General features: G+C 35.8%; 1 protein-coding gene across 1 annotated transcript; it reads left to right on the plus strand.

The window, feature by feature from the left end:
* Window positions 1-2579: 2579 nt before the first annotated feature.
* LOC118983896 (low-density lipoprotein receptor-related protein 1B-like) lies at window positions 2580-124154 on the plus strand. Its single transcript, XM_037041582.1, has 17 exons — window positions 2580-2640; window positions 3686-3805; window positions 5331-5572; window positions 20194-20417; window positions 21554-21660; window positions 28070-28186; window positions 30480-30653; window positions 31658-31783; window positions 38283-38447; window positions 51362-51523; window positions 84120-84294; window positions 88340-88444; window positions 109953-110029; window positions 118318-118408; window positions 119357-119501; window positions 122215-122313; window positions 123668-124154. The coding sequence occupies exons 1-17, from the start codon at window positions 2580-2582 to the stop codon at window positions 123806-123808; spliced, it is 2331 nt and encodes a 776-aa protein (XP_036897477.1). The 3' UTR covers window positions 123809-124154.
* Window positions 124155-288358: the final 164204 nt, after the last annotated feature.

A 288358-nucleotide genomic window follows, 5' to 3' on the forward strand; every position in this document is an offset into this window, starting at 1 on the left:
ATATCGATTCTATTCTTCATACCTTCTACTGTGTTCTTCAGTTCAGAAATTGTATTCTTCATTTCCTTTGGCCTTTACTAATGGTTTCTATTTCCTTTTTCATGTTGGTGTAGTTTGCAGAGAGTTCACTGTAGCTCCCCTGTAGTTTCTGGTAGCTCGTTGTAAGCTCTTTGAATTTCCTGATAACCAGTGCTTTGAATTCAATATCTGATAGTTGGCTTGCCTCTATTTCATCTAACATTCTTTCTGAGACTTCCTCCTTTTCTTTCATTTGGGGATTGTTTCTTTGTCTTCCCATTGTTTGTGTTGCTCTTCTTGTTGGCTTTAGCTTCTTAAAGTGATCTGTTCTGGGTTCCTGGGTTTATGGTGTGAACTTCTGTGATAAGATGCCTGTGAGATCCAGTGGTTCAGTCTCCTGAAGGTATCTTGGTGTTCTCCACTTCCACCTACTCCTCTTGTTGGTTTCCAGCTGGTCAAACCTTTTCTTCTGGTCTCCCTAGCTGCAACAGCCTGAGGGGCTATTAGTGTGGCCTTTCTCTCCTCTCGGTGAACTTAGCTGGTCTCGCCAGTGCCCTCCCGAGATCCAAAATTGCCGCTGCTCTCCCATGCCCTTCTGAGAGCAGGTTTTTCCCCAGGCTTCCCAGCCCTGGCCTGGTGAGAGGGCACACACTCCTAGCCAGGCTTTCCTGGTCTCTCAGGCTTGGGCTTGGACCTTTCCCAGTGCTGTGGCTGCACACACTGGGCAACTCACAATTCTTCCAAGGCCTGCAGCCACAGCCTGACTCCAGGTGCTTCTCAGTCTGAGCCCAGCTGGGTAGGGATGGAGCTGGCGACTGGTGCTCCATCAAGGGTCCTGCCAGTAGCCCGCAGCTCCCCAAGGCTGTGTGAGCGCTGGCTGGAGTCCCCTGGTATCGGGAATGCGCACCTCCGGGAATGTGTGCCACCGGGAATGCATGGGACTCAGACCTCCAAGCTGGTTACCACACCGGACTCTCAGTGCTTCTCAGTCTGCACCCGGCTGGGTAGGGATGGATCTGGCGACTGGTGCTCTTTCAGGGGTCCTGTCAGTAACTCGCAGCTCCCGGAGACTGTGGGAGCGACAGCTCAGGCTACTGGGAATACCAGCCCCTCAGTTCCCCAAACCTGCAACCACAGCCTGACTCCATGGGTTATCAGAGCTCTCTGGTTTGCTTCCCAATGCCCACTCCTCTCTCTGCCACTACAGGCAAACCAATCTCTCCTGGTGTTTTCCAATCTGCACCCTGCTGGTTAGAGAGGGTTCCAGTGACTTGTTCTCTCCCAGGATTGTTGTTGCCCGCCCTCGGCTCTCAGAGATCAAGGCGGCCCTGCCAGGGCCCTTGCGCTGCCCGGCGGAGGGCCTGTAGCCTCTGCACTGTTCCCTTGTACCTTGTTGATCTGAGGTCCGTAGTCCGTCTCCTCTCCTCAACCTCTGGTCATTCAGTGTCCGCTATACTTTCTGGGGTCCTGCCGTCCCATATGCTGGGTCCCTGTTGGGTATTTGCTGTACTCCTCTGCAGAGCAGCCTGTTTTTCTCCGGCGCGTGAAGGGAAGCGAAATCCTTTGTCCTACTCCACCACCATCTTCCCCCTCTTCCAAGACTAAAATATTTCTTGTTTCCTAGAAACTATCAATTGAATAATAAAACACATATCACACACACACACATACCCACAATCTTTTTAAGATTTTAATTTCAAATGACATGAATTAGCTCATATATTTTTGAGTAGTAGTTTGTTTCCTTTATACACTTACAAATTGAAAAATCCTATCCTCAAAAATTTTTGTTAGTTATATTTCATAACAAATATAACTTGTAGATTACAATCTGATTTAAATCACTATGAATACACTGAAACTTTTGCTGTGTAAATGAATAATTTTTGAACTCCATTAACATTTGGATATTTAATACATGAAGATCGAACATAAGGAGAAGCAGTTTTGACCTGGTATGGAGGAAATAGGCATCTCCTTGATTTGTTGTCAAAATAATTTAAATTCATGTTCTTCCTTTATATAGCTCAAATAAACAACGTAAGGACTTGCTTTCGATGTCAAAGTCAAAACTATGCAGCTGAAATGTCTAGAGGAAAGAAATAACAGGAATAACTGAAGTAGAAAGGGAATAATAGTTTTGAGACATCATTCTAGATGTTGGACATGTGTGGGATTGCTCCATTCTCTGCCAGTGCTCACAGAACAAGCATTACAACAGAGATGAAAGGAAAATGATGATTCTGGCCACCGCAGGCCTATCTGAGAATACTGAGATTTTATTAAATTAAGCAGATTTTTGCTTATTTTGAGTTCCTACCAAAAGAATAGTATCAAATAACTTAAAATATTTGTTATAACATAATAAAATATTACTCATCTCTCATGAGTAAATGCTGATAACATGTATTTTACTCAATCCCTGGTGTAATCTTCACTAAAATAAATAAACACATTTTTTGCCTCTTTATCATGCATTTCACACATAGAACTGAATTGTCGAGAGTGCTTAGTTCTTGGGCACAGCATCTAACAGAAACAACAGGATCAGAAGGAGAAAGATGCCTATAAGCCTGGGCACTGCCATGTACAGGCGTCACAGGGAACGCCCTCATCTCTACTGTGAGCCTTCAGAACACTGTTGAGTGCTAAATAAAAGATAATTATTATCACTCTGTTTATCCTTAATTCAAGAGAAGGACTTATATCACAAATTTGTTACATAATTTAGGAAAATATCTGGGGTAAAAGGGGCCAAAGAATTATGTTGATTGAAAGCAAGAGGGAGAAAGTAGATAATTCATCAGAATCACCTGATTTCAAACCCGGCCCTGCTCATGCCATTAAAATTAGAGGCAGGTGTTGAACCACAAAATATTGTCTGTGACTGATTGATTACTTATAATGTATACAATTTGTTTATATAGGCATCCAGTTTTTGTTTATTTCACATTGCCCTTCTTGTTACATAGTCATTTCATATATGTGAAACCAGAAGGGGATTAGAAATATATCCATGTCTTCATTTTCTACCAAGCATTGTGTAAAATGCTTGCAATAAAAAATGAATAAATCAAAATTTATGCCCTGAAGATACTGGCAGTCAAGTAGGGAACTAGGTATATGACAATATATCTGAAATATAGTATGAACAATGCTATAAGAGAAAAACATCAGAGCAGCAGAGCATAGAGACTATGGATGGATAATTACTACTGTACATTGATGGAGACCAAGAAAGGCTTCACATCAGGTGGATCTTGAGAAATGAGTAGAAATTCTTTGCATTAAAGTGGGAAAGGACATCATAAGACCAAGGAACAGTTTATGACATGTGCGGAGGTATACAGTTGGGTAATCAGAAACAGGCTTAAAAGGAAACTTCAAGATCTGTTTGAGTAAATGCAAACACTAGGGGAGTTTGAAATGGATATTTCAATGTGTTAAGTGGATTAACAAGCAATGTACAAACAACCAATAAATTATTATAGTGAAACTATTGTGAAAAATTATCATGACCTAATAATATTAGACAAGTCACTGATAAAGTTTTGAAAAGACATAAAAACAGAAATAAGAAAACAAGAAGTTTGTCATTTTGAAGTGTAGGAGGAATAAAAGTGATAATTGGGAGTATGATGATGCTATTTTGAGCTCTTCTTTTCAGATATTAATGAATGCTTGGTCTTTGGCACATGTTCACATAAATGTATAAATATGGAAGGATCATATAAATGTGTATGTGACCAGAATTTTCAGGAAAGAAACAGCACCTGCATAGCAAAAGGTAAGACTGTCTGCCTTATTTCAAGTGCTGGTATGATTTTGCTATAAACATATTATGGAAAGGTTCATGCTGTATTTTAGAAATAGCCTCATTCCTGACAAAATTAAATAAGTCTATTTTTAATGTTTATTGATTTGGCCAATTGCTTATTATTCTTAATTTAATTTGTGATGGTTTACAGATAAGACAAATACATAGTCACTGTTAAAAATCACTTTTGTGTTTGAATCAATTTTTTTAGGGGACATAAAAGTTTAAGAGCGAATGTGATAGAATAGGAAAGTATCTCTCTTTATGGTCCACTCTCAGTGTATTGAGACATTATTACACTGTTGGGATAAGAATAACAAGTTAAAGGTTAGCAGTATAAGGAGAATAGAATTTTGAATAAGAATTTAAACGGTTTTAAAATAAAATCGTGCTTTTAAACTCAGATTGCCTCCACTTAAGAATATTACATTTTAAAAATTAAATGACAGATGGATTGGGTGCTTTATTAGATATGAATTTTAATGTTCATATTTTGTTAAATATTATTAGCTACAGGGTCTGATTGGACAATGTTAGTAAGATACGTTCATTACAAGAGTGATACAACATGATGTAGCGGATCGACGATGAGCTGTGGAGTCATATGTGCTTTGCTGACTGTGTGGCCGGTGGAAGTCCTCTAACCCTGAGCCTCAGTTCCTCATATGTGAAATGGGGTTACTAGCACCTATTTTCACGGTTGTTGTAAGCAGAGCAGAAAAATTGTGAAAGGCACACAGTGCCTGCCACAGTGTATACATTCACTAACTGAGAACTACTAAATCTATAGAGCTGAACTATGACTCATGTATAATTATTTCTGTAAATTTGCAGTAAACACTATATGTGCCATTCAATCTTTTTAATAGTGTCATTAGTATTTTAATTAATATTTTCAGGCTTTGACTGAGGCTTTTACTCATCTCAGGGTTCACATTACATTAGTGTTATATTGTAGTTGTCAAAACTTCACATTAGAGAATGTCACTTTAATGTAGCAAATACTGATAACTTTGTATAATAAACATAAAATAATATTTGACCTACATAAATATTGGAAGAAAAAGATTATCCATATCTTAATTTATTGTAAGTTAGTGATCACACAGGTGCCAAACTAAATACTTAGAAGCTTAATGAGTATACAGTATAACATCTGCATATTTAGAAAACATTAGAATATAATGTATTGTAACATACTAAAACAATTCCCTCTTCATGAAAAGAATAATTACTACAGGTACTTAACCTGTAGCCATAAGGTAAGTTTTGCCCTAGGAAAACCTACATTAAGAACTCTCAGAAATGTTTAGGTAACTGTGTATTTAATGTAAATTGTGAAGACTAAAAAACAGTGTGAATTTGGTTGACTTTTATTGAGGTATGAAAGAAACTGTTTTAAGAATAACAATTCAAGATAATTTAACAGTACAATAATTGTTTTACATTAGTTGAAATTTACTTTATTTTTGTATTTTATTATAATAATCTCCAGGCTCTGAAGATCAAGTTCTCTACATTGCTAATGACACTGATATCCTGGGTTTTATATATCCATTCAACTACAGTGGTGATCATCAACAAATTTCTCATGTTGAACATAATTCAAGGATAACAGGAATGGATGTATATTATCAAAGAAATATGATTATTTGGAGTACTCAGTTTAATCCAGGCGGGATTTTCTACAAAAGGATACATGATGGAGAAAAAAGGCAAGCAAACAGTGGCTTGATTGTAAGTAAACACATTGAATATTTCAGGGCTCATACCTTCTCATCTCCCTGTTTTATTTTAATATATCAATCAAAATATCTGACTATAAAATGTCATCAAAACATCCAATGATTCCACCCAATATTCTTCTGTATAGAAAAACAATTAACTACTTGTTTATTCTTATAGATGCCTATACATTTATTTTAATTGCATGATATGATGCTTTATTTTAATGCATTTTATTTAGTCATATAAGAATAGTAACATACCATATGATGTCAGCTTTGACAGGAACCTAAACAACAAAGCAAACAAGCAAGCAAAATATAACCAAAGACATTGAAATACAGAACAGGCAGACAGGGACCAGAGGGGAGGAAATTTCAGGGGGAAAGGGAAAGGATTCACAGGAACAAATATAAATGACACACGGACAAAAACTAACAGGGGTGGAAATGGGAGGGAGGTGGGGAGCACTAGGGAGGTGGGCTGGGATGGGAGTAAAAGACAGAAAACTGTACTCGAACAATAATTAAATTTTAAAAAAGTTTAACACACACACACACAAAGAATAGTAACATAATACCAAACATTTCTACATTTTGTATTTTTATACAAATTATTGTAAATATGAGGTCTTTCTCATCATAAAATGGAAAAAAAAAATAAAATAAAATAAAATGGGATTAGGACCATCATTTTGTTTTTGTTAGAAAATAAAGTGACAAAATATGCAGGAAAATGGTTTAATTTTTTACAATACAAGAAATATACTTGTATTCTAGGGCAAGAGATCAATTCTGTAGTATTACCACATATTCTGACTTTTGGTGACTATATTTCAGGGGACCTCCAAAACAGCAATATTGTTTGTTAGTATATGATGGACACTTTGATTATCATGGTTATTCTTTTTGAGGAAAATAAACTAGAACATTTATTTAGACTTGTGGTTATAGACCATCTTTTTTGGTTGTAGGTAATGCCAATTTATTGTATACTTTATATTTTGAAGTAACCTTGGAGAAAAATTACAGGTGAACACTTTTTTTATGGTGCCTCGTCGATTGCTATACAACCAAAAAGTAAAGTGCTATCATAGTAGAATCACAGGCACCTACCTAGAAATCCTCGCTAACTTTTACAGTGGTATCTACCATAAAAAATTCAACTACATAAATACCATTTGCTAGAACTCTGGAACATATTCTTATCAGTTGTAAATAGCAATAAACTGGTTTTAAAAGAAGCAGTAGTAGCTGTAGAACTGAGATTAACTATGGGTAAAAATCCATATACCTCAGAGTCTTCAGTTCTTCGTTCTTCAAGTGGAATGTTATATGACAGCTTTAGTTCTATAAAGAAGTCATCAGACAGAACTAAGACACCAAGTAGATCACTCTTCCCTCCATCACTCACACACAATCTACTTCTTCCTTATCAAACCAAAAGGCAGACTAAGAGTCTTGGCTAGTTTTAACTTTCTTTATTTTTATAACAGAAGTCTGTCGGGCAAAAAAACATTGTTCTGATGGTGCTCTTTCATCTGTTATTAATGAAGTAACAAAGGATATATACCCTGGAGTTACACTGCTTGGGTTCTAATTTTGTTCCTATTGCTAATTAGCCTCTTAGTTTCTCTAAATCAGGGGTATCAAACTCATTTCCATTGGAGGCCACATCAGCCTTGTGGTTGCCTTTAAAGGGCCAAAATAGTTTTAGGACTGTATAAATGTAACTACTCCTTAACTTTTAAGCATCTGAAATTACATTCCGCCCTTTTAAGGCAACTGTGAGGCTGCTGTGGCCCCCAGTGAAAATGAGTTTGACATGCTTGCACTCAACTCTCTATTTCATAAAATTTGGTTTGGAATCTTCAGTATATGTTTATTAGCATTAACAGTTCTTGGTACATGGTAAGCACTATCTAGATGCTTGCCATTAACAGGATGTTGATGAAGGTGATGATGACGATGATGACCATCATCATCATAATGATGACAATGATGTTTTGGATGACCATGATTATGAGGTGTTCTTCTCTATTGTCACACTAAAAAATATTGGCAATTTACCCTTATCTGAATTTTTAGTTGCTAAAATACATCTATAATTAATTTTAATGTAAATTTTCAGGGGAAATGATTTGATCATTAATTTGGTCTCGTGGAGCTCTCTAGGGGAACACATCAGCACGTTTCCCAACCCCTTCCCCCAGGTGTGTATGCTTTCCTTGCCTGTCTTTCTCCTAAGCTCCAAGGGCCCCGCCTCTGCTTTGTCACTTGTTGTCTGAGTCCATTTCTTCTACAGCTCACTTATTCTACCTCTACGATTTTCTACATAAATTTTCTATCATAAAAAATAAAATCAGTCCTGGCTGGTGTGAGTCAGTGGATCGAGTGCCAACTGGTGAACTAAAGGGTCATAGATTTAATTCCCAGTCCAGGGCACATGCCTGGGTTCTGGGCCAGGTCCCCAGTAGGGGGTTTGCAAGAGGCAACCACACATTGATGTTTCCCTCTCTTTCTCCCTCCACGCCCCTCTCTAAAAATAAATAAATACAATCTTTAAAAAATTATTTTAGTCTTGTGCTTAGAGATATTGATTATATAGTGTGCTCTAGTGAGCAGAGTTTATTGTAGGTCAGAGGAGAAATTTGTTTAATGTTTGGTAAATAGTATTTATTTTTACACACAACGTAAAATGTATATATTTTGTTGGTATATTATGTATTTATGTATTTACATGTATTTATTTTACACATCTGAAACTTACTTTTATTCATGTGGTATAGACTCTCATAGACAATGGCAAAGCTATTGATTAGCCTCGTTCCAGTAGGATATGAAACTTCATTTAATCTTGTAATTGTAGTGATTCTCTGTGTTATATCATCTAAACTTTCTGTTTGTTTTTTTCTCTCTCTTCTTAGACCTACACATGATCGACAGTGTTCATTAGAAATAAAAATGTATAGCAGTAGAGTAGATTTTCTATGAACCCATTATAGCAAATCACATGTCATGATTATGGGTTGGGATCTCTGAGCCATGAGTTTCAGCACCATGTTCGAAGCCATTAAGCATTCCAAAGAAGTTTTAATGTATGCATTCTTTTTAAAATACTACTTAAGCCTACACTAATTAGGGTAATTATTAAACTTTGCCTCCTATCTTTTTATAATCCTTACATCTCAATATTGCAAGCATGGAATATAGTCATACTTACCAACTTAATTTAATGAGCAATGTGCATTCTAGAGTAATTGAATGATGTACTTATGGCCATGCAGCTATAATGTGACAAAATTTAGACTCTAACTTGAGGGATTGTTACATCTTTGAGTCTCAGCTATTCATAAGTATCGGAGTAGACAATTTCTCAAGTTCCCCCCAGAAAGTATTTATATGATTTTCAAAAGATGTGGATCACAGTTTTTTTATGAAGTTATTAGCTGGACAATTTGTATTTATTTCCCTATAATTTATCTTGTATATAAATCATTGATTTTCTACCCTTATCAATTACTCTGACACATATTGTAATTACCCTTTGATGGTCACCAGCTAGTCACCCATTAGTTTAATGAATATGTGATCTATTTCATCTAAGTTTTGATGCAAACATTAAATGACACTGACCTGAGAATTCTTTACCCCTTAGCAAATAAAAATCAAGATTTCCTTCTAAGTTGAATTTGGAACATTGGTTTCTTTTTCTGAATCAATAGGTGAAAGGAAAAAAATACAGAGTGAACTATTCATGTTTTACTCATGATTGCATTATTTGTGAACCACATGAAAAGAGTTAGCCATGTGATAAGAGAATGCCTTGAAAGCACATTCACAGATGCTGAATATTTTGGAATATTTCCATCTGTGGAAAGGGTAGGAAATATTTTGTATCAGATAATCAGAGGAAGATTACTCAGACAACTAAATGTTTACTGAACTCCATTCCAGAGAAAGGTAACATTTAAGATGACATTTTTAAACTAGTGAATAAACTTCTGTAATCTCTGAAAATGATTGGAATACTAATTTAAGTTATAAATTTAAATTTAAAATACGAAGTTGTTTATTTACATATAGAAGTGCTTATGATTTTATGACCCCTGGGGCTATACAAAAGAGATGATATTTTTCTTTAAGAAAATTAAATAATTTAAAACTTAAAAGACTAACATGACTCAGTTTGTATGTAAACTATAAAGAGACATCTGAATTTGAATTTTAGTCAACAAAAGAGACTATGGTAGCATTATGCAACTATTAAACACACTTTCTAGAAATTTATCATTTATAGTATGAAGTACTGGATAGCACAACATATGATGGCAAACACTATAAAATAAGTCAATGATTGTAAAAATGGAAATGACTAAACATACAGATTAGGTTTTTGCCATTAAAGAACTACATATTCCGGAGCAAAAGCCTACCTGATTTTTGAGAAGTGAATGTGAAAATACCAAATGGTATTGAATGTCTCAATACCATTTTGAGAATGTGAGAAGTGAAAATACCAAATACTTTTGGTATTTTCTTCATTATGCAAAAAAGAATCCCCAGAATGTGCATGCTTATATTTATTTATTTATTAATAATTGTATCTTTTATTCAAAAAGTTTATTAGACCATTTTTTCTTAAAATCTTCTAACAAAATATTCAATTAAGTTATTTTTACTAGGTTTCAATTTTTAATTGGATTCCTAGCTAAAATCTCACACCCAATATATGGTCTGTGGTTGATCACCAACATACACACTTGAGTGTGTAGGTGTGCACATGTACCCATACTCAAGTATGTGTGTGTATGTGTGTGTGCCAAAATCCTCAGAGTATTGTTTTAAGATATTTAGGTACTGGTAGATAGTTTATTTTTTTATTTTTTATTACTATAAATTGATCTAACCATTAGTGTTTTAAATTGAAACTGTCTATATTTGCATAGCAAGAATACTTTGAAAATTATCTGGGTTTATTCAAACCAATCCAAAACTATAATCATTTATTACAATTACTTTAGAAGAAATCCAAAACTATGAGATTATTACATTATTGCCTTTTTACATTGTTGATTGCATAAGACAGGCATTTAACACTATATACTAAAGTTTAATTGTTCTATAACAATTGTGTCAATAACCAAAACATTACTGAACATTAATTAAATTTTATATAATTATATAGAATTACAATTTTATAATTAATAATCCTGAAGAAATTATTGATCAGACATCATAACATTTTAAGGAGAACCAATCAAATTTTATTCAGTCATACCCAAACATTTATTTAAAAATTTCTGTTTATTGGGTGTGGTGCTGGGTTCTCAGGATACAATAATGATAACATAGAGTCTTGTTCTCATAAATTTTAGATTCTGGGGAACAAAGGCAAAGTCAAGTAAACTCATAAATAAATAAAATCTTATTTTAATAAGTGTATTGAAGGAAATAAATAATGGACTAAAAAAGAAGCACTTATATGNTTTTTCTTAAAATCTTCTAACAAAATATTCAATTAAGTTATTTTTACTAGGTTTCAATTTTTAATTGGATTCCTAGCTAAAATCTCACACCCAATATATGGTCTGTGGTTGATCACCAACATACACACTTGAGTGTGTAGGTGTGCACATGTACCCATACTCAAGTACGTGTGTGTATGTGTGTGTGCCAAAATCCTCAAAGTATTGTTTTAAGATATTTAGGTACTGGTAGATAGTTTATTTTTTTATTTTTTATTACTATAAATTGATCTAACCATTAGTGTTTTAAATTGAAACTGTCTATATTTGCATAGCAAGAATACTTTGAAAACTATCTGGGTTTACTCAAACCAATCCAAAACTATAATCATTTATTACAATTACTTTAGAAGAAATCCAAAACTATGAGATTATTACATTTTTGCCTTTTTACATTGTTGATTGCATAAGACAGGCATTTAACACTATATACTAAAGTTTAATTGTTCTATAACAATTGTGTCAATAACCAAAACATTACTGAACATTAATTAAATTTTATATAATTATATAAAATTACAATTTTATAATTAATAATCCTGAAGAAATTATTGATCAGACATCATAACATTTTAAGGAGAACCAATCAAATTTTATTCAGTCATACCCAAACATTTATTTAAAAATTTCTGTTTATTGGGTGTGGTGCTGGGTTCTCAGGATACAATAATGATAACATAGAGTCTTGTTCTCATAAATTTTAGATTCTGGGGAACAAAGGCAAAGTCAAGTAAACTCATAAATAAATAAAATCTTATTTTAATAAGTGTATTGAAGGAAATAAATAATGGACTAAAAAAGAAGCACTTATATGTTGTAAACATTTTTTTTATAGGATGATCCGTATAGGCCCATTCTAAGAAAGAAGATTTGAACTAAACCTTAGAGGAAGTAATGTCATCTTATTTGTATTTAAGACAACTAATTTGCTTTTTGTGTAGAGAATGGATTTGGTGGGGGAAAGCTCAAGTACACATAGATCACTTAGAAGGGTTGTGTTCTAAGTTAGAACTAGTTATACTGTTGTAGTGTAGATGGTGGAAATTTAACTTAAAATGCTTGCAGATAGGATGAATGTGCAAAATAAAACTAGGAAGGACTCAAGGTTAATACCTAAATTTCTGAATTATACAACTTGATGGCTCATGAAAATGATAAACTTTGGGTTCAGTTTTAGTCATGTTAAGTCTGAGATTTAAATTATGACAAAGTGTAGCCACTGTATTAAGAAAAAAACAGAGAATGTGCAGTCACAGAAACTAAAAGAGACTGGCATTCAGACAGTTTTGGAGTTGAAACAAAGAAGTATTCAGTAAATTTGGTGACAGGGAGTCATGAACGTGTTGACAGTGCTTGACCAACTTCATAGAGCACTCCGTGTGCTACATCGGTAATTCTCCAGGGGGGATGGCCTCCCTCCCCAGGGGATGTTTGGTAGTGCCTGGAGATGTTTCTGATTGTCACAACTGGGTAGTGCTGCTGACATCAGTGAGTAGAGGCCAGGAAGGCTGCTTAACACCTTACAGAGCATAAGCTAGTTCCTCACAAGGAGGGTTTATCCTGACTAAATTGGCAGTAGTGTTGAGAGTGGAGGAGAGTTGAGAGCCTTTCTTTACATAACAAAAATGCCAGTCTCTCCAGTCAGGGTTTAAGTAGATCTTTTTATCTGTTTCACCATTTTATGTAACAACAACCTTGAAATACAAAATGGTACTAATATCAATCATCAATATAGTTATTCTTTTTTTTTACCCAAATAAATTTAATTCAAAAAAGATGTACAAGTTATCAGTTACAAAAACAGTCATGAGGATGTACAGTATAGCATAGGGTATGTCGTTAATAATATTTGTAATAACCATGTATGGCATCCGGGTGATCACTTCATAAGTTATATAAATGTTTAATCACTATGTTGTACACCTATAACAAATATAATTTGTATGCCAACTGTAATTGGAAAATATAATAAATACATTTAAGTTAAATAAATAATATAGTTATTCTTTTTTGATCTCTTGTTTTACTTCTCACCTTCTCAAGTCTCTTTTGCTAGATTTCTTTTTTCCTTCCCTCTTAATATTAAAATGCATGTAGGCTCAGATGTTTATCATCTTATTTTTTTTAATTTATCCTCACCTCCTTATAGAATTTATATAGCTTCAATGTTTTTATATATTCTTATCCTAACAGTTACCTAGTAAATGTTAGGTTCTGTCTAGCTACTTATATTGCTTTTCCTTTTGGATGTTTAAAAAAAATCCTCAAAGTAGCACACCTAAAAATAAACTTCATCTACAAAATCAGCTTTCCTAAGCTCATTAAATGGAAACTTCATTTTTCAAATGCTTAAAATAAAAATCTTGGAGTCATCATTGACCTCTTTCCTCTCATAATTTAAAAATCAAACACTACTATCTAATCTACCTTCCAGGTATGTGCAGGATTTGACAACTTGACTCAAATTAGTTAATTTTGAAGCATCATCAACTTTTTTCTCAATTAGTACAATAGCCTCCTAGCCAGTCATCCTGTGTTCACTTTTTACTCATAACACAGTAGCCAGAATGCTCCTTCTAAAGCATAAATGATATCACATCATGTCTTTAATCAAAAATATCCAGTGGTTCCTCACTATTTCTCATAATATTTTATAGGGTTAAAATTAATTTTCTGTTATTTTTCCAACTTCTTCAAATATTACTGTCCACCTTACTCAGTCTTTTCCAGGGAAGCATTGATATATATGAAGTTCATCACTATGTGCTAATATAAGGACTTTTCTGAAACATTCTTTTGGCATAAAATATTTTTCAATCAGATATTATACATGACCCAATTCCTGAACTCCAAGTTTTTACTCAAATATAATCTTCTGAATCTATAACTTATTGATAATTGCAATCTTTTGCCCCACTCCCTCAGTGACTTGCTCTTCTTGATAAACTGCTATGTAGTTACTTATCTATTATGTTTATGATCTATTGTCTATTTCATGTTGCTTTAAATGAATTCCCAAATGGCATCTATTTTTGCTGTTTTGGTCATCACTGTAATTTTAACATCTAGAACACTGCCTGCCATAGAGGTGGGTGGGGTGGGGGATAGTGGTGGCAGGAAAATGGAAACAACTGTACTTGAACAACAATAAAAATAAACAAAAAAATAAAGTACATATATAATTTTTAATTAGAAATAATAAATATACTCATAGTCTTTGGTATGCAGGGCACTAATAGTATATCAATCTGAAAAGTTATATTTTATGTTATTCTTCTCTTCCTCAATATTCAATTAATCATGAGTTTACATACATTTATTTTTAGCTATATCAAATTTTACTCACCTCTGTCTTACAGAAACCAAGATTAAACTTTCACATTCTTCCTTTGAAGTCCATGTAAGCCTCCTCTGATTTTTCTATATCTGTTTTTGATCCTAAGACCCAATCCATTCTCCAGACCATAGCCAAAATAATCTCAAAATTTTAACCTAATCACCATACTTCCCTTCTTGAATCCTTCTAACACATTTCCATTAAAAAATCACTGAATTGCCAGCCTCTCTATCATACCCTTCTCATATCCTCACACACCTATAACATACTTATATATACTCACCAACACATTTTTCTAGCCATAAACAAATCATATTTTATTTCCAAGAATGAAACTTCACTTCAGAATCTTCATAAATAATATCTCCTCTGGCTCTTTTAATTATTGTGATGAACTAGGGCTGAGACTGCCTTCTTTAGACATTAGAGATCTCAACCTACATAAGGGATTTGCAGGTCTTCCAAAAGGCCTAATTGAACTTACTGTTTGAAGGGACAGGATCAAAGGAAGATAAATTATTGTCTAAAGAATGCAAATTATATGTTCAAGGAGTAGCCTATGAGATGACTTCATTGCTATTCCAAGTTCTGGTAAGACTTGGAAATTATATTGGCAGTTTATCTAGAGAGAAATATGATAATACAAAGCAAATTTTAATAAAACTCGCAAGAAAATCACATGAAACTCAGCATTGTGTACATGCACATATGCACAAAGTCAATGAATTTGATATATGAGACATTGAATTATAAAACCCCAATTCACATGTTCATAAAATATACACATAAACAGGTCTGCTACACAGACTGTTCATCCACAAGATGCTTACCCAGTAATTCTGGAGACACACTATCAACATTTGCTTCTACGCATCTTCTTTTTTTAAAAAAATATATTTTATTGATTATGCCATTACAGTTGTCCTATTTTCCCCACTTTATTCTCCTCCACCCTACACACCCCTCCCCTACCATTCCCATCTTTTGTTTATGTCCATGTGTCACAAGTTCTTTAGCTTCTATATTTCCTATACTATTCTTGCCCTCTCCCTGTCTATTTTCTCCCCACCCTCTATGCTACTTATTCTCTGTACCTTCTTCCCCCTTCTCCTCTTCCCACTCCCCTTTTGCTGACTCTCCATGTGATCTCCATTTCTATGGTTCCTCTCCTGATCTAGCTGTCCTCTTAGTTTGCTTTTGTTTTAGGTGTGGTTGTTAATAACTGAGTTTGCTATCCTTTCACTGTTCCTATTTTTTATCTTCTTTTTCTTAGATAAGTCCCTTTAACATTTCATATAATAAGGGCTTGGTGATGATGAACTCCTTGAGTTTGACCTTGTCTGAAAAGTGCTTTATCTGCCCTTTCATTCTAAATGAAGGCTTGGCTGGATAGAGCAATCTTGTTTTTCTATTGTTCATTGTGTTTTAACACTCTTATAGATACATGATTTGTCCATTAAAGTCAACTTCTTTTGCCTCTTTAAGACATGGGTTTAGATCAGTTATATGGGTAAGCTAAATGTGTGAGACGGGCTGCATGTGGATTAGGCCCCCAGCTGAGGGGGGCAAACTGAGCTCATTGACTGCTGTTCGAAAGTGCTGGCTGCTTTCCATATACTGTGTTACATGCCTTTGAATGTTACAAAATAATTTATTTTTTGAAGCAATATAGCTTTAATTTTAAAGTCAGAATCTAAAGTTTTTTCAACTTGAATTTAGTCCTCAACCTTTCATTTTACAACCTCTGCTTTTAGATAACTCTGCAGTACATCTCAAGTATCATGCTTGTTTAAACTGTAAATGTCAGAAGGCAACTTGATTCCTTAATTCCAGGTCAGTGAATAGGAGGATGATATCAAAATTACCCCCTTAAATAATGACACATTTTTAACTTACTTTTACATTTTTATACTTAATGCATGACAATTCATAGTTAGCATTAGATATACCCTTAAGGCTATATAAAATGTGGACTTACATAGAAAATAATATTTTAAACTATATAACTATCTTCTATCTACAGTTTCTTTTGAAAAAGAAATTATTTCACTTGAAAATTTCAAAGCTATGTTTATCTAATATAGACCATAAATGTAAATACTGTAAAATATACCACACACATTTTATAGAGTGGCTTTACATCTTTGTTTTAATAGCATTACAGTAGGAGATAATTAACTTTAGTAAAATAAACTGAACTTTCTTTTCTCAGATTTACATAAAGATGAAAAACAAAAACAGATAAAATAGATGACCACCTCAATCTATCCTGCGTTAAGTACATTTTCTTAAGGAATATTGCTAACTATAAGAATTTTGTTAAAAAGAAGATAATATTTCCATGGATCAAATATTTCCATGGCTCAATTACTGTAATTACTACATTATTTCCATACATTTTTCTCTCCTTGATTTAAAATAAATAAGTAAATAAATGTCTCCAGTGATGTATATCTTCAGTTTACTGAGGCTGGGGTAATGACGGATGCCTTACAGTGCACAGCTGTAGAGGGTCCATTGTCTAATTTTATTATAATCCAGCCGCCAGTTTTTCTGTAAGATTTAAATATTTCATTCTTTTGACTAATATATTCTTACAAAAAGGGATGTCTCGGGCCTCAAAACTTTGGCTGTGTATTTGGAGAGCTTATTAAGAAAACAAATTATCTTTCTGAGAAAGCAGCCAAAATGTGTCTTCTACTTTGTGCGACAATGTGAGCAATGCCTTTTGTCGTTAGGGTAATCACATTCTCTGTAATCCCTTAAACATGACACGTCTTAGTCATCTAGTTCATTGGCCTATCTGTCTAATGAGCTAGATGAAGGAACCAATGAGAGTTACATTTTCTTTTTAATTATACACATTTGTTTTGTCTGTTTTCAGTCTCTTTGGAGACAAATGACTTAGTTGTCTTTTTAGCTTTCCTGTTGCTGTGTTCCCACATCAGACTCCATTCCATTCCCAGAGCCTGCTTACTTTTCCTGTGTTTTCCACTTTGTGTATTTACCTGGTTGATTTTGAACCACTTCATAAATTATCTGTTCATTTTATGAAGACCCAACAGGAATTTCTGCCTTCTACTCTCCAGTAAATATCAATATGAAAAAGTCCATTTTATAAGGCTTATGCTGTTCACAATCTAGGTCTAACTGTAAGCAATAATGAGGAACCATTTCATCCCAATGGAACTCACTATAAAGGGCAATTTGCTAAGTTAGCCATAGGTTTCCTGACAATAAGGTCATCTTGTTCCTGTCTTCTCGCTGTTCTTTCCTCTTCTATTCAGTTCTGCTCCCTATGGTGTTGAAAATCATGGAGCAATCATTATATTCTGAGTCATTGAGGATGAACACCTGGTAACATCTTCACTCTGCTGCCTTTAGTCTTTGAGAATCATCTTGTCACTGATGATTCATATCTTGAGGTTGAATTTATTAGGTGTGACCATATTCTAACTACTTTAGTTGATATTGGAATGACATTAGGAACTCCTTAATCAAGGAACACAAGAATAAATGTGTAAATTTTAATAAATCTGTAACTCATTAGCATCTCTTGTGTATAGTATTAATATGTAACATTTTTTTCTGTCTCTAAGTAGTATTCTTTACCCTAACAGCATGACTTAAATTTGATTTATTCTTCTATAGTTTATCATTAGTAGAATCTTCACCAGACTGCTTAGCTGAAAAAGACTCACTAAATCAAACTTCTAAATGCTCTATTAACATTCAAAAATTGGATTATTGATTGTCAGCAGTCCAGGTATAGCAGTATGGGATCAGAGTTTTTGAGCATGAATACAATAAAATAAAAATTCTGTACTTAAAAAAAGTGGAACTTTGTATGTTCCATTTTAGCCAGGATGCCATTACATCTGATGAAAAGAAATAGGTTTTTCTATGTTCATACTAGATAATAAATATCACATTTTTCTGCATGCTTAAAGTTTGTTCTACTGGAGTTAGAAAATGATAAATAAGCTCCAATAGTGTCTGAACAGATTATAATGGTTATTTTTCCATTGTCTCTCCTGATTATAAATATTATAAACACTGACATGCCCATGTCCTTTGTTGCTATAATTACTTTTAAGTGCCTCCAAACTGAGGTAAAAGCAGTTAATTTAATGATACTGGATCACATGATAATAATTTTGTGAATTGGCTGACAAAAATCTTTACATTGTATCCATTTATGAGTATTATGTATATGTCATTTCTAGAATATGTCTGCAGAGTATTTTTCATTTAATTTCAGTTAGCCATGGGGCATTACTGGGTAGATGGGTAATATTTCCTGTTAGAGTTCAGAAATAGGGTACAGTAATTTCATAATTTCAGTATTTAAACAAATAGATAAAAAGACTGATATTCAAGGTTGTTAGAAATTGCTGGAGTTCTGCATTTAGTTCAAGCCATATTTTTCTCCCTTGAAATCCCAGTAATTACACAGCAGATTGTGACTTGCAGTTCCTGTTTCTTGGTATCTCGGAGCTTTTGTTTGTTTGTCCTTTGAGGAGGTCTCTTTCTTCTTTAATTCAAGTCCACTTCTCAATAAAATGTGTTCACTAGAAAATTACATGAGAAACTTTCATGAGTCAAAAAACATATTTCCACTGGCTGTCAGGTCTTAATGATGTTCCTACACATTATGTATATGTCTTCACCTTCACATAATTGTTTTCATTCTTGATATAATGTCCCTGTGAATCTTTTCTCACTTTTGGTCATGCACAATAAATCGGGCCATGTAAAATTAATTACTACACTATTTCCTACTCAAAGTGGTCAAATTACTTAAAGGGCATGGACCATACATTATTTTCCTTGTTGTCCATTCCCAGTGACCTCTCGTACCTTTGTCTTACAATAATTCAGTAACAAAGTATTAAGCAGAAAATCCTAACTAGCAGGTTTACTATAAATGACAAAGATGATAACTTTCCTCAAAAGATGCTTAGATGTAGTATCTCTTCATTTGTACTAACTATTTTTCAATTTTTAAATCAAATTACATCTGATAAGGATGAAGGACAACTGGAAGTTCTTTAAATTACTGCAAAGAGTCTATATAAATATAAACTCTTCAAAAAATTCCTAACAGAATCTATTCAAGCTGAACATATGGGTATGTTAGTCTCAACAATACTGTTTCTTACTAGACACTCAATAGAAATGAGTGTCTATGACCACAAAAGGCATATACAAGAATATTATTCATGACCTTAGTTATAATGGCCTACACCTGTAAATAAGCCAAATGGACATTGTTAGTAAAATGGTAAACAAATTCTGGTATATTCATGAAAATAAATTAAAAAGTATTAATAACAGCATGCATAGTGTGAATGAAATTCACAGACATGGTGTTGAGTAAAGAATTCAAGAATACAGGAACATGATTCTAAATAAAATATATAGATTTGTTTAAGCTATTCTATGATGTTAGATATCGGAATCATTGTTATTCTCAGGAGAATACTGACTAGGAGACGCCATAGGTTAACCTTATATGATTATGTAAATATTCTATCAGAGTGGTGGATAAACAGGGTTAATTATAATGGTAAAGCTCTATTGCATTGTATACTTAAAATTTGTGAAATTGAATATCTATAAATATTAAAAATAGAAGTCAAGTGAATTCAAAATCTATGTAACAATTAACACTTGACCTTGTTAATGTGATTCCCATGTACCAATGTATAGTACATAAAACTTCATCAATTTGTTTTTTAAAATACTATGCTGTATTTTTTTTTGTAGTGTCCTGAATTTAAAAGGCCCAGGGACATTGCAGTTGATTGGGTTGCAGGAAATATTTATTGGACTGATCATTCTAGAATGCACTGGTTCAGTTACTATACCACTCACTGGACCAGTCTGAGGTACTCTATCAACGTGGGGCAGCTGAATGGCCCTAACTGCACCCGACTCTTAACAAATATAGCTGGAGAACCCTATGCTATTGCCGTAAATCCTAAGAGAGGGTAAGTTAATGAGTTGGTTATTTATATTTCTTTTTTCAACTTGTTTCTTTTTTAAAGATTTTATTTATTTATTTTTAGAGAGAAGGTAAGGGAGGGAGAAGAGGGAGTGAAATATCAATGTGTGGTTGCCTCTTGAGTGCCCCCTATTGGGGATCTGGCCTGCAACCCAGGCATGTGCCCTAACTGGGAATTGATCCAGCCATCCTTTGTTTTGCAAGCCAGCACTCAATCCACTGAGCCATACCAGTCAGGGCCAATGTTTATACCGAATTGTGGGGCAAATATTTTTTCCTGAGAGTTTGCAAAATTATACATTCAATGTGTGTGTGTTATGTGTGCATTTCAGAATGATGAAACTAATGAGATAAATATATAACCACTATGGTGAATCTCATACTGAATTTTTGTAAAATTAAACATAATGTTAAACATATTAACTAGAATATTAGTGATTTTAGCTATTTGAATTAATTAAAAATGAAGGCATATTATATATAAACAAATTTAAACAATCTAACAAAACCATTTACTTTATCTTTCTTGAACTATTTCTTTCTTTATATTTTTACTTTTTTATTTGTAAGCAGTGACCATAAGGTAAGTAGAGAAATGTTAAATAAAACGGCTGAGTGCCCATACAAGGGATCACTGGATGCTGAGTAAAAAGAAACAAATGTTATTTACTTAGTAAAACTATGCAGTGTGATGTCTTTTAAACAGAGAATTATATCTGTCTGAGAAAGTAGTTACTTTACAAAAAAAAGCATATTGATGCTTTTCATAATAATATGACTATTCTGTCACAACAAAAGTATAGTTTCAAGTGTTTGAAAGACTTTTCTTCTAAAATGTTAATGACATTTTTAATTAAAATGTTAATATAAAATTCAGCTTATATTAATAAACAGTGGCTCTCAAATTTTATTGCATAGTTAGAACTGTTTAAAATGTTGAATCCTCGCGTCCTCCATTGGAGTGTCCCATTATGTAGCTTTAGAGTCGGGTCCAGAATCTGCTTTTTCAGAGACTCTGGTGTAATTCTGGCATGCAAGACATGAAGAAACATTGTGTTTTGCAGTAGAGTCGAATTGTAGCAGCACCACCACCAGGTTGACCAACTTGACTTATCTTTACAGGATGATGTATTGGACTGTTGTTGGGGACCACTCCCATATAGAAGAAGCAGCCATGGATGGTACTTTGAGAAGGATTTTAGTACAAAAGAATTTACAGAGACCCACAGGTATGATGTGCTTCTGATATAGTTTAAAATAATAGCAGTATGCTAAGCACATTAGTGTTACAATTCTTTAGGGTTTTTCTACAATATAATAATTTTTATAAACAGATACAACTAATTTATAGTATAACATTATGAAAGTCATTAACATTTCATGTTGTGTTTTTCCAACTTGCAAGTCATGTTCTTATACTGTCAGAGATATTATGGGGATAATATTTGAAAATTGCTTAGTCTTAAGGCCGTTGGTAGAATTTCACAAACAGAAAATGTTGAGGTTTACAGGAATGCATTAGGGTATTTTTTACAGATATATGTTAATGATGTTGGGATAGATGGTGATATTACTAGAGAATGAAACACTAAATGGACAAAGAGCTGGGGAAAGATAAATAATTTTTGTAACATACAGGTTGGACCATGCCTTGTTTTTAAAAATGTTTATTTGTTTATATTATTTATGCTATTACAATTACCCCCCTTTTTTCTCCTTTTCCCATCTCCACTCAGCACCACCCTCTCCCCACCTTAAGTCAATCTCCATATCATTGTCTGCGTCCATGGGTTGTGTATAAATGTTCTTTGTAATCCTTTCACCATCTTTAATCTTATTCCCTACCCCCTTTCTGGCAACTGTAAAGTCTGCTTCATGCAACTAAGCTTCCGTTACTATAATATTGTGAATGTTTTGTTTGTTAGATTGTTGTAGTCATTAAATTCCACATATAAGTGGGATCATGTGGTATTTGTCTTTCACTGATGACACTACTCTAGTAACTCTGTCTGCTCTCAGGACTGATCAGGAGCTGAAGCTTTTTCTGGACTCCCTGCTTCTTCTCTCATTCCATTTTTCTCCCAGCCTTCCATCAAGAATGCCCTTCCAACTTTTGTATATTCAGCTGTATCTTTCCCATTTTATAATTTCTAACTTCAACATTTCTTCCTCAATAAAACATTTCTGGAGTCTCAGGGATTCTGTACCATCCACCCTGCCTACTACATTCCCATCAAAAAGATAAAATACATTACCCATAGTTCATATTATTTAACAATTATGCTCTGTAATATTTTTGTAGTTGAAAATTTATATTTTGCACTTACATTTTATTAACTTTTAACACATCTAATGCTTTTTCTCTAGACCAGATTATTTTTACTCTTTATGGGGATGATCAGTCCTCGGGGTTTAGTTCATTTATGTTAGTATGTCACCATTCAGTGATTTAACAAATACTAATTGACACCACCTGGTGCCAGAAAGTGTTCCGGATGCTGAAGAAATAAGTTCTTACTACTGTGAAAAGAGTCCAACTTCTATGCTACTTTCCTTCCTGTAGAGAAAACAATAAATATTGTGCATCATGTCAGATAGTTATAAGTACTATCTTGAAAAAAATATACTAGAGGATGAGCAGTTATGGGGGCAGCATTTTAATTATGGTTGTCAGAGAAGTCTCTAGAAAGGTAATATTTGAAAAGATAACTGAATAAACAGTGAAAACAAGTGATATGGATATGCTACTTTCCAAGCAGAGAGAGTGACAAGTTCTGAGTTAGAAATATGTCAAAATAGCAGGAATGTTAGTATGCCTAGAAGCACATGAGAATGGTAGAGATGAGGGTGGCCAGGTGTTCAGGGCAGATCACCTAGAACCCGGAATACACTTGAAAAGCCCTGTATTCTATTTTAGCTTTAAGGGGAGCTATTGGAGAGAACTGAGGAGAAGAGTGGTATAATCTGCCCAAATGTGATTTTAATTGCTTAAAGGCCTTTGTACTTCTTTCCTTAACTTTTTACTTTTCACTAATTTTAGACTTATAAAAACATTGCAAAATTACTTTAAAAATTCTCTGATGTTAATATCTTACATAATCATGCTATAAGTGACATTTTTTCATTTTAAAATGATGTGGCAGCAGTTTATAAAATGGCATGTAGGAAGGGTGCTTTGAAGGGAGCCTGAGAGAGGAATTCTTGCAAAGTTTATTTATAAAGGGAACGCAATTCAGGGGAAGCATGTGAAGGATGGAGGAAGGAAGAAAGCCCCAAAGACTGTCTCATGTAAGGTCTAGTCTCAGCTTGGTTCACAGGGAATGTGCTTTGGAGCATGAATTCCATTACAGGCAAGGGGATCATCTTTTAATATTTCCTATTTGTTGTTGGTTGGCCACTGGGCCCTAACTTCCCAAGCAATTCTGCTGCAGAGTGAGTCCTTCACTGCTGCAGCATCACTGGGAGTCGGGTACCCTGCCTAGTAAAGGAAGTTTGGGCTGAGTACCACAGCATCTCCTACAGTGGGCTAAATGAAGGTGCATGTATTAAACATCTTCCATGTGCTAATCATTCTGCTCAGCACTATGGGTAATTCAATGATGAACATGACACACTCCATTTTCTCATACAGGTTACATTATACTAACTTACAATGGGGGGTTAGTTTGCAGTATAGCATTTTAAAGTCATTACAGTAGAACTTTTGAAAAAGTAGCTCTTGAGCACATTGTGTGATGTCACTCAGCCACAGGCAAATGTTGCAGGTGTGGATGCAACCCAAACCGAGTCAATCGGGTGTAGATATACCACAGATGACTGGCCATTTTAGTTCTGGAGATCATAGCAGAAGTAGAAATGTAGTTTGGAGAATTAGCAACATATAGCTGATATTTAAAGTTATTGAAACTGTTAAGATGGACAAGGGAGGGGAAAACAAACAGGCTTCTTAGGATAGAATTTTGTGGGATGCTTACATTTAGAAGAGTAAAATTCAAAAGTGAGGTTTGCAAAGGTGTCTAAGCAATAGGTACCAAGCAATGGGAATCATTGACATAACAGCTGAAGGAGGAGTTCAAAAAGAAGGTATTCTCCTTTGAACCTTACTTAGAAGAAATATGGAGTAGAAGAAAGAGCACAGCCTTCCATTTATATGGGAGCTAAAATGAAGCAACCTGCATAAACTTTTAAGCATTAATTTTTTCATGTCTAAATCACTTTGATAATATTTACTTTACCTGTTATTAGCATGCTTAAAAATAATTATGTCTTGAATAAGCATAGAGACGAATCCCTACAATTTTTAACACTGTAACCCATGATATTGTTGTAAGGCCTCTTCTAGTAAATGACACACTTTTTAAATTATGCTCTATAGTAAAGACAAGAAGCATAAGCCATCTTTCGTCTTCATCAGCTGTGAGGTGGTTGAGTAGTATGGTCCATGAGGATAGGAAGGTGAACTGTTTCATTCTGTGCCCCATGACTGGTACTTGCCTGAGTGTGTTGCCAGGGAGGTATCTTATAAATATGAGTTTTTGAATGGTGTTAATGAATGTTGTGTACAAAGAGGACATTTTCCAGTTTTCCCTCCCATAGGAGGTGTGAAGAATTTACATAATTTTATTTAAGTGCCATATTGTTTGTTTTCTAGAAGTTTATTTAGGTTGCCTTTAGCTCCTCCCAAATTGTGGCAGCTTTTGAGAGAATAAAGAATTACACACTTGCCCTTGGACCACGCTTAAATTATCTGATTCATTCAATTTTTTTTTGTTTTTTGGCCAACAAAGGTCTCTAATTAAATAAAATGGATGAAAACTTAAGGACTATTTTGCAATTCTTTGATAGATTTATTTTACTAACATTCGTAAATAAATATGTATATGTATATGCATATAGGGACAAACATATGGAAAATAATTTTAATGTAGTTTGGAATCTAAGACTCTAAGCAACCTTTCTTAAAAATACTTTAAATTAAAAAAAAAATAAGTTTGTTAAAGTGATAAGTATCTTTAGGTTTTCAGACTTCTCTTATGATCCCTTAAATTAAGAATATGGTAATAGTGCAAAATTGCTTATTATTAGTACCTTACAAATCTTGGCTTTTCTTTAACACAAAAGAATGTGTTTTTTGTGTTTCTTTAACACAAAAACTATACAAAATTTATATTTTTCTTTAATTTTGAAAACACTAATTTTAATATATTGCTCTGTTGAACTCTTCTTTGTTAAATATTCCATTAGTACTATAGTAATTCCTTATAATATTTTCTTTTTTCCTTTTTTAAGACCTTAGTAGGAATATGGGTGCTAGGGGGAAGATAACCTTGAAAAGTTTCAGAGTTCAACTCTAGTGAAATTCAGAAATCCCTAAAATGTTATAGTAGTCATTGTATTATGGGAGATGAGATGTAAATCCCTACATGATTAGGGTCTCTAATATGCCTTCCCAAAACTTAGTGAGCCCCTGTGTCTTTATCTTCTACAAACCCTCCAAATTATTATTAAAGTTTGCTTTATTAAAATGGGCATGATATTTTATTTTAAATTTTCTGTGCTTATACTGACTTGGTTCTAAATAGCTATGATACTCAGTTTAGATAATAATGATTTTTATTGAAATTAATTTTTCCCAACTTATTATTGGCTCTTTAGACAAAAAAGGAGATGTGATATTTTAAAGACAGAAAAAGACTAGTTTTTTTTAGATAAACTTGACTTTCATCTCTATAATGAGAAAGTCAATTAGTTCCTTTATTAACTTTTGAATTTAAAAGATTATATCTTTTATTAAAGAGCTTAAGGAAAATTCAAAATCATTGACTTGTAGGATTTTCAAAATATATATCCCACCCATTTTAAAGCTTCATTATATAATTTTTATCTAGATGTAATTCCATTCAATAATATAGTATGTAACCAGAGCTGATAAAGATGGGTATGTTTTAGACAAGCCTAGGCTAATAATACAATATATGACACTTTTGAGAACCTTTTACTGTTAATGAATTTGAAAAGATGATATTGGTTGATAAGTTGGATTGCATACCATTGTTAATATTTTTTACAATTGTAAAATTTTGTATTCTTAAATATAAAGACCAATTTGTTGGACACAGACTATTTTTAACCTCCTACTTTATTTTGTTACATAGGTAGAATAAAAAGAAAAGTATTTTTATTCCTTCTTAGATGATTATTTTGAAATATAATGTTGGTGGCAGGACATTGGATCTTTTTATAGTTTGTTTCTCAGAATTATATGTGAAAGAGCAAAAATAAAACTCCCAATATGATTCCAGAGAGCAAATTAATTATCAAGCAGAAACTAGTAAAACATCGACCAGTTGTTTTAATTATGAAATTATTTCTAGAAGCTGATTGGGTATACAACATTCTTACATAGTGCTTGAAAAGCAATAATTGTATTTAGGTTGATTATATTTTGGCTAGATCTACCTACTTAAATGAAGAATTATTCCCAAATGATGTTCACCATTATTTTTTATTCATTTTGATTGTTAAATGTTGGCCCATCTGCACAAGCATGCTATTAGCACTAATTCAAAAATACTTTTCATTTAGTTCCCTTGGCATTGAGGTGTACCTCAATTAGTTACTGAATGTTCTGATTGGAAAAGCTCTTTAACATTCATATGCTAAAGGTATTTTACATGTATTGTACTGTCAAAGTGTGTACTACCTCATATCTAAAGACTATGTCACAAAAATTAAATATCTGTAGCAGCAAATATTTATTACAGAATCCATGTGTCATAGACCTTACTTTTCTATGTTGAAGGAACTTTACTTAAGATATTCTATGTTTTGATAATATTTTTGCAAAAAGATATGGTCCAGACTCTAATCACATTATAAAATAAAACCTAAAAAATTAAAGTTAAAAAAATAGGAAAAACATTTTACCACATAGTATTTTAGCCCATTGTTATTCACTAACAGATACTGATGATAAAAATGAAGACAAATCATCTGAGAGCAAAGTAATGATTAAAGAAAAAATTAGAGAGAAAAGTTTAAGTACAATTAGAACCATAATGAACTGACTATTCATTTTTCTTCACTGTAAGCATAAAACTCCCGTCTGTTTAAACTTCAGCGTGCACACAGCTGTCTCTTGTCAACACAGGCTAGCTCCAAATGGGCAAAGATATCTCACAATTAAGCCCATAAACTTTTGATATGCTCATGAAGAAATTCAAAATATAACTAATTATACTGAATTACTTTAAAGGTTGTATAAGTTATTTAAATGATGAGTCAATTGTGTGTGTGTTCCAAAGATAAAAACTAAAATATCATGGAAAACTGTTTTAGAAAATAGGCATAACTAAAGCATCAGTTAAGTGTGGAACAGAAGAATACTTAGGGTAGCTTTTCTTGTATGAACTAAGATTTTTGCTACACCTTAGTAAATAAATTCTATGTAATCCATACACCTATATTTCAGATAAGAATGATTTTATTTTATTCTAATTTATACAGTACAGTGATATAGATTATGTAATTTTTGTGATGCTTGAAGAAAAACAATCATAATTGTAGAGTAAGAAAAAAAACATCATTTTAAATAACATCAAATTTATTTTCATTTGTCTGTGGGTGTTGATTTTCCAGGCCTAGCTGTGGATCATTTCAGTGAACGGATATACTGGGCGGACCTCGAGCTCTCCCTCATTGGCAGTGTTCTATTCGATGGTTCTGATTCGGTGGTCTCTGTCAGCAGCAGACAAGGTCTGTGAAGGGTTTATATTCTTTCTTTCACTTATTATTGACAGAGTTAAATAATGGTATGTAAACATACGTATAAAAATATTATATTGTAGATTTCCTCAAATTATTTCTTCTGAGAACTTGTAGCTCTTTGTATTCATTCCTACTAGAATAATGAAGATACAGGCCAGAGAACTATTTGATTGTAAGACAAACATGGTACCTTGCTATTTGGATACAGAACATATTCATTCTGAGCAGGACACTTCAAGTAGTCAATATTAACATCTGTGAAAACTAATTCTTGTTTCAAACTGCAGTGACAACTAGCAGGAAATAAGTTACTGTACATACTAAAACATGATAGTAACAAATATTATTATTGTAGGTAATTGCTGGTTATACTTCTACACAAGGGGAAAACTGTAAAAACAACAACTCTACCATCACTGACCTCAGAATCTACTTGTACTCATAGTTTGTGGCACCTTTTCTTTTTTTTTAAATTTTAATTGTTCTGCCATTTATCCCCATCCCAGCCCACCCTCCCAGTCCTCCCCACTTCCCTCCCATTTCAACCCCCTGCCTTGTTATCTCCAACTCATACCTGCCTCCTATCATTCCCTCTCTCACTTTTTCTTGTTCCCTTTTGTGTCTCACACTTACCTTGCCTGGAAATTTCATTTTTTTCTATGAATCTGATTTCTTTTCCTTCTGATTTTCTATCCTTTCCCTACCACAACCCTTTCCTTTTTTTTCCATTTTTCAAATGTAAAAGTTTAATACAATTAAAAATTTGTATACTAAAAAAGTCAAACTTAGCAAAAAAGCTAACATTCATAAGTATATCCTGTAAGGCAAAATCACAAAACATCAGTATCACTTTACATCTGCCACTAAATCTGCATCAAAATGTCGGTTCATTGGACCACTTCTGATTTAATGTAAAATACATCAGTGAAAAGTTCTTATTTAAACTTTAAAAATATTCAGTCTGAATTTGTCATTGACTTTAAATATGTAAATTTTAAAATGGTCTGTTTTTAATGTAAAAATAATAAAGCCATCTCAACTGATGGTGAGCTTCCTTAACCACTTTCTTTTTAAGTTTACTAGATACAAATTGTGACATCTTTAACTTCAAAGCAAACTAAAAAATTTCCTTTATTTACCACAAATTGCTCAGAATATGTTATTTGAAGTTTTATATTTATATGATATATTTTAGGAACACAGTTTTGCTTTTTTTAAACAAAAGCAGAGATGTTAAAAGAAAAATAATGAAATTTAACTTTCATTGTGCCTTTGCCTAACATATGTGTTTTTTTTTGTATGGTGACCATAGTTAGAAAAAAAAATTCTCATTTCTGTAATTGATTACAAGAAAGTTATACTGTTTCACCTTAAGTGTATATGTTACTATTTCAAATAACCCTGAAGATACATATATGTTTAAAACACATTTTGTGTTCTACAACTTCTAGGTATTAGGTAAAATACAGGATGGGGTAAAAAAGTAGGTTTATAGTCATGAGTACATAAAACAGTTTATTCTTCTATTATTTATTAATTATTGTATTGTTTTCTACATGAACAACTGTAAACCTACATTTGTCACACCCTGTATAAATATTGTCATTTTACTTGCTTTATAGTATAGTATCAAAAAGTTTGATTGCTTTTTTTGCAAAATCTCTTAAAATAAGTCATTTTAATGGGAAAAATGATAGCCCCCATTATTTTTAATCAAACCAGTCAAATGTGTGATTACCATTCACAAGTTTATTTGTTTTTATCTCATTTCTAAAACAGGCAATAGTAATAACCAATATTTTTTGAATTTCAGTCTTTAAAATTAACTTAGGATTACTTGATAAATTTGTTATTCAAGTAATCTACTTTGATCGTTGATTTGATCCAGAACACAGTTTGAGAACTCTATGAAGTGCCAGTTTTTGTGCAAAAGATAGGAGTAGCCTATAGATTTTTCTTTTGACAGCAAATTGTAAAGCAGAGAAAATTACACTGCATGAAATAAGCCTCGAGTAAATGATTTGTGATGGTGAAGATGATTAAAGTGATAAGTGTTTTTTTAAGATTCTGAGCGACATTATTTAATATCTCAATTATTCCTAAGGCAGAGAAATTAATTCTAAAAACTTCATATGTAATATTAAATATATTTTAATTCTGAAAGTTTTTTTTCTAAAAGTAGTAATATAAGATTTTCTGTAGGATTTTGGATAAACTTAGTTTTTCTAAGTCTGAGTATTTACATTGCAACTTTTGTAACTCCACCTTTTACAAATTCTAGGCTTGTTACATCCACATAGGATTGATGTCTTTGAAGATTACATATATGGAGCAGGACCTAAAAATGGTGTATTTCGAGTACAAAAATTTGGTCATGGTTCAGTAGAACACCTAGCTTTAGATGTTGATAAAACAAAAGGTGTTTTAATATCTCATCGCTATAAACAACAAGACTGTAAGTATAATATTTTACATAATTGTCTACATAGGTAACTTTTCTTCCTTATGACTCTCAAAAGAAAGCATCTTTTAAACTGTCTTAACTATTACAATGCCTTAGCCCCAGTAACTTAAGTAACTTTAATTTTGATGTCACAAGACTTTAAATTACCAAAATCAAGATATAAATAATACAGGTTTCCTCTTCTGTCATAACAAACATGAAAATTTCAGAATTTAGCTGTTTTCTTAGAATTACAATTGACATTGTTATTTCTTAAAATGCATTATTCTGCTTTTCTGAAATTCTTGATAAACCCTTGTGAGTTTGTAGATAAGGAAATTATTCATCATTAGTCATTTTGACTTTTCTCACTGATAACCAAGTAGCAATTATATTATTAATATTTCATCCTTAAAAGTATCTGAGGTAGACTGTTTCAAGGGTAGTTTTTTTTTCTGATTGTTTGTGTCTTACATTGTTACTTTCCCTCCTAGAAAGGAATTGGTAAATAACTGATGTTATTCTCTTGAAAAATATATTCTAAACACAACTACCAAAAATACTGACAATCAAACTAAAATGTAGTTGAAATTCTAGTGATCTGTCTTTATGTATAACTTCATCCTTCAAGGAACTGTTTAAGATTAATTTATAATTAATCTTTATGGCAAATAAAATGAGATTTAATATATTTGGTGCAATGATCTGGAAAGGTAACAATTGCTATTATCTAAGTCAGTTTTGGAAACAAATTAAAACAAGAACTGCCCCCAAGAACTTTCTAAAATTCTATCTAAAGTTTTGCTGCTTTTGACTAGTCATCTGGCATACAGTTTCAAAGTGAGACCCCTTCTCGTATTAAAGTGAACAGCAACATTAAAACGAGGAATGACCAGCAGAAATTTGATGTGATTTTTTTTCAGGGTTGCTAATTCATTATTTCACCTTATTAAGTTTCATGTTTTTGAAACCTGTTGTGTTTATACTTGTGCATCTGTTTGTTTTCTTTTAATCAGTACCCAATCCATGCTTGAATTTAGCATGTGATTTCCTCTGTTTGCTGAGTCCTGCTGGGGGCACCTGTGTGTGCCCAGAAGGGAAATATTTGGTTAATGGCACCTGCAATGATGACAGCCTGTTAGGTAGGTAAACTTCATCATCTGCAAATAATGAATTCATCTGAAGGATAAATTTTTACAGCTATTGACACTGAACATAATTACCTAGTCATTAATCAATTCAGTTACCCTAACATCATTGCTTTTTGAAAGCCTGAATAAACTGTTCATCCAATGGTAACTTGCTATTAATTCATTCTACATTTATTCACAAGGCTGCACTGAGCACTTACTATGCATTTAAGAGTAGGTTAAAAACTTTGAAGTCACACAGAATCAGAGTATATTTTATATAGCTCTTGTGTCAGTGAAGATAATATTTCTGAGCATACCATTCTGCCATTAGTTTAAACTCAACCCCAAATCCATTTTATCAATAGGTTTATATTGAACAGTTTCTGTATGCCAATACTAATTTAGAGACAGAGGAATAATTTCAAAATTAAGTCTTAGTTTCTTCCGTGTAAAATTTGATTAGCAATAAATACTATCACTACTACTAAGAAATATTTTTAGGCCTTTATAAGCAAAGCATACATTAATTTAAAAAACAAGGATTCAGAAATAAAACCTACAAGATATCTTCACTCCTGAAGTTGATCATTTAGAAAGCACAGCTTAAAACAAACCTTAGCCCTGGCTGGTGTAGATCAGTGGATTGAGCACAGGCCTGTAAACCACATGATAGTGGTTCGATTCCCAGTCAGGGCACATGCCTTTCAAAGAATGCCTGGGTTGCAGGCCAGTTCCCAGCAGGGGACTCACGAGAGGCAACCATACATTGATACTTCCTCCTTCCCTTCCCCTCTAAAGATAAATAAATAAAATGTTAAAAAAAAGAAATAGGTAGAATTTTTAAAAACCTTAAATTAAAACATCATTTCAAATGCTGAAAAGTATTACACAAGAAAAAATAAAAACACAAATAGTGTGATTCTTTATATTTGTCTTTTATCATATCGGGGAATAAAATTACTATGAAGAAAACAAAAAAAGAAAATCAACACTAAAATTTATGTCACAGATCAAAACACATGTTCCAAAATCCCTTAACAATCAAAACAAACATTATTCCATGAGTGCAGACAGGATCTTCACACAGCAAAGTTTCTTTCCTGCTGTGTGTCCCTGTTAGAATAAATTCAAATCAACCCATGTCTTTGCCCTCAGTCAGCTTCTTCACTCCCATTTATTCCCCTTTGTTCTCTGCTGGGAGTTTACATGAAACATGAAGACTTTTGCTTTTCCAAGACATTAAATTTCTAAAACTAGAATAACAATTTTAAGATAGTTGGGTTCCTTAAGCATTAGATATGCAAAGCTGAAGAGGTTACAAAGATTAAATAATAAATGACATAAATACCAATAAATGTATATTTATATGAATGCAAGCCACAAAAGAGACAGAGTTAAAATTTTTATGATGTGTCAGATGCTAATCCAATTAGGGAGTTGATTACAATGTCCTATAGAATATGACCTTAGAACCAGGTTTGTAAAGACATACTGGATTTAGATTATGTGGGAATAAGAGACCAGGACATAGAAAGAGAAAAAAAAATAAAAGACATAATATCATGGCATGCAAATAAAATACTGAGTTATTTGTTTCAGTTGGTGTGTGGGATGTGTGAAGTGTTGTTGTAGGTAGCAAGGTTAGGGAGTTCTTCACACAGTAAAATGTAAACCATGATTGGTGTTTTGGATGGGGACTTAGGGCCAGTTATTGAAAAGTGATGCTTTTGCTGGCGCCAGGATGCACTTTCCTTCCCCCTTTAACTTCCTAACAAGAGTAGCTGTGACCTCAATTACCATGGTAGGATAAGATAATTAAAAAGACATTTCAACCATTACCAGGTACATTTCCACTTGTTCTGACATGGTCATATAGCTAAACTCTGCAGAGCCACATATTTTACTTAACTTTGCTGAAACAAATTCCTGAAAATGTCAACAATTTAAGTAGTGACCCCCCAATAATTTTAATACCCACCTAGCATTCTACACAGTTATTACAATAGTATTGAGTCTATTGCCTACCCTCATTACCATTCTGTAACTATCAATTTGTACTTCTTAACCCCTTCCTTTTTTTACCCAACCCTCCAAACCCCCTACCATCTGGCAATGTTCAGTTTGTTTTCTCTATCAATGAGCCTGGTTCTATTTTATTTTTTTTGTAACTAAAACTAACATCAAATGATAATGAATGTCAACTATAATAGAAAATCAATGGCAACACTTAACCAACATGGGGAGAGAAGAGTATACAAAATGATCCATCAGAATGTGAGAAGAAGTACTACATATAAAATGAAATACATGGCTTTTGTATTATCCTTTTAAAAAAGAAAATGCCATCAAATTCTTTCTGGCAGATGTACCACATTTTTATTAGTTCCACACACACCCACAACTAGTGTTCTTATAGGTGCCTCCTATGTACATATCTACTTATACTGTTTTTTTGGATGGGAGAGACCCGAGAAAGAGTTTATGGCTCTATTCAAAAGTACACTCCTGATGCTACCAAAGTGACTTTTACCTTGGCTCAGATGTTATGTGCTTTTTTTGTGATCAAGTTGCAGATGATTTTTGTTTTTCCTTTTTCACTAGAAATTACTGTTTCTTTGACATAACCCTCCTTGTTTCCTTTGACTATTGAAAATTATGCATTCAAAATCCCAAACTCATAAGCACAGAAAGGACTTGGCCTGGGGCATGGCTGAGGGGGAGTTTTGGATGAGGTCGAGGTCTGTTTATAACTTAAGCAACTTGTTTGACCCTCTCCTCCCTCAATCTCACTTTCTTTCATGTAAAACTGGAGTAACAATTAATACTACTACTACTGATAATAATATATATTTTGAGGACTTATGAGGAAAGCATATGGTTTTATTGTTAACCATTTTAGTAAATATAAGATGTTATATGTATTTTATTTCATATAATAATCACAAAATCCCAATGATACTATGCTGTTATTACCCCTATTTTTCCTGATAAGAACATTGAAGCATGGAAAGGCTTACTTTAACATCTAACATTACTTAACAAAGATGGCACCTGAAGGTGAGCCTAGGCATTCCACACTCTTACCCAATACTCAGTACTTACCAGCGCTTCCATATCTCCCACAGTACCCATAATCAGAGTCACTGGAAATGTGAGAAATAATATACATAAAGTGCTAGTACAATGCCTTGCAAAAAGTATACCCATGGCACTCAAAGATAAATCTATTATGAAGTAGGTAAGAAAATGAAACAAGTTGTATGGTTTTGTGTTTGAAATGAGGAAGCATGTTTGTCTAAATACAAACTATCCAACACCTAAAACTTTATTTAGAGTTTGCCATTTTACTATGGCAACACAGCTTGAAAGGCATATTACAAAAACCATTTCAAAGTTTATTTTGTATTTTAAAAGAAAATGTTTTTCACATAATTGCTGTTAAAACAAGATGAACATTGGCCTGTGCATATGTGAGCCTTAGTATTAGAGAGTTTGGACCACTTCAGTGAGGAATATAAATAGGTAGATTTCAGAGTTATTGATTGGTGTAGATAAATGCCATTTATTCTTTTCTGACATTAATATTTGACATAGCCAAGTTTTCAGCTCTTTATAATTACTTGCCTTTCTCCAGATGCCATTGTTATATGGTGAATATGCTGAATAGCTTTAATCTTCATATAAGAAATTTGAAATTCTAATGTTTCTCATGCCTAGGGAAGTATTCATCTGCTCTTTCTTATAGTTGATTATAATTACTGAAGCTTGGCTTCTGGGGCTGATTTAGCTTTTGACAAAAGCAGGGGTTTTTTGCATTATAAAATGATTACATTTAGGTTTTCAAAGAATGTAACTCCACTTACATTTCACCAGGAAGTGTTATTTTTTTTTTAAATTTCTGGCACCTAAAGAGACACATTATGGAAATGCACATGTTTTAACATGTAGAGATTTTGAATACCTATGTGGTTTACATAGAACATCTTCAGGTGAAAATAAGCCCTCCCATAATTCTAATTGTGATCAGAATAGCTTAAATATTAATCTTCTCTGTTCACATTCACAACTCAGATTAGGATAGTTCATACTGAATGAGTTAGAAATGTTTTGGTAGATTTTAAATGATGCAAGTGTATTTCTACACTAGATCCTTCTTGAGAACTTGGCCTCCATATTTGTCTTTGCTGGAGATTGCCACTTGCATTTACATAGTTGTTTCCGATTCAGTATGTCCAAGCTAAATCACCTCTTCAATTTCTATCACCCTTGTATGTAAATATAAAAAAAATCTCCTTAATTTTTTTGCCCACTTTATACAGCACAAATGTGATTTATACCTTCCAGTTACCTTTAGCACATCCACATTTATTCGGCTCACATCACTGTATGTTAGGCCACCATGTTACCTAACCTTTATAATTTAAACACAGCCCTCGTAGACTCACTGCTTTCCGTTTAACCTAAGTCAAGCACATCCTCAGACATTTTAGGATTTTCAAAGACACAACATTGCTTTTGGGGCAAAGTCCAGAATCCAAAGATCTCCAATGCCACTGACTATCTCTTCAAATGCACTATTTTCTTCCATTTCCTTCCTTCAGACTCCCAAATCCAGGTCTAGTCACAGTGACTTCCGTTCGGTACCTCCAGTGTTCATCCTTGGACACTCACAGATGTTATTCCATGTGAGCTATGTTCTTAGTGTACTTCATGCCATCAGTAGATAACACTGATACTCCAGGGGAGTTTACCAAATAAATACTTCATTTCCTGTTGAAATATAACGAAACACCTTTACATCCAGACTTCAGCTCTTCATGCTGTTCTAGATGTGGTAGACAAGGGCTCAAAGCACATTCTCTTTTGAGTGTACGTGTATATGGTATATACGTTTACATTTAATATTTTTAAAGATTTATGATTTCACTTTTTCTTTCAAAGTTGTTAATTAATATTCATAACAAATCTATGAGTTAAAAAGTGCATTTGTCAATAAGACCATATGAAATAAATGAAGCTCTGATGGGTAAACTTGAATGTCAAGTAAGTGGCAGAACTAGGGCCTAAGGCCGGGTCTCATTACACCAACTGTTATTTCCTTTACATTGTGCTCATGTGCTTCACGAGAGAGCTCTTCCTATCAAAGCACAAACTTTAGTGATGCCAACCTAAACCCACAGTGAAATATTGGAAACTTTCCCTTGCATTTAGGCAAGTCTCAGAATCTCCTAGTACTACTGACAGATAGGTTCTATTTGTGACAGTGGATACGATACTTGAATCATTGTGTCATTTGAAATCACTGAGGCTCTTTAAGATGCTCTTGTGATTATTGTAGTGATGTATTTAAGCTTCTGATATGTGTGGGCCATAGTATCTTGAACAAAGAATATAAGCTATTTTGATTTTAATTATTTCACTATAAAATAGGCATGACTTTAGTAGGAGGTGTATTCTAGAATAAAATGCCTCTTACAATAATCTCAAACATTTTTACTACATTGGATATTGTGTCTTGACCTACATAAAACAGTATTTCTAATGGAGCAAGGCACGATGATCATAGAAAACTGACCTGGGAAATTATTGCAAACCAATTTTTTTTAAATCAGATGTCATGTTTAAAAAAATAATTTTGCTATTCCAGGAAATTTTTCTATTCTCAGCCAAAGTGTATGGTATAAGCAGGTTGTGCCTAATTATTTTAGATACAGGAATTTTTCCTATGAAAATGTCTAATACTGTCCTGTCATCATCTTATACCAAATCTAAGTGACTTTTAGTTTTGGGTGTTCCTATATGGCTAATAAGTATGTACATCAAAGAGTCTATTCTGGGTTTGGGGGAGATTTTTTTGCATTAATTTTATTTTATTTTTCATTACTTTTATTGTTGACATTCCTTTGCCCACCTCCACTCAGCCCTTATTGCCCCTTCCTTCTGGCCATCATCACACTGCTGTTTGTGTAAGATTATATTTTAAATATTTCCCTTTATTATAAACTTTATGTCTATATGTATATAAACATAACATAATATACACTGTATTATGTATACAATAAAATATGTCTATACTCTCTATATAAAGATATATATGAATATAGCTTAGATATTTCAGTTTGGTTTGATATTAAACATTTCTACAAATGGGTTATAGTTGCTCATATTACTAAAAAAACACTGGTTGGAAAATATTTCACTTGTAGAAAGTTTCAGTTGGTTTTATTGTTTACCATTTTAACAACTACCATATAAGAAATAGCTAACAATGTTTTAAGCCTATAGAAAAATAAAAGGTAATTTAATATGTATTCACCATATAACTATGGTTGAAATCTATTTCTCTATTTTCAGATACTCTTATTTCTTCTTTTATATTAGGAGTGTTTATTTTGGGAATTTTATAATAAAAGTAAATCCTAGTATTTATTTTTTACTTATTTAAATTATTCTTATTCTGCAATCCACTAAATGGCATGCTAATTCATACATTTCTTTTTATAACCAGATGATTCATGCAAATTGACTTGTGAAAATGGAGGAAGATGCATTTTAAATGAGAAGGGTGATCTGAGGTGTCACTGCTGGCCCAGTTATTCGGGAGAGAGATGTGAAGTGAACCACTGCAGCAACTACTGTCAGAATGGAGGAACTTGTATACCATCAGCTCTTGGTAAATATTTCCTCTTTATTGTATATCCAGATCACTTGCATTTTCCTGTACATGAAAAATATAAAGAAAATAATATACATATAATTTCTGGTATCTTAATGAAGAATGCATTAACACTAATTACATTTAATTAATTTAACCTAATCAGTAGCATGTATTCTGAATTCAATACATCCGAGTTAACACCATCTAATCTGACAACAGTAGTGGTCATGGTCATGTGCTGAATGTCCTCCATGTGCCAGGGCTCTGTGCTTAGAGATGCCAACTCAGGCTTGGAATACTTCAGTGAAACCAATTTCATAAGCCTTATAAAAGGCTTGAAAATCTGTTGAACTTGAAAATCTGTTTTAATTTTTTATTGAACAGTTTGCCCAATGCTAAAAATCATTTGTTATTGAAAACAGGTTCATTTTAAATGTAAATATATGATATCAGTACAGGTAATAGCATTGTAGTTCCCCTCTAAAATTGTAACTACTCTGTTGGCATGTAATATACGAGGACTGTTCAGAAAGTATCCAGCCATGTAATATTGTAAAATAGAGGCATTTATTGAAGAAGATAAAAGATACAAGAAGCATTGTACATAGGACAGTGATGCCTCAGCCCCCTTCAAGGTAGGCATCCTAGGACCTCACACATTTCTCCCAATCGCCATCAGCTGTCCAGCTGTATTTTCCTAAATCTCACTGACAGTCTGAAATCTCTTCCGTTTCAAAGGTGATTTTAGTTTTGGGAAAAGCCAGAGCTGCAGAGCACCAAATCACAGCTATAAGGGGGCTGAGTGATCAGGGTAATTTGATATTTCATCAAAACACAAGTGTATTGTCATGATGAAACTGCTAATCACAAGTTGCCCATAGCTGTGGCTTTCTGAATCATCAAAATAGGTTCTGCAGAGTCATGTTAATGCAAAATTTGATGCAAAATTATTGCTCTGTTTGCTCAGTTATTTTGAATGAGACAACCATACAATATACTTGCTCACTGAAATGTGTCTACCAGCCCCATGGACTAGTAGAGTAAAGTTGTCATTGTTCACATATGCACATTTCATTTCACTCCTCCTCAACTGCCAGGTTACATCAATGTCATGCAAGTTGTTCTTCTTATGTTAACAGTGCCTGGACTTTTTAAGGACAGACCTCATATAATATGCTTTGAAAATATCAGGTTAGTTTATGTTAGGATATACTTGGGATTCTTACTAATTTACACAATAGCTATGTTTGCACAAAGTGTCTTCTCCACCATACACATGAACATTGAAACATTTTCTACTCACTTCTATTAAATTTAGAATATGTTCCCATGGGAAGAATTAACCCCAATGCATAATAAAAATATAATTTATAAGTCACAATATTCAGTGAAAAGGACATTATGCAACTATTAGAGTGCAATCTATGCACATTTAATTCTACTGCATAAATGCAAATTTATTTAGTCAAGTGGAAAATCAATCTATATGATCTTTAGATCCCCTACACAATTAATTCTATCTTAATAAGAATTTTCACTGCTTCTATTTCTTTTGTTATTCTTTGAAGTATTTTGCATAATTCTAACAGAAAGAGTCACCTTAAGAAATATTTTTAATGGAGTTCAGAGGAACCAAGCTGTTTCTGATTTACATTCTAATAGTAAAATCATTACTATTTCTTTAAGTTTGATGGTTTTATTTTTATAAATATTTTGACATTTAATTAATTGATAATTAAGCTATTCTAACTACTTAATTGAATTCTGAAAAAATATTCAATAGGTTTATTGAAATAAAAAAGCACTAAGATCCTTACTATTTTCATTCTGCCAAAGGGAAGCTAATCCATATAGTACAGTATCTTCTATTGCTGTGGAAGAAATTGTAGTGCTGGGATCTTCACTAGTTCTGCAAATAAAAATCCCATGAATGTGCTCTGAAAGGATATGACCTGTAGTTTTATTTTAGTAACATAGTTATCATTCCCTTTAAGAAAAAAAGCTTTTCTTGTGCAAAGAGTTTTTAGGGATTTTATTATTTAATTGTTAACTTAAATTTCTTATTATAGTAATAAATCATTGTATTACAACTGTTAGCAGCAAAACCACACCAAAATGTTACCACTGATTAGAGTTCAGTTCAACAACCACAGTACCCGAGTTCTGGGTGAGAAAGAATTCAAAGCCAAAACTCATATACAAATAAAAATTTACTTAGAAAGCCACAGAGGTAGAATTGAGCATTGGAAGTAGTGAGCCAGCTGAGCTGTTGGCCTCAGGAAGTAAGTTACAAAGGCAAAGGAAGGGAGTTCAGGAAAAGAAAAGCAAAAAGATCATACCTGGGGGAAAGAGAGGGTGAAAGATGAGGACATGGTCCAGAATGGGGGGGGGGGGTAGTCCTGGGTCCTCCACCGTGAAGGTTTTTATCTGCTCTCTAAACATGGGCATCTTAGAGGAGGTCCCAGGGAGGGGTCGCAATGGATTTCTAGGTGTGTCCTTTCAGGATTGTGGTCTCCACTGATTGTTACCAGTAGGGGTCATTAGTCATTCCAGCTGGTCCTGATGTCAGCCATGGCATCATCCCACTGGGCTTTGCTGCTTCTCTGGGCTTGGAGCTAGAGCACAGCTGAGGCCTAGGTATTAACTCTAGTTTGACTAAAACTCCATCTCTGTGGACAGGGGAACCAGGGCCTTGTTTCTAAAATGATTTGATATGAGTCAGAGCCTCATTGTCTTGATGGCTTAATACTTACTATAGTGTTTGTGCAAGGGTTTGTATGGGAGTCGAGTCACATGAGGCTGCTCTTCAGACCCTTTGTTCCTCTTCCCAGGGGATCTACCACATGACTAACAACCCCATGGTAAGTGAGGAAAGGTCAGGGGAGGGTCCAAACCTCCTGATCAGTGACATGATAGATCAGAGGAGGTCTGAACTATAGGACCAGTGAGATGCCAGGGGAGGAAAGGTCACCCTGGGGGTGGCATCTTATTTTTTCCAGTTTGCCCCATTCTTAGGCACATGTAGCTTTCTGCCCTGGTGACCTCCTATGTGTGACCTATTGTTCCTATGTTGTTCATACCTTTCTAACTTCCTACTGTACAATCAGATGTCTTTCTTGTACTTATTCATGGAAATATTTAAGCCAACTGAAGAGTTTATCACTCTAAGCCACAAGTGGCAAACACAAAGCCCACCAGCCAAATCCGGTCCTCCACCTTGTTATATTCAGCCTGGCACCTTGTTAACTGTTAAGGAGTAGTTGCATTTATCAATCCTAAAATTACATTCAGCCCTTTGAAGGCAACCTCAAGGCTGATAATGGCGGCTGGTGAAAATGAGTCTGACACCCCTGCCTAAACTATGGCTAACTGTTCAACCTGCAACAGATCAACAGGGACAAAGCTCCATGAAACATTAAATTTTCTGTCTTATTAATGCATTTTAATATGAGAACAACATTTCATGTTTTCAAATAATTTGTCCCAACTTTGCTGAATTCTTAAAATCTGTATCAACTTTATCTGTGCACCCAGATTATTAGATTTTGATTTACATAGAGAATATATTCAAAGTTATATTAAATTAGTAATATAAATAAGTCCTTCATATGAATTCAACATGTTATGGCCATGTGGTTGATTTTCTGATAATATATAGTAATTAATAATAATATTATATCCAATTAAGTCATTTACAAAGCATTTTACACTTTTAAAAATGTGGTTTTATAAAACATTGTCTTGTATTATAGAGTGTAAAACCTCATTATCTCCACACAAATGCTAATTTGTTAAGTAAATCCCATTGGGGAATTCATGGATTTATTCATTGTTGGTTTACTTACAGTTAAATCTTTTCTCAAATTCCTATGTGGACACTGTATAACTAGGGTTTGGGGCAGCCTTAATTAAAATTTATGTTTATGACAGTTGTGTAAGACTGTAATAACTGAAGAAAGAAATGTCATCAGTTAATTAAAAACACATATCTGTGAGGCATAATTAAAATTTAGCATGTAGAAATGAGTGTTCTTCTCATTCCTCATGGTTTTCTTTGTAATAAAAAAACTAAAAATAAAGCATGGATATAATCTGTATTCATATAGGAAATACTATGAAATTAAATAGTGTGGCGTTAATTATTTGACAAGGTCCATGTAGTTTTTTTCTATGACCTTCTTATGGAAGAATAGATTTGAAATAAAGTTTGCCTTGGGCAAAAATTGGAAATAAGAATAAAATATTGAAATATCCAATCATCTAATTACAAAAACATAAAGAATAATTTGTGATTTTTTCTTTATGGATAGCATATATGGTATTTAACTTGCTATATTTGTAATTAATCTTTAGTTGTATGGATATTTATTCTTTAAGATATGTTCATACTGTTTAGAATTATCCTTATTCTTGTAGGTCTGTTATTTAGACATTTAATATTTATTTCACAAAGAATCAGGTTTTCCACATAGTTAATTTAGAAAAATAGAAAGGAGGGTTTGTAAATTTGGCACAATATAACAAAATACTTCCACTCATAAAGTTTGGAGTTATGCACAAGAGAAAAAAAAATAATTTGGAAAGTCTGACAATATATAAAAGTAGACCTGGTTAGGTAAAGAATGGATAGTGCAATTTGTGCAGTTTTTATAGTAGGCAATATTTGTATTTAATTATTGCAATGAATGCAAGAAGAAAGGAGAAGGTCTCATTGTAGCTCTCTTGTCACCATATCTGTGGATATTCTGCGGAAGGTTTTGTTCCCATACATGCAGCAGGAAAGAAAAAAATATTCAGGAAACAAAATAAATCAATACCATCTCACTGCAGTGGGAAAGGCTCTTACAGTAATAGGTGAGTAGATGGAGAGAATTGTCCTCATTCATTCAAGATCTTTTTGTCCAGGCCACTCTATCAAATAAGATATGATATGATTACTGATATCAAATATAATTTCCCCCAAAACATATTTTAAAAGGCAAGTTAAGCTAGGAACTTTTGGCTATCCTCAAAAGGAGAAAAGGTTGTGGAGAAAAGGGAACCCTTGTGCACTGTTGGAGGGAACGCAGTTTGGTTCAGCGATGGTGGAAAACTGTATGGACATTCCTCAAAAATTCAAAGTGGAACTGACTTATAACCAAGCAATTCTACTTATGGATATATAGTGGAAGAAACTCAAAGCACTAATTTGAAAAAAGATATACCCCCAATGTTTATTGCAATGTTATTTACAATAACCAAGATATGAAAGCAAACAAAGTGCCATCGGTAGATGAGTGGATAAAAAAGCTCTGCTACACATATACAATGGAATATTGCTTAGCCATAAAAAAGGAAATCTTAGCATTTGCAACAGTATGGATGGAACTAAAGGGTATTATGCTAAATTAAATGTAAGTCAGACAGAGAAAGACATATACCGTATAATTTTATTTATATGTGAAACCTAAAGAACAAAATAAACAAATAAAAAACTGAAATAGACTCATAGATACAGAAAACAAACTGATGGTTGCCAGAGGAGAGGGTTTGGGGGGCTGGGTGAACAAAATTGAAGGGATTAAGAAATATACATTGGTAATCACAAAATAATCATGGGGATATAAAGTACAGTATTGGGAATATGCCAGGTGGGTACTTGAAATATTGAGGAGATCACTTTTATAATTGCATATATATGACTGTTTAACAACTCTAATATAAAATAATATTGAATGTCAACTGTAGTTAAAAACAAAATTAAAAATAACATTGCATATTATTTAACTATGTAACAAAGGAATATGTAGCTGTGACAAATCAAGCAGAATAAAACAGAAAGCATAGTGAGGTACTGGCAGGAGAGACTGTACCTCTAAGAGGTACACATGCACACACATGCACATGCACACATAAAAAGGAAAAGAGCACCCTGACGGGTGTGGCTCAATTGGTTGTGCATCACCTGGTTTGATTCCAGGTCAAGGCACATGGCTGGGTTATAGGTTTGGTCCCCAGATGAGGAGTATACGAGAGACAACCATCTGATGATGTTTCTCTCCCTCTCTTCCTCCCTCCCTTTCCCTCTCTTTAAAATGAATAAATATAGAAATAAATAAATAAAGAAAAGAGGGAGAAGGAATTTAGGAAGGAGGAAGGGGAGGAGGATCCTAGTCAGACATAGATAACACCAGCATTCTTAAGTCACTACCAGAAGAAATATTCAGGGTATATAAACCTTACCACAAGCAACTTTGAAATACTCAATAAGACTTTTATAAAGTTACAATGTCTTTTAACTAAATGATGTCACTTTTAGAAGCATATACCAAGGATCATATAATAATAAAAATCAAAATATTTAGATGTGAAAAGGTTCAGTATAATGTTATTTATAATAAAAATGGAGTTAAAATTGAATTCAAATAGTTAATATACAAATATAGCATATAAAAAAGCGAATGTTATAGGATAGCAAAATCATGCCCCTGAGGACATTGTTTATGAAAATATTTTCTTTCTTTGGAGGCTATGGGAAGAGTTGAACCTATTGAGAAGCCAGCTATACACAATGAGTGAAAATGATGATATGAAGTTCAGTAAAGAGAATGAGCCCAGAGTCAGAAATTGAGACAGAGGCCTTCAGATAAACAGATAATTTCTGAAGTCATGAAATTGGATAATGTCATCAGAAAAACTTTGGAAAAACACTTTTTTTGAGAGACAGAAAGACTAGACATAAAGACAAGGGTTATATACATATGGAAACCAACAATACTAGTATCTTAGAGGCCAATTTGGTACAATTTCTAAGTGTAGATAGTAAAATTATAGAAAAATATTGAGAACAATAATAATTGAGAAATATTAGTTGTTTTAGGAATTAAGAAATTAGACATAAGCTTTGTAATCAATCCTACATTAATATACAGTAAAGACAATACCACAAGTTAACTTCTTAATTTGTAAACCTTTTCTACCACCAGGGAATTAGAATTAATTTACTTATACAATATACATGTCAAAAAATCTGACCTCTCTACTGAGAAAACAAAGAGAAGTAACAAATTAAGACAAATTATTTTGTATATTAAAAAAGGTAAAACTGTAAACACAGTGAGAGATTGGAATATGACTTTATGACCAAAGTTCTTTTTTTGCCATATATTGTTAGGATTGGAAGCATTGAGTGTTGATTTTTTTTTAAATTCAAGGACGTACCAAAATTTTAAGTTACGTATGTAGATACACATGCCATGTGTTAGGTTTGCTCTCTTGTTTATGTGTGTGCTATGTGTGTTTCCTTTCTTTTGAAAGGGTAGAGTTAGCATGCTTAGAAGGTAAAGAAGAAAGAAGGACTCATCCTACAAAGTTTGAAATGTTGCAGATTGAGAGTAAAGTTAATGGAGAATTTCTGCTCTATCCTATCACTGGCATGCAAACAAATTTCAGTTTTATTTTATCTTAAAGCTGTCACTGTTCGCAGATGACATGATAGTGTACATAGAAAATTGTATAGACTCCACCAAAAAACTACTCAACCTGATAAATGAATTTGGCAGAACAATGGGATACAAAGTCAACATTCAGAAATTGAAAGCATTTTTGTACACCAACAGTGAAACATCAGAGACAGAAATTAGGGGAAGAAATCCCATTTGCTGTAGCAACAAGAAAAATAAAGTACTTAGGAATAAATTTAACCAAGGAGGTAAAAGACTTCTGCTCAGAAAACTACACAACACTGAAGAAAGAAATTAAAGAAGACACAGATAAAGGGAAGCATATACCATGTTCATGGATTAGAAGAATTGGCATCATTAAAATATCCAAAGCAATTTATGGATTCAACACAATTCCTATTAAAATACCAATGACATATTTCACAGATATTGAATAAATATTTCAAAAACTCATATGGAAGCAGAAACAACTCTAAATAGCCTCAGCAATTTTGAGAAAGAGTAACAAAGTAGGAGGGATCACAATACCTGATATCAAACTATATTACAAGGTTACAGTAATCAAAAAAGCCTGGTACTGGCATAAGGGCAGACACATAGATCAATGGAACAGAATAGAGAGCCCATAAGTAAACCCATGTCAAAACGTTCCAACATCTGAATTATAGGGGTACCAGAAGGGGAAGAGGAACAGGCAGGAGTGGGAAACTTATTTGAACAAATAATAAAGGAGAACTTCCTCAGTCTGGCAAAGGAAATAGACTTCCAGGAAATCCAGGAAGCTCAGAGAGTCCCAAAGAAGTTGGACCCAAGAAGGAACACACCAAGGCACATCATAATTGCATTAGCCAAGATGAAAATGAAGGAGAGAATCCTAGAAGCAGCAAGAGATAAGGGGACAGTCACCTACAAAGGAGTTCCCATCAGACTGTCAGCTGATTTCTCAAAAGAGACCTTATAGGCAAGAAGGAGCTGGAAAGAAGTATTCCAAGTCATGAAATCCAAAGACCTACAACCAAGATTGCTCTATCCAGCAAAGCTTTCATTTAGAATGGAAGGACAGATAAAGTGCTTCTCGGATAAGATCAAATTCAAGGAGTTCATCATCAACAAGCCCTTATTATATGAAATGTTAAAGGGATTTATCTAAGAAAAAGAAGATAAAAAATATGAACCGTGAAAGGACAACAAACTCACCTTTAAAAAAAAGCAAACTAAGAGGACAACTACATCAGAAGTGGAACCATAGAAATGAAGATCACATAGAGGGTTAGCAACAGGGGAGTGGGAGGAGGAGAAGGGGGGAGAAGGTACAGAATCTAAGTAGCATAGATGGTAGGTAGAAAATAGATAGGGGGAGGGCAAGAATAGTATGGGAAATATAGAATCCAAGGAACTTGAGACACATGGTCATAAATTAAAGGGGGGAATAGGGAGAGGGGGTGTGCAGGGTGGAGGGGAATGAAGAGGGGGATAGAACAACTGTAATGGCATAATCAATAAAATATAATTTAAAAAATAAAATAAAAATTTTAAAAAAAACCTTGACAAAGTGGGCAGGGGCAAAAAATGGAGTGAAAAATCCTCTTCAATAAATGGTATTGGGAGACCTGAACATGTACATTCCAAAAAAAGAGAAAGAAACCAGACCATCAACTTACACCATACACAAAAGTAAACTCAAGAGGGACAAAAGACTTAAATATAAGTTGTGACACACAAAAAACCTAGAGGAAAGCATGGATGAGAAAATTTTACATATCCCAGGCAGCAATATTTTGGATTATAAAGGAAAGAATAAACAGATGATACTACATCAAACTAAAAAGCTTCTGTGCAGCTAAAGAAAACCTCAACAAAATGCAAAGGTAACCATCTGTGTGGGAAAACATGTTTGCCAATGATACCTTGGGCAAGGGCTTAGTCTCCAAAATATGAAGAGCTCACATGACTCCACACCAGGAAGGCAAACAATCCAATGAAAAATGGGCAAAGGACCTGAACAGACACTTCTCCAAGAAGGACATATAGAGGGCTAATCAACACATGAAAAAATGCTCAAAACTGCTAGCCATCAGAGAGGTGTAGATTAATTTTATATTAAATGAATAATTAATATATAAAGTATAACTTAAGAACATTTCAGGGTGATTTTCCTAGACTGTTACAATGTCTGCAGGTTCAAAGTAAGCCATACCTATAAATGGTGAGTGTGACTCAGTAGAAAAAAGAATAGTCAGAACTAAAATGTAACTGCTTTCTTTATGCCTGGCACAGTTAGAAATGTTTTGCATATATTACCTCATTTATTCTATGTTATTTTACATGACGATCTATTAAATAGTAACTGTTACTATCCCCTTTTTACACAGAAGAAAGTAAGCAGATAAGTGATATTGCCCATGGCCTCACCAGTAATTGGCACCTGTCGTACATAAATCTGGACAGTCAGACAACCTACATTCTTTAGGTCTGAGCTAAGAGTGCTACAGAAACTAGACTGATTAGAGCTGACAGACTGCCCTCTCCCTCTGTCCTCAGGTCAACTGGTGCTCTTCCTGATGGTGCTGCCCTTGTTGGCTGCCAATGCTCCAGCTCCCTCCAGGCAGCAGGGCTGGACTTTGTCATTGTAACAGTGCTCTTTCCTTTCCTGGTGTCAAAATCAAATTCAGCTCCCTAAAAAATCTTTGTAAATGAATCCACTGCAACTTGTTAGGGTATACCCAGAGAGAGTTTTGAAAAAATTAGATGGAGCCCATTATAAAATCCTGTAACAGATGGTTCATTTCCCATCAGCAAACGAAAGATCTGCTGTACCATCACACAGTTTCAAGTTAGAGAGCATTCCTCTGAATGTGAAGAAATTTCTACTTGTAAAAAATAAATCTTCTCTTCAAAGAAGGAGAAATGGGAGGTTTTCAAAAAATAATTCAGCCAGAATCTCAATGATGCAAGGCATATGCCAGCTGGGGGACAACCTGGTCAGTCTGCTCTGGATTCAAAACAGCTGTAGATGAGATGAAAGCATGGTGTTACACTTTCTCTGAGTGACTGAAACAGGAAGCTTCAAGTGCCTTAGCAGAGAGCTCTGTTGGTTTCTTTGAAACTTCTATCATTTTTTTTTCACTCCTGATTTTTTAAAAAGAAGAAATAAACCTAGAAAGTAATGTAGAACAGTGTGTATTAGTTATTCCTCTCTATGGCCCTTGTTCTGATGCAATTTGATTTTTTCTGTATTTTCTGTTTCACATTTAGCTAATGTTTATTTTTGTTCCTGTTTATATATATATTTTTTATTTCTCTGTAAGCCATTCACTGGTTCTGTGATGAACAAGAATCATTCTTTGTATTCAGGGTTTTTGTTTTTCTTGGTAACTAAGTTCTAACAATTATCTATTTTCTTATCTTTTACCATCATTTATTCTATTGTTTTGTCTTAATTTTTCACCTATTTTTGTTCAAGTGAAGATATTTTCTTGGTATGTATTCCACAACTGTTTGAAAGAAAAATCTTTATCAAAATATTGTAAAGCCACTTTCTTATAATGGAAAATATGAATTTAATCATATTTTAATGCATATACAATTTACCCTTTTCTCAGCGTATTAATTGGCATTTATCTGGCCTCCAAACTAATATAATGTATGAACAAATTTTTAAAATTTTATTTATTTATCTTTAGAAGGGAAGAGAAGGAGAGAAATATCAATGTATGGTTGCTTCTGGTGCATCCCCTGCCGGGAACTGACCCCTGCCAGAATTGGCCTGCAACCCAAGCATGTGCCCTGACGGGGAATCGAACCGTGATCTTTTAGTTTGCAGGCCCGAGCTCAATGTATGAACAAATTTTAAACAGTACTATTCAACATAAAATGTATATAATTTTCTTCATTGAGAATCAATATCTTCTAGCATTTTTAAGGGTGTGACACCCTTTTGAAGTAAAATGAACAAATAAACTGTGAAACCTCAAAATATTCATTCCCTTCAAAATGTGGGTAGATTTTATTTGGAGGCGTTTTATTCACTTAAGAATGCTATTCAGCCCTAGCTGAATCCACTGGTACTCAGTGGATTGAGTACCAGCCTGGGAACCAAAGGGTCACCAGTTAGATTCCCTGTCAGGGCACATGCTTGGGTTGTAGGCCAGGTCCTCAGTAGGGGGCATGTGAGAGGCAATCACACATTGAGGTTTCTCTCCCTCTCTTTCCCCTTCCTTTTCTCTGTCTCTAAAAAATCAATAAATAATATCTTTAAATATTTTTTTAAAAAAATAGAATGCTTTTCAAAAAATGTAGAAATGTAGAATTTCCCTTCAGTGTTGAATGTAGATTCCATGCCAATAGAGAAAACATCACTTTCTCCCTTCAAGTCTTAAGCTTTACACTCGTGTTTTTCAACCATTCTAATCATGCTTCGTGACTACAAAGGTGAGAGGAGGTAGTTGAATATTCTCTGATGTTAGCAACTTGGTGTCATTTTCTGAGTTCTAGTTCATTGAATTCTATAACTAAATCTCTTTCCTCTGCTGTCTGATGTTATTTTTCACATTTGCACAATCTCTAAGTCTCATTCTTTCTGTCTTATTAATGATAGTTATAAATTTTGCTTTGTTTTATTTTTCTTCACCACTTCTACAGAGCTAGTTCAGTTCAATTTTCTGCTCAGTTCTTGACAGTCTGGGCAGTTAGAGAGACTCATCCCTGATGTAATAGTTAACTATTTTATTCAAAACACTTTAAAGGATTGTTCACCTTTCATTATGATGTTAGTTCCCACAGAGCAAATAAAGGAAATGACTAAAGATGATCCATCAAATTTGCTATTGTGTGCTGTTCACATTAGACTTTTAAATCATTTCACTAGACTACAGGTGACAGTTCTTACATGAATAAAACTCTCAAAATGAAATGAAGTAAGACTCTCATAAGTGCTTATGTAAACACAGTATTCATATTTAAATCAAATGAACTAATGTTCATAAATAATATTATAGATGACATGTCCACTTTAAATTTATTAAAATAGTCACTTATAGTAAGTCTAAGCTCTGCTGTGTGTAGATTCAGCAGTAGTTGGTACATGATTAAACACTAGGAGATATGATTTTTCTCTATTTTTGTATTCTAATGGTGGATACAATTTACATTACCACATGAATAGAACAAAAATAATCATAAAAGCAAAATGGCCAAGAAAGAGACATGCAGAAAATAGTGCAAGCAATGTAAAGCACAAAATACATCTGTGCATGTAAAATTGTGTATAAAATGAGCTATGCTAATTTTACCAGATGTGAACCTGACTTATCACCAAAGGTAGGCATCATTGGATGTTGGCAAACTGAGTCTTGAAGAGGATTACTGCCTGCAGTCACAGGTTTAAGTAAACTAGAATCCTGGCTTCTTGACTCTTATCTAGTGAGGACTCCATGAAAATGAATCATTTTAGTTCAGTAATTTCCTTTTTATTACCTTTTCCAATAGGGAGACCCACCTGCAGCTGTGCACTGGGGTTCACTGGACCAAACTGTGGTAAGACGGTCTGTGAGGATTTCTGTCAAAATGCAGGGACCTGCATTGTGACTGCCGGGAACCAGCCTTACTGCCACTGCCAGCCTGAGCACACTGGAGACAGATGTCAGGACAGTAAGTGAAAGCAGCATCCACGTCAGTACGACAGCATGCTTTCATGCGTACATCACAAAGTTTGTGTACTACCTACATCTAGATTCCCTAAACTACCGCAGTTTCAGCCACCCCCCATTTTTCAGTTTTACCCCTATGTTCTAATAAAGAATTATTAGAGTTTACCCCCAACTCTAATAATTCTTTACATCCTTTTTTATTCTTCTCTTATGTTAAAAATCACCTGTTTCTTCCTTCTCCAGCTTTGATTCCCTGGTATATCACTATAATCATTCCCTTGTATATATCCTCAACTGCCTTGCTCCCTCTTCCCTTCCATTGTTCTTTTCTAGAAAACCATACCATGTTTAAATCTAGTGTTCCATCTGTCTTGAACTGGTGCCCCTTTGCTAAATGCAAGCAAAAAACCAAAAAAACAAAAACAATTATGGAGACTGGCCTCACTTGAGTTATCACTAATTTCCAGTGGGCACTTACTATGGCTTCTACTATATTTCACTAATATATTGACTCTCCTAAATGTCTACATCATACTTCCCCTTTCTCCTCAAACCTCCAATATATGCTCCCCCACTTTATTCTCAGCTGACTAAAGCTGTCTAAAGAAAACCTCACCAGTTCTCAACACCACACCACTCAACCTGCCCTCTCCTGTACCCATACACTCTAGTTTCCTTCTCATGACTAGGAACCTGGTGCTGTGTCTAATGTTACACTAACCACTCGCACATTATTTACCTCATAGCTGCTCGTGGACACATCTCCTACAACCATCTCCTCTTTCTCTTGCTTTATTGGTATTTTCTTTTCTTCCCAGCCCTTTCTTTAGAAACCTCACCTTGTGCCCACATTCCCTCCTGGCTATAACTTTATTAAGCTACTCATTATTTAAAAAGTAGCTTTGCTCTAGAGAGGTTGTTATACTCTCCAATTCCTTTCTTTTTTTTCTTTTGACCCCACCCCTGTTGAGTTTTTATCTTCATTATTCTGCTGAGGGCTCTTTTATCAAAGTTAAGTTAATTAATTTATTTTAATGTTATTCATGTTTTTATACCCAATGTCATTTTTCAATTCCCATTTTAACTTCGCAGTCAGCAGTTAATCACTCCATTCTTAAAACACCTTCTTCACTTGTCTTTATTTTCACTAATATCTAATTTTTGTTCCAGTTTTACTGGTTGCTTCTTCTCCTTATTTTTTTGCTGATTTCTCCTTATTTTCCTGACCTTTAAATATTGGAGTGACTTGTGACTCTGTCCTCGTATCTCTCTTTTTCTTTCAAACATTCACTCCTTGAGCCTACAACTTCTGTATAACTCTGCACATTAGAAACACCTCAACAGGTTTGATAAAACAGCAGCAATCTTCAAGAAGAATTTTTAAAACATGCAATACCTGACTATTTAGTCAGGGAGGCTGGCCTCTATTCTCTTAGATTATCAAATAAAAAGAAAAAGAAAGAAAGAAAGAAATGATAACAGCCAACATAACAATTTTCTGTGTACTGCCAAATTGTAGTAATTAGTTTGTGTGTGCTATGACATTAAAAAGATTGAAAATCACTGAAATATATTTTTTCAAATATCACCTCCAAAGATTTTAATTATCTTAGTATGTATTGTGGCCTGTGTATTAATTAAAGTTTTCTAAATGCTTTACATATGTGAACAAGATTGAGATGCACTGCCTGGATAATTTCAACTAATTGAGTGAATTTTTATATTATCCAAATAGGAATAGTTCTAAATTTATATATGTGGCTAAACCTAGCTTCTGAATCACAGATTTTTGTACTTGTGTCTGCTTGAGAGCTTGACTTAGTTTTAAATTAACCTAATCTTATCACTCCAGAACTCCTCTATTGTAGTTTATCTTATGTCTTTAAAGCAAAACACTTAATTTCAGAAAACTTGGAGTCATTTTTGACCTTTTGTTTATACTCCATCATCTTCATTCTCACTTTTATCTTTAATGTACACCTGAATCTGGGCACATCCCACCAGCTCCATTCTCTCTGCCCTCATAAAAGCTGCCAGCATCTCTTATCTTGATTATTGCTGGCTGATCTCTATGCTCTTTTTCTGTACCCTCTGGTATCTATTCTCAAAAGAGAAGCCACATAAACAGTTGTGCATTTTATCCACAATTTCAAAAAAATGGTTTTTCATATCAGTCACATTTACTGAGACCTTCCTACATCCAGGAATTTTTGTAATTGCTTATTTTTGCATTAATTTAATTAATTTGTTTAATTCAACTAATGAACAAGGTATTGATTTTATTCTTTTTTATAAAAGAGGCCACTGAGAAGATATAAAGAGCCTCCTACAGATCACATTGCTAGTAATTTTGAGAGCCAAAAGATTCAAACCCAATCTCCAGGAACTGTATCCTTAAAGTTGCTTAACATTCTTGTCTCCACATTGTTTGATATCATTGAGGATCTTACTGAGAGTCACCTACGTCTGTCTCTGTCATTGTAAAAAGTATATAGAACAGCAAAGAATCAATCTAGTACACTGCCTTATTTGAGAATTAAATATTTTGCCTCTGATGTTGCAGCAGGAGACCACTTCTGTTGCAATCAAAAGTTAGCTTCAATTCCAAATTAGTATTTCCTTTTCTATGTGTACATTATCCACGCATTAAACCAGCCTCTTCTTGGCATATAGAGATGCCACTAAAAAGCCAATGCCCTTTCTCATGTTGCTTGCCCAAGTTACCTCTTAAGTGATATACATCACAGGCCATCAGAGTTTATTTGGTGAGTACAATCCAGTTACATGCATGTCATCACACACATGCATGTCGCTCAGTCCTCATGACTCCCTTGTCTCTCTCCTGTCAACCTAACATAGTATTCCAACACAACTTCCATCTACTAACTTGCAAGTTTTTTTCTTCATTTTTGCTCCATCATCCTCACAACCTTGAATGAGGTCAGTACCACCTACTATCCCACATAATACAAATGATTATTAATATGCAAACTATTTTTGCAGCCTCTTTTTTATTCTAGCAAAACCACACTGATTGTGCTTTTTTTATATGCCAACTTCCTGAGCATTGCCACTTTCTCATGCCATTCTCTTCTCTGAAATGCACTTTCTTTGGATACCTTCTCATCTTCGTCCCTCCATGCCAAATCCTATCCTGTCTCTTTCCAGCTTAAACATGTTTGCTCTTAGAAGTTGTTCATATTCACCCTTAGGTTGAATAAATCTCTTTATCTCCTGAATTTTCAAGTTACTAGTTCTTTACCTCTTTCTGCCTTTATTCACTTTAGCCTCGTATTATTGTTTTTGTGTGCATTCTTCCAGCTTGTCTTGGATGACTAACTTCTTTGACACTGCACCCAATTTGTCTTTGTCAAATAAACAAATGAAAAAATAAATAATTGTGAGCAAATAAATAAGAGCTGTTTGGAGACAAGTTAATAAAAGAACAATCAATTTAATGTACAAAAGCTATATTTAATCAGAGTACAAATGTTTGGTATTTTTGTTTGAAGGTTTTTTTCAGTTTCTAATTCTATCATCCTAGAATGTCTTTTTTCATTTTTTAATTTGTTGAAGCATCAACAGTCTTCATGTTCTTCAACAAGTTTTAAAAATAGTATGTGGCCATCATTATAGCAATTTGAATACTTAAAAAGAAGAAATTCAGCAGCTTATGGTTTAATTGGCAACTTAATGGAATCACAGTCTGAGGTAGCTTTAATGCATTATAAAAGCTTACATTATCATTTTATTATCACTATTAGCAGTCACAGCACTTCCCACCTTTTATTGCAAAGCACTTATTAAAATGAACCAATTAATCCTTATACAGAGGTTAAATAACTTGCTCAAGGTCCCAAAATAATAATATTATAGTCAGAATTGGACCCCAGGAGTTGTTGATCAAGATGTCGACAAACATCCCTGCAGTATGTTGACGCTGTTCTTTGGCAGCAAAGTAAGTCTGTGGACAGTGTCATCAAAATGATAAATCCAACAGCTGACAAAAGCATAATAAATTTAGGATCTGTTTGATGTGAGCTGGCAATGTTCAATGGACCTGGTGTTATGTCAACATTGTATCTCACATATACAAAACCTTCTCTCTATAAACGAAGGAATGGCAGAATGGTTCATTACAGCGCCTAATTAAAGGCCCATTAGTGGGAGGTAGAACATCATTTCTTAGTTGTGCTGAGTAAAAACATTTCACAACTCTAATGGCAATATAAAATCCTGAGATCTGAAATGCAAATTAATTTTAGCAGCAGCTCCCAGGAAGGAAGGACAGTGATAAATAAGGGCAAATATAAAAGTAAGTATGTTTTAAGTTGTTCAAGAGCAAATATAGTTCTATTTCATGCTATTTTGGAGAAAGCATTCTTGGTATAAATTTAAAAGCAACAAGCATGAAATTTTACATTTAAATTTGGAAGTTAACTATCAGTTCATAGTAATATCTGAGGTACTTTGTAATTAAATAGTCATGACATCAGAGCAAAAGGAAAAATGGGAACAACTCAATATTTGTCTAAGAGCTAGGCCTTCACTCAAATGGCAATCTGTTTTGTCATTGATATTTTCAAAGTCCTCTAGTGATCTGCTTGAGGAACCATTATACTTTCAATTAGAACTTAGTTTATTAGAAATGCATCTGTTTGGCTTACTCCCACTGGTTCCAATAAGTGAAGACATTAAGTAATAACTCAGGTTTATACAATTAGGGGTGCCTGACAGTAATCCAAACATATATCTGTAACTGAGTTAGAAACATAGCTTAGTGATGTGTGCACTGGCTCGCAGTGCCCACGGCGTCATGGATGAGACATGAGACAAATTCACATGGACCACCGAGTCCTGTGGAGGAAAAGGGATGGCACAGCTACTCCCTCAAGGCGGGGGAGCCTCAGAGCAGCCTGGCAACTCTCTCAAGGCGGAAGCACACTGACCCTTGCCTAGACAGGTTTTTATTTATTTATTTATTTTTATTTTTTTGTGCAGAAGTTCAGGTGAAACTTATTCATCACTGTCAGGCAGTAAACAGTAGGTAGTATACAAAGAACCATTAGGGCTTCTTCTAAGTCAGGGTCTATCAGCTAAAAGGCTACAGAACTTTGGGAAAACAAACTCATTTTCTGCCTGGGCCTTTATCATTTCACTAAAAGCGTTTTTATCAAAGCAGGCTTTACAGGATTGTTAGGAATTCTTTCTTTTGCCAGATCACCTTGGGTTCCTCTCTAGCTGGCAAGGGGCTGCACCATCTTCCCTGACACAGGTTTTCAGGCTTAAATGGATAAGAGCCAGGAAGCGCTTCTCCCAGAGGACATGCGGACTGGGCTGTGTCAGAATAGCCAGGGGGCAAGGGTCCATCATCCCCTCTTTGCTGCAGCCCCCTTGAGGGCCTCCCAAGTGATTGTGTCTGGCTTAGGTTACCCCCTTTCTGAGGGGTCCTACCTGTCATGGACTAATGACCATGCTTTGGGGGCAGAAAGAGGAAGCAGAGGCAGTGTTTGCTACCAGAGACAAACTTTGTCTCCTTGTGGCTTGCATGGGTGAGAAACCAGAGGTTTCTCACTCATCCTTAGCTATGGAAGGCAGTTACACTTCCTGAAACCAGGCAGAGCGGTTCCCAACAGCTTAGCAAGTAACTTATAAAAGTTATGAATTCTGGATGTGAACCTATCATATGTGGTGATGTGAGAGATTATTTTTACCACTGTCCTTCTGGAGCAATTTTATTCCATTAATTATCCAGTTAGTGAATATGTTTTGGTGTTTACAATAAACCCATTACTGTGTTTAGCCATGAGGAAACAGTGGTGTCAGAGACATCTCTGCCCTCAAAGAGCTTACAGTCTAATGTGTGGTTCTGAAAATAAAACAAGTTATTACGTGATAGTTTAATAACACAGAGAGGATACCAGTACCCAGGAAAGAACAGAGAATTCAGCTCATTGGAAAAATGTCTTGAGGGAGCAAAATCCAAACTGAAACCAGAATAAAGTAGAAGCTAACTGAGTGAAGAAGGGAAATAGTGAGTACAAGAGCATTTGCAAAAACTCAGAAGGGAAATCTTTTGAAATGTATTCTTTCTGTCTACATTAAATTTTCCTAGGGCAGATCTGGCAAGGGGAATAACAATGAATGAACATGTATAATGTATTGGCAACAAAGACATACTCTGTGTTATACATTATTTCATCTGATAGATGATGGTTTAACAAATGCTCACATAAGTGTATGGGGTAAGTATTATTAATCCAACTTTACAAGGGCCAAAAAACAAGACTAACCATTCTCCCTAACCTCCTAGATTAGAGAACAGAGGAGTGATAATGTGTAGCCTTGTGGGTCTAAATCCAAAAGCAGGCTTCTCTTGACACATTCTCTTATTATTTAATACCCTGCTCCACCTACTATATGTTATTAGGTTCACTAGGAGACCATTCCATGTTCAGAGGGCACAGTGGCTCAACCTGATTGTTGCAAGTTTCCACTTCACTGAAACAACCATTAATATAAATTTTAGTCTTAGCTAATTAAGCCTATGTTGTGCCCAAGCAGAAGAGAAAAAAATATTTAATAAAGAAAGGAGAATAGGATAGAATCTTTTTCATTATACTGTAGGTATAAAGGCCAATTAAAACTAAGGAAACTCCCCCCAAAAGTTTGTGACATAAAAAGTTAAATTATTGCTCAGGACGAGCTATTTCTTCTTTTTTTTAAAATTGTTTTCTATGTACAGTTGTCTCCATATTCTCCCCACCACCCCCTCCCACCCCCTATTCCCTCCTCCCACCCTTGATCCTACCCGCCCCCCCGTTGGCATTGTTCATGTGTTCTTTATACATGTTCTTTGGTGGCTCTTCCCCTATTTTCTCCCATTATCCCCTCCCACCTCCTCTCTGGTAACTATCAGTTAGTTCTTTATTTCCATGTCTCTGGTTATATTTCCCTTGCTTCTTTGTTTTGTTAATTAGGTTCCACTTATATCAATTCAAAAGAATCTATGCACCCCAATGTTCACAGAAGCACAATTTACAATAGCCAAGTGCTGGAAGCAACTTAGGTGCCCATCAGTAAATGAATGGATCAAAAAACTATGGTACATTTACACAATGGAATTCTATGCAGCAGAAAGAAAGAAGGAGCTTGTACCCTTTGCATGGATGGAACTGGAAAGCATTATGCTGAGTGAAATAAGCCAGGCGGTGAAAGACAAATACCATATGATCTCACCTATAATAAGTGATCTCACCTAATCATAAGGGCTAGCTATTTCTTAGGCTACTGATTGTCCCCCAACTCTTTTTCTTCTGGTGAGGAGGTAAACACTATCTTCATGTATGTTCTCATTATCCCTTGTCTGGATTACTACAACACAATCTCTTATGTACTCCTTTTCCAACTTAGACACTCACTTATCGTCTCCAAAATATACCCCCTTTAATTTTTCATACCTCTTTTTCTTTACACATAGAATTCTCCACGTCGACTAATTACTCTCCTTTGTCTTCTTAACTTCCTTTTGTCCTAGGACGTTGACTTTTACAATGGGTTAATATCATCATTCATGTTCTTAATACTTTACCTGGCTAGTATATGAAATAGGCCTAGTGTTCTGCATACCTCATCAATTTTGGAAATTCAGTGCTTGGATTTAGTAGATTGTGTTAAGTATAAGAATGAATGTAATCAATGTAGAAGGACACTGCTTTAAACCTGCTAGGTCCATTTTTTTTTTTCCTGTGCTATAAGATCCCACTCAAAAGGCAGTGTCAGAGTTCTGGGCCACCTTTACTTAATAGCTCATTGAGATCCACACTTCATGAATAAATTTGTGCTTGTGTTTTCAGTTTGAAAAAATATTGTAAAAATAGAATTGGGTTTGAATTAATGTGTGTGAAGAAAAATAAATTAATTCATGTGACCATAATATAGAATGGTGACATAAGAGTAAGATAAAGTAATAATTTTATTATTCTATTCTAGATTAAGAGGAAATGTTCAAAATTATAAAAATAGTGTTGAAGACAATTTGATCCAATAGCAAAAATAATATTATTAAAATAGATTTCTACTGTAAAATTATACCTTCATTTAAAGGATGGCCATGAGGTTGGCCAAGGAGTCTGTATGTTTTTATCCATACAAAAGGCACATTTTTTGCATTTTTACCAATAACTTTATTGATTTGGATATTTTGAGTATGTTGGCTATTTTCCATGTGGTATCACATTTCTCATAATCAATTAATATCTCCATTTGATCACTATTAACTTCAACTGGTCTACCCAACCATGGAGCATTGTCCAGCGAGAAATCTCAAGCATGAAAATTCACAAACCACTTTTGACATATACATTAGATACAGCACCTTTTCTATACATGCTTTTTATGTGAGTTTCGGTTGCATTTTTACCTTTCTTGAAAGAATAATGCATAATATGCCAAAATGTTGCAAATTTTCTGCCATCTTCAATATTAAAATGGCTATACAAAAATTCACTAATTTTGGTAAGTTTAAGTTTAAATACACACTGATATGACAACTGTCACACTACAATCTAACAAAATTGTTTTGAATACGGTTAAACACAAATAAGAGCTACTAGAGCCACCTTATGGAAAAAGAACAAATGAATTTTATGGCCAACCCAGCAATAATGAGGCAAAAGATTCAGGCAAAATGTGCTTACATGAAAGATAATTTTTTGAAAAGTTCAGTAAACTTTCCAAGAAGATAGTTTGTCATATGTGATTCAATATATATACACTAATTACTAAAATTAATTCAGTTAATATATATTGAATATTTATGGATGCTATTTATAATTCTAGGTATTGGGGGATACATCAATATCAAAATTTTTTGAATACATGTACCTACATAATTTTTGGTAAATAAAAAAAATGACATATCTTTTCCAATTGAAAGTCAGACAAAGCTACAACTTAGAGTTATATACTGACAAAAGGCCTGCCAAAAATTAGAAATGGACTTTATTCCATACTGTTGAGAAGTGTACCATTATTTTTTATATGATTAAGTTTCCAATTCCAATGACATGTTTATAAAGTTATCAATATGCTTACTATTATCTCTATATCATATAACATACTTGGAATTTTAGTAATTATGTTTAATAATTTAAGTATTACTGAAAAAACTAAGAATAATTTATCACTCTTTTTGGAAACACAGCAGCAACTTATTTTATTAAAGTTGTACTTGATTTTGAGACAAATTCGTTTCACAATACTCTTGAAAGAGTGCATCACCTTAAATTATCACAAGATTCAACGATTTAATCTATTTTATGCCACATTAGTACTACCAACAGGTATTTAGTCTTCTTTTTTTAACTTAAGAACAAGTGACTATGCAAAATAATATAAAAGACAATGAAAGACAGCCTTAAATGCTATTTAATTGAAGGCAAAAAATGACCTGTCATACAAGACATGGTTAATAACTGTCTAAAGAGGGATTTGTATTCAAATATACTGAACAAGCCCAGTTGGAAGCCCTTATCAAAAGCAAATAAATAAATGAAATCAAGACATTGCATGGATAGAAGTCATCTATGATTATAATTTTGCTGTGTTTGGTGTTAAGTAAATTGAATGAGTTTATAAATAATTATCTAAAAACAGAATTTGGTATTTAAAAATAATATAATACATAAAATATGTACAGACACAGACTGAGCAAAAATATCTACTGAGTCTTGCCTCAAACCCAACAAATTATTTCTACTTACCGACAAATACATCTGCCAACATCATATTTTAAAATAAATAATTTAAATGTAAATTTAAGAGTGACTTTAAAACATTATGTTGGGTGAAATAAGCCAGGCATTGAAAGATAAATACCATATGATCTCACCTTTAATAGGAAGCTAAACAACAACACAAATAAGCAAGCAAAATATAACCAAGGACACTGAAATAGAGAACAGGCAGACAGTGACCAGAGGGGAGATGGGAGGGAATTTCAGGAGAACAAGGGGAAGGATTCACAGGAACTAGTATAAAGGATACATGGACAACTAAGGGGGGTGGAAATGGGAGGAAGGTGGAGAGTACTGGGGGTGGGTGAACTGGGATGGGAGTAAAAGACAGAAAACTGTACTTAAACAACAATTAAAAAATAATAATACTTTGGATATATTTGGATAAATAAAATATATTATTTTAAAAAACACAGTTGTCTATTCAGATTTGGAATGTCAACTGGCATGTTTTGAGAAAATGCCACCAGTCAGTAATCTTTAAATTCTTTAAATGGAAGAAAATAAAATAAGGAGTTCCAACCAAGATGAAAGCTAGGTAGAGACCCTTCGCTTCCTTGCACTACCAAAAGGAGGATAACAACCAATCTAAAATCAATAAACAACCAAAAGCACCAGAAAATCTAAGTGGTTGGAACTGACAACAAAGAAATAAAAAAAAACAAACACAAGCAGAACAACCAGACAGGTAAAGCAGTGGACAGTGGGGGCTGACTCAGAAAAACTAGGCAACACAGAGGACATTTGGGGCAGGGTTGGCTGCTGAGTTCCATGCGCTACATGGGAGGGGCTGACTTAAGGAGACTCAGAGGTGGCTGTGGGCTATGATGGTTGCAGCAGTAGTAGAAGTCCCCAGTCTCACACTAGAGTCCCACTGAAAAGGGTGCTAGAGATGAGCAAGCCAGCCACACTGTTCCTTCTCTGGCCCCTCCCACACAGGCAGAGCCATGGTGCAGCAAGGAGGGTTGCCTTGCCCAGGTGAGTACCAAAGGCCCTGCCCACTTACAACCTATCAGCTGCACCAAGACAAAGAAATAGGGCCTAAATGAAAAAACAGAGTAAAGCCTGAGAAAGAGAGCTAAATGAGAAGATCACCAACCCATCTGATGGAGAATTAAAGCCCTGGTAGTAAAAATGCTCAGAGATCTCATTGAGATTGGTCAAAAAATGAAAAATAAATGAAGGATACCAAAAGTGAAACAAAGCAGAATATTCAGGGAGCCAACAGTGACAGGAAGGGAACCAGGACTCAAGGCAATGATTTGGAACAAAAGGAAAAAATAAACATCCATCAAGAACGAAATGAAGAAACAAGAATTTGCAAAAGTGAAGAAACTCTTAAAAACTTCTGGGACAACCTGAAACATTCCAATGCCCAAATTATAGGGGTGCCAGAAGGAGAAGAGGAAGACTAAGAACTTGAAAACGTATTTGCACAAATAATAAAGGAAAACTTCCCTGATCTGGTAAAGGAAATAGACTTTCAGGAAGTCCAGAAAGCCCAGAAAGTCCCAAGAAGTTGGACCCAAAGAAGTACACACCAAGGCACATCATCATTAAGTTACTCAAGATTAATATAAAGAGAGAATTCTAAAAGAAGCAAGAGGAAAGGAGAGAGTTATCTACAAACGAATTTCCATAAGACAGTCAGCTGATTTCTCAAAATAAACCTTGCAGGCAAGAAAGGTCTGGAAATAAGTATTTGAAGTCATGAAAGGCAAGGGCCTACACTCAAGATTACTCTATCCAGGAAACCTTTCATTTAGAATGGAAGGGCAGATAAAGTGCTTCCCAGATAAGCTCAAGTTAAAGGAATCCATCATCACCAAGCCATTATTGTACAAAATATTAAAGGCACTTATCTAAGAAAAAGTAGATAAAAAATATGAACAGTAAAATAACAACAAACTTAAAACTATCAACAAATGAACCTTAAAAAAAAAAACACAACAAAAGTGAAAACTAAGCAATCAACCAGAACAGGAACAAAATCAGAGAAATGGACATCGCATGGAGGGATTTCAGTGGGGAGGAGGAGGGAGGAATAGTGGGGGAAAGGTACAGGGAAGAACAGGCTTGGTTAGTAGGCATAAGGTAGACAGGGAGAGAGAAAAAATAGTATGGGAAACAGTGGAATCAAATAACTTATATTTATAACCCATACACATGAACTAAGGCGGGGGATACTGCAGGGTTGGGGAGGCAGGGTGGAGCAGGGATAGAGGGGAGGGAACTGGGAAAACTGTGATAATATAATCAATGAAAATATTTGGTTTATTTTTTTGGTTGTCTGGACTTAAGAAAGTGGTGGGAAATGTTTTTTTTTTATTTTATTTTACTTATTTATTTTTATTTAATTGTTGTTCAAGTACAATTTTCTATCTTTTACTCCCATCCCAGCCCACCCACACCCAGTGCTCCCCACCTCCATCCCATTTCCACCCCCCTTAGTTGTTGTCCACGTGTCCTTTATACTAGTTCCTGTAAGTCCTTCCCCTTGTTCTCCTGAAATTCCTTCCCCTCTCCCCTCTGGTCACTGTCTGCCTGTATTCTATTTCAGTGTCTTTGGTTATATATTGCTTGCTTGTTTGTTTTGTTGTTTAGCTTCTTGTTAAAAGTGAGATCACGTGGTATTAATCTTTCACCGTCTGGTTTATTTCACTAAGCATAATGCTTTCCAGTTTCATCCACACTGTTGCAAAGGGTAAGAGCTCCTGCTTTCTTTCTGCTGCATAGAATTCCATTGTGTAAATGTACCATAATTTTTCGATCCATTCATTTACTGATGGGCACCTAGGTTGCTTGCAGCACTTGGCTATTGTAAATTGTGCTTCTATGAACATTGGGGTGCATAGGTTCTTTGGGATTGGTTCTTAAGATATAATCCCAGCAGCAGAATTGCTGGGTCAAAAGGCAATTTTTAGTTTTTTTTAGAAAAATTTCATACTGTTTTTTATAGTGGTTGTACCAGTCTGCAATCCCGCCAACAGTGAACTAGGGTCCCCTTTTCTCCACAACCTTTCCAACACTTGTTGTTTGTTGTTTGTTTATGATGGCCATTCTGACTGGTGTAAAGTGGTATCTCATTGCTGTTTTAGTTTACGTCTCTGATAGCTAGCAATACTGAGCATCTTTTCACGTGTCTCTGGATCCTCTGTATGTCCTCCTTGGAAAAGTGTCTGTTCAAGTCCTTTGCCCACTTTTTAATTGGGTTGCTTGTCTTCTTAGAGTGGAGTTGTATAAATTCTTTGTATATTTAGGAGATTAAACCCTTGTATGAGGTATCATTGGCAAATATGTTTTCCCATACAGTTGGTTCTCTTTTTATTTTAATACTGTTTTCTTTAGCTGTGCAAAAGCTTTTTATTTTAATGAGATGCCATTTGTTTATTCTTTTCTTTATGTCCCTTGATCTAGGGGACATATCAGAAAAAATGTTGCTTCGTGAAATATCTGAGATTTTCCTGCCAATGTTCTCCTCTAGGACTTTAATGGTGCCATGGCTTATATTTAAGTCTTTTATCCATCTTGAATTTATTTTGGTGTATGTTGTAAGATGGTGCTTGAGTTTCATTTTTTTGCATGTAGCTGTCCAGTTCTCCCAACACCATTTGTTGAAGAGGCTATCTTTACTCCATTTTATGTTGCTGCCCCCTTTGTCAAATATTAATTGGTTGTAGAGAGTTGGGTTTATTTCTGGGTTTTCTATTCTGTTCCATTGGTCTGTGTGCCTGTTTTTATGCCAGTGCCAGGCTGTTTTGATTACAGTGGCCTTGTAATACAGTTTGAAATCAGGTATTCTGCTCCCTCCTACTTTGTTCTTCTTTCTCAAAATTGCAGCTGCTATTCAGGGTCATTTATGGTTCCACATACATTTTTGAAGTGTTTGTTCTATGTCTGTGAAATATGTCATTGGTATTTTAATAGGTATTGCATTGAATCTGTACATTGCTTTGGGTAGTATGGACATTTTGATGATGTTAATTCTTCCAATTCATGAACATGGTATATGTCTCCATCTGTTTCTGTCTTCCTTGATTTCTTACTTCAATATTGTGTAGTTTTCTGCATACAGGTATTTTTACCTCCTTGGTTAGGTTTATTCCTAGGTATTTTCTTTTTCTTTTTGCTATATCAAATGGGATTTTTTTCTTGTTTTCTGCTTCTGTTGTTTCATTGTTGGCATACAAAAATGCATTTGATTTCTGGATATTGACTTTGTATCCTGCTGTTTTGCCAAATTCATTTATTAGTTTGAGCAGTTTTTGGGTAGAGTCTATAAGATTTTCCATGTACACTATCATGTCATCTGCAAACAGATGTTACCCTTTTGTTTCCTCCTTTCCAATTTGGATGCCTTTTATTTTATTTTCTTGTTTGATTGCTGTGGCTAAATCTTCCAGTAATATATTGAATAGAAGTGGTGAAAGTGGACAACTTTGTCTTGTTCCTGATCTTAGTGAAAAAGCTTTTAGTTTTTGCCCATTGAGTATGATGTTGACTATAGGTCTCTCATATATGGCCTTTATTATTCTGAGGAATGCTCCCTCTGTTCTCACTTTGCTAAGTGTTTTTATCATAAGTGAGTGTTGTACCTTATCAAAAGTTTTTCTGCATCTATTGATATGGTTATGTGATTTTTGTCTTTGCTTTTGTTTATGTGATGTATTACATTTACTGATTTGGGGATATTGAACCATCCTTGTATCCCCGGAATGAATCCCACTTGGTTATGGTGTATGATCTTTTTATTGTATTATTGGATGCAGTTTGCCAATATTTCATCAAGAATTTTAGCATCTATATTCATCAGCGATATTGGCCTGAAGTTTTCTTTCATTCTTATATCCTTATCTAGTTTTGGGATTAGGATGATGCTGGGTTCATAAAAAGAGTTTCAAAGTCTTCCATCATTTTCGATTTTTTGGAATAGTCTGTGAAGAATAGGGGTTAGCTCTTCCTTAAATACTTTGTAGAATTCTCCTGTGAAACCATCTGGTCCAGGGCTTTTGTGTGTCGGGAGATTTTTGATTACTGCTTCAATTCCATCTGCTGTTATTGGTCTGTTCAGGCTTTCTGCTTCTTCTTCATTGAGTTTTGGAAGATTCTATTTTTTCTAGAAATTTGTCCATTTCACTTAAGTTTTCAAATTTCTTGGCATATAGTTTTTTGTAGTAATTTCTTATGCTCCTTTGTATTTCTGTGGTATCAGTTGTAATCTCTCCTCTTTCATTTCTGATTGTGTTTATTTGTGTCCTTTCTCTTCTTTTCTTGATGTGCCTTCTTAAAGGCTTATGTATTTTGTTTATCTTTTAAGAAAACCAGCTCTTGGATTCAATGATCCTTAGAATTGTGCTTTTAGTCTCTATGTCATTTATGTTTGCTCTGATCTTGGTTATTTCTTTCCTTCTTCCTGCTCTAGGTTGTCTTTGTTGCTGTTCCTCGAGTTTTTGCAGGCATATGGATAGGTTGTTTGTTCGAAATGTTTCTATCTTCTTTAGATAGGACTGTATTGCTATGAACTTCCCTCTCAGGACTGCCTTCACTGTGTCCCATAAGTTTTGGGTTGTTGTGAATTCATTTTCATTTGTTTCCAGAAACTTTGATTTCTTCCCTAATTTCACTCTTGACCCATTTGTTATTAAATAGCATACCGTTCAGTCTCCATGATTTTGGATGTTTTGGATTTTTTTCTTTCAGGTTGGTTTCTAATTTCAGTCCCTTGTGGTCAGAGAAAATGCTTGGTATGATTTCAATTTTCTTGAATTTGTTGAGGCTCGTTTTGTGTCCTATCATGTTGTCTATCTTTGGAAATGTTCTATGTGCATTTGAAAATAATGTGCATTTAGCTTATTTGGGATGAAGGGCTCTCTATATATCAGTCAAGTCCATTTCATCTAGGGTGTTGTTTAATGCCTCTATATCTTCGTTGATATTTTGTTTGGAAGATCTGTCCATTTTTGACAGTGGGGTGTTAAAATCCCCTACTATAATTGTGTTGCTGTCAATATGTTTCTTGAAGTCCTCTAAGACTTCCCTTGTATATTTAAGTGTTCCTNAATGCTTGGTATGATTTCAATTTTCTTGAATTTGTTGAGGCTCGTTTTGTGTCCTATCATGTTGTCTATCTTTGGAAATGTTCAATGTGCATTTGAAAAGAATGTGCATTTAGCTTATTTGGGATGAAGGGCTCTCTATATATCAGTCAAGTTCATTTCATCTAGGGTGTTGTTTAATGCCTCTATATCTTCGTTGATATTTTGTCTGGAAAATCTGTCCATTTTTGACAGTGGGGTGTTAAAATCCCCTACTATAATTGTGTTGCTGTCAATATGTTTCTTGAAGTCCTCTAAGACTTTCCTTGTATATTTAAGTGTTCCTATGTTGGGTGCATATATATTTACAATGTTAATGTCTTCTTGGTGGCTTCTTCCCTTGAGTATTATGAAGTGACCTTCTGGCTATCTCTTTATGGCCCTTTTTGGAGTCTGTTTTCTCTGATATGAGTATTGCTACCCTGGCTTTTTTTTTTTCTTGTTTGTTGGCTTGGAAAATTTGTTTTCAGCCCTTCACTGTTAGGCTTCATAGGTCTTTTGTCCTGAGGTGGGTCTCTTGTAGGTAGCATATGTGTGGGTCATGCTTTCTTATCCATTTAGCTATTCTATGTCTTTTGATTGGAGCACTTAATCCATTTATATTTAAGGTTATTATTGATAGGTACTTATTCATTCTGATTTTTGTACCTGTGTTCCTCTCTGCCTTTCTCTTTTCCTTCCTTCCCTTAAAGCAGTCCTTTTAGCATTTCTTGCAGAGCCGGTTTGGTGGCGGTGTATTCTTTTAGACTTCTTTTGTCTTGGAAGCTCTTTATTTGGCCTTCTATCTTGATTGAGAGCCTTGCTGGGTAAAGTAGCCTTGGTTGTAGGCCTCTGTTTCTCATTCCTTGAAATATTTCTTGCCAATCTCTTCTTGCTTGGAGTTTTACATTGAGAAGTCAGCAGCTAGCCATATTGGGGCTCCCTTGTATGTTACTTCCTTTTTCTCCCTCGCTGCCTTTAAGATTCTCTCTTTGTCTTGGAATTTTGCCATTTTAAGGATGATGTGTCTTGAAGTGGGCCTCTTTGGGTTCCTCTCGATTGGGACTCTCTGTGATTCCTGGATTTGTGTGACTTTTTCTGTCAACAAATTATGGAAGTTTTCCATCATTTTTTTTCAAATAGATTTTCTATCCTTTGCTCTTCTTCTTCTCCTTCTGGTATCCCTATTATTCAGATATTATTACATTTCATATTGTCTTACATTTCTCTTAATCCCTCTTTATTGTTTCTGAGCCTCTTTTCCTTTTCTTTCTCTTTCTGGGGTTTTTTTTTCTACTTTATCCTTCAACTCACTGATCTTATCTTGTGGTTCATCGATCCTGCTTTTGATTCCTTCTACTGTGTTCTTCAGTTCAATAATTGTGTTCTTCATTTCCTCTTGGCCCTTGCTGCTAGTTTCTATTTTCTTTTTCATGCTGATATAGTTTGCAGTTAGTTCATTATAGTTCCCCTCTAGTTTCTGGTAGCTCATTTTGAGCTCTTTGAACTTCTTGATAACCAGTGCTTTGAATTCAATGTCTGATAGTTGACTTTCCTTTATTTCATCTAATATTCTTTCTGAGGCTTCCTCCTTTCCTTTCCTTTGGGGATTATTTCTTTGTCTTCCCATTGTTTGTGGAACTCTTTTTGTTAGCTTCTGCTTCTTAAATTGATCTGTTCTGGCTTCTTGGACTTATGGTGTGAACTTCTGTGGTATAATACCTGTGAGACTCAGTGGTGTAGTCTCTTTGATCTCCCCAGCTCACTGGTCTTGGGCTGTTCTTTACATTGGCTCTGTGTTTGTCTTTGGGTTTTGGTTGTTTTTGGATCTTTCTATTGTGGGTCGTTCCCACCAGCTGGTTAACTGATGGTTACTCTGTCCACCACCTGTTTTAATGGTGAGTGCATGTTATGTTTAATTTGTTTTGCTGGTGAGCACAGATTGTGTTGAAGCAGGTTCTTCTATGTGTACAAGGTTTTAAAGATTCTCTTTTGCTCTTGGTCAGTTGTTTTCACTGGGTAGTTTCTTCCTGTTTAGTTGTATTTCCAGATAGGTCTTGGATTGAGGTTTGTGTGGTTTCCTTTCCCTCCTTCACCATCTTCTGTTGTTATCTGTTGGTGGTTTCTTTGTTGTTGGGTTTCCTCTTCCAGTGGGTATCCTGGTGTCCACCACTTCCACCTACTCTTTTTTGTGTGATCAGTAGTAGGGGAAGGTAAAATGGTTTATGACAGCAGGAGAGTATTCTATGACATTTACAGTAGCAGCTGGTAGAGAAGAGATAAGAGATCATTTGGCTATGTATCATGATAACCATAATCTTCAACCTAAGTAGCCACTTTTTAGAAAGGATGGAAAGAAGATAAGACTCTTGTTGGGGAGGAAAGGTTTGTGAGTTAGATCTAGAAAGCAGTGAGGTTGTGGGAGGTCAGATTCTGAGGTAAGGTGAGAATAAAGCATAGTAAATAGGTGTAGTGTATGAGAGAATAGAGTTAAGCACTACAGTACTAGAGTTCAGGAAACAATGAAGTGGGCTAAGATCTTGTGGGGGGATGTTGTGTAGTATTTACAATAGTATGTAACAGCTGTTAGTTACAATATTAGTGCAACAATCATATGACAGAATCTATGAGAGACCAAGATTAGGGAGTACTGGATCTTCATTAGTGTGCTAATGGAACAAGGGGAAGTAAGGGATAGTAAATTAGCAATATACTATGATTGAGGGTACAGGGGAAACCTGTCAAATGATACAATATATCCAGCCAAGGCAAAGAAGACTATACAGAAAGCGGAGGAGTACAAAGATACTATTAAAATAAAAGATGTAAGAATAGTGAAAAAAATGATGTGTAAAAATAATACAAATATGTAGTACCTTGTAGTTTTTCTGCTATAGCAATGTGAAATTTGTCTCTCTGTCTCTACTGTTGGGATTCCCCCTCTTTGGGTCCAGTTCTGGTCTTTTCACAGTTCCAAGTTTTTGTCTTACTTGTGGTGGGGGTGGAGAACAAAAGGCAGCAGAAGGGAGAAAAAAGCAGTAAGTTTGGAAAGAAAGGAAGAAGAAATAAAACAAGAAAGAAGGAGAGAGAGGGTAAAGGTATTGAAAGATAAAACAATAATATAGTTAAAAAATAAAAGATTATTAAAAAAAACAACTCTTGTTGGTTTCCAGCTGGCCAAACCGGTGTTTCTAGTCTCACTGGCTGCAGCAGTCTGAGGGGCGATTGGTGTAGCTTTTCTCCCTTCTTGGTGTATTCAGCCGGTCTCAGGAGCGCTAGCCCAAGATCCGGACAGGGGCCTCTCCCCAGCACCCCACTAAGAGCAGTCTTTCCCTGGGAGTCACCATCATCGTGGGCTGGGGTGCTGGTGCATGCTCCTGGCCAGGCTTCCCTGGTCCTGCAGGCTTGGGCGGGAACTTTTCCCAGTGCTAAGAGGAAGGCCAGACCTTCCACTGCCAGGCTAGGTGGGGAGCCGGCACAACAGCTGTTGTAGCAGGATCCTTTAAGCAGTTTATTTTTCAAGAAAATTTCCCCCACTCAGTCTTCCTGCACAGCTCAGCCCTGTGCTGGCCGGGGAGGGAGGGAGCTGATGACCCTGCTCTCTCCCAAAAACCCTTCTGCTGGCCCTCCGCTCCCAAAGAATCTGCAGCAAACCCGAGCCCGGCTCCAATAGAGGCTGTCTAGCTGGTCCCTTGGATCTTATTGTCCTGCAGCTGTCTCCTGACCATCTCGTCTTTCAGTGTCCGTTACAATTTCTCGTCTCCTGTTTTCTTATATGGCTATTTGCTGTGTTCCTCCATAGACAGGGCAGGTTTTTCTCCCAGGTGTGGGGGGAAGCAGAATCCTCTCTGTCCTACTCTGCTACCATCTTCCAGTCCAATAAAAATATGTAGTCCAATAAAAAATAAAATTCCTCTGTTATAGTTAATATGATTTGATTTTATGTTTCATTACTAAATATTTAATCAGTAAAAACTGGTGTTATTATTCTGTTTTAGGCACAAAAAAAATAGAACCTTTTTTATAACTTATATTTAGCCAGAAAATATTTTGTATTTATCTTGATTATTGATAAAAATGTCAAGAGAGTCATTATGTCATCATCACCTTTAGAGGTGAAAACAAATTCTTAAAATCTTAAACTCATAGCTTCTGAGACCCAAAGCAAAAGATCAAAGATAAGAGAGTGATAATTTATCTTACAGTTAAATATAAATTATATTTATAATTTACTCTATGATTATGTTACCTATTAAATAAAGAAGAGCAGATCTTTGCTTAAATCCAAAAATACATTCATAATTGTATTTGTTCAGTTTCATTCTAATTAGTGAAAATATATCAGTTTAATTCAAATAACTAAATATATTTTTAAAATCTGTATTTTCCAACAAAGAAGTTACAGTAAAAAAAAGGAGATTCTAAATAAAAAGGAGATAGCCAATAATTAGTCATAACATATATGTAATTATACAAAAATGAACTATCAGTAGAAAAACCTATTTATTGGGGGTTGCCATCAAAGAATTACATACTCCTTAAGTCACATAGGAGAAAGCTGAGAACCATATCATTTCACTCATGTGTAGGATATAAAACTGAAACTCATAGACACAAACAGCAGTATGGTGGCTACCAGAGGGAAGGGGGTTGGAGGTATTAAAGGGTAAAGAGATCCACATATACGTTGACAAAGGATTATTTGATTTTGTGTGGTGGACACACAATGCAATGTAGAGATCATGTATCATAGAAATGTATGCTTGAAACCAAACAATCTTACTAACCAATGTCACCCCGATAAGTTTAATTAAAAATAAAATAAAATAAGTTTAATTTAATAAAATGATTTAAAAAGCCATGTTTCATAATACAACTAGGCAAATAATCCAAACGTCAAATAGACAAAATTAAATTTTTAGATCTTTATCACCATGTGAAGCCCTGTGATAATAGTGTAATTTTCAATTTGATGAAATAATTTGTACTTTATTAGTTTTGAAACTGAAATGGATTATATTATACTGGTCAGGGCGCCAGCTTTCCTGGAAAATTAATTGATATAAATAATCAACATATTGGCAGAAACAAATTGTTGTGAATATGACCATATAATAAGTGGCACATTATTTCACTGACTACTCAATTATTAAGTGAAGTCAAGCATTCAGATCACTTTTTTGGTAGGATCCAGACCATAAATTATTGAAATTAAGCTAGAGTATTTCAATTCCAGATTTTAATACGCCAGCAACAGGAAGGTAAAGTAGCCTTCTGGTCTTTTTAAGAGTCTCTTATCTAAATAAAACAAATACATATAATATTCAGCATGTAATTTGCATGTAATTTGTGGGATTTCATTGAATATGCACTGTAAGCTTACTCTTCTGGAATTGGTCAAGCTGGATTCCAGATTTGAGAAAAAAATGTTGCACTTTAGAGGTGATGATGTGAAATTAAATATTCTTTCAGAATCATTTAGAATATATAAAGTAAAAATTTGTAGACTAGCAAACAGTATTATAAAATTTGCTTTCCAAATCTTTTTTACCATCACAGGGGAAACTCCACATGATTTGTAAAAGAAAATAATAATAATAATTATAACTGCATGCTTTTTAGGGTCGGGAGTTTCAAGTGAAATAATTTGTAAGAAAGGTCCTTTGTAAATTTTAAAATCAAATGCAAATATTTCTTATATTTTAATAGATACTGTGAGCCCCTATAACTTATAATATGTATTATAACATATATTTTAGGTAATGTTGACTTTGGATAACAAAAATAAGTTGATTAATGTTTATAGCATTCATGGTTATAGTTTGATATTCTTTTGAAAAATAATTTCTGAAATAGCCCATGAATTTAGAGTATAATTCTATATTGAGTCCCATAAAAGTATTTAGATCAAGACACAGAAGAAAAAAATTTTGAAAGATTTAATTCCACAAATAGGTTAGGCTATGACTACAAACTTGAACCTATCAGAAGTTTGAAAAATTTAGTTTAGGGCAACAGAATGCCCCATTTCAGGGAATTTAGCGAGTCACCTTGTATTCACATGACAGCGTGGAGTGTCTGGCAGTTGGTTCATTGATCCAGTAGCTGAGTTTCTATTTCATTCACACACCAGATGGACAAGGGCTCTCCTATTGAGACTTGATGGAGACAAGTAAGGTACCTCTAAGTATGTCAGAAATCATTACTTTGACATTTAGATTTCGAATAACTTGGAAGAAGGAAAAAACAAAGATGGAAGGGTAGAAGGGAAGGAAGAGAGAATGAGTGAATGATGTGCATAGGAACCACATGGGTTTGTCTAGGGTGGCCTCATACTCCCCCAGTTTGGTGAAGTAGGATGTTCCCTGCCCTCTAGTTAGGTAAAACATGACAGTTACTTTCTTTTTTTATTAAATACTTTTGAATTTTACTGTTGTTCAAGTACAGTTTTCTGCCTTTTTCCATCACCCCTCCTCACCCCTGCAGCCATCCCCCCTCCCCTATTTCCAACCCCCTTTGTTTTTGTCCCTGTGTCCTTTATAGTTGTTCCTAAAAACCCTTTACTCTTTTCCCTCCATTATCCTCTCCACTCTCCACTCTGGTTATTGTCAGTTTGTTCTTAATTTCTGTGTCTTTGGTTGGATTTTGCTTGCTTGTTTGTTTTGTTCGCTAGGTTCCAGTTAAAGGTGAGATCATATGGTATTTGTCTTCCACCACCTGGCTTATTTCACTTTGCATAGTGCTTTCCAGTTCCATCCATGCTTACAGAAGTCTCATCTGAGGTGATCTTTTCCATAATTATGTCCTGTCCAGTATTCTTCACCTCCCATGTCTTTACAAAACTCCAGTTTTCTAAAAGAGTTATTATTTTGTGCTCTGAATTGTTTTTAATTAGTTCCATTTATTGGTTACCAAAAATATTTTATTGATCTTGATTTTTGTTCAACCTGGTTAGTCTTGAGGGGTGTATAAAAGTACAGGCACTCTGAAGAGATGAGCAATGTTAACACAATAGTGACTAATAACATAATTGATGTTCATAAATTTTATTAGGTTGTAATTAATTGAATTTAACATTTAGTCAGTGTGTTCATAGAGAAATCAGAGCCTAAACATGATAAATGATTTGTTTATGGTCAGGGACTTTCCACCCAGAATGTGCATACTTTGTTCTTAATTCTATTTGTAACCATTGTATGCCTTTTTCTTCATTTGGTTTTCAGGTAGCCTCATCTGATAAACCATATGTAGTTGTCATCTGCAAGTCAGATTGCTTATAAATCTCAAATTACTACCACATTATAAATCATCACTTGCTAAAACATTTTATGGCCAATTGCTTTAAAAATAAAGTAGTACTCAACTCCAGACATTGTTTAAGCAGAAGTTACATAGGTTTCTATGATCTTTGAGAAAACATTGCCATGATAGTTTTATGAGGTAACCTTTGACTAAAATTATTGCTGTTATCATTTTTCAGTCTGTTTCTTATTGGTTCACTTTTTTCATTGTTTATGTTATTATAGTTATCCCAGCTTTTCCCACCTTCACCACACCCTTCCATAGTCAGTCTCCATATTGTTGTCCACGTCCTCGGGACCTTAATATATGTTCTTTGACTAGTCCATTCACCTTCTTTCAATCAGTCCCTGCCTGCTCCCTCCCCTCTTAGAGCTGTTAGTCTGTTCCATGTTTCTGTGCCTCTGGTTCTGTTTTTCTCACTAGTTTATTTCATTCATTAGATTCCACTTATACATGAGATCATATGGTATTTTGTCTTTCACTGAGTGGTTTATTTCACTTAGCATGATAGTTTCCAGTTCCATCCATACCGTCATGAAAGGTAGGAAGTCTTTTCTTTTTTCTGCTGTATAGCATTCCTTTGTGTAAATGTACCACAGTTTTTTGATTGACTCATCTACTGATGAGCACTTAGGCTTCTTCCCAACTTTGACTATTGTAAATAGTGTTGCTATACACGTAGGAGTGCATAAATTCTTTTATATTGGTGTTTTGAGATTCTCGGGGTATATTTCCAGCAGTGGAATTGCTGGGTCAAAAGGCTGTTGCATTTTTAATTTTAATACAAGAGAATTGAAATAATATCTAACATCTGAGATCACAATGGCTTGAAATTAGGAATCATTCAATATGCATTTTAAAATAGCACTGTTAAAAATTTTAATGCTGGTACTTTTTAAATCTCACTCCATATGCCGAACTCAAGCCAAATTTTTGACAACTTAGTTTTCTTAATTTTACATTTTTCTTTTACCTGGATATTCAGAGGTAGCACTCAGAATCAATTTTCTTTTCTTTAAAATTTTCTCTACTGAAATATTTGAGACATATTTTTAGTAATACATTAGAAAATGCTTATTTTTAGAGATGCTTTCTTGATGAAAATTTATCATCTCTAATCAAAGTTTTACATACATTTCTTTCTCTAGTGAATATTTAATTAGCACATGGATTAAATATTTGCCCTCTTTATTAAACTCAGATCTGAAATTGGAAGATATATTTAGGACTATGCAGTAAGTTTAATTATTAAAATACCTTAAACTGTGTAAAATATTTGAGGAATGTAAAAATAATCTAATATTTCTTAATTTTTGTTTCCTTATATAATACTTCAAGGACAATAATCATAAAATTCTAAGCAAATGTATTCAAGGAGGTGTATCTCCTTTGCCTCTTAAACCATATTAGATGAAAAATTGATGTTAGAAAAAAATGAATGGTCACTATCACTCTTGTTAACATATTTAAGAATCTTGGAAGTTTTCCAGAAAACTTTCCAATAGATCTCAGTAAATAGTAACAATTTAGGCATATTTTACCTTGTGATATCTTGCTTGTTTAACTTGGTCTTACTTGTCTACATGGGCCCAGAATGGACTCTTCCTAAAAATGAGTTGATCACATGGATGATTAGGTGGTCCTTTCAGGAAAAAGAGTCCAGTGCTGCAACCAATGGCCAGTGGCCAGAAGGCCAATGCTCATCTGTGCTTGGAACAGGAGACTGACAGTGATACACAGAATTGAGACAAGATGCGGGAGCCCAGCTTGATTGGCTGCGCTCTGGCATGGCAGGTGCTGGTGGCATCGGGTGGGCTGTCCTGGGCCTGCTGCTCCTGCTGCTGTAGGGCCCTTTGCCATTCCGACTGGTGGTAGACCCTCACATGGCTGTGTAGTTGGGGCACATTCAATTTTAGACACGCGTAAAGGAAAGAATACCAAAGATATGCAAAAGTACTCTGTAAATTTGTTTTCCTGAGCAAATGTATGCATTACCAAAAAAGAAACTAAGAGTTCATTTTCTACGGTTACGCTTGGGTTTGAGTTTCAGATCTCTCACTCATTTCTGTGTGACCTTTGGCAAGTTACTTAATGTCTCTGTGTGTCATTTTAGTCACCTATAAAATGAGGATAATGTTGCAATATGATATAATGCATGAGACTATAGCAAACACATTTGTCTGGAGTATAGACTGACAGCTAAAAACTACTGCTTATCATTGTCATAATGATCATTTCCATCATTTTACTCAAATCAGGCTTTACTTCACTATGATGATAAAGGACATTTTAGAGGATGTGTGAGTGAAGAGAAAATCATGACATATTTGTAGGCATATTTTGTTCAGATATGGCAAAAAGGTATCTTGAAGAAACAAGTCAGGTCATTCTCATGAGATTACATCATTAGCCAGTAAAAAGGGGGGCTGAATTTAACCTTGCAGCTTTTTTTCTTTTTCTTATTATGTCACCCTGATATAACTATTCATTAAAAGTTTATAAAATACTATTGTTGACTGTCCTGGAATTTCTTCTGCATTTCATATGTATATAACAGCAGCCATAAACCTCCCTGTAGGAATAACATTAGAATTCATGAAACCTATTCCTCCTGACACACAATTAAGTAACAGTGAAGCATGGAGTGTGAACTGCACTAAAACTGGAGTTCAGTTCCAGAACATCTGGAGATATACACTGTGGAATTACCTAGCATGCTTTGTGAGAGTATTCCACATTTAATATATTGTTGCTTTTGTGTGTGTAGTGCTAAATTATCAAGTGCTTATTTAAATTATTAATCTTAAAGCCAATTCACAAAACTTATTTTTTAAAGGCCAGGTCAAAATTGAGTGAGGTAAAATAATTTATATGTGTATATATATATATATATATGTATATATATATATATATATATACACACACACACACGAGAGAGAGAGTAATTTAGCCTCTCCTGTACAGCTACTCTCTATTACCAATTTAAAAAGCCTCCAGGTTCCCCACTATTCTTATTATCTTCAGCTCCTGTTTAGGTGGTATTATTTTGTTCAGTTTTCTTCTCTTGAAATAAATTTCACACTCCATTAACTATTACAATGTAAATGGCCCAGTTGCAAATATAAGTTAATAGCTAAATACTCGTAGCAATTATTTTTCAGTAGAAAGAAATATTTGTAAAAGATATTAAATGCAACTAGAGATTTCACAGACATCTGGTTCCCCATGAATGTTCACAAATCTCTATGTATATTTCATACATGCACATATGTTATGCAGTCTTTAAGATATGTGCAAAGATTACAAAAAAGTCTATGCCCTTGCATTTGTTTGCTTAGAAAAGAATGATAGAAAAAGAGGAAGTAAAAGAGACACAGTGCAATGATGATCTCACTTGGAATGTGCTCAACTTCTGTTGCAGAAAATAGTCATTGACTTATTTCTGTTACTATTACCTAATTACTACATGACTTCTCTGTAATTATATACCCATTATTGTCCTTCAGATTACAGAACTGTTCTACCATGTATGCTTTTAGTGTAATTATCATATAGAGGTTGTAACAATTTTTGTATTACAAATACAAAGTGCTATTATATAATTTAATGGTTATCTCTACTTTCTTAGCACAGATTAATTACATTGCATTATTGCTTCTTCTTGTCTAATACAGATCATCTCAACTATTATGCTATTCAGTGCAGTAAAATCCTCAAAATCTATGAGGTAAAATGTTCCATAGGAAAGAAAATTTTTTTCTTAATTCTATTTGTAGGCTCTTTTCCAGGATTGACATTATTAAGATCAATTCTAGTTTATTATTTTTTGTCTTAATCTTTAAATTGAGTCATCTACTCTCTGAAGGCTGACATCCTATGTTGCATTTCTGGGCTGCTCCCACAGCTACCAGTATAAATTAAGAACATGCATATCCCCAGGAAATAATTATGGAGCCTCCACTTCCATGTTATTCTCATGGTTAAAGTACTGGTGTTCAAAATGAGACTCAAGCATGTTGTTTCACCAGTTCCTTGCCCATACATTTAGAATGTTCCTGCTGAACGCCTACTGACCAATCTGGCTAGACTCTTCCACTCCATCTTCCACTCCTCTTTCCTATCTTTTCCCCCTATTACCACCCCTCCAACAAAAAGTCTCCTATCACCTACACTGTTTTTAGTCTACCACTTTAGTCTTATTTTCTGTCATCATTTGGTCTACTGCTTTTTTTTCTTTCAGCTCTAATAACTATTAAGTCAAATTTAACATTGTAAGGATGGATCTGTGTGTGTGTGTGTGTGTCAGTGTGTCAGGGAAGAGAAGACAATCCTTTTGCTGCAAACCCCAGTGTTAACCAACCACCAACACTGCTAACTCTATTTTCTTCAGAAGAAATTTAGTTTTTAAATAGATTAGTCTAGTGCTTCATAATCAATAACATTTCACTTAGTCAAAGCTGGAATATAGTAAAAAGCATAAAACTATAAAACTTCTGCAAAGGAAAGTTTATACAAGTAATTGATAGTCATAGTGAATAAATATATTGATTTATTTTGTCTGATATAGAAAAATTATTTTCAAAATGGTTTTAAAGCATTACTGATGCTTAAATTGGTAAATATTTTTCAGCACTCTTCAATAAAAAAATTGTTCTCCCAGTGACTGCTAAACTTGTCTATTCATTTTACTTATTTTTTTGTTTAATCTTTATTGTATTTTTTCCATTATCGTTTATTCTCTTTATACCTTCCTCGTCCTAGCAGTAACCACATTGTTGTCCACATCCATGAGTCCCTTTTCCTTTTTGCCCAGTCCTTCCACCCCATAACCACCCTGCCACTAGCTGTCATCTGCTCTCGATTCGTTTTAGAGTTTATTGGGTCAGGGCAGAATCCTTACCCTGAAGGCGAACAATTGCCTACAAAAAGAACGTTCTCATATACTATTTCTCTTCATATTTTGCTAGATTCCTGCTGAATTGACAAGTATGAATGGAAGTATTCATTATATTGGATGAATAGCTGGAGAGAAACTTAGAATTTAAATATAAGTGTGTAGGAAGTATTTAACAGATATAGAGATGTGACACCGATGAAAATATCTCATATAAAAGTTTTACATAGATGCTTGTAATTCAAAGTACATTATAGCTGAGAAGAGATTGAGAGAAAATTCAGGTTGCATCCCTTTAACTTACTATATATCGCTACCCATATTGAGACAATTACACAGAACATGGACTTTGGTTCAATCACCTAGTTTAAAAATAGCATATTGGGTGTTTCAAACTCTTTCCTGGACTTGCACATAGTATATGTTGTTATTAAACTTGAAATAATTGAAAGCACTTGAAAGAATTATTTTGCTTTTTAACTTACAAGCATCTGATGCTTATGTAGTAGTTTAATATGAGTCTAAAGTCCCCTATTAAGTAAGATCTACATTTTCCTGTCACCAGCAATCTTAGGGTTGAAATTGAATAAATAGGGAAGCCTTTCAAGAAGGAAGGAAGAAGGAAAGGAAGGAAGGAAGGAAGGAAGGAAGGAAGGAAGGAAGGAAGGAAGGAAGGAGAAGAAAGAGAAAAATAAAAAGGAGAGAAAGGAAAAAAGGAGGGAAAGAGGAAGGAGAGGAAAGAATGTAGAATATAGTACATTTGAAATGTTGGCATCTCGGATTCTATGAGTGGTGCAGAAAACAAGCTAGCCAAACTTCTGTAAACTCTACATCTCAAACCTAAGAATGAAAGATAGAAAATATTCATAGAAAGGCATTGGAAAGCAACTCTGGCAGTACTGGAGTACAGTGAGCGAGTCTCTGTCCCTAAACCCCAAATTAGCATGGAGTACTAAGCATGTAAAATGAGTAAAATGAAATGTCTTCCATTTGAATATCTGTAGACAAAAGGTTCTGAGCCTAAAATTATATTTGTCTTTTTTTAAGGGAAAAAAATTGCATAGTTTAGTGGCATGCAATTTGGAATTATTTGTTAAAATGTGCACTCTAATATCTGCTTATTTCACCATTTTATCTTAACCATTTCTTTACATTCATTGGATTCCTTTTTTATTGATTAGGCCAATTAGCTATATTGAATAATGCGCACCTGAAGTGCTATGAAAGAATATTGAAAGCATAAGAGGCTGGAGAATGTCCTTTGAAGTGTAAATAGTGAACCATGAACTTTTAAAAATTGGTGTCTGCAAAGAGAAAAACTATTTTGTCTAGTCAGAAAATTAACTAGTATTTCTAAAATATTCTAATTGCAATTTATACGCTCTTGGGTTTAAGAATTTTCTGTTGAAGCATATGCATAGAAAAGTTTATTTAGTTCTTAAAAAAAAGGAAGAAACCACCACCACCACCAAAAAAAAGAAAAGTTCAAAATCACAAGTATACAATTCAGTAATTTGTCACCAGGGTTACACCCCAATGTAATTGCTGTTCAATTCAAAACTAAACGTTGTTACCTCAGATGTTCCCTGATGTGCTTCATCCTATCCCTTTCTTCTTCCCAATTATATCTCCTTTTGACTTCTAAAACACTAGATGAGGTTTGATTCTTGAACTTTATATAAATAAAAAGGTAATACATTATTTTGTGTCCAGTTTTTTCTCAATATTATTTTTGTATGATTCATTCATTTCATTTTTCATCTATCATCTCTCTATCCATCTTTATATTCCATTGTATGTAAACCACATTTTATTCATTCTTCTTGTGATGAACATTTGGATTATTTTTAACTTCTGCTATTTCTAAAACAGTTGCTGCTCACATTATGTGCAAAATTTTGTGTACATATGTATACTTTTTTCTTGGATGTGTATTAATAGTAAAAATGCTAGGTCATAAGGTGTGGTCATGTTCAAATTTGGTAAATACTGTCAATTGTTCTCCACATTGGTTGAAACAATTTATATTCCCAGGAGTAATATGCGAGAGTTTCTGGTATTTGTGATCAATTTGGTGGGTATGGAATGGTATTTCTTTGAGGTGTTAATGTTTATTACTTTGATTACTTATGAGTTGGGTATATGCATACATCTTATTAAGCTTAGTCCAAACAAATTTAATTCATGCATCAAAATTACTTATAATTAGTAAATTGTAGGTAAGTTTCTAACTTTGCCCTTTAGTACTCTAGGTAAGTGCAAACTATTCCATGCTACAGTGTGGTATAGGGCAATTATCAGCCCTCAGAATATTAACTCCCATCTTTTTCTAGTTTCTCAGGTCTTCTCCACATTGCAATTATACAGAGACAGTGGTTCAAGATTTTAGATTTAACATTACAGTTACTTAGGGCTCACAAATTTCATCAAGAAATAATCTATTTCAGTCAGATTCACATAATTTATAAATATTAGATCATGTAGTTCCTCTGCTAATCTGTAATGTTATTTCCGGATAATCATTTCTTACACTCTCTAGTTCCCCAAATCTTGTTCCCTACTCAGCTCCATGGAAGTCACCTGGGCCCCACTTCAGATTCATGAATTTGAAGAGGTGGGTGATGGTAGGCAAAAGGGGAAGGCCCTGGAATCTGCATTTGCAAATAAGTCCCTTGCATGACTCTGATGAAATTCCACCATGTAAACTTCTGAATAAGGATATAATATGAAGATATTGGGAAGATATATCAACCAACTTCTATGTTCTATCAGAGAGCTGAACCGGGACCAAGAAATGAAATTTAAAGCAACTAGGGACAATGGTAAAATACTTTCTAAATAAGAGGTATCCATCAATTTGACTAATAAAAGTCATTCTTCAGATATTTCTACATTGAATAGGAGATAGTACTAGGTGATCATATAATTGTTGCTAATACATTCTTCATAACTAAAAAACAGAATGTGCATTTATACAAATACTAACATAGACTTTACTTTGGGATCTCCAAGTATTTCACTTTTGAATGTACTATTTTTCTTAAGTATTGCCAACCAGTATTAACAGACTTAACATGGACACTTGGCATAATGCAACAGAAAGCATGAGACTGTGCCCTGTCTGGTGTGGCTCAGTTGGTTGGAGCACTGTCTGGTAAACTGGAAGGTAGTGGGTTCGATTCCCATTGAGGGCACATACCCACATTGTGGGTTTGGGCCCGGAACAGGGTGCAACTGATAGATGTTTCTCTCTTGCATCAATATTTCTCTCCCTCTCCCTTTCCCTCCCTCATGCATGAGGTTGCATGAAATACATTTTCATAAACATGAAGCAAGTCTGTCAAATTTAATTTCTGTCTGATTTAATAAAGGTCTAAATAAATATGCAAATGTGAGAATAATAAATCATGCTTTAATTTACCTCATCCTCTATAATTGTCTTAGAGAAGGTTAAAGTTTATAAATTGTGATTTTTATCTCAGCTAATCTCATTTAACATTGCCTCACAGTTAGATAGCTAAAAGGAAATTGCTGCTTCTAAACACAAAGGTCAGGATCGATTTAATCATTTATCTTGCTTAAGATTATTTGGATTGTGAACTTTAATATTTGAATGTGATAAAGTATAGTATTTTCATAAATAAACATGAATATAGACATGTCTGCTTTTCAAAAGATTGAGGCTAATTATATGGTTAATGTGGTTATTAAATAGTCTGTTTTTATTGCTCATGTTGAAGAGGTACATGAATAAATATTTGAGGAAGTCTTGCTTTGTAGTTGGGAAAATTGTCTGTAATGCTCAGTAAGAAGCCCCTTTGAAAACAAAGGGCTCAGAGACAGGGAGGTTTCCCTCTGATTAACAAGAGATGTGAGGCTCTCACAGAGGAGAGGGGCCATAATCTAGACAGCTTACTGTATCATTACCCACCCATGATGAGTCAGTGACTTTCCCAGTCCACTTTCCCTTGGATTTGCATCAGAGGCACCAGCCTTGTCTGCTCACCTGCCCAGGTATTTGAAAATACTTAGAACTCTTCTGGCAGGTTTAGAGGGAGACTTCTTTCTATCACATCAGAGAGGTAGGAGCCCTCTTTCTCCCCATACCCCAGCCTACTCTCTGGGTGAAAAGAGGTACCGGAAGAGAGAATGATAAGTGACATCTAAAGAAATCTGAGCATTTCTGCTCATCTGTTCTGAACAGAATAATAGTATTACTGTTCACTAGAAGAAAAGCTAAGGAACCTTGTTAATTTAAACTTTAAAATTCAGAAACTAAAGAGTTTGTCAGCTAGAGTTATATCAATATAACCCATATCCTCTTAGCCAGATGAAATGACATCCAACTCAAGGGAAAGATAAACCAAATCAATAGCATGTTTTAGAAAATTCTAGTTACAAGCTGCCTTTTAAATTAATTTGCCTATTGATTGACCACCTTTAAATATTAAATAAAATGGAGACATTTATTGTGACTGAAGAAAACACCTTGTAATATAAATTTACTTTTCTGCTGTGCATCCCTTCTAGACGTGTGTCACCACTACTGTGTGAATTCCGAATCCTGTGCCCTCGGGAACGACGGGAGTGTGCACTGCGTCTGCCCAACACGCTACGAAGGACCAAAATGTGAGGTTGACAAGTGCGTCAGGTGCCACGGGGGACACTGCATTATAAATAAAAACAGTGATGACATCTCTTGCAAGTAAGCGAATACCCACCTTAATTTACAAAAGCGTTTGAACTCAAAAGGGTTTAGCAGCCCAGCAAAAAAACTATATAAACAATATTAATTATTTGTATTCCAAAATATGGCAACTGTTGCATCCTTTTATTTTATTTTTTAAGCTACAGATACAGTCCAGTTCTTTTAAATTAAATCTGAATTGATTCAACACCTATTATGTACATCTGGGGATCATGAAAATTCATTATGTAATAAAACGATCAGTTAATTCTCTATAGAATGTATCTAATAGTAAGCAAGAAATAGTTAAATTCAACATAACTTCAGAGAACTATATGTAATATTACTACTTTACAATAGCTCAAGTTTTTAGTTGTTTCATTATTATCATCAACAGTGAGCATTTGCTTTGTGTTTGCTTTTCTGTTATTATAAAATGATCTTTAGTGGGGAGAAGCAAGGACCTGTCTAATGGAAACAAACTATATATATATTTTAAATTTGACTTTGAACATTATTGCTAAAAATAAGAAAAAGGAATAATGTTTCCAGGAAACAACTAAAACAAAAATGACTAAGTTACACTTTGGTTGCATTGCCTTTTGCCCTTTGCCTTTAAGGTCAAGTGAACGGAAAACAGATCATTGCAGCTAAAGGGTAATGTCATTCAGTTTCTATCATGAATCAAGTTTATGGCTCTGAGGTTAGAGATCAATTCTTACTCCAAACTTCTTTCAACAACCTTTTAAAAGAAGGACTTATAGAGGACTGGACTCTGTCGATTGCCTTGCTTAGGAGCATAGTAAATGATAACATGCTGTAGGAAAGCATTCACACTGCAGCTTCCGCTTTGACAGCTGTGGGAGGTTCCCAGCCCTGACTGATGGTGCTCTGCCAAATAAGGCCCAACAAAATTTTACTACATACAGCATCAACATTTTTCTTTTTTATTTACAATAATTTAAAATTTTATTCTAAATAGGATTTGTGTTATCATCATGAATGACATGTACTCAAACCCCCTAATTGGGTCATTTGAAAGTACATTATTGTTCTGAGTAATGGAAAACAAAACTCATTACAAATATGTGCCATTGATAAGTACATAAAGGTATTTTCATAAATACCTTTCATAAAACTACCAAAAATGTATTTACTTATTAAGCTTGTCACTTTTTTCTGATGAAACTTAAGCACGAGAGAAATTTATTTCAGTTAGTGGGCACACATTGTCCTCCATGTCCAGTGTAACATACCAGGGAAGTGCTGTGGAATCTTTTTTTATTCACACAGGGACTCATGCATCACCACCTAAGACAGTCTGTGAGCCGCAGTTTCAGCTTGGTTTACCTTAGAAACTCTCAGGCAGAGACACATTCTGTTTCTGCTCCATGGGGAGTTCCATATGAGGAAGGGAGGGCAGGACTCTTGGGGCCATCAGTGTTGCCTGCTGCACAGAGGACATTGGCTTTGCCTACCTGAAAAGACCAGAGCCTTATAACCCCTGTAGGTTATTGAGGTTCAGTATTATTGTTCTTGAACTCTTAAAAGGTCTTTTTTTTGGGGGGGAAACAACATATATAAAAATAGATAAATAATAGTTGTTAACAATGAATAGAGAGTGAAAGTTTAAAAATTGGAGTATAATACTTGATTTACCAGATCGGCTATGAAACACACAAGCGCAACAATCCAATCAGGACTTTGAGTATTCTGAAACTCATGAAACAAGTTTCTTTTCATATCTATGATACGTCTCATCTTAGCAGTACATGAAGTTTACAGTGGTGTTAGAATTTGTTTCATAGGTAAAGAACTGGTACTAAAACAAAATCACAACTGAGTTAAAATACATATTTTAAATGGGAACATTGTAGCTGCTTTGTATACTTGTATTCCAGGTAGTCACATGGGTTTCCAGTGCAGCCTGTGAGCTGTCAAATGGAATAGATACTCTGTCCAGAATAGTGGACATAAATTTTAACATGGAATTAACTGAATATGTTTTTTTCTTCTGGAAATTTAAATAAACATTGATGAAGAAAGAAATACTTGGTCATAATTTGGAGTAGCCTAAATAATGACTTCGTAATGTTGATAATCATGGGAATTCTTTTGGTCTACTAAACAACTATTCATTAACTTTTGGAAAGTGATATATCACAAACTGTGTGTATGTGTCACATGTGTCTCTAAGAAACAAAATTGTGCTAAAATATGAAAATATGAACTATATTCTGATACATTCTAATGACTTGGATAATTTGCATTTCAAATTTGAGATACCTACAAATTTCTGTCTTGAATTTAGAATCCAAACAAAGTCTCTAGGTGAAACAGACAACATATTCTATTACTCTCAGAAGCAGAAATTTAAAAGCAATTAATAAATAGAATTTTTCTCTTTTAAAAGCAAATATTTGGTGTATATGTACATTTCTTATGGGAAATCCTTTAATGTATAATGAGCTAAATTTTCTCTCTGATGTTTAACCTTTGATAAAACAGAAAACTAACTTTCTGCTCTTTGATTTCTAAGGAGGCAAGGGGCATGGAGGGCAAGGAAAAGTCTCCTGGACCCACTTAACATATCAGACACTGATTTCACTAAATGCTTACTTGACTCACTTTGCATTTGTATTGGGATGCCTCTGTAGATTATGAAGGATGTGCTATTCTCTGTTATATCTTAGAAACTGTAAACAACAGCCTCCTCCCCGGAGTTTGGTTCCACTATTACCTATCTTCACATCTAGTGCATAGTTCGCTCGTTGTTTCTGTTCATCTCGAAAAGAAATGTGATTTTAAAATTCAGCTTCTTAAAAATATCTTTAAATTAGGCACCAGGAAAAGTTAAAAACAACTTAGTACATTTTAGCAGCCTTACCACCCACATGAAGTCAAATACATGTGCACAAATAAATGAAATGCAGGGCTGCCAACCAATTATTTCAGATATGTAACCTATCATTGGGAATTACCTTTTAATGGGTGTACTGTAATAGATATCCATCATGGAAAAAGACCAAAGTGATCAATCAATGGTATTGCAGCCTGATTTCTTTGTCAAGATTGTGTACTGATTTACTGTGATGCCATTGATTGCTTCATAGCACCTAAAACTAACATGATCTCACAATCAAATATTTACAAGCTCTGTTGTAAATCTTATTTGGTCCCAGGTTCATATGATTCTTTTACCATATTTGAATAGAAGAGGCACCTTGATAATTTAGAATGTTGGTACACTTTTCTCTATTTCTCCAACAATTTTTAATGTTCAATCTTAGATTGGACATTAGATATAACATAGCAAATGAAAATTTACGCTTTTTCTTATTATTATTATGCTTGCTTTTCTCTTGTAGCAATAGCCATAGTATTTATTCTTACTCCATGTAATATATTGTAGATTAGAATCATTTCTATAAGAATTCCATATGAAGTTATCTCATTACTTTGTTGCTATACTGCATATTGTTCCTATAGCATTACTATTTATTATTGCAATGGAATGCTTTATGTTTTTTTGTTACAATAAAAAGTTTGACATTAATTTTAATACATATTCAGAGAGAAGCAGCAGCATACATGTGACTACAGGATAATCCTACCCTTTCTTACAAAATATGAGGTCTCAAATTCATAGCAATTTTTGGACCACAGTTTTCAGGTTAGAAAGGATAGCTGAGACATTTGTTTCCAGAATATTTGATCGTGTGGTTTATAATTCACACTGATCTCATCAAATTCTCGTTCTATAAAAAGGGAATAAAATAAGTGATAAATATTAGAGTATATTTTTCACATATATCTAGCTAAATTAGTTTTTGCATTAAGCAAATAGGTTGAAAACTTGAGAATTACCAAGAGAAAAATTTTATGTCATTATTTTGTTAAAAACAATATTTGCCTTCAAAAAGTCTCTCTCTGAAAACTTACCTTCATCCAGCCACTGCATTACTCCTCTATGATGAATATTATCAACTGCAAAGAGTTTATATCAGCTTTAAGCAATAATAGTGCCAGTAACTGTGAGATATTCTTTTCTCTGTTGCTGCAGCTGTACTAATGGAAAGATTGCCTCTAGCTGTCAGTTATGTGATGGCTACTGTTACAATGGTGGCACATGCCAGCTGGACCCTGAGACAAACGTGCCTGTGTGTCTGTGAGTATTTTATATTGTTGTGTGCATTTAATAATATGACTTTGGGTGTACATGGAATCCCTGTCCATTGTTCTCCTTTCTTGCAGATAATAAATTTTAAATAAATGCTTCATAAATATATTTGATCATGTATTATCTCTCATTGGTTTGCATGCTATAAAGTCTCCTTCTTCATCAATTTGCTAGTGATTTCATAAGGAGAACTCACCTAATTCTTGGCATCATACCCATTTCAGACATTCATAGATCTTTGACCTTGAATGTGTCAGAGAAAATTGCTCTAATTTTATTGACCTTATTTAGATATGTAAAACCCAGGCATAATTATATTTATGAATATTTTAGTACTTAAGGCCATTATTTTCAAAAAATTTTGAGGTATATTTAAGTCAATAATGCTATATATAATGTTTGTATCAGGTTTAAGAGTGTTGTATTATTCAAACCCATTAAGCCTTGATCCTTGGAAATACATTAACTCAAATCTGGGTTCCTAAATGTTTGGAAAATTGTAGATTCTCTGCTTTTGGAAAATCTGGAATTTAACCTTTTCTCCTCTCAAATATCTAATTTTCAAGAATGGACAACTTAAAATAAAACTATTCAACTTATATGTTCTCTATTTTGAAATTTTTTGTCACTGCTTGACCAGGAGGATGATGCCCACAAATGATATGACCCATGTCTCCATTCTGTACCTATTGTCAGAGTAGCATGTGATGAGTGTGTATGAGAAAGAAGTGGACATACCTGAGAAAAATTTGATTCATAATATTATTGTGTATAAAATAAATTTGAAACATATCGGCAATAAAAATAAGATGCTTTATTTAGCTGTATTTTACTAAAATTCTGCAGATGCTCTGTGGGGTTTAAAAGTCAGCGCTGTGACCAGAAAGAGAACCCTTGTGATCACTACTGTCAGAATGAGGGGATTTGCACTTTAACTGCGTTTAATGAGCCGAGATGCAAGTAGGTTTAACCTTCCACTTACCGCTCCTCTTCCTGTGACATCATTTAAGGCCACAGTTCATTGGCTTAAATCATTAATATCCACATGCATTTCACAGCGTATACTTCATCTCGGGGCTCACTCTGTCATACACACTTAACCTTTGCTTCGCTCACCAACAACTGTATGCGCCATAATCAGCTAGAAAGTGTAGAAATGTAACAAAGGGAATTAAAAAGCTCATGGAAATGTTAAATAAAAATACATTAGTGAGTCAGGTGCTTTTAATTAGAGACATATAGGAACAGGTATTTTTAGACTCTATTACTATATACTACATCTGGCACAGTAGTTTTTCTTGGGTAACTGGAATTTTACTGCAAATACTGATGAAATAATATATTATTTTGTTTTCCAAAATTGTACTGCAAACAGTTCTACTTTAATCAATAAGACTCCTTTACAGAAAGAAAAAATGCACATGCTAAATTTTCCAGAAGCATTTAAGTCAGTCTTCCTCAATTCAATTTCCTGTAACAAATTCATTTCCTCTGAGATATTTCAGAGATCAACTTTTGGGAAACTATTGACATTCATTACTGTACAAGTTGTTTTTTTTTTTAACTTTTATTTGAGCTTTAGAGATAGATCAGATATGACATACTCCTTAATACCCGATATTGTAAACAGAAACCCTGCTAAGCACCTGGTAATAGTGTCTCGAAGTATTTAGTAATGATTTTAAGGCACAGTTGTATTAAAATTCAGATGTTTCATTACTGAAACTTTGCAGTTTCATTCATGATGATCTGTTGTTTTATTCAAGAAAATGTTATTGTTTAGACAGAAGCTGGAAAAATAGGGGATGTGATTAAAATAATTACATAAAGGAAATTGATACCTTTTTATGGAAGATATTTGAATATGTTAAAACAGTATTTTTCCATAAAGCACATCCATAAATACCACTTTAAATTTTATAAAATATAAAATTCTATAAAATATATGTAAACTATGTCAAAGAATTATCTTATCAGTTCAAACTCAGGTTTAGTACTTTGTGCAGCTGAAGACGTAGAAATGACCCTCCTTTACATTCACCCTGCCTCCACCCTAAAGTCCTCCAGTTTTTTTAGCAAATCCTTATAAGACCCTGAAAGTGAGCTAAATCCTAGACAAGTGAAGATGAATGAAATTAAACCCTCCACATCAAGGAACTCACCAATTAAAGAGGTTAGAAAATTTTAAGCAACTAATTAACCTCTAATAATGTAGGTGTGAACACAGGGCAAGTGATTCACTCAAAGTGGGAGAGGGAACATGTGAACAACATTACAGAAATGGGAACCTTTCATTATTCATGCAATTCATGTAGTTTGGCAAGGTTGGGAAGAACATTCTGAAAAGAAAGAAAAACATAAGCGAAAACATGAATATGATAGTTGATGGCCTCTCAGGGGGACGAGGAGTGCTTTAGTGTAGCTAGAATTAAAGGTGACTGTGGACTTGTCAGGGGAGCGGTGTGAGGAGATAAGATTAGAAAGATAGCCCTGGCTGGCCATAGCTCAGTGGATTGAGCGTGGGCCTGTGAACCACAGGATCGCGGTTCGATTCCCAGTCAGGGCACATGCCTGGGTTGCAGGCCGGTTCCTTGCAGTCTAACTACCAGCAGGGGACACACAAAAGGCAACCATACATTGATGTTTCTCTCCCTCTCTCCTTCCCCTCTGAAGATAAATAAATAAAATCTTTAAAAAATAATAAAAAAAAGATTAGAAAGATAACTTGGAATTCAATTTATGCCCAAATTCAGAGATTCCATAGGATCCTGAAAAGAATGTGTAGACAAAGGGGTGTGAGGTAGAGACTTGAGCTGAAGGAGTTTGCTTTTGAAGGTGACTGCCGTTGGTATGCAGAAAGCTCTAGAGATCAGCTGCTAGGACCACATGTTGAAGGGTTTAGCCACACTTAGGGTGAAAGGTGATGAGGGCCTGAACCTGGGCAGTGCCACTGGAGGGAAGACTATCAAGTACAATAGGTTGGTGAGTATTTTAGAGTTAGTGAATCGAGAGCAATCCTTGACCAAACATTGATGTGGGCACTTTTGTCACTTCGTTTTTAGGGTACTTGCAATGGGGCTCTGGGACCCAGTCTTCCCTTAGCATGTCTCCCAGCTGCTACTCCTTGGCAAAGCACACAGGACATTTCAGTCTCACCCTCCTCCCTTTTCCTCGCAAACAGGTCTTAGGACCGTGGCCTATCCAGAGAATTCCCAGGTCACCAAAATATATCTCTCATGGACATAGTGGCTCACAGTAATGTTGCCTCCAACTTTTTATTCTTACCAAGTATCATTAAGGGTACCTGACCATTTTAGATGATAATCAGCCTATCTGATAAACATAGCCAGTAAAATATGTTAATTGAAGGCATTTAGAGCAAACATTTCTTACTTGTGTGTATCTTTGCCTGTATCTCTTTCTGGATTTGGCTTTATAGAAATTTTGCCTGGGCCTTGGTTTTTTATGACCTAAATTTATTCTGATGTAGGAATAAAGCTTACTGAATTCCTCAAATCAACTTAAACCATCGAAGAATTACACAACAGATAATTACATTTTGTTATAATTTATTTATAAAATTCATTCACTAAATATTTATTGGTAACCTATGATGACTGGTACCCTGCACAAATATGTAAGGGGAGTTATGAACAGTTAAACTGACTTATCAAATACTTTGTGACAGCACTGTTTTAAGCACTTCAAACATTGTATGTGGAAAGTTAGAATTTTGTATTATTATCCTTATTATTATCTAATTGTTATCCCTATTTCACTGTTACTACCACTGAGGTTACATAGAGGGAAGTAGTGAGTACCTGAGATTCAATTTGCTCCTGCTTGATACTAAGTCCTCCAGTTATAGCTCTTATGCTGTAGGGCCTTCTTTGTACTGTGCTAATTCTGAAGTGGTTTTTACTCTTAAAGAACTTAATATTTGTGGGGGCAACTTTGCCCACAAGTCCCCTTGTCCACCACGGGTGAAAATGAAACTGCCAAGACATGATCTGCTTGGGGAGGAGAAGTGGTCAATCTCTCAGAGGAGAAGGACCAAGAACCTCTTCTTCAATGCTTGTATTAGGTTTGGAACACACAGGAATAAAGCTCATCAATCAATGTCAGGTGTCAAGGTTCAAACAATAGATAACATTTCAAAGAAATCTGAGGGCTTAATCTGAGTCAGTGTCTGTCAGGTAAGGGGGTTGCAAAAACTTTGGGAGACATACTCATTTCCTGCTCAGACCATACTTATCATATGAATGAAAGCACTCTTAGCAAAGCAGGCTTCACAGGACTTTAGGAACTCTTTCTTATGCCTGATCACCCAGAACCTGCTCTAGCTGGCAAAGGGCTGCACCGCCTTCCCAGTCATAGGTTTTCGGGCTTAAGTGGATTAGAGCCAGGAAGCACTTTGCCCAGATGGAAATAGGGACTCAGGCTATGTCAGAATAGCCGGGGGGCAAGGGTCCATCACTACCTCTTTGCTGCAGCCCCCCAAGTCCTTCCTTGAGGGCCTCTCAAGTGATCATGTCTGGCTTAGGTTGCCCCTCTTCTGAGGGGTCCTACCTGTCACTGACTAACCAACCAAGTGTTGGGGGCAGGGGATGAAGCAGAAGCAGTGCTGCTGACAGAGATAAGCTTTGTCTCCTTAGTGGCTCAGAGTCTAAAGGTTGCTCACTCTGCCTTAGCCATGGGGGAGGGGGGGCAGTTACAACTCCTGAAACCAGGCAGAGCGGATCCCAACAAATATTTATTTGGGTAGATAAGCAAGTTTTAAACAAATTAAAATACCATTTGGCAACTGTTATGATTGCTACGTGACCAAAGAGTTGTGGGAAAATAACTGGATAGAGATCAACTGATGATTACACTTAGGAGAGAAAGAGGCTTTATAAATGAAATGATATTTCCACAGTATTTTGAAATAAATGCTGTAGGTTTTTAAGTGGTAATTCTTTTTTTTAATTTTGTTTTTTAAGATTTTATTTATTTATTTATCTTTAGAGGGGAAGGAGAGAGGGAGAGAAACATCAATGTATGCTTGCCTTTTGTGCGTCCCCTGCTGGGAGTTGGCCTGCAGGGAACCTGCCTGCAACCCAGGCATGTGCCCTAACTGGGAATCGAACCGCGATCCTCTGGTTCACAGGCCTGTACTCAATCCACTGAGCTACACCAGCCAGAGCCTTAAGTGGTAATTCTTGAATACATTTCTTGAAAAAACACTAACAGAGTCAAAGATTAGATCTGAAAGCAGAAGGTGAAGCTTGCTGAGAATAGAATAGAGGCTAAATGGCATAGAAAATATATGAAAGAAGGAGTATATGATACAATGATGAAAAAGAGATATGTTGGGGCAATTTGTGAAATATATTTTACACCTCAACATGAGAGCGGGATTAGAGAAAAAAGTAGAGAATTAAGGTTGGAATCCTAGGAAATACCAACATCTGAGACTGTGATATGGAGAAGTCAACAAAAGTAAATGAGAAGAAATAGAATTTGGATGATACTTTTCAAAGTAAATTCCTCCAAGTCAAAGGAGTAGAGAGTGTCAAAGAATATCAACTCCAGACAGTTAAGAAGAATAACATTTATAAATGATATATTGAATTTTTCAATTAGATGGGCATTTTGAGAGATGCCTTATACGTCCTCTATGATAGAAACCAGATTGTAGTTGATTAAGAAAAAATAAGGAAATAGAGAAGAATGTAGTTTTTTTCCTGAATGTTTGTGAATTAAATGCAGAGGAAACATGGTAACTTCAATGAAAAAAGGGACCCAGGGGAAAATACTTTCACAACAAGGTAGACTTAAGTATTCAAGAGGATTGTTCTTTCACTATTTATCAAGGGCTCACTGTTAAGGGACTTTGAAGAATGGAGAGATATTGCAGATACAGATTTGATGTTTATGTTTTTAGAGTTGAAATTTCTAGAATATGTAAAATTTCCTAGCTTTTCCTAGCGTATTTACAATTCACATAGTACTAAAATGCAAATAAATAAAAACAAAATTTAATGAAGTATCTATGGTTATGCACAAGAGAATATTAAGGCACCACAATATCTTTCTCATGGTTGATTTTCCTCATAGGCATCAATTTTGTGAACATGCTTTATCCTCAGATTTCAATCAATAATGTATCTTTAATGAAAAACTAGTAGGTACTGTTTTGTCTAAAAGCCTTTTCAAGAAACAAAAAGTTTTTTAAAAGATAAGATATAGTCTTTGCTTTAGTTTTGTCATTAGTACATTATATTACTCATAGAGTAAAAAACTATTTAAATTATGTAGAACTTATACACATTTGGAAAGTATTCAGATTCATGGAGTTAACAGTTTTTTTTCGCATAGAAATTTTATTACTGTATCACTCAAATTAAGAAATAGAGTTGTTCTTTAAAAGTCTTCACTTTTGTATCTTGATAGCCATTTTTCACTTACTACTCTATGTGGAGAAAAAATAAACTTAAAAGAATCATTGAAAAAAACTAGATTTTTATTTTTTATGTTAATTTGGAGAGATTCTTGACATTTACTAAAGTAGATATTTTGAATAATGTTAAAACCAACTTTAAATATTCTGATATCTGTTATTTTGACAATATTTGTATTGTTAAATAGTTTTTGTTGTGAGGCATAGAAATTAATACTATGGAGAAATCTTGAACTCTATAGCAAGTTACCTGTGTCTGCCTACTTCTAAGATTTCTCCCTAGGGTCAGACATTCATTTATATTGGATTTGAGTTATTTTAAACTATTCACAGTATTTCACTCCCCAATAAAGAACATTTGTTTCTGCCCGTTCTCTTCTAATATTAATACCATATTTACAATTGCCACATAATCCCAGGACAATTCCCCAATTAGGTGTCTTTGCTCAAAGAGCTCAAAAATGCAAATAGCTTTTCCCCATATAACTGTTTTTATCCTATTAGTCTCAACCCAGGGACAATCTCTTTTTACCTGTGACAAGTGGCTCAGTGAATAGTAAATATCAATTGACTTGAACTTAACCAAAGTTTTTCAAAAGAAAATAATGAAATTTTATTGAGAAAATATATTTTATGATACATATTATATATATTTTGCATATTACACTAGTCAGGGTTCTCCAGAAAAGCAGAACCAAACGGGGGGAGAGAGAGAGAGACTTGAATCATACAATTATAGAAGCCAAAAAGTTTCTTAGTCTATTGTCTACAAGCTGGATACATCAGTTCAAATATAAGGTTTCCAAACTAAGGAACTGGTTATTTAAGTCTGAGTCCAATGGCCCAAAACCCAGGAGTGTTAAAGTAGGAAGGCAGGACAAGGTGAATATCTCAGCTCAAGCAGGAAGAGTCAGTAAGCCCTGCCTCTGCCTCTGTTCTGTATTCAGACCCTCAGTGGAATGTATGATGTCCACCTTCATTGGTGAGGGTGATTTTCTTTACGCAGTTCTACAGATTCACATGTTAATCTCTTCCAGAGACACTGTCACGTTCACACCCAGAATTCATGTTTTACCAGCTATCTGGGCATCCTTTAACTTAATCAAGTTCTCACATAAAATTAATTTACATACACACAATGTACTGATAAACTTGTAGGCATAAATCACTATGCTTAGGTACTCGTGACAGAATATAGTAGAGGACAATCAGGAGCTCAGGGATTCTTCCCTGTAGAATTTTTCCTTCTGTTGTCTGGTTTTTAATGCAGATTCAAATCCTGACTCAGCTCATATAGGTCTCCTGTATTGTCCATACCACAAGGATCTATTTATTGTCGGTATGATCACATCAAAGGGAGTGAGATGGATAGTTAAGGAAGTTTAGTTGATTCTACAAGATATAAGAGGGGGCCCCAAAACCCGGAATTTATTTATAAAAAATGTGTACTTATTCTTACATGTTTAAACTTCAGTCACCTTTAAAGTACTCTGCATTTAATGCAGTACACCTATAGAGACATTTTTCCAGGTTTTTGAACTCATTACTTTTTATCTGTTTTAGTACTTTTGACATTTTTTGTTTTACTTCTTCCACATCCACAAAATATTTCCCTTTGAGGACTTTTTTTTTCCTGGGGAAATAAAGCTAGTCGCTTAGGGCAAAATCAGGTGAACAGGAAGTGTGGAATTTGGGAGTCGTGCCATTTTTGTGAAAAAACTGCTGAACACTCAGAGCAATGTGGGCAGGTATGCTCATAACGCACCCATCATAAAGTGGGCCAACACACTGAAAGAGTCTTAAAAAAAATCACTGAAGCTAAATGCAGCCTCTCATAAAATGCCAGCTGGTACACTGATACAGATGAGTTCCTGGCAAGAGAAGCCTGGTACAAGGGGCCTACCTTCCAGAAGATAATTCTGGTTTTTTTTGGGGGGTGGGGGGGTCACCTCTTATATAGTAAGTGGAAACTGCATGGATTTAGGAGTCATGTTTACCTGGATTCATATATTTGCTCTTTCAATTATTTTTAGTGTGAACCGTTGGTCCTTCTAAACCTTAGATGTTTCTTCTTTCAGAAGATGATCCTAATATGTACAAATAAAAATTTTTCATAGGAAAGAAATGCTACATGAACATACCTAAGATTAGCCTGAAAACCTGTGTTTAGAGCCAATATTTCTGCTTAGTTACATTTTGCCATACCATTACTGTATCTAGACTTAAAACTGCCTTCACTTTTCAATCGTAGTGGTGTAACACTGCATACAATTTTATTTTAGGTAACTTGCTGAAATTCCCTTGGGAATCCCAAATACTAACTAGCTCCTGTCTTTGGCAAGTCACTCTTGGCTGAGATATTAGCATTGTATTTAAAGGAGGAAAGATGTTAAAACACCACATTTGTTTTTGTACATACTGCATTTGTTTAATCTGACTTCTCTTTAAACCACTTTTTTTAAATCCACTCAGTGTTCTCCATCCTCCTAAAGTCAACTAAGTCAACAATTTCTTCATTGGGACAAGCTTTGGTAGAGAATGATCTAAACCATTCCTTCTCAGACTAGAATAAAATAACTCGTCAATGCCATTATTAACTACACTTTCCTCAAGTTACTGCTTTTTATTAGACTATGGATGTTTTTTAATTAATAATTTTGATAATTTTAAATATACACATTTCCTAGTAGTAACCACTGTTATTCAGTTTTTATGCATACAATTTCTTTATGAAAATATACATTTGCAGAGTATTCTACATTACAATGAGATCATATGATAAACATTCTTTTATGTTTGTTTACTTTGCAGTACAGTAAGAACATCCTTCCATGTCAATGTATACCTCTTATTCTTAGCAGTTGTCCATCATTCCATTGTTTGTATTTTCCCTAATCAATTTAATTAAGTCTATATTATTCAATAATTAAGCATACTGCTTTTGGGAATTTTTTTGTTTTGTTAACTATTTTTTCCAAGGGTAAAAATTTATGTCTGGATATATTTTGTACTTTCCTCATTAGTTTTCCAGAATTAACACCCAGAAGTAGAAACATTGAGTCCAAAAGTATAGTCCTCATAAATCAAACTAGCTATAATTTTGAAAAAGTCACATTATCTCTTTGTGTTCCTGTTAGGCACACTGCACTCAAACCTGAGTCCCAGTTGAATTTTTGTTTAGAAACTGGTTTAAAATTGGATTAGAGTCACAACCCCAGATATACATCTGCCCTGAATCCTTCTAGAATACCTCTGAAGATCCCGAGGAGACAGATTCCCATTAACCACAAAAAAAGACTGACAAAAATCTGTTGTTAACACTATGCAGTAACTAAGGAGCTAATCATAAAATTATTGGCTTGCAATTATTTATGTTTAATTTTCTCTATGTTTTTATGATTTATTTTTCTTTTACTTCAAAATTTTATACCAGGCTATATCTAGATATGTAAGTAGCTTATTTATACCTAACTTCAAGAGATAATAAATTTTTCAACCTATTCCTTATTATAAATCATATTCTTTATTAAATTCCTTAATCCAGTATATACACATTCTATAAGAACTAGAATCCTAGGTACCTGTCCCTTGTTTTGTTACACTTTACCCCTTTAGATAATAATAATACTGCCAATATTCTGTTGTCATATTTATTCATCAAAATATTTACTGATCATCTGCTATATACCACACACCATCTTAGGCACTGAACGATATATCAATAAACAAAACAGACATAGATATTTCACTTGTGTAGTTTCAAGTTTAATGATACCTGTTATTTGGTGGTCTTTGGGTAATATTTTTTCAAAATAATCTTTTGTATGATTCATACTTTGTTTAAAATAAATGGAAGGAAAAGCAAGTTTTTAAAGTTGTATTTGAGCAGACAAGGACCTGTTCACATGGTGCCTTGGTGTATGATCCAATGGTATTAGAAGGAACAGGTTTTTATTTACAATATTGCCACCATCAGCGAGGGGAGGGGGGATGCTCAGAGAGCACTTATGCTCAGAGCCTTCCTTTTCCATGAGACCTGGCATTTCCCTTGTTACCCAAAAGGCTATCTATGAGCCAAACCCCCAAAGTTCCTCATCTCCTTATCGTAAGGCAGCTGGGCAAACAGTTTCACAGCGGCTCTCTCTTTCAGGATCTGTGGTACATTGTCATCAGCCTCCCTGTTATAGCCCAGGAAGGCATGTGCCGTGGTGCACTGCATCACAGTGAAATTTAGGAAACACATAAGTCCTGAGAATCCAGGTAAAGTCACTGCAGCAGGTCAGCATCTCACAAGGAACAGTCTTTGGGCTAAACTGCAGCAGGCATGCACCGAGCAGCAACGTGTCTCCTTCCTTACTACACCAGGCTGTATGGCCAGATCCTGACTACAAACTACATAGCTGCTTGCTTACTTCTCTCTCTGGGGCTGCTACATCATTCTTCCTTCAGGGATCTTCTACTTGTTTCCAAGCCATACAGCAAACCCACTTATGGCTGCCTGCCCTTTGTTTAAAACCTGACCACGAGCCTCCTGAATGACCTCATCTCCAACTTCTCCCACAATGGACTACATTTGCCAGTGCTCCTGTATAGTTTACAGGAGAACTGTAAACTTAATTAATTAATTAGGCTGCCATCTTCAGTCAAGGCAAAGGACTCAGTGATCCAGGGGCCACTCAGTGATTGGTGGGGCTCAGGACCAAGGTTGGAATATTGAAAATAAAGACCTAGGCATTTTGTTATTTTCCTTGGTTTTGTAATTGCCTCAATCTAATTATTTTATTAAAAGTTCAGAATTATTTTCTAAATCCTTTCAGTGAGTAATCTGTAAGAAAAGGTACAGGTACTACAGAAGCCTTTGTTGGAGCTTTCCAGAAGATAATTAATGAGCGCAGTTTCTGTCACACATTTTAGAAAGGTAGAAATTATTCTCTTATATTACCACAGCTAATTAAGACCTTGGCTTCTTGAAATATTGGCCTCCCACAAAGGAGACTGTGGTGTGTTTCTCCCTGGTCCTTCTGTCAGGCTGAGCCACACTCCTGCACACAGACCAGTGACCTTGTCACCCCATAGAAAATACTTACAAAGAGCCCAAGTTGCCCTGAATGATCACAAACAGACCACAACTTTTCAGCAGGGGTATAGAGCAATTCAACTTTAGCAGCCTGTATTGTCCACATTTCAAGGGTCAGGTTATTGCATGGTTTTTATTGGTTTTCTGCCACTTGACATATTTTTAAAGCACAAAATGTGAAATGTACATCTCTTTTGGAGCAGTAAAGGGCAAGAAAAGCTGTCACATCAATATATGTCCTGTATGATCCCAGGTAACAAGTCATAGCTTGTTCTAGTTTTTACCACACTAGTCATGCCATGGGGAAAATTGGAATACAGATATCACATTTTCATGTACAAGTCTAAGGTCTGTTTTGTGCTTTGAGAGTACAAGTGACACCACCTAACAAAGAACAGTTATTACATAGGTATAGATTGGGCAGCTATTCTTATGAAGCTCTGATATGCTCACATAATTTTCCCTTAATTTGTGGACATGTTCTTGACATTTAAGCAGTTAATCAGAATAGCTAAAGAAAAGAAACACAATACAACCACATATTACTTTCATTTGTGTAATTGTAACTTCTTTAGCAATTAAAAAATTTCTCTTCTATTAAACTTCTTTCCCATATGTCAGTGCTATAAAAACAATCATAAATTTCAGATGGTATTAACAGCAAAGGTTTATTTCTTGGTAATATTCCAAGTTAGGGACAAGTCAAGAAAATTAGATCAGTCAATTGTCTCCATGTCAAAGTACCCATTGCATAAACACCTTTAGAATTTTTGTCATGGAAAGAAAACAACCATTTCATAGTTGCCTGCAGCCTGGGATAAGATCTGAAGTCTACAAAATTAACACCATTGAAGATGTAAAGTTTGTGCATGCCCAAGTTGGTGGAATGTGCTCATCCATCTAATTTTATAAAAGGAAGAGTAAATGAATGGATGGAGGGAAGCAGGGGTAGAGGAAGTGAGGGAGCAAGGGAGGGATGAAGAGAGAGAGGGAGGAAAGGAAGAAGGAAAAAGGAAGGAAGAAAGGGAGGGAGGAAGGAAGGGCTATGACTGTGGTTCTTACATTTATAGTGTTTTCCACAGTGGACCGATATTTCATTTTCTGAGAAATGTCTGATTTATAACTAGCTGAAAGCATATTCTTAAGAATGGTGCTACATAGTCTTTATAGAATAGTGAATGACACATCTATATATTTTCATCTTTGTATATGTATTGGTATGTGTTCAACCATGCAACCCCACGTTTTCATGAATTTATTCACTCATTGTCAAAAAACAAGCATTGCTATCCCAGACATACATATTGACCATGTGTCAAACACCATTGAATAAAATGACAAAATAAAAAGACTGAATGGTAATAACTTACTGGGAAGTTGATATGATATTAATTCAAGGTCCCTTTATAAATTATAAGTGTTTGGTTCTGGAATGCTTTAGTATTACTTTTTGGTGGATATGCAGTAATCTTGTAGCTAGAAAATGACTATGATGAAATACCAGAAAGGAGATGACAATTTATATATCAGAATCATTTTTCAGTGATTTAGGCTAAAAATTAAAGTGGCTAGAATCAATATATCAGTGCATAAGCACTGCAACTGAAAGTAAATTAAATATTTTTAGAGAATTAGAATAACATATTTATAAAGACAAATTATATGCCAAAACCTTATGATAATACTCCTGCTATTCTTACCATGCCTTCCAATTTGTATATGATTGATATACCTTGAGCAATACTTAATATTGAAGTTGGATGTGCCAGGCATCCCCATCATAATCTGTTTTAGATTTCATCACCCTAAAACACAAAAGTTCTAAGAATTAGGAAGGGGTTTCACATTCTTTATTATTTACTCCAGTGTTATGCTAAATCATAAACTATTCAGGTAGCAAAGTAGGTACTTGTCTGATTGCCACTAAGCATAAAGATTTTTACAACCACCTGCTTGCAATGGTTCAGTGTGTGTTTAAGCCAATTTTGGAATTGACCATTCATCTTAGCATCATGTAGATATAGAACTTTTTACTGGAATTCAATTTTTCTTCCAACCTTTCTTCAACTATAAAATTGTAACCACTGTTTCTAGCGCAATAGCCTACTTTTATGTCTTCAGTTACATCCACCATATTACTTAATACTAATTTTATATTTCTTTTCCCTTTTATTTGATGCATGTAATGTATTCAGTTAAGTAGAAGTTGCCAATTCACTCTAAAAAACACTTATGTTTTTTTCAGATTTGCTTTCAATAAAATTTTCACTTATGTGAGAATATCTAGATGGTAAAAGCTTTCCATTACTAGAGATTTCATTTTTTTAATATTTATTCAGTCATCATTTCACACTTCAGTGGCCATTTCTGCTCAAGCAGTCTGCACAGAATTTTATGTTTAAACATTTCTAACTTAAATCATCCAATTTTAACAAACTTTATTTTATGGATAATTCCTTGGCAACCTAGATATCATCTTTTATATTTCTCCTTATTCCTTAAAATAAATTACCTAAGTAATTTATTTTATTGATTTTATTTCTTTCATGGCTACTACTTCAATTGAATTTTTTCATTGGTTTTTAATTTTTCTGAAATAATTATTGGTCAGTGCTTATTGAAGATCTCATTATTTTTTAACTTCACTACATTAACACTGCTTAGAAATCCAAAACCCTTTTCCATATTCTCTTCATATTAAAGTAAGATTATTTTGTCTTACTAATGTTATCAGTACTAGATAACAAAATGATTTAATTTAATATTTTGAAATTAGGCATGATGTTATTTTAGAGTTGAATCCAGTAGTTATGGAAACAAACACAAATTTAAGATACTACCTTAAGTTTTTTGAAGAAAACAAAATGGGGTGATACTTAGCTATTGCCATGTGAGAAGTAACAGTTAAATTTGGGTAGAGAATAGTGCTGAATAAATAAAAATTACAGTACAATATTATATATAAAAACACCAAATGAGTAAAATACAGAGCAAATTGTTATGGAAGTTTAAAATTGCATTGAGTAATCACAGATGAATTTATAAATGTTGTATCTTAAAAGATACATTAGACACATTTACAGGATTTGGGAACAACACAAGTGTAAAGTTAATACCATGAAGGATAGTAATGTTTTTAATAGCATGTTCCTCACCATCACTTCCAGTGACAGAATATTAGGCATTACTGACCACAGGTCTGAACCAGGGTAGTAATTCTTACAAATTTCCTACAAAAAATGCACTTAGTTCTTTTTGTTCAAACAATATTTTGACTTTCTTATTAAGGGCCTAGTACTCTCCTTGGCACTAGAGAGTAAGGAAAATAATTTCTTGCTACTCCTGAATTGAATTAGAAGGGTCATGGCATTGTCACAGATAACAATGATGAATAATAACCCCTATTTTATTTCTGCCACTAACTAGCTATGCTCTTTAGGGAAAATCATTTGAACACAAACTTCATTTCACATAACAAATAATTCTAACTCACGTATTTTTATAGAATTTGAATGTGTATTTTTAAAAAGATTTTATTTATTTATCTTTAGAGAGGAAGGGAAGGAGAGAAGGAGAGAAATATCAATGTATGGTTGCTTCTCATGAGTCCCCTGCTGGGAACTGGCCTGCAACCCAGGCACGTGCCCTGACTGGAAATCGAACCACGATCATGTGATTTGCAGGCTCGCACTCAATCCACTGAGCTACACCAGCCAGGGAATGGATGTGTATTTTTTATATAAAATACTTATAGGATCTACCACAAAATTCAGCACACATTAATTGAAGATTATGCAAAATTTCACATCAAATTTAGGGTAGGAAATTTTGAAGGCATGTCACAAAAAATCATGAATCATTGTATATGAAATAATAGTTATCTAAAAAAGTAGACCAATAACAGATGAAATAGTACTTTTAAGTAAAGTAAATAAACAGGTGAATAAATATCCAACTATCTGTTTCGGGTGCAATAATATATTTTTGCATTTTATGATACCACTATTTGGCAAGAAAAGGGGCCAAGAAGGGGCTTGGTACTATATCCATTGAGTGTAGAGCTTCAAAATTAGGTATTTCAGAGATACAAGATAGTGGTGGAGTAAGTGAAAGCTATGCTCACGTCATCCCAGGACCAAACTGCAATTACGACTAAATTATAGAACAATAATTCTGAGGAGCCAACTGAAGACTAGCTGAAGAGGAGTCTTATAACTAAAGATTTACAGGAGAAACTACATGGAGACTGGCAGGAAGGGCAGTGATGAGTAAAGGGCTGTCTCCATTCCAGTGTGTAGCAGCTGAAGTTCTGGAGAGAACTTCAAAGGAAGTTCTCCGAAGAAACCCAAAACCTTAATTCAAAGGAATTCATGTATATGCACCCCTATGTTTATTGCAGAGTTATTTACAATAGCCAAGATTTGGAAACAACCCCAGGGTCCATCGGTAGGTGAGTGGATAAAAATGCTGTGTTACATTTACACATGGAATACTACTAGGCTATAAAAAAGAAAAGAAAAACGAAAAAAAGAAATTTACCCTTTGCAACACCGTGGATGGACTTGGAGAATAGTATGCCAAGTGACATAAGCCAATCAGAGAACAAGAAGTACCATATGGTTTCACTTATATGTGGGATCTAATGAACAAAATAAATTAACAAACAAAGTAGAGACAGACTCATAGACTGACAGCTGTTGAGGGGTAGGGCTGGTTGTGGAGATGGAGGGATTGAGCAAAACAAGACAGAGAGAGAGAAGCATCATAGAGACCATAAAGACAGACGACAGTGTAGTGATTGCCTGAAGGAGAGAGGGTTCAGGGAGGTGGAAGAGGGCATGGGGTGATAAATGGTGATGGATGGAGACTTGGCTTGAAGTGAACACACACTACAGTGTACAGATGATGTGATGTAGAACTGTGCACCTGAAACCTGTATAATTTTGTTAACCTATGTTACCTCAGTAAATTCAATAAAAAACTTCTAAAAATTAGGCATTTCATGCAAAAATTAGCTATGACTCAATCCCCAAAGAGTAAAATTTTCCAAATTAGCCAGAAAAATTACTTTATAAGTGATGTTTATTTTTTAAATTTCCTTCCCCTAGTATATGGATATGTTATTATATAAATCTGGTGAACATAGATGTAATTATATGTCTTATTTTTTACCAAATGAGATTTTTGAAGGACCAAAATATGCATGATACTATGCACAAGTATTCTAAGGATTCTTTAACTCTTGTATGCCATTTTCCCCCTCTGTAGAAAGAAAATATGTTAAAAGAATTTTCTTTCTGAATGTTGCCATCATCATGCTTAATAAGGGCAGCCTAGCACACACATATATAGAGGAGTCATTCAATTTCAAAGTGCTTTAAGGTTCACCTTTGAAATTTACTTAGAAAAGTTTCATATATATATTTAATGAAAAGAAGGAGCAATTATTAATCTCATTATTTTATACTAAAGTCTTCCCAAAGCAGGCAACTCTAGACCACATTTCTGCAAAATAAAATTTGAATGTAGCCCAAATAAGCTGATCATCATTACAGTGAAAGACAGTACCTAATATTTTAATACACCTTCAGCGCTTATAAGGTCTGTCCAGAAAAAGTCAAGCCATTGTTAATATAACAAGAGCAGTTTGCACTAATTCAGACAATAAGGTAACCAAGAGAAATGATGTAACTAAGTGTTACATAAAAAAATAAAGCAGAAAGTAAATGCAATTATTTAAGAATATGTAGGCTCTACAGGCATGTATGTACAAGGTCCAGAAAAAGTCCAGCCATTATTAATGTAACAAGAACAGTTTGTGCAACATTGATATAACCTGGCAGCCAAGGAGAGTGAGCTGGAATTTGCGTGTGTGAACAGTGATGTCTTCACTGTACTAGTTAGTTGGAGCTAGTTATATATGCCAAACTTATTTTCATATTTAAAAATGTTTATTGTGTTTCCTAGTGGTATTTGTTACACTATTGCCTTTACACAAAGATATTTTCCTGCTCCACAGAAAGTTACAAAAAAACAGATGATACTGTAACTATATAATAATTTCACAGTTTGTGAAGGACATAATAAATGAAATAACAATGCACATTATGTAGTAACTTTCATATAAGAATTGGCTACCTAAAACAAAAACCCACTCAGATTTTTAGGCACTATTTAAAGATCTTCTACCGATGTTAATTATTTCTTTGAACAATTATGCTTGGCATGCATGTCATTTTCCCATCCTAAATATTTTTGTAAATTATTGAATAATATTTTGCATGAGAACAATGTCTATGGAAACATAATAGAAATTCATCTCAAGTATATCTTAAAGTGTGATTTGTTCATTGCTTGCCTCAGAGTCACTTTGCTAAAAATCCTATTTCTGGCCATAATGCCAACCTGCCAAGTGAAAATCTCTGGTATGTGGAATTCCAAAATTCCAATTTTAACAATTTTCCTAGTTTGTTAATTGTTAGTCTGATCCATAACAAAAAAAGAAATTTCATAAAATATAGTTAAGAACACTTTGTACATATAGCTATAATGACATTAAAGAATGCACTAAAGAAAACATTGTAGCAGTAAATAATCTTTCTTTTTGATGTTGAATGGCCTAGGGAAGAGGGAAGAAGTCAAAAAGAATCTTAAATCTATAATGCTTTACCAGGCAGCTATTGATTTTGAGAAAGCACTAGGACCTTTATCTTCATTTGGTGATATGAAGAAAAAAGGATAAAAATTGTTTAACTAAATAAGAATAAGTATCTGTTTCTGCAATTCAAGAATACTTAGTTAACACTCATGAAAGTGTTAAAAAATAATTCAGAGTGGTATAGTGATCAATGCATAAGAAAAAGCTGATTTTCATTATCCGAAGGTTTAGGGCAGTGGGAGACAACTGTAGAATAATTTTAAAAGGAATGATATACACATTTTTTATCATTGTGAGAAAAAAATGATTTCTTGGGTGGGCCATACAGGACTAACCTGAAGATAATCATCCAAAAATGAAAAGAAGGCAGCATACAGATTAAAGATGACCAGGGCATGGACCGTGGCTTTTGCTTGAGGAATAATGAAAAAGAGACAGCTGCCAGAGGATGTTACAGTCAGCATGATTATGCAAATGATTCAGTGGGGATTTGGACAGGAAATCGTGATGATCTGCACACACGCCAAAACTGAAATGCTCTGCCTTTAATGGCTTTGATCATCGTAGTCTACTCAGAGTATGAAGATTTGTGCATTTCTTTAAAAATGTTTTAAAAAATGGTTGGTTTTAAATCAACCATTGGAAGACAAACTTGTGGAGCAGCAAACTCAGTAAGTGGTAACTCTGTAGTGGCAACAAGAGTAATGACATCTGTTTGATTTAATATCTCATAAGAGTATTTTTTAAGGCTGGATCAAATGTAGAAGAATGAAAAGTATCTTATTTTATCTTTGGCTATAAAGCACCATTTAATGAGTACTGGGAACACTACAAGGTGATCCTCAGCTGATTAAGAAGCATAATTGTTAAAATTAATTATTTCCACAGCACAGTCTTTGAGAGCTATTTCAGTATGTAATAAGTATAATATTTCCTGAAGATTAAGAATTTAAACATGCCTCTATTTGAAAGAAAAGACCATTACAGTCATTAACCGGTTATTTCTGATTTACTATAGTGATTGCAAGCTATAGATAAAATAAGAAATTAACCAACACTTAACAAATAGAAACTGCCCTACTTAAATAATTCCAGAGTTTGGAATAAGAATCACACTATTCTTATTTATTTTTTCTATAAAAATCTCTCTCTGTTTTTTAAGTTCCAAAGTCATATGTTTCATAACTCCATAGAGTACATAGAATACATTATATTAATATCAGAACACAATCTGTTCAATTAGCATTGCACCCTCCCATTCCTGAGCAATTTCATATTCTGACTTCCAAGCATTTCAGTGTAATGATGAGTCACAGAAGTTTTTTTCTCTAGTAACATGAAGTTTATCTTTGGTCATTCTGCTTATCTAACATGAACTCTGACCTAAGGTATTGTCTAACCAAAAAAGGTAATGTAAAGAGCAAATTTTGATGTCTCAACAAACAATTCAATATAACATAATTGCACTGAAATAACTCTGTACTCAACAGCTACATAATAAAATAACAAAAGCAATCAGTGTTATTCTTTTCATCGGAACATGCAAAACATTCTCAGCGGTCAGTTAGGAAGACCTGACAAATCTAAAACTATACAAAAATAGAAAGAATTTTACAATGATCAGAAATTCACTCTAACAACAGTTTGCAAGGTCTTATTAAACAGCTTATTAAAAATCATCTGTGGACTGTGTCAAGATTTAGGAACTTTGAAGACCTCGAATAATTTCCCAGATCACTCATCTTACAAGCCACAACCTAGAAAGAAAAAAAAATGTTTTTTTATACTTGGTCTTAGCCAAAAAAGACTGACAGGCAATAAGAAATTATATGTTTAAATTAATATTTTACTGAATGCCTACTTTATTATAATTGTTTGAAAATATGCTAATTTCATTGCCTTACTTTAATCATATGGACAGAGTTAAAGCCTTAGCCCTATAATTTATTTATCTATTTTAATGATTTTCTTGTAGTATGGTACATAGTAAGTGCAATGTGTAGAAAATATTTATGTAAGCTTTTTAATAAAAACTGTGAACAAAAAGTTAGGATAATGTATGAGATAGCCTAATTATAGTATGTGATATTAACTTTCATTTAAATCATGCTCCATACTCATAGCTTTACAATACCATTATTAACAAAATAACCATATTTTGAATAGTATTAATATTGTTATTTATGATCAAGTCAATATAAAGTCAATATTTGTGAAACATATTTTTGTTTTCATGATTTGGGTCGGTAAGCAATCATGATTTTATGAAATTTTGCACTTGTTTTAGAGCAGCCAAGACTGTCTTTAAAAATACCCCAAATAATGCACCTGGCATCGTAGAGGCCTATCTAAATTGGCTAATACAAAATTGGAAGAAACTTTGAAATCGCAGTTATTTAGATTGGCTATCATGTACAAAACGCTGTACTTGGAAAGTTTCTGGAAGCTGTTCATTTATCATGTACAATTGATATGGTGGTTTTTGATGGTCATTTTAAATAAGAACTGAAGCCAGCTAAATGGTTGCTCTGTGAATTTTCTCTGACAAATAAATGCACAGAGGCATCTTGTGTTAGCCAATAAGCATTGTTCAAAATAACTAAAACAATTCCAGCGTTTATTTGCTGCAACCACATAATTATATAGTTGTGATTTATGTTTAAATAATGGATTTTAATCCTAGCTATCATTTTAATTCTCCGCTAGATTTCTCACCATGGTGTCAGGATGCCTATATAAGGAAGATCACTTTCCCAGTAAAAACTCAGGCACATTCTTTTGATTTCATAGTAATTGAAGTATGATTTTAAATGGAAAAGCACTCGATTTTTCTATCTGTGGTTAAGAGAGTAAACATTCTGCAGCTTCGGCTATGAGACATGACCATTTGCTGGTTGGTAGCTGGTTTCATTTGGACTCAGAACAAGAAGAAAAAAAATTGTCAATCACAGAAACTTAATAAAAGAGGATTTGCTTGACAGGCAAACTCAATTTTATAGTGATTACTTATAATTTTCAGTACTTCTCAAATTCCCAATTCTTAATTAAGATTTCTATTTTGCTATAAAATGTGGTAATTTGTACATTAACATAAAATAAAGAAAATTGACTATAGAACTAAACTTTAAAAAGTACTTAAACTAGTGAAGTCCAACTGAAGTTACCTTCAGCATAATAACAATGCACAGGAAATTAGCAGATATCTCAACCTAATATTCATTAATCTGAGATGATTGGGTACTCCATTTCATTTGGTAGAAGTTACTATGTTAGCAGACTTGTAGGTTGTTATTCACTGAGTTTTTTAAAATATTTTCAGATGCTCCACCAATTGGTCAGGCACACAGTGTGAGAGGCCAGCTCCAAAGAGCAGCAAGTCTGATCACATCAGCACAAGTAAGTCCCTCACGTTTACATCCTGGGTGTTCATATAGTATAGGAATTATTTTTATTCCCATTGTTAAGGGAGTCCAGTCTAGGAAAATGTCCTTTATGAAAGTTGGCAAGAACTTCCCTGCATTCCTGGTGCTTTTTGAATGATGAAACTCTGAACTCTCACTTGATAACAGGATCCAGCAATTACGTTCTCTTTTAGGCGGTGAAGTTTATCTCAAACCTTGGCACTTTTCTTAATGCACATCTGTAAGCCCAGCATGACATTTTTCCAGAAAATGCATTTCAGCTTAAAAGTCTACACCTATCACAATGGACACAAAATGCTCAAGGAAGAAAAATAATTTCATGTTTTAATTAAAGCAAACTGTATTTTCTTAAAATGCTTTTCAATATGTTGTAAAAATCAGATTTGATTGGTTGGTCTTAAGTATATTAACAAACCATTCTTAAAAATATTATAGCCGGTTTATTGCTTCTTTACCTTTAAAATAATTGGTTTAGACATGTATTAAAATATAGGGTAACATTTCACAACTCTTTTTTGTGTCACTCTGGTCTGAAGACTGATCTCTGATATGAAAGTCCATTTACATCACCACCGTGCATCTGTTTTCCAACAACTTTAAATGACTATAAATATTTTCAAAATAAAAGTATGAAATAAAGTTTCTCAATTCACACATATTGGCATTAATTTGACCATAAGTGGAGAACTTTTGCAAAATTTGTAATACCTATCAAGTGGGTAACTCTATTCTTGATGAGAGAAAACAATATTCCTGATTGATAAAAGTTTACTTTGGCAATTTTTCTCTAGTCCTTCACTGCTGTTGAGAAGGTACATATGAAAACAAATAAAAAACTTACTCTGGAGTTTGAGAAAAAAGCAAGACACTAGCAAAGTAAAAAATATAGGAATTTTGTTACCCTAGAGAAGGCTTCTAAGAACATTGTTCAAAGACAGCAAATAGAGATTTATTTGAGACATTAATTTATTTTTTTAAGATTTTATTTATTTATCTTTAGAGGGAAAGAGAAGGAGAGAGGGAGAGAAACCTCAATGTATGGTTGCCTTTCTGGGAACTGGCCTGCAACCCAGGCACGTGCCCTGACTGGGAATCGAACAGCGATTCTTTGGTTTGCAGGCCTGCGCTCAATCCACTGAGCTACACCAGCCAGGGCTAATTGGGACATTAATTTAGAGACAGTAAGCATGAGCATCCTTGGGGGGAAATGGTACATAAGTCTAGAATAAATAGTCTTTACAATAAAATTTGAATTTGGAGCAAGTCTGTAGCTCATCTTTGGTCATGAAGCATTTTAGGTTACCACAGAATTTGTGTGCTTTTCTTAAGAAAAGGAAAGGGGAAGACATTAAGAAAGCTACGGGCACATAATTATAGAAATAGAGCACTAGGGTTCAGAGAAATGAAATTCCTCCTCTCTCTTCCCAGGAGCCAGGGTTTATACTAACGTTACTAAAAATAATTCTGAAGGCATACTAATTGATACATGAATTTATGAGCTAGCTTTAAAACTCAATTATTATTAAGGACATTTTAAATAAAAATGATTTAAAAATACATTTGAATGCATTTTAAGTTACCAAACTGTAGTTGGATATGTAAGTTGAAGATTATGAAAGCAAGGTAATTTATCATTTTGTTCATGGTAATTTCTCAACTATATTAGATAAATGAGATATGTAGCTTTTTAGAAAGTCAAAAGCCATTTGAAATATTGATAAAATCTCAAAAGAAAGAGAGAGAGAAGAGAAGAAAAAAGAAGAAAAGAAGAATAATGTCCATTGAATTCTCATTTTTTTGTATAAGTTCCATCCAACCATCCAAATGGGAAAGTCTGGTGTTTGGAAAATGGTACGGGCAAAGGTTGTGCCAAATATTTTTAAATGGAGGGTGATGTCTTCAACTATTTATATGGGCAACAAGCTCTTATAACACTCAATTACACTCAACGATCCTAAATAGTGAATGAGAAGTTGTAACCTTTTTTCCAAAGGTTCTTATGTCCTTTCTTCCTTCACTGAAAAAAGTCATTAAATTTAATGGAAATATCAATGCACATTGAAAGGGCTATTAGCTATGTAAATGTCATATTATTCAGATTTGAGCAAAGTTGACCAAATAATGACTCTATAAGAAGATACTTATCATCAGATGTTTACACAATACATAGAAAAACTTGCCTCAATAAGCCTGAAAAGAGATTCTTAAACTGATCATCCTAAAATAGAAGGGTCATTTTTATTCTGTAGTGAAATCCAGTGATTTTGAATGGCGGTGAAAGGTTCCTTGAACTTGGGCAGGTATTATTTTCCCAGTAAGAAATGTGGATACTTTATTTAGTATGTGTTTTAAAATCTGCATTGCTGCTTACAGTGAAGCATTCCATAATCGTTGGACCTTGGAGTAACTCCGAATAAACATACTGCCTCTATGGTCCTAACCACTGTCAACTGGCACAGAGATATACCTTTCTAACTGATGCCCTGCTTTCTTAATCTTCTCCAAGTAATCACACTGATGTTTTCAGGCTTTTCCTGTTTAAAGTCTCTGAAAATCAGCCTGTAGAATTAAGCAGATCTAGTATCTGCTTAGGTTCCACTTAAAAAAGCTAGTCTAACTCTTCTGAAGTTATTTTGAAGATTTTTAAGCTAAGATTGATAAAATATTCATTATATACCCTTATTTTAATTTGACAAGTTGGGAAGGAGTAGGTATTCAATGTTTGAATTAGCTATTTGTATATGCTTCAATTAAGGAGGATAAAAATTTACTCAGCATTTGAGGGGCAGTAGAGTACAGTGTTTTACTGTAGTGACCACAGAGATATGATATCTATTAAGGTTTATGTGTGTCTCCTCTTTTCCTACTCCATCCCTATCTCTCTTATATCATCATGTTTTAAAACAGAGAAGAAATTATGTGATACCAAGGAATAATGCATTTGCAAATATATAGAGAGAACTGGAAATGCAACAAAAATTCCTTTTTCCTAATTCTTTCAAAGCAAACATTTTTCAAAGCTCCAAGTGCCCAGTACTATATCGGATACAGGAGAAAGTTCAGTGAGTAAGACACACAGCAACTCCTCTCATGCAGCTGAGGTTCTAGAGTTTAAACAGCCATAAAACTCAGAAGGAAACAAATAAGTCAACATGCACATTTATAAAACAATTTTGAGTTTTGATTAATTCTGTGAAGGAAGCAGAAAAGAGTCAAATAGAGAAAACAGCAGGAGACAACTGAGGTCGAGTCATTTATCTGAAGTGATGATGCTTAAGCTGAGGCTTAAAAATTTTAAATGAAGAGGAGAGGCTCCGGTGTTTCAAGCAAATAGATTAGTAAGTACAAAGCCCCTGCAATGACTAAGAGACATATTCAAGGGCCTGATAGACCAGGGTTCTGGCACCAAGGGGATAAGAGTAAAGATGAATATACAGGACCACGATGATATGCAGCCTCTTGGAGGTCACTGGAAGGATCACATTTACTAAGTTTGGAAGGTGAGATTTTCTTCATGAATTTTAAAAAATCTTAGTACATGTGCTGCTGAAACAAGAACTTCTTTATGCTTTTGAATGTTACAATTTATTGAAGTACCCATGGAAAAATCTAATCATAAATATACATATATGCACTCACATTTATACATATATGTAAGCACACGAGAATATATAACATGTCTAAACAGGTCAGTTGCAATGGTATAACTTATATTTATATTTTCTGCTAAAAATTCAACCAATAACCCAAAGGTTCTCTTGTTTTAAACTCTATAACTCAACTTTTCTAGTGTCCTTCTTACTTCTCTTGAAGCAACAATGTCTTCTTAGTGAGATGTTTTTTTCTCTCCTGGTTACCACTATATACACTCTTCCTTGTCAATCCGTAATTCCTTAACTCAACTCCATGTTGATTACCCTTAAATTACTATCTTAATCCTATTTTTCCCCGGAGTTTGAGTCCTGTATCCATCCCACTGCACATTGCTATCTGTATAAGTATTGATATCAACATGAATATCAGTATCTGTATTCCACAGGAATTTCAGGCTCAGCATATCCCAAAATGATCTCATCACTTTCCTCCACTCAACCAGCCAATTTCACGCACCTTGTTTTGCCTTCCTATGTATAAGGATGGCTAAAAAAATATCTTTACCTAAGCAACACTTAAGTGCTGCTCTTAGTGTTTTTTTCTCTCTCAAGTCAAGTCAAACATATAAGTAGATATCAATTCCTAAAGGTTCTTCAACTCATCTTTTTAAAAAAAATTACTGTGGTGCCCAGCTCATTGACAGGACTCACACAGCCCTTCAGAACGCTGCCTGTGCTTCCTCTGTGGCTGGCCTCTGTGGCTGGCTGCACCGTCCACCACCACTCTTTGTTCTGCACATTAGCCAGACAGTTGTTCCATGATCTTTTCTCCTCCAGGCCTTCACATTTCTCTTCCTAGATTAATCCAATATCTCCTCCTCCCTTCCGCCTGCATTCTCACTCATGAGACTAAAGAGACACATTCCACAAGTATCAGAGGCATACCAGTCCTCCTCTATCCCAGAACTGGTTGGATACCCCATTATATTCCCAGAACAATGCATAATTTTCCTAAGGGAGTGTTTATCACACCATGTTAAATAATCCCATTTCTTTGTCATCTTAAAACATACATCAAAAGTATGCATCACACATGATGTGAGAGCAGGGCCACATTATCCCCAGTGCAAAGTAGAGTACATGGTGAGTGTGTGGGACATAGCAACACTTAAAATATATTTGATAAATAAGAATCAAATGCATAGTCCCTGTAATATCCTAGGAACTGTGCTATCTGCAAAACAAAGGGAGATAAACAGTTCATGTCCTCAAATTGCAATAAACTGATTTCTATAATATATTGTGAAAACTGCAAAAACAGGAATGCACAGAGTGCTACAGATATATATGCATATATAAATATATATAGATATATGTATTTACATGGATATATACATATATATACATATACATTTACTTATTGATTTGAAAGAGATATATAAAAGATAGAGAAACATTGATTTGTTGTTCTACTTATTTATGCATTCATTGGCTGAATTTGGTATGTGTCTTCATTGGGGATCAAACCCACAAACTTGGCATATTGGGATAACACTCTAAGTAACTGGGCTATTCAGCCAGGGCTGAAATATATATTTTTAATGAATTAATAAACATTTATGTAGTACTTTTTATGTAATAGACATAATCCTACTTACATGACTATGAAGTAGATAATAACAATAACACTCACTTTATATACATTTAAACTGAAACAAAGATAAACAATTTTTCCAAGGACATATTCAAACATCGAAGGTTTGAACAGAGTTAGGCTAGCTTCAGAGTTTATTATCTCAGCTGCTGTGCTATGCTGCCTCCCTCGTGTTAGACATAACAATTTAATAATACAGTTCTCTTTCTAACAGAAAAGTACTATATAATGAGGCTTAAGAACTACCTGGCCGAGAAAGACTTGCTCTATTTTACATGAAAAGGTCCTTGAGGTATCTTCTCAACCCTTAATAAGTATAGAATGTACTTTTCAAAATCATTTTAGAAAAATCAACTAATAACATACTATTAAAATATCCTGAATTATATATTCTACTTGGAAGAATACACTTATTTTGATAAAAACCTATCTTGTGAGTCTAAAAATATTGTGTGGTTGCTAACAGTATTCATCAATATCAATTATGTTACCTTTTTATAACTTGCCAAGTTGTATTCTGCATTATTTATTGACTACATTAAGTATTATTGTAGTTACCTTGATTGACTATATAGATATATTAGAAATCTAGGCTCTTAAACAAAGCTCTATAATGTAAGAGATTGGAACTGCCATTTGTGATGGGAAAATAAAATTAAAAATTCTTTGTTTTGTAGCATGCATGATTAAGAACATTTCTACCTTAAAAGAATAAAAGACCCTACATAGGCAAATAAAATAGAATTTTCTAAATAGTACACAATTGCACTGAAGAACAAGTAAATTTTTATACCTTAACACAAATATTGGTATTTAATATATACCAATATATTACAAGTTTCAGCAGAAAAAAAGATAAGTAGTAAAATAAGGATATTTATAAAATTGTTATCAATCAGTTAAAGTCATTGTTTATGAAGAAACCAGCTGATCACTGGCATTTAAAATTTGTTAGCAAATGTTAATTATTATCCAATATGCCAGATTCTCTACATTAATTAATTACTAATACATTACACACTCATATAAAGTTCACTGTCCTGAAACCAAGTTTACTTTCCTAAAACCATATAATATCAAACTCACTAAGCTGCAGTCTTGGTAACAACATAAAGAAATATTGTGAGTTTTCATTTTATAAATTGACTAAAGAAGGCAATATATATAATTTTTGAAGATCCAAATTGAAATATTTATCTTATACATGACATTTCTTAGTAAAGATTTTTTCTGGTATTTTAGTAAGTAATCTCCATTATGTACTATGTCACACAGATGTTTTTCTGGCTATAGCTATTAAAACTCATCTGTGCTTCTATTTTAAAGACCCTAAGCAACTGTTTATTTTGCTTAGTATTACTGTTCCTTTCTTCCAGTAATATATTTACATGCACTTGTATTTGCAAAGGAAATTAAAGTATTTAAAACTTAAAGTTTTATTTCTGAACCACTCAAGATTTCATGTTGAATTTCAATTAGATTTCACATTGGTTTGTTTGATCAGGCTGGTTTGAATGAATCAAACCAATGTTTTTTTTCCAAATAAACAAAGCCTTTGTCTCATGGGCACTAGGCATTTGTCTGTCAAAACAATTAACATTAGATATCTGATAGAGATACTTAATACTCTCCTGCTATCAGCAACCCTTACCTTCTGTTCTCCCTGCATAAGTGATTTATAACCCCAACTGTATCTTCCTGTGGGATCACAGTATCATCAAGTACTGTCTCCTAAAAAAAACACAAAATGATCTCTCTTATTGCTAACCCATAAATGAAATAGAGGGCAATGAGTCTCAGTTTTGCTTCTCCCCTATGTTCAGATGCATAAAAACTAGTATTCAGTCCTGGCTGGTGTAGCTCAGTGGATTGAGCGTGGGCCTATGAACCAAACAACTGCAGTTCGATTCCCAGTCAGGGCACATGCCTAGGTTGCAGGCCAGTTCCCAGTGGGGGATGCAAGAGAGGCAACCATGCATTGATATTTCTCTCCCTCTCTCCTTCCCTTCCCCTCTAAAGATAAATTAATAAAATCTTTAAAAAAACTAATATTCAGTGTTTCTCACCACTTTTTGAAGAGCTCTTCCATAGATCTCTCATTCCATTTTGAAGATAGGTGACACAACTTAAGACCATTTGTGCAAGTACATGAAAAAGGGAAGAAACGGCCATTTGTAACATAAGCTAAATCCCCCAGATATTTTTTGCTGAAACTATTCTAGACCTGGAACTTGAGAAAGAGGATCCCTGTGGTCCCCCTATTTTGTTGAATTAAGCTAACAACCATGTGTGGTTGGAATTCTTGTCTCTGTTTTATTGGCGAAGAATATGAGCCTAATTTTATATTTTTTACTGCTTTAAAAATTTACTTATTTAGTATCATACTTAAAAGTACTTTTAGATACCATTTAATATTTCAATGGATATATAATATTCAATGGGTCAAGCCTCAAATTTTAAAATACCTATCCAAGGTCTCACTTCATGTAAGTTGTAAAACTAACCTTTAGGTCTGTGGCCATACAAACCCAACATTGATGTCCCTTTTGTTTTGCCAGGCTACCGTATAACTTGTCACGTGTACTTTTGGCCAAAGAATATTTATAGCTAGTGAAACAAAACTAAGAATGGGAATGTGACCAGCAAAATTGTGTAAACATGTGTTCAGTCATGGTTGATGTACAAGGAGTTACTGGCATTTACATACATCATTGCAAGCTGATGTGTGTGGTGTGAGTCATACTCAGACTGACAGCGAACTCAGCGTTTCTAACCTCAAGACATTTAGTTGCAATATAAAAGTAAACCATATCTAAAGAGGTATTTTCAGCAGGTCAAGTGTTCAGTAGGAGAGTGATGTTTCAATAACGTACTTCTGAACTAGAAATATAGGTATTTCGCCTAAGCTTTACTTGTATTATACCAATGGTAAAATGATTTGATGTGTTAAAGCATTTAATTATAACTATCTGTATTTTATGTCTGTGTTTCTCTATTCATTCATTTCTTTTTCAGGAAGCATTGCCATCATCGTGCCTCTTGTCCTCTTGGTGACTTTGATAACTACCTTAGTAATTGGGTTAGTGCTTTGTAAAAGAAAGAGAAGGTGAGGCACAATGTTCTAGACTAACAATTAATAAATACATGACATAAATAGTTACAGAAACAGATTTTTTGTTTAGATTTCTTAAGAATAGATTATTTTATCTGAAATTTTATTGTTTTCAAACCATTTATCCCTTTATTTCACTTTGGGTAATTGTAACTTAGACAACCCTTCCCCCATAGTATGTTGATGAAATATCTTCATACATTCTAACAAAACCAATGAAAGTAAATATTAATGAAAATTTTTGTAGATTTTACATATGTGGTAGTTTGTTTTTCGTGAAATCTCAAGATATCTAAAAAGGATCTTATTATATTACTGTATAACTCTACTAATATAAATACAATGATATTGAACATATATTATATATTATAAATCATGCATTTAAGTTAAAAATTATGCATTTGTTTATTTTATGTATCACTGGAAGTGTCACTATTTCAGTTCATATAAATATTTACCTTTAACTATCCAGAAGGAGTATGTTGTCTGTGATAACCATCCAAATCTAAGAATGTATGAATCAGTTTCTGAATTATGTAAAAGAGGTCTTTAGCCATATGATTGGGGGTTGAAGATGATCTATTTCAAAGTCTCTTTATCACTCTTTTCTAGGGATGTTTTTTATTAAAATAGGGGAAAGGTAGAAGTTAAAAAAATAATTAGTGATTATGTAGTTTCGACTAATGTGGAATTAGGTATTTAGAAGGAATACATTCCAAGGACAATTGTTCAATCTATTTAAAATAATGATAATGATATAATTAATTTAGAAAAGTAACATCACATTAAGGTATGTCCATTCCTCTGTGAGATGATTTTGAATTCATTTATTTATAAACTTACCATTAGTTACATTAAATTAAGTCAATAAATCCACAAATGATTCATACACCATGAATGTGATATTTAAATTCATCCTTAAATAATGTTCACATATTATAGGACAAAAACTATTAGAAGACAACCTATTATAAATGGAGGAATAAATGTAGAAATTGGCAATCCATCTTATAACATGTATGAAGTGGATCACGATCACAATGATGGAGGTCTCTTGGATCCTGGTTTTATGATAGACCCAACGAAGGTAAGGGACCACTGACGTGCCTGAGGGCCATCTCTGTAATATGGTTCTAAATTTCATCAGAATTTCTATTATCTTCAGTCATAATGAAGAACTTTCAAATGCATTAAATGTTATCGTCTCTTCTAAAGAAAAAAAATGAAATTATGGACTTCATTCACCTGCAGCATGAAGTTAGCACATGTTTTGGAAAATACATGTTTATTTACTTACTTAATTTACAAACATATGTAGTTTACTTAAAATAATATCTTATTCAAATATGTTGAGGTGCTAGCACATCTAAATATATAGCTTAATATAAAAATACTGTCTGAAATATTTTAATAATAAAAGAGTACAGTATTTCATTGTCAAAATGAATACTTTAGTTCTAATAGTGTTTTATGGAAGAGTTAACTAAGCTGTGTCCATGGGTTTGTTTATAATCAAATCAGTTTTGAAAATATTTTTCTGTGTATTATAATATAGTTGCTATTGCTTTAAGACATAACTTTGATACATATAGCCTAAAAAGCTACATCATTTTTTAAAGTTTCTTTTAGTTTTTATTACTGTACGCTCATATTGACAGCTTTTAAGAGAAATAAATGATAGGATATCCAGATAAACTTGCAAACATTCACTTATCTGGATATTTTTCATTGTAGAGCATTTTGCTATGACTGAATAGAATCAATCTGATATTGTGAATGTAATTTTTAACTTATTCATTCATTTACTGAGTGTTTATTTATTTCCTGATATTTTAAAGGTACTGAGTCCAAAATACATATTTATATTACGAACAATTACAGTGACCAATCTATGTCCAAATGGTTTTACACTCATAGTAACAGCTATTCTCCAAGAAGTTGAATGAGGTCCTTTGCATTTAACCTAGTTCTGAATCCATGTAATCTAACTCTTAATCTAAGCCTGAAATGGCCAAGTATTCATTTCTTTGAAAAAAATCAATCATTATTGCATAGATATGTTTTATTTCACTATCAAAGGATACTACGGTTATTTTTTATTTTTTAGAAATAATTTTATAATTAGTGTTTATTATTCATTCAGTAACCAACTATTACATTTGAAATTTTTTGTAAGATAAATTTAAACTGTTTTCTACTTGAAATTGAAAAAGTATATATACTGAACACATTGTTATTTGATAATTATCTATTAAGGAGAAAGACATCTTAAATAATAGACTACTGATATTCTTTGAATTTTTCTTAGGCATAAGAACACAGTACCTGTAAGTATAATAGGAACTGATGAGACGATATCAAAGCATACTTTTTATAAGAAGGAAACTTTACAATTTCCCCATCATTTTGTATTTCTTATGATAGAACTAAGCCATTTTTGGACACTTCAAGAGACTAGCTTTTTAGTATTCCATTTAAAAATGTCTCTGTATTTATAGAGACACCTAGCACACAAAAATAAATATTTATTTACTGATTAGCTGATTGATTGACTGAAATTATATTAAGTGTGACTAAATGTTTGGTTCTAACGGGCTCTGGATGTTTGAACTGTAAATATGATTTATCGCCCAAAAAGGAGCTGCAAAAAACGTAGGTAGAACAAATAGGCATAATCAAATTGGAAAAGCAGAGGGTCACACCAAAACAACCTTAAGGATGACATGTCTTTCACAGCATGCTCACTACGTTAGAATTCTTTGATATATTCTTGATGTGACCAAATATATTTACATTGCATTATACATAAAGATTTTTGTAGAATAATCATGTTTATTGTTTTAAAAATGGATAAAATTTCTACTTTAATGATACCTTATACTCAAAATAAATAAAATAATAATGTTAATTTTAAAGGATTCATCTATAAAGGCAATCACAGAATAATTTGAAGAGTTCAAAAAAGGGAAATTAATATTTATTGGTTTTATCTCTAAATTCAACTGAATTCTTTTTAAAATTGTTTTAAATATCTACTAAATGAGACCTTTGTGAGAGATATTAAGATACAATACTAAGATCATTTTATATTTAAAATCTTTTTCTGAGACTCTTGACCTTGTCCCAAACTTTGAGATCATTCACTATTATGAGTCAGTGGTCAATATTTTCTAAAATGTGTATATTTATTAATATTTTTATATTCTTTGAATTTTCATCTAGTTTTTTTTCTTGTGGGTCACCAGTAAACACTCAATTATGAATATGAGTGTACTCTATTGGCTAATTCTGCCTTTAAACCCCCAAAATTCTGAAGTCAATACTCTTGCATAAAGACTTAGTGAGCCAGTTTAATTACTAGTTAATCTATTTTAGACTAGAGAGTGAGATTTCCAAAAGTAAAGATGTTTGGTTTATAATATATCAAGTTTAGAATTTTTTCCCATAAAAATAGAGGGATGATGAATATTTCATTAGAAGCTGTCAGATATTTGAGTGTACATAATGGGCTACTGTCAGAAATTTTCAAATCATTGAACCTGAATTTGGGGACACTAGTGTATTTTTCACAGTGCTGTTAGCAAAGATATAGTTTTATTGTAGATAACAAAGTTAAATTAAACTGGATATAATAGAAAGTCAACCCATGAAATATTTAATATCAATAGCTCTTAAGTTATTAAAGCTACCATGAATACTAAAGAGTATATTTTATGTTATTGTTATGAATTCACATGAATTTATACCAGTAAAAAGAGTGCCATACTAGACAAGAAACTAAATTCTCTGTTTACGTGCAGGCCAGGTATATTGGGGGCATGTCCGGTGCTTTCAAGGTTCCACACACAGCGCCGCCCATCTACCTAAACTCCGATTTGAAAGGACCACTAACTGCTGGGGTGAGAGAAGAAAATTCATTATTTCATGTCCACTCCACCACAGAACCCCTCATAATCAAAGATGATTATTTGATTTAGGCAGGGACTGGCCCTTAATTGGGTTTGAAAAGAGCATTAAAATTCGGAGCTTATGTTGTGTCCTGCCTGTGCAAGATTACATAGGAGACATGCTATCATTTGAGGCAAGCCATCAAGTAGAAATATTTTCTTCCGCTGCATTTGAATATGTTATAGCACTTTAACAATAAACTTGAGTCTTTGCTGTTCTTGAAATCTCTGGCCAGAAATTTAAACTGAATAATTTAAACTTAAATTTCTTTTTATATACTTTCTATTAAGATACTTTATTTGATATATACAAGTTTGATGTCCAGTTAAGTAAAAACATACTAAAAAGGAGGCATCATATGGAGAAATTAGAATTGGTTTAATGAAAATATTCTTATAACTAGCTTCTAAATTAGTTATTTAGTTATTTAGACAGAATGATATTCTGTCTAAAGTTACATAGTTTATATCAGAAGAGAGATAGAATAAGGGTATGAAGTCTCCCATCGATGTTTTTAATTGCCATTTTTATCAGGTTGGTCTCAATTACATGGCTGAAATTATATTTTTTGTTGTAAATAAGATTTAATATTCTGCTTTTGGAAAGACAAAAAGACTAAAACATTAAGCAATGATTTATTGGATTGAGTTGCAGTTAGCAAAATAATGGACATTTGTATGTGTTTTTCAAATGAAAGAGATCATTTCTGCATGTTTCAATTCTACTTCAAAATGTTTTAAATATCTTTGCAACCCATGATGACTGGGTACTCCACAATTTCTTAGATGAATCCCAAACTATTTTCAGTGATATGTACATAGAGGTTGTTTGAAGCTAAAAATATTCCTTATTTTAAAACCCACTCCACCAATGTATTTTATTTTTATTTGTTTTCTTGCCTTTCACTTCATACTGAAAACTTATAAGCACTGAGTAATTAAATGACTTTCTGTAAACAAATCTTTCCTAATGCTGCATTAACAAAGATGGGACACATGTGGACTGTAAATAATACATTGGTTTAATGCTATATGCTTTTAAATAAAGTCTCAGTTATTATAGTTTTCATGAATATCTCCTTGGTATTTTAGGAAAAATCCTGTTAGATTTACAAGTTACCTGAAAAAAATGCAATTATAATTTTATCTAATACCATGCTAAAGTCAACTAAAACCTATAAAAAGAATTTAAATTACATTTAAATCATTACTAGTTAGTAAATTAAATGTGGTTAACATAAAAGATAAATACCCTAGAAAATAACTGATTAATATAACAAAATTGTATTTATTTTTTCTCCTTCAGCCAACAAACTACTCCAATCCAGTGTATGCAAAATTATACATGGATGGGCAAACCTGTCGAAACTCCTTGGGAAGTGTTGATGAGAGGAAAGAACTTCTTCCAAAGAAAATAGAAATCGGGATACGGGAGACAGTGGCATAATCAGTCGTACCTTTTATATACTGTAAAAAATGTGTAAAATATAAGGATTACTTTTGTATGTTCCAACAGTATTATAATTGTTTCAGCATCAGCCTTACCTCTTTCTTTATCTTTTCCCTGGTTAATTGTTTTCTGAGTCTTATTTTTTTGCTGATGACTATTGATTGACCATTTGTATGGTATTTTTATGAAAAAGAACTGCACTACAAACAATTTACAATGATGCTGCTGATATGACACCCCTTTGAATTTGTTAAAATTAAAAACAACCTAGTCCTTTGTAGTGTGTATTTGAGCAATCTATTTTATATGAACATTTTTTGGTTATACTTAATCAACAAAGGGAATCTCTGCACTTTTTCATCATATGGTCTGAAAGCTGTAATGCAATATCATTTTATTTTACGTTTAAATTGGTGGAAGAATAATTGAATGGTTGACTCTCTTCTTTGCTCCCATTAAGACTGATTCCAACTGCTGGTAGTATATATAGCCCTCACAAGTTCAGCATCTCCTGCTTTGAAGTTAGCCTTAGATTGCCAAGTGATAGATGAGAATTTTGAGGAAAATATTTTAAGATATATAAAATGAATAATTTGCATGAACACACATGACTACATTTTCCAAAATTTAGTGGACTATATCTGATATACTAAACATATGCACCCTGTGAACAATAGTTATATTTAGATGGTAGAACATAGCAAAAATATAACCAAAATGGAAAGATCACATTGCTATGGGAAAAGACCTTTTTTCCTTCATCAGTTCTGAGGTAAATAACCAGCCCAGAACACAGCAGGGCATTGGGTACTCATGTTTCAGAAATTTCTTCCCAATCATGTGCACTTTGTGGAAGATAAACCCAACCCCTTACCAAAGGAAACACTAAAGAATAATATATAAGCACACAAATTGACAATGGAATTTCAATTATGTGAATGCATTTTCTTTGCTAGAACAAAAGGAAAACAGTCATTATGGTATAGAGTAATTGGTAAATCTTTTCAACATACAATATGACAAGTTCATTCTTTTTCTGTGTGGAAAATACATTCTTAAGGCCTTCCCAAGTTATAGAACAATTACCTGCCCATAATCAAAGGTGGAGAGTATAAATGCTGACCAGTTGCTCTGGTTCTCTGGTTTCTTTTTGTTACACGGACCCCATTTACTTGTTTGTTTTCAATTTGTGATTGAAAAAAGCAACATTTTATTTAAGTTGCATAAAAAGGATGACATTTTTATAAAAATATCTTTAAAGGCACAAAAGATTTATTCATAAGGTATGGAGGGCTTTTCGTTCCTCTGACAGACATGACTGACTTTTAGCTGTCACACTGTATTAACCTAACAGATGAAATATGTTTGTGGTTGCTCTTTATCCCTTTGTACAAGCATTAAAAATACTGCTGTTTTATAAAGAGACTTTTTTGTTGTACTATGTGCATGCATACTACCTATTTCTAAACTTTGCCATATTGAGGCCTTTATAAACTATTGATTTATGTAATACTAGTGCAATTTTGCTTGAACGATGTTATGCATACCATAAACTTTTTCAGGTTCTTGTTTAAGTACACTTTTTAAATTGAACAGTATTTTTCATTTTGGTTATAATAGTCATTTTGCCTATGTTTCTATAATGAAGTGTTAAATACTTTATAAAAAATTGTTGACTGACTTATTTAAATGAAATTCTATGTATTTAAGTATTTGTGTTGGGTAGTTTTTAAAAATAAGAAAATTCCTATCTTTATGAAGTTTAATATTTCAAGACAACTATTTTAGTGAAAACATGAGGCATAATTTTTTATATCCTTAGAACATACTTTGGGGTAGAACTGACTTCACTTCATCATTTTTAAATGCACAGCAGAGAAAGCATTTTCTCTCTTCTTGAATCAGAAATATTTCACTTACTTTTTCCTTTCCTCCTGCCTTACATTGCTCATCATAGACTCCATGTTGTGATAGCAAAATAGATTGTATACAGAGTCGATGACAATTGTGTTGAAATAATCCAAAGCTCTTCATGCCCCTTTACTTTCTCGAAAAGTACTCTTTATGGAACACTCAGATTCCACTAGATGTTGTTTAGACATTTACTTGTAAGTGGAATGGTTGTTGGTATCCATACTTGGAGTATCAGATGAGAGATGCACAGGAAAGAGGGTCTGATCTACTAGTGCTATCACTGAGTTATGTTACCTGGAGGGGCTTTTTTACATCAGAGCTTAATGACTACAACTGAAATTCTTATTTGATAGAAACAGAGCCCACATATTGGAATGACCTTGATACAACTAGCATTAGTATAAGTATCTAGCAATTCCTATTTGATATATAACAAACCAACTAAGACCCAGGGCCTGGCATCAATGACCTGCATTCTCACCAGGGAACTGGTTAAAGCCACAGCCGGGAAAGCTCAGGATGTGCTTTTTAACTCCTTAGGCCCTATTTACATTTATATGGTCCTCATCTCCACATTATGCTTTCCCACCCCAGGTTGCTTCATTCAAGTCCACATCAGAGTCTATAGCCTTTCTGTTCACAATTTACTTTGCATTTAGTCTTTATAAGACAAAAGCAACTTTTCAAGTACTCAGTTTGCTTCTATTGCTCTAGTTCTATTTCAAGTTTATTTTGTAAAAACTTATATAAAAGCTAGAAATTCAGGTGCCTAATTCTTTTCCACAGTGACCATTCTTTATAAATGCCATCACCAAAATAATCAATAAAATATTCCTTCAAGCTTCAATGGACATATTTTCTAAAAATGAATGTTTCCCGGTAAACTCTCCTTCTTACACAAATGCCTTTTCAACTAAAATAGGCGGCTTTACAACATCTTAATATTTTGGACTGGGTAATTTTTGGTTCTCTTTTATAGGGTAGGATATTTAGCAGGGTCCCTTGCCTCTGTCCACGAGCTACTGCCAGCACCTCCCAGAGTTGCAAGAACCAGCTCCATCCACAGACATTGCCAAAGGTAGTTTGGAGAACAAAATTGTTTTATTAAGAACTACTGTTCTAGGGCTTTGTTCTATCTTCCACTGGTAAACAACAGTCTGCTAGAACAGCTGAGTCAGAAAAGAGGCTCCCTCATCATCAAACTCAAGGCATCCAAGTATTGATTTTAATTCTTTAATGCTGATGATGCATGTGTTACACCAAAATTCGGTAATAGCAAAGTGTTCATTTATAAAAGTTGTTACTAAGGGAAAATGTTTCTTTTAGAAACACACAGTTTTGCATAATTGGGCCATTTTTATTTATATAATTCTGTTGTATCTGTGGCCATTTCTTTTTTTCTTTCTTTTTTTCTGTTTTTTTTTTTGCAAGCTCTCCTGCTCCCTCCCTTTTCCACAGATGTTAAAACATTATATAATATTAAAAATTAGATTCAGACTTCTGGCCAAGATGGAGGTATGGGTAGATACACGTTGCCTCCTCCCACAACCAAAAGAAGAAAACCAACAAATTTAAAAACAAAAAATAGCCAGAACTGTCAGAAAATCAAACTCTATGAAAGTCAGACAACCAAGGGGTAAAAGAAGGAACATTCATTCAAACTGGTAGGAAGGGCAGAGATTGGCAGCTGGAGTGGAGAGGATGCAGGAAAAGCTGTGGCTAATGGACCAGGAGTTGCCACATTTTGTACAGTTAAACTAAGAAGAACAACTGGGGAACAAGACAGACCATGCAACCCAGTGTTCCAGTGTGGGGAAATAAAGCCTCAAAACCTCTGACTGAAAAAAAACAGTGGGGGTTGTGGTCATGAGAGAAACTCCCAGCCTCACAGGGAGAGTTCATTGGAGTGACCCAGAGGATCCAGAAGGTACACAAACCCACCCATCTGGGAATCAGCACCAGAAGGGCCTAATTTGCTTGTGGGTAGTAGGGGAACAGTGACTGAAAGCCAGAGGACAGCAGAGCTGAGCAAGAGGCATTGTTCCCTCTCATACCCCTCCCCCACATACAGTGCCATTATGCATTTGTTGCCCCACCCTGGTGAATACTTAAGGCTCTGCCCCTTACTTTGTAACAGGTGTGCTGAGACAAAAAAAATATGGCCCAAATGAAAGAGTAGGTCAAAGCTCCAAAATAGAACTAAGTGATGAAGAGATAGCAGAATTATCAGATGCAGAGTTCAAAAACACTGGTAATCAGGATGCTCGCAGAAATGGTTAAATACAGTCACAATATGGAAGAAAAAGTGAAGGCTGTGCAAAGAGAAATGAAGAGAAGTGTATAAGGAACCAACAGTGACAGGAAGGAACTGGCACTCAAATCAATGATACGGAGCAGAAGGAAGAAATAATTATTCAACCAGAATAGAATGAAGAAACAAAAATTCAGGGGGACAGTGACCAGAGGGGAGAGGGGAGGGAATTTCAGGGGAAATAGGGGAAGGATTTAGAGGAACAAATATAAAGGATACATGGACAACAACTAAGAAGGGTGGAAATGGGAGGGAGGGGGAGCACGAGGGGGTGGGATAGGATGGGAGTAATAGAAAACTGTACTTGAAAAATAATTAAATTAAAATAAATAAATAAATAAATAAATAAAAGCAAATCCATCCTTCATCCATGAAAAAAAATTTTTTAAAAAAATGAGAAAAGGCTTAGGAACTTCCAGGACAACTTTAAACATTCCAACATCCGAATCACAGGGGGTGTGGAAGGACAAGAGGAAGAGGAAGAAATTGAAAACTCATTTGAAAATATAATAAAGGAGAACTCCAATCTGACAAAGGAAATAGACTTCCAGGAAGTCTATCTGGGGCCATTTCATGGCATGATCCTATTTTTTGTTTTGTTTTGTATTTGATTATACACATGCTTGATTGGTTGGTTCTTTGGGTTGAGATTAAAGGTTTTACTATTCTTCTAGGAATGTTACTTTCCAGTTTTATAATGACTCAGGCATGAATATGTTCAACACTCAAAGTATGGTATGACAATCAAAATGAAATAGTTTAGTAAGAAAAATGCCCACAAGTTCCAAATCCCTAGCAGAGAATATTGGTACATGTGATAAAGGAAGTAGAAAAAATATGTGCTGCTATTTTCTTTACCCTCTCTCATCTTCATATCTTCATACAGATACTCTGGATGTAAAAATCTTACGTCTCTCTAAAAGTATATTATAGTGCTCTTTAAAGATTCACCTCGGTCATGTACCTTTACTTAAAAGGTTAAACTGGAGAAAACAAAGTATCCTGCAGAGTTGAAGCAAACATAGCTAACCACTTTTTGAAAGCAGTTTTCTTTACCTTATGCCCAATTTTAACTGTTGTTAGCTTATTTAAGGATACTTTTCTCAATATCAGATGACATATTTAAATTTGATTTAGATTAGAGTCATTATTTAAATAAGAAGCCTTGCCCTGGATGGGTAGCTCAGTTGATGAGAGTGTTATCCTGATATGACAAGGTTGCAAGTTCAATGTCCGGTCAGCATGCATGCAAGAAATAACAAATAAATTTATAAATAAGTGGAATAAATAAAATTAATCTCTCTCAAATATATATATATATACACACACACACACACACACAAGAAAGAGGCATTGAATTGTAACTTGTAGGAAAAAGACTCAAGCATTTCTTTATGAAAATGACAACCAGGTAATGTAGCACAAAAATTTTATTTATCCCTGTATTTTTAATAAATACTGGGAAAAGTCAACAAAAAAAAGAGCCAAAAGTGGTCCATTTTATGATTCTGCTACCAAATGAATTGCTACCTTAACATTTTCAGAACATTAACTCACTTGGAAAAAGATAAAGATAACTAAAACTACACAGAAGCAGTTTTATTTAGAAAAACATTTAGTTTTAATATCCTATACCAAAGGCCCAAGAATATGAACTTCTAATCTAAAGAGGAGAGAAAGAGAAATGAAACGCATTCTCTGGCTTAACTTTTTCTACTAGCTATTATACTTAAGTGGCTGTAACTTATTGTGAAAAATAGTTTTTAGTGAATCACATCTTTTTTTCCTATTCACAGTGATCAAAACTCAAAAGAAAAATTGATACTAAAGATGGCCCATTTGATAAAGTCTATGCTTAAATGTGTTCATTCTCTTTGATGGATCATCTGCTCTTTCAGCATGTGGTTTATAAGATATAGGTGAACTTAAACAATGCCGTATTGATACTTTAGTCATTTGTTCACTCCAAGATAATTCTTCATCTGTATTTTCTCCTGAAGTTTTAATACATGAATTATAAGCCTGCTAATGCAAGTTCATTTGTTGCTTATTTATGCTGTAGTTACTTGGAAAGCCAATAATATGTGTTCTAGACTTTCACAATATTATATCAATAATGAAAACCATACACATCTTATTCAGTTAATATAAATGTTTATAAGTGAGAGATTATTTTTCAGACACAGAATGAACTGTGAAGTGCAGCTGAGAATAAAATCTAGGAGTTTGAAATATAAGATTGTTTAGGAAGACACTTAAAGATATATATGATGGATAGAGCACAACATTCCTCAGGGAACAACAGCAAAAGTTAGGTAGGAAAGAAATAACTGGATAACGAGATTTGGAACTGGAGTAACTTCCATCCCAGCAGGGCAAAAGTGTCAATCGTATGTTTGAGGAAAACTATAAACACACAACACCACCACACATGCTCACATATTCTCACACATAGGTTTGGTGATTCACTGATTGTGAAGATGGCACTTCTCTCCTATTTTACCTGAAATGCAATCATGCTTAGCTATTCTGGATTTTACTTCAGAAATCACAACCCTTACTGAAGGGGAAATCCATTCCTGGTTTTATTTCATATATAAATACAAATCTAATCAAAGTGGCATTATAGAAAGCCAATATTTATTTTTTGTTGTAAGTTATATTCCTTAATTTTACTATAAAATATAATTTTAGAAAACCTACCATTTTATATCATTTTAATATATATTTCTTTTTTCCCTATATTCCTGAAGGATTATACAATTTTTTTATAAAAAGTCTGCATTCCCTATTTACTTTTTTCCCTACTGACAAATTGAGTCTGTATGTGTATTTGTGTGTGTACTTGTTGTGCTTGTTCATGCATATTCTCCATATTCCACAAAGATGAGTCCTTTCTTACCTAAGTCAGTTTCTTTTTTAATGTAGTTTTTTTTCTGTTTAGTGATTTTTTTCTTCAAATAGTTTTCAGCTGAGATGTCATAGGATCTCTTTTCTGTTTCCTACTCAAAGTACTAATTTTCTCTTTTTATGATTTATTTATTTATTTTTAGAGAGAGAGGGGGAAGGAAGGAGAGAGACAAACACCAATGTGTGGTTGCCTCTCGTGTACCCCCAACTGGGGACCTGGCCCACAACCCAGGCATGTGCTCTGACTGGGAATTCAACTGGTGATCTTTTGCTTCGCAGTCTGGTGCTCAATCCACTGAGCCACACCAGCCAGGGCTCAAAATACTAATTTTCAAAAGTTCTCTTTTTTGCAACAATTTTGTAAATTTAGAGAATGATTTCCTCATGTCCTTGTCCTATGACACTTTAGAAAACAAAATCTAAGTTGCTTTTTCTCATGCTTTCTTTTCCATGGATTAATGCTTACTTACAGAGAAAACCCTGTAGTTCCAGGGCTTTCCAGTAGATAAGGAATACAGTATTTATTTGTCCCCTCTTTCTATCAATTCTATGCCTCCAAATATCTTTCTTAGGCCTATAAATCCTGGTCCCTTTCTTCTTCATTTCTCCTAGTGAGTCTCTTCTAGAACACAGTATGATTTTCATTCATATATATCTTTATTTACTTTAACAATGAAATAAAGGAGTGCACAAAGCACCAGTGTCTTTCATATGTCACAGTACCGGGATTCTTCCTGTAAGCCACATCCACCTGCACCCCCGAATACCTGCTCCTCTGTTGTGCCATAATCTTCCATGAGTTTATTAGGACAGCACCAGGCTTCTTTAGTGACCCAGCACCCCTTTTCTTCTTGAAAGCTGTCCCTGAAGTCTGTTTATTTTCTGGCAGTATGAAATGTATTAACATAGACAATAGCACTTGGTTTGCAGCTATAAACTTTGGAAATGCACTGTTATCAGTCCCCATCGGAAGAAGGCTCAGAAGTTTTTCTTTCTGATGAGGGACAGCAATACCCATTCCCCGTTGGCTCCAGGACCACGTGCAGCCTCTTTCAGGAGCCTGATCATCTCACACTTTGCAGAACCATGCAGTGTCATTGGTATGATCACTCTATGCTTAGTAAGTGTAAGTGTGGCAAATACCAATTTTACAGAATAATAAATTATTTATAGTTTTACTGATGTTAAAATTATTTGCAAAACTAATGTATTATATCCAGCTATTTTGGTACTGCTGTTACATCAGGAACACTGTAAAGTTTAAAACTGAAATACCCATATTTTTTGGACTGTAAGATGCAATTCCCTCTCCCCAAATTTGGGAGGAAAATGAAGGTATGTTTTATAGTCCGAATGTAGCTTACCTGGCTAGTAAATGTAGTTTACATTCACATTGGTGAAATATTATGTTATTTATGTTATTAAATGTTTTGCCACATTTTTTACTTCAATTGTTTTTTCCTACTTTCCTTCTCTAAAACCTGGGTGTGTCTTATAGTCCTAAAAATACAGCAGTTGTTGCCTAAGTGTATTAATTTAAAATAACTTAATACAAAAGAATTAAGGGTATTTAGAATATTTCTTCCATTCTACACTCCATTTAATATCCCTATGAAGTCATCAAGTCTTGAATTATTTGCCCTTTATTTTTAATATATTTTTTAAATTTTAGTTAAGATATAATCATGGTTGACAGATTTCTCTTCTGTCTGCTTAGTGATTTTTAAATAATACTTTATTTACCTTAAAGAGTGCAAGAGAAAACAAATATGCCCTTTAGTATTTATCTTGTCTGCATTATTACTTGCAGCACGTTGCCTGCACACCCATATAAATGCATCTTTGTAGCCTATATTAAAATGTGAAATGAACTCTGATTCCCATGCTTATAAGTGATTGTATATAAATATTTGAAATTAATTTCTTCAAAGGACTTTGCAAGATAAGATCCTGACCCTTAACTTCCAATTAATTAGTACAAAGATAGAAAATTTAGACAAACATCCTACCTATTTATTTGATAGCTAATTAATTAAAATGCATACTGTGCAGAAGTCACTTGACTATCAATTACAATTAAATACGCAAGGTTATCAAAACACTGCAAACAGAAAGCTGAAAGTGATCTTCCCTATTAGAATGAACACACAAAGGATGGTTGTAGGGGGTGAGGAAAGGTTTTGTGTACCAGGCCTGGCTGTGTTATCTATTTGACTCCACCCACAGGGCAACAGCAATGATCATGTCACTGCTGACCCTAGGGACACAACAGCTAATGTAGGCTCAAGGTTAAAACCTAGTCAATTGTTAAAACTGTGAACCCTATCAAGTACCAAGCAGAACAGTCTAAAAAATGTCGTCCAGATTTGCCTGTTGATCTGATGGTGTTGGGTTAATTTTGTCATAAAATTAACGACGCACTTAAAATGAAGAGATTTATGATATTTCTGAGCATTTCTAATTGAGTTACCCAACAGAGAAGCTTAAAACTCATACAGCTCCAATAAAAAAAAGATTGAGATTCCTGAATTGTATCCCCCCTTTGTGACTGAAGCTTTTAATAGGCTATTAGCATAATTACAACAGTTTTACTTGAATTATTGTCTTTTTTACACCAAAAACCATTTATTTTCATTAAAAGACTATGGTTTGTTATGAATTCCAAGTTAGATTTTTTCCTTGCATTAATTTATGAGTAAAAGGCTGTTGAGCATTAGACAAAATCATGTGTGTATGTGTATTTCTCTTATTTATTTAGTTTCTATTCTTAAAGTGTGAGATAATTTTATGTAACTTCACTGGTTGAATTTTAAAAAAGATATTCATTCATTAAGTCATTCACTGAGGAGGTATTGATTAAAAGGCCTACACCTAAAATAATACATCCCATGCATATTTTGGTGGAATGGTTATAACAGGGATAAAGAAAAACAGGGCCGTTCTGCTCCCTTTGATGGCTCTATCTGAGACACAGATGACAGCTTGAAGATTGTAACAAGACCTGGCTAAATGTGTGTCATTTCTTCTTTACAAAAGTCACTTCCATAGACCTGGATTTATGATGTGCCAGTTTCCCGTTGCAGGCTTTTTGGCTGCAGAGAGACATGGCTTATTGATGTGTCCAGTTTGCTGCAAGGCAAGAACGAAGTGCCAAACGTGATTCCTCTCCTAGTGCAGATTCTCGCAGAGGAAGATGAAGTTTTGTATCCCTTCAAAAATATCTGACCAAAGTGTTTAGAATTTAAAGTAAATGTGCTACACACACCCACACCCAAAAGGCCAGGAGGATTTCACACTTAGGGCAGTTTAACAGAACAGAACTCGCTCACTAGGACCATAATATCTGTTGATGCACAATCCCTGTTTTCTCTGTCGCTTTGAATTACACATGTAAGTAGCTGTAATGAAGAGTGATAATTTGTGACTCACAGAACCCTTGCTTTTAGAGTGCTATCTATATGAGAGGAATCTTAAGTCCACTGTTGTATTTTTTGCATATTAATATTAATATGCAATTTTAATATTAACATTAAATGTGTTTAATATCATATTAATATTAAGATGTGTTTATGACACACATAGTGTGACTAAATTTAAAGTTGCTTTCTTCCACCTGTGTTTTGGGGTAAAAATTATAAATCTAAAATCATAGAGCATCAGCTTAATGATTCTTTGAAATCATGGTTCTGTCTCTGAAGGTAGCATCGGGCATCTCCTGGCCGAACGTGACTGCTGCTTGTCCTGGAATCAACCCCACTCCAGCAGAGATGTGCTCACAAAAGCACACACCTATACTTCTGACAGCAATGTTAGATTTTTGAGTATATTCTTAATCTATAAAAACTCCCAGAGTAACTCATTTCATGTTTTTTTTCACTCAGGAAACATATACATTAACATGTTTAAACACATGCAAACTGTGTGTTAGCCAAAAGAACTATTTTCAAGTATCCAGGGAACTATTTCAAGAATTAAATATTTTTATATGCTCAGAAATACATTAGAGGCATAATGTTCCAAATTCCAGAAGACACGTCCAACGTGCCTAATTTATCTCCTCACTGAATGAGGCCTAACCTATGACGGTTTCCAAAAGAGACACGCAGTACTTTAGCGCAGCAATATTCAGCCTTGTGCACCTTATTACACACATAGACTAATCACTAAAATTCTGTGGCACCCCCCAAAATACATCTTTTACCAGTCTTACAAAAATTGGCATAATTTTAATTCATTCACACCAGACAGCTAGCTATTGTTGTGCTGGTGGTGGTCTTTTTTGACAGTCTAAGGAAAAGAGGTCAGTGCCCCTGACTAAATAGACAAGTGTTGCATGTCTTAAAAATTCTTGTGGCACACCAGTTGAAAATTGCTTCCTTAGATTCTTATCAAGAAAGATGTATAGAACAGGACACTTTTTTCTCCTCTTTTTGAGTAACATCTGTGGAAAACTTCTATTTTTATTAATGATAATCTGAGATATTTTACAACATATTACAGCTGAAGTTTATAATATTTTCCTTGATTATACTTTTTTCAGATTTCTGTATTTTCTTAGGAGAGACCCAAGATAAAGTACAATATTGATTTGGTTTGCAAGCTTAGAAAATCCCAGAATAATTGTATGCTGATGTTAAAATCACAGATATGGCTAGTCGTTTTAGGCAAATTAAAATTTAGATGCATTACTGAAAATATCTGAAAACTTGAAGGTTACACAAAGAACACCTGGGTACATAAAACCCTAGGTGTACTGAAACTTGATAATGATTGCCAAATACATGCAAATGAAATTGGATGGATGGATGAATGGATGGATGGATGAGTGGAGGGGTGGATGGGTAAATGGATGAATAAATAGCTCTCCCAGATATACAACGTGAATGGGTAAAACCTTATTTACATGGGAATGCTGTGATGTAAGATTTCCTAGATTATTTCAAACATGTGTATTAGATCATACTACAAAAGTCAAGATCTTGTCCCTGTCCCGTGTAAGGTATGTATAGATAATTGGAGGAGGACAAGATTTTAAAAGTGTCAGTTTCTATCAAACCAAGAGGTTCCACTTACACTGACAGCATCATTACTAGTGAAAATTCACCTTTCATGGACAGCCAAAAATAGATATAATACTAATTTCTATCAACTCTTGTGAATTTCAAACCTTAATCCAGGGGTGTCCAACCCATAGCCCTCAGACTGCATGTGGCTCAGGATGGCTATGAATGCAGCCCAACACAAAATCCTAAATTTACTTAAAACATTGTGAGGGTTTTTTTTATTATTATTACATGTCACAATATGTTTAATGTGTGATCAAAGACAACTCTTCTTCTGGTGTGACCCAGAGATGCTAAAATGTTGGACACCCCTGCGGACTCGATCTGAGTATTTGCTTCCCACGTCTCAATTTTCAGCACCTCCTTCCACCTTTGTTTCCACCGCTGCGTACTACCATCGATGCTGCAATGAATCTTCACACCTGCCTGTTTATTTTCTGCGGAGATTATACCAATACTTTATAGTATTGCCTTTTTAATTATTCAGCACTCGCTCATATTATTTCTTTTTGAGTTTTCTTTTATTTTACTCTATTAGGGTAGTAATGTGCCCATAAACAGGAAAAAATAGAAAAGGGGAGAAGTTTCAATGTGTGCAAGGAAACAGTAAATCCCTCACCTCTTCACCCATTTCCCACCCTCACCCTCAAATCTGGCAATCTTCCAATAACTAATTTCTTTTCTATTGTTTTAAGAGTCCCTTTTGATCTTAACCATTGACATTTTAATTATGATGTGTCTTGATTTGAGCCTCTTTACATCTATCTTGTTTGAGATTCTGTGCTTCCTGGACTTGTACATTTACTTCCTTCACCAAATTATGGAAGTTTTCTTTCACTGTTTTTTTCAGATAGATTTCCAATTTCTTGCTCTTTCTCTTCTCCTTATAAGGTGAATGTTGGAATTCTTAAAGTTGTCCAAGAGGCTACTTATTCTATCCTCCTTTTTCAGATTCTTTTTTCTTATTATTATTTTGCATGGTTATTTTTTGCTTCTTTACATTCCAAATCATTTATTTGATTCTGGCTTCATCCACTCTACTGTTGTTTCCCTGTAAACTGTGCTTTACTTCAATTCATGTATCCTTAATTTCTGACTGGGTCTTTTGTATACTGCTGAGGTCCCCCCTAAGTTCCTTGAGCATTCTCATAAACAGTGTTTTAAAATTTACAGCTGGTAGATTGTGTAACTCTATTTCATTTAGTTTGTTTTCTGGAGTTTTTATCTGTTCTCTCATCCGGGCCATATTTCTTTGCCTCCTCATTTGGTAGCCTTCCTGTGTTTATTTCCATGTATCAGGTATAACTGCTATGACTCCATGTCTTGGTAGTGGTCTAATGTAATAGGTGTCTTGTGTGATCCAGTGACACAGCCTCCCCTATCACCCAAGCTGGGTACCAAGGTGTTCCTTTTGTGTGAACCGAGTACACCCTCCTCTTGTAGTTGAGCCTTGGTTAGCTGTTGGCAGATCAACGGGAGGTATTTACTCAAGCAAGTCAGCTGCAAGGACTGGCTATGACCACTGACCACCAACCTCTACCCTCCATGAAGGATCGGCTATGCAAGGGCATGGTGGAGGTGCTCTGATGTGGTCTGTAGTTGAACACTAGCCCTGGGGTTTCCTGGGTGGTGCAGACCAACATCAGCCCCCACCTGTGCTTTGCCTGGGGCACCCTGCCTGAGGCGTAAGGCAATATGAGATGGCTCCTACTTGTGCTGGGTTTAGAGATTCCAGGTGAAACCAAACTGTGACTCTAATCTGGCTGCCACTATGGCTCACTGAAGCCAACTGTTGCTTGTTTGCTAGGATTTAGGAGCCAAACTGGCCATTCTTATTTAAATGCCGCTTGGGTGGGCCCATAAATTGGACAGAGTAGAGTCTTTGTGGATCTCCAAGGTGAGTCATACTGTGTTAGACAGTTTTATGGAGTCTCGGATATGGCACCATCCTATTAGCTCTGTGGGGGGAGGGCTCAGCAAGGGGACAATGGCCTCTACTTGCCCCTTTGCCAGACACTTTGGTCTCTTCCTGTATCATTGGTGCCTTTCAAGTAGCCACCCCAGTGCTGGAGATCAGAGGGAGAGAGTCTGATTAGTTGAATCTATGTGTGTGTTCCCTGGAAAAAAAAAATGTTTAGGGCTCCAGCAGCCTCCTCTACTGTCTCAATCCCCTCTGGTTTTTGCAGATAGAAGTTATGGGGACTTATTTTCCTGGCTCTGGAATCCTAGGCTAGAGGCCTGGTGAGTCTAGAACTCCTCACTCCCAAGATATTCCTATCAAATTTTTATCCTTATGGGTGTGAGACCAGCCTTCTCTGAATCTATACCCCTTTCACCAGTCTGGATGGATATTGTTTCTTCAATTCTGCTTTGATTCAACTCTATTTCATAGTTGTCAGACTTTCATTCAGCTCAATTGCTGACATTTCTGAGTGATCCTTATTCTATATTTTACTTGTAATTTTGGTGTGGTTGTGCGAAAGGCAAGCCATACCTTTGTGTTGGTTCCTAATTGCTTGATTAGATAAGGTAAAGGAACCGTAGACTCATCATTAATGTTTTGTTTACTTTCTTGTAAAACATTTTTCCCCTGAAGAAGATAAAACAGTTTGCCCATTCCACCTCTCAGTAAAAATCTAAGGAGGAAACAATTCAATCAAAGTAATTCCTTCCATGCTCCTGTAACAAAAACCCTGGAGGAGATGCACCTGGAAGAGCAATCAGGACTGAGCCAGGGATACTCTGTAAAAAGCCTGAGCCCAGTAAAGGAAAGGAAATGTGGAAAGAAACCTCTATTTGGTTCAAAGTGGGTGAAAAAATAACTGAATTTTTGGACACTGCATAATAGCCCACATCCCTTGAGATGAAATTATATCTCCTGTTGTCAGTGGAGTGAGGTAGAAGCAATGGTGTACCCATTGTGAGCTCATGCCTCAGGAGGCATTGCATATTTTTGTCTATTTTCTTGACATCTCAGCTGCTTTAAGAGGACTTACTTGAACTTGATAAAAGTTGGGAGACCATATAGATTAGAGAAAAATCACTAGTTGAGGCTTCCTAGATCAGCCAGTTCCCAGACACACTGACAAGTAAAGAATATTCTTGAAGTTGGTCTTTATAAAGTTAAACCATGTGGCAGATATGGAGTAGAGTTTAGGGAATGGAGAGGGAATAAGTCATTTCAATGATCCAGCGAAGACTATTGTCATAGCAACATGTATGGTAAAGAGAACTCAAAGGACTTATGAATGGTGTAATGTAGCGTTTTGGTGACTCAAAAGTGTTTAATTCTGGTTCTGGAAATATTAGTATATCTCAGATAGAAATACAACACCAGGATGAAGAGTTGTTTGGAGATGGTTCTTAGTTTGATTTGAAATATGGTGGATTTGAAAGTCTGAAAAGAATTTCAGATAGTAGAAGAAAGAATGGTATTGAATCTTAGAAGATAAGTTGAATCTTATAAATAATGTTTCTAATGTTTATATCATTTCAAGATCATCTAAACTTAATTGAAAATTCACAAGTTGAGAAGCAGAACTTTGGGAAAGATAAAAAGAGAAAATAAATAATATATTTGTAAAATTTATTTCATAGCTATGAATTTTAATTGTCTTGCTTTGTTCTATATTTTAGAAAAACTCACAGAAGGGAAGTTGTATAGAAGAAACTATAAAAATATGACAAATTTAAATGTGAACATCTGCATACCACAGAAAATAAGTGAGAAAAATTTTTGACAAACATTTCTTTTAGTTCAGGATTTTTTATGAGGTGTTTGCAAATTATCTCTCCAATTTTAAATATAAATTATGGAATAATTAACACATACTTGTTATTTTACAGTTTGTGTCATCTTTGTAATTTAAACCTTGGAGCTTATTTTCTTTCTTATAACAGCTGATCCAATGAGGAAAATAACTACTGACGAATTCCAAATGTAAAAAGGATACTCAGTGCCTTGGATAGAGTTGGGTTGACCATAAATAGATAAAAAATGATCTATAAGTAGAATTTTTGTTGTAAAATAATTGTGGACATTATATATATTTTTCTTAAGTAGAATTTTTGTTATAAAGTAATTGTAGATATTACATATATTTATGCATCTATATGCTTTGTAAGAATCCATGCTCATATATAAAAAATAATTTAGAAAATAGTTCTGCTTCACTAAAAGAAAAATGGAATAAAAATATGAAAGAAGAAAGAATAGTTTATTTCCTGTACTTTTGAACATACTATTAAAGCCAAATGATTTGGAAGAAACAAATCATAGGATGGCATTTGCTACTCAGTCACATTAGGATACCATAGAGTAATGTGTCAAGTTGGAAAAAAAAATAATAAAATTGGTACTTAAAACCACTTGTAACCAGAATTTGATGAATATGAATGTATTCCCACTATTAAATCTTTATTTTCTTAATCAGTGACCTAGAAAACATTAAAATGATAGGTTCCAGGAAGAGTATTTTGGGGGGGGAAACTCCAAAATATCAAACTACTTTTCAGAGCTTTGACTTGGAATTTTCAGCATATCAGACATGTTTATCATGTAATTGCACTTTAAAAATAAAATATTAAAGTGTTTAAAACAAATAAAGTTTCTATTCAAACAGGATGCATTTTATTATCTGTGAGTTTGTTAAATGTGTGTAGTGTTCTTGTGGTTTTCTTGCTGGGTTTGGATATGATATATGGGTGAAACCACTCCTCAGAGTTGATTTGTTTACATAGTTATGCACTGAACAGTCACTCTGGGGTTTACTGTAGTGAAATTGAAGAAAATACTATTTATTCTATGATCTCAAGGGACTAGCTATAAAGATAATGAATAACAAAACAAACAGATAATTATTAATTGTGATAAGCACAGGAATGTACGTGGTAGAGGCAGAGAAAAGGCGAGGGTGTGTCTACATGTAGCCAGTGTGGGTTGAGAATGCCTCACAGAGTGGGCAAGAGTTAGGCTGAAACCTGGAAGATGACAAAGAGCCGCAGGGCAATCATATGAGGCCATGCAGAGTGAACAGCCTGCTCAAGAGTTATGAAGTGAGAATAAATTTAGTGAATCTGAAAACATGAAAGAAAGTCAAAATGACTGGAACTCTGAGATTTACAAAGAGGTGTAAAGTAAGTTCAGAGAGGGATCAGATCTTCTGTCTCTACTACTCAACAGTCTACCTCAGAAATCGTGGTGGCAAAAAATAATGAGCATTTATTTTTAATAGTTATTAGTTCAACTGGAGTGTTTCTGCTTTGGCTTAGTGGTGGGTGGTGATCTGCTGCTAAGTCTATCTGAAATATGTTCTTCTCGTGGCACAAGAAGGAAGCCTATTGTACAAGCACATTTTAAGACTTTGTATAATAGTGGACAAGTCAGACGGCAAGCACACAGGGGCAAGCAAAGAAGAAAAGAAACTACAGTAACAGCACCTTCAAAGATGCATTGCAAAGAGTGAGAACCATGTCTCATACACCATTGTGACATATTTATAACGTGTGCCTTATACTTAATATAAGTCAAGATACAGCCTAAGGCATTGAAAACATGTAAAAAATATATATAAATAAAAATATGTAATACCAAACAATAGAAGAACTATTTTTTGTATTTGCTTCAACAATGGGAAAACTCCTGGGGCCTTTGTAGAGTAAGGAAATGACTTATCAAGAGATTTGGACGCTCACAGTTGCCAGGTGTCAGTTATATACACAGTTATCGTCAAGCATGAGCAAAGCAGAAGTTTCAGTAGCCCCTGGAAGAACAACAGTTACTTTATGTAGGTAATATTATGTGTCAAGCTGATTAAATATGTATGGAATGCCTTTATCAGTGTCAAGCACATACTGTGAGCTACATTTAGCCTTACCCTTGTGAAAGTTGTAAATACAGAAAAACTGAGAAACCAGAGTGATTTTGAGTAGAATATAGTTTCTGACTGGGAACAATACAGCTTAGAGTTTATAAGTATCTAACTCATAACTTGCATGGCCAAGATAACTGATGGGGTTGTATTTGTAATGTAGTTTATTTGGCTTACTTCTTTATATGTAGCTTATATTCAAGCAGTTTTTCAAAGTCTAATAAAGAAACTTTTTTACACTTTACATTTCCCCATGGAGATTATTTGATATGAGCAATTAGGAAAGAGACTCAGGCTCCCATTCTAGAGGTAAGAGAAATCCTCTATGCAGTATGAGTGAAATTTATTAATACTAGAACTATGTTTAGAGCCTATACTTACCATAAACTCTGATTTTTTTAAATGTTTATGTAGACACAGATGTGGCCAAATTAATCCAACAGACCTACACACTACTCTGATGGAAAGCAAGGTATATCAGCCACACTGTGACTAAAATGTATTTTTTTAAGATTTTATTTATTTATTTTTAGAGAGAGGATAACAGAGGGGTAGAGAGAGAGATTGATGTAAAAAAGATACATCAATTGGTTGCCTCTTGCACATGCTCCAAGTGGGGACTGGGCCCACAACCCAGATATGTGACCTGAATGGGAATCGAGCCAGTGACTTTTTGCTTTGTGGGAAGAGGCTCAACTAACGGAACCACACCAGGCAGGGCATTACCCAAATGTACTTAAAAAATACAGAAAACCTGCTGAGTTTTGGCGGTGCATTAACTCTGGGTGTTTGTGAAGCTGACTACCCTTTGGGTAAAACTTTTAATGCAGGAAAGGACAGTAATCAGTAATAAAACTGTCTCAAGGAGGCATCCTTTAGGGCAGTGAGCAAGAGATGGGAATGGAGAAAATTCAGCCAGAAATCAGAAAGGCTTTCCTGGAAATTTTAACAGGGCTAGAACTGCAGAACCATGTGAATAATGAGTCATGGAGATTACAAATAATTGATGTTTTTAGACTTTTGGATGACCTGTTTTAGTATACTTTGGAATAGATGTTTTGTTTGTTCTTTTTTAATTAGTACTATAGTGGATCATGGTTTTTTATCTGACTCTTAGACCATTCATATGTTTAATTAATCCTGAGAGATCCAGTGATAACCCAGAAAGTTAAACAATAATAAATAAGCACGATTCCCCCAAGCTTTAAAGGTTGATAATTTACTGTTAGCTATCAACCCCCATAGGAACAGCTCTTAAACCCAAAGAAGTTGGCATTTCTTAATCTGTATAAACATCACTGACCTATACCTATTGCTTTATCTGGGAAAAAAAGAGCATTTGTTAAAACAACATTTTGTGTTCACAAAAGCCTATTATCAATATAAAAGTTTGTGAGAAACATTATTCTCAGAATGTTATTGAGCTATCTGCTGATAATCAGACAACCCAACACATATTCTGCATTTTATTTCTTAATGTGAATAAATAATACATTAGCTACCAAATGTTAACGAGCACTTACAAAAAATAGAATTCACAGATAAAATCTGCATTAAAAGATCATTAGCATTTGGGATTGAAAACACAAAACTATGGAAATTAGTTTCAAAAGCTTAATTTTCTCATTCCATCTTCTCAGAGTTAGATACATACCTCGAGGTATAAATGAACCCAAAGACAAATTTTAGTGGCATATGGGGTAACATATTCCTCTTTTGCATCTGTTATTAGAGAGAGGGAGTTTGAGATTTTAGCCACAGCACTAATTTAAGTCTCATGTACATTTTATGAGTTTACTCAGTGATAAAACACCAGGCTTAGATGAGTTCTATATCACATGGCATATATATATGTTAAAAACTACTATTACTTTGCTTTCAGTTCAAATCCGCCTTTAGTTTAGATGGTAAAGTATATATATATATATTTTTTAATTTTATTTCTGTCTTTGTCTCTATTTCTTTTCATTTCTCTCTCTCTCCCTCTCTGTCTCCTGTCTTGATTAATTTGCTGAAACTATTTATTAGTACAGTACAGAATTACCCATAGTCACTCACATAGTCTGTCCATCTGTGTGAAATCTGCATGATGATTCAGCTCTAGGTGACTCCAGGGCTGACAGAACTATAGTGTACTTTGAAATCTAAAGACTTGTAGCCACTGCCAGAACTGCAGGAGGTGTGTGGACTCAGAGGAAAAGCACACCACCATGCTGGAGTCCGACTTTCTCCAGGACTCCCCTACCACTTTCAGAAGAGTGTACTCTCCTTGGATACTTTCTCTTCTTGATCTCTGACACCCAGAGACTAGAAACAGGGCCAATTAAATGTTCCCAGTTGAGACAGTTTCTGGGGAACTAACCCATATGAATAGGAAATATATTTGAATTTATTCCCGGAGGTGGAGGATGCAAGGCAGTGCTGCTTGGAGTGCCAGCAGGGTCCAGGGTGTGATCCCAGCAGTGTAAGTAGATTCTGCCTATCGCTGATTTGAATGAAGTTCGAGCCTCTCAACCCCATTTGTAAACCACCTATTTATCAGACTGTGTCTTCAGTCCCACTGTTGACATGAGCACTCTATCACCCAGTCACTGTTTGCCTATTTTAACTTCACCTAACTATTATTGCTTGTATCCCAAAGACTTCATCAATGTGATGCACCAGAGATGCACTTAGTTGGTAAAAATTTAAAACTGCTCAGTGTTTATAGTGGGGGTGGGAATGTGAGTGAATGGGTAAGCATGAGGAGAAGTCTCAGTACTAACAGATCAAAGTACACACAGAACTGTCCTGCTAAGGGTGACCATGGACATGTTCATAGCCCTCTTGTGGCTGCTCATGCATTTTCTAAGTAAACTAGAAAATAGTCTTAATTTTCAGAAATGTAATAAAATCTTTAGATACATTTTAAATTTTTTCTTCAGAACACATGTGCACATATTGCCTTTGTTTAGAACAATGAAAACTGTGGTGGAGACTTTAAAAATGAGAATAAGCAATTAGAATGAAGAGGCCTTTTTTCACCCAGTATGGAGTTTTGCCTAGAGTTTCTCCCATTTTGTTTCCAAGGATTAAATACTGTTACAGCTCTCCAAAATCCTTGTGTATAAGGAGCACTTATGTTACTATATTTGTAGTTCTTTTTTGTTTTAGGTCAATGCGCTTTCATTTTTCTCAAAGAATATACGTGAGGTGTGTGTAAGTATGTTATTTGTTTGATATTTAAATGCTGGATATAGAGAACTCAAGAAATATATCTGAGACCAAATGTTAACACTTCTGAAAAACATCTGGAAACTTTTCAGTGGTCTTGAGTAGATGATCTATGTTCTAAGAGTGGAAAAGGTAAATTCTGACTTTCATATACAACCTGTCAACCTAAGTCCTTCTGAGCTGGCTTATTCTATTCTTCTGATGATGGTGGTGGAGCCCACTTGGTCAGTAACTCTCCTTTCATCCTTGTCTCCTCTATGTTCCTCTGCGATCTCTGAAAGGATACTTACACAAAAAGATGAGATGCCGCCCTGGTTGGCTGGTGTAGCTCAGTGGATTGAGCGTGGGCCTGCGAACTACATGATTGTGGTTCGATTCCCAGTCAGGGCACATGCCTGGGTTGTAGGCCAGTTCCCAGCAGGGGACATATGAGAGGCAACCATGCATTGATATTTCTCTCCTTCTCTCCTTCCCTTCCCCTCTAAAGATAAATAAATAAAAATTTAAAATTTTTTTTTAAAAAGATGAGATGCCTAGTGGTTACCCATTTACCTGAGTTATAGACAACCCCAACTGCCCCCTTGTCCTCACTCATGGTTTTTTACCAACTACAAGGGTCCTGGAAGACTTCAATAAGCTAACGTAAGTACACTCAGCACCCTAAGTGACCACTCTCTCTTCTTTCAGCAAATATTTACTGTACATATAAGTGTGTCTGCACTATTTCTGTTGCTGTGGATATAGCACCAAATAAAATTCATTTTTTTCTCTTCTATATTCTTCTGACATTCCAGTGAAGAAAAGTAGCAATAAAACCAGGATAAAAGTCAGTACACCATGTGTAAATATGATGTGGGTGTTATATTAAATTAGGTGGCCAAGAAAGGCCTCTCTGGGAAAATGACATTTGAAAAGAGATGTTCATGCAGTGAGGCTATGAGTTACGTGAACATATGTGGGGTATAGGGCATGGGTGAGAGGATGCTCCAGGGTTAGTGACAGAAAGTACAAGCACAAGGCGGAGGGGATGATTGTCTGCTTCACCAGTGCAGAAGGCCAGCAGCACTGACGGGGTGGAGTGAACGAGGGAGGGGACGTGAAAGTAGAAAGGGAGGTGGTCTGTGACCAGATCGTGCAGACCCGATAGGCAGGATGAAGGGTTTCACTGTATCTTAAGATGAACAAATAACACAGTACAAATATAAAAAATGATTTTATTATGATTATAGCATCACTGTTTTAGATATATATCCAGGGAAAATATGATTAAATATTAAAAGTATCTTCCTTACTTATAATCAGTTCTAAGTAATAATATTTTATATATAATATGTTATATATATTTCTGTGAATATATAATATAAATAACATGAATATTCCTCTTTGTAGGGTATTTTTGAATCAGAAAAAACAGCAATCTGATCAGCAGTGAATGTGAATAAATAGACACACTAAAAAATCTTTTTAGATTGAGATATTTCTTAAAGTTCCATTCAGCATTATTTTTTAATATGAAATGCGCTTGAAATGCCCTTTAGAGACTGTCTTTTTAATCCAAAGAAAAAATAAATATTTGCATTTGTATTTGTGGCGGTCATCAACCTTTAGGGAATTAAAAGCGGTTGGGGATTGAAGAGGCATTTTATGTGAAATTAAATACATTCAGCCTATTAGGTGGTAGACATTTACCTGTTCTTTTTTGAGTATGACTTTCTCCTCCACCTTAAAATAGTCTAGTATACAAACTCTATAAATAAAGGTAGATGTCTTGGTCCCACAGAAACATAAAATAAATAATGTATTGGCTCCCAAGACATAGACTGTTTTTCTCCAAGTTATATTAACCAAAAAACATCAGGCTTTGGGGTTCCTGAAAACCTGCATAAGTCATCTAAAATCAATGCTCCTGACCTTCCCTAGTCTAACACAAACTGATGTGGGACTTACAGTGCAGAGAGAAATGGCTTTACTAATTAAATGTCTCCCAGAAACGTGGCTTTCCTTGTCAGGGAGATGATACTTTACTCTGGATGGGGGAAGTGCTAAATGTCAAGATTGCATGAGGAGAAATTTCTTAAGGTTCTACCCAGCGTGTTTCCTCAGCATTACTTCTGAAGAAAGTGTTAAGTGTTCTTCCAAATGTTTTAAACTTCTGTAGTGAAGGTGTGAACACCTGCACAGCTGCCTCCTCAGTCCCTTCAAAGCCAACCCCTCTCTCCTCATTCCCTCACTCCCAAAGCAGCTCCTTAGTCAGCTGCCACTTGAAGTTTTCTTTGGGAGTCTTTTCATTTGAAACTTGCTCACGTACAGTAATGGTAATTGATACAATGTTAGATATGACTCAACTCAGTGCTACAAGAGACAGTATTTAATATAAAGAGTCAGAAAAGAGGTCAGAGTAGATGCAAACTATCAAGACAAGCAGTCAGGGACTTGTGTTGTGGTGTTCTTTAAGGCTGTATAAAAAAGGGACATCTGTTGTCTCCTGGCACTTAAAAAAATACAGAAAGGATTCTAGAGACTTTTCTAATTTGAAAACCACTCTTGGAATAGAAAGTAGAGTATCTCAAGTCAGAAAACAAAAAAAAAATGACTTAGAAGAAGACATTTAGAATATGGTTCTTTGGGGCAGGGGTTAGCCTCTTGTCTGGAAAGATGTATCAGTAGCTATATGAAGAAATTTGTGGTTAAATAAAAAAAAATTAGCAAATACCCTAAAACATGCATCTATAGTATGACCATATGTATAGAGCTTGCTAAATGTACATACAATTTTCTTGTGTTTTCTCCACAGATTCCTTAATTTATAAATTCTCTATGAAACACCTCTTTAATTAGGTAAATGCAGAATAAATAATATCTTTATACACATTGTCTTTTGGGACCTCCCAGTGTTTCAGACCGGTGTACTGGCTACTCTGGTTTGAAAATTGTTGTGTATAGAAGGGTTAGAGGTGCACACACATGCCCATCCTGTCTGCTTACCTGATCCTAGCCTGTTTTTCCCCTTAATGTGATCAACAGAGTGGTACATGTGCCGTCGAGCAGACGCATTTAAAGTGAACCCAACAGAAACAAATTTTTTTGAGCTTTGTTCAAATCAGAACTGCAATTCTCAACTGCATAAAAGTATAAAATAACATTTTAAGTTACGGCCTTCTTTTATCATTACATAGCTCAAGTGCCATTCTCAACATAAAATAAAGTTCATAATTATTTTAATTGTAATTATCAGATGCTTTATAATTATCAGTTGCTACATGAATTACAAATACAGTGATGAACAGATTAGTCACCACTAACATCCTAGTCAATAGCAGCTTTCTCATATTAAGTTTTTAAAACAAACTTCTCAAATTTGAATTTTTAGAAGGAACTTCTCAACTTTGTTCTTAAGAACTTGCTTTTCATTGATCTCTTAAAATGTTGTATAAATTATGTTATTAGAGGATAATGATAGTACAGAGAGGAGAGAGTGTTAGTAATACATTTTTGAATCAGCAAAACCTGGGTAGTTGTACTTAATGACAGGTCATGAAATGGTCTTTGTATAGAATATTTCCTTTGATTATACTGCTCTTCATCACTTTACAGAGCAGAAAAAGAAAAAAAGTCAGCCTGACATGACCTCAGGTAAATTTTAGTATTCCTTATGCAGAAACTCTGAGCTGCTCAGGAAAACAACCTTTCCAATATGCACAAACCAAATGCAGATTTCCACTGAAAAAACCATTGCAAGGTTGAATTAATATTATAGGATGTTCACAGGGATGTTTGTGGAATCCTGCCTATGCCCCAGGTGCTCTGTTAGGTAGTTGTGTCAGTTATAATATTCAGTCATCCGTTTATAAAAAGGGCACTGGGGCTTGGAGAACAGAAATCAGTGCTCCGAAGGACAAAGCTGCGATTGGAGCCCGGGCATTCTGACTCTGAAACTACATTCTGTTGCCTCCCCAAATTCTGAAAATATGATGGCAGTTTTTATTAAAACATTTTCTGTGCTGGGTGTTTATATGCTATGTACTCTTTAAAAAAAAAAAAAACAGTGTAAGTATGCATCATACTTCATTAGATTGTCTATTTCTTGAAAGAGATTTTGTCAGGCATCTGTATCTCCCATAATGTCTTGTAATGATTTTTAGTTGTTCAATGAATACCTATGAAACATAAAAAGCATGTATACATTCACTCCATGCCATCACAGAAAAAAGTGACTTTAAGCATTTGGTAGCTTAATATTTATAATTATACAATAGAGCCTTCATTCTTTTTGTCATTTGCTTCTGAATTTTATTTGAATTGTTATTATTATTACACTCTAAAGGTTTTTCATACAAACATTTTTTACTATTATTATTTTACAATCATTAACCACAGTGTCTGTTTTGTAATGTATTTAAATATATCTAGTATACTCACTAAAAGAGACAATATACTTTGCTCCAAATAAATCCAACACAAAGGATTTATAAAATCATCTCAGTTCTCTTCTAAGAATATTATTGCCAACAGACTGAAAACAATAATAGCCCTGGCTGTTGTGGCTCAGTGGATTGAGTGTTGGCCTGCAAACCAAAGGATCACCAGTTTGATTCCCAATCTAAAGCACATGCCTGGGTTGCAGGCCAGGTCCTCAGTAGGGGGCATGCAAAAGGCAAGCACACATTGATGTTTCTCTCCCACTCTTTCTCCCCCCTTCCCCTTTCTAAAAATAAATAAATAAAATCTTTGAAAACTAAAAAATGAAAACAATAATAAAGCAGAAACCTTTTAGATTTACTCACTTAATTCATTTTATTGCAATCCATGATAGTAATCAAAAACAGTGAATTAAAGGTCCTTAGACATGAGAGGAAAATACCTTTAGTGGCTATGGACAAATTATCCAAATGAGCTGTTGCTTCTCATTACATGTTGATAAGTTTGAGAACATAATGTCTTATTAGCTTTAAAAACATATTGATTACTGAAGTACTTGTCTATTCATCATTAACTTAATTATTCACATTATAAATTATGTGTGCACAGGTTCAACTTTGAAGTTGAATAAATTCTGTTTTGAATTTTTCTCATTTTATTTCTGTTCTTCATCCTCCATAAAATAATATTTTTAATATTATAATATAATATTAATTGGCATTAGAAGAGGTGCTACTCAACTAGCAGAAAGAACGAGAAGTACTTGTTGACTTGCAAACATGATTTCCAGTGCAGGTCAGAGATGTAACCTGAGACATTGAGTGAGAAACATTTCCAGCGGCATTGGGTTCAGTTCCTAAAGTGTGTAAAAAAAAAAAAAAGATTGCAGAAGGTAAAGCTGGGAAAATATTTTTTTTAAATAGTAATTTTAGAATGACAGTCTTTGTCATTATGGACCATGCTATGGCAAGGAAGAAAGATAGCAAGATGGATGTGGAGGAAAGTAATCTACATACCCCCACATTTTACTCTCAGGCATTCTTTGTCATAGTCCTAATATAATTAACAGTACTAATATTATTTCTAAGTTACTTAAGCCTTTAATAAGTTCCATGGATTGGCCGAGGGATGTACTCATAGATATTAAACATTCTCTCTATGGAGAAATCCATGCTGAGTTCTGAAAAACTGATTTAAAACTCCGTAAGCATAATCTTTCCATAAACTTAGAAAGTGCATACATGCAGCTCACTCTGTGCATTTCTTCCCTAGCACATTGGTATTTACAGCCATGGAGGAGGGCCCTGCATCCCACTGCCCGACGTGGGAGGGGTGGGTTGCTCACACTGACCTGGGAGTAGAGCTTTGGTACAAATAATGGAGTTATTCCTGTGGCTGCAGTTTGAGTTGAACTGTAATGTTAAAGGAGTGTTTATGTAGTAGACTGATATTCCTTTTGCTAATAATAAAAACGTTTCTAGTTCTCCCCAAATCTGTCACCCCCCACCAATTCTTCTGCCCCTAAACCTGGGCCTTCTTCACACTATTTTCTATTATTTTTGTTTTTTTCCCTAAAAGATAGCTTTGGGAGTTATACCAGGAGAGAAATTATAACAAAGGGGAGGTTCAAAAAGAACAAATTGAAAAGGGAATGCCATAGAAATGATCTCCTTTGGTCACTCTATAAAAGGCTGTTTCTACAAGAACAAAAGATAATAGAGAGTCCATCAAATTGGGCTACCACTGGGGTTGGGCCAGGGCGCGATGGTATAAAATGTCATGAGTGAATAAATCAATTCATAAATTATAAAAACAAGAAAATAGATGATGATGCTCATCGAGGTATCAACCAACATGAGTTGGTTACAACCACCATGAGTTGGTTGATATAAAACTTTGGAAGTTAAAATGCAATTTTCCCTAAGAAAAGACTTTTTATAATCCTTTGGAAACCTCAGGTTAGGTAGATCTCCTATCTATCTACTTGCTTCAGGCATCCTCTGAATCCCTGTTCTTTCTCTTCTCCCCAGCTAGAACAATATGCCTTGTATCCCTTCCAGCTAATGCCTTGTACCCTCCACTCGCATCCCTAAGGGTTCCTAAGTCAGAGCTGTTCCACAGGTGTGTGTCTCTCCTCTGTAGTTCCTGACTACCCATTGTTACTTATTATATTTTAGGGTTATGTGTAAGAGAGCAATGGGAGAGAAGCACAGAGTGCATCTAATTTGGATGTCAACTTGGTTTTTGCCGTGTTATTAAAATAGTATATACACTGTTAATTTTTCTCAAAGAAAGGAGACCTTTCTAGGAAAGTTGGACAGGCTGTTTAGGAAACGGGAAAGAGAAAGAGAGACGTGGCAAAAAGAAGATGCTATTTCAACAACAAGCAACTCAAAGAGTCATGGGTTTGACCCTAAGGTTGGAAGCTACACCTGAAGCAAAACTCTGAAAGGCCAGATGCTTAACTCAGCTTTTTATTTTCTTTTTCCTTAGGTTGCAGTGAAATACATATAGCATAAAATTAACCATTTTAAAGTAAACAATCCAGTATCATTTAGTACATTCACAGTGTTATGCAGCCACCATCACTATGAAAGTCCAAAACATTCTCAAAACCCAAACAGAAACCTGTACCCATTAAGCAATCTTTCTCCACCTTTTTCTCTCCCAGTTCCTGGTAACATCAATCTATATTCTGTCACTTCAGATTTATCAATTTGAAACATTTCATATAAATGGAATAATATAATATGTGATCTTCAGTGTCTGACATATTTTATTTAAGATAATGTTTTGGAGGGTCATCTATGTTATAGCAAATATTAATACTCCATTCCATTTTCCTATGCCTCCATAATATTTCATTGTATTATATATCACAATTTGAAATTTAATGTTGTTTTACTCAAGAAACACTTGGAGATATGTATTCTTTGATACACTTAATTACAAAAGTTTACTAAATCTATAGTTCCTTAAATACACACAGTTTAACAAGGTTATTAAAAAAAAGATTTTACTTATTTACTCTTAGAGAGAGGGGAAGGGAGGGAGAAAGAGAGGGACAAGGACAGCAATGTGAGAGTGATACGTCGATCGATCCATTGCCTCCCACAAGCCCCCAACCGGGGACCTGGCCCACAGACCAGGCATGTGCCCTGGCTGGGCCAGCACTCAATCCACTGAGTTACAAGTTACATTAGCCAGGGCATGGTTTCTTTTTCAATCCACATAAACATTCTCAACCACTTTATTTTCAGATAATTTTTCATGGACATACAATATTAGCTTTTGTACCATTCTGTTACATATAATACAGTTGGTCCTCCGAATCCACAGGTTCCATATCTATGAATTCAGCCAACCATCGTTCAAAAATATTCTGGGAAAAATGTATGTTGTTACTGACATGTACTATGTGATTAGAACTGTGATGGTTGTGTCTGCACTGCACATGTACAAACTTCTTGTCATTTTTCCCCTAAACAATATGGTATAACTATCCATTTAGCATTTTCATGTATTATAAGTAATCTAGAGATGGTTTAAAGGATGTGCCCTAGGCTATATGCAAATACAATTTCATTTTAATTGAGCATCCTGGACCTTCCCATGTAGATACTGAGGGATGACTGTACACAGTAACAGTTGTTTCTGCTAATTTTTACTAAGTGCTATAATCACTTAAGATTGTGTCTCAGAACTGTCTTTCATATCTAAAAGGTCCTCATTTCCTGCAGCATTCTGACTTCTGTTTGGTAATGAACAGTAGTCTGGCAGTGAGATGCCAGAAAATGAAAATGTCAGCAATAACTAAACTTTTTTTAGGGTTTATACTTTTAACCTCTTAAAAAGGTAGTTTCCCCCCTGGCCAAGTGGTTCAGTTGGTGGAGTATCTTCTCATGCACCAGAAAGTTGCAGATTCAGTCCCTGGTTGGGAGACGTAAAGATGGCAACAGATCAATTTCTCTCTCTCCTCTCTTTCAAACCTATAAACATAAACATATCCTCAAGTGAGAATTAAAAAAAAATTAGTTTCTACTTCCTCTGGTTGCTTTAAATTTACAGTCTTAGAATATGATAAGGAGAGGAATATTTATTTATTTTCTACCCTTATGGATTTGTGGTTCAATTTATGCTGAATTCACAACTTGATGTTGTAAATAAATAATTTCAGAAATTACTATTTTTTTATTTTAGTAACTTTAACATACAACTTTTCAAATTAAGATAAATGTTGCTGATTATACTTAAGGACACTCAAAAAATTCTGGAAAGTTCTTTCTTTTTAATTTTGTTAGCATTATTACAAATTATTATAAGTACTTGAAAAAGCATTGCTTTTCTTTTGATCATGCAGAAAATACTATTTTCAGAAAACAACTTGTCACATTGTTGCAGAATCAAGTTGAATTAGGGATAAATAATACTGTAGTGTAATGGAGAGAACTCAGTTGGCAGACCTGGCTTCAGGGTTCAACTCTACCCATTACTTTCACTGATTTCCCACCAGGGGGCGCCTTTCCTCCTTATTAACTGCAAGTGCATTTTATCTTTTTTTTTTAGTGCTTTATTGTTAATGTATTACAGTTGTCCCAACTATTGCCTTTTAGCTGTCCAGCCTTCCCTTCACTTTCATGGTCAGTCCCCATACTGTACTGTTTTCTATGTCCATGAGTCCTTCACATATGTTCTTTGATTAACTCCTTCACCTTCTTTCAAACAATACCTTCCACCCTCCTCCCCTCTTACAGTTTTTATTGCTTAATTCTATGATCTATTCCTTAATTCTATGCTTCTGGTTCAGTTTTGCTCATTAGTTTGCTTTGTTCATTAGATTCCTCTTATAAGTGTGATCATATAGTATTTGTCTTTCACTAGCTGGCTCACTTCATTTACCATAATAGTCTCCAGTCCCCCCCCCCACCCTCCCCCGGCTGGTGTAGCTCAGTGTATTGAGCGCAGGCCTGCAAACCACATGATCGAAGTTTGATTCCCAGTCAGGGCACATGCCTGGGTTGCAGGCCAGTTCCCAGCGGGGGACTCACGAGATGCAACCATACATTGATGTTTCTCTCCTCTCCTTCCTTTCCCCTCTGAGGATAAATAAATAAAATCTTAAAAAAATAGTCTCCAGTTCCATCCATGATATAGCAAAAGTAAGAATTCCTTCCTGTTTTCTGCTATGTAGTATTCCATTGTGTAAATTTACTGCAGTTTTTTAATCCACACATCTACTGACGGAGACTTAGGCTGTTTCCAAATATTAGCTATTGTAAATAGCACTGCTATGAACGTAGGGATATATACATTCTTTTGAATTGGTGTTTTGGTATTCTCAAGGTATAGTCCAAGCAGTTGAATCACTTGAGTCAAAAAGTAGTTCCATTTTTAATTTTTCTGAGGGAATTGCAGACTGTTTTCCACAGTGGCTGCCCCAGTCTGCATTCTCACCCACAGTGCACTAGGATTCTCATTTCTCCATAACCTCTCCAGTGCTTGTTGTTTGTTGGTTTATTAATAATAACCATTTTGGCAAGTATGAGGTGATATATCATTGTGGTTTTGATTCTCATGTCTCTGAAGACCAGTGATATTGAACAATTTTTCATATATCTAAGGGCCGTCTATATATCTTTCTTAGAGAAGTGTCTATTCAGGTACTTTTTTAACCCATTTTAATTGGATTATTAGTCTTCCCGGTGTTGAGTTGTATACGTTCTTTATGAAAAAAAAATCCTATTTACTTTAGCAACAAAAAAGTAAAGTACCTAGGAATAAATTTAACCAAGAATGTAAAAGACCTGTACTCAGAAAATATAGAACACTGAAAAAAGGAAATTAAGAAAGTCACAAATAAATGAAAGCATACATCATGTTCATGGATTGGAAGAATTAACATCATTAAAATGGTCATACTACCCAAAGCAATCTATAAATTCAATGCAATTCCCATTAAAATACCAATGGTATACTTCACAGATCTAGCACAAATATTTCAAAAAATTATATAGAACAAAAGACCCCAAATGGCCTCAGCAATTTTGAGAAAGAAGAACAAAATTGGAGAGATCACAATACCTTATATCAAACTATACCACAAGCCCACTGTACTCAGAACAGTTTGGCACTGGCATAAGAATAGACACTTAGATCAATGGAACAAAATAGAGAGCCTAGAAATAAATCCATGTCTCTAGGTCAATTCATATTTGACAGTGGGGTCATGAGCATATAATGGAGTAGAGAGCATCTTCGATAAATGGTGTTGGGAAAACTGAACTGGTATGTGAAGAAAAATGAAGCTAGATCACCAACTTCCACCATACACCAGAACAAACTTAAATTGATAAAAGAATTAAATATGAAGTCATGATACCATAAAACTAGAGGAAAACATAAGCGGTAAAATTCCATACATATCATGTAGCAATATTTTTGCTTATATATCTCCTAAGGCAAGGGAAATAAAGGAAAAAATAACAAATGTGACTACATCAAATTAAAAAGCTTCTGCACCGCTAAAGAAATCATCATCAGAATGAAAAGAGAAACAGCTGTGTGGGGAAATGCATTTGCCAGTGATACATGACAAAGGTTTAATCTCCAAAGGAATGTAAATACATTTTAAATGTTAAAAATGTTCTTACATTTAAATAACATAGTAAAATATTGTTTTCAGTGATGAGAAAACCTTTTATAGCATTTTTTGCAACTTTATGAACAGCATTGTTAATCTCTAAAAAGGGCTGGACTCTGGCCTTCTTGAAATGTATTTGGAAGTGACAACATTTTTTAAAGAAATATCTAATGACATTATTATTAGCAAAAGTGAAATTGAGATAGTCTCTAAAGTACACTAAAAAAACTGAAGTCCAATAAACATCAAAACATATCTTTTCATAAATGAGAGTGAGAGGTATAAAATGTAAATATTTTTTAAAAGGAGGTAATTATGACTATTTCATCTTTGTATCTTGAATTTGTATTTTGTCTCCCTCCTATTAGTGAAGTGAAAGTGTAAGATCTTACCAACAGAACACAACATGCTATTATCGGCTACTGCATTGGAACAGAAAGGGCTACAGGAGCAGAGGAAAAAAAAAGAAATGAGCTAGGAAATTCCGAATCCTTCTAAGGTAAATATCATGATCTTTAAAACTAAACACACTCTCTTCATCCTCCTCACTTGCCTAGAATTAATCACGTGCACACCTACCCACATTCTTGCACACATGCCACACACAGACTATGATCTGGTGATATTACTGAATGGTGATGATATTGAAATCACCCAACTATACCTTTTAATGTTTCACTCTCCCTGTACTGCAACTAAGAATTCCCCATAACTTTCCCCATTGATTAATGGAGATCATTATCTCACAATTTATGGTTTTCACGAATCAATATTTTATTCAGTGTCAAGAGGCATGGCATGAGGTGCTGGTGCTTTAGTAACACTAACTTAACAAAGGTAGAAATTCCTGCATTCTGTAATTTTGCAGTTTGGAAGAACACCTCATAGACAATGAAGACCTGACTAAATTTTTTCAATGTAGTTTGGCACTAACTACTAAGTGTAGGTGTTCGTAATTTATAACAGAAACATGCTTGCATCCCATCATTAAATGTACCCCTATTACTCTCCAGGTTTCTTGGTAGCGAGCGGGCTGCTAAATATAACACCCTCTCCGTTTCTAATAAGACTTGACAAATACAACCAATTTAGAATACAGAAAGCACTCATTATGGGGCAAGAGGATGTATCCCCTATGTGTTTATAAATAAAAAAGAGCAAAGGATATTTTTATATTATCAACTAGTTTAATTAGAATTTCAGGAAAGCCAAAGTCAAGAATTCAGGTAAATAAATGAACAAACGCAAATAAATGAATCAAGAAAGTTGATGCACAATCAAGCATAAATGCAAACAAAAGGTGCACTAAGAAAGCAAGTGTCTTATATTCTTCATCATTTACAAAATTCATCATACTGGGTTCGCCCAAAAGTCTGTACTGTTTTTTTTCCATGAAATAAAAGACAGATTTCTCATGTTCACCAATAACTTTATTGATGTGGATATTTTGAGTAGGTCAGCTATTTCCCTCATGGCATAATGTTGATTGTCTTCGCTTAATGTCTCAGTTTGATCCACTATCAACTTTGACTGTTCCACCTGACCATGGAGCATCGTCCAGAGAGAAATCTTCAGCACAAAACTTTGCAAACCACCTTTGACATATTTGATCAGTCATAACAACTTCTCCATACACTGCACAATTTTTTGTGTGTGTTTTAGTTACGTTTTTTATCTTTCTTGAAATAATAAGCATAATATGCTGAAAATATTGCATATTTTCTTCCATCTTCAAAATTAAAATGGATACACACAAATTCATCCATTTTGATGAGTTTTTTTCAAATGCACACTGATATGACAGCTGTCACATTACAATCTAACAAAATTGTTTTGAATGAAGTTAAAGACTACCAAGCACTACTAGCACCATCTTATGGGTAAACAACAGACAGACTTTTTAGCTAATCCAGTATTTCAAGTTTTTTATGTACCTTCTGCCTGAGCAAACCTGGTACCATTGTATGATCGGAGGGTATCTGGAATCTAAGCCAGCAGCAACTCCAGGAAGTAGGGGAAGATGATGGAGATTTCTTCTCCATTATGCCCTCTGACAGTCTAAAAGAGTGGAAAGTATATTTTCTTTTGGGATAAAGGAGGTCAAATAAAGGCAAGGAAAGCATTCTTTTCCTCACCTTGTATTTTTCAAAGTTTGAAATATAAAGCTGAATTATTTTAAAGCAGTGGTTTTTTTCCTTATAGTAGATATTTACCACCCACTAGTGAGTACCTGGCCAGGGTTTTTCCTGTTGGAGTAGAACTGAGCAGTAATGCTAATAATCCACAGTTGTGGCAGGATGACCCAGTCCCCGTCATGATGGCCGGCCGTGCTCCCTGATTGGTGAAGCCTTGCAGATAGCACGGTACTGTCAGGAAGAGGAAGAATCCCCTTCCACATACCCTTTTTAAGTTCTTATGACTGGACTAATAATAAAACAGTAAAGTTGACACTAGACTAGATTAACAGGAGAAAAACAATTTAATATGTGCATATGGGAGCATCACAATGATGTTCAGAGCATAAAATGAAGCTCAAAGAAATGATCAAATCAGACACATTTTTGTGCTTGTCAGACAAAGAAATAATAAATCTGTGAGAAATTTACAAGACAAAGGAAAGTAGTGTTCATTAAAAAGGAGTCTTTCCTTGAATTGGATATTCATTAGTGAGAAATCTAAGCAGGTAGTAAGTTAACAAAGAGGCAGTAAGATCGGATGATACCCAATTGTTCATTCTGGATTGTTTAAATCTAGCAATAAGCGGTATCTACCAGGTTCAAAGTGAATGCCTTTCATAGGGGAGGTGTATTTCCTGTCTCCAAGGAAACAAGGTGCCCTTTCGGCACTGGCTGCTTACCAAGTAACTTTAATTCAGTGTAGTCATCGTATCATTGTGCAGTATTTGGGGTAGCCTGTCTTGGGCCCCAACAATGCACTGGACTAGAACAAGACTTTTGATGTTCTCCAAAGTCATGAAGATCCTCGATCTCACACCTCTAAGCAGCCCTTGTTCAGGAGCCTTCCCAGCCCTCTGCATACCTGGTGGGTACGTCTTCAGGGTATTTCTGTCTCATTTCATTCTCTAACATTTTGCAGAAATATGTAATCCTTGGACCCAAAAGTTATCAGCAAGGATTATCCTTACATCTAGTATTTTTGAGCACCTGCTATGTGTCAAATATTGTTCTAGGAATTTAAGATACAACAGAAGAGAAATTCTGTATTTTCACATAGTAAAAGCGAGCAAGTGATAATCAATTACATGAACACCTATATGTGTCACATGTTACTCATTGTGTGTGTACGTGTTCGTGAAAAAGATGGCTAAAGCTGGAGAGAAAGGTTTGATCTGCCTGTGGAAGATGTTACTTTAAATAAGGTGATCCTCAAAGTAGGGGTCCTTAGATCAAAGGCTGATGGGCGTGAGGAAGAGAGACAGTTAATTTCTGGGGGGCAGTGGTTGGAGGGGGTGGAAGGATATCAGAAAGATATGGGCCTAAAGGCATAGATGAACTAATCCTGGTGGTCTCCTGCCACATAGTGGTAAGGGTGGGAGTGATGTAATTCCACCCAGTAATACTTAGAACTGCTTCCTCTCGAGAAATTCTAAAAGTGTAAGAACTCACAGCTTCATGGGCATGGCTCTCCAATGTTGCTCAGGTTTAACCTTGCAGAGGCTTCCTAATGCACAGTCTCTTCATTGCCCTCAGTCCATACACCGCTTTTCTTATCCCTCTCTGCATTTCCCACCTAGTCTCAAACCAGCTCACCACCCCTATCACTTTACAGCACCTGGGATTCTCCAGCTCCATTTATTACTTTATCTCAACCTGCTTGGAAGTGTTCCTCGCCCCTATGGTTTTGTAGCACCGAAGATTCTCCAGCCCTATTCTCCAGCAGCAGCACGGGCACGCAGGATCAGGACTGCAATCAGCCTCCACTCCAGCAACAGCCTCCAGGACCTGCAGCCTTGGCATCCACCAATCCTCCACATAGCCTTCAGGGTTCAATCTAAGAAGCAGGTCAGACAATACCACTCCTCTTCCTGAGCTTCTCTAGTGATCCACTGTCATTCAAGAGAGAGGAAAGTCTCTTCACAGTGATATTCGCAGTCTGGCATCATCTCACTTTAGCCGATAACCCAGCAGGTCTCTGCATCTCTCTGCCTCTTTTCTTCATGCGGTAGTCAACAATCATTCTGTAGTCCCATTTTTTTCATGTGGCTCTCGCTTCCTTGAGAGATGCATCTGTTTTCTTTTCCTCCTTGACCTACTTCTGGAAAACTTTCTACACTCCTCTCAGCCTACATTGAGAACCCTTATACCACTCTCTTGGAAATCCTTGTGCTGACAACTATCGTTAAACTTACCTAATTACATTATACTTATCTTTACTATATGCCTAAGTGATCTGTCCAGAAAGTAACCAGCCATGCACTATGAAAAAGAGAAACATTTACTGAAGAAGATACAAAATACAAGAAACATTATGCATAGGACAATGATGCCTCAGTCCCTTTAAAATTGGTACCTTAGGACCTAATACAGTTCTCCCGGTCTCTAATCAGCTGCCTCCTTATATTTTTCTAAATATCAATGATGGCCTGAAATCTCTTCCTTTTCAAGGTGATTTGAGTTTTGGGCAAAGCCAGAAGTTGCAGGGTGCCAAATCTATGCTGTAGGGAGGCTAAGTCATCTGGGTGATTTGATTTTTCACCAAAAACTCTGCATGAGATGTGATCCATGAGTAGCTATGTTGTCATGATGAAGCTGCCAATCACCAGTTGCCCATAGCCATGGCCTTCTGAATCATCCAAATATTTTCCATGGAAGAATGTTCCAAGCTTAATGCAAAATTTGATGCATACTAATTGCTCTGCTTGCTCAGTCATTATGAATGTTATGGTCACACAGTACACATGCTGATGGAACTGTGCCTACTGCCCCCTAGTACAATGAGGTTGTCATTGTTCACACATGCACATAGTAGTCCGCTCTCCTTGGTTGCTACGTTACATCACTGTCACACATACCACTCTCATTAACAATGGCTAGACTTTATCCAGACAGACCTCTTATGCCTGCTTCCATCCCAAAGAAACAAAGAAACAAACAAAAACAAACAAGGAAACAATGAAAAAATATAAAAATTTTAAAAGAATTTATTTATTATTTTTAGAGAGAGAGGAGTAGGGGAAGAGAAAGAAAGAGAAACATCAATGTGTGAGAGAGAAACATCAGTCCATTGCCTCCCGCATGCTCACAATTGGGGACATGGCCCACAACACATGGCTGGCTGCGAGCACTGCATCTGGATAACAATGCCCACTTTTCATGAACTAACTTTGGAAGAAGTGGATCTTGGCATGGCTTCATTTATCTTGACAAGGATAAGACTTTTTTGCCATACGTGCAGTGCCCCAGTACACCAAAGAAATAAAATACACGATACACTTCAGATAAGTAACAAGATTCATAGCTGAGATGATGACTGGTATTCATGACACGACACAAAGAAAGGAGGGCTTATGTGTGGCTTTTGAAATCTCCAGAGATGATACACCTACCTAAATTGACCACTGCTGTGGCTGGTCCATTTACAACTCTTACAAGATTCTGCTGCGTAGGTCACCCTAACACTAGCAACAGTGTGCTCACCAACAAGATGTTGGTGGCACGGTGGTTGGATGTTGAGGCATGCTCTCAGAGAACCTACACCTCCTCATTGCATATAGCCTTTTCTTTATAGGGATGCCCTGTTTCACCAGAAGCTGGCAAGCATTTATCTTGATGCTCTCATCCTTTCTCACTGTGAATTTTCTTTACTGAAGCAGTTGTTACATTAAACACTTGCATTTTCACTCTAGCACTTCATTTTTAAATATTTTTTTATAAAAGGAAGTGATCAGTGTTACATAACCTCGGTCCTTTTGCCATGAGGAATAAGAAAACATCGATGGTGTTTAAAGATGAAAGAAAATAATTTGTGTGATTAAGATAATTCCATGCACCATCTTTGGTTGAACTATTTAAGTGCATTAGCTTTTCAACTTAGATAAATAACTGGTGTCGGGTAAAATACAAATTGTGAAATGAGAAATTGTCCCTTTGCTTTAGGAATGGGAGAGAGGGGTACACTTCCTTTTCAAACACCAGAAGGAAAGAAAAAAATTGCTATTAAGGTTACATAGTATATCAAATTCAACATCTCCCAAGGATTACTCAAAGTGAAAGTGCACTTTTTTTTCCACTGAGTACTCAAAATCTTTTAACAGGAGCACATTTCCCCCTCAGATTCATTGTAAGTCACTTTCACTGCACGGAAAACAGATGCCATTGTGAGCAAAAAGCTACTTGACTGACATGTTATTAATCATTCTTAAAATAGCAAAACAATGAGCGTGGGCCTGCGAACCACATGATCTCGGTTCGATTCCAAGTCAGGGCACATGCCTGGGTTGCAGGCCAGTTCCCAGCAGGGGACGCACGAGAGGCAACCATACATTGATATTTTTCTCCTTCTCTCCTTCCTTTCCTCTCTAAAGATAAATAATTTTTTTTTAAAAGCAAAACAAACAAAAATAGTTATCATGCCTGCCTCTGAAGATCAGTATTAAAATGTTTCCCAGGTAAGAGTAGTGTTTTTTTCTTAATGACTTCCATCTGGATTGTTTTCTTTTACTGATGGGTCCAGTGTCTTAAAATTTAATCCAGTTTTGCTTTGGCCCATGTAGCTCAATTGGTTGGAGAGCTGCCCTGTAAACAGAAAGACCGTGGTTTCAAAGCCCAATTAGGACACAGACCTAGACTGTGGCTTCTGTCTCTGGTCAGGGTGCTGTCTCTCCCTCCTTCTCTCTCTCTCCCTTTCTCTCCCTCTTCCTCTCTCTGTGTGGGATCAATGGGGACACCCACGGGTCCAGATTTTTTAAAAAGTTAAACCAGTTCTATATGTGCATGTTACAGTTATTAAACTTAAAGTGACTCACACATTTTAACAATTACCTCTGAATCAAATGGACAGAAAGCTCATCTTTCTCTAACTAGCCTGGTGATCAAATGTAAATTTCTAGTAAATTTCCACTGGGGAATTTACCACTAGGGGTTTAGAGCTGGATACACCGCCACTTACATTTACTTCCAAGTCACTAAGGAAATCTAGCAAACACTCCCTCCAGAGTGGGCAGGGAGGGCTGGGGGTTAGACGATTACATGCTCATTCAGTTTTGGAGCTCCAGGAATTTGGTTGTTGGGTGAATAAAATTGTACATATTTATACTTGAAACTTCATGAAAACAATAACTTTAGATTTCAGTGATGAGTATTCTTTTGAAAACTGTCAATATCTCTGGTAGTATTGATTGTAAAAGCAAATATTGATCTTGGACTCTAATTATGTGCTGGGCATTCATGGACTTGTTTGTATTTCACAAGATTTGTGTTTATATGTATATTTACATTAATACTGCCAAGCAAGTGAAACAAATACACTTCTTTGTAAGAAGGCACCTCTGCTGCTGATTTTCCCTGGTTTGTAGCTACAGCTGTGGTCTTCACTCTAGTTACTCTGACTCTGGTGGAGCCTTTACCTCATGAAAAAGCAGACACAATTGCTTTTTCTCCCCAAACTTCAGTAATTCATCGCCGGCTTTATTCCTACTTCTTGGTGGTCAGGGTGTTGTGTTCTAAGTGCTTCAGTCCTCAAAACTCATTTCAGGAAGCACCTTCAGGAGATAACATGGCAGGGAGGGGCTTAGCCTGCCCTAAGCATCAAAATATTGTCATAATGTTCATATTGCATTGCTATTATTTTTATAATAGAAAGCATTCAGATGCTTACCTTGTATCCTCTCTGGTGGGGAATGTTTGAAGAATATTTGGCGTAATCAGGCCAGCAGCTTTTCATGACATGCTCAAAATAGGTTTGGCCTATACATCGGTTCCCTTTGGACCTACTTCTGCCCACTCAGATTTTATCATCAATAAATCTAGATTCCTTTAGAGAAGATTGAGGGAGAATACCACTAACAAGAAGGTACACTGAAATGAGTAACTATATATAGATAAATAAATTATACCTATGAAAATTATTTCCTTTTTTTTCTTTGAGTGAGATTTTGACATTGTTCTATATTTGTGGAATCCAACAAATACAGAGGTTATTGGTCCATAAACAGGGGAGTGTATTTATGCTCACACACTGGATGCTCCTCTTCCTCTTCTCTTTTTTTCTGAGCTTCCCTGTTCCAATGTTTATTCTGAGGGTTGGATCCTGACTTTGGATATTTTTTTTTTGGTTCTCTAACCTAAGTGTTCAATTCTTGTGCCAGACCTGATTCTCACCAATTGTGTGTCGTGATCACACACCTAATATTTAGTATTTTTGGCTGTGAAATACAAATAGATACACAAATATTCAGTACATAAAAGTTCAGTGAATTCCAGGTCAATATTAGCTTTTACAATTAGTAGTACCTATTTTTTTTTGTAGATTCCCTACTCATTCTTTTCATGTGTTCCTTTTCTTAAACAACTTCCCCCTTAATCTCCTTAGCCTTCTCCTCTGTATAGCCACCCTAGTTAAGATTTTCTAATTAATATCAGCAGATGAGAACAAATAGAGTTTTACCCTCTTTGAGGATACTTGCATTAAGAAGCATTTCAACCTACCCCATTAAATTATAACATTGAAGATCAATCAATGCCATCTACTCTTAGTGGGTTATTTTGTTTCACACATAAGAAGATATGACTACTTGGGTCAGGGAATTCAGTTACCATATACAGACAACCTTATAAAGTTTCCTGGCTAGAATTTATAGGTTGTTTTACTCTGTTGAGCAGTCATAATTTCAAAAGACACGGGATTGCAACTCTCAAGGTTGAATAATCGCTGGCGGCATCCTGATGAGCCCAAATGTCACAGTAAGGCTAAATAGCATATGCTCTTGACCCAGCTGCCAGGTGTTATTAATAGTCTGACTTTAAAAATGAAAGCAGTAGGGGTGTCATGGACATTTTGAGGCCCATATGCTTAATGCAGCAAAACACCTGCCAGGGCTAGTCTCTGATTCCAGATGAAGTAAATCAGCCTGATTTCCCCCCTACCCAGTTAAAAATACATCAGCACCTACTTAGAATGTTACAATGTGCCATAAACCTCAGGCTATCACTTCTTCTACTCTGAACTGCTTGTGATACAAGGTAAAACAACTGTTTCCATTCTTTTCACTTTTGGAGTAAACTTTCCAATATGTATTTCTTTATAGCCTTCCTGTGTGTGCACTGGCCCAGACTGAGGAAGTTTGGCAGGGAGAGAGGAAATGTGTGTGTGCGCATGCACTTGTATGAATGTATTAATTGGGCTCCTCCTCCCCTCATCATCTCCAAACCTTACAAAGTTGAAGTGGAAAGTTTGTGCATTTACAACATAGAAACCAAGGAGGATTTGGAAAAATTCTATCTCAATATGCTAAGTTATGTTGATGATTACATACACCAGAAAAGTAATCCAAACATATAAACCGTTATTTGTTGGTTTCTAACAGTGCTATATAGGGGGAAGAATGGGAAATTAAAATAGTTTTTCTTATTACAGGATAGAGAATACTTCCTTCAGAAGTTACTATAAGTTTGCCTGCACTCATACTCTTTGCTGATAATCTGATGTTAAAATCATTTAGTATATATGATTTAATTGAAAGAAATAAAAAGTTGTTGGTAACTCTGTGGCTGTAATTCATTGCCATGATAGAGCTGAGTAGATTGGCATTTTCTATTAAGAGTTTGGTCAATCTAAAAATTAAAAAAAAAAAACTTAGATTGAATGTTTTCTTTTTTAAATAGATTCTCTATACTTATGTAAATATGATTTTAGAAATTCTTTATTTTAGTAAAAATCTATTATTCTTATGTCTACAGGTCTGGAGTATACTGTATTGTAGGGGAAAGAAAAGGGGTAGGATACAGGGTGATGCTTGTAATTCATACCTTATCCTAAGACCTTTGTTTAGTTGATTAGGTTCCACTTATAGATGAGATCATATGGTATTTGTCTTTCACTGACTGGCTTACTTCACTTGGTATAATGCTCTCCAGTTCCATCCATGCTGTCACAAAGGGTAGAAGCTCCTTCTTTTTTCTGCTGTATAGTATTCCATCATGTAAATGTACCATAATTTTTTGATCCATTCATTCATTGATGGGTGCTTAGGTTGATTCTAGCACTTGGCTATTATAAATTATGCTGCTATGAACGTTGGGGTGTATAGGTTCTTGTGAATTAGTGTTTCAGGATTCTTAGGGTATAATTCCAGCAGTGGAATTGCAAGCAAGCAAAATATAACCAGAAACAATGAAATAAAGAACAAACTGACAATAACCAGAAAGGAAGAGGATGGGAAACAAGGGAAAAGGTCATCAAAGAACATGTATAAAGGGCCTATGGACAAAACTGGGTGGGGGGGAGATTGAGGATGGCACATGTGAGTGGGTGGGACAAGGAAAAGTGGTGGTGAGAATAGAGACAACTGTATTCAAATATTAATAAAAATGATTTTCAAATTACCTTTCTTTACGATACTTACTTTAGCTGCTTTCATTATTCTGCTTCATTTCATTTCGTAATATTTCAGGTGAATTTTCTATTCACCTTGTTTATTTCCCTAATTAGCTTAAAACTTGTCCTGAAGACAATTCCAAAATAATAGTTCCTCAAATTTTTATTAATGGTACATGTGTTCTATTATTGTACACTCTCCTAAAGTGACTGTTTGACAAGGCAGATTGCATCTGATTACTAGTATCTTTTTTTAATTGTCTTGATATTGTTCCCATCTTGTACTTGTTACTTTAAACATTGAATCTTTCACATCATTTAAGAAATGAATATCCAGATTGACAACTACTATCCTTGAACAGTTCATTTTATACACTGCCAGATGTTGACTACCAAGCTGAGGGAATCTGATTTATTGTTATCTACCCTTTGTCTCTTCTCTCCTGAGGAATGATCAATTCCATCAATAGTCATCACCTCTCCTGTTACCCCACCCAACTAAGCTTCTAGGAGAATTGAAAGAGCAATGTAAGTTCATGCCAGATTCCTATAACATTTCTAATGTTAGAGATGAACTGAGTTTACTTTTCTGTGCATTGTGGAGAAAATAAAAGAAAAAGGTGCCTCAGCCTGCAAAGATTGCTGGAAGATAATTTCATAAGTAAATGTCAGATCAAGAGTATGTTCTGCTGACATTTCTTTCCCTCTGATGCCTTCAGCTCAGTTAGGATTGAAGCTAGCATCACCTAAGAAGCATAACCAGGGAAGCAATGCCATTGACTGTTGGTCTATTTTGAGTTCTTTTCATGTATTCATACCACCTGGAAGAAAAAACTTGTTTCCTTTATTGCTATGCTTTTAATGACACCTTCTTATTACTGCATTCACTGTACTTTCTGTCCTTTTTTTACTCTCGGGATTCACATTGGATTGTTTTATGATATCACTTCTACAGTCACACAAGGACATGGCTGAAAAAATGGTAGTGCCTTGATGATTATTTTTATATCACTGTTCAATAGCCTAAGTTAAAATTCTGATGTTATATATGCACACTGGGTAAAAAGAGCTCAAGGTCTCCTCAGGCAATAAACACAACAAATCCTGCCTTTCACAGGCCAGGGAAGTAGCTTCCATCTCTCGAGAAGCACATCAGAAGTACAATGATTGCTCCAACTGCTAGTAATTTGATGTCTCACTACCAATGGATAAACAAGTGAAAACAAAATTCTCCCTGATTATCAATTTCTTTCAGATAGGCTAATTTTTTGCCAAATGTAATTAAATACCAATATAAGTAATAATTAGAGATAAAAGGAAAATGAGATAACTTTTAAATGTTTTGAAATAGCAATTTTTGGAAATTTTTTTCAAACAATTTGACTACTTACATAATTAAATCTGAATATAGGCTTTTTTCCAAATCATAGAGAGATATTGTATTATTTAAAATGACAAAATGTGCATTAAATGTTTTCATATTTTATTGAATCTTATCAGTTTTTTAAACATATTTTGTCTATATATTGGATAAAGAATAATAGTGATATTTTACATTTGATTCCTTTTTCTCTCATAAACTACATTTAATCATAGCAAAATCTTTCTGTTTTCTGTTTGAAATATACCATATTTTTCAGATTATAAAATGCACCTTTCCCCCCAAATTTGGGAGGAACAGGGAGTATGTCTTATAGTTGGAATGTAGCTTACCTGGCTTGCTCCGTGTCTGTGTGTCGGGGTAGGGGTAGCAGCTTATGTTATTTATGTTATTAAATATTTTACCACATGTTTTGCTTCATTTTTTTCCTATTTTCCTCCTTTAAAACCTAGGTGCATCTTACAGCTCAAAAATTAGGTATTCGAAATTTCTCTGTTAACTACTACTGCTGCCACCTGGTTTTAGCCACTTCAATTGCTCACATAATTTATTGAAATGCCTTCCTAACCATCTCCCTACATTGGCCATTGTCCCCTTGTAGTATTTTCTCAACACAGTAACCACAGTGATCTTTTCAAAGCAGGTCAGATCACGTCACTTCTCTGCTCAATAATTTTTAGCTGATAAAAGGCAGTCCTAGATTGCCATCCACAGCCCTACCCTGTTTGTGCTTCCAATATCCATCCCTCTGTCTCATACTTCATCCCCCATTAGCATTTCCTCCCCTTCTCTTATTCCTGCTGCATTAGCTTCCTGGCTTTACACATTCCAGGGAGCACATGGTGTCTCTTCCCAGTCTCAACTCAAATGTCACCAGAGTGGGGCCTTCCTTACATTTGAATAAATATGAATGAATGGAATGTGCCTGACAGAATATGTTGGGTATGATAATTACAGCATACATTATAGCTATAGTTATAAAGATATTCTTTCCTCAGGAAAGCTAGTATCTGGGAAATAATTAATTTTTTAGTGCCTACCATGTACCCATCACTATGATTACTACTGGATATCAAAATATGAGATAAAGTTCTTGCTTTCAAGTGCTTGTAATCAATTGAGAAGAAAACACATAAGCAGGAAAATTAACTTCAAATTAATACGGTAAAATAATGGAAGTACAGAGGAAAGTCACCTGACAGGAGATTAATCGAAAGAGTTTTATTTTATTTTTTAAATCAAAATGGATTCTAAGAGTCTAACTAGAAGTTTACTGTTTTCTGTTCAATATCAGAGGCAGTGGCTATGGGAAGGAGGTGGATTCAGAAGTGAGTGCTGTGAAGTGAAATCAGCAGAACAGTGAGCGTCTGGACAGGATGGGGAAGAGCACTGGTGGACGGAGCCTGAGGTTTCTTGGATAGAGTTCCAGGTTTCTAGTCTGGGCAATTCTGGGTGCCACTTAATGAAATATGAGATAGAGGAGGAGATATTTTGTATTACCTAGTTCTATCTATTCATTCACCAAACATTTCTTTAGTCTCTAATATGGGAACACACTGTGCTAGACAGCACAGAGAATACTAGAGTAGAAAAGATAGATATGATTTCTGTCCCTTTAAAGCTTAAACTCAAATAAAAGAAAAAATAATGATTTATATAAAATTCTAGTTGATGAAGTAAATGACTAATTAAATGATATTCCATTGCATGATAATTTTATAAAATAAATATTATTTAAAATAATGTAAAGCAGACCTATAACATAGGCATTGCCATAGTCTATATTAGCAATCAGGTGTGACATTTAAAAGAAAACAAGAGATAAGCAGAAGATGGTGAAGCTCTATATCTGAGGAGGTTAGTAAGATAAGCAATGGTTATACATACAAGGCTCCTTTCTGACCACATAAAATTTTATTAAAAATAAATAAATAAAAGCAACAGGGGTGGGTATTCTGCCTGGCCAGCCACCAGTGGAAGCAGCTGCTTGGCCCCAGAAATTTCTTCTAAAAAATTTCTTAAAAAGGTTTGTTAAGAACAAATCTGGTCAAGATGGAGTCATAGGTAAATATGCCTTGCCTCCTCCCACAACTACCCAGCCCTGGAACAGACCACAAAACCCAAGGTTCCAGCACCAGGAAGATAAATCCCCATAACTGTCTGTAAAAAACAGTGTTGGTTGGGGTGGTGGAAGAAAATGTTGGAACTTTAGGACACTCCTCTTGAAGGGCCTGCACAGACCTAGGACTTATACAGACTCACTGGCTCTGAGATTCAGCACCAGGGCAACAGCTGAAAGGGCACCAGTGGCATACAGAGAGAAAGTAAAGTGACTGGAAACAGGGCAGTGCTGGAAGACAGCTTCCTCCCATGTAAACTTTAGAAGCCAAGCAGAAGCATTGTTTCCTCTCCAAGCCCTCTTCCCACACAGAGCCACGAAGTGGCAACATGGGTTGTCCCACCCTGGTGATTACCCAAGACTCTGCTCTATACAATTTACAGGTTCCTTTTCCACAGTAGGTCATGCTCCTGAGAAATGGAATCAAAGAAACTCTATCTAATACACAGAAACCAACACAGAAAGCCTGCTAAATTGAGAAGACAAATAAATATGGCCAAATGAAAAAAAAAAAGAAAAAGAAAAAAAAACTCCAGAAAAAGAGATAAATGAAACAGAGATAATCAACCTATCAAATGCAGAGTTCAAAACACTGGTTATAAGGATACTTAAAGAACTCATTGATTATGGCAACAGCATAAAAAACACCCAGGCAGAAATGAAGGTTACATTGAGTAAAATAAAGGAAAATCTTCATGAAACCAATAGCGGAGGATATGAAGCCAAGATTCAAATCAATGATTTGGGACATAAGCAAGAAAAAAACATTCAATCAGAACAGCAAGAAGTGAAAATCACTTATAAAATGGGGGTATTCTAAGGAGCCTCTGAGACATATCAAAATATAGAAACATCTGAATCATAAGGATGCCAGAAGGTGAAGAGGAAGAGCAAGAAATTGAAATCTTATTTTAACAAATGAAATAAAACTTTTCTAATTTGGTGAAGGAAACAGACATACAAGTCCAAGAAGCACAGAGAGTCCCAAACAAGTTGGGCCCAAAGAGAACCACACTAAGACACATGATAAGTGAAATACCAAAGGTTAAAGATAAGGAGAGAATCTTTGAAGCAGCAAGAGAAAAGCAGAGTGTCACCTACAAAGGAGTTCCCATAAGACTTTCAGCTGATTTCTCAAAAGAAACTTTGCAGGCTAGAAGATACCAGCAAGAAGTATTCAAAGTGATGAAAAGCAAAGACCTACAACCTAGATTACTCTACCCAGCAAAGCTATCATGTAGAATGGAAGAGCAGATAAAAGTGCTTCCCAGACAAGGTAAAGCTAAAGGAGTTCATTATCACCAAGCCATTATTATATGAAATATTACAGGGTCTTATTTAAGAAAAAGAAGATCAAAACTGAACACTAAAATGGCAACAGATTCACAGCTATCAACAACTGAATCTAAGAAACAAAGTAAGGAAGCAAGCGGAATGGGAACAGAATATTAGATAGGGGGATCATTTGGAGGGTCACCAACTGGGAGGGGGAGGGGAGAATGGGGGAAAAGGTGCAGGGATTAAGAGGCATAAATCGGTAGGTACAGAATAGACACGAGGAGGTGAAGAACAGTATAGGAAATGAAGAAGCCAAAGACGTATACGCAGGGCACATGGACATGAACTAAGAGGGAGATTGCTAGAGGGAATGGGGGTATGAGGCAGAGGGGGGCGAAAAGGGGGAAATTTGGACAGAAGTAGTAGCATAATCAATAAAATATATTTTAAAAAAGCAATGGAAAGCCATTGACATGTTTAAAATAGGAAACTACCCAATTCTATTCGTATATTAAAACATCCTTGTTGCAACATTTTATACGAAATAAATAGAGCAAGGATAACAAATGGGTCTATTTAGAAGGTTTTTGTAATATGTTAGACAGGAAAGAGTGGGAAGTTGGACTGATTTGGTAGTTACTGAAATGGAAAGAAATACACAATCTTGAGAAATATTTTAGACCTGAGATTGTACTTTGTGACAGATCAATATATCATATCTTCCTAATGACAAAATCTCAAACTTGTCCCTTCTTAAGATGTGTATCTGGTAGGACAGAAACCGGGAGTGCTGGGAGAAGGAGAAGGGAGACATGTGTTTCACATAAAAGCAAAGCCAATCCCTATATCTTGTGGATCTTCATCTCAGGTGTCACAGGCTCCTCTAGATTCCTCCAACCTGACTCCAAGAGTCAAGCATGCTTCTTTTACTCTGCTCAAATAGTTCAAGGTGTGATCTCTGAAATCCTATAACTTCTTTTTATTCCCTACTGTCATCGTCTGAAGCCTGTTTGAGTTTCAAATCCATTAGGCCTCTCTTTAGCTAGTAGGAAAAGATTCTTCTCTTCCTCAATCCAGTGCCTTTGTGATGGTGTACCAGCACCTACGTCGCTAACAAATTTTCCTAAAATTAAGTAGCTTAAAACAACACATATCTAATATCTTAGTTTCTGTGGGTCAGGAATCTAAGCGCAGCTTACCTGAGTTCTCTGACTGCCATCAGGCTGCCAGTAAAGTCTTGCGTGGATCTATAGTATCAACCAAAGGCTCGCCTGGAGAAAGATGTGCTTGCTGCGGTGCTTACTTACATGGTTGTTGACAGATTTACCTTCTTAACTGGCTGTTGGCTAGAAAAAGTCATCACTTCCTTGTTACTTGGGTCTTCATAGGGTAGTTCACAACATAACTAATTTCACAGAACAGAAACATGAAAAGGGCCAGAGAAAGAGGGAGAGAATATAAGACATAGAGAAGTCATGGTCTTTGCAACCTAGTCTCAGAACTGCCATCCCATTAATTTTGTCATGCTATACCCATTTGATGAAACTGATTTTTATGTTTAGCAGTGCTTTCTCCTCCTCAGGGCACAGAGGTGTTCTTAGGGCTCAGGTAACTTCTGATGTAGCTTTCCTGCCTCCCTCCTGAGCATGGGCAGCCCCCTTTGCCGTGTGCCTTCTTACTGGTAGTGATTTTTCTCTTACGGTTCTGTTGTCCATCCTTGAAGACTACCTTTGTTGTCCACACCCAAGTCCCACACCGTTATTCAAATGTGTCTAGGCCTAGGGCCCAGTGGTGCACAAGGTTCAAGTTGTTATTGCTCCTGTTAGATCCTTAGAAGTAAGACAAATTGGAAGAACTGGTCAGAATCTAATTTAATCTCTGAGAACCCTACCATCCTATAAATTTAAAGTAGACTGCAGAGAGACTGTCTCTCTCCTACAGAATTCAATATACCCAATTATCAGTTCCACTGAAAATCAAGGTCATATAATAATTACTGCTCACCAGACATATTACAATGGCATCAACACATTATGGTTCATGAGTCTAGCAAATCACAATGCACTAGCTCTTTTCTCATGCTGGTTCAAAACAATGGCTTTATAAAAGTGTCAACCTGATTACTATAATTATCTGATCAAAATCCTTAATCCTGCACAATTATGATAGCCTTAAAGATGAAGTTTTAACTATATGAGTCAACTAGGCTTTCATTACCTGGCATCTGCCAATCTCTATACTCAGATAGAGTGGTATTTCATGACCATTCTTCTCTCCAGCCTTTCCCAGCCACACAGAGCATTGCCTCCAGCCAGTGTACCTTTGAGCATGCAGTTACCCTGCTCTACTGCCTCATTCATTCCCAGTCTTCTATCTTTCTGAGCTCAGTCCAAGCTCACCATATTTTAGAGAACATTCCTTGATTTTGCACTGTGAAAAATCAGATCTCTTGTAAAGAGATAACTACACTCAGCTACAAACTGTGCAGTTAGATGGCAGCCTCCAGCTGTTAAACCCCTCGGGATCCACCTCAGCTTTCGGGTTAACATCATGCTGTAGGAGCTGGGTAGCCTCAGCCAGAGACTAAGCATGGCAGAATTACAAGGACTCTCCTTTTATTTGAAGCAGGACTCCTCAAAAGGCTAGTTTTTACTCAGGAATTCCCTGTTGGATGAGATTTTGCCAGTTCTGCATTTTGGTCTGAGGCTCTGAGGCTCTGCATGGTCTGAGGCTCTGCATGTCATTCTTGCTTCTTCCACCTACAGCTTTCACAGGTATAAAACCCCAATGGAGCTCATATCTTCTTAGCTCCATCACACTATCTGCTTCCCAGAAGACAGACCAGACACATCCCCTCAGAAGTTGTTGCTTCTCTTCTGTTATACACCACACAAATGTTTTGCAAAGCACTCAACACATTTTTTAATCTTCACCTGAGGATATGCTTATTAATTTCTTCAGGTGAAGATTAAATGCCATGCTTATATTTTAGACAGAGGGGAAAGAAGGGAGATAGCAGGAGAGAAACATCAATAGGTTGACTCTCATATGCACTCTGATTAGTAATGAAACCTGCAACATAGCCATGTGCCTAATCAGGAATCACAACTGCAACCTTTTGGTTTATGGGACAATGTTCAAACCAGCTGAGAAACACTGGCCGGTGCCCTCATCACATTTTATCATAGTAAGTTGTTTGTGCATGTGCTTGTACATGTGTGTATGCTTCTATCTCTTCCATTATACTATAATTAAATATATAATTACATTACAATTAAGTATATAGTTGTATACAGTTAAGTATACAATTAAATATACAATATACTTCACCAATTTTATGCATAATTTTAATTAGCTTCATTATACAATAGAAGTGCCCTTTTAAAACTTAATTTTGTTGTTGGGAACCACCCTGCCTGGTTTCAGAAGCTGTAACCCTCCCATGGCTAAGGCTGAGTGAGCCACCTTCATTCATACCATAAGCCACTAAGGAGACAAAGCTTATCTCCCTGGCAGGAGTTCTGCTTCTGCTTCTTTTACTTCATCCATAACTGGTCCTCAGGGCTTGGTCCGTTAGCCAATGACGGGTGAGATTTCCCAAGGGGTCAACAACCTAAGACAGGCACAATCATGTGGAAGCCCCAGGGAAGGACGTGGGGGGCTATTGAGAAAGGGGGTGATGGACCCTCGTCCCTCAGCTTTGACTTAGCCTGAGTCCTCATTCTGTCTATGAGAAGTCTCCTAATCTCTTGGCTGCCTTACTTTTCCTGCCTGACTTAAGTCTGAAACAATGACAGAGGATGGTGCAGCCCTATGTTGGAAAGGGCGACCTCCCCAGATGATCAGGCCTANCCTTCATTCATACCATAAGCCACTAAGGAGACAAAGCTTATCTCCCTGGCAGGAGTTCTGCTTCTGCTTCTTTTACTTCATCCATAACTGGTCCTCAGGGCTTGGTCCGTTAGCCAATGACGGGTGAGATTTCCCAAGGGGTCAACAACCTAAGACAGGCACAATCATGTGGAAGCCCCAGGGAAGGACGTGGGGGGCTATCGAGAAAGGGGGTGATGGACCCTCGTCCCTCAGCTTTGACTTAATCTGAGTCCTCATTCTGTCTATGAGAAGTCTCCTAATCTCTTGGCTGCCTTACTTTTCCTGCCTGACTTAAGTCTGAAACAATGACGGAGGATGGTACAGCCCTATGTTGGAAAGGGCGACCTCCCCAGATGATCAGGCCTAAGAAAGAATGTATAAAATCCAGTGAAACCTGCTTTGCTCAGAATGATCTTAATTAAATGATAAGGATCTGAGCAGAAAATGAGTTTGTTTCCCAAAGTTTTGTAGCCCTTTAGCTAACAGACCCTGATTCAGAATAGGTCCTCAGAATTCTTTGTATATTATCTATTGTTTGATCCTTACTACCTGACAATGATTAATGGGCTTTACCTGTATTCCTGTGCAAAATGAACCTAAGAAAAGCCCATTGAGGAAAAAACTCTGGGCCCTTCTCCTTTGAGAGATTGGCCACCTTTCCTCCCCAAGCAGATCATGTCTTGGTAGACTTATTCTCATCCATGGTGGCCAAGGGGGCCCTGCGGGCAGAGCCCCCCCACACCTATAATAATATATAAAAATTAATCTTTTGTCACTGAAATAGAGAACAAGGGGACAGTGACCAGAGGGAGAGGGGAGGGAATTTCAGGGGAAATAGGGGAGGGATTTAGAGGAACAAATATAAAGGATACATGGACAACAACTAAGAAGGGTGGAAATGGGAGGGAGGGAGGAGCACGGGGGGGTGGAGTGGGATGTGAGTAATAGACAGAAAACTGTACTTGAAAAATAATTAAATAAATTTAAAAATTTTTTAAATAAATAAAATCTTTAAAAAATAAAATAAAATAACTATCTTTACCCCCCTCAAAGTTAGTCTTTTGTATAATGTATACTTCAAGAATTATGTTACTGGGTTAATTATGCGTTTGACACTTTTAAAACTTGAAAGAATAAATTCCAGGTTTGAAAATGCATTATTGCTACTTATTTTGTTGCACCTATTAATGTTCACCTATTAATTGCCTATGTTATTCTGGCAATTAAATTACACAATGTGTGTAAAATATACACACACATGCACACACTCTTGAGAACAAGAAGCAAGTTTTATTATTTTCTGTCTTTAAGGAGATTTGCACATGATGTGAAATTCTGCAAGTGGTTAGCAATGATTTGAGTGACAAAATTGCCAAGAGGCCAGTCACTTGCACCAGTTTCTTCTATATTGCTTTATCAGTTCTTGCCTTGTCTCCATCCTAACCTATTATCTCCACTTATTACAACCACTCATACACTTATCCTAAATCTGAGTTTTACCCTCTACCGCCCTACCTTTTTGCAAGATTTTAGATAAAACTCATAAATTAGTGATTGTGAGAAAAATACTATTTTTATTAATTTATTTTTTAATGCATAACTTCTGGGTCAAGTGAGTCAGCTAGTTTACTGACCTCAGAGTTGTAATGGTCTTATAGAATGCATGACATCTTTCCTGGATGTTTGGGGTTCTTCTTTGAAAGGGATTGCTGCATATAACAAATTACTGAAACCTTAGCAGCTTAAAACAACATATATTACCTCATGGTGTCTGTGGCTCAGGCATATGGACATGACTTCCCTGAGTCCTCCAACCCCATGTCCTTCACAGGCTGCAATCAAGGTACCAGGTGGGCTTAGAGTCATCTCCAGGGTCCATGGCAGAGGGTAGGGGACACTTTCAACATCATGCTTGTTGCTGTTATCAAGATTCATTTTTTATGGGTTGTTGGAAGGAGGGCCCCAGTTGCTGACTCTTCCCAGATGCCAGCAGCTCCAAACATGGCAGCTGACCCCCTAAACAAGCAGGTGAGAAGAGCCAGAGGGAGTGCAATTGAAACTAAAACCACAGTGTTTTGTGACCTGATCTCAGAAGTGACATCCCTCCAAGCCGTATTTCATTCATTAGAATTGAGTCTTTAGGTCTTTCCCCACTCAAGGATGGGGGTTACACAATGGTGTGAGTACCAGGAAGACAAATGTATTCTGTCACAGACACAGCTTACCCATATGGTAAACCTGTATAAACACCGATTTCTCTAACTTCTCCATAACAACATTTTCAGCCTAGATCACAGCATTTGTTGAACACTTAATTTATTCAGGCATACTTCAAAATTAAAACATCGATCTTTTTCCTTATTACTCTATTTAGCACACATATTATCCCATAAAACTATATTTACTCTTAAAAAGCAAATTTATTAAGCACTTCCTATGCACCTGAAATTGTACTAGTTTTCAGAAATAGCAAAATGAATAAAAATGCAGGAACAAATTTTTAACTTCACCAATTTTATGTATAATTTTAATTAGCTTCATTATACAATAGAAGTGCCCTTTTAAAACTTATTCTTGTAATAATATTTTATTTAAAAATTAGTCTTTTGTATTAGTCTTTTGTATAACTCAGTAGCATAACTTCAAGAATTATGCTGCTGGGTTAGTTACGTGTTTGAGATTTTTAGAACTTAAAGGATAAATACCTAGTTTGAAAATGCATTATTGCTACTAATTTTGTTGTGCCTATTAATGTTTTGTTTATGTTATTAAATTGGCCGTGGTGATTTAAATTTCTGTTTATAATAATGTGTGAACCCAACATTTATAGTAGGAATATTAAAATGAACTAGACTAGTATATATTCACAACAGTTTCAGTTCTCGCTTTCTCCTAATACTATTGATTGATTGCATGTTAGTTTTCATTTAAGTTGTATTCCCTTTGAAAATCACTTTTCTCCTTTACTCAAACACATCATAAATTAATTATAAAACCACGAAGCACATAGCTATAGGATGGAAAACAACTACTTTAAGACAGAGCAAAATGATACATGCGGTTTTTAGAAGTCTATCCACTGGAGTATGCATCACATGAAAACAAGATAGCTTGATTTGACCAAGAGTTTTATGGGCTTGTTCCCATAACCATTCTGCCTTTGTCATAATAGAAATAGAAGAAGGTAGCAAGTAAAGAAAGTAAGATATAATAGATCAGCAGCATAGTATGATAGTGGTAGTTTGGGATACAGTTGTAAACAGTCTGCTGATAATGGAGTCCAAAGTGAGCAAATAGAAAAGGAGTAGCTACTGTGAGAATTATCTAGGGACAGCCTATTTTTAAAAATGAGTCGTATACATATATACAAAGTGTTTGTAAAAGTCAGTAAATAATTGCATTGCTCACTTTTAGAAGTGTTTAACTGCTTAAATTTGTACTGTGAATCCTTTCTTAGATGCTGTAAAACTACTGTGGCAGATGATATGTAAAATGTTAATTTGTGGCATAAAAGCACTAATCAGTGTGAAAGGTTTGTTCTGCTAGCCTCTAACTCTCAACCTGGAAGATTTGGGGTCAGGCTTACCCTTGAGGGACAAGGAGAAGGTTTACCAGGTTCAGCAAATAAAAGATAACAATGAACTCTAGAGTTCCCCTAAAATTAGAAAAAAGTAAACCTAGATTTCAGGCATCAGACAAAATATTTTCAAATCCTTCTTTTTTGTTTCACACAACTTTATTTGGGGGTTCCCTTGTCACTCCTCGGAGACTCTCTGTGTTACTCATATGCTTCCTTACCCATTAGTTCACCTAGTTCTGAAGGATTACTGTGTGTCACACAACCATCTTCATAACAAGATTCGTTGACAAGTCTTGGATTTTCTGCAAGAGCTGCATTCAGTTCAGTTACTTCTCCTGGTAAAGAGAACAAGAGCTCACCAGCCGTTTTCACACTTTCCAAAACGCCAAACTCATCTTGTTTGTTCAGTTTTGTCTCAATTTCAGGCAGATGACAGTAAACATCTCCCAAAGTTTCCTGTACAAAATTGGGGTTTTCCACTGTTCCAGAACAAATTTCTGTTGTCCATCTGTGTTTCTCTGTGAATTTATTATGCACAGTGATCAGATTGGGGCCATACTTGTCCCATGCTCACAGTGCCATGTTCGCAGGAGTAGGGGGGACTGTGGCACAACTCTTTGGCCACCCTAGATGGCAGAGCCCTCAGATGAATTTATTTTGATAGAGTTAATTTATCTCCTTTTCGACAGAATAAACAAAATTGCTCCATTTTGGGAGAGGGTGGTTGGGTGGCAATTTGGCATGCACAGGACACGTAGCCATTTCTGGAAACATTTTTGAATGGTAGAGTTGGATAGATGACATTGGAATCCAGTGATCAGGGATGCCAGGGATGCTGCTAAACATCCCACAGTGCAAAGGACAGACCCACAGTAGAGAATAGATTGGCCTCAAGTGTTGATAGTACCAAGGTTGAGAAACCTTTTGTTAGGCATAAAGTGGACGCCGAGAAGAGATGGAGGATGGCAGAGGAGAGAATGTGGTCTTTGTGTCCCCACTTTCAATGTAAGTCATGCAAGGTAGAGAAGGGAACGAAGGAATTCTTTATAAGATCAGGGAAAATTTCAGTAAAGCAAAGACTGATATCTTGTTTTCCTACTGCAGCACAAGAAAGAAACTCCCCAAATCTGTCCTGCGAAAAAGATAGTGATGCTAGGTGTGATCTGAGTGTGGCTTAAGGGCATGTGTAAGTTTCCCATAGGCCCAGAGTGAACTGTGGAGACTGACTGGCCGAGTGAGCCAAGAAACTACCCGCACCAAAAAAAGGGGCTCACCTGAGACAGGTGCACGTGCACTGCCCATGTGTAGCTCTGAGGGGGCTGAATGTGTTCCAAGGCCAACACCTGGCTCCATCCAAGATTCACTGATCTCAGCATCCAGGCCAGACTAGACCAGACCCTGAGTCTAATGTGGCGCACTGTGTTATTACTACCAAGATGCTTCTCGGCTAAGAACTAAAATGTGCCCCCTCTTTCCCTTTCCACCAGCACCACACACACTGTGCTAAACACCACTGCTGAGAACTAGCATGCAGGGCCTGTATCCTGTGTGTTTAAAAGTAAGATGGGAGAGATAAAAGGGAAAAGACCCTTAAGGAAAATAATGATGTGGAGGTTTGTGTTTGAGCATCGCTGAAGTACTCCTGAAGTGGCTAAGCTTTGCCTAAGTGGCATGAAAAGTTGTGCAATTGGGGTGAATTTACTTGAAAGCATATATAGTAAGTCATCTGATAGAGGCTCAAAATTTAGTCAAGAAAAATTCCATTTCTTATACCTCTGTTATATGGACTATTGTAACTGTGAAATATCCTACCTGTTACATTCTTCTGGTGCTTTTTATTTCTTGATATTGAATAGTAGACTCTGAGAGAATGGACCTTCCATACAGCTGATTATTACTTTCCCTGCCCTTTACTGTTTCATTCCTAGAAGCCTATCCCTTAACTATACAGGACCATCTGGCAATGGTTCACAGTTTGGCATTGCACATCCCTTTTCAACTCTTTAATTCATATTCATTCTTTTTTTGTAAACTTAAACACTACTTCTACCCAGAAACTTCCTCTGACCACTGCAGATTAGGTTTAAATCTCCTGAAACACATTTTCTTTTTCCCTTTTTTAAAAGTAACTTTATTGAGATGATACAGGTTGATAAAATTATATGAATTTCAAGTGTACAGTTCTATAATATATCATCTGTATATTACACTGTATTTGCCCACTACCCAAAGTTAGATCTCCCATCACCATACAGATGACCCTCTCTACCCATTACTATCTCCCACACCCCATTTTCTTCTGGTAACTAACATACTATTGTCTGTGTCTGTGAATACCTGTTTATTTGTTGCTTTTAGTTTTATATCCCACCTATGAATGAAATCATATAGTCCTTCGCCTTTTCTGTCTGGCTTACTTTGCTTAGCACGGTCTTCTCAATATTCATTCATGTTGTCCCAAACGGCAGTATTTTATCTTTCCTTATGGCTGAGTAGCATTCCATTGCAGGTATGTACCATATCCTGAAGTGTGTTTTCATAGCCCTTAACAAACTTTATTGTAATTATTTTTATAATTTTCCTTTTCCCTGAAGACAATCTCTCTGCTTGTCATGGGCTTTCTAATGTTTAGCACAGTATTTAGCACACTGCAAGCATTAATGAACTAAGGTTTATCTCACTATTAAATCTGATGAAATCTGCAATGACAGTGGAGTTTTAACACCTAATCACAGAACTTACCATCCCTCTCCCATTTTCTATATTCAGAAGTATTATTGGTGTCACACACGAGTATCATTTATGAAAATTATTTATTTCTGAAAGTCAACTTTATAACTATGCTCCTTCCATTTCCTAAGTGGTAAGAGGAGGACCATGACATGTAAGAGGTGGAAATGATAAATTAAATACTGAGTTTGAAACTCTCAGGGGCAGATATTGACCTGTTTCATAAACGAAATGCACACAACAAATATTTAATTGGTTTCCCTTGAATGAGGGAGAAAAATATGGTAGAAAATACCATAAATTTTAGAGGCTGGCACAACTGAGGTAGTGTTGGCTCCACCGCTGACCAACTTTGTAATACTGAAAATAGCCTTTTTAAACACCTGTTTTTCAATATGCAAAAGCAAGCATAATGGTAATTACTTGCACTATTGTGGATATCATATTTACATGTGCATGTGTGTCCATTTTCATCTAGGTATTAATGCAAGCTAAATGATAATGCAGTTTCTTCCCATAAAGATACTAAATGTCTTTAGCTCACACTGGAGAAGTCAATTGCTCCATTGACTTTTTGAACGACACCTTCTACTGACCTGGAAGAGTACTCCTATTTTGTTGTTTTATTTGTTTTGTTCTTTTTTAATATTCAGACTCCTCACAGATAAAAATAATCCAAGTTGCTCTCCACTCTCATAGCCATACTATCTTATGCAGTATTAACTGAATTTCTGATCATTAATTTCTAAGCCTACTTCATCACCAAACATTTCAAATCCAGGGTGTTTTTTAAACTAGGGCATTCCCTTTAACAAAACTTGTTAATGAGTATGTGTGTGTCAGTGTGTGTGTGTGTGTGTGTGTGTGTGTGTTCTCTCTCCCCTTGATAAGCAGAACTGAGGAACCAAGGTCTGTAGAATGTCAATGTCTTAACTTCTCATTTTGCTTAAAAAGCTGGTGATGCATGATGTTAACAGAATGAAAGTGCTGATGCTAAGCTATTTCATGATAGAACTGATGACTAAAAACATAATTTGTCTGACTTTTAATCCTACAACACTGAATTGGAGGAGAAAAATAATTACATATGATCTTGAAATCAGTTATTAAACTAAAAGTAATTTAAATGCAAGTTTAATATCCATTTCATGATCAAATCCCCAGAGCCTCATCTCCATGGCTCTGGAGATGACAGAGTAGATAGAATCTCCTCTCCATGGTTGGTACAGCTTCCTGTGAACTTCCCTTCCCCGTTTCTCTGCCTCTTTCTGATGCTCATCCCTATTTTACGTTGCACTCCAATCATTCTGTAATACTTGTATATCTGAAGCTAACAGTTCTATTTTACCACAGTGTGACCTCATGCTCCTACACAAAGTTCATTACCCCTTCTTACTATATTTTTACACTTTATTGATTCAACAAACATTTATTAAGTGCCTTTTATGTCTCAGTTATAACAGAATGTTCTTGGAAAATACAATGCTGCAGGCATGGCCTCTTGCCTCAGAAGGTTTGGGATCGTATAAATGGAGGCTTGTAGATAAATGCTTGGAGATGATATGGGGAGCAATAGAAGTGAATTTCACAAGCAGTGGAGGGTGTGGTAAATTTCAAAGGGGTAAGCAGATTTGGAAAGAGCTTCACAGGTGATGATAATTGAGCTGAATCTTAAATAAAGGGTAAAAAAACAGAGAGAAAGCTGGGGAGGAAAAGTATCACATTAAACTTCCTGGTGTATGTGGAAACTTGTTTGGAGGAAAATCCAACATAATGGAATAGAAATAAATAGTTAATAGGGTATATGGGAAGATTAAGTTTCAGTGTGGACTCAGACTCTGTGGCTCTATGTCCCTTGTATACATACACAAACCTCTTAATTTCCTCACCTATAAAAGATGGATAACCATCTTTCCTGGTGTCATAAAAATTAAATGAGTGCTTAGCTTGAGCACGTTGTAAAAGACCAAAACTGTTAGTTTTGGGGTGATTAGGTGCAAAAATAAGTTTTTGTTTATGTTATTATTCTGTAGGCTATTGTATGCTATGAGGGAGTGGTATGTAGTGAAAGAGAGAGTTAGAAGGGTAAAGAGGTGCTAGTTAAAAGAATACATATGCCAAACACATAGCAGACAAAATAGTAATGTCCTGGACATGTCTTTGTCCTAATTCCCAGAACCCATGAATATAGTAGTTTATCTAGCAAAAGGGACTCTGCAGATGTGATTAAATAAAGAGTCTTGAGATGAGGACATTATATTCCATTATCTCGGTGGGCTCAGTATAATTACAATCGTTTATAAGACAGGGAAGAGATAGAATAGTCAGAACCAGTAACCCAGATATGACTACAGAAGCAGATTTCAGAAAGGAAAAAAAACTTGAAGCTGCTAAACTTCTGAATTTAAGAATGGAAAAAGGTACCACGAGTGAAGAAATGTGTAGTCTCAGACATTGGAAAAGGCAAGAAAGCAGACTCTTCTCTGGATCCTGTACAAAGATCCTACTGGTGCCTTGATTTTATGACTTCAGTCCTCAAGAAATGTAAGACAATAAATTTGTGTGGTAATTATTATAGTAACATTAAAAACCAAAATAAATATAAATATATATGGATTTATATCCTATCCTGTGGACATTGAAAAATTATTAGTTTCTTTAAAGAATGATATCAGGTATGTAACTTATAAATAATTTCTTAGTTGCACTTTAAAAAGAAATTGGATCAAAGATGATCAATACTGAAAACAATGGAAATCAAATGGGAATAAGTCTAGAACAGACATAAAGAAGGTAAGGTCCAGAAATTTTTAGGCAACAAGATCAAGTTTTAGGAGGCTAAAGCTTATATAATTTATAAATCTGTGGAAAAATGAACAAAACTAAGCATGAAAAAGTAAGTGGAAAAATAATTATTTAACATGGGGAACAAATCTGATAAACTATTTTTATGGAATGATGAATATAACAAACACTACAGAATTTTTGAAAAATAATGTAATATTTTTACAGATGACATGATATTTTATATAGACAATCCTAAAGATTCCACCAAAACACTACTAGAACTAATAAATAGACTCAATAAAGTAGCAGGATCAAAAATAAATATCCAAAAATCAGTTGCATTTATTATTGCATTTACCGATAATGAACTACCAGAAAGGGAAACTAAAAAAATATTTCACTTACAATTGCATCAAAAACAATAACATATCTAGAAATAAATCATTTAACAAGGAGGTAATAGACCTCTAATAAAAAATTTATGACACTGAAGACAAAATTGAAGAAGATATAAATAAATGGCAGCATATACTGTGTTCATGGATAAGAAGAATTAACATCATTAAAACAACCATACTACCCAAAGGAATTTATAGATTCAATGCAATTTCTATCAAGATATTAATGGTTACTTCACAGAACTAGAGCAAATATTCCAAAAATTTATATGGAACCACAATGACCTAGAATAGCCACAGCAATGTTGAGAAAGAACAAAGTTGGAGGAATCATGCTACCTAATATCAAACTATATTATAAGGCCATAGTAATCAAAACAACAAAACATGGTATTGGCATAAAAACAGACATATAGACCAATGGAGCAGAATAAGAAGCTCAGCCCTGGCAGGTGTGGCTCAGTGGATTGAGCACCAACCTCCAAACCAAAGAGTTGCTGGTTCAGTTCCCAGTCAGGGAAAATGCTGAGGTTGCGGGCCAGGTCCCCAGTAGGAGGCATGTGAGAGGCAACCACACACTGATGTGTCTTCCCTTGTTTCTCCTTCTCTTCCCCCTCTTTAAAAAATAAATAAATAAAATATTTAAACCCATGTTTTTATTGTCAATTAATATTTGACAAAGGAGGTAAGAACATACAATGGGGAAAAGATAGTCTATTTAATAAATGGTGTTGCAAAAATTGAACAGTGCAAAAAAATGAAACTAGACCATCTTCTTACACCATTCAAAGGCATAAACTCAAAATGGATTAAAGACTTAAATATTAGACTTGAAACCACAAAAATTCTAGAAGAAAACAAAGGCAGTTAAACCTCAAACATTTCTTATACCATTATTTCTTTCTGATATATCTCCTTGGGAAAAGAAAACAAAAGAGAAAAATGTGACTATATTAAACTAAAATGTTTTTGCACCCCAAAGGAAATCATAAGCAAATTAAAAGAACAACCCACTGAATGGGAGAACATATTTGACAATAATACACCTGATAAAGGGTTAATATCAAAACTGTATAAAAAACTAATAAAACTCCACATTAAAAAAACAAACAATCCAGTTAAAAATTGGGCTAAGGATCTGAACACACTTCTCCAAGGAGGACATACAGATGGCCCAGAGGCATGAGAGGATGCTCAGCATCACTAGTCATCAGAGAAATGCAAATTAAAACCACAATGAGATACCACTTCACACCGGTCAGAATGGCTATCACAAACACATCAACAAACCATAAGTGTTGGCAAGGTTGTAGAGAAAATGGAATCCTAGTACATTGTTGGTGGGAATACAGATTGGTGCAGCCACCATGGAAAACAGTATGGAATTTCCTCAAAAAACTAAAAATGGAACTGTCTTTTGATTCTACAAATTTCGCTGTTAGGATTATAGCCAAATAACCCTGAAACACCAATTCGAAAGAACCTAAGCACCCCAATGTTCATACATAGGAGCACAACTTACAATAGTCACATGCTGGAAGCAACCTAGTTTCCCATCAGTAAATGAGTGGATAAGAGGCCAAAGTACATTTACACAATGGAATACTACTACTCAGCAAAAAGAAAGAAGGACCTCCTACCATTTGCAACAGCATGGATGGAACTGGAGAGCATTAAGCCAGGTGGTGAAAGACAAATACCATATGATCTCACCTATAAGTGGAACCTAATCAACAAAACAAACAAGCAAGCAAAATAGAACCAAAGACATGGAAATAAAAAAAACAAACTGACCGTAACCAGAGAGGACAAAGGAAGGGGATAAGGGAGGAAAGAAAGGGAAAGGTCATCAGGAAACATGTATAAAGGACCCATGGAAATAGCCAAAGGGGGAAGGATTGAGAGTGGAAGGTGTGGGTTGGTGCATCAGGGGAAAGTGGTGGTGGGAAAATGGAGACAACTGTACTTAAACAACAACAAAAAAACACCAAAAATTTAAAAATTTCAAAAATAAAAAAGTTAATATCTGTTGGGAACTGCCCTGCCTGGTTTCAGAAGCTGTAACTTCCCCTATGGCTAAGGCTGAGTGAGTGACCTTTGGCCCATAAGCCACTAAGGAGACAAAGCTTATCTCCCTGGCAAGAGCACCGCTTCTGCTCCTTTTTTCATATCTGGCCCCCGATACTTGATCAGTTAGCCAACGACGGGTAAGATTCCCCAAGGGGGGAACCACCTAAGATAGGCATGATCACATGGAGGCCCCAGGGAAGGACTTGGAGGGCTATTGAGAAAAGGGGGTGATGGACCCTCGCCCTTGGCTTTGACGAAGCCTGACTCCTCAGACTCCGCAAGAAATCTCTGAAAATTCCTTGGCTATCTGCCTCTTCTGCCTGACTTAAGCCTGGAACAATGACAGAGGGCAGTGCAGCCCTGTGCTGGAAAGGGTGGGCTCCCCGGGTGATCAGGCCTGAGAAAGGACCTGTAAAATCCTGTGAAGCCTGCTTTGCTAAGAATGCTCTTAGTGAAATGATAAAGGCCCGAGCAGGAAATGAGTTTGTTTCCCAAAGTCTTGTAGCCTTTTAGCTGACAGACCTTGACTCAGAAGAAGCCCTAATAGTTCTTTACATGCTATGCACTGTTTGATCCTTACTGCCTGACAATGATTAATGAGCTGTACCTGTAGTCCTGCACAAATTAAACCCCAAAAAGCCTGTCTAGGCCAGGGTCAGTATACTCTACCCTTGAAAGGGTGGCCAATCCACTCTGAGGTGCTTCCCCTTTGAGGGAGTAGCCACGCCATCCCTTTTCCTCCACAAGACTTGGTAGTCTATGTGAATTTGTCTCATGTCTCATTCATGACGCCACGGGCACCGCAAGCTGATGAATGCATCAAATATTTGTCTTGCTTTTTAAGTTTGCATCTGAATTCCTGGAGAATAGAGACTGTATCCCACCTGCTATAGTTCACATATGAATGACTTAATATTACACAAAATATGCAGTTTTAACTGAGCTGTATATGCACATTCACATTTTAAAGAACTGTAGTTTATGTTTTGTGGCAGCATTACAGAAACCAAAAGCATTAAGGTAACCAGGTAATGTGGTAGCTCTTTACAATGATGCGCATTATGGGATATAATCAAAGGGAAACTGTTTTAATCTTTTTTACATGAAAGTTTTTTATTTGTTTTAGAGAAAAGTATCTGAAAATTTTAAAACAGTAACTTTAGCCACATACATTTGTGGTTAGAAAACACCTGACCACTTTTAGTTTAAAAAGCCAGTTTTCATTTTAAAATATCATTACATTATGCAAAATAATTGATAAACAAAAAAATTATTTGCAGCACCATAGATAAAATTGTGAGTTAATTATAATTTCTAATTTTTCTTCAGTACTTTTGATAATATACTAAAACTCAGTTTTACTTTGGACCAAATTCTAAATCTTATATTATTTTAAGTATAGAAACAAACTGTCATTCTATTACAATGCTTTTGATACATCTGATCAAAGGGCATATAATCCATCAAACATGACTGACACCTACCCACAGTGTAGCTCAGTGGATTAAGCGCAGGCCTGTGAACCAGATGATTGCGGTTCGATTCCCAGTCAGGGCACATGCCTGAGTTGCAGTCCAGTTCCCAGCGGGGGACTAATGAGAGGCAATCATACATTGATATTTCTCTCCTTCTCTCCTTCCCTTCCTCTCTAAAGATAAATAAATAAAAAATCTTAAGAAAAAGAAAATGTTATTTGAATTAATGACTTAGGAGCACTACACCAAGCAGAAATTAATTCTGTGGTAATAATTATAGCAGGTAGCAAAATAAGTACTCACATGCTTTGAAAGATAGTATAATTGGAGAATAAGTTGGTATTTTCATCAGCATCTCATCTATGTAAAGCAAATTCAGATAACTAGGTAACAATTTTGATTGTATATTGTGCTCAAAGCGATTAAAGTCATCTTAGGTGTATTTGGTATCCCATTGGTAACTTTCATTGACGATAACAGGATGATTTTTTCAGGACATTTCTTGTACATGTGTATGTGTGCCCCAGGCCCCAGTCACACGCACAGAAGGAGAGAGCAGCAGAGTCACATCTTTAGATGACTGTGAACTCAGAATCTTCTACACTCACCACTTTGGGGTTCCAAAAGTCAAACTGCACACTGATTTCAGTTTAAATGTGATAAATGCTTGATATTTTCATGCATCTACTATGTACAGGGTACAATTTTATGATATTAAAGAGGATAAAATAATATCTGAAATTTCAACAAACTCTCTACTCTGTAGATTCAATTTGTCATAATGAAGATCAAATTAAATGCCTGTGAATTATATAATTAAAAGAATGTCATATTTATTCTTATTTTACATCAATATAAAAAATCCCTGAGACACAAATGATACAATATCCCTGAGGTTGACGTATCTTCATTCTTTGAGAATGAACTTCATTTTTTGAAATTGTCCTCAAAAAACCCAAATGCAATTTGAATGCCATCCTGGTGAGTAATATATCTGATCTAACTGGCTGATACTACCTTTTGTTAAAAGAAAATATCACTCTGGAGAAATTAATCTGCTTTTATTTTGATGTCATGGAAAACAAGTAAGGAAACTTTAAAATAGCCTTGAATGATGACAGGCTCATGAAAAATGTGCAATGCCTTCCAAGCAGATAATTATAAAGGGACATGGACACCTTGGGTATATAAACTAATCATTTGGAGATGTCTATTACTGTCCTTTAACTTCATAATCCTAGCTAATTTAATTGATACATAATATGCTTTTGATTTTGCCAATATTATAAATATTAAAAGCATGGAAGCGATACTGACTTTATATTCTGTAAAGTATTCCCTGTATATTATCTTTAAATCAGAACAACTTGATTTAATTCCAATTAGCAATTAAATAATTGAATTCTAATTACTTCAAATGAGCCCTAGATGCTGAGAAATTTCACAACTAATGTATAATTTATTCACACCAATTAGGGTTGCATGATTATGTTATGAATCTCACATTACTTTTCTTCTAGAAAGAGAGTTAGACCAGATAATACCAAGCATTAACAAATGATTACAAATATCAGATGACAGATACATGATAGAGATATAGGGATCTAAAAGTTAAAAAGGAAAAGAATATAGCTTTGTGTTCAAGTAAAACACTTCCAGGTTCAAAAAATTTAATTACAGTCAGAGATTTAATTAAATAAGTAAAATAGCAATTGATTTTCAGGTACTGTGTTGGTGGGTTATATTTCTTCATGTGGTGGATTAAAAATGAAGTGTATAGACAATTCAACACTGATTCCACACTGGTAATGGAAAGCTTTTTTAGTCTTTTGTTATATCTTGCCATACAATCACTGTCATCATTTTTTTTTCAATCTAGCCCCTCAAAAACACCTGAAACCAAAGACCCAGCCAGAATTTTTTCAGTCCATAATTATTACCACTAAATTATTTTGAATGAATTGCATGTAAACTCCCTTTATCTTAAGGCCCACATATTATTATTGTTTTAATGATCAATTTACATCAATTTAAGCAACATAAGAATCTTTAAAGATAAAGGCTGACAGTGACCAGAGGGGAGGGGGGAGGAATTTCAGGGAAAAGGGGAAGGGTTTGCAGGAACAAGTATAAAGGACACATAGACAAAAACAAGAGAGGGTTGAAATGGGAGGAAGGTGGGGGAGGGTTGAGGGGTGGGCTGGGGTGGAAATAAAAGGCAGAAAACTTTACTTGAACAACAATAAAAATAAAAATAAAAAGTAAACAAAATATTTGGATAAGAAATAAAATATCAGATTGCTTTTATTCTACCTAGTTCTTCATTTAGCCAGTAGCCAAGTATCCATTTGCTCTCAAATGCCATCAGATAGTTAAAGCTCCCACCCACTGAAAACACTTTCACAGAGCAGTTTATGTCCTGTTGGCAAGGTTGGAGCCCAAGTGTTTTAACAGGAGATATGAAAGTTGTCACTGATACTTAGTTTCAAGTCTCAATTTTATTGCAATATTTATAAAGTATGACTCTTTCGTGCTAATGGGGAAGCAAACTCACACACACACACACACACACACACACACACACACACACACACATTGTTCCCAAAGTTTATTTGTAATATATTTTACTTTAAAGATAACTAAGAATGTTTCACCAACATTGGGCCATCCGAATGTGCAGTACGCCAGTGTGCTGGAGAAGGGTGCTGCCTCTGTGCCTCATCACCCCAGGCTCCCTCTGTGGTGCAGAGGGCTGAGGTTCTCTTTCTTGCAGTGGGAGATGCATACTTCAGTAAACTTGACTCAGCATATAACTGCCAGGTCATAGTCACTTTTTTGTCTCTGTAGATTCTCTCTTATTCTGCACCAACTGTCACTGTGTTTATCATTTGTAACTTTTAAAATATATTTTAAAATATATTTACTGTCATTGCTCTTCTTTCTAAATTTAAGGGTTTTTCAAAATGTTTTAGTTTAAATATTAGTGGTTCCATATCAAAAATTTTTCAGGACATCCTACTTTCTTATTAGTTGGAAAAAATGTATCTGAATTGTTCAAATTGTCTAAACTTAAAATGACAAGCTTCAGGGACAGAATTGCTGCATATCTCCAAAATGTGTTGCAGAATTTAGGGCACTTCAGATGTGTTTCTATGTAAAGGAATTCTCTGCTGACTCATAAACATGGCAAGTATTTATGAGACTAAAGTTTAAAGGCAGAACAAATCCTTAAATCCTCTCCAACTTAAAAGTGTTGAGAAAATTGCTTATAGGAGACTTACAGTCTTGTTTCTAAAACATATCTCTATTTTTACTAATGTATTGTTTTATTCATAATGTGAAGTTTTAATATCAAAAGGTCAAGTAAAAGAGATAATATTATTTCTATGAAAGTAAGTACACAAGATGGGACACAAGTTTGAATTAAAGTACCAAGGGTAGAATTCTGCTTCTTAACCGACTGATTAAACATGACATTCTAAACTGCAAATATGTTCAAAATAATATGTTCAAAACAGTTCAAAATAATTATGGTCTATTGAGAATGAGTAGAGATGTATGTCTTTCCAGAAGGAATCCAGCCATGTAATATGAAAAATAGACACATTTAGTGAAGAAGGTACATGTTATATGAAACATTTTACATAGGACAATGACACCTGAGTTCCCTTCAAAGTAGACACCTTGGGACCTCACACAGTTCTTCTGATTGCCATCATTTGCCCTGTCATATTTTCGTGAATCACATCTATCATCTGAAATTTCTTCCTTTTCAAAGGTGACATTGGTTTTGAGAAAAGCTAGAAGTCATAGGGCACCAAATCTCGGCTGTAGAGGGGATGAGTCTTACCTGGGTGATTTGATGTTTTGACAAAAAACTCTGCAGGAAATGTGAGGCATGAGGAGATGCATTGTTGTGATGAAGCTGCCAATCACCCTTTGCCCATAGCTGTGAGCCTCTGAAACATGCCAGTAGGTTCTGAAGAGGGATGTTCCAGCTTAATGCAAAATTTGATGCAGATTTGTTGTTCTTCTTGCTCAGTCATTTTGAATGCAGCAGCCACATGGTACACATGCTCCCTCAACTGGGTCTACTGTTCCCCCCACCCCAACTAGCACAGTGAAGTCATCATTGTTCACTCATGCACATAGCATTCCACTCCCCTTGGCTGCCAGGTTACATTAATATTGCACAAACTGCTCTTGTAATACTAACAATGGCTGGACTATTTATAGACATAATATATAATATATGTTATATATTATATAATAATATCTTTTACATTATTTATATAGGAGATAATGTATGTGATGTATCATATATAATAATATATACCACACATATTGTTATATATGATATGTATTAATATATCATGTGTAATATGCTATATTATCATGCAGTATGGGATATATAATATATTATAAAATATAATATGTTACGTAATATATCATGTGATGAATGTGCATTACATACTATAATGTTATATATTATATGATATAATATGTACTGTTATATAATATAGTGCTGTATAATACTATTTTATGCATTATTTCCTATATAAATATTTTTAAAGATTTATGTATATGAGATTTTATTATATAGTATATATAATATATAATATATTATGTTCTATATAATTTTTTAAAGATTTTATTTATTTATTCCTAGACAGATGGGAAGAGAAGGAAAAAGAAAGGGAGAGAAACATCTATGTGTGAAAGATACATAGGCCAGTTTCCTCTCGCATGCCCCCAGCTTGAGGACCAGGCCACAAACCAGGAATGTGCCCTGACTGGGAACTGAACCCTTTGGTTCACAGGCTGGTACCCAATCCACTGAGCCACACTAACCAGGGGTCCTATATAAATCTTGATTAAACTCACCTATTTGCCCCTACACATTATATTTTTAATTTATCTCTTATTAAGCAAAGAAAAAAATTGTCGAGAGCCTTTGTATACATGTTATGCATCTCCAATAATGATCAATAAGTTGCCATTCTTGTTTTATCTAGTCCACTACTTTTTTCCTTTAGTATTTTGAAGCAAATCTCAGATTTCACTGGATTCTTGATAAATATTTTAGTTTCTCTGTGTTATTGATGAATGGATCTCTGAGTTGAAAATTGGGAAGCCTAGACATGTCTGAACTTGATGTAAGAATTATATAATCAGTCATTAATTACATTTAATTTTTTGTTAAGTTTTGACAGATCAAAAGCCTAAGAAGTGAAGAAATGTTTGGTCTAGAAAATGACTCTCGGTTCAGATCAAGACCCAAGGGGTCAGGCTGGAGCCTGCAGGCCCACTTTGACCTTAACTGGCTCTCCTGAGTTTTCTGCTAGTATCCCAGGCAGAAGTGATCAAGAAAAACTGGAAAACAAACTATTATTTCTTTGCATTCTTAGTTAAAGCCCAAAGTGAGTTTTATTATGTAAGCTAAACTGAAATAACATTTATGGAAGGCATTTTATAATCACATTTTATGTTTCTACAAAATTGGGTACCATATTAAATGCACATCATATGTTTACTAAATAATTGCTGGATTTAAATATTATCATAGGCAACATTCATGTCTTAAAGATAGGAAGAGATGAAATTCATCAGGTCTAAAATGACATAATTTTCATTGGAAAGCAAACAAAAATGGCTAGATCATTCATTACTCCTGTCATCCATCAATTTTTATCTTTGTTCTTAATCTTTCTGTTTTTGTATATAGACTTAAACATATTTTATATAATTTCTATTACTTTACATATTGATGCTAAACAGGACATTCACAAAACTCCTTCAACATAAGGGTATATTATATGCATTATATTATACTATTAATATATTATGTAATTATATATATATATATATATATATATTATCTTTCTTTTTTGTTCTTTACTCAAATGGCTAAGATGATATGCAATAACAAGCATACATCATATATGCCCTGTCTCTGAATGATTTTGTCACTCCATTTTGATTCTTTTAAAGTATCATTTCCCCAACTATCAAGAGAAGACTGTGCAGTTGTTCTGATAAAGTTAATACTATAGTTTGTTTTTCAGCAAAACAAAAACAAAAAATATTTGTATTATTTGGAATTTCTAAAAAGACACAACAAACTCTGAATTTATCAGAAAATATTCTACATAGATGCAACTTATAGTATTCATGGGTTCATGTCACAGTGCTTATGAAATTCAATTCCCAAAATCCTATATATAGGCAATTAATGAAGTCTTTGATTATTAACTATACTGGAATAATAGGGGAAATATTGGGGGAGAAAACATTGTACAAGATACAAAGAGCACATGATTTACTTTGATGCTCAAACACCTCCTTCTCAGCATTGTGTGGCCTCTTACTATAGACACAACTAAATCCTGCTGCGTTTAAAATTAACCACATAAGCACACATTGGTGTGTGTAGTGTGATTTATCAACTGTGAGTTGTTGAATTATCAAGTTCCCTTGTATCTATACTCTTATGAGACCATAATTTGGATGATTCTATCATTTAAGATTTTGTTAAAGTTTATTAAAATTGAACTATCAAAGGGCAAAGAAGATAAATAATATGTATAAGCACGTAATATTTGAAAATACTACCAATGTGTCACTCTCAGCTAGAGACATTCGTTGGTATTTCCAGTGCACTGAATACAAAGGCTGCAATCACAATCGTATTCTTGCAAGAGCAGTAATACTGTTAGTTCTTTTACATAAGTGAACCTAAAAAGAAATTAAATAAAATTACTACCTTCTTCCCTAGCTTGTCAAGAGTTCTAAAGTGTTCATTTCAATGTCACTTAGTGGAATCTTTTCCACCCTCTTCAGGAAGCCTAAATTCTACTGAAATATTAATAAAATTAATCAAGGTTTTTTTTTACTTATTTTTGTTTTTAAGTTTAAACTCTTTCTTTCTGAGCTGCTGATTTCGTTTATTTATTGTTTCTCTAATTCACAGGTGGCAAACACAAGGCCCATGGGCCGAATCCAGCCCTCCACTCTATCTGGCCCAGAACCTTGTCTCTACCCAGTGGCAGCACCGAGCTCCTTGTCCCTAGTTAAGTAGTAGTTACATTTATACAGTCCTGAAATTACATTCGTCCCTTTGAAGGCAACTGTGAGGCTAATGTGGCCCTCAGTGAAAACAAGCTTGACACCCCTGGTCTAATTCATGTATTCCTTTGACTTTAGGGGTAAAAATTAGAGATGAGGTAGAAAATATAGGACAGGGCTGTGAAAGAATGTGTCTAGTTTGTTCAGCGTGATAATTCACTTCCAGATTTTAACTGCACCTAGATGACTGCAAATTTTGAGTGCATCAGTTTGAAAAGACTGAACAATTAACAGAAGGGCTATCAAGGATTATCGTTTCAAGGTTAGACCCGACGGAGTCTAACCTGACTCCTGCTGACTCCAGCTAGGCATGGTTTTATATTTAGACTGAGTATCCAGCAAATAAGCACAAAGAAACTTTGGATGAGGTCAATGTTCCTATTCAGTAGAGTATCATTTGAGACAGGTGAGATATTTTTAACAAGATCATATTTATTTCATTTCCTACTTTTTTTACTACATTTCAATTTTTATAGGTATAAAGCTCATAAAGGACAGTGAAGAGGCCTAAATTTCAGATGAGCACTTAGTAATCACCAATCTAAGGAGCCCCTATTCTCACAAGATTGTGCCTCATTCCGCACCAGCCCTAAATTCAGAATACTCAGGAATAAATGAATATGGTGCCAATATTCAGAAAAGATAAATTCTAGATCCAGAACCTTAGAATGATTATTGTTTCTCTTTTTTCATTTTTTATATATTTTATTTATTATGCCATTATAGTTGTCCCATTCCCCCCTTCATTCCCCTCCACCCTGCACACCCCTTCCCCTACCATTCCCCCACCTTTAGCTTATGTCCATGTGTCAGGTTCTTTAGATTCTATATTTCCCATACTATTCCTGCCCTCCCCCCTGTCTATTTTCTACCTACCGTCTATGCTACTTATTCTCTGTACCTTCTCCCTTTTTATCCTCCTCCACTCCCCTGTTGCTAACCCTCCATGTGATCTCCATTTCTATGGTTCCACTCTTGATCTAGCTATCCTCTTAGTTTGCTTTTGTTTTAGGTGTGGTTGTTAATAACTGTGAGTTTGCTGTACTTTCACTGCTCCTATTTTTTATCTTATTTTTCTTAGATAAATCCCTTTAACATTTCATATAATAAGGGCTTGGTGATGATGAACTCCTTGAATTTGATCTTATCTGGGAAGCACTTTATTTGTCCTTCCATTCTAAATGAAAGCTTTGCTGGATAGAGCAATCTTGGATGTAGGTCTTTGGATTTCATAACTTGGAATACTTCTTTCCAACCCTTTCTTGCCTATAAGGCCTCTTTTGAGAAATCGGCTGACAGGGAAATGCAGAGGAAACTAATAGTGATGGGAAGGAAACTGGGACTCAAATCAATGGAGTGGACCAGAAGAAAGAAAGAAACATCCAACCAGAAAAGAATGAAGAAACAATAATTCAAAGAAATGAGGAGAAGCTTTGGAACCTCCAGGACATCTTTAAACATTCCAACATCCGAATTATAGGGGTACCAGAAGGGGAAGAGAAAGAGCAACAAGTGGAAAACTTATTTGAACAAACAATAAAGAAGAACTTTCCCAATCTGGCAAAGGCAATATTATTGCTTCTATGTTGTTAGCTTACTGTATTCAATTCCAATAGAAAGTAGCAATAACAAGGATGTTCTCTATATGTTATATGTTCTGTGTGTTATATCCTGAAAAGAATATATGTGTTTGTTACAGGGTGCAGCCAGGTCTCCCCCAAGAGGGATTTGTAATGGAGTCTAGAACTCAGGGTGTCCAGGAAATATTAAAAATACACAGATGTCCTCATCCCCACAAGTCTGAAATGGGAAATGGGACATTGGGGGATGGAGCAGGGCCATTGAGAGTTATTTTGCATGTCGGCAGTTTTGCAAATAACTGCAAGAATGGTCATTTAACATGTCTGTAACTTGTAACTGGCTTCATGGATATGTTAAGTAGCTGTGGCCTTGCCTTGAGCCAGGAGAGATGGGAGTGACTTGGACACAGGACATAACTGGGAGACAACTCCTCCTGGTTACAATGCCTTCGTGAAAGCTTGGAGATGGTTGACTCCATGACATGGGGCCATGCCTGCCAGGACTTACTACGGCAGCCCAGGAAAGCTGGAAATATATCAGAATATTGGCAAGTGAAGCAGATTGTGGGAGGAGTCAGAAGCGAGGATGCAGAGGAAGATTCCCACTGGGATTTAAATTCAGGTGCAGCAACCATGCAGATCAGAACCACTCAGTCTTGAGGTTGGGGAAACCATGCAATTTAGAAAGCGGGAAAGCAAGCTGTAGCATCAATGCAGAACTCTCTCCAGGCAGTTTGGAAGAATGCAGGAGAGAGGTTATGGTAAGCAAAGGGGTGAAAGGACTTTTGCTAGTGGACCATGACAAGGTGCCATGAGGGTTTGGATTAAGAACCCGATATTCCTACAACACAGTTGGTGGTGCTGGGAACTGCAAGAGGCCTAACAGCCAAGTGTAGATTACTGGGAAGAACTGGCAGTGACTGAACCACAGATTTCTATTTCTTTCCTGAGATATGGTACCCCTGACTGGGCAAAGGGAGCAAGGAAGGACTGTGCATGTTTGTGGATGTTTTAAGGAACATTGGGTTTTTAATGAAGACATTATGTAATTACTCTAAGTTTGTATAACTTCTGAATAAATAATTCCTTTCCTTTTCAAAAAGCTCTGGCATTGAGAGCTGTAATTCCCCAGTAACAGGCTAGGCAAACCTAATACAGGGGGACCCTTGGAAAGGGGAGGTCCATTCGGTAACAGTATCTTGTTCCTCCCCACGGATCTGTTCTGTAACATGTGTGCATACATGTGTGTGTAAACTTTTAGATAAGAAGTTGTGAATCATTAAAAAATTCTAATTGTTTTCATGGATAATATATATATATATATACACACATATATATTTTCTACTTGAAAATAATTTATATTTAAATATATTTTTGTACTATTTACTTACATATATGTTTAATATATGTTTTTATTATATATTTAATTTTACTTTTCCAGCTCTATTGAGGTAAAATAAACAAGCAAAAATTGTATATATTTAAGGTGCACAATGTGATGTTTTGATACGCATATATATTACTTTCTATTTCTGTAAAAAATGCCTTAATCAAACTAATTTACATATTCATCACCTCACATACTTAACATACTCACTTTTTTGTGGTAAGAATTCTCAAGATCCACTCTCTTAACACATGTTAAGTATACAATCCAGTACTATATAATGTAGTTATCATGCTGTGTTTAGTTCTCCATTTATTCATCCCATATAACTGAGCTTTGCCAACATCTCCCCACTTCCTCCACCTCCCGCCCCTGGTGACCACCCTCTACTCTCTGCTTTTATGACTTTATTTTAGATTCCACATATAAGTGAGATTATGTAGCATTTGACTTTTTGCATCTGGCTTATTTTATTTATAGCATAATACCTTCAAGGTTTATCTGTGTTGTCACAAATGGCAGGATTTACTTATTTTAAAGGCTGAATAACATTGTAGTGTATGTATTTACCAATTTTTCTTTACTCCTTTATCTATAAACAGACACTTATGTTGTTTCCATATCTTAGCTATTGTAAAATTCTGCAATGAACATGGGAGTCAAGATATATCTGCAAGACATTAATTTTATTTTCTTTAAATACGTACCCAGAGGTGGGATGGCTACATCATACAGTAGTTCTATTTTTGACATTGTGAGGAAGCTCCATACTGTTTTCCTTAGAGGCTGCATCAACTTACATTCCCAACAATAGCGCAGGAGGGTTCCCTTGTCTCTACATCCTCACCAACTTAACTTTTGTCTTTTTAATACTAACCATTTTAATGGGTGTGATTTGAGTTGATATCCCATTGTGGTTTTAATTTGCACTTTTGTGATGATTAATGATGTTGAAATGATGTTGAGCCTTGTCACGTACCTATTGTCCATTTGTATGTCTTCTGTGGATAAATGTCAATTCAGGCCCTTAAGAATCAGGGTTGTTTGTTTTTTTTTCTTCCTGTTGAGATCCACGAGTTCTTCATCTATTCCTCATATATTTTGGATATTATCCCTTTATCAGATATGTGGTTTGCAAATATTTTCTCTTATTCTGTCCATTTTCTGTTCACTCTGCTGATTGCTTTCTTTGCTGTGCAGAAGCCTGTTAGTTTAATGCAATCTCATTTGTCTGTTTTTGTTTTTATTATTTGTGCTTTTGTTATAATATCCCCAAAATAACAATTTCTTTTTTTAAAGACTTTATTTATTTATTTATCTTTAGAGGGGAAGGAGAGACGGAGAGAAACATCAATGTATGGTTGCCTTTCCTGCATCCCTTGCTGGGAGTTGGCCTGCAGGGAACTGGACTGCAACCCAGGCATGTGCCCTGACTGGGAATTGAACCGCGATCCTCTGGTTCGCAGGCCTGTGCTCAATCCACTGAGCTATGCCAGCCAGGGCTCCCAAAATAACAATTTCAAAGACAAATTTCCAGGTTTTTTTGTTTGCTTGTTTGTTTTTTAATCTATATCTTTTTCTTGTAGTTTTATGGTTTCAGGTCTTACATTTAAATCTTCAATTCATTTTCAATTGATTTTTGTATATGGTGTGAGATGTTGTATATAGTATAAGATAGTCATTCTGCATATGGGTATCCAGCTTTCTCACCCCATTTATTGAAAAGACTATTATTTCTTTGTTGTGTGTTCTTGGCACCCTTGTCAAAGATATGATAACTATAAACATGTGAATTTATTTCTGTGCTTTCTATTCTGCTTCACTGGTCTATATGCCGGCTTTTTTGTGAATCCTATATTGTTTTGATTACTAGGACTTTGAAATATAATTTGATGTCAGAGTGTGTGATGTTCAAGTTTTGCTTTTTTAGCTCAGACTTACTTTGTCTATTCAGAGCCTTTGCTGATCTACACAATTTTAGGATTTTTTCTATTTCTATGAAAAATACCATTAGAATTTTGATGATTGTATTGAATTGCTAAAATGTTGTATAAACATTTTAATGATTTTAATTCTTCTGATTCATAAGAATAGAATATCTTTCTATGTTTGTGTATTCTTCCATTTATTTCATCAATGTCTTATAGTTATCAATATACAGGTTTTCCTTATCTGTGAAAATTAATAAAGGAAATCTCAAGTAAAACGGAGTCAGCAGGACCTGCAGGAAGAACTCATATGCCCTACCACTCATCATCAGTTACCCTAAACAGAAACAGGTGTACCACCTTGAATTTCAACAGGAAGATGTTTTCTACTTTACTACTCCAGCAGGAAGAAGGAATTTGTTCTCCTTGCCTGACAACAGCTCTGCTAATGAGAAAGTGTCAACAAGTCAACCAACAAAGAGCCATTGCACTTCGAACTCTCAGTTTCTTTTGATGAACTCTTCATTTATAGGTATAACAAATTCGTAATTTTTCTTTGGGGGATAGTTTCTTTATTTAAGTAAACATTATAATTATAATACATGATAATGGACACCCAAGTGACAAAGTACTGTCGTCTATTGTTTGGCATAGCCTCCTTGTCTCTAGGATGATTTTCCATGCGATTCTCCAGGATCTGACATCAATGCTCAACACAGGATTTCCCATTGGCAATGCATGAGTTCTAGGCCACCACCTTTACATGAGGGGGACCTGAAGGAAACCAAAATTATCTTCTGGAGGGCAGGCCTCTTATAGTATAGGTATCTCCCACTAGGTGAGTATTTTAGGAACCCATGTATATCAGTGTACCAGCTGGTATTGTTGTAAAAGTATGCATTTGGCTTCGGTGATTTTATCTTTGAAGATTCTTTCAATGTGTTTGCCCATTTTCTTGATGGGTTATTTACAAGCATAACTGCCCACATTGTGCTGAGTGTTCCACAGGTTTTTACAAAAAAAATGGCATGATTCCCATGCCCCAACTTCCCTATTCACCTGACCTCACCCCCAGCAACTCTTTTTTTTGGTTCCCTGAATGAAAAAGTCCTCAAAGGGAAACATTTTGCTGATGTAGAAGAGATGAAAAAAAAGTGGCAGAATCACAAAAAGGCATCAAAATAGATGAGTTCAAAACCTGTTTTGAGCAGCAGGAAAAACATCTCAATAGGTATATTGCATCAATGGAGAGTACTTTGAAAGTGACTGAAGTTGAAATATATGAGAATAAATATACAGATTTTTGAATAAATAAATTGCATCATTTGGTTCCCCCCAATATTTCTTTGGATGCTGAGTGCCATTTTCACTCATCCATTGTATCCTCCATTATTTATGAATCCACACTCTAAAATTCAACCTATGTTATAAAATTAACAAAATTAGAAGTTAGTATATACTTTCTCACAAAATAAAGTCATTAAGACTTTACTTCTCTCTTTTCCTGTAACATCTGAAGTATTTAATAATCTAAAAAGTCAGAGGAATATGCCACACAAATATGCAATGAATACTATAACTAAGGTATACATAATATGCTGAAAATTCCTAAAGTACCGAAAGGCTTAATTCTCTGGGATAGCAATTCTCTGCTGGAAACTATAGTTTACAAATGGAAGATTGTATTTTATTAAATGGAAATACAGTATGTGATTTGGTATAAAATAATTTTGAAATTTTTTACTAGTAAAGCACTTAATATAAATTCTTCCATCACATTATTTGTCAAAGGTACAAAGTATCTCTGTCTCTCTCCTTAAAGCAGTTTTTTTTAAATTAGAGTATTACTCACTTAAATTTTACTTAATCTGAAAGCTTTACTGTTTTTTTAAGTAATAAAAAGAATAACTACTTTATAAAGAACATTTAATTTTTATTTCCAAACTTTTCCAGGAACATCTATACAACACTACACGGGAGTACCTCAGTGTTTATGTACAGAAAGAGAAGGCCAGGAAGCAGTCACAGGACAGAAAGCGACTCCCAAAGAAGGGTAAAGAGGGAATTACAGTCATTTCCATAACGTTACATATTTCTTCCAGCCAGGGACCCTCAAGCCAGCCTTCTTTCACAGGTGGTGGAAGGATCCATACCTTGAGCTACCCTACACTCCACCTTGACATTGCTTTTCCACCTTACAATCTTTATGTCAGTTCTTCCAGACAGGATGTATCTGGGTGGTGAGAGCATTGGCATGTTTTATTTATATACCATGGATACAGTAGAGGCTACACCATAAAAGTGCAATAAAAAAACCAATGTGACCTAGGAGGAAGAATGCCACCAATACTCTGTAGCAGTCATTACCATAATATTCTTGCACAGGGTTGATGGTAATGACCTCACAAATTACAAAGTTTCATCTGCAGTCCTGGTCCTATGTTCAATACATATGGGTACAAGCTGACATACTTCTATCTGTAATGCCAACTGCCACTCCTCACTATCCCAAATTGTGTATGTGATGTATGGCTTGGGGCAGGTGGCTTGCTCTCTCCTGATGGCAAGTACCTTGTCATGTGTCTGGATGAAGAGGAGGAGCCAGTTCCACGGTATCTGGTTTGCAGGGTAGAGCCACCATGGCATTCCAGCAGAGGTAGCAGCAGGAGCTCTGTGTAGATCCAACAGTCTGTGCAGATGTTCATAGCAGCCAGCATTCCCACCAGTTAGGGCACGGTGTTGCCTCCACAGAATCCAGCCAGAAAGCCCCCAAGAATTTGACAGAGAAAACAGGTAAACAAGGTCATAGTATACACTCTACAAAAACAGAAAGAACACACAGGTTAATGAACACAGAAAATCATAAGTCAGTTTCTGAGTCTGCAAGAGTGTCAGATGAGAAGACTTCCAAATGCAAGGCTTTTGGACACTGAATGACCAGAGATTGAGGAGAGGAGATGACCACGGATCAACAAGGTAGGAGGGAGCAGTGCAGAGGCGGTGGCGGGCCCCCTGCCAGGCCGAGCCAGGGCCCTGGCCAGCGCCCAGGTCTCTGAGAGCTGAGGGTGGGCAACATCGTCTCTGGGAGAGAACTGGTCGCCAGCACCACCCCCGTCTGGCAGGGCGCAGATTGGAAAACACCATAAGAGATCGGTCTGCCAGTAGTAGCAGAGAGAGGAGTGAGCATTCGGAAACAAACCAGAAAGCTCTGATAACCCATGGAGTCAGGTTGCTGGCTTGGGAGAACTGAGAGTTGCCTGAGCATTCCCTTCCCGATGATTCCCTGCTTCTCAGGGCCTATGCTGGCTCTTGAACAGTCTCTGGGAGCTTCTGGCTGCTGGCAGGACCTCTGGAAGTGAGTCAGTTGCCAGCTCCATCCCTACTAACCCAGCGCAGACTAGCTCCATCCCTACTCAGCTGGTGCAGACTGGGAAGCACTGGGAACCAAGCTGTGGCTGTCCACTTGGGTAACTGCGAGTTGCCATGCCTCCCAGGTCCGGTGGGGCCGGCCCGGCCTTCAGCTTGAGCAACTGCCAGTCGCCTGTGCCTTCCCAGGCTCTAGGGACCTGTGCCAGCTCTCAGCTTGGGGAATTGAGAATCACCCAGGCGATCCCTATGGCAAGGGACCTGCGCTGGCTCTCGATCAGTCTCGGGGAGTCTTGGGCTGCTGGCTGGGCCCTTGGAAGAGAGCCAGTCACCAGCTCCATCCCTACTCAGCCGGCGCAGACAGGGAAACACAGGAAGTCAGGCTGTGGCTGTTGGTTTGGGAGAATTGTGAGTTACCCTGTTTGTTCAGCCACAGCACAGGGAAAAGTCCGCACCCAAGCCTACGAGAACAGAAAAGCCTGGCTGGGAGCATGTGCCCTCAAGCCAGACCAGGGATGAAAAGCCTGGGAGAAAACCCGCTCTCAGTAGGAAGCGGGAGAGTGACGCCAGTCTGGATCTTGGGGGGCCACTGGCGAGACCAGTTGAGCTCACCGAGGCACGAGAAAGGCCACACTAACAGACCCTCAGGCTGCTGCAGCTAGTGAGACCAGAAGAAAAGGTTTGACTAGCTGGAAACCAACCAGAGGAATAGTGGAAGCAGAGAACACCAAGATACCTACAGGAGACTGCTCCACTGAATTTCACACATATCCTACCACAGAAGTTCACACCATAAACTCAGGGTACCAGAACAGATCAATTTAAGAAGATGAGAACAAGAAAAAGAGCATCACAAACAATGGGAAGACAAAGAAACAATTCCCAAATGAAAGAAAAGGAGGAAATCTCAGAAAGAATGTTAGATGAAATAGAGGCAAGGCAACTATTAGATATTGAATTCAAAGCACTGGTTATCAGGAAATTCAAAGAGCTTACAACAAGCTACCAGAAACTACAGGGAAGCTACAATTAATTCTCCGCAAACTATACCAACATGAAAAAGGAAATAGAAACCATCAGCAAAGGCAAAGAGGAAATGAAGAATACAATTTCTGAACTGAAGAACACAGTAGAAGGTATGGAGAGTAGGATTGATGAGGTGGAAGACCCCATAAGTGAGCTTGAAGACAGGGTGGAAAGAATCTCCTAGATGGACGAGGTAATGGAAAAGAGAATCAGAAAAAATGAGGAGAGTCTAAGAGAAATGAAAGACAATATGAAATGTAGTAATAACTGAATAATAGGAATATCAGAAGGAGAAGAAGAAGAACAAGGGATAGAAAACCTACTTGAAAGAGTAATGATGGAAAATTTTCCTAAGTTGAGGAGAGATAAAGTCACACAAATCCAGGAATCTCAGAGAGTCTCAGGCAGGTGGAACCCAAAGAGGCCTACTGCAAGACACACCATCATTAAAATGGCAAAACTCCAAGAAAAAAGAGAAAATCCTAAAGGCAGCAAGGGAGAAAAAGGAAGTAACATACAAGGGGGTCCCAATAAGGCTGGCTACTGACTTCTCAATGGAAACATTCCAAGCAAGAAGAGAATGGCAAGAAATATTACAAGTAATGAGAAACAGAGGCCTACAACCAAGGCTACTTTACCCAGCAAGGCTCTCAATCAAGATAGAAGGCCAAATAAAGAGCTTCCAAGACAAAAGAAGTCTAAAAGAATACGCCTCCACCAAAGCAGCTCTACAAGAATTACTAAAAGGGCTGCTTTAAGGAAAGGAAGGAAAAGAGAGAGACAGAGAGGAACACAGGTACACAAATGGCAATGAATAAGTACCTTTCAATGATAACCTTAAATGTAAAGGGATTAAATGCACCAATTAAAACACATAGAATAGCTGAATGGATAAGAAAGCATGACCTACACATATGCTGCCTACAAGAGGCCCACCTCAGGTCAAAAGACCACCACAGTCTAAAAGTAAAAGGATGGAAGCAAACTTTCCAAGCAAATGGACAAGAAAAAAAACAACGGGGTAGCAATTCTCATATCAGACAAAATAAACTTGAAAAAAAGGTCCATAAAGAGAGACCCAAGAGGTCACTTCATAATAGTCAAGGGGAGAATCCACCAAGAAGACATTAACATCATAAATATATATGCACGCAACATAGAAGCACCCAAATATATAAAGAAAATTCTAGAGGACCTCAAGAAAGATATTGACAGAAATACAATTATAGTAGGGGATTTTAACACCCCACTGTCAAAAATGGACAGATCTTCCAAACAAAATATCAACAAAGATACTGCAGCATTAAATGACACCGTAGATGAAATGGACCTAATTGATATATATAGAGCGCTCCATCCCAAAGAAGCTAAATACTCATTCTTTTCAAATGCACATGGAACATTTTCCAACATAGATCATATGATAGGACACAAAACGAAACTCAATAAATTCAGGAAAATAGAAATCATACCAAGCATTTTCTCTGATCACAAGGGACTGAAATTGGAAACCAACCCCACAGGAAAAAACCCAAAACACACAAAAGCATGGAGACTAAATGGTATGCTATTAAACAACGAATGGGTCAAGATAGAAATTAGGGAAGGAATCAAAAAGTTTCCAGAATCAAATGACAATGAACTCACAAAACCCCAAAACTTATGGGACACAGTGAAGGCAGTCCTGAGAGGGAAGTTCATAGCAATACAGGCTTATGTAAAGAAGATAGAAACGGCCCTGGCTGGTGTAGCTCAGTAGATTGAGCATGGGCCTGCGAACCAGAGGAACGAGATTGAATTCCCAGTCAGGGCACATGCCTGGGTTGCAGGCCAGTTCCTAGCAGGGGACACACAATACATTGTGTGTCCTCAGCAGAGGCAACCATACATTGATATTTCTCTCCCTCTCTCCTTCCCTTCCTCTCTAAAGATAAATAAATAAAATATTTTTAAAAAGAAGATAGAAACATTTCAAACAAACAACCTAACCCCACGCCTGCAAGAACTCGAGTAACAACAACATAGACAGCCCAGAGCAAGTAGAAGAAAGGAAATAACCAAGATCAGAGCAGAATTAAATGACATAGAGACTAAAAGCAGAATTCTAAGGATCAATGAATCCAGGAGTTGTTTTTTTTTTTTTAAAGATAAAATAGACAAACCTTTAAGTAGGCTCATCAAGAAAAGAAGAGAGAGGACCCAAATAAACACAATCAGAAATGAAAGAGGAGAGATTACAACTTATACCACAGAAATAGAAAGGATTGTAAGAAATTACTATGCAAAATTGTATTCCAAGAAATTTGAAAACCTAGGTGAAATGGACAAATTTCTAGAAAAATATAGTATTCCAAAACTCAATGAAAAAGAAGCAGAAAACCTGAACAGGCCAATAACAGCAAATGAAATTGAAGCAGTAATCAAAAAAACTCCCATCGCACAAAAGCCCTGGACCAGATGGTTTTGCAGGAGAATTCTACAAAGCTTTTAAGGAAGAGCTAACCCCTATTCTTCACAGACTATTCCAAAAGGAGGGAAAACTCCCCAACTCTTTTTATGAAGCCAGCATCACCCTAATTCCAAAGTCAGATAGAGACACAACAAAGAAAGAAAATTACAGGCCAATGTCGCTGATGAACGTAAATGCTAAAATCCTCAATAAAATATTAGCAAATCGCATCCAACAATACATCAACAAGATCATACACCACGACCAAGGGGGATTCATCCCAGGGATGCAAGGATGGTTCAATATACGCAAATCAATAAATGTAGTAAACCACATAAACAAATGCAAAGACAAAAACCACACGATCATATCAATAGATGCAGAAAAAGCTTTTGATAAGGTTCAACACCCATTTATGATAAAGGTACTCAGAAAAATGGGAATAGCGGGAGCATTCCTCAACATAATAAAGGCCATATATGAAAGACCTATAGCCAACATCATACTCAATGGGAAAAAACTAAAATCTTTTCCACTAAGATCAGGAACAAGACAAGGTTGCCCACTTTCACCACTTCTATTCAATATAGTATTAGAAGTTCTAGCCACAGCGATCAGACAAGAAAAGGAAATAAAAGGCATCCAAATCAAAAAGGAGGAAACAAAACTGGCACTATTTGCAGATGACATGATAGTATACATGGAAAATCCTATAGCCTATACCAAAAACCTGCTCGAACTAATAAATGAATTTGGCAAAACAGCGGATGCAAAGTCAATATCCAGAAATCAAAGGCTTTTTTGTATACCAACAATGAAGTAGCAGAAGCAGAAATCAAGAAAAAAATCCCATTCGATATAGCAAAAACAAAAATAAAATATCTGGGAATAAACCTAACCAAGGAGATAAAAGACCTGTATGCAGAAAACTATACAACACTGAAGAAAGAAATCAAGGAAGACACAAATAAATGGAAACATATACTGTGTTCATGGATTGGAAGAATTAACATCATCAAAATGTCCATACTACCCAAAGCAGTTTACAGATTCAATGCAATACCTATTAAAGTACCAATGGCATATTTCACGGACATAGAACAAACACTTCAAAAATTTATATGGAACCATAAAAGACCCTGAATAACAGCTGCAATTTTGAGAAAGAAGAACAAAGTAGGAGGGATCACGATACCTGATATCAAACTGTATTACAAGGCCACTGTAATCAAAACAGCCTGGTACTGGCATAAAAACAGGCACATAGACCAATGGAACAGAATAGAGAACCCAGAAATAAACCCAACTCTCTATAGTCAATTAATATTCGACAAAGGGAGCAATAACATAAAATGGAGTAAAGACAGCCTTTTCAACAAATGGTGTTGGGAGAACTGGACAGCTCCATGCAAAAAAAAAAAAAAAAAAAAAGAAACTTGAGCACCAACTTACACCATACACCAAAATAAATTCAAGGTGAATAAAAAACTTAAATATAAGCCATGAAACCATTAAAGCCCTAGAGGAGAACATTGGCAGGAAAATCTCAGATATTCCATGCAGCAATATTTTTACTAATATGTCCCCTAGAGCAAGGGATATAAAGGAAAGAATAAACCAATGGGATCTCATCAAAATTAAAAGCTTCTGCATAGCTAAGGAAAACAGTATCAAGATACAAAGAGAAGCAACAGCTTTGGAAAACATATTTGCCAATGATATCTCAGACAAAGGTTTAATCTCCAAAATATACAAAGAACTAACTGGACTCCACTCAAAAAAGACAAGCCACCCAATTAAAAAATGGGCAAAGGACTTGAACAGACATTTCTCCAAGGAGGACATACAGAGGATCCAGAGACACATGAAAAGATGCTCGATATCGCTAGCTATCAGAGAGATGCAAATTAAAACCACAATGAGATACCACTTTACACCAGTCAGAATGGCTATCATAAACAAAGAAATATACAAGTGCTGGAGAGATTGTCGGGAAAAGGGGACTCTAGTTCACTGTTGGTGGGATTGCAGACTGGTACAACCACTATGGAAAACAGTATGGAATTTTCTAAGAAAACTAAAAATGGACATGCCTTTTGACCTAGCAATTCCACTATTAGTAGTATATCCTAAGAACCCTGAAACACAAATCCAAAAGAACCTATGCACCCCAATGTTCATAGCAGCACAATTCCTGATAGCCAAGTGTTGCAAGCAACCTAGATGCCCATCAGTCAATGACTGGATCAAAAAGCTATGGTACATTTACACAATGGAATTCTATGCTGCAGAAAGGAAGAAGGAACTCCTATCCTTTGCAACATCATTGATGGAAGTGGAAAGCATTATGCTGAGTGAAATAAGCCAGGCAGTGAAAGACAAATACCATATGATATCACTGTTAACAGGAATCTAAAGAAAATAAACAAGCAAGCAAAATATGACCAATGACACTCAGATGCAGAACAGGCTGACATGGTCCAGAGAAGAGAGGTGAGAGAATCATAGGGGAAAAGGGGATGGATTCACATGAACAAGTATAAAGGACACATGGACAATAACTAAGGGTAGGGGGTGGAAATGGTAGAGAGGTGGGGAGCACGGGGTGGGGGGTGGGCAGTGTTGGAAATATAAGACACAAAGCTGTACTTGAACAAGAATTAAATAAAAAATTATAAAAAAGAGTGTATTCTAATAACCCTGAAACACCAATCCAAAAGAACCTATGCACCCTGATGTTCATAGCAGAACAATTTAAGATAGCCAAGAGTTGGAAGCAACCTAGATGCCCATCAGTAAATGACTGGATCAAAAAGCTATGGTACATTTACACAATGGAATTCTATGCTGCAGAAAGCAAGAAGGAGCTCCTACCTTTTGCAACATCATGGATGGAACTGGAGAACATTATGTTGAGTGAAATAAGCCAGGCGGTGAAAGACCATATGATCTTACCTCTAACAGGATTCTAAACAACAAAACAAACAAGCAAGCAAAATATGACCAATTACTCTCAAATACAGAACAGGCTGACAGGGTCCAGAGAGGAGAGGGGAGAGAATCATAGGGGAAAAGGGGAGGGACTCACATTAATATGTATAAAGGACACATGGATAATAAGTAAGGTGGGGGCAGGAAATGGAAGGGGGTGGGGAGCACTGGGGGGGGCAGGGTAGGGAATATAAAACAGAAAACTGTACTTGAAGAAGAATTAAATAAAATAATAAAAAAACAAATGCAAGGCTTTTGCTGGATTGAAATTAAGCAACAACGATATGATATAACCTATATCTGTAGTTTAAATGTTTCTGGTGATATCATCAGGTGCTCAGGTGTATCCTGTAAGGTTTATACTTCATCTGCCATTTTTGATAATTCCCAATCAAGAATGAAGGAAAAAATGAAATACTAGTATCCAGACTAGTTCATAGGTAAGAAATAAAATTGTACAGACAATTCACTGAATTAGAGTCTACTTTTCATTACTGTATATAATAGATTTTATTGAAATAATTTTCCCCCCAAATCACCCTCATTTTTGTCAGAGTCAAATCAAGACCTATTCACTTGCTTTATTTAGTACAGCTTCAATTTGGCCTGATTGGATAAACACAACAGCAATAACAATTTATCACATAGGCTTTCTTAAATCTATTGTACTTTGCTGGAATGTTTTAAGGAATTTCTAGACTGAGCTTTAATTAGCCCTTCAGGGCTGAGAAGCCAAGCCACATAGCTACTATTGGGCTTTGTCTGCAGTACTTGCATATTTGCTTTCAGGAAAGCAACCTTTGCTCCTAACCGGGAAAGAATATCATTGACCATGTGACCAAATAGGTACCGGGCATTTCTCCAAGAGGCTTTTATTGGCTTTAAGCTCAATCTTAATGCCTTAAGGCCTTCTGATGACATCTAGAGTTCAGGCAAGATGCCTGTGATGAAATTCCAGAGTTAGTTGATAAAATCACAAAAGGAAACTGGCGTTATACATCCTATCATGAAGAAATCAGATTTTTATTGGACTCACTCAAATAAACATATTGCTATGGGAAGAATAATGCTCACTCATTAAGGGCTTTTAAACTCCAGAGGGCTCAGGTACAGAGAAAATGCAAATGCCTGAATATTGCTTATGAAAGCATACTTTAACAAAGTATTTTAAGAAACAGAAAGATCTTACACCTGAAAAACAGATGATTAAAAATGAACAATATTTTTCAGTATAAAGGTTATAAAAGCTACAATTACCTTCAGTTTATTCTGTCCCCAAATCAATTTCTGTCCATCCTGATCATCTACAATCACCTCTATAAATCCATGCATTTTGCATAGCTCTAGTAATCTTCACTCAGTTCAAAGCTATGATCCAAAAATTAATTCTCAGAAATATGCAATCCAAAATGAGTCAGAGTCCTTTCCATGAATCCCCCCAAAAACATATTTTTCCAAATAGATCAGAGAAAAACAATGACTGTTTATGAATGACAAAACTTAAAATGACATGATTACATATTTGGTTATAATGCAGTTGGCAAAATAATTTGCTTTATTATAACAACATTTTAAGATAACAACTAAAATTACAAATGAGAGTCTGTCAAAAGTTATATAATCTCTAGAACATCTACTTTAGTAATAACAATATGTATATACAAATAAAACATACCTACTATTTATCTGGCAAAGCCTCCCATGTATTTTAAGTATATTAAATAGGCCTAACTAGTTTTAAAAAACATATCTGTAATAAAAGAGAGAGAACAAACACTTGAGGTATTTCAAGGGCCCACTGGAATAACTCAGTTATTTCTTAGTTAAAAAGTCTCTTAAAATTTAAACTTTGGGAAGACTGTCAAATAAACTTAACCAGAAGAGCATAACATAAACTTTTTGTGAGACAAACTTCAAAAGATATTAAGCGGATCATTTAAACTTTTGGTAGGGGATAATTTTCATCTTTATTATTGAAAAAGGAGTATAAGGATAAAATGATCCAAAAACTTTTTTGTCTTTCAGATAGATAGAGGAATATTTACCTAGCTATAAATAACTATTTAAATAGTTTTTCATATATGTATAAGTGTATTTCAAATACCTGGCACTCCATTCAAACATAAATCATTCTCAGTATTTTAAATTTAATTGAATAAATTAAATTATATTAAAATAAAATAAATGATTTATGTTGCATTTATAAATCTAGCATGCAATTTAATCCATAATAATTTGGCATTCCTATTTTCTATTAGAACAAAAATTTTCAATGATGTTCAATTAATTCCAAACTGTTAAATTGGTGAGTCAAAATATTGTTTAATTTCTCTTCAGAAATATTGTATCAATTTACTTTTCTACTGATGGTATTTGAGAAGCTTTATCTTAATGTGTAAATGCACCATTATTTTTATCTTTATTAATAAGAAGATAAAAGAATGGCAACTCACTGTCATAGTTTTGACTAGCTTGATAGAAAATTATAGCACTTTTCATGTGCTATTAACCATGGCCCTCTGCATTTCTTCTGCGATTTTGATATAAATAAATTTAGTCCAGCTTTTAAAAATTGTGATGTTTCTCTTTTACTAAAACATTGTATATTCTTATTATATATCATTCTTATGCCAACTTAATGTAGTGGACAGATAGACAGATATGAGCAAAGTAGGGATGAGCGACCATATACAGAAGGTCACTGGGCTAGAAAGCCCCAGGTGCCCAATAATAGGAAAAACTGGGACAAATATTGCAGGGTGGGACTTGACTCCCAGTGTGTGGCCGTTCCTTTCCTAGCATATTGCTAGTCATGTGGTTTAGACCCCTGATGTTTTATATCGCTGCTCATGCAATTCGGATCCTCCTCTGACCTTCCCTCCCCTAGCAGGTTTCTAGTCCTGTAGTTGACCTTTTAGAGGAGGAACAACGGAGTAAGAGAATAGCCTCCTATGACTTCAGTATAAACCCTTGAACAGCCACTATCTTAAGCATTAAGACCTCAGGACAATGTGGTTTCTGAGCCATTAAATAATCTTAGGTACAAAGTCTCGCATCTGTTGAACACAGAAATGGAGTTTTGCTCAAACCGAAGATAACATCTAGACTTCAGTTGTGTATAGCGCCAGACCCAGAAAAGCAGCAAAACCAGACAAAGCAACACCATAGCCAGCATTAGAACCAGCTGCAGTGACTAATGACCCTATCCTAGTGCCAACCAATCAGTAGAGACTACGACCCTGAAAGGACACAGCTATAAAGCTGGTGAATATTCTATTGAGATCCTCCCCTAAAATCCTCTCCTTAAAAACCTTTAAAAAGAAGGAAATGTCTCTCTCTCTCTCCCCTTCTCTCTTCCCTGGCCCGTATCTGTGTCTTCCCTCCCTGCTCTCTTCTCTCAAGGTACATACTTTGCTTTCTTTCTTCTAAGCTCAAGGGGCCCTTGTTTTGACTATGTAACTTATTTCCTGAATCCACACAGACCAGCTGGCTCACTTCTTCCATGGCTTACTTCTTCTACCTCTGTGACTTCTAAATAAACTTTTATTTGTATTTGAATCTTAGCTCTTAATTCTTTCTCCATTAACAAACTAATTTTCAATACTCTGACTCTTAAATCAAGATAGATTAGTTCATAAGAAATAAGTTTTCAAGGCAGAGAGACAAAGCTTTTGAGTATAAACTGAAAGTGGCTCCAAAAAGGGAGAGATGGGCAGAGTTTTTAAAGGCAAAAAACTGCAAAAATCTGACATTTAATAGGAAAGTAGGTAAAGACAGTAAAGCCAGAAGTATACACTATGCATTTTCCAATTGGCTAGAAGCAATGGGACTTTCCTTTTCTAGTTAACTTAGGACAAGCAGCTGGATTCACAAGTTAGGCCACACGTTGGTGTCATCAAGCATGATCAGCCAGGGGTCCTCATAAGATGTGGAACAACACATCATTTTTTTCTTGGAGACTGTAAAATAAACATATAAAATAAGCTCTGTGGTTAAATGAAGGACACAGGGGGTTCAGTGGAATGTCATATGGACAGAGTCAGAATTCAAAGTGGTTAATCACCAAGCAGAGACAAAGATCAAACTGAACAAAGATCTAGATACTTGGTTTATGTGGACTCCAGCCCGCAGTGTCCACTGTGTTATGGATGAGATATGAAACAAATTCACAGGGACTACTGAGTCCTGTAGAGGAAACGGGATGGCATGGCTACTCTCTCAAGGGGAGAGCGCCTGACTCTTACCCTGACAGACTTTTATTGGATTTCTAATAGCATACATCAAAGATTTTCATTCATTATGCTTAGGTTTGCTTTAGGTAATTACTTTTTACAGATAGCAAAGGAAGGAAAGTTATTGATTACTTCTTACAGATTAACAGGGAAAATGTTTGAAAATGCAAGAGAAGGATAACAATAATTCATTGTCATTGCCAAGCAGATTGGTTCCCTACACTTGGTCATAAAATTATGATATTAGGTTCCACTCTTCCTATATTGTATACTATATATTATATATAAAATAAATATATAAAATAAATGTTTTATAAATTTGTATTTTTAAAACATTTTAATGGTGTTTTCCACTATACAGAAATATTTTATATAGTCAAATCTTTTATACTTATGCTTTATGACTTGCAATTTGATATTATTCATAGATATAGCTCCTTAGTTTATAAGGAATGTAAGTAGGTATGTGTATACTTTGTATTATGGGTTCTTTACATCTTTACACATTTCACCACATATCTCATCTATATTTCTTTCTAATGTTAATTTGTAAGGTAGAGACAAAAATTACTTCCCCCCCAAAATATATGGTGAAGGGAAGCAGAGGATGCCACCCAAAACTACACCTCTTTGGCATAAGAATTATTTTGAGGTGCTTATTCCTAAGAAACAGCAGAAATAGGAAAATCTCTGATAACCAAGTAGAAAGTATCCTTTTGTAAGATACATTTGCATTTAAAATGGAGAGAAAATTCCATTTTTAAAGTGTCTCCCTCTCTACACCAAGAAAAGGAAAATGACTAAAGCTCTAGAAGTCCCTCATCAATAGAAAAGACAATGACTGAAATCTGCATGAAAATTTTATCTTTTTTTAGTATGTTTTTCCTGGTAACCTCCGATTAACTGCCCTTGTCAACTCCCCAACATCTTTTTTTTGTTAGTTGAAGGTCATATTCAAGGTGGGGACTTGGTTCATTTTAGGGGAGCTACTTAATTTTTCTGAGTATCTCCCATGTATATAGTAGGGATACATGTTATTAAACTTCTATTTGTTTTTATCTGTTAATTTGTCTTTTATTAAAGAGAGGGTCTCAGCTAAGAACCTAGAGAGGTAGAGAGAAAATTTATTTTTTCTCCCCTACAGTGGTTATATTTTTTTAGCCACCATCAAACCATGTATTCACACATACAACATTATTGAATATCTTCCACATTTCAGGCTCTATGCTAAGCATGGTAAGATAGCAGTGGAAGAGACAGATAAGGTATCTACTTTGATAATAATTAGATTCCAGGAAGAAATAACAGAAAATAAATTAAACAATTCAATTAAAAAGTAATAGGGTGGTAGCTATTTTAAATATTAAACAGGAATTTAAAAAAGATAGGTTCGGTTGGAAAGCAGAGTTCCAAGATATCCCCAACATTATCACTTTTTGATACACACACCCTGGACCAGCCTTTTGCTTTAACTGTCGGTTGGACCTGTGACTATAACCGCATAGGTGCTCTTCCATGCAAGAGAGGAAGAAACTTTCCTTTACTCTTCAAACATTTTTTTAGCCAGTGTAATAATTGAATCTACATGAGACAGATTAATAAGGGAAAATAAAAATAATTAATTACATCTATATATATGGGAACCCCACACATATAAGACAATCAGAAACCCCACATACATGACTGGTTCAGGGGCAGAAAGTTTAAATGAGGTAGATATGGTATTCTGAGCTAGGAGTGAGGTAAGCCACCTTGACTTGAAGGAAGATAAGATAAGCAAATATTCAGTAATTTGTGGTTTGCAACATAGATAGGTCAAGTGGTTATCTTTGATAATCTCTCATTGTTAGAAAGTTCTAGAATCTAAATTCTTCCCAGTACAGTAGATAAGGGAGGGGCAGAAATTTCCCTTGAGCCAGCAGAGTCTGGTTGCGTTGATCTCAAAACAATGCACATACAATAGAGGCACATCTTTGTGTGACTAGTTCTGAACTTGCACACCTGATTAAGTTACATCATGTAGCAGAGGGGATGGCATTGTCACTCCCCTGATCACACTATGTTATATAAGCTTCTATGTCCACCAGACAGAAAAAGGGTATCTTACTGCCTTTGAGGAAAGCCCATTGTGAGACAGCTGCATGGCTAGGACCTGGGGGCAAACTTTAGTAACTGAGAGCACTCTCTTGGGAACAGCCTGCAAAACCATACAAATAAACCTCAGTCCCATAGCTGCAAGAAACTAATTTCTTCCAACCAAGTGCATCATCTTGGAAGAGGACCTCTAGCTCCAGAGGAGAACACAGCCCAGCCAGCACCTGGGTTGTAGTTTTTTGAGACTCTGAAGAGAGAATAATAGCATAGAAAACTTACAGAGATGAGAATAATTTAAAAATGCCAGCCCTGCAACAGAGAGAAGGGCATTCCTGACAGTTTTAACAGTTTCAGTCATGTGATCCTACAACAGGGTATAGAGTGGGGGTCGCAGAAGACCTCCACAACCATAGTTTGGCAGATGGGGGAAGTGGAAGACTGCCTGCGATTGAGAGGTACTTTGAATTTCCAGTGGCAACTTGGCTAGTTTAATAGTTATGTTAATTGCTGTGCTGCTGCTTGGGGCAAGGGAGACGGGTGTGACTTTGACTGGTGAGGTACTGTGAGGGGAGGAGCTTACAGCACCTGTGCAAGAAACAAGGAGGTGGTTCCCTCCTGTCACGGAGGCATACCTGCCTTGATGAAGGATGGCAGCCAAGAGAATGTAAACTGTGCAGAGGACTGACAGAATGTAGCCCACTGTGAGAAGAGTTGGAAATGGGGTCATGTAGAAACTCAGAGTCAGGATTTAAATGAAGGTGGGCAACCACGAGAGGGGATTTGGCCAGGTGGCTTGGAAGGGAGTAGAAGAGCCATAAGAGATCCATAATACAGCTGGTAGCAAAGCCTGGTTCTGGAGGGCTGCTGGTAGTGAGATAGGAGCCATGTGGGCTGCAGAAGCTGGTGCACGTGGACTAGTAGGAAAAGTGACATGATGCTTTGATCATAACTGTTCTAGCTGACTCAGAAGCCACCAAGAACCCTTTCTTGCATGATGCTGACCTGCTGCCATGGAAACCTAGATTTTATCTTGATTCTTGAGACCTATGTCTTTCCTGAACTTTGCCATGATCCATTGTACCATTGAGGCAGGAGATAGTCAAGAAAGAGAAAACTCCAGAGGTACCCTAGGGCTAAGATAAAGGACAAATATATAGGACAGAGACCCTGTTCTAATATGGGCTGTTCAAGCTTTCTGGAAAAGCCCTGAATTGTGGTGAATCATGAATGTACCTGCACAGAAGATACTACATGGCCCTTGTTTCATTATAATAGCATTATAATAAATTAACATTGTGTAACCCCTTCCCTGGTGGCCAATCAAGGAAAATTATGGGACACCACATGCACAGAGCTTTAAACTAATGTAACTACTTGTACATGTGCAATAACAGCCCAAAGAAACTAGCCAGGAATATCTGCCCTATAAGAATAGAATCCCTTCAGACCCTGGGGTCAGTCTCTGTTCAGAGTTAGCCCTCTCCCATGTTCTGTGGAGTGTACTATCACTTAATAAATCTGCTGCCTCTTTTTCTGCCACAAACTATCTGTGTGTTTGGTTCAATTCTTTGTCCTCAATCACCAAGAACCTGTGCCCACCTGTGACAACATGGCACATGCCTTCCTGGACTATCACATAGAGACTAATGACAATGTACCCCAGATCTTGAAGGAGAGAGTTGCTTCATGAGAATGCTGATTCTGATACCTTCCAGAGAGATTGGAGAAGTGTTTGCACAGCCATCTTAAGAATATTGGGAACTAAAGGGTTTGCTTTTGGCTTATTACCTTTTGGGGAACAAGGGAAGTACTGGGTCTCATGGGAAAGGAGGGCTCCAAGCATAAATACTCTGAGCCTCCACCCCAAGGTTGGAATATTGTAACTAAAGACCTGTTCCTTCAAGCATTAATTTGTTGGGTCATTCACCAGGAAACCTTGTGAATAAGCCCCTGTCTGCTCCGTTATAATCTGACCTATACTTCACAGATCACAGGAAATGCTCCAGGGGAAATGGATTTTAGAAAAGCAAGAAGGCAGAAGGAAGACCCCTGTGGTTGAAATATTGCAGGCTAGACAAAAGAGTGACTTGGATTTTAGTGGTTACAGAGAACATGGAGAAAACTGAACAAATGCAGGGAGAGTTTTAAAAGTTTCTGGTGGACTGGTTATGAAATCCAAAGGAAGTTGAGAAAACAGGATGATTCCAGCATTTTTGGTTTAAGCAACTGTTGGGGACCTCTCTGCCTGGTTTCAGGAATTGTAACTCTACCCTCCTCCGTGGCTAAGGATGAGTGACTGAATGCTGGAATGTGAGCCACAGGAGACAAAACCTGTCTCTGGTAGCAAATTCTGCCTCAGTTTCCTCTCCCTGCCCCCAAAGCTTGGTTGGAAATCAATGACAGGTAAGATCCCTCACAGTGGGGGGCAACCTAAGCCAGACTCAATCACTTGAGAGGCCATCATGGAAGGACTCAGGGGCTGCGACAAAGAGCAAGCAATAGACTCTTGCCCCCTGGCTTTGTGATATAGCCCGAGTCCCCATGTCCTCTGGGAGAAGCACTTCCTGGCTCTAATCCCCTTAAGCCTGAATACCTGATGGGAAGGGGTGCAGCTCCTTGCCTTGCCAGAGCAGATCCCAGGAGGGAAAATCTGGCATCACAAAGAATTCCTGAAAAACCTGTGAAATCTGCTCTGCTAAGAGTGCTTTCATTAATATGTTAAGGGTTCAAGCAGGAAACCCTAAAGCTTCTGCAAAACTTTTTTCCTGACAGACTCTGACTCAGACTAAGCCCTCAGATTTCTTTGAAATGTTATCTACTGTTTGATCCTTGCCGCCCTGTATTCCTGTGTATTACAACCCAATAAAAGCCCTTGGAGGAAGGGGCTCAACGCCTTTTCCTCCTGAGAAACTGTCCACTGCTTAACGCCTTTTTTCCCTCGGAGAAACTGGTCGCTCCTGGCCTTTGTTTCCCCTGACAAACTGTCCATCCCTCCTCCTCAAGCAGATCACATCTTGTCTTGTTTACTTTCATCCATAGCAGATGGGGGGACTTTCAGGCAAAGTCACCCCCACAGGCAACATGTACCATTGATATTTAGTCTTTTTTAAATTTTCTAAAATTATCAGTTCAAGCTAGTAAATTCTGCTTTGATAATTGCTTTAGTTATATCATCTGAAATGTGATATGCAATATTTTCATTATCATTCATTTCAAAATAAATTCTAATATTCACTATCAGGTTTTTTTCTTTTTTGTCCTATGAATTATTTAAAGGTAGGTCCAACATCTATAAATATTTTGGATTTTTCTATTTATCTTATTGCTGTTAACTTCTTACAGTAGAACATAGTCAGAGAATGTGATTTTCATGACAATAATTCTTTCAAATTTATTGTAATGGCTTTGCTGTTGAGGTACCTGACAGTTGGGTAAATGTGCCGTTCTGTTTTTTCACTAAGTACATTGTTATGTAAATGTACATTAAATTAAATTTGCTAACTGTAGTACTGAAATCTGACAGATGCTTAGAGATTTTTTGCCTATGACTTTCTCCATTACTTAGATGTGTTTAATGTCTTCTGCTATATTAATACATTTGTTAATTTCTTTTTTAATTCAGCAATTTTCAATCTTTTTAATCTGTGGTACATATAAACTAATTACTAAAATTTTGAAGCACACCAAAAATAGATTGTATTTTTTGCCAATCTGACAGGGAAAAAAGTATAATTTTTATTCATTCACACTGGACAGCTATTGTTGTATTGTCTGTTTCCTTTTTTTTGTGGGGCAATATAAGGGAAAAGAGGTCAGTACTCCTGACTAACTAATCAGGTATTGCATGTTTCAAAATTTCTTGCAGCACTCCAGTGTCCTACAGCACAGCATTTGAAAATCACTGCTTTATGTATGTCAAGTCTGCACCTGGGATCATACATTTAGAAATATTATTGCATGCAAAACCAAATTGTTTTCTTATTTCTAGCAATGCTAGCTTTCTATTGGTAAATACAGGGGTGGCCAACAGTAGGTTTTACAGTTGTTCATATAAAACTGACATGCAGGTTATTATTACTATAATAGCTTTATTATCTCTGTTTCATGTTTCATGTACTCACAACTATAAACCTAGTTTTTCCCAACCCTACATTTGCCTGGCATACATTTTCTACAATTTTATTGGAAACATTTTTGTATGTATATATTTCCTTAGGATATAGTATGACTTGCAAATTGTACATAACTGAAATTTTATCATTCTGATCATTATTACTTGCTGAATTGGAGAGCTTTCTCCATTTATATTAATAATAATTTTTTATGTATTTCTGTTTCTTGATTATAAAAATTTTTAAAATATATAATGGAGCATTAATAACATAAAAATATAAAACAATCTGTTGGGAGCCAATTCTCTGTTGATGTCTTGTGTTTCTATCTTAGGAGTATTGACTGCCTGTGTTCTGGAGTATGTTTAAAAATTTTTTATAGTGAACATTCTTGAAAACTAGAGATAATGTCTATTTCTGGAGTAAAAAAGAGATTTATTTACTGTCTCAAATAATAAAGATAATGTCTCTAGCTAGATCAAAGGTAATGTAAGCTTATAGGCTATTACAAAAGATTCTGTTCCCCAAGCTCAAGATCTTCTCCTCTAACACGATTCACTTCATGTGCAACCATTTCCTGGCCCTTCTCATGTTTCCCTGTGGGAACTGAGGCTCTTGGAACTATGCTGATACACTGGCTATTGCTAGTACTGTGAATAGTAAAGTTCTTTGTCTCTAATCCTGAAATTTTGTGTCTTTTGTAAACATTTATAAAACCGTGGCAAACTAACTTATTAGCTTATAAGGAGGGTAAAATCACAGAATCTTTAGAGTCATTAATATCCTCTACCCCCATTTTCAGTTAATCACTGGCGGAGGGGTAATGTTTGAGGAGGTAAATCTCCTAGGCAAGGGGGTTCCCATTTAACAATGGTCAACTCTTTGGAGAAGAGGATGATTATCAGCTATCAACTGCTGAATCTACAACATCCGCATGCACCAACCTCATAAATGGGACCTGGTACACCACTAACTAATGACANTGTCTTTTGTAAACATTTATAAAACCGTGGCAAACTAACTTATTAGCTTATAAGGAGGGTAAAATCACAGAATCTTTAGAGTCATTAATATCCTCTACCCCCATTTTCAGTTAATCACTGGCGGAGGGGTAATGTTTGAGGAGGTAAATCTCCTAGGCAAGGGGGTTCCCATTTAACAATGGTCAACTCTTTGGAGAAGAGGATGATTGTCAGCTATCAACTGCTGAATCTACAACATCCGCGCGCACCAACCTCATAAATGGGACCTGGTACACCACTAACTAATGACATCCAGTGCAGGACTTTTTTTTTTTTTTTAGTTTATAATTCCATTGTACCTTTAAGTGAAAGTATTTAGAGTCACTCCATGGAGGGTGAGAAGGATTCTTCTAATGGAATAGCACAGACATTAAAATTGATGGCACCACATGTACCGAGAGCACATGCAAAGTTTATTAATCATACCATAAAACTTCTGGGAAGAACAGGGCACAAGAACATCGAGCCAGGTGTCAAGATAGAAGTATGACTAGAAGTAAGAATATTTAGCATGTAGAGTAGGGTTCCCATGTGAGGGCTTTGGTTTGTATAATTTGAACTTCCCACTGGCACCAAGAGGTGAAAAATGCAAGGCTTTTATTTGTTTGTTTTACTGTTGTTCAACAGAGCAAAAGAGGAAAAAGAAGTTGTGGAGATTGAAAGCTGTCATAAGTCAAACATCAAAACCAAGGACAAATTACAAAGATTTTTTGGCCAACACAGATGAATTGAACTTAGTCCACAAAGATACTTGCAGTCTGTCTCGGGGTTACAAGTTCTAAAGATAAAAAATTTTACTCTTCATTCATCACCAGTTGTTGAAGTAGGTCGTTCTTTGCTGTCCCCTTCTGTATGGTATTTTGTTTCTCATTCTTCCTTATACAGATGACATGACTCTTTGGAACCCCAGCTTTGTGTGTAAATTCCTTGCAACACTTTTTACCTTATACCTAGGCCATAAAAATAACCCCTCTCCCTGAAATATATTCTGAGCAGCCAAGGAAATGCAAACCACAATTTCATAGATATCTTCATTTATAACCCGAGATTACTATTTTCCCTTTGTTTTAGTCTCTAAAGGTTCCATACTTCTTTTTTAAAAAGATTTTATTTATTTATTTTCAGAGAGGAAGGGAGGGAGAAAGAGAGGGAAATAAACATCTACGTGTGGTTACCTTTCATCCACCCCCTACTGGGGACCTGGCCCACAACCCAGGCATATGTCCTGACTGAGAATAGAACCAGTGACCCCTCGCTTTGCAGGCCAGCACTCAATCCACTGAACCACACCAGCCAGGGCAGATTCCACACTTCTTTATCAGCTCAGTTACAAACATAGAATGTGTATATGTGAGGGTCTCAATGCTTAATGTTGTTTTTTAGCAAGAGGTTTATTCAGAGAATTTAGATCATCATTTTTTGAGAAACAAAGTTTTCATTACCTTTTTATACATTCTGAAATAATTTATATGAAATGAAAATACATGTCACTGATAAAACTAGAAGTCATCAAACTAAGTAGGCAATGGGTGATTTGGTGTTAAGTCTTGATTTATTAGTTCAATTTCTCCCTTTTTCAATTTGGTAGTCAGCATTTTTTGAAAAATTTGTCATTTAATTGTTTTTCAATTGTTTACTATTTATATTACATTAAAATGTAAATGTTCTTTGAATTTCTATTTAATTAATTTTAGTTCCTAAAATTATTTGCATCCTGATTTTGTTCACAAAAACATTTTTTCTTTTTATTAATTATTTTTATTTCACTACAATCTTTTTGAGTACAATGGTATCTTACATTTCCACCTTAAAATGAAACAAACAAACAAACAAAAAAACCCAGTGAGGTAAACTTCTTAGGTTGTTAATGTCTAATACTATATTTCCGTTGCCTTCATTCCAAAAATATGTTTTGTCTGAACATAGAATATTTACAAAAGAACTTTTAATTTTACTTTGAAAACTATAAAATTGTATTCTCAAACAAATTTTTTAAGCATTTTGTGTAGCTGAAGAATGCATTTTGGAGACATTGTATCCTGAAAGGATGAAATAACTATTGAATTAACCTAATTCGTTAATTTATTTTTTACTGACTATAGAACTAGGTGAAATGTGTTATAACAATAGACATATAACTTAAAAAATAAAGAAAGAGTCAACACACTTCCTGGCTGGAATCAAGTAGGCTGCAAAAATAACATTAAAATGTCTATCATCAAAAACTGAGTACTGAAGTGGCTGCGGAGTAGCCAGAAGCTCTGCCTACTTGCTCCCAGCCCTGCGCCAGCGTTGCAGTGAAACCACAGAACAATCTACTCAAAAATCCAGCTGGTGTGAGTGAGAGAATGGGTGAGTGAGTGTGTGCACAGGTGAGTGGGTGGGCGTATGTGAAAGTGTGGCCTTGGTTCTCCTGGCCAGAGCAGCTGCCATCGCCTCTGCCAGGCCTGTCTGTGCCTCTGGTAAGGCAGATTTGTGGCAGGAGCCATTCTGAAGAATTTAAAATATCCTCCTCAGGAAGAAGCTTCCAGAGAGCCCACACCTGGGCTCCCAGACTTGTCTCAGTACCTTCTGCCTGGTGCAGAGACATGCACCCTGCCGCTGATGTTAATAACCTTAAATGTGAATGGGTTAAATGTTCCATTGAAAAAACATAGGGTAGCTGAAAGGATAAGTAAACATGACCCGATAATATGCTGTTTACAAGAGACCCACCTCAGAACAAAAGGTATACAGAGGCTTAAAGTGAAGAGATGGGAAAAAGTTTTCCACACAAATAGACCTGAAAAAAAGGTGGGGTAGTAATAAATAAAGACAAAATAAATTTCACAACAAAGGTATAAGTACCTCAGTCTCCAAACCTGGGGAAGGAGGTATTGCCTCCCTTACCCAAGGCACCACGGGAGCCTAGAACAAGGCAGAGTCTGATTGAGATGGCTATGGATCAGCCAAAGAGCTGGGAGAAAGCTGAGAGGGCCAGGGCCGGACTGGCTGCAGAGGCACCCCTGGAAGGCAGTGGCTCAGCTACTGTGGCTCAGCAGTGGACCCCGAGGCTAAGACCCACTGGAGGGAAGCAGTGAGAGCACCGCCCCCCCTCAGAGCATCATGTTATAGTATAGCTGCTGGACTCACCTTCTTTCCCCGACTCCATCAGGATTATTTGACACCTGAAAGATGATAATGCATACTTGATATGATCTATTGATCTGGGAGATTTGAGTTGGAGATAAGGAAAGAGATGTTAGTGTGAGAGAAAAGCATGGATAGGTGGCATCCTCTACATGACCCAACTAAGGCTCCAACCCACACTNAGAGAGAGGTATGTGGCTTTAGCAGAGTGAAGACCCCCTCTTGGCCAGGTGAGGGGGAGAGCCACGCTGTTTTGGAAAGATGAAGACCCCTGTAGCCATTAGGAGGGAGAGCCATGCGGTTTCAGCAGAGTGCAAACCCCCTCTTGGCCAGGTGAAAGGGAAGACCACGCAGCTTTGCCAGAATGGAGATCCCTGTGGCCAGGTGAAGAAGAAAGACGCGCTTTCGGTGGAGTGCGGCTTTGGTAGAAGAGGCCCACGCAGCTTTGGCGTGCTCCCTTTGGCTGAGTGGCCTGGAAACCAGGAGACACTTTGACTAGGACTTGGTACAAAGAACTCTTGCGAGTGAAAAGTGCCACATGACTTTGGATTAATTGGAGATCCTGCCTGGACAGGCAGGCGACACAGCTCATGTGCCAGCGACCTGAAAAACGGACGTGTGCCCTTATCCTGATTTACGGTACCCGTAGTTGGGACAGTGGGAGAAGGGAGCTCTGTGTGTGTGTGTGTAGGTGTATACCCTTAAAGACTTTAATATTTTAAGGAAGGCATTAGGCCTGAATAGCATTATTGTTTCCTTTTCAAAAATCTCTGGCATTGAGAGATGTCTTTCCAATTGGCGGCGGACAGAAGAGCCCAATAGATATTAGTGTATCGTCCTTGGGAGGGGCCCCTGTTTTGTGAAGCAGTTTTTGGCATCCCTTGGTGGGCCAAGTATTGCCCCCCCTCCCTCAGACCCTTGTTCGGTAACAGGAGGTATTGCCTCCCTTACCCAAGGCACCACTGGAGCCTAGAACAAGGCAGAGTCTGATTGAGATGGCTATGGATCAGCCAAAGAGCTGGGAGAAAGCTGAGAGGGCCAGGGCCGGGCTGGCTGCTGAGGCACCCCTGGAAGGCATTGGCTCAGCTACTGTGGCTCAGCAGTGGACCCCGAGGCTAAGACCCACTGGAGGGAAGCAGTGAGAGCACCTCCCCCCCTCAGAGCATCATGTTATAGTATAGCTGCTGGACTCATCTTCTTTCCCCGACTCCATCAGGATTATTTGACACCTGAAAGATGATAATGCATACTTGATATGATCTATTGATTTGGGAGATTTGAGTTGGAGATAAGGAAAGAGATGTTAGTGTGAGAGAAAAGCATGGATAGGTGGCATCCTCTACGTGACCCAACTAAGGCTCCAACCCACACTTAGAAGCCCTTGCAAGGCAGAGGAGGTCATGGTAGGAACTAAGCCACTTAGTCAGCAAGATGGGATAAAGTTCCCATGAATCAAAGGGATCTCTGATTTGAAGAAAGATGGTAACTGCTAGACCCAAACCCACCATCTTGGCTTTATTTTCTTCCTTGAAGGGTCAAAACACAGATTTTGTATTTGCAGCTACCCACTTTGGGCCCCAATGAAAGGAGGATGGTGCGACCTGGAGTCCCGTGAGGACAATAAGAAGAGGGAGGCACTGGAGAGAGTCTTGGGGGAGCAGGTGTGGGATTTGGGGGCCTTGATATACCTGGGCTCCATAACAACCATCTCCCTTAAGAACAGCCAGACCCCCAGGGGAAAATCAATCACCTCACCCTGTGAGATGCCAGTCCCCCCACCTTCTGGAAATCCCCTTGCCACAACCTGTGTAAATGTGTGCTCCACTCAGCACATTATTTTTGTTTTTCTTTTCCTTTTTCTTTCTTTCTTTTTTTAATTTTTTGCTCTTTGGTCAGTTTTATTCTGTCTTGATGTTCTATTCTGTTTTGTTTTGTTTTCTCTTTTTTCCCCATGCTTTCTCTCCCATCCTGCATCTTTACCCTTGCTGAGGAGAAAGCAACACAAACAGACTCAGGTGTTGTCAGAGACTGGCAGTAGGGTGCAGCCAATCCATACACTATCCTGGGAAACAAACTGGTGTGCCACCCTCATGGGAGAGCCACAGAAACACCCTTCTGGCATCTGGCAGATCCAAAGTCTGGACCCTAATAAGGATGTTACCCTCCTGAGTACAGGGAGATAATCCCAGACAGACTCAGACTAGTGGCTCAAAGGAAGGGAAACAAACCTACCAACTTCTCCAAAGTCTGAAAAACACCTGACATGGAAGATTCTGGAATCATAGCCCCTTGTTTCTTCCAGAATTACTCCCAGAAACAGTTTGGTTTGTGATGAGTTTAAGATTGAGAGCAGGCCAGCAGGCAGAGATTGACAGAGGTGGATCCTGTGGAAACCTGGGACATTTACTGACACACCCCTGGACTCAGTGTTGATAAAAACCAGCTTTGAAGAGCAGTTTGCCCCAACCTGGGAGCAGTCAAATCTAGAGGAATCAGCCACAAACTGTGGATCTCTTGTAGCTTCAAAAAGACAGCTTGAGGGCCACATGTAGATAGCACCAGACATTGGGTTATACCAGACCCAGCACCAGAGTGGTATATGAAGGGAGGAATCAGAAGTCAAAATCTAAACTGGGTTGGGACAAATCTACTTGGTTCTTTTTTTATTATCTTAGCTATATTTTTCTTGTTCATAGCCATTTTATTGATATATTTTATCTATTTTTTCCCTTTTTATTTTTGGTGTTCTAATTTTTTCTATCTCCTATTCTTCTCTTAGATTACTCCACTGTTCTTTTTCTCTCCATTTATTATTTTTTATCTTTACTGTGTTCCTTTTCCCCATTTTCCACTTTCAATTCATTATGAGTAGTAGTTCTCCTCTCCTTTCTCCTCTCAAAATAACTTCTCTTTACTTTGATCTTCTCATATTCTTTTCCATTTTCCCTTACCCTACTTTTCCATTTCTCTCTTCACTTTTTATTATTCTTTGCTCTCTTATTGTTGATATTGCTGTCATGGGTAGGGCAATTTGCTTTTTTGTGTGTCATTTTGCTTTGTTCTGCCAGCACCTATACCACAGCACAAAACATGAGGTGAGGGTTGAGCCAATTAGCCAGCCAGATGGATGGAAGCTATCACCAATGAATAGACCATTGACAACCAGGACCCAAATGTAACATGAAAGCCTACATAACCCACACAGAGCTCATTCCTAGTGCATCCAGATCATGAGGTCAAGGAGTCTAGAGATAGTCAAAGCAAATCAAGTAAAACATAGAAACAAACACAAAGAGATGACTAAATTGAGGAGGTATGGAAACAATCCCCAAACAAATGAAAAGAAGGGATACCTAGAAAAAGAGATAAGTGAAATTGCAGCAAACAAATTACCAGATAATGAGTTCAAAGTAATGGTTATAAGGATGCTCAAGGTACTTAGTGATAACTATAAGGAATCGGTTGAACCTATATCAGCCTGAAAAAGAATATAAAAACCTTGAACAAGAATCTGATGGAAATAAAAAATGCAATATATGGAATGAAGAGGACTCTAGACAAAATTATGAGCATACTAGACAAAGCAGAGGATTGAATTTGTGAGTTGAAAGACAAGGTAGAAAAAAAACACATGGGGCAAAAAAAATAGACTAAAAAAACTAAGGATAGTCTAAGGAAATTTTGGGACAACATGAAACATAATAACATTTGCATTATAGGGATACCAGGAGGAGAAGAAAAGGAACAAAGAATAAAAAACCTGTTTGGAAAAATATTCATGGAAAAATTTCTTAACTTGGTGAGGAAAAAAGTCACACTAGTCAAAGAAGCACAGAGGGTCCCCATCAAGATCAGCCCAAAGAGGTGCACTCTAAGACACATTACAATCAAAATGGAAAATTTTAAAGACAAAGTGAGAATCTTAAAGCCTCAAGGGAGAAACAGCTAGTAACATACAAGGAAGCTCTGATAATGTTATCAGCTGATTTCTCAATAGAAAAACTACAAAACAGAAGAGATTGGTAAGAAATATTCCAAGTAATGAAAAGCAAAGACCTATAATCAAGACTAATCTATCCAGCAATGCTCTCATTTAAAATGGAAGGTTAAATAAAGAGATTTGAAAGGCTAAAAGGGTTCATCTCCACCAAGCCAGCACTGCAAGAGATGCTAAGGGGGCTGCTTGAAAAAGAAGAAGAAAAAAGGAGAAAGAAAGGATCACAGGTACGAAGGTAGAAATGGCAACAAATAAGTATCTATTAATAATCACCTTAAATGTGAATGGATTAAATGTTCCATCCAAAGAACAAAGGGTAACTGAATGGGTAAGTAAACATGACCCAATATATGTTGTCTACAAGAGACCCACCTCAGAACAAAAAGCATATACAGGCTAAATATGAAGGGATGGGAAAAATTTTTCATGCAAATGCATGTGAAAAAAAGATGGGACAGTAATCCTAATATCAGACAAAATAGACTTCAAAACAAAGGCAATGACAAGAGACAAAGAAGGTTGCCTCATAATAATTAAGAGAGTAGTGCATCAAGAAGATATAACTCTTGTATACATATATGCACCCAATATAGGTGCACCTAAATACACAAAGAAAATCTACAAGGAGTTTAAGGAGATTCATAGCAAAATGTCATTGGAGGGGATTTTAACATCTCATTGTCTACAATGGATAGATCTTTCAAACAAAACATCAACAAAAACATGCAGAATTGAACAACACTCTAGATCACATGGACTTGATTGGTGTGTGTGTGTGTGTGTGTGTGTGTTATAAATTTCACCCCAAAGAAGCAAAATATACATTATTCTCAAATGCACGTGGATTATTCTCAAATAAAGAACATATGGTAGAACACAAAACAAGTCTCAACAATTTTTTTAAAAAAATGAAACGACATCAAGCACCTTCTTGGATCACGATGGCTTAAAATTAGAAACCAACTTCAAGAAAAAACTCAAAGACATTCAGAACAGGCTGGCATGGACCAGAGGGGAGAGGGGAGAGAATTTCAGGGGAAAAGGGGAAGGATCACAGAAACTAGTATAAAGGACACACAGAGAACAACCAAGGGGGGTGGAAATGGAAGGGAGTTGGGGAGCACGGGAGGGGCTGGGCTGGGATGGGAGTCGGGGATTGAAAACTGTACTTGAACAATAATTAAATAAAAAAATAAAGAAAAAAGAAAAAAACTCAAAGACATCCAAATACATTATTAAGTAATGAATGGGCTAACAATGAGATCAAGGAAGAAATAAGAAATATCTGGAAACAGATGAAGACAAATACACAACAATGCAAAACTTAAGGGACATAGCAAAGGCAGTACTGAGAAGAACATTCACGGCAATACAGACCTAATAAATAAAATTTAAAAATCTCAAATAAATACGCTAATCCTACATATAAAAGAACTAGAGGAACAACAACAAACAAAGCCCAGAGCAACAGAAGGAAGGAAATAATCAAGATCAGAGCAGAATTAAATGGCACAGACATTTAAAATATATATTTATATTTAAAACATATTTTAAATGTATATATTAAAATATATATACATGAATACATATATTTATATATAAAACATGTATACATATTCATTTACTTTTATATAAATGAAATGAAAGGATTCGGTTCTTTGAAGAGATAAACAAAATTGACAAACCATCAATCAGACTCATCAAGAAAAAAAGCGAGAGGATCGTAATAAATAAAATTAGAAATGACAAAGTAGTAATAACTGATACCACAACAAATGCAAAAGGTTATAAGAAATTACTATGAACAACTATATACCAAGAAATTGGAAAAGATGGGAGAATAGATAAATTTCTATAAAAACACATTCTTCCAAAACTGAATCAGGAAGCAGCACAAAACCTGAATAGCCCAATAACAATTAGTAAAACGAAGTAATGATAAAAAAAATACTATAGACACAAAAGAGCCCTGGACCAGATGGCTTCACCAAGGCCATTTATACCAAGTATTCAAAGAACTAACAGTAATCCTTCATAAGCTATTCCAAAAATTCAAGAAGAGAGTAGACTCTCAAACTCATTTTATGAGACTAGTATTATCCTAATCCCTACACCAGGAAAAGACGCAATAAAGATAGGAAATTACAGGCTAATATCTCTCACAAACATAGCTGTGAAAATCCTCAAGAACATACTAACAAGCTGGATCCAACAACCCATTAAACAGATCATACACCAAGATCAAGTGGGAGTTATTCCAGAGATGCAAGGATGATACAATATTCACAAATCAATATATATGATGCATCACATAAACAAAATAAAAAGGAAAAATCACATCACATCAACAGATGTAGAAAAAGCATTTGATAAAATCCAACACCCATTTATGGTAAAAACACTCAGCAAACTGGGAACAGAGGGACTGTGCCTTAACACAATAAAGGCCATATATGAAAAACTTACTGGCAACACCATTCTTAATGGGCAAAACTCTTACTGGCAACACCATTCTTAATGGGCAAAACTGAAAGCATTTTCCTCAAGATCAGGACAAAGACAAGGCTGTCTGCTCTCATCACTCTTGTTTAAAACAGCACTGGAAGTTCTAGCCACAGTGATCAGACAAAAAGTAGAAATAAATTGCATTCAAATTAGAAAAGAGGAAGTAGGAAAAGAGGCCGTCATTATTTGCAGATGACATAATAGTCTATACAGAAAAACCTATCAGCTCCACCAAAAAACTGCTTGACCCAATAAGTGACTTCAGCAAAGTAGTGGGATAACAGTCAATGCTCAGAAATAAATGGCAGTTTTGTACACCAACAATGAACTATCAGAAAGAGAAACTAAGGACAACATCCCACTTACTATAGCAACAACAACAACAAAATAAAGTACCTAGAAATAAACTTAACCAAATAGATAAAAAATATCCTATACTAAGAAACTCTAGAACACCAAAGAAAGAAATTGAGGAAGATACGAATAAGTAGAAGCATATACCTTGTTTATGGATTAGAAGAATTAACATCATTAAAATGTTTATACTACCCAAAGCAATCTATAGATTCAATGGGATATTTCTCAGATCTAGAACAATACTTCAAAAATTTGTATGGTACCAAAAGAATCTGAATAGCTACAGCAATATTGAGAAAGAAGAACAAAATTGGAGGGGTCACAATACCTGATAACAAACTATATCACAAGTCCACTGTAATCAAAAGAGTCTAGTACAGGCATAAAAACAGACGCATGAGTCAATGGAACAGAATAGAGAGCTCAGAAATAAACCCATGTCTCTACAGTCAATTCATATTCAATAAAAAGGTATCTACAATGGATCAAAGACAGTCTGTTCAATAAATGGTGTTGGAAGAACTGGACTGGTACAAGAAGAAAATGAAACTAGATCATATGGTATTTGTCCTTCAACACCTGGCTTATTTCACTCAGCATAATGCTTTCCAGTTTCATCCATGTAGTTGCAAAAGGTAGGAGCTCCTTCTTTCTTTCTGTGGCACAGAATATGATCTCACTTTTAACAGGAAGCTAAACAACAAAACAAACAAGCAAGCAAAATAAACCAAAGACACTGAAATAGAGAACAGGCTGAAAGTGACCAGAGGGAAGAAGGGAGGGAATTTCAGGGGAAATAGGGGAGGGATTTAGAGGAACATACATAAAGGATACATGGACAACAACTGAGAAGGGTGGAAATAGGAGGTGGGGGGAGCACGGGGGATGGGAGTAATAGACAGAAAACTGTACTTGAAAAATAATTAAATAAATTTAAAAAAAAGAAAATGAAACTATACCACCAACTTCTACCATGCACCAGAAAAAAAATGGATAAAATACATAAATATAAATTGTGATATCATAAAAGAACTAGAGTAAACATAAGCAATAAAATTTCAGGTATCACACATAGCAGTATGTTTGACACTATATCTCCTAGGGGAAGGGAAATAAAAGTAAAAGTAAACAAATGGGACCACAAGAAATTAAAAAGCTTTTGCAAAGCAAGAGAAACCAGTATCAGAACAAAAGGGGAACCGATTATATGGGAAAACATATTTGGCAATTATACCTCAGAAAAGGGTTTAATCTCCAAAATATATAAATGACTCGTATGACTCAACACCAGGAAGACAACTAAATTTAAAAAAGAGAGAGAATAGAACCTGAATAGACACTCTGAGGAGTTCATACAGATGGCCCACAGGCATATGAAAAAAATGCTCAACATCACTAGTCATTAGAGAGATGCAAATTAAAACCACAAGGAGATATCGTCTCACACCTATCAGAATGGCCATAATTAAGCAACAAACAAGTGCTTGCAAGGATATGGAGAAAAGTGAATATTATTACACTGTTGCTGGGAATGCAGACTGGTGCAGCCACGTTGGAAAACCATGTGGAATTTCCTCAAAATTTAAAAATGAAACTTTCTTACTACCCAGTGATTCTACTACTAGGAATATACTCTAAGAATCCAGAAACACTAATTCAAAATAAGTTATGCACCCTGATGTTTATAGCAACACTATTTACAAAAGCCAAGTATTGAAAACAGCCTAAGTGCCCATTGGTAGATGAATAAATTTTAAAAAAAACTGTTGTTCATTGACACAGTGGAATACTATGCAGCAGAAGAAAGAAGAAGGAATTCCTACCTTTTGTGACAGCGTGGATGGAACTGGAGACTATTATGCTAAGAGAAATATGCCAGTTGGTGAATAACAAATACCATATGATATCACTTATAAAAGGACTCTAATGAACAAAATAAACTAATGAGCAAAACAGAACCAGAGACATGGACACAGGGAACAGACTGACAGCTGTCAGAGGAAAGGGGAGAGGGGAGAAATGGTGAGAAAATGCGGAAGGGTGTAGTCAAAGAACATATGTGAATGACTGTATGCTGTAGGAATGGACTGTGGGAGTGGGGGTGGGGTGGGACAGTGGAGAGAAAAGTCGGGAAAATAGGGACAACAGTCATAGAATAAACAATAATTTAAAAAGTTTAAGAAATAGAATGTCTATTTTCATCTAAAATTATGGAAGTAATTACTATTTTAAGCATTATGCTCTATTTTATTAAAATAAATAAATAATGATACTTTTCATGAATAAATTTGTATTCTAAATGGAATGCCAATTTATATCAATTTGAAAACACAAGTAAATAAGAATCTAAATAAAATGCTAGACTGTGTGCTCAGTTGTGAAATCAAGTCAAGTTGTGGACAAAAATATTTAAGATAGGGATAAATCAATATTTTTTTTCTTTAAGGTAACAAAAATGTTACTAAAACCTAGTAAAATTTATTCTAATCCCAGTCAAGATTGTGTTCATTTTTTTCTCTTTTATGCTTTTGAGGTCTGTATCACTTGTTTTATTAACATATGAGCCTAAGAAGCAGCATTTTAGAAATATTCCAGGCCCATGTGAAAAGCAAAAAGTTCTTTTCTTTTTTATAAATGTGTTATTAAATTCACTTCTTGCTAACAGAAAACTGGTTTGAGTCAAAATGTTACCCAAGTTTACAGATTCTTGTCTTTTAATATATTTACTAGAGAAGATGTCTTCTTTATGGATAAAATTAAGTGATGAGAGATAGTTGACTGTCCTGTTTAATTTTTAATTTTTTCTACCATTCCATTTCATTTCTAAATTATTTTTATATTGTTAGCTTAGAGAATCATTAACCCAATCACTACATATATTTCTGTGTGAATGTTATAGAGAAAAATCACTTATTTTCTTTTTGATTTATTTTTCTAGTGAGGATTGTACAAAAGCCAAATTAAAAAAAGTCAGTAAGAAAAATGAATTGAAAGGCCTTTGACTAAACTGAATATAAAAACTCCTTCGTGTAGTTCCTGTCAACAGAATTTGTATATGCTACCATTGAAATTTGAGATTAGTTGCAGATTTTTGTTTCCAGACTTTTGCTCTCAGAGATACGGTATGAAAGCTGAGCTATGGTTGTGTCACAAGACTATTACACATTGCATATCACCTTCCCTGTCAGAGGAAATTCAGTCTGTCTGCAGCAAGTGACATAAAGAACCAACATGATTAATTCCCACCACCTCCCACTCCCTTTCGGTAGAAGAATTGAAAAACTTTGAGGTTTACCCTCTTTATACGACCTAATTTAATCCTCTGATAAATACAGCTAATTGTCATAGATGAACATCATCATGAAGCAGTTTTCTAATCTTTTTTTTTCCTCTAGCCATAGTGCATAATGATTATTACTTATATATTGTGAAGAAAAGAAATTTGGTCTGAAAAAATATTTTACTTACAAGTATTGATGGTTTGTGAAGAAATTTCAATTATACTCTTATAAGTTTTCAGGCATCATTTGAAAAGAAGTTAAATGGCATATTTTGGGGTTAATAGAACTCAATGTGAAAAAAGAAGAGTAAAAGATATCTGGGAAAAGAAGTCTGCTCGTATTGTGTTTATTAAATTTCTCTGGCAGTCATCATAGCTACAACAGGTTGACCTGGTAAATTTTTTTGTTTACCAAATGAACTCTCTCTCAGTGTAGAAAACTGAAAGTTCATTCCACTTAACTAATTCCCTAAGCGAAAGTTAACATAAGTGGAGTCATTTTAAAATGGAGCCAGAGGAAATACCTTGCATGTCTTGCTCCTCGAACTTTTGGACTGTTTGAATTGGACCAGACCTCTGGACTGGGCCATACCAACATGGTCTTCTGAACAGTTGTTTGTACAGCCAGCAGAACACCAGAGATCTTGACCACGGGAGAGATGATTATGGAATTGCTATCTGAAAACAGAATCAGCAACCAACTATGTATAATTAAAGAGCAACTTAGCTTGTGAATAACACTATGAGTTTCCTTCCTCTATAAATGTAATCATTTCATTATTTTTCTCATTAAAAACTTCCCTTGCCCTCATACGGCAATTGAGACACTACTTGTGTTTCTGTCTGAATCTATACCCCAAGAATCACATTTCTTTTATCCTAAATAAACACTTGTTGCCTCTCATTTTGGATTTTTATTTTTTGGTTAACACCTGGCTTCGCTTCAGCGTGTGTATTGATGCAGTTCTGAAGTATAAAGCACTTCATTATTAAGTCTGTTTCTATAGCAAACAGTTCACATGTTTCCCTATGACAGCAGTATGATGACTAATTAACCTTTTGAGTTCAAGGCTTCTCAAACCAAAGGCAAATTTGCCTTCCACATTGTAATCACCTACAGGATGCTACTGTTTGTAATGGTTCTGCCAGTATTACTAAACTTCCTTGGGGGATTTTGATGCAGTTCCTGAGCACCTATCATTTGCACTAAAAATTACACAGATAAGTGAGAGATTTCCAAGCATCAAGGAGTAAGAGGATATCAAAAACACATAAATAACTAATGAAGAATGTCATGTGAACTGTACAAAGGTAAAAAATACAGTGAACATTTAACAGAGCAATTACACGTATCATTCAAGAGGCACCGGAAATTTCTTTAGGGATCACATAAAACTTAAGATAATGATAGAAAATTCAAGGACTTAGAAAAAGTAAAGCATGGAATATGTTCCTTGGAGAAAACAGACTACACAAAAATCAGGCAGGCAGAAAGCTTTAGATGCATCTGACAAAGTACAGCTAAGTCCAATATGATTACATCATGGAAGATTTGTGGGATTTAATTTAAAAAAATGGTTATAGGTAATTCATAGGTGGCCTTGATGCCAGAATTTTAGTCTGTATATAAAAGCTTCTGAAGACTTTTGTAAAAAGGAGCAACACAGCCAGAATTGTGTTTGAAGATTTACTTGTCACTGTGTTTTGGATAGACTGAGTTGGAAAGGATTACAAGCCAGGAAATGTATTGTGATATCTAGCAATAGTATTCATCCAAATTAGTCTAATAAAAATGAGCTAGAGTTCTTAGCTCCCATTTCAATGCAGAGACTGATGTCTTAGAAATACGGAAAAGGAACAAGCAACAAAAAATATTTACTTGGGAAAGCAATAAGATTTCTGAACATGTTGAATTTGAGATAAAAGCAAGTAACAATATCCAGGAAGTAGGAGAGGGGAAAAGAGAGCATGAGGGAGATGTCAGAACAAGTAATAAATGTATGGAATTCACTGACTGGGAGTAGAAATTGAAATCTACCAAGTTCATAAGAAATTTAAGTTGTCAGCATCAAAAAATGTCCAAACCTGTAGAAAAATTTTATAAGTTTGAGGTTTTTTTTTTAAGCTAAACAGAGGACACACCTGGAATAAGATCTCAACAGACTGAAAAAAAATGCTTCCCAGAATGATTTTGGAATTTATTTTATACATATGAAATTAAGGAGGATTACATGAACATGGGAGAAAGCAAGGTAGGGATTGAATTATAGGATTAGATTACAAGATTATGTGCTCCCTGGAGGGTATTTGTACTTCCCAGAAGTCTGAAAGGGGGCATTTCAAAATTGTGTTAACACAGATGCACAGAAACAAGAGATGGTGCATATATACCTTTTGTTAAGAATTTATAGGCCTGAGGCTTGACTACCTTCAGAACCTGCCCAGTCAGGAGTTTATGGTCAGATACTCTGTAAGGTTACTTTCATTCAGATTTATCACAGAACCCCTTTTTCATCCACAAAGGACAAGAATGTAGATAAATACAATATTTCATCTAAATGTATCTGGGCCTGTCTACAAGCTAAAATAGATCCATCCACTTGTTAGGAGCTTATATAAGTATTTTCTTTTTCCTTTTTCATCTTAGAACTGTATAATTATATTTATTTTTGTGTCTCCTTATTTAACATCTACTTCCAGAATAAGCCTATGTACTAGTCAGAAACCACAGTTGGTGTTTCAAACAGAAGAAATTTTTTTAAATAATTTTTTTATTTAATTCTTGTTCAAGTACAGCTTTCCGTCTTATATTCCCAACCCTGCCCGCTCCCCACCCCATGCTCCCCGCCTCCCTCCCATTTCCACCCCCCACCTTAGTTATTGTCCATGTGTCCTTTATACTTGTTCATGTGAGTCCATCCTCTTTTCCCCTATGATTTTCTCACCTCTCCCCTCTGGACCCTGTCAGCCTGTTCCGTAATTGAGTGTCATTGGTCATGTTTTGCTTGCTTGTTTGTTTTGTTTAGATCCCTGTTAACGGTGATATCATATGGTATTTGTCTTTCACCGCCTGGCTTATTTCACTTAGCATAATGCTTTCCAGTTCCATCCATGATGTTGCAAAGGGTAGTAGTTCCTTCTTCCTTTCTGCAGCATAGAATTCCATTGTGTAAATGTACCATAGTTTTTTGATCCAGTCATTTACTGATGGGCATCTAGGTTGCTTCCAACTCTTGGCTATCGTGAATTGTGCTGCTATGAACATTGGGGTGCATAGGTTCTTTTGGATTGGTGTTTCAGGATTCTTAGGATATACTCCCAAGAGTGGAATTGCTGGGTCAAAAGGCACGTTCATTTTTAGTTTTCTTAGAAAATCCCATACTGTCAAACAGAAGAAATTTAACACAGAAAATTTTATTTGGGGATGGGTGAGAAAAATGAAGTTCTCCTATGTAGATGTCTTGTTTCCTATGTAGATGTCTTGTTCTCCTATGTAGATGTCTTGTTTCCTCTTATATGACACATGAGACAGGACTTGCTGCCCAGGCTTTCTTTTCCTGGGGCCATTCAGGAATGCCCACGACCTTTTGAGTGTCTCACTGAAACCTACCTGCTTTTTCTTATTTTCCCACTTTCTCTTCATCTCTTACTTCCTGCTTCCCTTTAACAAAGTTTCGCTTTCCAGGTTCCCCAACACAAGCGCTTCCTCAAGGGCAAATGCTACTCTCCATTGAAATAACCCATATAGTCTTTATCAACTCTTTCTGAAGAATTGTAAATTGAGTATATAAAGCAGATAAAAGGGGATAAGGGTTGGGACCTGAACATTCTAGTTTGCTAGAGGAGAATGGTTAGGTAATAATAGACTTAGTTTAAAACACCTTTTGGAGGGGGGGAGACATCATACTTCATTTTCCTTAAAACAACAGATTATTTTAAAAAGTTCCAAGAGAAGAAGTGTATCCAGAGTAGTGGGAGTAAGAAGCAAGCTGGTCTTTCCCGGCACACCCAGATCCCTGGGCTCCAGATCCCTTGCTGCTGGCCCTGACGTAGGGGATCTCTGTGCTTGTCCATGGAAAATTCAGGGCAAGTAAGCAAGGCTTTCTGCTTTGGATGTGTTCTCTCCTAAATTATCTAAACAAACAGAACTTAAACTTTCTGAAGACTAATTTATTTATGAAAAACCCTTTTTATCTAAATGAGAACCTTATATTTCTCTTAAAATCATAGTTGTCTTTTTTAAACCCTAAATATTGCCAAAGATTACCTGATTATCATAATCCTTACCACTCTCAATGTCATTTCTCAAGACCATATCTCTTGAAAACCAAGTGGAACTTGTGAGAAAGTAAATGTAAGAAGGTAGCACATGGCATATCCAGTGTGAGAGGAAAGATAGAGTGTTGAACCTCACTGACAAGAAATGAAAAATACAGAAAAAGAAAATAAAAAATCACTTAGGATCCTTACATACACAGATAATCAGCATAAAGGTTTTGGTCTCTGTGTCCATCTAAGCTTGTATCTTTATGTACATTTTTGACATAAATCATACTATGCATACTATTTGTCACTAACCTTTATACCTAAAAATGTATTATGAGCAATTTTCCATGTAAATAGAAGCATGATATCTTAATATATTAGCTTACTGCCTAATTCAGAAAAATTCAATACGTATTTGCTGAATAGATTAATTTTAACAGCTACTTAGAATTTCTTAAACAAATTTATTTAAACCAACAGTTCACTATTATTGTATATTTCAGCTTAGTTTTTATTATCCATTTATTCTTCTTCTTTTATTTCATTGTCTAAGTAAAAGGATATCCATTCTCTGAAACTACAAATGGAGGTTAAGTTGTAAATATTTAGGAACATTAATTTGTACTATTATGCTATTTTCTCTAGTGTGTGAGCATATAAATGAGATCACTAATGTTTCTCAAGAGATTTTGTAATTATCCATTTGAGTGATTTTTCTTAGACAGCCCAAGTTGGATGAAAATGATCCCTATCTGCCAGTTATTAAATAAAATTTATTCTTTAATTTGTAAATTTAAATTGGTTAAATTTTAAATTTGTAAATTAAATTTTTAATTTAAAAATATATTTTTAATTTTTGTATTTAATATGCAATATACACTATCTTCTCAGGTAGAATAATCCAAATGAAAGAAAATAATTATCTGGATTATTTACTAAATATAAATACTAATTTACCTCTCTTATAAAAAGTATATGATACTATGACTCTGTATTGTTATCTAAGAATCAGTACATTTAAGAAACTCTCCAGGCAAGTACTGGTCTTTTTACCAGTCATCATTACTGCAGCCCCTGCGGTAGAAGTTGTGTTGTTGGAGCAGGCAGTTTGGGTGAGGGGAAAAATATGGTTTTCAAAATGTCTGAAACTTCCTAGAGTAAGACCTGATATTGACTGTTTTTCAAACTTTTCAGGTCGAAACCTGCAAATCACGTTCTCCAGTTGCTTTTAAAAAGTGGTTTTCAGAATGAGCCTAAACATAGGAAGTCATAAAAGACAACAAAAGGAAAATTTGCTACTGGATCCTTTAGGAATTCTTTATGTGTGAAGCAATATTTTTTTAATATTACCCATTGGAATTGTTATTTTTATTCTTTAATAAGCCCAGTTATCCTTTCCACCAGTGGCAATGATTCTTTGACTCAGAGACAGAAAGATTTAGAAGAACACAATTAATTCCTTGACATTCGTATTTAAGATTAAGACTCAGGTTTACACGATTGATTAGGAACTATATGTATTCATCAGACATAGTGTCCATCCCTTCTGACCGGAGACTAGCTAAAAACTACACACTCTCAGGGAAGAGAAAGAGTAGTAATATAATACAGCTAATTTTTTAAAAGATTGTATTTATTTATCTTTAGAAGGGAAGGGAAGGAGAAAAGGAGAGAAGTATCAATGTATGGTTGCCTCTCATGAGTCCCCTGCTTGGAACTGGCCTGCAACCCAGGCATGTGCCCTGACTGGGAATCGAACTGAGATCAGGTGGTTCACAGGCCTGCGCTCAATCCACTGAGCCATGCCAGCCAGGTATAATACAGCTAATTAAATGCTAGTTGATGAACTTGAGAATAAACTCCATGGCCTCTTTCTCACTAACATCCTGTTGAGAAGTGATGAGAAATAGACAATCTACATAGACGTAGAATATCTGAGAGTTAATTAGAGACACATTCCTCATCCTCTCTGTGGAGTTTCTGGCAACCACTGAACGGAAAATAGGGTAATGTTGGCAGGTGGGCTTGGCATGGCCTCAAAATTCCAATATAGTTAAATGTATTGCTCTGTCCAAGAGCAGCAGGGAAGTAGCTTAAAAAAAGTGGAACGTGGTAATGATTTGTAGTTAGAACACATCATATGCTGTGATTACCTGCATGGAACCATAATGATAAGAAAAATGAAAGGGAGATGATTTCAATGTGTGCATTTTAATTTTTTAAATATATTTTATTGATTATGTTATTACAGTTGTCCCATTCCCCCCCTTCATTCTCCTCTGTCCTGCACACCCTCTCCCTCCCACAGGCCCTCCCCCTTTAGTTCATGTCCATGTGTCTTAAGTTCCTTAGCTTCTACATTTCCCATACTATTCTTGCCCTCCCCTGTCTATTTTCTACCTACCACCTATGCTACTTATTCTCTGTACCTTTCCCCCCCCTCTCCTCCTCCTACTCCCCTGATGCTACCCCTCTATGTGATCTCCATTTCTGTGGTTCTGTTTCTGTTCTAATTGTTTCCTTAGTTTGTTTTTATTTTAGGTGTGGTTGTTAGTAATTGTGAGTTTGATCGAACTTTGTGGAAGTCTATTTCTTTTGCCAGATTGGGGAAGTTCTCCTTTATTATTTGTTCAAATAAGTGTTCCACTTGTTGCTCTTCCTCTTCTCCTTCTGGAACCCCTATAATTTGGATGTTAGAATGTTGAAAGATGTCCTGGAATTTCCTAAACTTCTCCTCATTTTTTTTAAATTCTTGTTTCTTTATTCTTTTCTGTTTGGTTGTTTCTTTCTTCCTTCTGGTCCACTCCATTGATTTGAGACCCAGTTTCTTTCCCATCACTATTGGTTCCAAAAACATTATGGCTCAAGCAGAAAAACAGCTAAAAGCCCCAGATTCAATATTTCTAAGTGACAAAGAGATAGCCCACCTATAAGATGCACAGTTCAAAATACTGGTGATCAAGATGCTTACAGAACTGGTTGATTTCAGACACAAATTAGATAAACAAATGAAGGCTAAAATAAGTGAAATGAAGGGAAATGCACAGGGAATCAATGTGTGCATTTTACATTGAAGATGACTATAAGAAAAACAGGAACTCCTTCTCTGAACAGTCCTCCAAACTGATGTTTCAATTCTCTGTGAGTCCCTATGAATTTAGCCACAAGTGTGAGTAGAAGGAAGAAAGGTCTTCAAATAAATGATGTTTCCTTGATTTGTCTCAAGTAAATTTTTGCTAAAGTGTATGCTAAAAATTTTGTGACAGAGAGGATTGCAAATAAGAGTAAAGATTTTGTGTTTTGAATTTGCCACCACTTTCTGTGGAACTTGCCATTCCCCATTTAAAACTTGGAAAAAGAAGAGCTTCTGTGGAATGGGTATTGAGTGAAATTTTGAGCTATGAGAATATGTTTTGTCATGTTGCTATTCACGCCATGATAGCATGTTGCTATTTCCTAGGACTGAAGTGTATTTAAAAGTAAATAAATCTCAAAGTACCTAAAAAAGTGTGGGATGTTATGTGTGTTACATTTTCTGGATGCATATCAGAAGTGGTGTTTCACTATTTACATATTTTGATTAAGAAGTTACCAAACATAATGCAATAAATCCATATGGAATCCTACCTACCAAGAGAAGTGAGTGGTCAAAGGGTTTGCCTCCTCTAATGCTGCTTCTGTCCTAGCCCCTGGGCAAAAGGTCAAGGATGAAAGGGATCTGTTAATAAGCAAATATGGTCCAAGAAAGGTGATCATATGGGTTATTATCAGCTCAAGTTTAAATGCTAAATTAACAGGTAATTCTATTCTAGAAATGACCTAACACTGGATATTTGCTTACTTCAGCCAAAAGGAAACATTGTAGAGCACTCACTATTTTCAGGTGGAGCATGTCAAGGACAAGTGTTGTGGTAGAAATAATCTGTCAAACTGAGAAAGGACTATGGGCCTTCTGGGGTTGGGGATGGGGAAAGGTTGAGAGTGTATGATGTTCCCTAGCAGAAAGAGGGCATAAAATTGGCAAAGGCAGAGGATAAAGACAAGCCTCCGGAGAGATTCAGTGTGGCTAGAGTATGTAAGTGCTTTATAAGTCTATCAAAATGATAGTTGTATAAGTGTGAGAATAGTTTTTCTAAGTCATGTTTTTGTTCTGATGTGTTTCCTTGTTATCTATCTATATCTCTATCATTTGTTCATTCATTCATTCATTCCTTTTTCTATTTACTTAGCTATCTACAGTTTTGGTTTGTTGGCTGTCATTGTTTCTATATAGTTATTTCATATTTTTAAACTTATATCTTGAATGCTTTTCCCTTACTCTACCTTTGTTTTAATTAATGGGTACTGAATTTCAATTTATATGTTTGGAATTTCTCTGTTCTATATTGGACTGCTTTGACAAGGTTTTGCATTTTTAGCTAGACTAAATTTATATATATATTTGTACATATGAGTGGGGCCCCCCAAATGGAATTTATTGATAAAATTATATATGTATTTTTACATGTTTAAACATCAGTCACCTTCAAACTACTCTCCATTTGATGCAATACACCTATTGAGATGTTTTTCCCACTGTCAAATAAGTTTTTGAACTTGTCCAAATTGATGTGTTTTTGTGCTTCTGCCATTTTTTTCACCTCTTCCATATCAGTAAAATGTTTTCCTTTAAGGACTTTTTCATTTGGGAGAAACAACAAAAAAAGTTGCTTAGGGTGTGCTTGAGTGAATGGAGAAGGTGGAGCATAGGGATGATGTCATTTTTGGTAAAAAACTGCTGAATAATCAGTGTAGTGTGGGCAGATTGGCTCATAAATCACCTATCATAAAATGGGTAAGCACATAGAAAGAGTCTTCAAAAAAAAATTACTGAAGCAGAATGTAGCCTCTACAACAACGCCAGCTGGCACGCTGAACCAGATGGGTTCCTAGAACACTCGTCTAGCAGAGGAAACCTGTACTATAAGGGGCCCAGCCTCCAGAAGATAATTCCATCTTTTTGTGGGTGGAGGAGTGCTTGTACGAGAGTACCGATGTAGGCTAAACCGATTCTTAGCCAAAGAAAAGTTTCCAAGAAGAGATGCACTTTAGCTATTTATAGATATAACAAACTGCTTTCATAAACAACTTATACTCCTAATGAAACTGCATGTTTGTGTGGATGAACACACTGGTGTAAGATTTCAGAATCGAGACGGTATGAGGGTGGTGCCATACAGTTTAGGACCTAGAACAGTGTTTCAGAACTTGTGTAGGGAGATGAAGGCATCTACATGGGGAAGAGAATGGCAGTGCAATGGGTGTTGGTTACAATAAAGATGGTAATCAAGTACATAAATATATTAAATAATATTGAAGGTTTGTTTGTTTCTCACTGCTAAAAATAGTAGTTGTAAATATGAAAAGGTAGACAATTAGAATAAGCCCTGTAGTACTGAATTAGCATTGGAGGTATCGAACTCATGGTTTTCCAATGGAGAAATATATGGGTGGATGGACATATGGATAGTTAGATAGAGAGATAATAAAGAAACTAATATATATGTAAAGCCATACATGTATTCCCAAGTTCTAGTCACTGTGGTCTTGGGAGACAACTGTTAATCCAAATCTATCTAGTCCTCAGATACTTGTTTCTGTTTACTGTGGGGGCGACTTTCCTCGCAAGTCCCCTCGGGTGCCAAGGATGAAAGTGAATATGACTGAGACATGATGTGATCTGCTTGGGGAGGAGAAGTGAGCAGTGGCCAGTTTCTCCGAGGAGAAAAAGGCCCCAAGCTCCCTCCTCTAGGGCTTTTATTGGGTTTTAATACAAAGGAATACAGGGCGGCAAGGATCAAACAGTAGAAAACATTTCAAAGGTATCTGAGGGCTTAGCATGAGTCTGAGTCTGTCAGGAACAGAGTTTTAGGGTTTCCTGCTTGAACCTTTAACATATGAATGAAAGCACTCTTAGCAGAGCAGATTTCACAGGTTTATCAGGAAGTCTTTATGATGCCAGATTTTTCCCCAGGACATACTCTAGCAAGGCAAGGAGCTGCACCCCTCCCCAACAGGTATTCAGGCTTAAGGGGCTTAGAGCCAGGAAGTGCTTCTCCCAGAGAACATGGGAACTCAGGCTATGTTAAAGCTGGGGGGTAAGGGTCCATTGCTCTTTGTTGCAGCCTCCCAAGTCCTTCCATGAAGGCCTCCCAAGTGATGGAGTCTGACTTAGGTTGCCCCCTGCTGTGAGGGGTCTTACCTGTTATTGACTTTCAACCAAGCTTTGGGGGCAGGGAGAGGAAACTGAGGCAGCATTTGCTACCAGAGACAAGCTTTGTCTCCTGCGGCTTGCATTCCAAAGGGGTCGAGATAAAATTCCTAAAACCAGGCAGAGTGGTCTACAACAGCTTACCATTTTCCATTAAAATAAATAAGGGTGCATTATGGAAATAGCTGGTACTAGGGCCAGAGAAGAGAAAATATAAAATAAATGTAGAATATCTTTTTTGTGGCCTTAGGCAAAAAAATGCTAAAAAATATAATGAAGTATCATAAAAGAATAAAAATCTGCCCTGGCTGGTGTATCTCAGTGGATTGAGCACAGGCCTGCCAACCACAGGATCGCGGTTCGATTCCCAGTCAGGGCACATGCCTGGGTTGCAGGCCAGTTCCCAGCAGGGGACTCACAGGAGGCAACCATACATTGATATTTCTCTCCTTCTCTCCTTCCCTTCCCCTCTAAAGATAAATAAATAAAATCTTAAAAAAAAAGAATAAAATCTAGTTTGATCAGCTCCCATTGAACAAATCTAGTAATTTTAAAATCAAATAATGACAGTACATATTATAATCCAACAAACAAAATAAGAAACCATTAGATAACAGAGATTAAAAATAAATTATTTAAAATTTTGATGAGGAATGGGATATTTATATGGTTTACATGGTTTTTATGGTATTTATAAAAACTACCTTTTTATAAAATACCTACAATCACAAAGAGAAAAATATTACCTATTGTAAACATGACTGGAAGATACTCCCTTAAATAAATCATTAAACACTGTAAAAAATGGAACAAATGAAATAAGCCATTGGATAGGATGCAATGAGAAGACTACAGCATCACTTTTTTGATATTCTTCCCAGAGAAGCAGGCCTGAATCTTGTCATAAAGAAACATCAGACAAACCAAGCTGAGAAAACTGACAATTATTACAAAAATACTTATCTTCTGAAATATAAGGAATTGTTCCAGACTGAGAGACAAGAAAGACGTTACAACTAAATGTAACATATAATTCTAAATGGAAACATTTTGCTATGAAATATATTATTGGGACAATTGGCAAGATACAAATCAAGTCTCATAATTAGAAGACAGTCACATATCAAAGTTAAACTTCTGATTTCGATGGTTTTATTGTGGACCCACTTGCTTGTAGAAAATACCAAAATATCGCCCTGGCTGGTGTAGCTCAGTGGATTGAGCACAGGCCTGTGAACCGAAAGATCGTGGTTCAATTCCCAGTCAGGGCACATGTCTGGGTTTCAGGCCAGTTCCCAGCAGGGGACTCACGAGAGGCAACCATACACTGATATTTCTCTCCTTCTCTCCTTCCCTTCCCCTCTAAAGATAAATAAATAAAATCTTTAAAAAAAAAGAAAATACTAAAGTATCTACCTGGGAATGACTGACCAAATTTTTAAATAATATTTAAGCTCTATTTCCAACTTTTTTATACATTTATGGTTCTTTTAAAGAGAGAACTGTACTATTTAAAATCATACTAATTAAAAGTACACCAAAAGGTTGCAGGTTTGAACCCCAGTCAGGACATCTACAGGAGACAACAAATTGATGTTTCTCTCTCATATTGTATTTCTGGCTCTTTCTCTCTCTGTCTCTCTCTCTTTCTCTTCTTTCCTTTTTTTTTCTAATATCAATAAGTATATCATCCAAATCCTAGGGTGAGAATTTTTAAAAGTAATAATTAATTAATTAATTAATTAATTGTGTGGGTCATTCTAAGTAACCCACAGTTCATTCTAAAAGGCCACTCTCTCTAAATAATTCTCAAGGGTAAATGACAGACAATCTTTTACATAATGCTATTTATTTCTAATAATATACCAACTTGTTACCATTAGGTGATCAGTTGGAACTCAGAGAGTCTTCCCCATTGGCCAAGATGGCAGCAGGGGTAGGTTCTTATGCTGAGTACTAGAAAGCTAGAAAGGGGGATGGATTGGTCCCTGATCACACCAAAAGCTAGAAAGAAAATTCGATAGAAAAAATTTTTTGAAAACTTCCCCCCCCCCATCTCTATAAGAACCTTGAGCCCTGGCTGAGTGGCTCAATGGATTGAGTGCCGTACTGCAAAGCAAAGGATCACCAGTCTGATTCCCAGTCAGGGCACACACCTGGGTTGTGGGCCTGATCCCCAGTAGGGAGACACAGGAGAGGCAACCACACATTAATGTTTCTCTTCCTCTCTGTCTCCCTTCCCCTCTCTCTAAAAATAAATAAGTAAAATGTTTTTTAAAAACCCCTCTGGCTTGAGCAGAGAGATTGAGATGATCTTTGAGACAGGAGTCCACCAATCTCCCTGGTTGTACAGCACCTGTATAAAACCTCTTTCTTATTGCACCGGTGTCTACCTGCCTTGTGAGTTTGGCTTGGGTGGTGACAGGCAGCCAAACTTCCTTTTCTGTTCGGTTACAAAGTGAGTTTGAGGGATACTAAGATATGGTTTTTTAAATCAATTTTTAAAGTAATTTTTCTTATGAAAAAGGCTGATTGCTCTACAGTACTTGGCTCCCTTGGAAACATCCAAGATTACCCAGAGGATTACTTTGTTAAAGCAGGCTCTTGAGAGTCAAAGATCTCAGCCAGTACAAGCCTTGCTAATCATTTTAAGGTTTCAGGTATTGTACTTTGAAGAGAAGCAGGGAAGTCCTTAAGACCTTTAATCTAAACCTCCCCCTTAGCGCTTGTGTTCTTTTTATGACTTGTTCTGGCTGCATTAACAGAGAAGTTTTCTAAGTGAGGAGTACAGTCCTCTCACACAGAACAAGAGGCTTATCTCATGAGGCACCTCCATTTTATTCTCTGATAAATGCATGGCATATGGGGGTGGTTTCCAGGGAGCCATGCCCCACATATACATAGATTCCAGTATGGTTTAACATGAGTTAATTGGACAATCTACCTATGTTAGGCTAAAAGCATGACATATATAGAAATTCCTCCTGCTAGTAATATACATACTCTTTAAATTCCAGGAGGTCTGTCATTAGTATGTTACAAGGAAATTGGACAGAACCCCTTCTGCTAACTTTTTCCTGGGAGTTTTCTTTATGGATGTTGGGTTAACCTTTCAATGTATATATGTGTATGTGTGTGTGTATGAATACATATGTATATATAAAAATATATATTATTTAAATTTAAATGATCAATATCACTCTTGCTAATACAGATGTAAACTTGATTTCCCAAAACTTGCTCATAGTGATTCTTTCTTATGAGACTTATAAGTAAAACTATTTAAATAGTTTTGCATGTTGTAACAAAATAAGCAAAATTAAAATATCTACTGTTTTTATATTCATGTGAATACATTAATGTGTCACTTAACAATGGGTATACATTCTGAGAAATATGTCGTTAGGCAATTTTGTCATTGTGCAAACATCATAAGCATCATTTGCATTTACACAAATCTGGATGTTATATAACCTACTACACACCTAGGCTATATGGTACAGCCTAAAGCTCCCAGGCCACAAATCTATAAGGCATGTTATTGTACTGAATACTGTAGGCAATTTAATACAATGGTAAGTATGTGTGTGATAGTTACCACCTAAAACATCTAAACACAGAAAAGGTACATTAAAAATACAACATAACAGATAAAAACAGTACAGCTGTTTAGGTCACTTACCATGAATGGAATTTGCAGAATTGGAAGTAGCTCTGGGTGAATCAGTGATTGAGTGGGTGAGTGAATGCCTCAGACATTACACAAATATAGACTTTATAAACAAATACCTGACCGGCAGCCCTTCCTTGACTTCCTTTCAACAGGGTCAAAACAGAGCATCAAAGCTGTCAATACTGCTCCATTAACAGGATGTGGGCTGAACTGATTGAACATTTCGAGGAGGAAGTTGCTGGGTAAGGCACAAATCACACCAGTGACTGTCAGGAGACAGTGAAAGGTGGACTGAGGATCAGTAGGAATAAGAAATCAAGATAGAGACATAAAGGAACATAAGAGATTGTCATGACTTGTGAGGAAACTTTCGAGGAAACTTGCGAGGAAAGTCGCCCCCACAGTAAACAGAAACAAGTATCTGAGGACTAGATAGATTTGGATTAACAGTTGTCTCCCAAGACCACAGTGACTAGAACTTGGGAATACATGTATGGCTTTACATATATATTAGTTTCTTTATTATCTATCTAACTATCCATACATCCATCCACCCATATATTTCTCCATTGGAAAACCATGAGTTCGTATCGATACCTCCAATGCTAATTCAGTACTACAGGGCTTATTCTAATTGTCTACCTTTTCATATTTACAACTACTATTTGTAGCAGTGAGAAACAAGCAAACCTTCAAGATTATTTAATATATTTATGTACTTGATTACTAATGTGGTTTAGATATTGCATGTTGGGACAGTGGTCAGATTAAGGAACTTTGTGCTATTTTTTTAAGAGGGTGTTTAACATAGAGAGTGTATAGAATTGAAAATTCAATACTTTTGAGAATTTGTTATTTCTTCCCATGACTCTATCTGGCACAGGCTCTGTCACTGAATTGATCAGAAAAAATAAAACTTACTTGTGCTTTATATCATTACAACCAGCCAATAGTTCCAAAGAATAAGTCTGCCTCGACAGGACCATGGAAAGCTTTGGCTAGAGTGGCAGTGTAACCAAATATTTGTTAAGGTAACTCCCATGGACCTGTGCTGTACAGTGTTTTAGGTCCTCACAAAAGTAGTTTACAGCAATGTATTCTGGAGGCCATCAAGCTAGATCTGGGAGGGCTGTAGCACTTTCTGAATGAATCCGCAGTGCTAGGGGGAGGGTTCTCTGTGCTGAAACAGGTCAATGACTGACTAAGATATCAACTGTTCAGTCAAAACCAAGGTATTGTGAATGATGGAGAATCTATTGCCAAACCCCAAAGGTATTGTTTCCACCAGAGAAAAGAAAAAAATGCCTCCTGAACTACATATCCTTCTGTTTCTTACAGGAAATTCAACTCCATGCTAATTTTATTGAACAGTCATCTACATGTTGTTTGTGATCGACAAACAGTCATTATGGGGCACATGATTATACTTACATAGTCATCTTTTATGGAAAAAATAATATATGTTTCAGGTCTGTCCCTGTCCAATTCTTGACATTATTTTTCCCCCAGTGGTAAATGGCAGAAGATGAATGAGTAGGTTTTAGAAAGAAAATTCTGTAGTCATTGTACTAAAGCTTCTTTGGTATGGTAACTTACATTGGCCAAGGCTCGTTGTTAACAGTGACCTTTTGATATAACACAGGAAATAAGAAATTTGAGGTAACAAGGCATTCTAGTTCAGCTTTCTTGAGTGGGAGGATAAATTTTCTATGAAAATGTGCCTAAGAACGCTGCTTTAGGAAAAAAGCCATGCTGAAGTTCTACTTTTTAAAAAGAAATTGAAGATTTTTTAGTGGTGTTTTCTGGAGCAATAATTGACCACTGGCACAAATAGCCTGAGACTGTCATTGTTTTAACTGCTTTCATTTAGTTATTATATAGGGTATATACTTGAATTACAGAAGTGCAAGATATTGTCAAGTGAACAGCACTGATTCTCATCTTCAGACAAATTTTTTTCAGGTTCTTGTCTGCTGAGTCTGAAAGATTTTTAGTGAATACAAAATTCCAACTGATTTGGAAAACTATCCACTTCTAAGCTCCTACTTTTTAAGTGAGAATAAGATAAAAAGCAAACAAGCACAGACACATGCACAACTAAATGATGGGTGGTTCTGTTCCCTTTTTTGTTTTCAGCTATAAATTATTGACCTGTAGCATTTCATCTGAAAGTTAAGTTTATTTCTGTGTTTATCTTTCATTGTGTTATGTCACTTTTGAAATTGAGTTAGAACTCCATCCGTTTGGGAATCTCCATTCTTAACACCACAAAAGAAAAATCAGTCACAGTGGAAGGTTTTTCAGGCTTTTGAGCTCACTTCTATGTCTTGCAGGACTTCTCTGTGTGCTTTTTTGGACTTTACAGCAGTAGCTAAGTAGCCTTAAATTAGATGTCTTCAAACACTCAAATTGTATGCAGTTCTATTCAGTTCATTTATATGACCCTCTAAGTGTTCATAAATGTCCATGCTTTTTCTAATTGTTAAAAAATTTTAAACACATTGAAATAGGCATTAACGAATTGCATGTAATCTTGGCTCTAGCAATGCCAGGTTTATGTGCTTACATTCTTCACATGTCTAAAGATGCTCTATCATTTTCCTCCTATGGCCCTTTCATTTGTGAAATTATATTAATTTGCACCTTAATATTAAATATATATTCACTCAAAATATTTTTCTCATGCCTATTTTACTACTATAATATATTGTTTAACTAAATTAGCTTTAGAAAAAACATCTTTGAAATGTGAGAATGAACTACACTTTTCTTCTGTAACATCTAAGCCATGTTTCAGTGTTACTGTTATAGTAGTTTTATAAAAATAATTGAAAATATTTTATTAGGCTTTACATTTTGGTTTTGTTGTCATATAGTTAATGCTAACCACAATTAGGTAACCTAGGTGTAGGGCCTTACCTAATGAACCAATGGTACATGAACATTTACTATTTATTCACAGATTTCCTTTTTTTATAGCTAAGGGTTTCTATTGTGTTTTCAATGGCACAACAGTTTTAAAATATGACATTTCTCTATATGTATGTATATATATTAATATATATACATACATATTTGTATATATTTATATCTATATATGTAAATATGTAAGCATATAAACATACTTATATATATAAAACTTGATATCAGAATACAATTCACATCTCATACATAATGGCTCCTGAATGACATTTGTCAAAGGGAAGAGTTAACTTCGCTTTGAGTTAACATTAGCATGTTAACTTTATTGCTTGAAAAAAATTATTTCATAAGATGCATTTATATATATGTGAAAATGTCAGATAAATGTCATTTTACACAGCTATATAAGCAGTAATAATGTCTTTAAATTAAAAAGAATTTTTCTTCCAGATTATGAAAAATTAAGTAAACATAACCAGAAAGTTTAGGAATTGCATTTATTATTTTTAGAAGAATATTGAATATGTTCATTCTAACAATGATTTCAAACAATTATACCATGACTATTTAATTGTGTTCCTCAATCAACACCTAGCATGCATTTTTGTAAAAGAAGTACATTTGGTTCATAGTGACTAATCTTTTTGCCACACTCCCAAGACTCTTTCTTCTCACATGAATTCTTAAACTTAACTAGAAATCACTATAGATCTGATTTGAATCTCAATTTCATCAAAATATTGATTATAAATGGCTATGTATAAAACTAAAGATTAATCTTTTAATTTAAGATTTATAGATAAAATTAAATCACAATAGTATAGTTGAAATTAGATTTTAAAAAAATCAATAGATTTTCTATTAATAATTTTTGAGAATTCATAGTCTGGAGGTAATAGCTTTATTTATAATTTCATTGGCATTCTTTGCTTGAGGGCTATACTCTTGGAGACTATATTTTATTTGAGATATTTAGAAAGTACAATTAAAAGAACAAATATGATTAAGGTATATGTAATTTGAAACAAACTATAATCCAGAATTCATTAATTAAAATATTTTTAAAGCTGATTCAAAGAAACCAAATTATAGAAACTTGGGAGCATTTAGTAAAGAACTCAAACACAAGTGTGTGAGGGTTTTATAGAAAAAGTGTTTTATAGAAAAGTATATTGCTATTTAAGGTGCTGACTCTAGAAAGATTAAAAGATAGTCACAGGACATTGTATAAGATGGAAAGAAAATATGTAAAACAATTAAGGCATATTTTGGCAAAAGTATGCAAAAATTATTTTGATATAGTATATTATCTCAATATATGGAAAATATAAATACACAGAGAAATGCACGTAATAAATGTTTATTATATTCTTGGCATTAGTGCAGAGCACTTTGTTGTACATTGTTTTCTTTTATCCTCACAATAAAAGTCAGTGAATTGATCTTAATGTTATTTATATATAAAGAAACAGAAACTCCTAGACATAAATAACTTCATATGATTTCACACATATGTGGATTATAAAATTGAAAGCAGTACATGAACAAACAAGACAAATAAACAAAGACTTATAGGCACAGACAAGAGTATGATAGTTAATAGAGGGGAGTGGTGGGGGTGGGTAGTGAAGGGCAAAGATGGCCCAATATATGATGACAGAAGATTTGATCTGAGTGGTAAACACACAATCTGGTACACAGATGATATATCATAGAATTGTACACTTGAAACCTATATAATTTTATTAATCAATATCACTTCCACAAATTCAATTTTAAAAAATAAATAACTTACTCATGGACATATTTCAGTATTCAGTAAATCTAGGCTTTGAACCTAGAGTTGCTTAACTCAAAAATACTTTATTTTCTGGGTAGATCTGGGTACCTGAACTTTTTCTGAAGAAAGATATCTCTGATTATATCTCTTATCTCATGTTCGCTTTCCTCTCTATCCCTAATCTCTTGATTTTGGTTGATGCTATATTTATTATATTCCTTCCAACTTCACCTAGTGAGAAGTTTCTTCCAATGAAAAATACACTGAAAAGGTTATGGTCTTATAATGAGCAAGCACCATAAGACTGTCTACCGATTAGAATCCCAGGCATTAGATAATCTGTTCCCAGGCCAAATGGAGGTATAGGTAGACATGCTGTGCCTCCTTGCATAACCAAAAGAAGGGCAACAACAAATTTAAAACAAAAAACAATAAGAACTGCCAGAAAATCAGACAGTATATAAGAAGTCCAACAACCAAGGGGTTAAAGAAGAAATATGCAGTCAGACTGGTAGGAGGGGAGGAGACGGGCAGCTGGGTGGAGAAGACTTGCAGCGAGATGGAGGCTTGTGGACCAGCAGGTCCCACATTAGTTTAAGGATAAACTGGAAGGAACAACTGGGGAGTGAGACAGACCACAAAACCCAGGGTTCCAGAGTGGGGTAAATAAAGCCTCAAAACCTCTGACTGGGAAAGCCTAGGGAATTGCAGCATCAGGAGAAACTCACAGCCTCCCAAGAGAGTTCATTAGAGAGACACACCCTAGAATATACTCAAAACCACCCACCTGGGCATTAGCACCAGAAGGGCCCAATTTGCTTGTGAGTAGCAGAAGAAGTTACTGAAAGCCAGCTGAGAGCCCAGAGAGCAGCATTGTTCCCTTTTGGATCTCTCCCCCACATACAGCACCACAATGCAGTGACCCTCCCTGGTGAATAACTAAGGCTCCACTCCTTAAAACATGACAGTGTGCTGACAGAAAGAAATATGACCCAAATGGACAAACAGATTAAAGCTCCAAAAACAGAACTGAGTGATAAACGCATAGCCAACCTATCAGATGCACAGCCCAAAATATTGGTGATCAGGATGCTCAAAGAGATGGTTGAGTATGGTCACAAAATAGAGGAAAGAGTGAAGGCTACGCAAAGTGAATTAAAGGAAAATATGCAGCAAAACAACAGTGATGTGAAAGAAGCTGGGACTCAAATCAACAGTTAGGACCAGAAGGAAGAAATTAACATTCAACCAGAACAGAATGAAGAAACAAGAATTCAAACAAATTGGGAGAGGCTTAAGAACTTAACGGACAACTTTAAACGTTTTGACATTCAACATACAAATCATAGGGGTGCCAGAAGAAGAAAAGGAAGAGCAATAAATTGAAAACTTATTTGTACAAATAATGAAGGAAAACTTCCCCAATCTGGTGAAGGAAAAAGACTTTCAGGAATTCCAGGAAGCCCAGAGAGTCCCAAAGAAGTTGGACCCAAGGAAGCACACACCAAGGCACATCATAATTACGTTATCAAAGATGAAAGAGAAATAATCTTAAAAGCAGCAAGTAACAAGGAGACAATTACCTACAAAGAAGTTCCAATAAGACAATCAGCTGATTTCTCGAAAGAAATTTTACAGATAAAAAGGGTCTGAAAAGTGTTGTATTCGAATGGCGAGAAACCAAATGTCCAGGCACTTAGAGCTCGTGATGTTATTTATTGGCCAAAAGCTTTACCTGCGCAGGGGCGAACTTCCCCAACTGTGACTGGAGTCACGTAGCTCCTCAGAGCTGCAATATGGAAGTCGCGCCTGGCTTACAGACTACAGGGGTTTTATAGAGCGCAGCAAGCAAGCAGTATCCAGAAGCAGATGTGGCTGTTAGCGATTGATGCAATTGAACACAGCTTTTTCTTTTGATTGGCGGGGTTACTCGTTGGCGGGCAGATTCTGGCGGTCTGCCTTGCTCCACATATTTACCTTATTTGGCTATTTACTTGGCTAACCACTTATCCCATCTTCCTGGAACATTCTGGGGGCGGGGAGTACAGCCTTAAGCAATAACATCCTGCTTTACACCCTGTTGCATTTTCCATTTGTCGTAACCTTACAAAAGAAGTATTCCAAGTCATGAAAGGCAAGGACCTACATCCAAGATTACTCTATACAGTAAAGCTCTCATTTAGAGTGGAAGGGCAGGTAAAGTGCTTCCTAGATAAGATCAAGTTAAAGGAGTTCATCATCACCAAGCCTTTATTTTACGAAATGTTAAAGGGACTTATCTAAGGAAAAGACGAGGACCAAAAACTATGAACAGTAAAATGACAACAAACTCACAAGTATCAACAAGTGAGCCTAAGGAAACAAAATGAAACTACACAAGTAACTAGAACACAAACAGAATCACAGAAATGGAGAACACATGGAGGTTTATCAGTGGGGAAGTGGGAAGAATGGGGGAAAAGGTACAGGGAATAAGAAGCCTACATAGTAGGTACAAAATAGACAGGGAGTGGTTAAGAATAGTATAGAAAATGGAGAAGCCAAAGAACGTGTATGTACGACCCTTGGACTTGAACTAAATGGGGGGAATATGGGTGGGAGGGTGATACAGGGTGAAGGGGAATTAAGAGGGGGAAATAGGACAACTGTAATAGCATAAAATATATTTAAAAAAGAATATCTGTTCACATATTAAATCACCTTGGCTTAATAATTAGTAGGTGTGAAAGTATTTTAAAAAAATATCACTTGAGAAGAGAAGTATTTTAAAAGATTATCACTCTCTACTAAAAATAGTAGAGAACACCAGTTTAAATAGTGTTAAGTTTTTATCTTCTCTTGCTTGCTTTATTAATCAACTGAAATAATTAGATGTTAATTACTTTATGTGAGTGGGCATGTAACTATCACTGGAAATGCTGCGTACTGAACGCTTTTCTTGGCCCTGCCAAAGTTTTCTCTTTCTTGCCTGTAAATCCTTTTTCCTCATCCACTCAACCACAGTTTGAGCTCCAATATAAACCAACACTTATTCCCATCAACCTCAAACTACTTTTCCCTTTGTCCATATTTGAATTGCATGTGATTTCTACTTAATCTTTTTTGATCCAATTTACTACTTTCAAGTCCCATATTTCCTTTCATCGGTAGCTTTCTTTATTCTGGGCTCTGATTTCAAGTACCACCATACCACTTTCCTGAATTAGCTGACCTGACATCAGAGAGATGCATTTGCAGGAGAGAATAAAACAGTCCTGTACTCCCATGACTGTACTCCCATAATTGTTTTGGAGAGAATAAAACAGTCCTGTACTCCCATAATTGTTTTCAGTCACAGAACCTGTTAGTTTATATCACTCCTTCTAGTAAGCTCTTCATGCAAACCTTGGGTTCTAAGAATGTTCCTGTATCTTGGATTGTAATTTAATGACTAGTCTCTCTTTTATATCCTTTAATAGGTAAAATTTTAGATTGCTGTATGTCAATCTTATGGGGTCTGAATTGTACCTTTATGATGCAGACACTGGCCCACAGCGTCTGCATCATTATGGATGAAATGAGACATTCACACGGACTACCGAATCCAATGGAGGAAAAGGGACAGCATGGCTTTTTTCTCAAGGGGAGCAAAAGCCTTGGCCTTTGCTGTTACTGGCCTTTGTTGTGTTTCTTGGCACATTACATGATGGTCCTCATTTACTATGCACAGGTTGCTTTAGGGGGTTACCTTTTACAGAAAACAAAGAAGCCAATGTCACTAATCATATCACAGAAGAGGAATACTTGCAAATGAAAAGGGCAAAAGTGGTTGAACCAGTTACACTAGTGCTTGGAAGGTTTAGCATGGATTTTAGGAAGTTACTTTGCAGTAAATGTTTGTCACTGGGGCCTGGGCCCACGCCAACACAGAATGGTCTCCTACACCTTTGTGCTTTATATTTTATTGGAGTTCATGTTATTTCATATTTATGTTATAAAATGATGAGTGAATTATAATTAAATGAACCAAGTTTACTTATATTAAAATTAATACAAAATTCAAGTGTCTTCTTATGTATATTAAATAGTATCAGCTGTGTGCATTTATAGAAAAGTCACATAGGTACATTGGAGGGGTCTTGTACTCTACAGTACAGATTTTTTCTTCTGTTACATGAGCCTGTGAGAACCCTGTTGTAAGGCTAGAAAAGATACTTCTACCTCTTTGTATTTCTGATGGGCATTTTTGAACCCAGCACAAATGGAACTCTTAATAATATTTGTTGGATGAATCTGAATAAATGCTCCTTAATTTATCTGAAATATAGTGACAGTGAAGTAAATATCAGTAGCAAAGCACAGCATGATTGCAAAAGTCAATATGGTATATTAAAAATGGAAAGTATCAGGCATTCCAATCCTTGCAATTAAAAGAATGGGCAGGGTAGGACATAATGGTGGCTGAACTACAACCCGGAAAAGACGGCTGACGTCAAACCAGAGAACCGAAAGGGCAGGCTTTGCCAAAACGGATATCTGTGCAGCAACCCGAGCCCGAGTAGAACCACCAATGATATATTGCCGCTTTGTTCAAAGGGGACCAATCCCCAGCTCCCACAAAGAGAGCCAACCAAAATCAAACCCCACCATATTCCCTGCTTGGGTGAAACTTCCCCAGCCCCACCCTGCAGACTGGAGAACCTTGCCTGGGCGAGCAAACCCCAATAAAGCTCTATACTGCCTAACTTTTGGCTGATTGGCATTTCTTCCTCGGCAGAGCCTAAGAAAACTTTTCAGTGATCTAGTGGTCCACTGAAAAAAAAGAAGAGCATTTTAAATTGCTTTTCTGAAATTAATTTGCAAAGAAACAGGCATTTAAGGTTGATAATTATTAGTTTTTTATATTAGGATAAAATATCACAGCTTGAAAGTGTAACAGGGTATAGTCAAGAGGGGTGCCCCCAAAGAGGGGTTAGAATGGGGTCCAGAACCCAAGGTGTCCAAGAAATAATAAGATGTCCTCCCCCCTCCCCACCACAGATGTCAGTTGGGGGAAGGGACACATGGAGCAACACCTTTGAGAGCTGTTTTGCATAGCAACAGTTTTGCAGATAACCACTATAATGGTCATTTAACATATCCATACCCTTTAACTGGCTGCATAGATATGTTAAATAGCTGTGGCCACTCTCTGAGCCCAGGGGATAGAAGTGACTTCCACCCAAGATGTAACTGGGGGCAAGTCCCTTGAGTTACAGCTCCTGCCTGAGAGCTTGGAGATGATTAGCTCCACGCCATGGGGCCACGCCTTCCCAGATTCACGCTGGCAGCTCAGTGAACTTGGACTATATAGGAATGCTGGCAGGTGTAGCCGATTATGGGAGGAGTCAGAAATGGGGCTGCAAAGGACGACTGGTGCGGGGATTTAAAACCCAGATACTGTACCCACTGGGGGAGTACCACATGGCTTTGCCAGAGTGGGGACCCCCACAGCCCGGGGTAGAGAGAATCACCTTGTGGTTTTGCCAGAGTGACAACCCTACCCTCTCCGCAGCTCTAGTGAAGGAAAGAAGAGACTTTGCCTGGAAGAAGCGTGAAAGAACTCTTTGCCATTTTGCCAGTAGGCCATGAGGAGGTGCCACATGGCTTTTGATTAATTAGAGGTCCTGTCTGGACAGCGACCCACTGGGTCGATGGTAGGAGCCTGGATCCCAGACATGTGCTTCTTTTCCTGAGTTCCGGTACCTGAAATTAGGGCAGGGGGAGAAGGAAGGACTGTGGGCATCTGTGGTTATCCTAAAGGACTTTTATATTTTAATGGGGGACATTGGATCACTACTTTAAGTCTGTCTAGCTTTAAATAAACCTTTCCTTTCCTTTTCACAAATCTCTGGCATGGAGAGATGTCTTTCTTCTGGCAGCAGACAGGTGAGCCCAGTAGGTGGTCCAGACGATATTAGTATACTGTACTTGCGGGGCGGGGTGGGGGGAGGGGGCTGTTGTTCTGTAACAGTTTTTGGCATCCCTGGGTGGGCAAATATTGCCCCTCTTGGACCTCTGTTCTATAACCAAAGAACTAATAAGATGGCAAGATATGTTTTCTTTAAACTTAACATTTAAGTCAATACCATATGATATCACCTTTAACAGGAATGTAAACAACAAAACAAACAAGCAAGCAAAATGTAACCAAAGACACTGAAATAGAGAACAGGCTGACAGTGACCAGAGGGGAGAGGGGAGAGAAGCACAGAGTAAAAGGGGATGGACTCACATGAATAAGTATGAAGAACACATGGGCAATAACTAAGACAGGGGGCGGAGATGGGAGGGGGGTGGGGAGCACTGGGGTGGGTGCAGGGCTGGGAATACAAGAAAGAAAACTGTACTTGAACAAAAGTTAAATAAAAAAATAAAAAAAAAATCTATATCATCAGAGAAAAAGAAAAAAAATAAAGTCAAATAAAATAAAATAATGAACTGAGGAATAGGCCACTGAGGAAAAAGCCTATTGTTTTATTACCAAGCTGAGCTCATAACTGAAATAATAGTGATCAACCAAATGCTTTGTAAAGTGCTATTATATTACTGAATTAGGGCAAAATAAATTAATCAATATATTGTTAACCTGTATAGTGATTGCCCATTTTCTTGCCAGACAATTTAGCATTGTAATATTTAGTCTGAAATTGTATCTGGTGTACCTAGGTCTTTAGAATAAGAAAAGCCTATTGTGAAACACTGCATTGCCTGTCAAGGTTGTATTTATTATCTTTTTATCTCTGAAATAATTGCATGATAAAATTATGTGTGGAAAGAAAATTTTCAGCTATCACCTTGAGTAAAGGTTGGAAAGGTTATGTTTAGCAGACCTCCATTTTCAGCACATTGTTGCCCTACTGGAAGAATAATCTAATTCTATTTATTCCTCATTCTAATAGAGTGCAGAATCTTCCACTTCCTGGTTTATTTTATCTTTTATATTTGCATTCTTTCTCCCAACTGTATGGGAAAATAGATTATATGATGGTAGTAATTTGAGAATCACTCACTATTTAAAGAAATGTCCTCTACATCCCCTGCACTTGCATTTCTCTTACCATTAAACACCTTTCAGTAACATTTTATTTTTTTATTAAGCTTCTAAATTAGTTTGTTGCTGAAATGTTTCAAAATGTGGTTTAGAAAGAGAAATATAATCAAATATTCTAGGTGGGTTTTTTTGTTAAATTGGAATGTTATACTGTCAGTGTGGTATTAAAATCTAGACCAAAAAATTACTTCTCTATTAATATTAATGCATTACCTTTTACACATGAACAAAACATCTGGGTTTTTAGTCATTTCTTTGTTCTTTTATTTTCTTGTTCATTCAGTGATTCATTCATTCATGTATTTATTCATTCACAGGCTACGTATTAGTTATGTGCTAACAATTGTTTTACAAAGATCACTGATAAATTAAATGTTTTTAAGAGCTAGGAAGACCAAATAAAAAGGCATTTTACAAAATATCTGGTCAGTATTCCCCAAAAGTGTCAAAGTCATTAATGATAGATAAATGCAATGCAGTGTCCCAGATGACATTTTGAAATAGAGAAAGACATTAATTATAAACGAAGGAAGTTTTTAAAAAGTATGGGCTTTGGTTAATAACAATGCATTGATATTGTTTTGTTAACTTTGAAAACTATACCACACAAATACTAGATGTTCACAATAGGAGAAAGTAGGAGTGTGGTATATGGGAACTCTCTGTAGGAAGCTGGCAATTTTTTGTAAATTAAAAATTGTTCTAAAATTAAAAAAGAAACTGAGAGCAAGCCAAGCCATAATACATTTAGACCTAAACTACTAGTCATTTTACAGAGGGAAAATCTGAAGTTTGTAAAGGTTTTATAACTTGCCTAGGGTGGGATACAAGTTATCAGTAAAAACCCTGGAACCAGAAAATGACACATTATTTGGGATAACTGACAATGACTTTGATATACATTTGAAATACATATCTCAGCCCTTCTTTAAAAAACACCCTTAGTGTATATTTTATACTCCTTGAACCTAATGATATTTTATATTAAATTGGTCAAAAACATCTTTAACTAGAAGTATCTTTCTTTTTTTTTTAAAGATTTTATTTATTTATTTATTTTTAGAGGGGAAGGAGAGAGGGAGAGAAACATCAATGTATGGTTGCCTTTTTGTGCATACCCTGCTGGTAGTTAGCCTGCAAGGAACCGGTTTGCAACCCAGGCATGTGCCCTGACTGGGAATCGAACCGCGATCGTCTGGTTCGCAGGCCCGCGCTCAATCCACTGAGCTACGCCAGCCAGGGCTAGAAGTATCTTTCATCATTTGAATTGAGAGCATTTTTCTGTGGCCTGCCCATTTTTCTGTATTTTCAGGCTGCTCTTTTTTTTTTTGTATTGGTCCCTGTCCATAATCCATTAATAAACTTCCTCTATCCCTACACAACTGATATTTGCTTTATTTTCATTTACTTTAAACATTTTTAATGTCAGCATGGATGGAAATGTAGAGTATTATGCTTAGTGAAATAAGCCAGGCAGTGAAAGACAAATACTATATGATCTCACCTTTAAGTGGGACCTAATCAACAAAAAAAACAAGCAAGCAAAATACAACCAGAGATATGGAAATAATGAACAAACTGACAGTAACAAGAGGGGAGGAGGGAGGGGAATAACAGGGGAAGGATCAAGTCAAAGAACGTGCATAAAGGATCCATGGACAAAGACAACACATGGTGGAGGGCAGGATTGAATGTGGGAAGTGGGAGATGGTGTGTGGGTAGGGCAAGGGAAAGTAATAGGTGGGAAATAAGGACAACTGTAATTGAATAACAATAAAAAATTACCAAAATTTTAATGTTTTGTTTTATGAATACATTTGAGGTAGAGATTTTAGTATGAAATCTCTAAATCTACTAAATTTTAGTATAAAAGCACAAACATATTCTTTTATATTACCTTTATTACAAAGTCACAAAAGGTTATTTTGTATTATGTTGAGTTATGTCTAAGTACTGTTGAAAAGAGCAAAGGGAAATTAAGAAATCTAGATGCTATTTATATATTTGTGTGTGTATATATATACACATACACATATATTATTTTGTTAATTATATAATTTTGTAAATTATATAATGTTACATATACATACATGTTTCATATGTATTGTATATTATATATAATATGGTAGATATTATATTGCATAATATAATAGGTATATGTTATATTATAGATTAATAATATATATTTAATTTGAGCCAATATATTTAGTTACCAAGAAGATATTAAAATTAAGAGAGAATAATCTCTTCACACTCACCTTCTGTTGTTTTTGTTACTGCTCTCAGTAAATGGGCATCTGGCACCTGTGTGAATTGTGGAAAAATTCTGTCAGGTATATTAAGGCTATTTATAGGGGATTATGGTGCTTGAGGCAGGCTTTTTGGCTTCTTACATTAATTATTTTAAAATAATACAAGTAAGTGTTTCAAATGCTTGAATAAATGCAAATAAAACTAGAGTTGGATGTGAATAAAAAAGAAGAGCTAACCACAAGCTAATGAAGTAAAATCTTCAGAGCAGTATTTAAGAGACATTAGAGGAAGTGGGGAATGAGTCATATTTGCAGAGTTTACTGTTTTGACACAAATAACAAAACTTCTCAAGTCTGTCAGTTTAAGATGTATCATAAAATTGTAGAAGTTAAACATTATTTATATGCAATCAAATCTTATTTTAATGAACAGAAGAAAATTCCAACATAGTTTAAAACCAAGGCATTTGGTAAAACAGATGTTGAAGAAGATTACAGAAAATAGTCACAGTACCTAATTAGGTAGAGTTGCTTGTGTATTTATAGAGACACAGCATGTAAAATCTATACCTATCTCAAGCAGATTTTATGTTAGAAAATTGTGGATAGGTTGTATTGCTTAAAATGGCCATTTGAAGATGAGCTCTTCTGATATTTTGCAGGGAATATAATTAGAAAAAATATGACCATATGTTATTAGGACCACAGTCAGATAATGAGATCTTTGAAAATCTGTGCCAATGTCTCAGTAAGATGATAAAATTAAGAAATGGAGACAATATATGATGAAATGAGCAGAAGGGAAAAGCTACATTTTCACTCAACAGCTGCTTTTACCAGACTGAAGAAAGTGGCTGAGGGGAAGTGGGTGTCCTGAGCAAGAGATGGACGCAAGCATTAGCAACCACACACAGTTGTGGTGAAGGGCTTGGTTTCTTTCTTATACTTACCTTTTTACTCATCCTGGATTTTAATCCTTCTTCTTTTGCTTTTAAAAGAAAAAAGCAAAACTGAAATTTGTAAAGCTTTTAGTCCCACTGAAAATCATTAGACAGAACTTTTCAGGGGCATAAGCCTGACCTAGGTAATAGAATGACAGAAATGTTCAACATCCCTAAGCACCTCAGGAAATGAGATATGTGACAATTTATAGCCTGATGAGTAAGTAGGTGATCTCTCTGGGGATGAGTAGACTTGAAGTTGCTGATTATGTGTAGATAACATCAAGGTTAAAGTTAAAACACTGTTAGGTTACAAGCCTATCTATAAAATGACCTTGATAATAAGAGGAAAAAAGTGAAAAAAGAAAAGAAACCTGTGGTAATTAAATATCTTAGCAGATTACCCATTTCCACTACATCTTAGGTCTTTTCTGAAGTATTTACTGGTTATGTTTCATCATTTAAGTCACTCTGGTAATTTGACCCTTTAACAATGTATATATATACACACAGTTCTATAGTAATAACAGATTCAGGTTCTATAGTAAAAACCCGAGACCACAGGATGCAGGGTTTTTATGTTGAGCCTTTGCTCTATTTATAAAGCCAGTGAGCTATTTTCTCCCCTTCATGCTGATAACAGATTTTCAAATCATGCATATGTATAAAATACTACTTTTAATTTATGGAAGTGGAAGATATCATATATTTGACATTTTTGAAACTACTTTTTCTAGATTTGCCCCCAAACTCATCCTGCATGAGGCAAATTTCAATAAATATTGAAAGTATCTTCTGGAAATTCACTGGAGCTAACATTGTCTTAGGACAATAAAAAGGGAAAAAATTGCAATAGATATTTCTCAAATACTTTATTCCAAGCAATAGAAGAAAAATATGTGGAAACATATGTTATGACATTAAACACTCCCCTGATGCCCTAATTCTGTGGTAAGTCAGGTGAACTGAAATGCTCACCTTCACATACCCTAACCTGTTCCTTCACAGTCCATATTTCAGGGTAAACCTAACACAGCACTTGTCCTCAAAGAACAAAACCCTTTTCCTCATGCTCACCTTTCAGATAAGGTCCCTCAGAGAAAATACATAAAAACCATTTTTAATCTATTGCTACTTTATCAGTGCTTGGCATCGCAGAGAGCAGGAATGAGAGGCAGGGGTGAGGTAGAGAAGAAAGAATGCAGATCAGCGTGCAGTGATAACCAAGAGCCAGCATTTGGTATTGAGCATGACTGATGGCTCACACTGGCGGGATGATTTTCTGAGGAGCTGGGTAAGAGACTTCCCACGAACACGATCTAAAGATCTTACTGGATCTTTCAGTCAGGTAGCAAGCATCGCCAGGCTTAAAAAAACAGAATTCAGACAATTTAAAGATCTGGTGGCCCACATTTAAAACATAACCCTAGTAATTTTCCAATTGTCTGTCTCCTAGAAGCTAATACTTACCAGATTAAATTTCACCATTAAAAAAATCTGGCATTCTTTTTTCTAAAGCTCTTGTAATGATTCCATATATGAATAACTACTGCTTCATAGGTCACCTTAGTTTTCAATGTAGATTCATATAAATTGACTTTGTAATCTGTTCTCCATGTTCTGACATCCAGGTTTATGTGAGTTTTCTTATAAATTGAAGGAATGCACCAATGCCGATTTTCTTATTTTCTATCGAGATATCATGTAAAATGTCATAATTTGATACACTTATATCTTGTGAAGTAAGCTTACTTATTAACACTTCTATCACCTTATGATATCATCATTTCTACATGGTGAAAACATTTAAAATCTACTCTGTTCCCAAGTTTCAAAAATGTAATATAGCATTGTACATTATAGTCATCCTGTTGTGCAATAGATACCCCAAATTTATTTATCTTATAACTGGAAATGTGTATGCTTTGACTGACACCTAGCAATCCCTCCTCCTCCAGACCCTAGCAACCACCATTTACCCTCTGTCCCTGTGAGTTTGGCTTTCGTAGATTTCACATGTAAGTAAGATCACACAGTATTGTGTTTCTCTTAGCATAATTCCTCAAGGAAAATCCATTTTGTGACAAAGGGCAAGACTTTCTTCTTTGTCGGGGCTGGATGATGTTGTATTATAAATATCCAGTATGTGGTATTCACAACATGTATTAAGCACAATAGCCAAAACATGGAAACAACCTATATGTTTATTGATGGATGAATGGATAAAGATCTTGTGCTGGGAATAATGCTTCCATGCACATGGAAATTAAAATGTTCCTTAGAAAACTAATTTTATTTTGTAGGGAGAGAAGGATAAATACCCATCAGTGGAATGGCTTGCTCATTTGAATGTTATATCTTTATTTTTTGAGCAAACTCCACACTGTTTTCCATAATGGCTGGACTAATTTACATTCTTACTGACAAAGTATAAACTTCCCTTTTATCCAGACCCTCGCCAATAATGGCTATCTACTGTCTTTTTGATAACAGCCATTCTAAAAGTGTGAGGTAATGTCTCATTCTGGGTTTGATTTGCAGTTGCATTTCCCTGATGATCGGTGATGTTGAGCATCTTTTCATACACCTGCTGGCTATTTGTCTTTGGAAATATGTTTGTTCAGTTTCTCTGTCCTTTTAAAAAATCTGAGTGTATTTTTTTGCTGTTGAGTTTAAGGAGTTCCTTATGTGTTTCGAATACTAACCCTTTATCAGATATATAATTTGTAAATATTTTTCCCATTACATAGGTTGCCTTCTCATTTTATTATTTTTCTGTCAGATGGAGCTTTTTAGTTTGATGTAGTGTCACTTCTTGATATTTGCTTTTGTTGTTTTAACTTTTGGTGTCATATCTAAAATACAGTGACCTATTATAGAAATATACCCCCCAAAAGTTGCCAAGACCAATATCAAGGGTCTTTCTTCCTATGTTTTCTATTAGTAGTTTTACCATTTCAGGCATTATATTTAAGATTTGTATCCTATTCAGTTAAATTTCATGAGTGGTTGTAAGACTGGGGTACCATTTTATTCTTCAGCATGTGCTTATCCAGTTTTTCCAACATCATTTATTAATTAAACAAACTATTCTTTCCTCATTGAAGATTCTTGGCTCACTTGTCAAATATTAGTTGGCTCTGTATGCTAGAGTTTATTTCTGCATTTTCTATCGTGTTCCATTGGTCTATGTGTCTGTTTTCATGCCAGTACCATACTGCTATGATTACAATAGCTTTGTAATACAGTTTGCAATTAGGAAGTGTGATGATTCCAGGTTTGTACTTCATTCTCAGGGTTACTTCAGCCATTTGAAGTCCTTCATTGTTCCATATAAATTTTAGGAACGCTTTCCACTTCATTAAAAAAATGGAAATTTTATAGGATTGCATTGAATCTATAGATGGCTTTGGGTAGTTTGAATATTTTAACAATATTAATTCTTCTGATCCACAAGCACAGAATATCTTTCCATTTCTTAGTGCTTTTTGCACTAAGAAATTGCAATTTTTTGCAATTACTTTTATTAAACTTATATATAGTTTTTACTGTACAGATATTTCACATTCTTAATTAAATTTATTATTAGTAAGTATTTTACTGTTTTGATGCTATTATAAATGGGATGGTTTTCTTTATTTTCTAATTATATTTTATTGATTATACAGTTGTTCTGACTTTTCCCCTTTTGCCCTCCTCCACCCAGCATCCCCCCCATTCCCTCAGGCAATTCACATGCCATTGTTCATGTCCACGGGACATGCATATATTCTTTGGCTACCACATTTCCTTACCATACTGTACATCCCTACGGCTATTTTATAACTACCAGTTTCTACTTCTTAATTTCCTCACCTCTTTACCAATTTCCTACATACCCCTTCTATCTAGCAACCATTAAAACACTTTCAGTTTCCACAATCCTGTCTCCCTTCTTTTTGTTTGCTTGGTTTGTTTTTTAGATTCAATTGTTGAAAGATATGTATTTTTTGCATTTTATTTTAATGGTTTTAACCAATTTTCTCTTAAATAAATACCTTTAAAATTTTATATACTAATGGTTTGGTGGTAATGAACTCTTAGTTTTTTTCTTGTCTAGGAAACTCTTTATCTGGTCTTTGATTCTAAATGATATTTTTGCTGTGTAGAGTAATCTTGGCTGTAGAGCCCTGCTTTTCATAACTTGGAATATTCCTTGCCAATCCCACCTAGCCTGAAAATTTTCTTTAGAGAAATCAGCTGACAGTCTTATGGGAAACCCCCTGTAGATAACTAACTTCTTTTCTTTTGCTGCTTTTAAGAGTCTCTTTTAAAGTTTATCTTTAAACTTTGACCTTTTAATTATGATGTGTCTTAGAGTGGGCCTCATTGCATCCATCTTATTTGGGACTCTCTGTGCTTCCTGGACTTGCATGTCAATTTCCATCACCAAATTAGTGAAGTTTTCTTTCATTATGTTTTCAAATAGATTTCCACTTTCTTGCTTTTTCTCTTCTCCTTCTGGCACCCTTAATGTGAATGTTGGACCACTTGGAGTCATCCTAAAGGCTACTTATAATACCCTCATTCTGGAGGATTCTTTTTTCTTTTTGTTGTTCTGATTGGTTGGTTTTTGCTTCTTTATATAGCAAATCATTGATTTGGTTCTCATTGTTACCTACTCTACTGTTGTTTCCTTGTAAATTGTTCTTTATTTCAATTAGTGAGTCCTTCCTTTCTGACTGGATCTTTTTTATGCCACTGATGTCCTCACTAAGTTCCTTGAGCATCCTTATAACCATTGTTTTGAACTCTGCATCTGACAGAGTTTAGCTCTCCATTTCGTTTAGCTTTTTTTCTGGAGCTTTGATTTGTTTTCCAATTGGGTCGTGTTTTTTTGTCTCCTCATTCTGGCATCCTCCCTGTGTTTGTTTCTATGTATTAGGTAAAGCTATTTTGATTTCATCTGTTGGTAGTACTAGGTGTCCTATAAATTCCAGAGGAACAGCCTCCCCTATCACCCAAGCTGGGTATTCAATGTGTGTACTTTGGTGGGCTGAATACCCTCTCCTCTTGTGGTTGAGCCTTGGTTGCTCTTAGCAGATCAATAGGAGATGATTTACCCAGGCCAGTCAGCTACAAGGATTGGCTGTGACCACTTACCACCAACCTCCATCCTCCTTGGAGGATCAGCTGTGCAGGGGCAGGACAGTGGTGCTTTGTCCACTGGGTACAGTGCTCCTGAGTTTTTCCATTTGGTTCAGGCCAAGGTCAGTACACCTGTATTTTGTTTGGGGCTAACCTGCCTGAGCTATAAAGCAATCTGAGATGGCTACTACTTGTGCTGGGCTTAGAGATTCCCAGGCAAAACCAAGCTGTGAATCTAGGCTAGCTGCTGCTAGTGCCAGGTCTGGGACTCACTGAGGCCAGCTATTGCTTATTTGATAGATGTAGGAAGTTGTGTAACATGAGCCAAGACCATCCATTCATATGGAAAAGCAGCTTGGGTGGGCAGGTAAGTTGGGTGGCAGAGAATTTCTGGGGATCTCCAAGATTGTTCAATCAGTGTCAGCCAGGTCGATGGATTCTCAGATACAGTACCAATTTGCCAGCTCTATGCGGGGAGGATTTAGAAAAGGGACAATGACATCTGCTTCACTTGATACTAGGTACTTCAGTTTCTCCCTGTATACCACCAGTACCTATCAAACTGCTACTCTGGTGCTGGGGCTCAGAGGTAGTGAATTTGAGTAAGTGAGTCCATGTTTGGGTTCTTTAAGAGGCATTGTTTGGGGCTCCAGAAGTTTCTTCCACTGTCTCCATCCCTTTTGGTTTTTGCAGCCAGAAGCTGAGGGGATTTATCTTACTGGCACTGGAACCTTGGACTGAGTGGCCTGGTGGGAGCTGGGACTCCTCACTTCTGAGATATCCCTCCTAAATTTTTATCTACCACTTGTGGGTGTGGAACCAACTCTTTCTGGGTCTGCACCCCTCCTACCAGTCTGGATGCAAGTAGTTTCTTTAATTTCATAATCTTCATACTTCCATTCAACTCAATTTTTGAGTTGGATATATTACATATGATCCTCTTTATGCATAGGTATGCTCCTTGTACTCAACTGTTTCAGTTTTTATCATGAATGGCTGGTGTGTTTTGTTAAGTAATTTTGAGGTATCTATTGAGATAACTATACAATTTCTATTATATTAATATGGTGTATCACATTGATTAATCTGTTTATTTTGTACCATTATTGCATCTTAGGGATATATCCCTCTTGACCAATGTGCATACTTTTAATGTGTTGCTTGATTTAGTTTGCTAATATTTTATTGAGAATTTTTGTGCCTATATTCATAAGGGATATTAGTTATTAGTTTTCTTTTACTATTATTTTCTGGCTTTGGTATTAGAGTAAATTTGGCCTCATAAAATGAATTGAGAAGTTTTCTCATCAATTTTTTGGAAATCTTTAAAGAGGATGGTATTGCCCTGGCTAGTGTGGCTCAGTGGATTGCACTGGCATGCAAACCACAGGGTCACCAGTTTGATTCCTAGTCAAGGAACATGCCTGGGTTTTGGGCCAGGTCCCTAGTAGGGGGCACACAAGAGGCAATCAGACATTGATGTTTCTCTCCCTCTCTTTCTCCCTCCCTCCCCCTCTCTAAAAATAAATAAATAAAGATATATTTAAAGGCTATTGAAAAGCTTAAGACTAAATAAAAGGGATGGTGTTAATTCTTTAAATGGGTGGTAAATTCATCTGGATAACATCTGATTCTAAGCATTTCTTCATTGAGAGATATTTGATCATTAATTTAATCTCCTTTCTCATTACTAATATGTTTACATTTTATATTTCTTTAGGATTCAGTTTGGTAGGTTATGTGTTTCTAATAATTCATCCAATTCTGATAAGTTATACAATTTCTTATCATATAATTACTCGTAGATTTTTTAAATCTCTTGTATTTCTGTGGTTTCACTTATAACATCTCCTCTTACATTTCTGATTATATTTTTAAAATATTTTTTCTTAATCTAGCTAAAGATCTTTTTATTTCCCCCTAAAAATTGCTCTTGGGTTTTTTTAAATTTTTTTTCTGGTTTCTGTTTCATTTATATCTGCTGTGGTATTTTCTATTTTCTTTTTTTTTCTACTAATAAGGCTTAACTTTTTTTCCCAGTCTTTTCAGGTGTACAGTTAGGTTGCTTATTTGAGCCCCTTCTTTTTCTTAATGCAGGTGCTTATTGCTATAAACTCCATCTTTAAATCTGCTTTTGCAGCATCCCACACATTTTGGGAGGTTGTATTTCCATTGTCTCAAGATATGTATATGTGTGTGTGTGTGTATGCATTTTATTTCTGTCAAATCCTGTTTATGTTCCAAGACACATTCTTGAGGCACTCTATAGTTAGGTGGCTTACTCATATATAGTTTTTATCTTTTTGAATTAAACATATATTGGGTGTCAACTTCCAGCTAAGGTGGAGGCAGAAGTAGATATACTTTGCTCCCTTGCACAATCAAAAGAAGTACAACTGCCAATTTGAAAACAAAAAACAACCAGAACTACCAGAAAATCATATTGTATGGAAGTCCTACAACCAAGAAGTTAGAGAAGAAACATTCATCCAGACTGGTAGGAGGGGTGGAGGTGGGAAGCCAGGGTAGAGAAGACTTGTGGCAAAGCAGTGGCTGGTGGACCAGGTAGTCCCACATTTGTGTGCAGATAAAGTAGGAGGAATAACCGGAGAGCAAGTCAGATTGCAAAACCCAAGGTATCAGTCTGGGGAAATAAAACCTCAAAATTCCTAGGTATAAAAACCTGTAGGTGTTGTGGCAATGAGAGAAACTTCCAGTCTCATGGGAAAGTCCATTGGAGGGACCCACAGAGCCCTAGAGTATACACAAACCCACCCACCTGGGAATCAGCACTAGAAGGATCCAATTCACTTGTGGGCAGCAAGGGAAATGACTGAAACTGTGGCAAGAACCAAGCAGGCAGCATTGTTCCCACTCTGAACACTTCCCCACATACAGTGCCACAATGCAGCAACCTGGGTTGCCCTGTCCTGGAGAATACCTAACCCACTGCCCCTTACAACACAACAGATATCCTGAGACAAAGACATATGGCCCAAATGAAATAACAGATCAAAACTCTAGAAAAAGAACTAAGCAATGAGGAGATAGCCAACCTATCAGATGCATAGTTCAAACCACAGATAATCAGGATGCTCGCAGAAGTCATTAAGTATGGATGCAAAATAAAGGAAGAAGTGAAGCTTATATAAAATGACATGGAAAATGTACAGGGAACCAAAAGTGAGGGGAAAGAAACCAGAACTCAAATCAACAATTTGGTACAAAAGGAAAAAATAAATGTTCAACTGGAATAGAATGAAGAAAGAATTTAAAAAAATGAAGAAAGGCTTAGGAACCTGTGAGATAACTTTAAATGTTCCAACATCCAAATCATAGAAGTGCCAGAAAGAGAAGAGGGAGAGCAAGAAAGTGAAAACTTATTTGAACAAATAATAAAGGAGAACTTCCCCAATCTGGTGAAGGAAATAGACTTCTAGGAAGTCCAGGAAGCTCAAAGAGTCCCAAAAATTTAGACCCAAGGAGGAACACAACAAGGCACATCATAATTAAATTACCCAAGATTAAAGATAAGGAAAGAACCTTAAAATCAGTAAGAAAAAAGAAGATAGTTACCTACAAAGGAGTTCCCATAAGACAATCAGTTGATTTCTCAAAAGAAATCTTGCAGTCAAGAAGTGCTTGGAAAGAAGTATTTGAAGTCACAAAAGGCAAGGATCTACATCCAAGATTACTCTACCCAGCAAAGCTATCCTTTAGAATGGAAGGGAAGAAGATCAAGTGCTTCCCAGATGAGGTCAAGTTCAAGGAGTTAATCATCACCAAGCTCTTATTATACAAAATGTTAAAGGGACATATCTAAGAAAAAGAAGATGGTCAAAAATATGAACAGTAAAATGAAAACAAACTCACAACTATCAACTATCAACTAAAATAACAAAAACAAAAACAAACATGAACTAAGGAAACAACTAGAACAGAAATAGAATCACAGAAATGGAGATCACATGGAGGGTTATGGATGGGGTAGGGGAGTGGGGAGAGGGAGGGAAAAGGAACAGGAAATAAGAAGCATAATTGGTAGGAACAAAATAGACAGGGGGAAGTTAAGAATAGTATAGGAAATGGACTTACATGTATGACCATGGACATAAACTAAGATGGGGAAGGGGGTGCAATACAGAGGGGGATAAAGGAGAGATACAATTGGCCCACTGTAATAGCATAAGCAATAAAATATACTTAAAAAGCATATATTGTGTGTCACTTAACGTTTTATAAATTACTGTCATATAGTTTAGTCTTGATAATGAATTCATATGGTAAGTGTAGTCACTATACACTATCTATATGTTGATATTCAGGCTCAAAGAGATGAAGTGGCTTGTTCAAACTCACATGGTCAGTGAATAAGAAATTACAAGGACTTGGGGCAATTCTAGTTTACAACCTTACTATCTCTGGGAAATAAAAAAGTGCTGGCTTTGGAAAAAATTTAATTGATTACCTGAGGTCTCAGACAAAAACATAGTGTTAGAAAAGGGATAAGCCATTCGTGGTTAGGTAAAGTGTGCTTTGGGATGCCATTTTCTGTTTGTACAGCATATTATTCAGGGCAAATATATGCAACTGTCCATGTTTATGAAACACAGCAGAGGATTATTAAGCCCAGGACCACAGTATTAAATGTTTTCAGCTACTGCTATTTACTGTACAAATGTAAGTTATCTCCTCCCTGTTGAAAGGCAAGTAACAAAATAAATATAGTATGATATCTATGAACATTAAAGTATGAGAACAGAAAATAGATGACTTTGAAAACCATATTGTTTAAATATACCATATGAATAATGCAGATTCCTAGGGGTAAAAAATTAACAATCTGTTCATACTGGTTGCAAGAAAGTTTTTGAATTTTATATACTGTTACTTCTATTGTGACTATTGAGGACTGAGAGAACTGCATGTCAGAAATGGTAATCAGAATAACTGGTGAGGCTATGATAAATTAGAAGATATTCTGGAATACAAATCTGTACTCATTTTATCAATAAAAATGCTGCAATATGTGGGAGCCCGCCAGGCCGCAGGGGACCAAGGACAGAGCCCCCACTGTGAAAATGGTGGCGGGACTTGGTTTCTGGTCCCTGGAGCCGGCGGGTATCTTGACATCTTCCGGACCTTCTCCTTCTCAGCCTTGAAGGAAAGAACAAGGTCTTGGCATGTGCGTCATGTTCCAAGGAAGTGATAATCTTGAGGACACTGTTATCTGTGGGCTCATGTTCTCCGGATATGAGAACATCATGCCCTCTTGATAGCCTTCGGGAATGTACAAACTTTTGTAAAACAGCATTGTTCTCAGGCCACTGCAGTTCTGCATATAAGCCAGCAGTTCCTTGAATAAACTCGCCATTTGCCAGTAAAGAGCACTTGGACCTCTCCATTCTTTTAATTAAGTTAAGTCCATCGCCTCACCTCGCGAACACCTTGCTGCCGCGGATGGCGGCAGAGTGGCGCCCGAAGAACAGGGACCAGGAAATAGGGGGTCAGGGGGGACCAGCAGAGTCCTAATCGCGAGGATAGGGGAGCCCGAGAGGACCGCTGCTACGGGGGCCCGGTAAGTTAAAAGTAAAAGTAGCAGGAAGTGGTGTTGGAGAGTTTTTAATCATGGGAAGTTCCCATTCATCAGATCAGGGACTTTTTGAAAAAGTCCTCTGCTCCTTATTGAAGGGGCGAGGCATTACTACCTCTAAGAGTCAAATACATTGTTTTGTAGATTTTATTCAACAAGTTTGCCCTTGGTTCCCGGAAGAAGGTACTATTAATATGGAAACTTGGAAAAAGGTAGGAGAACGTATTCGTGAACACTACCGTGCTCACGGTCCAGAGAAAACTCCTGTTGATGCGTTTTCTTTGTGGACACTAGTAAGAGATTGTCTTAGGGGAGATTCTGAGCTTGAAAAATGGGAACGAGGGACTCGTGGCAGTTTGCCAGCCATTCATTCGGCAGAGGATCTTTCTCGCCCTCTGCCTCCAGTGCCGACTGCTCTGCCTCCTCCGACTTGGGAGGCGCCGCGGTATGAAGAACCTGATCTTAAGGTGGCGACTGATCTTAAGGTGGCGACTGATTTTAAGGTGGCGACTGTTCAATCGGGGCCGCCAAACCCTGATGAAGCAGATTGGGGAGATCTAGCAGGTCAAGCGGAGCCCGGATAGCTCAGTTGGTAGAGCATCAGACTTTTAATCTGAGGGTTCAGGGTTCAAGTCCCTATGTCAAAAGTTTGTGCAACAAGCTATTCAACAAACTCGAGATCAGTTTCCTCTTGCATTAATCATCCATTACATGGATGACATTCTATTAGCTCATGAAAGCGAGTCTTATTTGTATTCAACTTTCCAGCATATACAACAAGCCTTATCCCAATCAGGATTGCAGATCGCTACTGATAAGGTACAAAATACCTATCCATTTTCTTACCTAGGGTATTCATTAAAACCCTCTTCCTTCTCTCCGCAGAAACTAACCATTGATACTTCTCAATTAAAAACTTTACATGATTTTCAAACCTTTCTAGGGGAACTCAATTGGATCCGCCCTTCACTTAAATTATCTACTGGTGACTTAAAACCCTTGTTTAATCTTCTTTTAGGAGACCCTAATCCCTCGTCTCCTAGATCCATGACTCCAGAAGCAAAGAAGGCTTTACAGTCTGTAGAAAATGCTTTATTAACAGCTCAACTCACATATTGTGATATTTCACGACCGTGGTCCTTGATTATTCTTCCTACTACCTTAACCCCAACAGGAGTTTTATATCAAGAAGGTGTATTGCAATGGATCCATGGATCGTCTACTCCAAAGAAAGTTTTGAGTCCCTATCCCTCTCTGGTAGCAGAACGCATCCAGCAAGGGCGCAAAATCTCTCTCCAAGTTTTAGGACATGATCCCACTGTTATTGTTATACCTTATACCGCTGAACAACTTAACTGGCTTCTTAACTTTAACGACATTTTTGCTCTTGCCTTTGAAGGTTTTGCTGGAACCATCTCTCATCATCTGCCCGCTGATAAAATTTTACAATTTGCCCATACTGCACGATTTATTTTTCCTAACATTGTCACTTCTGAACCTTTATCAACTTCCTTTACCCTATTCACAGATGGATCTTCTAATGGACGTGCTGTTCTACTTACTCCTACCAAGCCTCTCATCTGGACCACCCCTTATGTTTCAGCTCAAGAAGTGGAACTATTTGCTGTCAGCCAAGCTCTTGCCCTATATAATCAACCATTTAATCTTTACACAGATAGCCAATATGTTGTTCGAGCTATGGCTGTTTTAGAAACTGTTCCTTTAATTCATACCTCTAATCATACGATTTCTCAGCTTTTCTCAGATATTCAACAACTTTTACAGAAACGACAGTTTCCCTGTTTCATTGGTCACATTCGAGGACATTCCTCCCTTCCTGGACCCCTTGCCCATGGTAATCAAACTGCAGATACTTTTACGCAAATTTTCCTTTCACAGGAGCAAAAGGCTACATCTTCTCATGCCCTGCATCATCAATCTGCTCGCTCTCTTCGTTATCAATTCCGTCTCACCCGAGAAGCTGCCCGTCAAATTGTTAAATCATGTTCTACGTGCGCTCAGCTTCTCCCCGTGCCTCATTATGGTATCAACCCTCGTGGTCTTAAACCCAATGATCTTTGGCAGATGGACGTTACCCATTGCCCAGCGTTTGGACGATTACGTTACTTACATGTCACCGTTGATACCTGTTCTCATTTTATCTGCGCTTCTCCTCTCACAGGTGAAAATGTACGCAATGTTATTACTCACCTTCTCTTTTGTTTTTCAATCCTTGGAGTTCCTAAGGTCTTGAAGACAGATAATGCCCCAGCGTATACTAGTAAAAGTTTCGCTTCTTTTTGTGCTTCATTTCAGATTTTACATAAAACAGGTATACCTCACAACCCACAAGGACAAGGTATCATTGAACGTACTCATCTTTCCCTCAAACATCAGTTCTCTAAATTAAAAGGGGGGAGATGGTATGATCCTCATTCTCCTAAACTGTTAGTGTCACATTCCTTATTTGTTCTTAACTTTTTAACTTTGGATGCAGAAGGACGCTCCGCGGCTGATCGGCATTGGGGGCCGCGTATGCGACATTACCCGTTGGTTTATTGGAGAGACCCCATAGATGGCTCTCGTCATGGACCTGACCCAGTTTTAGTTTGGGGCAGGGGGCATGTTTGTGTTTTTCCAACAGACGCAGAAGCCCCTCGTTGGCTTCCTGAACGTTGTGTCCGACATGCCCAGAAGCAAAACGAACCGGCTGCGGGGACGGCTAGCACGCTTGACGATGCAGCCTCGCCTCAGCCACCCGGAGCGAGCTCGGAGAAGACGCCAACGTCTGGCGATTTTGCTGAGCCTTTTGTGGATGCTGAGGATTCAAGTGAAGACTGAGGAATATTGGGCTTTTGTCCCTAATCCTCCAATGATGCATCCTGTGACCTGGAACGATAATGACTTTGTTCCTGTTTATGTTAACAATACTAAAGTTTTAGGACCTCCTTCTATAGGACATGTTATCCCAATATCTACGCTTTATAACTACACAGGATTATCTACTACTTTACCCATCTGTTTTTCATTAGACAATAATAACTGCACTCTTATCTCTAGATATGCTGATTGGGATGGGAATTTCACTAACGGGACTCACTGGGGAGTGGACTTACTATACCTACGACGAAATGTCTCAACTACCATTGTAGGACCAGGAGATCCCCCACCTGATATCCCATTGTGCAAGCAGAAAACACCATCCCCAAGTCAATTGGGACCTGCTTGGAGAATGTGCCATCTCAACTATACCATCTGTGATCAAGGGCTTTGTGACTGGAGTGATTACCGCCCCACAACATTCAGACCAATGAACTTGCTGTATGGTATATGGACTAGAAATAACCGTACATTTCAAAATATGTTATGGAAAGCGGTTGCTGCCCTTCAATATGTCACTGTAGCTAAAAGAGATGTTCAATGGGTTCACCTTGGAGACCAGGACGCTATGAATGTTTCGGGGACTCAGAAAAATGTTTCAATTATTGCTTGCGTTCCAGATCCATATGCTTTTGTAGCCGGAAATGTTCAACTTATATATGATCAAAAGTATAACTTAAGCTGTCATAACTGCTTCCTAACCAATTGTTTAAACGCATCAATGAATGTTACATCATTTGCTGTTATTAAGCAACCTGCCTTCACCTTTCTACCTGTTAACCTTACCATCCCCTGGTTTAATGATCCAGGGTATGCTATTATTAAGGCTACTAACGATTTGATTTTAGCCCGATCAAAAAGATTTATAGGGACGCTTATTGCAGGAATTACCACCTTGATTGCCCTCATTGCGACAGCAACTACAGCTGCTGTTGCCCTAACTGAAAGTGTACAAACAGCAGACTTTGTTAACGAACTAGCACATAATGTCTCTGTTGCCTTCCAGACCCAGGAAGACTGGGACCAAAAAGTAGAACAGAAATTGAACGCCTTGTATGATACTGTTAGAATTGTTGGAGAAGAGTTAAAATGACTTGAGGTTCGATCCTCTTTAAGATGTCATTTCATGTTTTCCTATATATGTGTTACCCCTTTTCCCTATAATTCAACTAAGTTTCCATGGGAAAAGATTCGTAACCATTTGTTAGGAATTTGGCATAATTGCAATTCATCCTTAGACCTTATTACGTTACATAAAGAGATTCAAGATTTGATAAATGCTCCTCCTTTAAACATAGATATTGCTCGAGATGCTCAGAATTTCTTGTCCGCTTTATCTAAGCAGTTTCCCTCTTTTGGACATTTTCTTTATAGTTGGATAGGTTTTGGTATTTTCGTTATTTTGCTTTTGTTGTGTATACCTTGCATCATTCGGTTTTTTATCAAACAAATCAGTGGCTTGTACGTAGACCTCAAAAAACATAAGCTGGACATGACGAGGAATGTGGAGCTGGTTCGATATATAAAATAACAAAGGGGGAGATGTGGGAGCCCGCCAGGCCGCAGGGGACCAAGGACAGAGCCCCCACTGTGAAAATGGTGGCGGGACTTGGTTTCTGGTCCCTGGAGCCGGCGGGTATCTTGACATCTTCCGGACCTTCTCCTTCTCAGCCTTGAAGGAAAGAACAAGGTCTTGGCATGTGCGTCATGTTCCAAGGAAGTGATAATCTTGAGGACACTGTTATCTGTGGGCTCATGTTCTCCGGATATGAGAACATCTTGCCCTCTTGATAGCCTTCGGGAATGTACAAACTTTTGTAAAACAGCATTATTCTCAGGCCACTGCAGTTCTGCATATAAGCCAACAGTTCTTTGAATAAAGTCGCCATTTGCCAGCAGAGCACTTGGACCTCTCCATTCTTTTAATTAAATTAAGTCCATCACCTCACCTCGTGACCACCCTTGCTGCCGCGGGCGGCGGCAGCAATATAATAAATATTTTTTACAAACCTTTCCCTCTGATGTTACTATAAACTTTATGCAAAAATAGTTGTTACTCAAAATATTTAAAAAATCCTAAGACAAGAATGATGGGCATATTAAAAGATTAGCAACAGCAGATAAACCATCACCATCTGGTCATTTATATTTGAAGATGGTAGACTAATATGCTTAATGAATCAAATTTAAAATATTCCCAACTCATCTGGAATCTGAATGAGACAACATAGCTAGCTTAAAGTTTCCCATCTTAAGTGTCCTCACCTAACTGGGATAATCTACTTGGAAATATGTCCAATCAGATGAAAACTGTAATTTATTTCAAGACAATGCTACATAAAATTCTGGATAAGATATGTGTTTTAAGGCAAAAAGAATGTTATTTATGAAGGGAAGTGCACAAGTACACAAATTGGAATGAAGTACTGGCTTTCTAGAAATAATTGGAACAAAAACTACGTCAGTGGGAGATCTGGACCCTGGGAGCTGGAAAGAGCATCTCTTTGGTCTGAAAGAAAAACAATAGACATAGAGAGGCTGATACTTTTCTCTGCCAAAAGTGGCCTTCCTAACAGCAAAGAAATTGTGGCACCTGAGAGAAAGTTCAGAAGTCTGAATAGCAGAAAAGCAATCAAATTAAACATCAACATTTGAATTTAAATGATTTTTTTGCTTAGTGACATTTGTTTATAAGTGGTATTTTGCAATAGGATGGTAATAAAGTATGAAGTCCTGTGTCTGCCTTAAAATGTTTATTAAGTAGTGAAGAGAAACAGGTTCAAAAAGTGTATAAAATAAGAGTGCATATGATGAGAAAGGATCATGTACAAAGGGGGGAAGGATAAGAAAGGTATCTGTGAAAAAATGATGGCCTCACTCTAATACAAAGGTCATATATTAAGAGCAATGTCTTCGATTTTGGCTACAGTATAAGTATTTTAATATTTTCTATTTCTGATTACACTCAGTGAAATTAAAAGTTTTCCCTCAGCCAGATAGAGAAATATTGAACTTTGCTAGTAAATCTACAATTACCACTTATTGATGGTGGCAAAGAGGATTTCTAGTTAAACTGCATTGTAGATAGAGGATCCTTAACTTTCCTCGAGATGAGAGTTTCAATGCAGACAGGTAAGGCTGTGGTCCCTGAAGGAGATTGAGTTATAGGCAAGAACTATATGTCTATAGTTCATTCCCATGTCCCAAATAACCTAAGTATTCCCAGTTCATTCCCAGTCCCAAATAACCTAAGTATCAAAATGCTTAAACTCAAAGGAAAGGATTATTCTCAAAGAATGTGTATTGTGTAATCTTAAGAAGAGATTGATACTTGTTTGAGTGGATATGCTGAGTGTTATAATCAGTGTTCTCCAGAGAAACAGAGTCAATAGAATATGTGTTTATATTTTTCTCTGTACAATTATTATATATAATGTTTCTATATCTACATAGTCATCCCTTTGTATCCACAGGTTCTGCATCTGTAGAATCAAGCAACCATGGATTGAAAGTATTTGAAAAAAAAAACTACTAATTATTATGTTGTTGCTGATATGTACTATGTACCATAATTTGCTCTGTATAATGCATATCCACATTTTTGGCCCAAACTTTCAGGGAAAATATCTTCTGTTTTAATTTTTAATTCAATTTTTTTATTTATATATAAAGCTGTTTATTGTATTCCAGGATACTATTTTGCAAACAAATATTATTACTGCTTTCTAAAATTACACTATTTTTTTAAAATTTTTATTTATTTATTTTTAGAGAGGGGGAAGGGAAGGAGAAAGAGAGGGGGAGAAACATCAATATGTGGTTGCCTTCTGCACACTCCCTACTGGGAGTTGTGTCCACAGCACAGGCATGTGCCCTGACTGGGAATCAAACTGGTGACCTTTTGGTTCATAGGCTAACACTCAGTCCACTGAACAACACCAGCAAGGGCTAAAGTTACACTCTTAACACATAAGCATGAATAAAACAATTAAAAACATTTGTAAAATGCAAAATTAGTACAACCCATGTATAATGTGCATCCTTATTTTTCCCTGAAAATTTTGAATAAAAGTGTGCTCATTATATATAGCAAAATACAGGTAGTTTGGTCTATAACAGTTGCATCTGTACTGGATATGTATATAAATTTTTGTCATTATTCCCTAAACAATATTATATGACAACCACTTACATAGCATTCGCATTTTATTAGGTATTAAAAACAATCTAGAGATGATTTAAAGTATATGATATGATGTGTATAGGTTATATGCAAATACTGTGCCATTTTTTAAGTTAAACATTTTTTTTCAATTAAAGTTGTCCCTATTTTTCCCCATGGCTCTCTCCTGCCCTGCCCACCCTCTCTCACATTCAATCACCCCCCACATAGTCCTTCTCCATGGGTCCTTTATACATGTTCCTTGACTTGACCCTTCCCCTTCTTTCTCCCAGTATCCCCCTCCTCCTTTCCCTCTCATCCCTGTCAATTGGTTTTATATTTCTATGTCTCTGGTTCTATTTTGTTCATTTATTTGTTTTGTTGACAATGTTTCACTTATAGGTAAAACCTATAAGCCTGGTTTATAGGTTTATTTCTCTTAGCATAATGCTCTCCAGTTCCATCCATGCTGTAGTGAAGGGCAGGAGTTCCTTCTTTCCTATTGCTGCATAGTATTCCATTGTGTAAATATACCACAGTAATTTGATCCACTCATTTACCAATGGGCATGTTGGCTGTTTCCAGCACTCGGCTATTGTAAATAATGCTGCTACAAACATTGGGGTACATGTGCCACTTTATATGAGAAACTTGAGCACCTATAGGTTTTGGTTTGTACAAGGGGTCCTGTAATCAATTCCCAGTGGATACTGAGGGACTTCTATTATCTATATGCAAATATGGTGCAATACATATATGTGAGTAATTTATTCTAACAAATTCACTCACATAATGTGGTGACCTTTGAATACCAAAATCTGTTGTTGGTAAGCTGACAATTTAGGACAGCCCATGGTGTAGTTTGAGTCCAAATGTTTTTGGGCTGGTGACTCAGGAAGACCTGATGTTTAAGGTTGAGTCCAAAGGCAGGAAAAAATATCCAAAATCAAGGTAGTCAGACAGCAGAAATTCCCTTTTATTCATGGGGGAGTAAGTCCTTTTTTTCCATTCAGTTTAAGAACTGATTGGCTAAAGCCTATTTATATTAAGGAGAACAATCTGCTTTACTCAGTCTAACAATTTAAGTTAAACTTATTCAAAAACATTGTGACAGCAATATCTAGAATATACTTGACCAAATATCTTGACCAAATACTTGGACCAAATATGGTCCAAGTCAAGTTGACACAGAAAGCTTACCATTACAATAAGGAAGACAAAGGGGCTCAGAGGCAGTTGTGTGAGACTGGTGTGGCAGTGAGAGTCAGTCAGTGTGCTTTCAACCAGAAACTGAAGACGGGTCATTTGAACATCCATGTGCTATAACATATTATTCTTTCCAAGACTAAAGAACACAAAACTTAAGAGACAGGATAAAGTGTCCTCGTGAAATAAATCATGACTCTTAAGATGAGGATTCTAGTGAAAGTTCTCAAAATGTGGGCAATGAAGGCTGACAGGGCACAGGTGGGATCCTCTGGGGCTTTGCAGTTGTTGACCTCCCTGCTCTGTCCATGGCATCTCCTCTGGATCTGTTTTAGTGTCTCTCCCTTTTGATAGATAATTAAAATGTTTAATTTAGATGCCCCTGTCTTAAAACTGCTTAAGTATAACAGACATATTTTCAGCCAATATATAGCCAATTATTTTTGAAGAGTAATATTTTGAAGGGAAGATGTTCACCAGCCAGAGTGACTGGCATGTATAACATACCTCTCTGGTCCTAAATAAGCCACTGGCACCTTTAGCCAGCTCTTGGAGTCACTTCCTGAGTCTTCTTTCTTCTCATAGTAAAACTCTGTGATTCCTTTGCTAATACATAAAGCCAAATGCTGGGGTTGCTTTAACTGATCCCACTGATGGGCAGGATATTTTCCTTGCCCTGCCTCAGGACTGCCTCTTAACTTTAGAGGACCCCTCATTTTATTGCACATGATTTCTACTCTCAGCAATTAATTAGAAGAAAATGTACAAGTATGATCTTATAAGTCATTTACAATGAATAGGTGAATAAAAAAGACATAGTCTTTGAATGCTAAAGCTTAATCTTGTTGAAATTAAAGATATATTCTGGTCCTGCATGAATTTCTGTTAGGTTGAGATAGCCTTATAGCAAGAGATTAATATTGTAGACATGGAGATTGCTGAACCTAAATGATCTTAGGAAGAAGCTATTCTTCACACATAGCTGTTGAAGTTGACACCTTGGAATGCATTTTCATCTATGTGTAGGTTATGTTGTAGACAGATTTCCCGTAACTTCTGCAACCAGAGGGTTAAACTTTTTTGATTAATATTTCTATGGTCAGCTTAGTTTCCCTGACCCTACCTGATCAAGGAACAAGGTTTACCACTGAAACTGTGACCTCTCTCGCCAGTATTGTTGACCGTGAGCTCAATCCTGCTTTCAAATAGCAGGAATGTGATGCTAGGCCAGAGGCCAGAGATCACAGATCAGCTCACTGGTATTGTTCTTTATTTTTCTAATTCTTAAAAAGTATCCATAGCTTTGTATGGCTAGGTAGAGAGAAATTGTGAACCTAACAAGCTATTTAGGCCAGACAAATCCACTTGTGCAAATACTGCCACACGAAATTGCTCTTCTATCTGATTTAACCCATAGCTGATTTGAAGAATTTCTAAACAAAATAAGTATATGCAGTTTCCATCCTTGTAATCAAAATATAATCTACTTATATATAAGTTCCAATACTAATAAGTATAGTTTACCAAATCCCCCCAAAAAACAATAATTAGAACATTCTTGATATCACAATTTCCTTCTTTCTTCCTTTCTTTTTTCTTTCTATTTTTACTGTGTTAAGAACACAGTTTGAGATCTATTTTCTTTACAAATTTTTAGGTTTCCAATAAGGTATTGTCAATTATAAACATGATATCATCCAGGAGCCCTTTAGGATTATTCATCTTACATGACTGAAACTTTATACCCACTGAACAAATACCCTCTTTGCTCTCAGTTCAAAATGTTTCACTGCCTTTCTTCTATTCACACTTATTTGTAAATTACTTATAACAATTTGTATATATTATTCATCATAAGGTATTGCTAAAAAGAGAAAATTTAAAACATAAGATACAAAGAGAAAGAGAAACCAATGTTAAAGCGATAGGGAAAACTTATATTTATTGAATAATTTTAGGTACCTATATTTCAAAGAACTATGGCCTGGGGATCACACTCGTTCCTCTTGCAGCCTCTTTCTGGATCATCACGCACACTTGTTTATTTTTATATTGTTGATCTCTGAGTTGGGAACACTAATTGCCTCCTGACTTTTTTGTACTAACTTAGCTATGTACTAAGTTAGCTAGGTAGACCTTCAGAGTTTGTGTGTCCTCAGCATTTTTCCCTTATGAGGAAAGTAAGACATTTGTGCAGATCTGGAATGTCTGCTTCAAACTCTGACTCGTTTCAGCTCTGGGGACTAATTTATCCTAATCTGCCGTGTGCAATAGTTATCAGCAACAGGGATCATATATGTGCTAAATATTTACAACTTTCTGTATTATAAATATATAATTTGAAAAATCTAAGGTCCTTTATCTAAATGTAGGCTATTACATTATGCAGTGTAGACAGTTTTGGCATGAAAAAATCATTATCCTTTGCTTTGAAGCGATGTCAATTTTTAAAAGTATCTTAGAAAAGAAACAAATATGGCACATACTTCCATTCACTCTACCATGGAAAGACTCTTTTAAAATGAAAGCTGTGTGTCTGCTGTTTGGAACTTTCATATCCAATCATCTGTGCTCAGAATCTTTGCTTCTGTGATGGTGGAACCCCAAGTTGGCCATCTGCTGCTGTTGTGCTGCCTTACTATTATCCCATTATGGCTTAGGATCTGGGGGTTCAACATAGTGGGTCTGTCTTCATGTCTTACAACTGGCTGCCTCACTGTGTTTTTTAATGTTAATCATTTTTGATTTTGAAATAGACTGAGGCTTGGACAGTAGAAAGTATACTTGAAAACACTCAGTATTTCCTCCAGCTTTTTCAAATGTTCACATTTTAAAAAGCCATAGCCAATTATCAAACCCAAGAATTTTATACACTACCAGCTGTAAACCTTAGTTAAATTGTATCAATTGCCCCAGTAGCACCCTTGTCCTGTGGACCACAGTCATGTAGTTATTATGTCACTTTAGTCTCTTTTAGACTGGAAGTGTGCTTCAGTTCTTTCCTTTCTGTTTATGAGTAATGGCAAGTTGTATCATAGGATGTCCCTCAAATTGGGTTTGATATATTTTTTCATGATTGAATTCAGTTTAGGACTCTCTGGCAGGAATATTAGAGAAATGATGTACTTTCTGAGAGCATAGTATCAGAAGGTATATGAAGAAGTTATTTATTTATTTATTTATTTATTCATTCATTCATTCATTTATTTATTTTACTGCTGGAATGTGAGCTATGATCACCTATTTATGTGGCATTTCCCAGGTTTCTCCACTAGAAAGTTATTATTTTTCTTTTGCTTATGTGTATGTATTTTTGTTTGTTTAGACTCACAGACATTTTGGGGGGTTATAGGTTATATTACATATTAGTCAGATTGTATGTTACAATCTATATTAGTGAAGGTTCTCCAAGCAGAGCTGGTAGGATAGATGATAGATAGATAGATAGTTAGATAGGTAGGTAGATAGATAGATAGATAGATAGATAGATAGATAGATAGATAATGGATGATACATAGATATGGGTACATGGAAATTATTATAAGGAATTGGATCATGTGATGACGGAGGCTGAGATGATGCACAATGTGGCATCTACAAGCTGGAGTTCCAGAAGAAGTGATGTAATAGTTCTAGTTTGAGTCTGAAGGTCTGACAAGCAGAGGAGACAATGGTGAAAATCTCAGCTGGAAGGCTGGATGAGATAAGATGTGTCTGCTTAAGCAATCAGGCTCAGAGCAAAAGTGCTACATTTCCTCTTTCTTCACCTTTTGTCCTATCCAGGCACTCAATAGATTGGATGATGCCTACACACATTGTGGGAAGGGGAGCAATTTACTTTATGTAATTTACCAATTCAATTGCTAATATCATTCAGAAACACTTTAAAAAACACACTTAGAATAATGTTTAATGTGGATACCCTATGGCCAGACAAGTGGACCCACAAAATCAACAATCACAACTTGTGGCCCAAATTGTGAATTTATTTAAAAATTATGAGATATTATGTGTCACAATGTATGTAATGTGTGGCCCAAGACAACTCTTCTTCTTCCAGTGTAGCTCTGGGATGCCAGAAGTTTGGACACCCTCTAGAATAATGCTCAAATTGTCTTGAAATTGGACACTGGAAACTTTCTGATATTGATGTTTGTTTCATTTGACATCTCCACTACTTTTTGAGACTTCTAAACTTTCTGAGACCACAAAATGTTTCAGTCTTACCCTGTTCATTCCTTGTACTAGTCATAGAATTAGACTTTTTTTCAAGTAGCATTGATTTCTTGTCTTGGAGAACAGCATATGGAAATCAAGACCTGGGTACTGTGACCATTGCTACTGGTGGTCACTTTTCTTATGGTCTTCTTAGTAGAAGGTGCTAGGAAATATATCTCTGCAAACACAAACATGTATATTTATTTTATATTTATATGTCTATATTAAAATTATTATTTTTCCTGGTGACTTTAATTCCAATTCAATACCATTAAGTTCATTCCCTGCTTCTTTATCTGTCACTCTTTTATTTAATAGTAAAAAATATGTCTCTCGCCCTGGCTGGTTTAGCTCAGTGGATTGAGCACGGGCCTGCGAACTGCACGATCGAGGTTCGATTCCCAGTCAGGGCACATGCCTGGGTTGTAGGCCAGTTCCCAGCAGGGGACTCACGAGAGGCAACCATACATTGATATTTCTCTCCTTCTCTCCTTCCTTTCCCCTCTAAAAATAAATAAATAAAATATTAAAAAATATGTCTCTCATTATGTACAATACATTCACTTATCTGCTCCACTCTAAAATATACATGGTTTTATAATGGTAATCTATGCCTATGTAAAAAACAAGTTTATTAACTGGAGTGCCTAGTACACTCCAGGCACTCTATGATTGTACAGTTATCATTTATTTAGAGTATTTGGAAAAAAATACCGCTGTCCAAAAGTTTTCTTCTTTGTTCATTTCAATATTATCAATTTATTCATTTGTAATTCAAATTTGTTTACTGTTTATAATTCATTTTCAATTCTCCCATAGACCTTTTATTTAAAATTTGAATTTACTATTTGAAAATTTGAAATATTAACTTGATTTTGAAAGCCATACCACACAGACCCACTCAGAGAAGTCCCACTCTCTCATCATTCCTTCTACCGTTTCCTTGTTCCTCATTTTTCCCACACCTTTCTCACTTATCACCTCTAGGCAAACAAGCTCATTCATTCCTGTCAAGCTTATTTGTTCTTTTACATTTTTCA

This window comes from Sturnira hondurensis, unplaced genomic scaffold (assembly GCF_014824575.4).
Source record: "Sturnira hondurensis isolate 20B ecotype Veracruz unplaced genomic scaffold, ASM1482457v3 Scaffold0000507, whole genome shotgun sequence".
Classification (NCBI taxonomy): domain Eukaryota; kingdom Metazoa; phylum Chordata; class Mammalia; order Chiroptera; family Phyllostomidae; genus Sturnira; species Sturnira hondurensis.

What these genes read in the sequence shown, in the direction of transcription:
- LOC118983896 (XM_037041582.1), top strand. Translation starts at nt 2,580, where the DNA reads ATGCCTATAAGCCTGGGCACTGCCATGTACAGGCGTCACAGGGAACGC. An exon ending in AGTGATGACATCTCTTGCAA is followed by an intron (nt 84,295 to 88,339) that starts GTAAGCGAATAC and finishes CTGTTGCTGCAG; the next exon opens with CTGTACTAATGGAAAGATTG. An exon ending in CTTTGTAAAAGAAAGAGAAG is followed by an intron (nt 118,409 to 119,356) that starts GTGAGGCACAAT and finishes CACATATTATAG; the next exon opens with GACAAAAACTATTAGAAGAC.